We start from the raw sequence: 271165 nt of genomic DNA, 5'->3' as shown, positions 1-271165 counted from the left end.
TCTTCAGCGTGCTGGACCATGAGCCTTTTCAGTACCAAAAGTTTCACTCGTTATTGATCTCCCTTGTAATATAACAACACCGACCCGCTGTAAATCTGTGATTTACCAAGTATTCATTTTCGGCCTTTGATGGGCTGCGACATTCAATGTGAGCAGAACAGCCTGTACAACACTCACCGCAACGTGATGTAATATCATACATTCAATCCATTATTTTCTACCTTTCAAGCGGGACTTTCACACGTAATCTTGCTGTGCACTTTAACTCACGATAGAATGTAAAGAACAACTTTGCATAAAGAACATATCTTTTGGAACACATAATACTATACAGGGCTGACCTGTGGCACAGGTTATTATACGCAATTTGCTAAGGGGGTGGCACACCAAATGAGGAACAAAACAAATATAACATTCCACTATTTTTACAGCTAGTGAAAAGAACAAGTCCACGTGAATATACCTGCTTAGCAAAGCTTATTAGAAATAAAACGGCATAAAAAGCAGCTGACAAAAAATGGCTAGAAATGCTCCTGGATGAAGGTGGGTGGCACCTAAAATCTTGCCAAGGGCTACACATTTGTAAGGGTCAGGCCCGAGGAAAGTTAAGGGAACATTTCCATAATGTAAACTGTCACTTATGGCAATTCAGTAAGTGCTTTCCCATATACTTTCATGTATTATACCAGGATTTGATTATTAGACATTAGGCATTGCATGTTAGACATGAAACGATATTTAATTATAAATAAATAAATAAGAGTGTGAGATCATCATTCAGAAGAACATTGGCTGCCCGGGGTTTGCAGTGAGTCTCCTCTAACAGCTCATTCTTGCCCCTTGGCCCTAACTGCCCTTGACCTTTATCCAATCGTCACTCTGACGACAAGCTACAGAACAACACCCGCTGAGGTCACCTGTCCGACAGACAGCAAGCTGAGATATTACATTTTGCTTCTGAAATCATGGAGCAAGGTTTTTTTTATTATTATTATCCATATTATGAGCAAATCACGGAGATGCCATGATAATTATTAATTGCCATGCTGTATTCTGATTGACATGCTCACACTTTAGATCGCAATTAGGATATGACAGACACATACGGTTATTCATATCCTTCTCTAGATAATATTAGTAGTCTGATTACCGATTACTGTGTGCTTCCTGGAGACCTCCTGTAAACCATCAATTTTAATTTCACATTCCTGTCACCGTTAGCCAAACATTAGCCATGTATCTAGCTCTGGCACTCCTCCATCATATGATACGGATTACACTGAATTACCATTTTTGGACTGACCCGCTGTCCAAATCACTGATATCATTTTTCTCCCTGCCTCTCCTAATGTGTTCTTCCAGATTAATAACAAATGTTTACATTCTTACATTGCCAGCCATAGTTCCAAAGTGTATTTAATATGCAACATTTTTAGTCATCTAGCATTGAGAAACAAAATAGGTTTTTGGTAGAATTCCAGTGCTCTTGAAATGTCACCATTCTCTACCATGTCTCCCGTCTTTAACCTGACAGCACAACGCCCAAACCTGTTTAAAGGAGTTGCATGCAGATGAGCATTCATCAAGTGGCCGGGCCTGTCTGTCCCCGATAAAGGACCCGCTAACTGATTTTGCTGATGGCAAAGGTCACCCATTTGATGGTGAATATTCCCAGGCCTCCACTTGTAGGAGAGCATTACCTGTTCTTCTTGTGTACTGTGCCTTTCTCTGTGAACAAATGGCTTTTAGACGACTGCTCCTGAGCTTTTTAGTGTGGAATGCATAATTCAATACAATTACCTTCTCATTCTTGGTTAAAAATACCTGCATTTCTGCTTACAAAATTGCGTGCATCGATATAATGGTCCATCTAATGTAAAAGGGAGCTCCATATAGCCAACATATTTTTGAAGTGACAACCTCTCAGTCCCAGCCACCCTAATTTAATCTGTCTCTCTCAGATCCTGGCACTGAGCTGCCGCTGTGACGAGCCAGTGTGAGGTGTGCCAGTCGGTCTCTCCAGCCACCAACAACATAACCGACTGAGTTACTCAAATGTCAAAATGGACCGATAATGATAACAGTTCAGACATGGACAGATGCTGTCTTCAGTACACCATGATGGATTTTTCTTGGACCTTATTGACCCATTCAATACTCAGTCTACTGTCACACTGAGACACAATGTGTATGTTGCTGGGCTGTTGATTGGCCATCTGTCTGACTCCTCCCCCTCATCTTTTTGTGTCAGCCTGTGTCTCATGCAGGGTGAGCTGCTGCAGGGTTTCTGAACTACCAGCCACTTCCTGGATTTTTAGGGTGTTCTGGAATTCAGACACAATGATGAGTCGTGGTCCCAAGAATAGGATCCCATCTGGTGCAGGGATGACAATCTGAAGGAGAAGTCAGGCCTCGTCCCTCAGGTCATTAGACTCTACAAACACTCTGTTAAAAATATTGTTGCAAACAGTGTAAGATGTTCAAAGTCAGAGACTGTGCTGTAGTAAATGTCATTTGTACATTGTATTACAAAATGGGCTCGCTAACACCAAGACATGTTAACACAATTTTAAGAAGGTATTCCAGAGTGACAAGCTGCTAATTTGTCTGTTGACGCAAGGTTACTTAGTAAAAAAAAAAAAAAAGATGACAAGCTATATGCTTCCGCATTTTTAAAAAAAGATTCAGAAATAGCCCAACTGAACTGAAGCCCAGGTGCCTTTTTTTTGTCCAATTTAGATTCATACTGCACATCTCCACATGGAGCTGTGCTAATAATGGATTTCTGCTTTGATCTCAAATGCTAAATCATGCAAATGCATGTGTGTGTTATTTACCTTGCAGTTAGAATGCCGTGGCTTGAGGATTATTTGATATAAGAGTCCCTAAAGAAAACACTAGACCAATTTAATAGATGTTAATTGCATTCAAGGTTAATGTCGCCATGAACCAAACACTTGAGACAATGTGCTGAAGTGAAGCATCCCTGCTGACTGAGTGGGTTGTTGCCTGACCACATAAAAGTATTAAAAACACGAGAACTGCTCTGTGTGTGTGTTTCAGGTGTTTTATTCCTTTTCCAGTGTCATTTATCTTCACTGGTCCACAATGCCTGCAGGAGAATGGTTGAAACCTGCTCTGAAAGGAACGTTAACTGCATTTCCACTCAATACCGACTTCAAGACCAACTCTCCAAAAATACAACAATACAGCTCACATAATTAGTACATACATAAAACAATATTAGTAACTCTGTTGCACTAATGCAGCTAGAATATTATAAAACAATTGTGGTTAAACAATATTTTAAGGTAAAAACCTGAAAGGACTTTGGCAAAACAAGAGAAGGCATTCTTCAAATGTATAATATATATGTATAATCTTTTGCACTTGTATGTATTATTCTAGTTGATTTATTTTTCTAATTTATCTTTCTTAATAGCACTTTATATGTTAAGTAGAGGTAGTCCTGAGTCTAACAATTTAATTGCAGAAAATAATGTTACAATAACACTTGCCTATACCCGACTTATTACCAGGTGTACTGTCCCTGTATTTACTGATTAGAAGTCGCTCTGGAGATGTAAATGTTATTTAAAAACTGGCAGGGTGTGGCTTGTGGCTACCAGCCATTTCCCCTCTGTTGACACACTATGACTCCTCTGTTTGCATTTGCAGCATGGGGTTCATCGTTTCGATTGAATCGTGCTGGTTTTTAGAAGTGTTGTGGTGCAGAATGCCTGTTGTTTTGCCAAGATTGCATTTCCATATGCCACAACATGAGGATTGGCTCGCTGTCAACAGAACAATAGGACAAAGACCACAGGCTGATATTTCAAACTGGACACATTCAGATTCAAAGGACACAAAACCACACTCAAGGAAAGCTTTTATCGACCAGGAGATGTCAAATCTTTCATGAAATAAATAAATAAATCAATGCGGGACCAAAAATGACCTATTACCGATGTCACAAGTTATTTACTGATAAGAAACCCTCCCCCATTTCACAAAAGACTGCAGATTGCCCACCAAATGGAAAGCTACTCACCCGAAACATTCAGCTGCAATGATTCTATTTTTGTCTTTGTCAAATTACAGTGCAAAGCGAAGCCGACAAAGACATCAATCAAAAACACAACTTTTAATCCATGAAAGCTACAGATGCAAACATCCTGACTGTCTGTGTTTGTAGCTACAATGGATTAAAAGTTCTGTTTTTGATTGTTGTTGCTCTTTCAGCCACATTGTGCAATTGTTCTCCTGGCCTTGAAAGTAGTAGCAGCCTAGTGGGTTAGACACTCGCCTTTGAACCAGAATAACACAAAGTCAAAGGTTCAAACCCCACTCACTACCTTGTGTCCCTGTGTCCTCTACCAGTAAGCTGGAGAACCCGGATGAAACCTGCACCAAAATCAGTGAGGTTAACTGCCATGTGGCCCCCAAGAGGACTGTACTATTTGCCAACAAACCCACAGAAGGGTTGTGAGAGTTTTCATACAGTTTGTATTTTTATAATAAACCGACTGAAGTAAAAGGTACAAACAAAAGGATGATTTAAGAATCATGGGAATTTTTGACAATTTCAAATCCTGAGCTGCCAAGGTGCCACTGAGGTGCTCTGATCAAGGCACCGTCCCCACACACTGCTCCCTGGGCGCCTGTCATTGCTGCTTACTGCTCACCAAGGGTGATGGTAAAAGCAGAGGACATTCACTCTGTCACAGTGTGCTGTGCTGCAGTGTTTCACAATGACAAAAACAATTCTTGTTCACTTTACGTTTCCAATGACAAACCAGTTCACACTCATAGATACAGGCATAGGCGGATATAAATGAGGAGACACAAAGTATGTACATGTGTGTGTATACAGTACATTATGTATATATATATATACACACACACACACACACACACACACACACATACATATATACAGCTCACAATAAGTAGGGATATTTTGGGGATGGCCCCAAATAACAAAGATTTACAATGTCAGTAGAGGGTCAGACAATGACAACTTGATAGCTCCTCATGCTCCTCACCAGCCTCATGATGTTGTTCTGAGGCAATGAGTTCCACTCTTCCACAAATGCTACACGCAGCTCTGGAGTACGATCTGCTTCAGCTGGTCTCAGACGTGCTCTACGGGGTTCAGGTCAGGGGACATTGATTGCCAGACCATATGAGGATCTCCAACTAATGGTGCAGCATTATTATCCATGAACAGAAAGTTGGGGGTCTGCTGGCAGAATTGGGGGATGATGATGCGTTCTGTGATGTCTCTGAGGTAAGAACGTCCAGTGACTGAGCCACGTACAACGCCGACTGGTGATGCCTGCCCAGACTGTTGTAACTCCTCCACTAAAGCAGTGGGAACCATGATGACCTCAGCGTATCGCCCACCTCGCCTTCTACAGCAACGCTGATGACCATCATTTCTGTGCAAGGTGACCCTACTCTAATCAGTGAGCATTGTCCAGGTAACCAGCAACATCTGACTGCCTTCCACCGACCTGAAGGCACTCCATGACCAGGTGACACTGCTGTCGTGTGATATTGTGTGTTCATGGCTGTTTGAATGATGAACTTGGAATGATTTACTGACAATACCAGCTTTTTGTACCCACAGAATGTTGAAATAGATGCAACATTGAGAAAGTTTGTCTGTTGGTATTGGCACCAATAAAAGGCTTGTAGGTTGAGGTAAGAACTAGGCCGAAACAAAAAACTGAAAGACCTCAGAAAATGATGTGAAAACTGGAAAAGGCAGGAGGCATAAAGCAGTCAACAGAAAAATAAGAAATCTGTTAGTCCTTCATTCGTGCAAGATCAATACAAAAAGTACCAGCGGGACTGTAACGTTCTTAACCTGCATTAGGGGTCCAAGGAACGCCACAAGGGTGTGGAGAGGAGGACGTCCCCTTTTACACACACAACCAAACAAAGCATACAAACACCGCTTTTATTTCCAGTGAGCTGACAGGTACAATACAACAGCGGACTCAGCACAGCTAACCAACATCAGTACAGCCTAAAGGAAGGGGTGGTCCCATGTGGATAACTCAAACACGCACAAAAAGGCCACATAAAGCTAACAGGCTCACAACAAAGGGGTCTAGCACACAAAGCAACAAGACACACAAATGAGGTCCCCCCCCCAACAGAGCTCCTTGCAGATCTCTGTGGATCCTGGGGACCTCCTGAACACCAGCCGAAGTCTCTTTATATAGGTGGAGGTGACCAATGGCAGATGGTAGGTGGAGCTGGAAGGCTTCAACTCCTCCCACAAAGTCAACCTAAAAGAGACAGGACACAAAAACACAGCCAGCCACAAAGAACACGTGGGAGCGTACGCCGTAACAGGGACCCACATATTGGGTGCCAGCTAAGGACCCCCCAATGTCTTGAGGGGTCCTTAGAGGTCCTTTTAATACTATTTTATATGTAACTGCTAGTACTGATTACATCAGAATAAAACACATGGAAGACTTGGTTGGCAGATCTCAGCATGCTTGGCAGTATTTTTGGTGGTTTACCATTGTACTATTTAAGAATCTGAGTGAGACCTCCCACGGTTTCATTCCAACGTTTTTTAAAGAAGAAGAAGAAAAAAAAGCCACCAAAGGAGGAACAAAGTCTTTACTCAGTTTCACATATTCACTTTACCATCTGCAGCATCTGGAGGGTGTGAGTTTTGTGTAAAGAACTATGGGTAACTGACTGTACAGAAATGAGAAGTGGCGCTGAAGGGCTTCCTGCTCATGTAGTCAGCTGCAGAATATGCTCAGTGGTTATATTTGAAGCATGTGGCTCTTCGTGTCGATTCAGTTTCTGTATCGCCTTTGAGACAGGCTGACCAGAAATGAATCTTCTTGCAAAAAAAAATTGTGTCTGTGTATTTGTGTGTGTGAAGCAGATATGAGTATTCTATTATTTTTTTACATGTATTCTGTTACACGTTAACCCTGGATAATGTCAGTTCATTTCTTTATTAATTGATAGACATTTTTTTTTTTTAGATTTGAGTCAGGCATCACTGTTGATGACCATCGCTGATAATTTTTTGTCGTCACATCTGAGTCACCAACAGGGTGTGGTGTGGTGCAAGTGATTTTAGCCTCCACCAATTAAACCAATGTCACACCTTCTGAAGTGATGTGCAGATCCCACCTTCCTGGTAATTAAATGTCGTGCACTATTGTATTTAGTTCCATGCAATAAGCAAAAAGAAGTAATCACGCAACAATTCAAACAACCCAAATTCCTTGTTATTTTGCTCCTTTTTATTAATTCTGCATCGGTGTCAGGGGGCAGCCACTGGTGACGAAAGTAAATCCCACCTGCTAGGGGAGTATAAAAAGCCCTGCAGGGTACTGGGCTGCCAGATAGTGCCAGGGCAGAGTGGGGTGAAGGCTGGCATCAGGCACTCAGACACGCAGATGAACGGCCCATGGGGAGGCTGGCAGCTCTGATCGCCGGTTCCGCCCGCGAACACTCTGCGGCCAGAGAGCGCAATGGAGAGAGGAGGAGAGTCAGCAAGAGAAAGATGATGAAAAAAGATAGAGAAAGAGGGAGTGGCAGAGAGCGAGAGCGAGAGATTTTGCGATAATGAAACGGTGACTGTCAACAGGGAGGGTAAAAGCAACCAGTCCAACAGAAAATACATCAAAAAAACACCCTACGGAACATAAAAAATATATACATCTTGTGTCAGAGTTCTGATCTCATCCATCCATCCGTTTTAATGCAGGGTCACAGAAAAAGCCCAATTACACAGTACACACAGATCAGCCACAACATTAAAACCACTATGAGGCGAAGTGAATGACATTGGGGTCGCACGTGGCGCCCGTCAAGCGCTCAGATACATGACAGCAAATGAACAATCGGTACTTGAAGATGCTGGAAGGGTCTGGAAAGTGGGGATGATCCGAGTGTCCAATTGTCTGCAGTGGTTAATACCAAGGCCAAGCTCATCCGTCTGTTTACTTGGAATCAAAAGTGCAGGCAAACGGAGAATAATCTGGAAACATTTGTACAGGCTTTTGCAACAGCAACAACAATAACAAGATCAACAAAGAAATCCCAGACACCATATCTCCAGAGGATGCTTTTAAAGAGCATGCTTCGGCATTGTTGTTTAAACGTTATCAAAATGTTGTCCAAGGCGCTGGCTCTGTCACTCAAAGCTGGGTCTGAAGTGAGGGATCCTTTTCTTCTGCTGCATTTCAAGTGATCACACAAACAGAAAAAGCCAAGGACTCGGTATCGGTATCGGTGGTGAAGGCTGTGATTTACCGATGTGCCATAAGACTAAAGTTCTGATGGAAATGGCACAGCAAAAAAAAAAAAAAATGCCGTGATAAAGTAGGTTGCATTTCAACTTCAAATACTAGAAGGGGCAAAGAATTTCATCTTAGAGTGGAAGTAGCAGTGGGGCCATTTGAGACTTGAAGAGCCCTTTGAAGCCCAGACTCATCCGCCACAGACGGTGAAGAACCTGATGGGGCTCTGCTCAGAGTGAACTGTCGAGGTTGCAGTCGCCCGCATCTCCCTGATGATGGTTCTCCTTAGCCGGGGCTTCGGAGAGGAGACTCAGGCAGGTAGCTGGGTTCCTGGAGGCACAGCGCGAGAGCAGGGTGCCGCCCCTCCGTTGACAGGGGCACAGGTAGCCCCTCAGGTGGAGGCGCACCTTGCTGTGCAGCGACGCGTAGATGAAAGGGTTGTAGCAGGCCGAGCTCATGGCCACTAGGTGGCAGCAGACTTGCAGGACGTTGATGTAGTGCTTGTCTACGATGCGGAAGTCGGCGTCCAGGTCCAGCATGAGGTTGAGCACCTGCAGGGGCAGCCAGCACAGTGCGAAGGCCAGGACGGAGGCCACCAGCAAGGAGAAGGTCTTGCGCCTCCGCTGACTCCAGCGCTGCTGCTGCTGGCTGGCTTCTCCAGGCAGGGAATGCCTGCGGAGGTGCAGGCTGATGGCGCAGTAGGACATGCTGACGGAGAGCAGCGGGATCATGTAGGAGGCCAGCAGGAAGAAGCAGGAGTAGAGCAGCCGCAGGCGCTCGGCCCCCGGCCAGAACTCCTCGCACACCACCAGCTCCACCCCGCCGGGTCGCAGGTCCACGTACCGGGTGTGTAAGGACGGTGGAGCGGCCAGGGCCAGGGAAAGTCCCCAGACGGCCAGTGCCACCGCCCCGCAGCCCCACATGGAGATGCGCCTCCTCACGGGGTACGCCACCACCACATAGCGGTCCATGGCGATGGCGGTGAGCGAAAGAACGGAGGCGAAGACCGTGGCGCCCTGTAGCAGGGGCACCAAGTGGCAGAGCGGCCTGCCGAAGGCCCAGCCTCGCGTGTCGAAGGCGTAGGATGCCGTCAGGGGCACACAGCTCAGGCACATGAGGAGGTCACCGGCCGCCAGATTGCCGATGAAGAAGTTGGTGGCGTTGTGGAGCTTCTTGTCGGCCAGGATGCAGGCCAACAGGAAGGAGTTTCCGACTCCGGCCACCAAAACCACGGCCGAGTAGAGAGGCAGGAAGAGCGGCTTGAAGCGCAGGAGCAGCTGCATGCCGGAGAACTTGTCCAGCGGGTCCGTGTGATTGCCGGAGAGGACTCCGACGGTGCCGTTGGACACGCTCAACACATGCTCCAGAAGAGGGTCCATAGTCAGGCTTTGGTCATCCTGGAGAATGCAGAGAGGTACATTTACAAAACCCCTCAAATAACCGTCACCGAATAGAATATTCAAATTGCAAAACATATTCCGGACCTGACTTGAGTTCTGCAACAAATGAATACAAATGAATACACGGACAGCAAAGTAATTTACCGAGCCAAAAACAGAAAGATGTATGTCATGTATATTGAATATTATTTTTGTAAATAAAAGATTTGTATATTTTATTGTATATTGTATATTTTTAGTTGTTTTATACTGTTGTGCTTGAGGGACACCACTCTTCACTCTTATACTTGGTCAATAAATGCAATAAATGTGCAATTCTGATTAATTCTGATTTATATTCTGATACCCTTAATTTATATATTATTGAAAAAGTATTTGGAGCGAATATTTTTGGAAATGGAAAAACGTGAGAAAATAATAATTTTTTTTAGACAGTCCAGTCGCTTCATGCCTCGTGCATGATGAAAGGTATGTTGATGCATTATTTTCAGATAACAGTGATCCGATGAGGGCGAGTGATTGACCGGAACGCCCAGGTGTAGACTCTGCTTAGCATTTGACTCATGGGATTGTGTCTGGGACCGTAAACAGCATTTTGCTGTTCATCCGCAGCCCCCATCCATCTTCACATACAAATTCGATTTAGGGGGAAAAAAAAGATTCATTGCTTTTCATTATAACATTATGGAACCATTTGTGCTCATATTGACACACAAATTGATTTGTGTTTAATGCTGCGCCACAGTCAAATGTGAGGGTTGTGTGCCTTTTCACGACATTGTGTGTCACCGCACCATGTCAGACCGCCACCATCCTCTACCCTTAAAAATACGCAGCTCTTGCCGTCACTCCCATTTAGTTCCCTTCTCTTTCCACTTTCCTTTCGTTCAAAGTTAATTTGCTCAGAACACTCTAGACCACAAAGGGCACCAAGGTTTCACGTTAATTCCCTTATCAGCGTTGCACAGGCTCTGAGGGATTTACTGCAAATGCTGCTGTTGTTGTTGTGGCTTCAACCGGTATTGGCACCAAAATTGTAATGACGCTGAGGTCCAAGCTGCAGGTTCAGAAATTGTCCTTATAGGTTGGTGGATTCTGTCGGCTGGTGCCACGCTGGCGTCTGCTGTTTCCTGTTCTTCACCAAAGGTTGTCTACAACCCCCCCCGTTGCCACGCGTCCCGGCGAGACCCTTTTTAGCTACCATTTCATTTCTCGCATTGCTGAGTGTTGAGCGGTAAAAACTCAACTTCTCCCGGGCTTTTCCCAGGAAAAATCCGACTGGTGAAGCCTGGCTGAGGCGCGAGAGGCACTCAAACACATGAAGCACTCAATTCTGGAATGATCAGACAATAATGAAAGAGAGGGGACCATCAGAGACTCCGCGCTCTGCGCCAGACACCAGTTGCCCCCCAGTAGGATTGGGGTCCTGTGCTCCATTAGCCGTGCTCTTTGAGTCCGGTGATGAGAAACGCGGGAATGTGATATTTTTTCCCTGATTCGTCGCTGAAGTCTGCGGCTGGAAGTAATAATGATGCAGCGATAGCATCAGTCGCGGTGTTGCCAGCCGTGGCGCTCTGGGAGGTGTGTGACAGTCTTGTAAATTACAGCCGAAGACAAATTTATGGACTTCTGAGGACATTTTTTTTCCCTCCTCAAGCTTTCAGGACTGAAATAAAATGAACGGTACAGTGAAGTCACGGGGACGAAACGGAAATCCTTCAGTTTCAAATGTTGGAGCACAGAGACTCAGATTATTTAAGACCGAAATGAGAAATAAAAAAGTCACAGAGAACAAAAAATGTAGATAAATGACGATGCAAAGAGAGAAAAAGAATGCGAGAAGTGCAGTACCTTTGATCCGCTTTATCCCACCGTTCCCCAGCTGGGTTGGAATTGTAGGTTCTTGGAGGTGAAATCCGGCTGTCTCCTGATGTTCAGAAAGGATGCTGCCTCTTCCTCTTCCTCCTCCTCTGCCTCTGTTCCTCCGGGTTCGGGTGGTGACAGAGTGAACTCTGCTGAGGGAGAGTGAGCAAGTGAGTGAGAAAGAGAGAGAGAGAGAGAGAGAGAGAGAGAGAGAGAGCACTGATGGTGCATCTGCAGATGCCTCTTTGTCCCTGAAACACCCTCCCACTTTTCCTCTCCACACATTCACACACACACACACACACACACACACACTCATGGAGACTCGTTTGTGCTCACATACACATTGTTTGTTCCCACTTTTGACCACGCAGCCCCACACGCATGGCACAACACACTCTTAGACGTGCATGCGAAGACACGTTTCTTGGCAATCTTTCGTTGTGCGATTATCTGTGTGCATTACAGCACAGACGTGATCAATACTCCATCGACTATGTCTTCAATTGTCCACACTAGATGATTACGGCAATTTTGGCTACTTTTCTCTCTTCTCTTAGAAATTGAGAATGCGAAAGTGCATCTCTCTTGACTTTTCCCCTCTGCATAATCGCCAGGCGATGATCCCCAAGGTCGAAATATTTACTTCTAAACTGATTTTGCACCATTTTTGTCCACCAGCATGAAAAAAAAGTGTTGCTTAATATTCTTCATGCTCAGAGCATTGTGTTTCTCTGTAGGCTGCGCGATGTATACCAGATATCTAGATATCTGTAGTGTCATGTGTTGACTGTCATTAATCAACACATGACCGAAGAGATTATGTGTGTGTTTATTCCTGTCATATTTGGACAACCCATTGCTTAGTGAGCATGACAGAAACTATCATCTCTCTTCATAACTATTCATGTATGCTAAGTGGCTTGCTTTTGATGTTTGGTAAATTGTTGATTTTGGGGATGGCATCACATTGTGCTCACACAATTGCTTTTGAAAATGTGCCAGATGTGTGTGTGTGTGTGTGTGTGTGTGTTGGGGGGGTAAATCTGCAGTAATTGAGAGGCCAGACAGCGGAGTGGTGCCGTCTAAACATGCACAGGGACTGCGGGCTCCGTGATGCACTCAGAAGAGTAAAAACGGCCGAGTCTGTGCGTCTGAAAGGTTAACTGCACTTGCCGCTGTCGTAGTCAATGTCTCTGCAAGGTTTTTGTTACAAATTAGGCCCCGGGACATGCTCCTGTTCTAATGCGATCAAAGCTAATCTTTTAACCCAGGGTGTCATGGTGGGTGCAACCCTTATTTGACCCCCCCCCCATCCAACAGCATCCCATGAAACAAACTGCACGCCTCCCCACGGGGAAAATGCCACTACCTGACTACCTGCCATTAGATGGGGGTGCTGAGCCGAGCTGGAGGGTGTCTGGAGGGCCGCTGTTCCCAAATCAGAGGAGGAAGGAACGTTAAGAACTGCATTAGGGAAATCTGTGAGTTTAGCGTAAGTATTTTGTGGTTCATCACTTTAAAACAGTCGCGTGACACTTAAAATGTTAGTGTGTTAATTCAATCATGATGAACAACTAAAAACATTTTGCTAATGAGTTCAGGAGCACTCATGGATTATCAACCACTTGTGCCAATTTAGAATTTAGTAAGCAATTTAGTGCACACACAAAAGCACAATTAATGTGCATGGTCATGTAAATGTTAGAACCATTGCATGTTAAATTGCATGTTAAGTCTGACATTATCTCATAAGCTATGCTTTTTTAAAATATGAATGATGGTTTTATGCAGCTGAGCTCTATAATATAGCAAAACCAATGGCAAATATGTTCATTCGCTTAAATCCCACATAAGCCTTTGTAGTCAGCTCTCATTTTCGGAGAGCATGGCCATGAATTTAATTTAGGTAATCTATTCGATTAGGCTTAATATCTCAGATAAGATTTGTCAGGAGAAGTATGGTGCTGTATTGTGTTCCTAATTAATGTTAAAAATGGATTTATAAAATGCTGGACATGCAGTTTCTGGGAAGGAAGTTCATTGAATGTGTAAGCAAAATAAATGCAATTTTATTAAAGCATATTTATTTGTTTATTAACAATGTATTCATTTTTTTTTTATAATCCTGTATATAAAACTTTAAGATGGAAGTTAAAGCATATTGATGGCAGAATCCTTGAGGGGTGCAGACACCTGACGAACATTCCCAGGGCACTGAGTGCAGGCCACGCCCCTCTCATTCCCAGCATCTGAAGGGAGATGCTGTTTTTACGCTCAGCTGCTAGTCTTGGTCTTGGGTGGAGAGTTGGTGTGATTCCCCCTATTGTATGTGTGGGAAATTGCATGTAATGGTCTTGTGTTGCTTTTTCAGGCGGTGGAATGTGGAGTGTCCCTGAGTGAATTCGAACCTTTTCTTTCCTGTTTCCACCCCCCCCAGTCCCAAAGCTGATTCCTCTGTGTCTGTCCAGTTTAACTGAAATAAATGTATTTGTGGAACTTACCTGCACCTGATATCATTCCTCCCTATTTTCTTTGACACACACACACACAGGGTTTTTAACCTCTTTGCTGTGTGTTGTTATAGTATTACCTGATACCGAAGGCAGAAGAGGGTATTAGATCTGCCCAGGGGGTGACCTGACATCACGTTTTGCTCGATTAATTGAACAAGTTGACACACACACACACACACACACACACACACATTCACTTCTGAAACAACCCACACATACAGAGAGCAGAGAGTGTTACACAGCCAAAGGATGATGTCTCATTTCTGTCGGTGCACAATGGAATTACCGGAGCGATGCACAGCACGCCGATGATGGCGCGGTGGCCTCCGGTTGGCTGATTATTCTATTCTAGTCATTTGAGCTCCTGCTGTGTCAAGTGGCACAAGGTGAGAAATGAGGTAGGTTGTATAGATTAACTCGCATTAAGACAAAAGAGAGGAAACACAAATAATCCAAAAAGCAATTGAAAAGAATTTTTCATTTAAATTTTTTGTGCTTGCTGAGTTTTCTGATTTATTCATCTGATTCAATGGTGTATGAAGGAACAAGGACAATATATGACATAAAAAAGCACATGTTCAATGGAACAAAACTAGTCTCCACTGGTTCTACACCATTTTTACCCAGCTTCAATTATATTAATGTACTAAAGTTATTAATGTGATAATACACATTAATTGAATACATTACGAGTTCATTCATGTAATAACTTTTCTTTTGACCCAGTGTGATTTCACAGGAAATTATAATTTATAATTCAGTATTAAGTGTAAAGATATTTAAATATATTCAGAGGTAGTCAAAAGGCACAAAAAATGTGAAGAAAGTGAAGTGATTGTCATTGTGATACACAGCAAGCACAGCACTATGACATGCGCCCAGGGATCAGTGTGTGCTCAGTGGCAACTCAGTGCACCTTGGCGGATCGGCATTCGAACCAGCATCCACTTCCTTAACTGGTAGGCCACCACTAGCCCACAAATATTTTGAATGGTCTATGTACAGTCGTTTACAAAAGTTTTGAGAATGAGACAAATACTGGTTTTCACAAAGTTTGCTGCTTCCGTTTTTATTATTGCAATTTGCATCTACTCCAGAATGTTATGAAAAGTGATCAGATGAATTGCAAAGTTTGCCTCTTTCCCATGAAAATAAATGTAATACCCCCAAAAATATTTGCATTGCATTTCAGCCTTGCCACACAAGGACCTGCTGAGATCAGTCCAGTGATCCTCTCGATAACACAAGTGAGTTAAAATGTCAGACTGGATGCTTTAAAAGGAGGGTGATGATTGAAATCTTCGTTCTTCCTCTGTTAACCATGGTAACCTGCAGGGATACACATGCAGTCACCACTGCGGTGCATAAAATGAGCTTCACGGGCGAGGACATTGCTGCTACTAAGAATGCACCAAAATCCACCATTTTATCAGATCATCAAAAACGTCAAGGAGAGAAGTTCAAGTGTTGTGAAGAAGGTTTTAGGGTGCCCAAAAAAGTCCGGCAAGCTCCAGGATCCTAAAGATGACTGAGCTGCTGGATCGGGGAGCCACCAGTGCAGAGCTTGCTCAGGAATGTGAGAGCATCTGCACGTACCACTTCTCTCCTTTCCGATTGTCTGGTGCATCTGGAAAAACTATTGTCCGGAGAATAAAATGTGAGCGCTACCATTAGTCCAGTATGGTGCCAACAGTAAAGCATCCTGAGTTCATTCATGTGTGAGGCTGCTTCTCATCCAAGGGAGTGCACAGCCATGAATAAAGAATGGTACATCCTCCGACAAAACTTATAAAATGCTTGTAATTATTCTTCAGTACCCCACAGAAAACCAGTATTTGTGTCATTCTCAAAACTATGTTCAATTGCTTTGTTCAGTTTTATTAACAATATGACAGGAAATATACAGTTTAGTTCAAAAACGTGCCTGATTATGTCTGAGATTAGTCTAAAATCATTTGTAAAAACTTCATTGTGCATAGATAATAGTCTCATGGAACAAAATGCTGTACCTACAGAGCAGTTTAAAAGGATTCCCTTTGATAATGTAATTAGGAAGAATGACAGCAATGTGATATTATAGCCCTTTGAATTGATTTATGAGCAATGACTAAGTCAGTATGAAACAGTGATGCATAGATTTATTGCACATTTTTCATCTGTATCTTGATTAATTATAATCCAGTATTTTAAAATAATTAGCTCCAGATCATTAGATATTTACATTCAAACATAGTGTGAAATAATCGTTTTGTTACGTCTTCATGTATTTCAAGTAGTTACCAAGGGGGGGAAGAAACCGTAAGATCTGAGAGAATGAGAGGGATATGGAGGGTTGAGGGGGTTATTCGACTTGGAAGGCCTTTCTAAGGCTTTCAAGTGCCTCCTGCTGGTGGACGGTGATCCAGTCCTGTGGCAGGACTGCTGGCTCACATTGGAAGGCCTGTGCAAATCTGTCATTGTGCCTCATCATCACGTATCTCCAGTAGATGCTAGAGCCACCTCTTTCCCTGTGCTCCTGAGGAATGCTCCAGTCAGGGTAGATGGACTGATAGTCCTTGTAGGCAATGATCTGATCGTTGTCGTCATTAGGACTGAAGTAACTGTCATGACGCATCTCCTCTGAGCAGGTGTTGTAGGAGCCAGAGCAGGCATAAGGCAGGAGGTCTTTAGGTCTGTGCCAGAGAGAACTGTGAACGGTGTGGTTCCTGTCTTCAACGTCACATGGAGCCTTGCAGAACGGGCACCGCTTCCCACAGCCCTTAATCCGCTCATACAGCTTGTTTTGCAGTTGTGATGGGAGGTCCTGGGATATCTCAACAACACTGCTGCTCTTCATCAGCTCCTGATCCAAGAAGCTACTGAGCTCAGCAACGTTGTCTCTCAGGCTTGTCAGGAGGTAGCCATGATGTGAGCAGAAGTCAAACAATGGGTTCTTTAGCATGTCACGTTCCAGCACCAGGTCAGTATTGCGCTCAAGGGCATTGCACACCATTAACAGTAACAGATGCAAGCGGTCAGGTTCTCCACTCATGGCATCTGCAGATTGGTTGATGGCCTGCTCTATCTGAGAAATGACCTCGTCCTTGCATTGCTGCCTTGAGTCTTCAAGCATCACAGTTCCTGAGAAATAGTTCACCACGATTTGCAGGATCCTCTTGCGGATGAAATTCTCACTTGACTGAAGGTACTCATAGAAACTCTCAAAACTGTCCTCCTGCATTAGCTCTTTGAGGACATTGTAGTGAAATTGCTTGGGAGAACATAACTGACCGAGCTCATCTTTTCGCAGAATGTCGGTGAAAATCTGGATTCCCATGGAACCTTCAATGTAGCATTGAGCTGCAGGTTTCAGACACATGCTGGTAAAAGCCTGGGCAGCCTTAAGACACTGGTGCCTACTGCGGTACTGTTGCTTGAAGTCCTGCATGTATCTTTGCTTGTTGTCCATAAGGAACATCTTCTTGGAATTCATTTGCCTCACCAGCTTGTCTTGCATCTCTTTGAAGGACAGCGATGCTTTGTTGCAGACGTAGACTTTCAGGTCGATCTCAAAAAGAGAGTTTACATTGAACTCCTTCGAACTGAGACCTCTGTCGATGATCTCTAGCAGATCTTTTGTGTAGCTGTTGCTGTAGTTCTCTTTGCGTTTCACCTTTTCAAGCACAGATTCATCGCAGGCATCTATCATCTTTGCTGCAAACGCGGGTGCCTCCTCTTTGTCACTTTGCAACGTTCTTTTCAGCTTGCTGCGGAAACCGAAGTGCTCATTTAGTACCGTAAAATCGCCTACGCTTTGCTTGCCTACTAATTCAAGTTTATCTATGTACTTCTGCAGGACACGAACTCTGAGGTTTTCTCTCAGCTGCTGTTTTACTTTGTCTGCAATGTCCACTTGTTCTACCGGCTTTTGTTCCAAATTGGTAGGCACCTGATCCCAAACGCTTGCAAACTCCTCTTCCAGCCGAATGTCGTCAAGTAAGTCATCACTGGTCCTGCTGCTTATTAACAGCAAACGTAACTTGACCTCCAAAGCAGCCTCGAGTGCTGTCTGCAAAGCTTTTGTCTTTGCCGAAATCTCGTAAACATCTGTGGCAAACTCAAGTTTTTTGTTGAGTTCATTTGTTGATTGCATCTGCAGTACATCAACAGTGTTTAAGAAATTAGTATGGTATGCATCGACTAGGTGCCAGTTGATATCCTCTCTCTTAAAGTATTCTTTTAGACCGGCCCGGAGTCTGTCACATTCTGTGTTGAGTTCACTTGAGGCATCGTCCTCCAACTTTCTGAGGATATCTTCAGAGTTCCTGCGTGCACCGCGCCTTCCTTCTTTCAGATCTGTTATGTGGCCATCAACACCTCCAATCCAACCTTCCATGTGGTTCTGAATGTTCTGTTCATCATAGACCAACTTGGTGCAAACCCCTGAGAAGGTGACCGCTATTTCTGTGTTGTTGAAAGGAATGGGGAAATTCTCTCTTTTCACTGCCTCCCACAGCTGGGAAATGGACTCTGTGAACTGTGGAAGGCGTGTGTCTTGATTCGTCACTGCACACTCTTTTGTAGTATGGAACAGACTACTCTTCAAGTCAAGCATGGCTTTGGTGCCTTCAGGATTAACGGGCGAATACACAATGTTGTTGTTCCATGGGGCCATCAGGCAGTGGCTGTTGTTTTCAGTCCTGGGGACATTTTCTATCTCAAGCGCTTGCGGTGATTTGTCCATGTTCAGGACCTGAATCACACGACTCATTTGCAAAGACAGAACCCTTGTGTCCAGTTTGTCATTTTGCGTCATTATAAGGCATGCTGGCATCTTCTCTGTTTCCTTAGTGCGCAACAGTGCACTCACAGCAATCTGTAGTGTACTCTGCACTTCATTCTCACTGTCTGCTTTCAGATTTAGCAACATGACATCACTAAGGCCTGTTACAAAAGTGGCCAACTCGTGGTCATGTTCAAGGCTGTCCTCTTGCTCAGATGGAAAGTTCAGACCCTCTGTGTTGATCAGCAGCAGAAGATCACACTCCATTTCCCATCGCAGATTGTCAGGGAGGACAAGGAGGAGCATGTAGGCACCTTTTGCATGTCGGTAAGTGCCTTTCGGAAAGCTTGTGCCAAACAAGGTGGACAGCACCTCTGCGTTCTTTGAATCATGGAGGCCAAAGGCTGTGATGACCTTCATTCTCATGTTTAAAGGCAATTTCTTTTGGAGTTGAACTAGAACGCTGTACAGCCAATTCATAGGCACAGCAGATGCATCGCCATCGTATATCTCTAGGGGGACCCCATGCATGAGGAGCTCAGCAGCCAGATTGGGGAGGCGCAACACATACGAGTCACTGCATGCACTGTGGTGACACAACTCATACATCAACCCCATCTCACGGAAAAAATGCTCAACACCCAGGAAGATGTAGTTGCCTGCTGATGTAGTTTCCATTGGTTCTGTGCACTGGGATGCAGAAAACTGTTCCCACTGCATCACACCAAGTTGCACTTCCATCCACTTCAAAAAGAACGCTCTTTTGAACGTGTTAATGGTAGTGAGGGCATCAATGAAACCTTTCATGGCTGATGTCAACTTATACTTCCTCAGATCCTGTTGAATGGCTCTCTTTTCCTCTTCGACCTCAGGTGGATCGAAGTCATCATCCTCCACTGGTCGACACTCCTCCTTCTCCAGCTCAACCAGTCTCTTCCACTGTGCCCCTTGCAAGGGAAGCTGTTCCTCTTTGTATTTCACAGGGTCCTCTTCTATTCCTTTGAGAACCTCTTCAGCTTCTTTATATGCTTTCCTGCAGATGTCGTCCTCATCCACATTGAAGCTGAGGTCCATGCTAATGCCAGCCAGATCAACAAGGTTAACTGCATGTAGGTGAGGGATCAGATGACTCAATGCCTCCTTCAAACATAAAGCAAGTTCCTCCTCATTCCCAGTGTAATTAGACAGTAGCAGCCTTTGGTCCAACTCCAGCTCCTTTACCATCTTACTCAGCCGCTTCTTGTGTCCCTCGCTTGCACTTACGTCTTCAAATTGTTGAGGGCAGTCGACAAGGACCATGTGGCATGCAAGGCTCCTCCAGTAGGCAAGCAACTCACACTCTCTGTCTCCAAGGCTGCCACAAAGCACAATGAGAACTGCCGAGCCACGACAGAGGAGACTCAGCTGTCTGTCAAAGGAAGCCGCATCCCCACGCAGGTTGGACATTAGCATTGGTCGGGAAAACATGTCTCCACTGGGGTCATCCACGGGCAGGTTCCATCCAATTTCCACCACCCCTTCTGAGAGACTTCTTGGCAGCTGTCCTCCCTCCATATGCCTATGGATAAAGAACTCACACTGTTTGTGTGGGCCACTCATCAGCCGGTTCAAGACTTGGGATTTGGAAACATTGCAGTCGCCCAGTCTGACACAAGACAGTAAAGGCATTCGTGAGCTGGCCATGTTCTTCATCTGCATTTCCTGAGGTTGTCTGAAAGGGTTTGGTTTCCACTGTCCCAGCACACCACGAAAAGGCCACAGCAAGAGCGTACCATGCACATCCGGCCAAATTGGAGGAAGAAGCAAGGGCACTGCAAAATTGCACCGTACCATGTGGCGTGCAATCTCCTGGCGCAGAAAGCTATTGGAGCACATGAAGACCCCTGTGATGAGGTCCAGCGGATTGACTGCAGACAGATCCTCACCTATCCCTTCATCTAGGCTTGGTGGGCAAGTGCCTGGCCAGGAGGAGTCTGGCACCGCACTGCATGATGGATTTCTAGCCTGAGGACTGTAGAGCCAGAGACGCCGTAGGAAGGAGTACAGAAGATGGGAGGGCGCTGAGGGCATCTCATCTTCAAGAGTGAGGTTGCTAATATATAGCATTGATGTAATGTCCAAAGGGTCCCTGAGAAAGTCTCTCATACCAAGCATGTACATCACACTGCCCAATGCCTTGTTTTGGGCAGACACTGGAAGAGAAGTAGAGTTAGTTGGTTAATAAACAAATTTGCATAAATATTTTCAAATAAACTTTTAAATTTGATAATTTGCTATAGTATGGCTGCATGGAGTATTTCACCCACACTGAATTACTTAACTTTGTGTAAATGGCGATGGGTGGTAATTTGTTCAAGTTGTTCTTACTCACGTGTTGTCCGGTTGGTGTAACTTAGAGCAGAGTCACGGCGGTGAAGCGCCATGGTAAACGTGATAATCGTTTGCCTGCTACTTAAGCAAATTGAAGGCTGTTTTCCAAGATGTCAAAGGTCATACACCTCTTCATCCATTTAGGGCTTCCTGGCGTAAACCCTAAAAGTTTTGTATCATTATTTTATTTTATTATTTCTAAAGTATTGCAATAAAATAAATGAAAGATGCGGCAATCTAATGACGGTAATACAGCTATAAAATCCCAGAAGAACAAACATGCCAGTGACCTAGAAGTAGTAATGAAGACTCTCATACAATTCAAAATCAATACATCAACATCACATAATTAAGTAATGATTAATGATTTTGGTACATTTTAAACCTCAGATAATAATATGCTACAGTGCCTCAGGCAATGCTAACAATTACAGACAATTACAGTCTTTGTAGCTCACCTGTAGTGATTAAAGGATTAGCAGTCTGCTGGACAGATGTCAGAGCTCCGGTCACAGAGCAGATATGAAGCTGAAGTCCTTCTGGGATGATGGTTTTATAAGTAAACCTTGCGTGATAAGAAGTTGTTTGCTAAGAAATTCTCCTCCTCTTTACGTCATCCACACTCCCATGCTGGTATTAACCCTCATATGCAACACACACACACACACACACACATACATATACACACATAAACCATAAATTTGTAAATATTTCAGTATTTCAGACTGCTCCAGTCACAAATCATCAACTTGTTAATACCGCTGTGGATCTCTGAACAGGGTTATGGGGAGGTACACGTGTCTTCAGACAGTACATCACCATATCGCCCAAATACTGTCCGTCTGACGCCATGTCACCTGTCATTGATCAGTATCAGGTCGATAGATCTGCATTCTAACCATTCCACTATTTGTTCTTTTTTGTTTGGGCACCAAACAATGTGTGACCATGACGTGTCTTGAGTCTGTCTTATTACCCGGCGACATGAGGCGACACAAGACTGAACATCTCTGATAATGGCAGCCAGCAGGCATATTTAATTGTGATCTCTCAATTCGAAATACATTGCCACACATGTATGCAGTGCTGTATTCTGTCAAAGTGCCAAAAAATGTGTATTGAGAATATTATACAAAAATATATACAGTATACAGTATTCAAACTTTATTTACATTTCGTACATTAACCTCATATAAGTAAATATATTTTGAAAAGCATGTGTAATTGAAAAGCATGTGTTCTGTTGTCGTCATCGTCGTCTTCCCCCGCTTATCCGGGTCCGGGTCGCAGGGGCAGCATCCCAAGTACATTTACATTTAAATTTACAGCGTTTATCAGACACCCTTATCCAGAGCGACTTACAATCAGTAGTTACAGGGACAGTCCCCCGGGAGACACTCAGGGTTAAGATATCTTGCTCAGGGACACAATGGTAGTAAGTGGGATTTGAACCTGGTTCTTCTGGTTCATAGGCGAGTGTGTTAACCTCTAGGCTACTACCACCCCCAAGTAATGAATCCCAGACAGCCCTCTCCCCAGTCATCTCCACTAGCTCCTCCAGCAGGACCCCAAGGCGTTCCCAGACCAGACCGGAGACATAATTTCTCCAGCGTGTCCTGGGTTGACCTGGGGGTCTCCTGCCGGCAGGACATGCCCGAAACACCTCCGCAGGGAGGTGTCCAGGAGGCATCCTGACCAGATGACCGAACCACCTCAACTGGCTCCTGTCGATGTGGAGGAGCAGCGGTTCTACTCTGAGTCCCTCCCGAATGTCCGGGCCCCTCACCCTATCTCTAAGGCCAGCTGTTCTGTTGCATTTCATTGCATTTCATCATCAACTTAAATGAAATATCAACATGAATGATTTGCATAAATGAGTCTTACCAACACCCACATTTGATGATACAAAGCCTCCATGTAAGCACTTCACAGCATCCTTCATATCCATTATTTCTTTATTTTGCAGCAGATGTATTCTAAACGTGTTATTATACACGGCTCAAAAAAATAAAGGAACCACTTAAACAACACAAGTCAATCACACTCCTGAGAAACCAAGCTGTCTACTTTGGAAGCAACACTGATTATCAATCAATTTCACATGCTGTTGTACAAATGCAATGGAACATGTGGAAATGTTAGGCAATTAGCAAGACGTCCCCAATAAAAGCGTGGTTCTGCAGGTGGTGACCACAGACAACTTTTCAGTTCCTGTGATTTCTGGCTGATGTTTTGGTCACTTTTGAATGCTGGAGGTGCTTTTGTTCTAGTGGTAGCATGAGACGGAGTCTACAACCCACACAAGGGGATCAGGTAGTGCAGCTCATCCAGGATGGAACTTCAATGCGAGCTGTGGCAAGAAGGTTTGCTGTGTCTGTCAGCGTAGTGTCCAGAGCATGGAGGTGCTACCAGGAGACAGGCCAGTACATCAGGAGATGTGGAGGAGGCCGTAGGAGGGCAACAACCCAGCAGTTGGACTTCTACCTCCGCCTTTGTGCAAGGAGGAAGAGGAGGAGCACTGCCAGAGCTCCAGCAGGCCACAAATGTGCATGTGTCTACTCAAATGATCAGAAACCACTGTCAGTCCTCTGCCACTGCCACTGCCACACTGTGCTCTTCACAGATGAAAGCAGGTTCACACTGAGCACATGTGAAAGACGTGACAGAGTCTGAAGATGCTGTGGAGAAAGTTCTGTTGCCTGGGAGTGGGTCAGTAATGGTGTGGGGTGGCATTTCTTTGGGGGGCCACACAGCCCTCCATGTGCTCACCAGAGGTAATCTGACTGCCATTAGGTACCGAGATGAGATCCACAGATGCCTTGTGAGAATATGTGCTGCTGCGGTTGGCCCTGGGTTCCTCCTAATGCCAGACAATTCTAGACCTCATGTGGATGGAGCGTGTCAGCAATTCCTGCAAGATGAAGGCACTCGCTCTAGCCACCAACAGACTGTCCAGGAGCTGGTGGATGCTCTAGTCCATGTCTGGGAGGAGATCCCTCAGGAGACAATCCATCACCCCAAATCAAAGTTGGACCAGACTGTACTGTGCTTTCCACTTTAATTTTGAGTGTGACTTCATATCCAGACCTCTATGGGTGATACATTTGCTTTCCATTGATAATTTTATTATCAGCACATTCAAATATGAAAAGAACAAAGTATTTACTAAGAATATTTCATCCATTCAGATCTACAATGTCTTATTTTGGATGTTTTTGAGTGGCTGTATTTTAAATAGTGACTTGGACTGAATAGTGATATTAACAATATCCTTAATTTTTAGTATTCTGAATATGTTGCACCATTTTCCCATCGCATCCCAGTTCTGGTAATTATTGTACATAGACATCGAATCACAAAGCCATTAAATCTTGGCTTGAAGATAGCCTGAAGCCTATTCTGTTCTGTGTAAATAATTATTTTACAAAAAATTGAAATTTTCAAGTTGCACCACAAATTCACTGCAGCGCTCTGAGCCAAGCATGCTAAACAGTGTCTGGTCTGTTCGCAGCATTTATCCTTTTTTTCTCAGCAGCGTAGTGAAGACTTTTTCACCACATGCATTCGGGCCACCTACATGTGCCATTTCTTGTCTGTGCAAGTTCTGGACACAAATCCAGGGACTCTTTGAAGCGAGGTGCTTGTCCAGGAGCGGACCGTCTCTTCAATCTAAGCCTGAAGAACAAAACTGAATCGATTTCCCGAGTCAGAAATTCATAACGGCGTGGAATCCTGGCCTTTCACAGTTCGAGGATCATTTACTCTCCAGTGATCCAGAACGGACCGACTGATGATGGTCTGGCTGGCGCCGGACCCGATGCTCAGGGTTAAGCAAGTTGCAGGCGAGTGCGCAGAGGAGAAGATTACAAGGCCCCTATTTCTGTACCTCAAAGCTCTTTAATGGACTTAGGCCGTGCTAATAATGCTTGAGTGTGTGTGTGTGTGTGTGTGTGTGTGTATGAGTGATGAGAGAAAGTCTGTATCATCAGAGCTTTGACTGTCCCACCAAGCAGCACCACAGACGCCAGACAGTTTCTGGCTTCACACCAGTCTACGTAAGGACAGCAGGTACAAGCAGGAGAGAAAAAAAAAAAACGACAGGAATTCAAGATGCTTGTCACCATGCTAACAGCTATGTACATGATGGTGAGGGCGGCCGAGCAGGTAAGACGCCTCTCCGGTTTTTTATCTTAAAGTAAGGCCCGGAATGCGTGGCGACACCGCGCCCCGGCGTCTCCTGTTCATAATGGGGCATCGTTTATAATAAAATAACTTTTAGCCACTTTTTTATTTCAGAGGGAGTGCGGTCTGGGGTTGGACATATAAATTCCTCTCTGTTGTGAATCATTCACGGCTGTGACTGAGTTGCTGTTAGAAGGGTGTGCCGCTATTACTTATTAGCATTTAAGCTATTGATCTGTCCTTAACAAGGGATTTGGAAAGTACCAAACAAAACAAAACAACAAAAAAAAAAAGATTAAATGCTATATAATTCATTTAATTAACACCAGACCTTCCAAAGCCATCGAGCTGTGCTGAATTAAAATGCATGGTGTCCCTTGAGGTTAATGACGCGACGGAGGAAAGACAAGATGGACTCTGGCTAATGAGAGCTTTGCATGCAAGCACGTGAAAGAGGGCTGGCAAAAAACAGTTGGAGCTGCATCCTGCTGTTCGTTCAAAAGCACACACACACACACACACACACACACACACACTCACAGCCACATACACACACATTCATCTTGACCTCCACTCTGTTTCACTCTGTTTCGCTGCTTCATGCCCAAAGTACACATCAGGGCTCATTATGACACACGATTTCACAAACTGAATTGGCCTGTGTGAGACAATTCTTCTTTTACTTTTGGTTGCTCCCATTTGGGGTCACCACAGAATTTCCCACTGTCCTCTATATCTTCCTCTTCCTCACCATCCACCCTGTCCTCTATATCTTCCTCTCACCACATCCATAACCCTCTTACTAGACCAAACCAACACATCTCTGACACTGAAACCTCCAACCCTAACTGTTCCTCTAATGCACTCAGCACAACATTAATATTGGCATCTTTAACTCTGTGACCTCCATTTTCATCAATGCCACGTCTGAAAGGGGTCTGAACCAAAATTACGCCTGTCCCTTCTGTGCACCAGAGCTCATTTTAAATGTCCAGTCTGTGCTTCTTGGGTCTCTGGATCATTCCAGGGCACTGGCAGTCCTTCTCTTAAGCCTCTCCTTTGAGTGGCTGAATGGTGAAAGTAATCTGTAAGAAATCTTGATGTGTGTAGCTATTGAATGTCCCAGCTAATGAAAAGTGTTCCCATATGAAGATGCAACTCCAACACACTGAAAGCTATGCGATGCATTATTCGGTTTTGATTCATAAATTTGATTTAAATTGTCACCCTCTCCCACATCCAAAATATTATTATGAGTATCCTGTTGAAAAGATGGCATGTTGGAGGGGTGATGGCAGTGCTATGTTTCCTTCACCTCTTAATCCAGGCCATCAGAGTGTTTTAATGATCTGTCTAATGCCTTCTACAGACTGATTATTACAAATCACACTGTGTGACATGGATCTGATAAACGTGGGTACTGCTGGTATGTAGACTGTATGACAATGACATCTACTGAATTGTAGCCTACGACAGGAGTTGGTGTAGAGGAGCAAAATGTCATCATCAGCGTACACTAATGGTAAATGTCACTATCATGCATGAACAGGAGAGGACTCTATTTCATGTCCCATTTTCACAGCACCATCTATGACACTGTAATGACATAATCACAGGGTGTCACTGTGGGCAAGATTGTGAAAATTGATCAAAAACAATGGCAAATGTGAAAGCACTAATGCCATGTGGGCCATGTCATAGCAGGCATAATTCAAAGTTACAGTAATACTGAGATCTTTAATAATTTGAGACCCCAGTCGACCCCACTCGCATAATGGCCTTCAGGCAGGTGCCCTACAAAGACCTTCAGACAATGGGAGGTGCATTTGCAGACAAAGGAACTTCGCTTTAAGGAAAAAGTGAAAACGTTTCTCACCATCACAAACTTTTACCTGCTTTACCTACAGCATGTGTGTGTTTTTTAAGTGTCCCATTTTTGTGGGTTCCACGAAACACACTAGTCTAACTCTCTACTGCGTGCTTGCCTGCAGCTGGGTGTGCGGTGGGTGCGACAGCCAGAGCCGCTGCCGTACATGGTCTCTCAGCCGCTGCCGTGGCAGGTGCACTCCGTCTCACACAGCCGACGTGGCAGTCGGGCAGAGGAGGTGAGCTTCACACCCGCAAACACACACACACACACACACGCACACACGCACCTTTATACATGTACTATGTTTCCCTAATCTTTTGATTTATTACTTTGTCTTCCATTTTATATGAAACCTTCTCATTTATCTCATAAGTAAGCATGGTAGTGGATACTAGCTTAGTGGGTAACACACTCACCTATGAACCATGACCGAGACAACCCTGAGTGTCTCCAGAGGGACTGTCCATGTAGCTACTGACTGTAAGTCGCTCTGGATAAGGGCGTCTGATAAATGCTGTAAATATAAATATAAGATATAAATTCAAAACATTCACACACAGCATGGTTGAACATGGTTAAAGAGATGAACTTAAGGAAGTTGTTTCCAGCACGTGCGGTGAACACACACACACACACACACACACACACAGAGCAACAGCAGACAGACACAAACACCTCGCTGTGGTTGAGGATGTTTTTGACAGGAGTCTGTTCTGAACAGAAGCCTACACCTCTCAGCCTCAGAACCTGTCTTCTCATAAACAACAGGCTCATGGTCAAAACTCATCTTCAGTCCGTCTCACCCGTCTCTTTGGTGAAGATAAGCTCAGGACACTCTGGGAGTTACCCATAATCCCAGAGGGGTGGACTATGTTCAGCCTAATGCATGCATAATCACAAACGGCACAATGGGACAGTTCAGAATGAAACACAATATACTACACAAATCAGAACCTATACACATTTAATACAGAAAACTCAGGCTGTTTTGTATGGTCTGGGAAGGTAAGAGTTAAAACACGCTTTATTTATGCACACTTTAGAAAAGAGCTTGGATTTAATTAAAAGAAAATTATAAAGTGGCCTCCATTATGTTGTCCTAAAATGAATAACATTTAATTAAATATGGCTTTGCACTGGTCTGCATGTAGCTCCATTAGTGTTAAATGAAGTGAGGAGAGAAAAGGCCAGAGGGGAGGTTCGTCACTTCAGGCTCTCCCTGGAGCTAAAATATTGTTGATTTGTGTGATTTAAAGATAAAGCAAAGCCGAGTAACATCAGACCACTGATGAAAATGCCATGTAACCAATCGAAAACTTTCCCTTTCTCACACAGTGCTTTTACTGGGCACATCTAATTATTAAAAGTTCTCTGTTTTTGACAAGGTTGCATCGCGAGATGGCAATTTAGAGAAAACATGAGCAGGAGTGATTATTAGCACTAGGCAGGATGGAAGGACCTGTCACAGATGATGTGAAGAGCCATCTCTTTCTGCAACAGAATGCCGTTTACCACTCACCCCTCATCATAAACTCCTCAGTGCGGGGGTGGCTGTTTTATACACGTCCCTTCTCAGAGCCCATCGTCATCAGTGAGGAGGTACGAAGCGAGGCTTTGCACTCAGGCCTCTTCTGAATCCTTTTGCATATTTATTCACTTGATGTGCTGAATGGAAGATTATGCCAGTATTGAAGAATATTCTGCATTGCTCACTGCACCGTTGCCTGTCAATATGAAAAGTCTATAGCTTTCAGTATTCAGGGTCACCATTTTATATTTTTACATTTATTTTTATAGAGTAATTGAGACATTTGTCCAAAATCACAAGGCTGGTTTATGCTCAGAACTATGCTGGGCATCAAAAGGAGCAGTGGTGGCCTAGCAGTAGCCTAGGAGCAGTGGTTGCCAGTTCGAACCCCGAGCGACAAGGTGCCACTGAGGAGCCACTGAGCAAAGCACCGTCCCCACACACTGCTCCCTGGGCGCCCGTCATGGCTGCCAACTGCTCATTAAGGGTGATGGTTAAAAGCAGAGGACACATTTCGTTGTGTTACCGTGTGCTGTGCTTCACTTTAACTTACCGTGTGCTGTGCTTCACTTCACTTTAACTTTTTATTATTTGACTCCCATGACAAGATGTCACATCCTCACAATTTCCATTATGCCTGATTTTGAGTAGGTCACAATTTAGCTGCCAAAATATTGACTCCGTTAGACCACTGAAGGTGTTCTGTGGTGCCTTGCACCAAGCCGACATAGGTCGCCATGGCCACCCTGGCTGGTGTGCTGGTGTGCAGCCCCACGGACAACATACTGTAATGCACATTGTGTTCTGACACCTTTCTATCAGAACCAGCATGAACATGCTTTGGTGATTCTATCCAACCTAATTTGGCCCTTGTCAGAGTTGTTCAGATCCTTATACTGACATTTGTCAGCTTTTCTCTTCAGCTTTTTGTGCTTTCAGTGACAAAATGTTCAATTGCTGCCAAATATATCACAGCTGCTGCCAGGTGTCATTTCAACACAATCAATATTTTTCACTTCACCTGTCATAATGTTAATAAGATTCATATTGCAATGCCTCATTTGCCTTTTTAGTAGTAAACATATCATCAGCTAATGACAACGTCTCAATGACCCCTGACACAATTGCGTGGGTCACAGGTCAGCATGGCGGAGGTATGACTGGAATGTGGCTGAGCAGCGTGTAGTGCCACCATGCTACCTATCTGCAGCATTCCAGCTCTCACGAAGGAAGAACAAAATGTGTGCTACGTGCTGCTTGGGACATATGTGGGGGTGTTGAGGCTATATTACCACTATGTAGGATGATCTGTTGCTGTGTGCTGGATGTATGTTGAAATCCAGTCAAGTCTGACTGACTGCTACCAACACAGCATCTACAGAACGGAAGGTGAAAGGTGAAGGTCATGGCAACAGCTGAAATCTATGGCAACTAGTTAGAAATCCATTTTGCCGATTAGTGCAAATGTGGTTCATCTGTTTCAATCCCAACTGATGGCCTATGAATAGACGTTTCGTTACCAAGGTGTCACACAAGAGACGTCTCATCATTAAGACTCAAGGAGCTCTTGCAAGGCCTTCTAAACCTTACTGTTGCAAAAAATACTGATGGCTACTGAAGGTTCCAGTAGTTCTGTTGGTGCCATAATTTAAAAGTGGAAAGAACAAAATTTCACCATGAACTGGCCACAACCAGGTGCTCCCTGCAAGATTTCAGATGGAGGAGTGATAGAATTATCAGAAGTGTTGTCCAACAGCCAAGGACCAGTTGTGGAGAGCTCCAGAAAGATCTGGAAATAGCAGGAACAACTGTTTCAAAGAAAACAATTAGTAATGCACTCAACCGCCGTGACCTGTATGCATGCTCACCAAGCAAGAGGTGGGAAACATCTTGTTTTTGGGGTGCTTTTACAGCACTTCGTATAACTAAAGGAAGGATGAATAGAGAAATGTGCCGAGACATCCTTGCTGCCATCTACCAGGATGAAGATGAAAGGAGGGTTTCACACACAGCCTGAAAAACTGTCAATAGGTTTCAGGTCACTTAACCTGAATTCTATAAAAAAAAATCTATGGAAAGAACTAAAGCTCAGGCTTCATAGAAGGGTTCCCTCTGGATTTGAAGACTGTTTATTTGGAAGAATGGCCCAAAATCCCACTTGATTTCCACATGCATCTACTTTCTCCATGCAGCATACAAGACCATACTGGTCTTGAATCTGTCCTCACCAACAGAGGCTTATAAACCTACTTTACTGATAGAAAATGTACGTGCTCTGTTTATGTGTTCCTAATAAAGTGGCCAGGGCGAGAAATGCTGCTGTATTTGCCCTGTTGGCTGCCAGCTCATCTCGCCATGCTCCATCCCTTGAGAAAGCACTGACAGGCATGCTGAGAGAGAGGGAATAAAAAAAGAAAGAGTGGCTGGATTGATCTGAATCCAGCAGACCCCCCGTGGTCTGTTCAGACTCGCTCATTGATCGGCGTGTCATGTCTGCTCAGAAATATTGAGCGTTGATATGATTTGGAATTGTGTGTCTGCTCTCTTTTTAGTTCGAAGGCCAGAGAAGGAACAGCATTGGCGTATACAGAAAAAGTGAGTAGAGCATCCTTTCAGCCACCCAAAAAATGAATCAGGAGCCCACACTGAATCTATATCAATACCGGGCTGCTTTGTTAAATATGAATATTTCTTCCTTCGCCAGATTCCACGTCCAGTAATGGGCAGTGTCCTCCAGCCAGCCCCTCTGTAGAAAAAGCAGCTGCCACCATACAACACCAGTACAGAAAGTACCAACAGAAAAAGCACAAGGAAAACAAGTAGAATTGCTTCAGACACACACGCACACACACACGCACCACCACCCCATCACAAAAGCAAGACATACAATCACCACCATCTTGATATATTAAGCACAACCAAATGATTTAAAACCATACACAAAGAAATGGAATCTTTACAAGAAGATCTTGTTTGTATTTTGCCTAAATTTCACGCTGCAGCGTTTGTGAGATGTTGGAAGATGGGAGCAATAAAACATCACCTGACAAGCCCAAGCCTGAAGCTGCTGAGTTTATTCTGCCACCATGTGTTCAGTCAGGGAACAGCCTTAATTAAAAACCTGGTCAAAACATACCCCTCTTTATGGAACTTTGATGAACGACATTTTGGCAAATGTAACTCCTCAGAATTATAAAAGGATACATGTTTTTTTTTTAGCATTTTCGTTTAAATCTTTGTTTTCTAAGTGTCTTGCATGACAGCAACATTTTGTGTGTGTTTAGACCTGAGACCCACCTGTGTTTGTAGGTGAGGCCCGTGAGGCACAAGGAGCTGACCGCAACGCCTCAACATGCGCACAAGAAAAGGTAGAACAGAGGTCATAGAAAGATAGCTTTATTGCACAAGTTGTTGGATTACTCTTTTTCTGTTTTTGTTTTGTTTTCATAGAAAAAAAATGTATAGTTAAACACAAGCAATTGCAAATTGAAGCAACTTTTCCATAAAACTTTAGGAATTCCCTCTGCATTTTAAACTGTTTTTCCCTTTTTAATCATTTGTATCTCCTTTTTCATGTTTACTTTGAATAACCAGCAAAATATTCAGAGCATGCAATGCCATTTCTTCAAGATAAAAAGTAAAAAAACTATAACAAAATTAATAACAAAGAAAACAATCAATGACATAAATGAATAAAAATTCAACAAAATTAAATAAAAAGGGCGGGAAAAAGCCAGACATTTCTATTAAGGGTCTTTGTGCCCTGTTCAAAAACTGGTAATTATCTTATATTTAATGTATTTTCTTTTTATTATTATTTTTTTACCCCCCCTCACATTAAAGATATAACTTTAATGAAACTTTAAATTGTGCCCTGGTTACTTCTGGAGAGTTTGAAAATAGTAATTATTTATACAAAACACTTTCTTATATACAAGAGTCTTTATTTGTAGATTAGAAATTAAGCTGACAGGGAGGTGTGCGGGGAAAGAAGGTCATTTGATTGGTCGAGGATTAAAGGGAAAGGGAAACAAGGGGGTTGGGGATGGAGTTTGTTTCCCGACTCCATCCAATATCCTTGCGGCGTCTCCGGTGATTGGCTGGAGCTAGGGAGTCCCTGAATCTGATTGGCTAAACAGACCTGCCCCCCCCATCCCTTCGCATGACACCACATTTATTTAAAATAATCCACAATAAAACATCCAAAAAATAAATAAATAAAAGGAAATATATCAACATGGGGGATATCTACTCAATTACTGAGACAGCTTTAAAAAAAAAAAAAAGCATTTCCCAAACCACAGGCAGATCACTGAATTATACACATGATGGATGTGTGTCCGTGTGTGTGCGTGTCAGGGTGGGGACTGTGTCCCAGCTCGCGGCCGGACTCGCGGCCGACTGCGAGCCTGAGTTCGGTGCATAAATCCTGACTTCACAGGCTCTCCGCGGTCTCCCTGCAAGGATAGACATTAACTGTGCTTCACCCCGACAGACGTTAATCACGCCGCTTGGGCCAATTTCGACTTGACTTACGGCCAAGGGCCTGTGTGCGACCGTCTCGAGCCAAGATCGCACCTTTCTCCCCCTTTTCCTTTGATTCTGACGCAGTGCAATTAAATAATAAGCAGACATACGACTAATACAGGGCTAAGCGCAAGATCGTCTGAGAGATACTCCATGAAAAAAAGCTTTTATTACAGTGCAAACGCGTTATCATGTCACACCGACGCACAAACCGGGGCAGCAGCGCTCTGACCGAGCACAGAAGAGATGGCGGGAGGTGGAACACGGGCAGTTTTTTTTTTTTTTAAGAAACCATCTCAAGCAAATGCACGTTCGCCCAGAGCGCGGCCCTGCGGTGCCAGCGGGGTAATCGGCAATAATCGGCGGGGTAATTCGCTGCTCTCGAGGCCTCCATTCTACCTGTCAACTAGGGATGTGCGGTTCGATACGAAATATGGATACTATCGATACCAAGTTGTTATCAGTATTGGATCGATACTGGCACAATGGTATCAACATTTTTTTTGTATAAAGTATCAGTATCGGAAACCAACCTGAATTTTAGGACACCTGTGGTATCGCACATCCCTACTGTCCATTTTTGGACCCGGTGGGTTATTGACCAGCATGTATTCGGTGGGGGGGGGCACCACCGAACACCAGGCTGTGGTGCCCGGCTGCATATTACTTGTCTTGTCTCACGTGCACGCGCACACACACAGACACACAAGCGTCGTGTTGGGGGGACTTCAACGCTCGCGTTTATTTACGTCCTGAAATGGCCATCGTGGAGAGCAAGTGTACCACAGCAGACAACCCGCTGGCGTCCGGCTCTCTCGTCCACGATCTCGTGTTTTTTTTTTTTTTTTTTTCTTGCTACCCGTTTTTTTATTCCCCTCCCTTGCTCTCTCTCTATCTCTCTCTCTCTCTCTCTCTCTCTCTCATCGTTTCTTTGTGATCCATCCCTCTCAGTGTTTTGAATCCTGCTGCTCTTCCCACTGAGCGATTGTCTCAGATTCGTTTAAAATATACTTTCAATTAGATATGGCATAATATTTCTCTGCTTTCACAATTTATATATTTACTATATCTTTAGATAGAAATATATAAATATATGTATATATTTTGACAACAAACATTGCAATATATTCTCTTTTTTTCTCTCTTTTCTTCGTATTGCAGTACCCCTGATGTGACATTTTCTTTTGCTGAAATTATTTGGGAGTGTTATGCTGATTTCTGGGACGTCCTTCATCATGGGCCCTGACTTTGGGAGTGGGCTGGGTTGGGGGAAGGGGAGACTGAATACGGCATTTCACATCGACTGCGTTTTTGGGAAGAGTTTGCATGAAACACGTCCTTTCCGGTGACCTACTGGGTTTCCAGAGTCTGCCCTCTGGTTTCCTCTCTTTCATGGTGAAACCCCCTGTCAACCCCAAGCCCTCATCTTCTCACACTAAATTGGACAACTAAAGCGAGTGGATGAAAGAGGAAGGGAGGAAGGTACGAGTCCCACATACATAAAGAAAAAGACAGAAAGAGCTGTATATAGACATATGAACGGATGTCTCTATTCCCTGTTTTCGTCCCACAGTATCCCTGTCCTTTTTATGTGATATCGCTCACTTTACCCCTCCTCACCATGCTTCCCTGTATTTGGGAGCAGCAGCCAAGTAGCCATAATTACATCAGGTCAGGGCTTGTTTCAGGAAGGGGCTTGGGATTGGGATGGAATAAGACGAGTGGCATCAAGTGTACATGGACTGCAAAAGTTCCCTTTGTCCCTGCTTAGGAAGCAAGAGAGAAAGAGAAAGAATGAGGGTCCGAAGAAAACTTAGAAAAAGAAATTGGCCATTGTGGCAATCTCCATCATAGTCAGCCCTGCTCCTGGACTACCAACGGCCACATTGTCCATTCAACCTGCCACTGCATCTTTCATAAACCCAGCCGTTAGAAATGAAGCACAGAATGGGCAGAACTGTGGCTGGAACCAGGAAGTGAATCTATCTGAACATCTATAGTCACAATCAGTCATGGTTTTTGTTTAATAGTCATGAGAATGTGCATGAACCTACAATGCAAACAAGTGAAGATGTCGAGGCGCTGAGAAAGTATTTCTTTTTCCTTCGACACATGTTCATCGAAAGCGTCTATTTTTGTTTTGTTCTGTTCAAACTGAAAGCAGTTACCATAGTAACGGAAAACCAGCCATTTTGATCCAGATACTAAAACCGTATTCTGATCCATTCTGTACTTTACGTCTATGGCACAAACACTGCATGTGGCCGTGGGTATTCCCAAAACAAAGCTGAAGACCAACAGCCTTTAAAACGAACATATGCTGCTTCTTTTTTTTTTTCATTTTCCAAATCCATCATTCTTATTTCTCAACTCTCTATTTATCATCATTTCAATCCTACATGTCGCTACATATCACACAAGCAAAACAACAACCAGGAGGATGAGCAGTAACACGGCACAGCTACTGGACAGTCATCCCCGATCCCGCTCAACACAAACTAAAAGAAATGAGAAGAAATATCACAGAGGATTAGTACACACTCCACTGCAGATTAGGCTTCTAAAGTGATTGAGAGTTTCCTTTGTCCTCCGAGGGTGTGTGACTGTCACATGTATACATATATATTTACACATATACATACACATGCACACAGACACACGTGCACACATACACACTGGCGGGCGTGGGACAGCTCCATAGATACTCTCCATCCTTCTTCTTAGTGCACAAGTTCATCATAAAAATAAATAGATAAATAAAAAAAACTAAAACAAAGAAAAAAAAGAAGAAAAATACAGTTTCCTTCCATCTTCTGTGAAGATGACATTTTTTCTTATTTTTGGGGTTTGTATACAAAAGAAGTCAATAACACTCTATACAGTGTCATCAATTGCATGAAAAAACTTAAAAAAAAAAAAAAAATTCCAAAGACTCAAATATGGCGGCTGAGACCACAGTCTTTGTTTTATCATATAGTCCAGACCAGATCGGCTTGGGAGGGGGCAAAACAGACACCAAGGTTCTAGTTTATGCATAAGCACTTTCCGTGGCAATGTGTTGCAGCATGATATATGTTTTCTGCAACTGACATACAAAAAAAAAAAAAAACAATAAATAAAACCAAAGAAAAATAACTTTTTTTTTTCATAGCCTAAAGCACGCAGACGGATAAACATGAAAAGGATATCTCTTTAAAACCTTATTTCCTAACTTTATAATTCAAGAAAAGAAACAAAAAGTGCACATGGAAAGTATTTTGTGCATAAGGTCCAAGGTGTCTTCGACAGAGTGACAGGATGGTGGGGAAACGAGAGAGAGAGAGAATGAAAAGAGAGAAGGTGAAATGATAACAGGAGAGAGGATTTGGCGTATATCTCCAGAATTAAGATGGGGGCGCAGTGGAGGACACCGGGAAGGTACACAGAGAGAGAGGCGGAGTAAGTCACAGAAAGAAAGAAAGAAAGAAAGAAAGAGAGGGAGAAGGAAAGCAGACAGAGAGAAACCTCTGCGCTGAGTAGTCCCCGCTGATGCATGTCTCCTCAGACGGGCAGCTCACAGGCGTGCATGTGCCCCGTCCCTCCCCTGAAACCTGGGCCCACCGCACTACGGAGAGGGTGGGTGGGCGTGGCGGACCCCCGCTGTAAGGGTTTTAGTGAGCTCCGCTACACCAACGTGTACGACTTGGAGTAGGCCCCTGCGCTCTGCTTCTGCAGTCTGCCCAGGCCGGACGAGCTGCTCTCTAGAAGAGAGTCTCTGGAGCCGCCCACCTTGGTGGCAGAAGTGGGATTGCTGGACGAGCCGGAGCCGGAGGCCGATGCCCCCGCCGCGCTCTGGCCTGAGGTGGAGCCGGGCATGGTGAGAGTTCTTTGGGGCAGCGTGGCCGTTCCCGAGTTTGGACCGCTCCCTCCACCTGCTCCGCCTCCTCCGGAGCCGCCCGTTGCTCCCGTAGCTCCCCCTGCGGCCCCCCCTGCTGACCCGGAGCTGGTGAGGCTGCTAAGGCCGGCATGGGCCAGCGTGAGGGCCTGCTGCTTGGCCGGGTCCAGAGTCATGTGCCGCGCCTGCGTGTGGTAGGCCCTGGCAGCTAGGCTCCGGATGGAGGCCTCTCGTGGCGGCACCACGGGACACGGGTCATGCAGCTCGGCCTGCTTGCGGAAGAAAGGGTCTGTCTTCATGTAGAGGGGGAGGTTGCAGTAGTCACCTGGAGAGAGACGCCAGAGAGCACATCGATTGTGAAAACCGGATTTCACAGCCTACAAAACAAGGGCAACAGCCAAGCATCCCTAGATCAAATAAACTGGGCAATAAACTAAATATCAATTACAGAATCCTATTTTATTACTTATGCTTTTGTTGCAGCCATTATTATCATTAGTTATCATTATCAAGTAATCATTTTAAATAATTATGAAAGCTCCTTTACTCTACATCTGTCTACATTTCAATCAGTACAATACATTTGTTTTGTTAGGTTCTAGGTAATTTGGATAATAATGGAAATTCTAAAAACAAGATCAAACTGATTTCAATATTAACTAAAAAATGTTTGATCAACCAACAAATTTAAAAAGAGTTAGGGTGCGTATTGTTTAGAATAAAATGGTAAATGCAGTGAATCAATGTATCTATATGATACATGCAGTGGTGTGTGCGGGTGTGTGTGTATATATATATACACACACACACACACACACACACACATATATAGTGTCTAATACATATAAAATATATCGTTTAAAGACACAGTCTGAGTGAAATTTAGCCTAGACGTTGTAAAAGTTGCCTGTTTTTGGTGTTTTGTCAGAATATCATTTAAACATCTCTGAGCACTACCTCGCCAAACCTCGAGATGTTCAAACCTCGTTCCCCGCCCACTACAGTAAAATATATTTTCGATCGGAACAAACTGAAATGAAAAACCACCCCGTTTCTAACCCCTTCTAACATTTGTGAAGGACCCTGATTTTCAGGAGCTGCATGCTCACTCACTCTTGTTGGCGCGGTGTGGGATGGGCACAGCCACGTTCTTGCCGCGGTCGTAGTCCTGGGGTTTGGGTGGTGAGGCGGTGAAGCGGCAGATGCCAGGCTCGGATGGCGTGCTCATTGAGGTCATGCTGTCGGCGTTGTCGTTGGTGCCAGTGGTCATCTGGTCAGAGGAGCTGTCTGAGATGAAGCACTCTGTGATCTCAAATTTGGCGTGCTGCAGGTGTTCCTCCAGCTTGGCGTGCTCATAGGCGCGGGCCAGCTCCTCGTAGGTGGAGGAGGCACTTTCTGTCGATACCATGCTGTTACGACCCTTATCTGTGGAGGGGAAAGATCATTAGAAAGCCATTTTTTGCATTAAAAGACATAAAATGTCAGTGTAGACATGTTGTAAATGTCTCTGGTAGCTGCTAATGTCCGCTAATGACGGAATATCTTTATCTTTAATAACTTTATCCGCAACAATTTAGTCTTGGGTTCCAGTGGAATGCTGTGTTTGTCAATCCAAGGCCGTCACTTTAAAAGCCTCATTCATTATTAGACGATGCTCAATAATGAGGCAATAAAATCAGAAATCAGTCATTTAGTTAAGCATTTGGTTTGCCTACCTGTATCCTGTGACAGGCTGGCACTGTAGCTGTCACTCTCAGTGACGGTGATGCCGTGCTGGGAGCCCACGGTGCGCCAGTCGGAGGTGAGGGTGCGCGCGGGCGTGGACGCCTGGCATTTAGTCAGAGTCCACTGGCTTGAGTAACGGTTCCGCGTGCTGTGGGCGGACTTCACACTTTTTCTTGACACGGGGTCTGAGACAAAGGGAAGATGGTGAGGAGAAATGGGAACGGGAGACAAAAAGATTATTATTACTATTACTCGCTCTGTAATTACACTTAATTGCACACCAATAAGATCAAATCAAGAAGTAACATGGTGACTCACTCGTGCCTGGTCTGATGTCAGACATGTCGATCAAAGGACCAGTGTTCTGGATGAGGGCGGGATGATGCACAGACACGCCAGTGCAGAAGCTCTGAGGGTTCACCGATTGGCTAAACTCTGTGTCCGTCACCGGGATGGTTGCCTTGTCTTCACCTACGGAAGAGTGAAAAACGAACATCGGCTTCAGCACACGGAGAAATCCGGAGCCCGGCTCTCCTGACCCGGCCTCGTGGTGAACGTACCGATCTGCTTAATGCCTTCCTTGTCTTCAATGAGAAGCTGAACCCGGGGAATGTCGATGTGGAGTCGGGGCCCTTGTGGAGGGCCCTTCACTGGGGTGTCGAAGCTGCGATTGTTCTTACTACTCCAGGTACGCAATGCACGCAATCACAGGCAAACAAGCGGAAAGAGGAAAAACAAAGAAAAAGAGTATTTCCACTGCTTTGCGCCAAATAACGTTGCATTCCAGAACTTCCTCCAGGGCCGGGGATGCACTACACTACAAACAGTAGATTGCGCTTACCTGATGAGCATCTCAGCGAGACTCTTAGCATCTGCAGAGGAAAGTGAGACCGCCACGTTTTTAAAAAGTCGTCCACCTTGCCTACATCATGCCACCCCCACCGGTCCTCTCCTCCCATACCTCTTAGCCTCTTTAGTCTCTTTTCTTTGCGCTTCTTGCGGATGATGAAGAGCAGGGCCATGCCCAGCGTCACCAGGATGACGGGGCAGCCGATGGAAAACAGCTTCTTCACATCGTCCCCTTCCCCTCGCGCTGATTTGATGGGAGGGATAGTGCCTGGCATGGAGGGAAGCACAGAGAGAGACGTGAACACAGTTCTCTTCTTAGTTCAGTAAACTACAGGAAAATGAAGACATCAGACTCACTCCCATCGTAATCCAGCGTGGCGAACTGGGAGCTCTGGTTGCCACAGCCGGCACTGTTGCAGGCCTTCATCTTCAGCTCATACCAGGTGGCCTCACGCAGCTCGGCTAGGAAGACGTCAGTGGTGGCGTTGGTCCGTACGCTCTGCCACGCCCAGGTGCCCTTGGGTCGGAAGTCCAGAAGCACAGCATTGATGGGGCAGCCACCGCTCGTCCAGCCCTGCAGGTTGAGGCGGGCGTGCGTGGAGTTGATGTGCGTAAACAGCGGCTGGTCTTTGTTGAACTGCGGCTCTGCAGAGGACGAGACGAAGGAAATGAATAAATAAACGAAATAAAATTCCACCTTCAAGTCTATTTTAACCCGCGTTCCTCCCCTCTCCTCACCTCTCCCATGAGTCTTTGCCTCGATGATCTCACTGATGCGTCCAGCCCCGACGCTGTTCTTGGCTGCCAGTTTGACCTTGTACCAGGTGCCACAGCGCAGGTTGTCCAGCTTGAATGAGCGTTCACTGGAGCTGATGAACACATCCTTCCACTCCTCTGTGTTATCCACTGAGTACTGCAGAACAAAGCCTATAGGACACACACACACACACACACACACACACACACACACACACACACACACACAAAGGCTTAGTGTCACCAGTCACTTAGTCTGATAAATGTTCCCTTTCATAAAATAAAAACACAGAGGGCTGCATTTGAAATATTTCATACATAAATACTAAAACAATAAGAAACAACATTAACCTTTGTTTTTTTTTTTTGCAGGTCCAGGCAAGTTAGTGGTATACGACATTAAATGTATTTTAGTGAAAGATAGGTATGGATGCCACAGGCCCGGACACCACGCAAAGGGCAAAAGGAAATTTTCATCGCCTTTAAAAACCCTTTTCGTTTTGAGCACTAGATGGCGCCACGTTCGTGCGATTTCGTGTGGCAGCGCTGCAGACTGAGAAAAGATGTGGTTGTCCTGAACCACCATTCGCTGCTCGGAGATCAGATGGGTGCGAGAGTGGGAGGGTGGGAGAGATGTGGAAATAAAGATGGAGAACGAGCGCACGCTGCTGACTGGGCATTTATGCAAATGGCGGCGCAATATGGCGTCGGCAGTCATTACCGGCAGTAAGAATTGGGCCCTTGCTCACTGTGGCAGATGGCAAAATAAAGGAGGTGGCACATCAAAAGACGGGACCAACAGATCTTCTTTGTCTTTCTCTCTTTTTTTTTCACTTGCCTTTTTTTCCTCTTAAATTGCACGACTTTAACCCGAAGGAGAAATGTCCACTCACACTCACCATCCCCGTGCAGAGTTAAGCTGCTCTGACATCGAAACAAAGGTCAAGAGAACTAGAACACAGATTCTCCTGGCAGGAATTGAAGTATGGCCCATGAAAGCGTGGCTAATAGGATGGACTGATAGTTAATAAGTGTAAAAGAGCAAAGGTATAAACAGACCGATCAATAAACAGATAGCCATCTGGGTGTCAATGATCCGGGGCGGGCGAAACGGGCTGATGGCATATCGACGCAGGGGGTGCAACCGAGACAGAAACAATGTAGTGTCCTCAAAGACAGGAGTCAGCTGACACGGGAAAGAGGCGAGGCGGCGAGGCAGGCGCGTACCTCTGATAGAACTGCCTCCGTTGTCTCCTGGGATCCAGGCGAGGGTGATGGAGGAGGTTGAAGTGGTGGAGACGGTCAGACGTGGCTGGTCTGGGGGCACTGAGACAGACAGACAGACAGACAGACAGACAGATTGGACGTTTTGTTTGTTTGGATGATGGCTCGCAGGCAAGAAGAAGAAGAAGAGAAAATGGAGGCGCGCTCTCACCCTGCACCAGCAAGTTTACGATGATGGTGTCAAAGCCCAGTGTGTTGGTGGCGGTGCAGGTGTAATACCCAGAATCCTCTGCTTTCACTGAGCGCAGCACAAGCGTGCCGTTGGCCATAATGAGCCTGTGTCCGTCCAGCGTGACGGGGATCGCCGAGTCCTCACTGTGGTCAAACAAAAAGGGGGCGCGCTTAATGAAATGATCCAAAAATTCACTGATAGCTAATAATAATGAATGCGAGTTTTCACAGCGAATCCATACTGGAGACTATCTGACCTGTCTTTGGTCCATTTGATGGACGGCGCAGGCTCTCCAACAGAACTGCACGGCAGCCGCACCTCCTTCATCCACGGCGTGGTCACCGTCCCGCCGAATGACAGGATCTTGGCCGGCGCTTCAGGGGACAGACGGGGGAAAAGGCTGACATTTAAAACGACGCATGTAGCGGGCGCGTCCTCCTCCCTCCGAGGCCCGAGGAGGAGGGAAAAGACGAGTCGTGGTCCAAATCACGTGAAAAGCTTTGACACACTCAACCTCAGTCTCCTACGAACCAAACCACCAACACGCCCCCCCCCCCACGCCCCCCCTCTGTCTGCCCTTCCACACACTTGACGTCTTAATGCTTGTGCGCTTGTGTTGGCCGAATACAGTATTGAGTGGAGCAGCCTGGAGGACGCAGCCTTTTTACAGCTACTTATCAACCCATCAACCCAGAACCACAGAGAGCAAGAGGGCGAGAGAGAGAGAGAGAGAGAGAGAGAGGGAGAACGGCTCTCTTTTCCCCTTTAATCCTGGATATATTGATTAAACAGCTCCCTTCATTTCCATTCTCTCTCCCCCCCCCCTTCCTCGCTCTCTCTATTGTGAGGTCTATCGGTGGGGTCACGGGCTGCCATTTCTCTCCTCATCTCTCTCACTTCATTTACTGGACTGTCCTCCTCCTCAACACATTATTAACAAGCTCGCATCCTCCCATCCATCACAGGGGAGGAGGCCAATATATGGAGAGACGGTTGGTAGAGGAGGGGAGGAGGTGAAGACTTGCCTTTCCCAGCAGGCTCCACCGTCACTTTCTCGCTGAAGTTCCCGCGGCCGGCGGTGGTGACGGCAGCAGCCCAGATCAGGTACTGCTGACCCCGGTTCAGGTGGGTGATGCGGTAGAACAGCACCTCTGGGTTGGCCTCATACTCACTCGGAGCCTGAAAGAACAAAACAACTCAGACATGCTGGTATCCTTGTGGCTGCAAACAGAGGACCCGGGAAAAATAGAGAAAAATCCTGACAATCCAAACATATAAAAAAAAAACACAAACAAAACTGAAATGATGGTTAATTTACCCTGTTTAAAATTTTATAATAAGGTAGACATTGAAATGCAAAATTCCCATTTAAGTCCAATTTATTCGTATTCTAATACATTTTTGTTAAGGCTAAATCCTGCTGTGCATTTGGTATAGTTGCATCCTTAATAAATTGTGAATGAAATAAAATAATATAATATTATTGTGTGGACTTTCTTGCAATATGGGGACATTCATGACCAGATGCTTGTGCATTAGACGTCACAGCCTCACCAGTGATAGTTAGAAGAAGAATCTTTGTGGTGTTTCATGGCTTAAGGCCACGGAGAAGAACATGTAGGACAAATAACCCAATGTGACCCCTCACACCGTGCACATGGTCGCCTGACGTTTACATCCACACAACACTACACAAACGCAAGCCCATCCACACACAGCCCCCCTCCGAGGGCTCTGAAGGCGAGACCTGCGGGGCCACGCGCTCAGATACGAACAGGTGAAAGCATGCCTGCGGACAGAGTCGGTGCTCAGATAAACATATTCCTAACAACAGACCGCACACACACACACACACATACATATAAAACATAACTAATACAGAAACTAATCTGACAGTGGATGAATGCTTCTTGTTGTGTATGTATATACACACACACACACACACACACCAACCCTCAGTGCTGAACATGACGTTTAGAGCTGTGAGCCCTGTGTGTAAATGTACTGTGTTTAAGCGACGTGTGTGTGCCGTCTACATGCATTCCCATCTGCGGTGAGTGGCCCTCAACCCCGAGCTGTTCTCTACCCTCTCAACAACAAATCAGCGACCCCTTCCAGGGCTACACACACACACACACACACACACACACAAACCCTTCAGGCTTCAACTCACAGCTATCACACACACGCTCACACACACAAACCCTTCAGGCTTCAACTCACAGCCTATCACACACACGCGCATACATTTACATATGTCTTGTTTGACCCATTGTTTCGGATCCCAGAAAGATCTTGTAATCTTCCACAGACAATTCTATTTTTAATTTGTTATTTTATTCATAAGCCCCCAGAGTTGGCCAACTCCCCCTCCCTCTCTGACTCATTTTCCCCCAGTCCATCCCTCCCTCGAACCGTATGCTGTGCCTCCTTCCCTCATTCTCGCACAAGCTGCTTCCTCTCCTTCATTGTCTCTCGCACTTTTTCGCGCTCCTTGTCTCAGCACGCAGTCAAGCAGCGGAAGGAAGGGGCGGGGAAAAGAGAGAGAGTTGTGTGTGTGTGTGTGTGTGTAGTTGGTGCTGAGGAGAGGAGGAGTGGCTGTGTGTGTGTGGGGGTGTAACGGATATTAAAATATTCCTCCAGCGTGGAGATAGCAGTGATCCGGGGAGCGATAGAAGGAGATAATGAAAAGGGGAACAAGAGTACTCCCCTCACGATGTGTCTGACCCCCCCACATCTCTCTCTCTCTCTCTTGCTCACTCACTCTCTCTCCAGTCGCACTCATTTACATAGTAATCACCTCACACTCTGCATGCAGGCTGAGGGAAAGAGAGAGAGAGAGAGAGAGAGAGAGAGAGAGAGAGAGTGAATGATTTGTGAATGAGGGAAAAGAGGAGCAGTGTGAGAGCATGTGTATGTCTGGACAGCTACATTAATTCATCTTGAGAAAACACAAATTGTGTGTATGTATGCGCGTCTGCATGTGTGTATGCAAGCGGTATATTGTTTCATGTGTATATATATTTGACAAAGATTTGTTAGATATGAGGTGCAGCCAAGTGTGTGTGTGTGTGTGTGTGTGTGTTTGTGTGTTGTCATTTTGTTTCCTGCCCTTGCTGATGAACAGATGAGGTTGTCCTGGCAACGTGATGAGACGCAGATATGCAAATGAGACTGGGAGACTGAGCACACACTGCAGCATAAGAGCTCATTTCACATACACACGCCCCACTGATACTGCAGCAGCACCCAAAACGCACACACACACTCAAGACAAAAAGATACAAACACATGTGTAAATAGGTAATGACTAGATGCATGTACACGCTCACAAACACAAATGCAGCATTGAAAAAAAAGATCAATTTAATAACCAATTTATTCATTCTTCTCCAGTCTGCTGGCACTGAATTACACTAGACTAACACTCGTGTCGAATAAAATAAAAACGAAAGTGAACAAATTGTGTCATAACTACACATGGACTCTTAAACCATTTTCTGAACCCACCGGTTGGCCTGACCCCGGGCTGGAGCAGTAGATGGTGTATTTGCGGATGATACCATTGGGCTTGTGTGGGGGGAGCCAGGACACCACCACACTGCTGGCAGAAGAAGGCACTGCTTTGATGCCTGCTGGAGGTCCGGGATCTAAGAAACAAAGAGGAAGCTGAGTTGAATGACAGAAATATATTTTTTGACAGTGAGAGATTTTGACATGACAGAAAAAAAATGAGTGTATGGTGGGTGGGGGGTATAATCAAATTAAAAAATTTTAGTATTGACAGTGATACGGTCCAAAAATCCCATTAGACAGCAACAAATCTAACATGCAAAAAAGAAAATTAAGCTACAAAGGACAGCAAATTCCAGGCAAAATGGAACTCACCAATTCCCATTCTATGGCATTTTAATAGGCGGATCTAAAACCCTGTCTAATAGCTGTTTTGTTCTGGTCATGCCTGTCATTAAATGGCACAAAAATTAACCTCTGTGCCAAGAATATTTAAATAAGGAAGGCAGAGGAAGAATTTTCTGGGTCTGGTGCTGAATGAGACAGCACATGGGGCATATTTGCTAATTTTACATAAAGCATATCTTCTGGATTTAAAAAAAAATAAGATAAATAAATAAACAAATAGATAAAACCAAGACATTACTGTTTGCTAGTTATCTGTATCCTGGAGAGGAGGAATTAAAAGTCCTTTCTAAAAGTCCTTTGCAGGCTTAAAAGCAGAGGACAACACAGTGATTCAGTAAATTTCGAACTTTGACTGATTCATTGTATTGTCCCATCTTCTACCTTTCTCTTCTATTCCACTACGTTCATAACTCTCACGATCTATTGCACAAGCTGCCATTGGTGTCTCAGAAAGCTCCTCTGCTTCCATACCTAACATGCATATTACTGGTATCATGTATTCTGATGTTCCATTGCTTATCTGATGATGTTTCAGGTCATATTTAAATAAAAACCTGGAATGTTGTCCCTTCTTTGAACTAGTGACTTGTGAACCACTCAGAGTCCTGCTGCAACACTTCACATGATTAGTGTCATGTGAAGTGTCGTAATACAATAATCAGATAAAATAGCAAAAAAAAATATATACTACAAAATAAATGATTAGGGGTAGGGGTGGTAGTAGCCTAGTGGGTAACACACTCGCCTATGAACCAGAAGACCCAGGTTCGAATCCCACTGACTACCATTGTGTCCCTGAGCAAGACACTTAACCCTAAGTTGCTTCAGGGAGACTATCCCTGTAACTACTGATTGTAAGTCGCTCTGGATAAGGGCGTCTGATAAATGCTGTAAGTGTAAGTGTAAGTGTGATTATATTGTATTGTATATTATATTGTATACCGTAGGAGGGAATAAAATCTAAATGTTGTTTTGTGATGAACAGTTTTCATGCTTTAATTTTTTATTTAATTCATGTGTTTATATTGCATTACGCATAAAACTGATACCAGTTAATATATAGTAACATGCAAAAAGCTATAATAAAAAATCTACTTATTTCTTACTTTTACTTTATTACCATTTAAACAGGGGACAACAACCTGTGACCAATTCAAATAATTACTCAAAGCTGAGTGTCAGCTGATTGTGTGTATGTCAATTGTGTGTCAATTTTTAGAGACGAAATGTATTGTTTGTAACAAAAGACTACCAAGAATATAAAACGATTAAATCACATTAACTGGAAAATAAATAAGTACATATTAATTTAATCCACTAACAATCAGCACCATAGACAGCTCCATTCTATTAAGTTATAACAATATTTTTAATGCAGCTAATACACGGAATGAACATCCTACCAGTTCTGATAGTTTAAAGAGAAACTATGCATCAGAGCATGGCAGAATTGTGATGTTTAAATGTATTTGTGACCTTTCACTGGGTCAGTGTGAGACAGAGAGCCAACATGAAATCGGAGTTCATGTATGAGTGAGTGTGAGACAGAAGTCATTTGGCTTTTGTCGAGTGATAATATATAAGTGTGTAAGTGTGAATGTGTTTTGTGTGTGTGTGTAAGAGAGAGAAGGCTTTTGCAGAGTGTTAAAGTGAGCTGGGCTGTTTACAGCTTTACTGGTCTTAGCCTTTAATTTTAAGAGGCTCTGTGGACTAAAGCGTCCGCATAAGAGAGCAGCACCAAGTGAGGGAGGGAGGGAGGGAGGGAGGGAGACCAGGGGGTGGCAAGAGGGCAACATATGTTCAGTCTGACACACACCTCTCTCACATATAACACTGTCTCTTCCCCAGAACAGGTCTGGTTTCAGTGGCTTTCTCAACTAACAAGGTCACCAGCAGGTACACCAACACAGTACACCTTATATAAAATTGATTAAGCCACATTAAATAATAAGTAAAAAAAAAGGTTATAGTTGGAACTGGATAGCTGTTATATGTGTTTTTGTGTATGTAAGTATTTGTGTGTGTATTTTTAAAACCGTCCTGGGTTAAAAGGAGGTAAATAGCAGCATTGTCACTACAGGGTTTTAATCTCCCAGACATGCCCTCGGCCCCTCAGTGCACTTTAGAGACCCTTTAATTCTGTGTTGCAGTTCGGTCGTAAAGTCACTGCAACGATAAGCCATAAAATTACTGTAAAGTTCAGTCATAAAGTTACTGTGATCGCCGACTGGAGCTGAGCCTGACGGACGGCCTCTCTTCGGCGCTCCCATAATGCCTTCTGCCTGAATCGTGATGGTGCAGTGTCACCCCGTAAACCGACAGGCTTTTTTTTTGTCATATTAACAAAAGGCTTAGCGGGGCACATTGTTGGTGGCGTGTGGTAATTTAGGCTGATATAAAGCACAGCGCTGATATCTATGGCCTCTGTTGTTATCCCCGTGTCAGAGACGAGGCTGATGTGTTTCAGTGGGAGTGGGAGGATGCCGCTTATCAGCAGCTCACTTTCAAGAGGGCACAAGCACGCAGGCATACACAAGAGGGGACCGGGCTCGACTCTTCTCCTATCCATCTCCCTCCATCCATCACTCTCGTCTGCCCCGCTCCCCCGGGGGGAAAGAAGGGAGACAGATAGGGATGTAATCCCAGCCCAACTAGTGTAAGCAGAAAATTAATTCTCCCTAATCCACAAAGAATTAATCCCTCCTCTTGTGCTGGGTGCTAAGCTTGGGGTGGTTGGCAGGGGAGGGGGCTGAATGAATACACACATACACACACACACACACACACACACACAAACCCACACCTCTTTCAACCCCACCCTTTGGCTTCTTAATTCTCATTAGCAGTGGTAATGGTGCATCAGAGCACAAATGCGCTGTAATCAGCAGCCCCGGCAGCAAGCACCAAGCCTACGATTCTCACACAGACATACACACACACACACAAAGCACACGCATACACACACAATGTGCCTTAAGCCAAGGGGCCTTTTGTGGATACACTAACCTTCACCCCACCCCATATGAATATAAAGGAACATACTCATACACTCAAGCTTGAAAAGGCTAGAGGGCATGTGGGAAGTGGCTGTGTGTAAAGAATGTGTAGTGTGTGTGCTTGTATTCCTCTAATAGAAGAGAACAAATGCATGAATATTAGTAAATGGGGGCATTTCACAGATCTAAAAAGAGTGGGTGGAGACAGATTTAGACATACCAAAATCTAGACATTATACCTTTACCTGTCTTTATGCTCTTCTTGGTTTCTATCTAACCTGGCATATGTCTGGATATGTTAACGAAGGCGTGTGTCAGTTCATCTTGCATGTGACTTTATTTACACATTTTATGTTTATGGATTTTTCTTATTTGTGTATTTGTGTACACACTGAAAAAAGTGAACATTGGCTAAACTTACAAAACTTATGTGTGTGCTTGTACTTACGGTCCTCGCGGGTCTGGATGTAGAGCACGTTGCTGCGGACTCCATCTCCGGCCTGGGTGTAGGCCAGCACCTGGATGCTGTAGTTGGTGAACTTCTCCAAACCCTTGAGGTCCACCTGTTCTCGGGTGGTGGTGATGTTCTGCATCTCCCCCCATTCTGGTGATACAAGTGACACAACAAACAGTCAAGGAGTGGATTAGGGGAGTAGGACAAAAATAGAAAATGCAAAAGGTCATGTACACAAAAATACACTGGGGCTGCGTGATGTCTGATGCACATCCTGAGGTAGCATGAATAAAAAGATATGTTCATTAATTTCATATTTTATCCATGAGCTATGTTTCAACTAACCTTAACTACTCATTGATAGTGAACAGGAAACACTGGGTCCTTAGCAAGCTCTTTAATTTTTTCTTTACCATTGGACACATTGGACACAAATCAGGTACAAATTCACCTCTATTCTGTTACTACAATGATACTCATGCATTGTAGATTGTCATTTAAAGAAATTATGTGTAGAGCACAAACAAAAAAGTACACACACTGCCCTGCCAAAAAAATAAAGTCATTACCTTTAGCTTTGATTACAGCATTTGATATGTCTTTTTTCAATAAACATTTATTTCTGTCCAGAGTGGTATTAGTTTGTGCTGAGGATGTGAAAGCGTAAAAAGAGTAAATGACTGTGTAAAGGTCTTCTATAGCACATCCCAATGAGATTCTAAATGCTACCTGATCCACTCAGTAAGACCGTTCAGTATATTCATTTAGGCAACTGACTTCATTTTATTTCCACAATAACACTGAATACCGCTAAAGACCTGACTGACCATTCGGAGCAGCCCCAGATCATAACACTGCATCCACAAGCTTGTAAAACTGTAGTACGGTATTCGAAATCTCTATGCCTGATGGCCGCATCGCTTATCATGCTTCCCTTCCTACTCTGGAACAGAGTAACTCTGATCAGATCACATGACCTTTTCATAGCTCCAATCTCCGTGTTCCCTTGCATACTGAAATGTGCCTCATTAGACTCTCTAGCAAGTGGGTTTTGTTTTCCTTTTAGTTGTTCTGTCCACAGTACAGATCTCACTGCATAGTACATGTGAAAATACATGCGTTTTTTTAGCTTAGATGAGGATTTTAGACTATCATTCCAGTTCTTAATTCAATCCTTTCCGCAAAATCAGCAACTCAGCACTCCCCTTCGATGTTTTGTTTGCTGGATGTGGGCCCATGATTTGACCTTTCTGATACACAGTGGCATATTTTTCAAAACCATGGGATGTGTTGTTGAAGAAATCAGTCAATAGTATCAAAAGGTGTTGCCAACATATTAATGAATGTGGTAATTGGCCAAGCAGACTGCTCATTTTTTTTGGCAAGGCAGTTTACAAATATATCTTCATGTAAGTTCCCCCAAATATCATTCAACCATGACACACATTAAAACAAGAGGAGTTACTACAGCTGAAAAGATGAACTGAGATTCTACAACCAGGATAAAAGACGAATATAATGCAGAATTGGGGGGGTCGAGCAGAGGTTGGAGCGGGTGGGTGTAAGGGGGTTAAGCAGAAGTGGTTATAATTACTCTGTGTCACGCCCCGTGTCTGGCCCCCACAGCACCCACCTCCATCGGGCAAGAGGGACCAGAACACCACGCGGTAGCCCTTCAGCACCCCATTCAGTGTCATCCGTGGCGGCTCCGACCACGTGATCACCGCCTCGTCTGACGTCACCGTGATCGCCCGCACGTTCTGGGGCGGCTGACTGGGCACTGCATTTGCGAGGGAGAAATCAATTTATTAAAACAAACAACAAAAAAAAATCCAATTAACACTCTGTACCTGTACCTTTTAATCAGTTTCAGCAAGAAAAAGCTAATAAGCATTCGGGCCTCCAAATTACTTCAGGTCAAGTTCTTTACTGGGGTACACAGACATTTAAATGTGATACACCTATCTGTCTACATAACTACACTACTTGTTTCATCAAAATTAAACCGAGATGCGCTCATCCTGCTTTGGCCATCAGGGCTGATGAATATAAAAAGGCTCCATTGAGGTAAAAACAGAGAAGGTCTGTGTGAACCCCAGAGTGCGAGACATTAAAAAAAGAGCATGGCGGAAGCACGGGAGGCCAGAATGAACTGAGCGAGTGGAGAGAGGAGTGTGAGATTTGGCTTGGCGCTGAGCAGGACAGCTGCAGCCGGCGTGGGAAGAGGGAGAGAGGAAGAGAAATGGAAAGGAAAAACTGAGGGAGTGTGTGAGAGGGACCAGGGGAGGCAGAGGAGGGAGGGAGAGAGGCAGGCGAAGAGAAATGATAGTATTTGTTTGAGGAGGCCTTGGGGCCGGCCCTGCACGAAGCCCCAGTGGACTTCACTCCAACTGCCATTTAAACAGCATCAGCCACTAACCCAGGCCATTCACAACCACTAACACACACAGAGGGAGAGAGAGAGAGAGAGAGAGAGAGAGAATACTGGGAAAGAGATGCATTAGAATGGACGTCAATAATGAAACGGCTATGGAAAAAAGATAGATAGATAGATAGATAGATAGATAGATAGATAGATAGATAGATAGATAGATAGATAGATAGATAAAAAAGAAGCAGAAGACAGCTGAAAGCCAGAGGGGGAGATGAAAAGAAGTAGTGGGCAGACAATGCATTCAGCTGCAGCTAATTACACTGGGAGAGGGAGTGTGAGTAGAGGAGGGGGTCTCATAGACAAGCTAATTATAATTATTTTTAGTATGCTTGTTGTTATTACTATTATCATCAACGGCGTCAATATAACTGTCGCTACGGTGACGGTGACGGCGCCGTGTGAGGGCTGCGTCTGCTGAAGTCAAATGGGGCATCGGTGTCTACATAAATCATCAGGACATGTTTCAACACACAACGCGCACACACAAATCCCAACATCCAGAGAACTAAAGGAAAAGTGGACTCCAGAGATACTAGTAACAGGGTGGGGGACACTCATGATGGAGGAATCAGAGGCAGAGAGAGAGGAGGAGGAGGAGGAGGAGGAGGAGGATGGAGAAAGCAGAAATATGGAAATCAGGTCAAAAGAAGGTATAGAAGGTAAACATGAATCAAAAACAGAGCAAATAAAGTGCTGTACAGCACTGGCTGAAATTGACTGAAAAAGCTTTGCAAACATATAATATATTTAGTTATATTTACAGTACATTAATTATATTTAACATTTGTTACTGGTGAGTTTGTAAGTTAGAAATTCAGGATCACTGCGTGTGTGTGCATGCATGCATGTGTGTGTGTGTGTGTGTGTGAGAGAGGTGTCATACCATCCTCCAGCGTAGTCGCGTTGATCTCCGAGCTGGAGGGCCCAGTTCCAGCGCGGTTAAAGGCCTGAACCACCACTCCATACTGAGCAAACTTTTTCAGGTTGTCCAGTGTGTAGACCTCACTGTCGCCAGTGGCTTTCATCTCTACTATACTGTACTGGCCGTTGCTGCCTGGCCCGTTCTCTCTGTAGCCGATCTGATAGCCTCTTATCACTCCATTCTGTAGTTCTTTCTTAGGGGCCTGGGCGAGGCAGGAAAGACCGCGAAGCAAAGTTAAATCTGGGCGCACATAGAAGTGTATACACCACAGAGCCTCAGTCTACAGAGAATTAAACATCCGGTCAAACCCACACTGCCTATAACAGTCTCTTACAGTCTCCACCTTTATTGATAGGTCATCAAGAAATACCTGAGGCTATTTAAGGTTGGGCTGATAAAGGTAGAACTCCATTGTCCTCTCACATTTATATTTCATTAGACATTAGACTCCCGGTGCTCCTCTCCAACAATACTTCTTATACACAGATGCTGCCACGCATGCTACTATGGTTACACATTTAAATTTTTCATATTAGATATGCTATATTTATAATCTGTTCTTTCACATTCTAAAAGAATCATTTTTGCACCCAAGTAAAATTATGGTTATCTGAATGGAGGCATGGTCCATGGACAGGTTGGTACTAATCCTGATATGTGAGCGTACCTTCCAGGTGACACGGATGCTCTGCGATGTCATTGGCTGCAGCGTGACTTCCATGGGAGGCCCATCTGGTTCTACAGACAGAATTTCCGGAGCAAATTGAACAGAGCACCAGACATTGTGACTGATTTCACTAAGACACTGGCGAGGTAAATCCCCATTGAGGATGAGGGTTTGGTGACGAAGGGGACCTACGTGCTTCCTCTGTGCTGACAGTGAGCTCCTTGCTCGCTTGGCTGCGGCCGATCTTGTTGTAGGAGTACATGCGGATGCTGTACACGCTGGCTGGGTGCAGCTCCACGATGTTGGCCTGGTTGTTGGTTGGGGAGATTCTGCGTGTTGAATGTTTCAGCTCCCATGGGTCTAGAAGGAAACATAACTTTTCCTTAAACTCCTTTTAGCTGCATGTTCCTGATGCTACGAAAACAAATTTCAATTGTAACTTTACATATTCCCTGGAATCTAAAAGATTCCTTATAAATAAGGAAATATTAGTATTATGTCTTTTGAGGCAAATATTTCAAATGTCCTTAGACATGAAGACACTGAAAGAGAAACGTTCTGCACGGCTGAAGTGCACCTTTTTTTCAGTGGCTGCTCGAATGTGGCAAGAAAACATTGAATGAAATCGGATGTACCAGATTTGTTCTTGTACTCGATGTCATAACTGGTGATCATGCTGTTGCCGTCAAACCTCTGGGTCCAGCGGAGGTTCATGCTTCGGTCTTTCACCTCCCGAACCTCCAGTTCAGGAGGATCAGGGGGTTCTGCCGCGGAGGGAAAAAAGAGAAGGGAACAGATGGGCAAGGTGTGGGAAGAAAGAATAACAGACAACATTTATGGGAGAGGTTATCGGAGAGGGGAAGCAGGGGCTGAATTATTAACCACTCTGCTCCAGATGGAGAGTGTGATACGTAGCGAGGTGTCAGCGCTGGGAGATCCTTGCCTTGCACCGTGAGCTGGATCAGGCCCCGGCCCTCGCCGTATGAGTTGATGGCGTGGCAGGAGAAGAAAACAGAATCTCCACGTTCAGCCGGCTTCAGCTGTGCACGCGCACACACACACAGAGGCAAACATACAATTAGACTTTTTTAATATGCAACAGCTAGAATTGGAGCATTTATTGCATTATTGTATGCATAAAGTGTGTTGCATTGTTGTAAAAAGTCCTAAACTCAAAAAAAGTCTTCTGATTGTTACTTTGACTGACTTCTTCCTGCACTGAAAAAAGTGAACACTGGCTAAACTTTCAAAAAATGAAGTACTCTGTCACACCTATATTTTACCATTGACGTAATGTAAATAAACAGGTCACAGTAGGCAAGCTAAAATATTAAGTGTGACAGATTAATTACATTTTTTCAGTCTAAGATATCTTCCTATCTTCTTTATTATTCAATAAAATGGAATAAAATTGTATTATTCAATAAAATGATGATGCATGCTTGCTCCTTTTTTATATTTGAGATGAGATGTCACTATCCACTGAGTTTCTTAAGGATTAAAATGAAAAGAAACAACAAATAAACAAGATTTTTTATTGGATTTACAGATGAGGGTGGTGTCCTCTCACCTTGAGAGTGGAGACCACCTCATCACTCTTCTCGTTGGGGCTGGTGGTAATGGAGTAGCGAGGGTTGCGGTCTGGGTCGATGACCGTGTCTCCGCGCTCCCAGCGGATGATGATTGGCCACTCACCACGCGCTGTGCAGTTCAGTTCCTTGTTCTGCCCCTTAATTGCCATGGTGGTGTTAGGATGGGATGTGATCATGGCCGGGACTGGGAGAGACAGGGATAGTAAAAAGAGGTATGAGAGCAGAGGTCAAATGTCCAGAGGGGACAGGTGCAACAGGCAGAAGTGATACAGTAAAAAAAAAAAAAAAAAAAAAACCTGAGGATACAGGATGAGACTGAGAGGAAAGCCTGACTCAGACATGGGTGGTTTATTGATGCAGCATGCCTGAGAGAAGAGTCTGGCCCAAAGCTCAGTAAATTTATGTCCTTCAGCATGAGTATAGTACTACCAAACCCACACTGCCTACTAACTCACAAATCCTTTTATTTCTTCTTCTCTTATTAAAACCACACACACACACACACACACACACACACACACACACACACACAGAATATCGATCTGAAGAGGGCTCCGCTGTTTTGTTTTCATCACTTATTCATCCACGCCTCCCTCCCTCTGTCCATTGGGCAAAACAGACAGAAAGGAGGAGGGCAGGGGAGAGGAACGAGGAACTATTTAATCAATAACACCAACACCACCTCAGAACGAGAGAAAGAGACAGAAAGAGAACGTCTCTGTTCCGTTTAAAGGTGACTGCCGCCGTACCCGGGGCGGGTGACTGATGTGGAGGAGCATTGTGGCGTGCAGGGAGCAACAACTTCGAATTTATCAACTGGCTGTGTGCTGGCAGGAGCTGAAGAAAAGGCAATTTCTGATAATGATTGAGGACTTGGTATTCCGTAGGGTAAAGTCAATCCCCAGGGCACACACACACACTCAGCCTTTTACTGTGCATTATCCAGTTGTCCCTTTGTAGCAGCCCTCCGTGGTCTGCGCTGTTGTCGTATAATGAGGTAGGTCAGGGGGTGGGCTTGCACGTATAGGTGCTCATGAGCGCTGTAAAGCCAGTTGGCTCCAGCACGAGAGAGGCTTCCTCACCTCAGCGCTGCAGCTGAGCACATCACACATTTCAAGCAAGGTGACTTGCAACCAGCCAGGTAACCAAATATCATCTGGTCAGGAAAGTTTAGGATTAATAACAGGTCCCAGAACTTATCTTTGGGCCTAGGCCCTCTTATGAAAAAAGGCATTTTTACCTTTTAACACACAGCTATGATCAAACATGATTAGGCATATGTTAATAGATGTGGACACCATTGTGAATGATGTGTTAAGTAACTCACTCTTGACAGTCAGCAACATGCTCTTGCTGATGTCGGATCCCACTCCGTTGCTGGCCTGGCAAAGGTAGTATCCACGGTCCTCTTCCAGAACGTGCCGTATCAGCAGGGAGCCATTGGGCATGATCTGGATTCTTCCCGTCAGTGGTACAGGGTGGTACTGCTGAGGGTTTCCGATACCTACAAGGGATGCTTGTGTCAGCACTTGGGTGCTATTGATCAGCGTCACTCAGTGTACAAAATCTACTTGTGATCAATAGGCTGAGGGAGTTAATTGAAAAGTCCCACAATACCGTATCAAGATTTTTCCATAATGTATCGAATGAACTGACCCTTTCCACGATTCTCAATAACTCACAATCATTATGTACATGAGCGGATGCTAACCGCTTATTTACAACAAGTACAAACAAGCAGCATGATGTAATATGTGCAAACGGTGTTTCTGGGCATGTGCAGGGGATGTTCTAGTCTTACGCCTGCAGATTGCCTGGATGAGCTCCTCTAACCCTGAAGTGGAAAGGTTAAAAATTGGTACATGGGGAATACATGGATCAATTCATAAATCGTGTTGTGAATAAATGTTTACCTCATTACCGTTACAACTTCAAGTCACGGATTTCAATGAGCTAAAACTACGGTGGAAGTAGCTACTACTTAGATTAGACACTCACCTATGAATCAGAAAACCACAAAGTCACAGGTTCAAACCCCACTTACTACTTGTGTTCCTGAGCAAGTGGGGGACTGTCCCTATAACTACTGATTGTGAGTCACTCTGGATTAGGCCATCTGATAAATACCATGAATTTAAATGTAAATATGTAAAGATGATGTATCCATCCACGAGCAGAGCATCCCTCAAGATCAAGTGAACAGCTACACTATACCACACCATATACATTATTAGTAACCAGAATGCTGCACTGGCTCAACTTAAAAAGTTTGAAGTAATCTGTCACCCCTAATATTTTAGCATTGCTGTAATGGGAATAAACCAAACACACCTGCTGTCAGCAACATTATAGTAAAGTAAAGTAAAGTAAATAAATAAATACATTTACTCATAAGCATAAATTAGACAGCTTCATTTTAAAGAGCAAATTAATACAGCTATGGTTTACTTTTTTCAGTGTGTTGCATTCAGTTTCTGGTTCAGATTATGGTTAGACCACAAAATAACCTTTTTTTTTTTTTTGGTGGTTCAGCAACACTGCTCCACAACCACATACGCTAACTGTTTTGAGAGCATTGATGAATATGGCAGGAGGTGTGTACAGCAGAGTACACACACTGAAAAAAGAAAACAGTGGCTAAACTTTATCTGTCACTCCTAACATTTTAGCATTGGCGTAATGTGAATGAACCAAACAAACCTTCTGTCAGTAAATTACAGTAGAGTAAAATAAAACGATTTACTTAGAAGCATGAATTAGACGGCTTAGTTTAAAAGAGCAAAATAATGTATTTTAATAATATATTAACTACACATTAAACAAACGCCAGCTACAGTTTACTTTTTTCAGTGCATCTTTAATGTGGGTGGCAAAACATGAATAATCCATGCAACCTCTGCATTCAAGATGCTTAAGCATTGCTCAGTGGGTTTGTTCATGTCTAGTGTGTATTGTCACAGTAAACGCCCGTGACCAACCTGTCTTTTACTTGGTGTTTGTGGTTTTTATGGTTGAGGTACCTTTTGCATGCTTCCACATAACTTTGGGAGGGGGATAGCCATCAACCGAGCAGTTTAGAATCCCTGATTTGCCATAGATCCCATCCTGATTGTTGGGCTGGACCTCAAATCGGGGAGGGACTGAAAAGGGAGGACTCATTGAGACACAATATATATAAAAATACAAAGAAGATGAAAACAAAAAAACATCTGAATTGCCTTTGTCCTGTTCCTCAAACTTTTGCTGAACTATTTATGTATGTGGTCTGCAACATGCACGTGACCCAAGGAGTCTACAGTTGTTTCCAACCCCTTCAAGGGCACAATTATATAAAAAATAATCATTGCACTCTTTACCTGTCAGTGGTTTTGATTTTATTGCCTATTTTAAAGTCAATTTCATTCAGAATATTAACTGAAATATTTTGTTTACATCTCAGTCATCACAATCGCATGCAATCTTTTCTCTCCACTCACCAGTGACAATGAGCTGTCTCTCGGAGCTGACAGTTGCAGCGTCATTGCTGGCTATGCACGTGTAGTTGCCATTGTGCTTGAGCGACACTTTGGAGATCTGCAGAGAGCTCATGAACTCCTTGGTCTCGATTGTGACCCCCGAAGAGCCGGGCACAATGTCTTGGCCATCCTTCTTCCAGGAGAAGCGAATGGGCATGTCCCCCGATGACACCACACATGCAATGTACATCAGCTTACCGATGGAGGTGGGAGGGAAGTCAAAGGGTTGGATAAGAGGGGGAACTGGAGAGTGTGTACAGACAGACAGACAGATAGACAGATAGATAGATAGATAGATAGATAGATAGATAGATAGATAGATAGATAGATAGATAGATAGATAGATAGATAAGGATATAAATAGATAGTAAGAGCATTGGCAGGACAGGTGGTAAAAATTTGTGGGGGAGAGAGAGAAAAAAAAGAAAAACATATTGAGATTCAGAGGTGTGGGCTTCTGTATAAACCCCACTATGATCTGCAGTGCAATCCTGCCCCCCATCTCTCTCTCCAGCCCATAATAGCTGCTCTAATTAGAGCCCAATTGGCACAGGGAATAATGGCGTTGTCATAGAAACCGAGGTGGGGGGCTCCATCAGAGACATCTGGGGGATTTAATCTGGGGCTCATTAAAATTCATCTAATTAAATCAGAGACATGACAAGACAAGCAGCTCTGTATACTGCTCTCACACTGGAGCCAGTGTTCACTTACACTGGTACGTGTGTGTGTGTGTGTGTGTGTGTGTGTGAACACAGTCAGGATACGATAAGCCACATAGCTGGCTCTAACACTGCACCCTGTGTCCCCTCAGTCACAAACACATTTAGCATAAACACATAAAACATCACATTCTGTCTCCTCCTGTCCGTCCCTCCTATGCACATACACACCCGTGTGTACGCAAACACACACAATGACACTGCTCTCTGTAATTGATGGGAGGCTGAAATGCTGCACCAGGCCTCTAATCTGCCTAATCAGACAGGGCGTGTTCATGAGTTCTGTACAGTGAACCCCTCACCTAACACTCAACTCTGCAGCTCTGCAATTCTGCATGGCAAAACGTTCAGTTTGCTGAGCCCTTGTCTATTTTCTATGCAAAAAAGTAGTTAAAGGCAGAGCCCAAAATGGCAGCTTACTGTGCAAAAGGTTAGATTCCACCTAGAGCCATCAGAGACGGTTTGATCAATTCAGATACACCCGCCATTTTGGCTCTGCTCAGATGTTGCCTAGCAACAAGTGACATTAGTATTCAAACTAAAGTAAAATGCATTAGTCAAAATATTGTGTTCTGGAATAGAGAACATTATCATATCACATACAGAAAAGAGCTGTATTCTAAAAGCCTGTAGTAGTTATGAGGCCGTGTAAAGAGATATTTAATCTAGACATCATAGGCCATTTCACACACACTCTGCAACCTGCAGCGCCAGGAATCTGGATTATAAATCTAACATAAACTTGTTTAGGGTTAATGTGGTTCACTATGAAAGTCCAATCTATACAATATTCCGGAAGTTTGGATAAAAAAGAGCCATGTTTTACACACTGACCTTACATTATCATGAAAGAAATTTTTGCTTTTATGAAATATGTGATAATGTCTGAGATGATTTCAATATGATATATAATATTAAAACATAAATCTTGTATTTACTTTGGATAAAAACGGTGTCTTATTCAAACCTCTACAAATGACCCCACCGCCTTCCATTGTTTCCTAGACCTGAATGTTTTACACTTTTATCTGGCCAATATGAAATAGACTGTTCATGCGGATTATCTAGACGGCTGAACAAAGTAGCCTTAACCTGTGTCCTGAAGAATATTTAGAGTGGGTCCTCATTAATGATCCCAACACCTCCAATATCCAGTTTCAGGTATTTAGTCCATGTTGTTCAGACCTAAACATTTAGTTACTGAATCATAGGAGAGTCGCATACGCTGCTTATCCATTAGTGTTAAGCGGTTAAATACATCAGCAAAAAAATATACTGTAGAAATGTGGCATTAACTGAATCACTTAACACAACCTGAGCATTTCAGTCACTGGTGGTGAACAGAAACCAGTTGACAATGAGTTCACTTTATGACTAACAGTTAAATTAATTTGACCCACATCACAGAACTGTAAGATAAAAAAAGCTCAATTTATGTCATCAATGTTAGGAAGAACTAATTTGCTAACAACTACTACTCGGGCCTGCCACCTCGTGCTTTTTCTGTTCCTTTCCACACCTTTGACAGTGACGTAGACCGTCTGGCTGATGAAGACTTGTGGCTGGATGAGCACGCTGCACAGGTAGGCCCCCTCGTCCATGCCCTTCTGCACATCGCTCAGCTTCAGCGTGCCGTTCTCATACACCACCTGCCTGTGGTTGTCTGGCAGGGCCATCCCATCCTTATACCACTTGATGGAGTAATAAGGGTATCCGATCACACGGCAGTTTATGAAGGTGTTGCGGCCTGCCACAGCAGTGATGTTACGCATGGCTCTGATGCTGGGAGGACCTGAGAAAGAAAGAAAGAAAGAAAGAAAGAAAGAAAGAAAGAAAGAAAGAAAGAAAGAGAGAAAGAAAAAGACAGACAGAAATATAGACGGAAAGAAAATAAAAGGGAGAAAGTAGAGAGAGAAAAGAAGAGGACACGAAACAAGCACAAATCAGATGGGGTTTAGATTGGGAAGGGGGGAGAAAGGTGGGGTTGGGAGGGCAAAGGAAGGGAGAGAGTAAGGGCAAAGGACAGTGGGAGAAATGAATGGGTGGAAGACGACTAGACGACTAGTGTATGTCTTTATTGAAGTTCGTATGCATGTTACATGGCCGTCACTGAACTAATACAGTACAAAGTTTTGCACACCGGTGCAAAGCCGCGTTTAAACCAGCACCGCTCTTCACGCCGCTGTCATGGCCATGTTAAAATGCAAATACATTATTGTGTGTTACAGTCCAAGTTTATGGGTAATCTAAAACCACAGGGCCCTACTTCCTCGCTGTGAATATCGAGTTGCCGGAACAGCCAAGCGGTTACGTCGCAGGTCTTTGGCACATGGGACACAGGTTCCAATCTCACCTTTGTTTCTCACTATATTATGGGTTGGTGCACAATGTCCTTTGAGTTCGTATCACACATTTGAGCATGTGCCCCATCTTTTTCCTGATGATTTTTTTTTTAATGGTCCAACGCAAGCCGAAGGTGACAACATGGCTTATTTACACAACAGCCATTTTATAGCATATTTCACCCTGCAGTGACCCAGCGCTTTCCTAACTTGTCTTGTGCACAGCACGGTCGCATTCGAATGTCACTTCAGACATTTTTTTCTCAGTATATTAAATACATTTGTATGCACATGATGTCTTCAACTAAAATCAACAGTAATGGGCAAATGAACATTCATGAATTCATGAAAACATAAATAGTTCATGTATGTTGTCCTATTGATTTTTACAGTAAATGTAAGATCTTCTAATTGCATTAAGTGTTGCTAATCTTTTACCATTTCATCTCACTGTATGCTCGTATTGGATTGAAGCAATTCCTTCGGGATTAATAAAGTTGTTCTGATTCTAATTCTAATTAAGATTTTAATTAGAATTATTGTGAGTGCAGAAATATTCACCCACTTTATAATTTTTAAAGTTTATTTTGCTTTAACATACAGTGAGGCTGTGCAGTTCTAAACAATAAAGCATTTGAACTGATTGTTCTGTTGTATATCCACACCGCAGATAGCCACACCACATGCACACAATGAAAGGTGTGCTAAAGCCATTATTACACATATGAAACAAGGTTTATTTTAGGTTCAGCTAATTGTAGGTGTTTTAAAGTGTATTAATATAGCTTTTTTTGATACTTCCATAATCTCAATAATGTTATTGTATATAACTGTATGCACTGCTTTTTTCACAAAATCAATTAGCAAAAATGAATTATATTTAATAGTGTGGGTGCTTTTCAGTTATACTTCTTTATTGTAATTTGGTTGTTAGAGCTACAACATAGCATGTCATTCATTCTGCACTATTGGTGGCTGCTTATCCCAAGTTTGATGCAATGTCCCTGGATGTCGTTCATGCTTGTCATACATTAATAATAAAAAAAAGTCACAATTTGTATCTGTGTTCTCAAAGGCAATGCAATGTAAGTTCTGTACAATTATACTGTTGTACATTAAAGAGTGACAATTGGTCAAGTAGCATGAACATCCCGGTAAGGGTGCAAATGCAGGTCTTCGCAGACAGCTCAGTACCAGATCCCCCAGGACTGGTATGTGATGTGAAGCAAAAATGCAATGAATAAGGGCATTCTTTCTTGTTTTTAGTTTGATGATATCCTGTGTTGATGTACATGTTTATAAGAATGGAGTGAAGTTCAGTGTAATTTTGTGCTTTTCCTTTTTTACGGGGTATTATCAGTACATATGAACCTGTTTTGCTCAAATCTTGCCAATCGTTCTGATTAACCTCTTTAGCCACTAAGCCTGCTGGGGCACCTATCGGTAGTTTGTATGTGTTCTGCTTCTCCAGTGATTTCTTTGGGCAATGTTTAACCCCAAATTATTAAATGGCACAGTAGACAGGGTAGTGATAGCTATAGAAAGTTTGCATGATGCCATACTGCATATTTTCCTTTCGGCTGAGAACAAATGTTGGGCCCAAAAGGGTTTTTGTCTCTGTTGTGGCACTTTTTAATGACCTGTTGTATTCCTTCTTTTGAAATGCAGAAAATATTTGTCTTATTTCCTTATAAGAGCTGGTCCTCATTGAAGTCACCACATACTATATGGACTGATTGTTCTTTTGTATTGTATATTTGCACAAAAAAAAAAGCCTGTTTCAGCCGACTTGAATTTCACAATATATAAAATTCACTTTTATCTAGTTACTAATTATAAGTCTCTCTGGATAAGGGTGTCTGATAAATCGCTTGAAATGGGTTGGTTTCTAGATACACATGCATGACCTTTCAGTCACATTTCACAGGTTACTGATTCGAGGTAAGGCCATTTTAACCTGCTGTTAGTGATTTCAAAACAAGCTTTGATATCTATTAAGGAACCTTGCTGCTGTTGGAAAAACCATTAATAGTCACATAGTCTAATAGTTTCACCTGACCATTAAATTTCATCCATGTCACATTTTTAGCCAAGACTGAGACAACCCACAAATTTTTTGTTATAGAGTTACACTTACAATCATTCTGCCGCAGCAAAAATAATGAATGTGGAAACCATTGAAAAGCTAATGCTGCCTTGACTGAATTCTGCTCTGAATATATATCCAGCTGGAGGATGAGCAGATTTTTCCTATTGATGTTTCTCATTTTATTAGAAGGTGAATACTTAATAAATAAAAAAATGCACATTCTTACCTAGCATTCATTTACTTGATAGTTATAAGAGGGTGGCTATTGTTGGCAATTCATTATCAATGTTTCTGGATTTCAATTGTTCCATATTCTGATGGCACAAGGTCACGCCTGCCTGAACTGAGCCAAACTCATTGTCAGTGCAATGTTCTGCAAAGTAAACGAATAGTTTCTGTGTGTGTTTAGGCAGAGGCTGACGAGAACGCTGCAGTCACCCCATTCATATGGCACAGTCGCGGACGTACAGGGGTTCAGAGCATGCACGAGAACAGAAGCTGGGGTAGATTGCGCTTTATTGCTCCCTAAGGGGATGTAGGACGGTAAGTTCCTTTAGGCTGAGGCTGCTAGTGCTGCGCCTCTCATTTTTAATCATGTGTCTGTCGCTTGTGGGCCAGGCGGCAAATGCGATTGCAGAGGGGTCGATGTCACACTGAAGGTCACAGCTGTAACTGCATTAGCAGTGCATAATGGCCCTGTCCCACAGGCCTCGCCGCAGCAACATTGTGACTGATGGTTGTCAGGTTAGCATCAAGGGTTAATTAACCCTCCTTTTTGGTTTCCTTCTTTCTCTCGCACACACTCACTCATCCTTTAATCGATTTCTTTGGAATTATTGATGATGGATTTTAATGGAACGAATAGGACAAGGATGTGTTGAAGACGGAAGGTCCAACAAGACACCATGGGACAGTGGCTAAGATGGTGGAACATGATAGACACATGGATGCAGGAAGATAAAGAAATTAGGGATTAAAAAGGAGTGTGTCAATAAGGTGACGCCAGCCTTGTCTGTATTGTGAGGACACACGTGTGAGTTTGTATTTGTTCGTTTGTGAGGACTGTGTATATGGATATTTTAGTGTACAGAGAGTCTCTCATCCTCCCTTCCCACCCTGTCTCACACTTTCTGTCGGCTGTAGCTCAGTGTGTGTTGGGCTTTGAAGTCCCAGCTCTGACAAGCCAAACCCTGATGTATTATTCAGCAGCACTGTGGCATAGTATCCTTCTCTCATTCTATTTCACTCACTTACTAAAAAAAAAAAACAGGAATATGGTCAGCGCTGATTGATTCTGTTGTGGTGAGATTACTGGGTGTGTTAATGTCCGTACGTGGTAGGTGTGAGTTGAGGTGGGTGTGCGTGTGTTGAACGGAACGTATGTCCATGCTGACAGACTGTATGAGTACTTAACTGAATGAGTGCATCACTAATGCTGTGTACGTTCCAGCTGTCAGGTGTTATGAGTGTGTCTGAGGGTGAGTGTCAACTATTCATATGTCACGCTGTGTGTGTGTGTGTGTGTGTGTGTGTGTTTGCGCACTCTTACTCAACGTTCTGAGGGCTCATTCTCACGTTTATGATTGTTCTGGCATGTCTCCTTAGAGCACAGAGGCATGTCATAACCGAGCATCTCAAAGAACAGAGCGAGAGGAGGATGAGGAGTGGTGGAAGAAAGAGAGGAAAAGAGAAGTGGAGTCATACAGCTCCTGCCATCACTGTCAGGCTTCATTGTGCGGCGAATGATATCAGCAGGCCTGTCAGCAGGACTCACTATCACCACACACACACTCTCACTATTCCAAACACAAATATACTAGTGGTGTAATGATACTCCAAAATCAAGCCTCAGATCACAGTTCCATTTCTGAACCACTCATTTTCTTATTGGGATTTTTTTTTTTTTATTTCTCTCCAAATTGTTTTCCTTTAATATGTAAGGCATAGAAGACCAATTGCATAAACCGAACCTTTTTTTTCAGGTGCCTGTGACATTTTCTCATGTCACTCATATCTGAATGCACCACTAGTAATATCTCTTGTATATCAGCAGATGTGATCTATCTGCATGTTACCTGCACTTTTAAATTCTGATGGGTGCAGTGGTTCCCAACCTGGGATAATATTATATCTGCGCTGAGGTTACCAAAATTATATATGTAAACATTAAATGTATGAAATCAAAATACTCAAAATTCTGTATAATCGTGTATGCTATATAGACTAGAGATATACTGTACATCTTGTCCCCTAACCCTTCAGGAAAAAAAGGTTGGGAGCCACTGATCTAGTGGACGTTACATTTGGGAACATTCAGAAAATTACAAACTTCCTCAAATGTACGCAGAATAAATGAGATGAATTATTTGCCATAACTTACTGACTAAACAGTATAGTGGTTTCATGATTTCATGATGTATCGAGAGCAGGCTGCACCTGTGGATCGGGGAACTGTGACACCGCGCACATCTAAACCATAATTCCGATGTCGGTTTGAATCGTTTAAAGCTTAAAAAATACACACACATCTGCACACATAACAACACACGCACACAAAAACCGACACATCCATTCTCTACACTACCTTTCAGGCCCTCAAGCCCTCCGCACCTCATCCAGCTGTCGATGCTGGTTTCTCTATGTTCGGCTGCGTTGTATACATCTTTGTAGTATGTGTGTCTCTGTGCACTTATACATCTAATTCAAGCGGCATGACGTGGGGGGGGGTTTACTTGTGTGAGTGTTTGTGTATGAGAGGGTGAAGAACCGGTCCCTTTAGAGACGGAGAGATAGAGAGAGAGAGAGAGAGCGAGACAGACATATGGGGTGGGGAAAAAAAAAACACTGCGACACTCAACTGGCAGGGGATGGAGAGACAAATGGATAAATGGACTGAAATTGACGCTCATGGCGGAAACATGAACTGGCCAACTGATGGCGTGACGGGGAACTCTTTCACCCCCTCCCTTACACACTCACAAGGTAAGATAGGAGAACACAGGAGTTTGGGGAGAATCAGAGAGGATGAGGAGAGGGGAGGATGAAGGCATGGGGGAAGGCTGGGTGTGACAGGTTAAAGGGGTGGGATATTTAGGGTTGGGGGCGGGGTTAAAGAACCCTACGGCTGATATTGAAAAGTAGACAGGCACCTCTTACGTTTATGCGCGCTTGGTACTCGGCGCTACCGGCCGAGTTGCGTGCCACGCAGCGGTACACGCCCCCGTCGCGGATCTGAGGGTTGCTGACGTTGACGTGCGAGACGGTGCTGCCGTCTGAGAGCGTGTACTGGCTGGCCCGCAGCGCCGAGTCCCGCGGCACTGCCTCGTCGTCCAGCGTCCAGGTGATGGTGGGGGGAGGAGCTCCTTTGGCCGCACACATGAGAGAAAAGGGCTCGCCGGGAGCCACCACTCGCTCGCTGAAGGAGGAGACGATCCGCGGTGTCCCGTCTGCGCAGACGGAAAAAAGAGGTGTGCGGGTCACTCACATTATCTCACAACTGTACACTTGCACAACCGCAATTCATCAACGGCGAGTCTTTGATCAGTAAGAGGCTGGTAAACATTTAAAATGTTTACATTTATTCCTTACATTCCTTATCCAGAACAGTAGTGATAGGGACAGGGACAGTCCCCCTGGAAACACTCAGGGTTAAGTGTCTAGCTCAGGGACACAATGGTAATATGTGGGGTTTGAATTGGTGACTTCTGGTTAAAAGGCGGGTGTCTAACCCACTAGGCCACTACCACCCCTACCATTCAAAGATATATAAAGATAAAGTTAAAGATTTTAGTTAAACAACTATGCTGGGCCTAGACTGGTTCAGTAGTATATGTTCCACTCACCCTCCAAAAGGATGATGGAGAAGTCCTGCGCCGTCTGACCCTTGCGCGTGGCAAAACACTGGTACGCCCCCGAGTGGTGCTTCTGGGCTGCGGTGATGAAGAGGGTCTCGTTGTGGACACCCTGGATGGAGAAGTACTGGTCGGGCACGATGGGCTCCGTGTTGCGGAACCAGGAGACCGTGTAGTGAGGAGAGCCCTGCACCGCACAGGACAGAATCACTGTGCTGCTGATCCCCGTCTTCAGATTCTTAGGGGACAGAGTCACCCGCAACGGCTCTGCAGAGAGAGAGAGAGGGAGAAAGAGAGAAAGAGTTTACATTGACTCTAGTTTTCTGGAAAGGTCCACTCTGGGACAGTTGCACTTAAAGACATTAGACATTAGTCATGAAAATGGACTGAACAGGAGAGATATTTAAAAGCAGAGAACAGAAGGGGCGGTGGTGGCCTAGCGGTTAAGGAAGAAGACCCGTAACCGGTAGGTTGCAGGTTCAAATCCTGAAAATCCTGAGCAAAGCACCGTCACCCCACACACTGCTCCCCGGGCGCCTGTCCTGGCTGCCCACTGCTCACCAAGGGTGATGGTTAAAAGCAGTGTGCTGTGCTGCAGTGTTTCACAATGACAATCACTTCACTTTCACAGCACAATGTGAAGGGTAAGAAACCAAAACCAAATATAAAAAAAATCTATAAATACACTTTAAGATAAGAAAAGTCATCAAAGTGGTAAATTTGCTTTTTTTTTTTTTTTTTGCAATACAGTTTACAATTTACATATATGGCTGGAGCTACATAGATCGGCCCTCATATTAAGTGAGGATACTGTGGTTTGAGAAGGTGTTGTGATGACGCCTGCTAGCTGTGTTTATACTTTCCAAGAGTGAACGACAAGCAGAGTAAATATATCTAGTCTGATTTCATATAAAAAAGAAAATGTGAGGGAGGGGAGGGTTGAGAATACTGGGAAGTAATAGAGAGAGAGACGGGAAGAAAATGTCACTGAGCAATAAGGCATCTGGTGTTATATGCTGGGGGCTGCAAAGCGTGTGCCGCCCCCCCCATCCCCTCCTTTCTGTCAAAATGTATGTGCTGGTGCTGGCATGATGTGCCCAGCAGCCAAATGTCCAAATGTCCACCCAACCACCCTCCCCGCTCTCTCTTCCTCTATCCTTCCATCATTCCCTCCCTCTCTCGGGGTCAGAACTGGCTGGTCGTGCTGCTCTGACACAGAGAGGGGCCGGCGTGAGTTAAGAGACTGCTGTCCCATCCCATCGCCACGGCAACTGACTGTTGGGGGTTCTGATTGGAAGGGGCAGCAGGCACTTCCTGCCTCTGGAGATCAGGCTTTATTTGTCACTAAGGTGTGGTGACAGGTACACTTTCCTGCTCTCTCTCTCTCTCTCTCTCTCTCTCTCTCTCTCTCTCTCTCTCTCTCTCTCTCCTTCCTCTTTCATTTCTCACCTCTTTCACCTTCTCACTGAGACTTCGCTGAGGTGACAGAGACCTTGACTCTCGCCAAAACATCCTAAACGCCACTCCACACTCCTCCGTCTCCCACATCCCATCCTCTTCATTCACAGAGTGATGGGATGGGCTGGCCAGAGTCCCACCACAGTACTGTCACCCACAGCCCGAAGCCAATGCTGCGAAATATTCTGTTACAGCGCCTGTCACGATAACTCCTCGCGGCCTGTTTAAAACGGTGTCTATACAAGATGGACAGGCTGCTCCTGATACAACTTGTCTCCATTTCTTCTCTCGGACCCCTGCTCAGAACTCCCACATCAATGTAAAGCGTTAAGCCATGTGACACATTTTCACGTCCATCCTCATTTCTTACTGCAATAATTTATGCCACGAACTTAAATCTACACAACTGTCTGTCCTCTCTGTGTCCTTTTTTTTTATTCAAACCCAATGCTGTCCCCTCTAGTGAAACTTTTCCGGTTTTATTCAGTCTCCCTCCTTCCCTCTCGTGGTACATTTACATTTACAGCATTTATCAGGCGCCCTTATCCAGAGCGACTTACAATCAGTAGTTACAGGGACAGTCCCCCCCTGGAGCAATTTTAGGGTTAAGTGTCTTGCTCAGGGACACAATGGTGGTAAGTGGGATTTGAACCTGGGACTTTTGGTTCATAGGCGAGTGTGTTACCCACTAGGCTACTACCACCCACTCTTACCCATGACCCAAGAGCAAAGTGACGAATAAGTAAAAAGAGCTTCCTCAGATTTCTGTTCATTTACATTATTTAAAGGTTTGTAAGTCTGAGGGTTCTGGTTCTTAAAAGCATTTCTTTATCTGCACCCTCACACCCATTCCATTATATCTCATGTCTCCCACTACACTTCTCTCCATTCCTCTCACTCCTCACCAATGACGTTGAGGTGTCCGGAGACCTCTTTGGAGCCGAAGCTGTTGGTGACCTCGCAGATGTAGTTGCCGCTGTCGTCCAGCTGCAGGTCGCTGATGGTGAGGCCAGTGAGGCGGCGGGTCCAGCGGGAGTCTGTGGGCACCGCCCGGCCATCCTTCAGCCAGCGGATGGTTGGGTTGGGGTATCCGGACGCCGCACATGGCAGCTCCACGCTTCGGCCCACCTGCACCTCTCCCGACTGGAAACTGTCCAGAACTGTGGGAGTGGACTCTGTGGGGTCTGGAGACAGCGAAATAAAATCAGCTGTTACTTTCTCAGAAGGCTTCTTGGTATAAAATACCATCACACTGCAATAATAAAATAAGGACCAGAAATCGGATTTTCTGGAGGTCAGTGGCGGAGCCTTGACCTTGGTCCTATAGGAAAATCTGTAAACAGATCTAAAGTGGTCAAAGATCCTCTCTACAGCATGATTTTTCAGAATATCTCAGGTAGACACCAGGTTAATCCTTGAAAGCAATTGGCTTGGCTCTCCAGTGGTATGTGGGTTGACGTTATAAGCACAAAACCGATGTGTGTCTGCTGTGTCCGACGTCCACACACACTTACCCAGCACTGAAAGGCGAGCCCCATTGCTCTGGCGCGTCTCTCCACTGTACTTGTGTTTGGTGATGCAGCGGTAGGTGGAAAGAGCGTCCTCCTTCTGCACGTCGGATATGTAGAGTGCTCCGTACGAGGTCAGGAAGAACCTGTTCCCTGCAGGGCAAAAGAAGAGAGATGGTCAGGAAACAAACCGCCATTGACCACTGACAGAAAGAGATGAGAGGGAGTCAAGACCTGGGGGGTCTGGGGAAACGTATGGAGTTACAGAACAAGTGTAAATCTCTGATATAAATAAGTAACGATGTAAGAAAGATGAAAATGGGAAGAAGCACACCCACGTGTACACCACTTCCCACAGGCCCCCAGAGAACCTTTCAATAGACATGCAATTATTTGTTGTCCATCTAACAACTGGTGCCAGAGAGGAAGAAAGAAAGAAGAGGAAAAGGTGAAAGAGGGAGACTGAGAGGTTGAGGTGTAAATATTTTATGTGTGAGTTTTTGTAACAGTGTAGTACTGTCATGTTCATTTCACATCAGGGAGAGTTTGGATTGGCCCTGATTTATCTACATTTATCTGTAGATAGATAGATAGATAAGCAACTTTAGTTAAATAAAAAATAATAATAATAACAATAATAATAATTACAAATATTTAGTCTCTTTTGGTTCTAGAAATTATTTTCCTAACTACAAAAATGAAAAAGCCTACACAGATTAACATTGTTTTTCATATTGTTCATGTAATTTATATTTACATTGATAAAGTATCAGTGGTCTCTATTGAGGGGAAGATATTAGATGCGTTTGGTTTCCAACTGCTGTATACATTTACATTTACATACCAGGGACAGTCCCCCCCTGGAGACACTCAGGTTTAAGGGTCTTGCTCAGGGACACAATGGTAGTAAGTGGGGTTTGAACCTGGGTCTTCTGGTTCATAGGCGAGTGTGTCACCCGCTAGGCCACTACCACCCGTATATAGAGGCAGAGCATGAAGGAAACAGGTAAGTGAGAGGGTCTGCATGTCAGGAGGCCTGGCTCGTGTGTGCGTGCGTGAGTGAGAAGCAGATGTTTTTAAAACAATCGTGCTCAAGTGTGTCAGTGTGTGAGTGCTGTTGGGCCGATTATAACATGGTGGCCCACTTTTCATGGCCTGGAACATGAACACACACAAACACACAAATAAATGCACACACCTGCCACTTTACACGGAAATGGGCCGACACCCACAGCAAATCGAACAGTTTAATGTGCGTATGCGCATGGTTCTAAGTATTTGTGTGGTGTGAGTGTACAGGTAAGGCGGTCGGGCGTGTGCGTATATGGAAGCGCACTCTGTGTGTGTGTGTGTGTGTGTGTGTGTGTGTGAGTGTGTGTGTGTGTGGCTCCAGTGTGAAAGATGGCGATCAATGCTCTTTATGGCTGCCCTGCTCCATCCAAAAGAGATTTATTAAAGCAGAGAGGACAGCACTGACTCCTCAGCCCTCACACACACTCAATCATTCTAACAAGCCACACACACACATGCGCAAACCATCACTATCACACACAGAGAAATATATAGTTAGATGAGCTATTTCAGACTCAGTCCCACATTTTGATATACCTTGGGGAGCCTGTTTCTCCGCAGACGTGCATGTATAAATTTTTCCAAATGTGGAAACGTGTGTTTACATGTCGCTCCACTACACTACAGCCGTATGTGTGTACTCTGTGTAACATCGTTCATTCACGGACGAGCGGTGTCTATAGCCAGTGTGTGTCTGAGGCGGAGAGTGCATTTTGTGCATGTGTGCGTGTGTGGGTGGGCAGTGTTGTCACGCTGAGTGCTAGCCCTGGAAAACTGTAATTTCTCAGTCTGCCCTTTTGTTCCAACCTGGGTATTAAGCCTTACAGGATAATGTGCACTTGGCTCCTTTAACCCTCACAACATCGGCACCACTCTGTCACAACACTTCAGACAGGCTGAGAGACTGGAGCGAGACACAGAACATATAGGAGCCGAGAGCGAGGGAGCGGTAAGTGAAAATGGAAAGAGTACAATGTACTCTTAGCGAGTTAATCTGCGAGTAGCTCGGAGAAAAAGACCAAAGGATCAAAAAAAGTGGGCCTTGGAAACAAAGAGGCATAGACAGCTCTTTCTAATGATCAATTTTTCTTGTACTTCCCTTCATTTTATGATGTAGTTATAAAAAAGCATATGATTAATTCAACAGTGCTCACGGTTGGTGTAAATTTGGCGATTTTAGCTAAACAAAGCAAGTTTTACACTTTAAAATCAAGTGAATGGTGTTCATGCATGAGTAGCAGAAACCACACCAGTGTGTAGTAGCCCAGGCCACAGAGAGGCGTGTGTAGTAAGACACGATGCATTTCACCTCCATCTCTGGAAACTGCTCAATTAAACATCAGTCAACCACAAATCCATCCTCTCTCTTGGTCTGTGTGCACATGTGCTGTTGTTCATGGAGTGAAATATTCATTACTGTAACGACTCTCTCTCTCCCTGCTTTCCTCTCCACCTCTCTCAAAGTCGCTCCCCTCCATTCACTCGATGGAATTCCTCTTCCTTTGGGGCATCACCATAGTGCTTTGTAAGCAACATTTGTGCATGATTTCCCATGTGTAAATGAGGATGTGTTGGTGTGTGAAGCGTAGGGCTGAGACCAAAAGACAGAATGACTCAGTCTGACGGGGTGGGGACGGATGGACAGAGACTGGGAAAAGAGAGAGACGGAGTGAGAGGGATACTTTGCACAGCATCCCCGAATCTCCAGGCCATTCTTTCTGCTTGGGAGTGCAGATCAATTCTTGTCTAGTCTCCTCTTGCCTTGAGGTGTGTGTGTGTGTGTGTGTTAAGTGAAGGTCTGACCATAAAGGGAAAAATGTACAAGAGAGACCTTTTGACTGACCACATCTCTCTCTCTCACACACACAGACACACACACAGAAACATACAAAGTGATGGTGTCTGTTGGGCTGATGGGCCTGGGGCAGAATGTCAGAGAAGAGAAACAGAAAGAACAGAAAGAGTCTGAGTGTGCATGTGTGTGTTTGTGTGTGTGTGTGTGTTTGTGTGTGTATGATATTGCTCCCGTTCACAGACCTTGGCCAGAAATGCACTCACATATCAGCACATAAAGGCCTGCCCTGTTAGCGTGTGATGCTGCCATTCTAACGGGTGTGTGAGTGGAGGTCAGTGGAAGGCGCCCACTCGAGGCCGAGCAGCAGGTGAGAGGAACTAAAAATAAACTCTTTTCCACAAAGGAAACACGACAAAAGATCAATAATGAATGAAAAACAATTAACAAAATAAAATACGGTAAAATGCAACGAATGCAAAGACAAGAAAATCGTAATGCAAGAGTGGCGATGATGCCAGAGGGACTTTAAAGAGCGAAAACAATCAAGCTGGATAGAGAGGGAAAGATATTGTGCAAAAAGAAAAACAAGGTGAGTAAAAAGGTAGGAAAGGCAGAAGAGCAGGACCGAGGGATGAGAAACAGGAGGAGACATTGAGCAAAGGGAAGCGCGACGAGGGCGTAGGTGGGTATTTTTTGCATGCTGGCAGTTGGGGTTTGTTCTTGGAGCTCCCATGCAAATGACGGCGCCGCCGCAATGCTAACGAGACCCACGTTTCAAACTGTTCAGCCCATTACTTATTAATGCTCTGCGTCTCTCCCCCCCTCCCTGCCTCTTCGCTTTCTATCGCTCTAGTTTTTTCGCTCACTGTTGCTAGGGCCCAAGCGCTCACATGACGCGGGTGAGGGGGCACTGCGGTGGCATGCGCAGACACGGGCAGGGGAAGGGAGAGAGGGGTGGGGTGGGACCAACAGACCCGCTCTCTCGCTCATTCGTTAGCGGGCAAACGTGCTGAGGGGGCTAACGAGGCAAATTAGCATGGGGGGGCGGGGCGTTGAAATGACCGAGAGTGATGAGTTAGCCTTGTCTGAAAAAGGAAGGGAGGGAAACTTGGGCGGAACTGATCACGTTCTACAGAGGACGCGTTCCATTCATTGGTACTGATGGCTACTCTGGGGTCTTGTAGTTGACCGGCCATGAAGCGAGTCTGCAGACTGATCAGAGAAAAGGTTTTGTAAATTAAATTAAATTAAAAACATATCTTGACTGCATACACAGTGGCTGCATCTATGGAAATGACATCATGAAGGGCTGGATCTAGAAGATAGTCAGAGACGAGGCCTGGAATTTTGTATATGGGACAGGACAGGATCTGTATGTTGAAGAGGTTCCGAACGCTGTGTGTGGAATTGGTTCTGCATGCTGAGGTTCCACCGGCTGTTTAAAAGGAAATGTTCTGTTGTCTGTAAATGGAAGAGGTTCTGCAGCCTGCATTGGGAACAGGTTCTGTAGGATGTGTTTACTGCTAGGCTGTGACAGTGGAAGCAGAGCACGGGGAGAATGTGGAGAGGATGGAGGAGGGGATCAAAGACGAATACTGTCACCAGGAGAAGACTGAGACGGGACAGAGAGAGAGAGACAGAGAGAGAGAGAGAGAGAGAGAGAGAGAGAGAGAGATCTGAAGCGCAGTTTTACACACACACACTCACACACACACACACGCAACACAGCAATGCATACACGATCAGTTACACTCATGCATGCAGGCACACACAAACACCCCCCCCAACACACACACACACTTTGTTGGCATTCATTATATTTCCCAGTGCTCTGTGACATCTTCAGCTTCAGCAGTGCAGCAGGCGCCCTTTTCAGCTCACAACTCATCTTCTGGAAGAATCTACAAAAATATTCAATCCCTACAAAATACGGAGTGGAGCTTATTTTAACTCAGCGCGGAACGGGAATCTCAGAGTTGCGTTTTAGAGATGAGCTCCTGTCCTCTAGCACGCGCTTTTGCACAGTTCTCTTCTCTTTAAGCCCCCTCCTGGACCCTTCAGTCATCACTCTTTCATCAACTTTTGTCCACTGTGCTCCTGATTTTGCACCCATTTTTAATGTGTACTTTTAATGTCCCTGTCCGATTTTTTTATGCATCTTGATAAAAAATTATATAACGGTACAACATTTCAAACATAGCATGCCATTCTGTAGGTGATCTTCTCAGGATCGGTATTAATGCCTGGATTTTCATGGGACTGTGCATTTATACACTCCTGTACGCTACTGAATGTTCGTTTTTCATCCATCACAGCATGTTACTAACGCTCTCTCTATTTATGGCACAACACTGTCACTTCAAAATCCAAACTTGATCTAATTAATGTCACTTTACAATACCTTATTATTACTTTTTTTCTGCACTATTACTACTGTTCTGTTCTTATTTTATTTTGTTTCTCTGAGCATGCATATAAGACAAAAAAAATTCCATCTGGATAAATATATTTTTTTCTTATCTTATCTTATCTGCACGAAGGCTAAACATTTAGACATAATCTTGTCATCCTTGTTTATTTTTGTTAATATTTTCCCAATTATGTATGGTTATGTACTGCCCTCAAAAAACATTTAACAAACTTTGAAATCAAGACTGTTCATTTTAAGCTTTCAAATTGATGGCTCTGGCTGCAGGAGAACTTTTGGTTGCATATGGGATTGAACAGATTTACATAAAATGGCCAAGTCCTGACAATTTGAGAAGGTTGTGCCCAAGATTAACAAATACCTTTCTTCATAAAATGTTTTTAATCTCTAGTGAAATTGTGCGATGATTTCAGTTGTCTGATATATTTAAGGTGAAGATATTCACCTTACATTAGACACTCTTACATTAGAAAAAAAAAACACCCAGCTCTCTAGCAACTGAGCGGTTGTGAGGTTGTGATAAAACACAAACAAGAACAACGCTTTATTCATGTTAAATTAATTGTGATATTAATTTGAGGTCATGTGGTGTTAAATCTCAAATGAGGACAAGAAATCCTTGTAAGTGGCCTTTCTGTAAAAAAAAAAAAAAAGATCAATGCTTAAAGTATTGTGCTAAACTGGTATATAACATATAATGATCAAGACAACTCTCTCTCTCTCTCTCTCTCTCTCTCTCTCTCTCTTGCTCTCTCTCTCTCCAGTCATCCAGAATAACTTGTCCCATATTCTGGCCTGTTCTGTCTGATAATCTGTGTGTGTGTGTGTGTGTGCATGTACATGTGTATTAAGGACAATAACAACCCACGCCCCTGGCTAAGCCACTGAGCAGGAAAACACTCCTCCAGTGGTGGTGCAGCCATGTTTCGGCGTCTGAGAGACTTTCTCTCTGTCCTCAGTGTGAATGCTAATCTCAGGCCCTGGGTCACCTCAATGTAATGTATTCTATTAATACACACAGTCCTCGCTCATTAAAGCACTGCCTGCTGCTGAGGGAATGCAATTTTCTCTTTTTAACTCATTCATTTCAAGACGTCCAGAGTCCCCTCTGTTCTGCCTATACATAGCAACAGTTCCCATCCCATCTTTCACATCTAAAGCCACCAACCCCACATCCAGATAGAGAGACATAGACAGAGAGAAGGGGACAGTGAGAGAGAGAGAGAACATGAGCTCAAGGGTCAAAAGCCAGCTGTCCTTCATAAAACCAAACACACACACACACAAACATAAACACACATAAATTGTGCTCAACCTTCATGTTAATATTCTCATGGGCACACACCCACACCATGGGGGGCATAATGCTGAGGACAAAGGGCAGGACAGGAACATTGTGCTGAGTGAGGGGAGATGAGCCCCATACACGAACCCCCTTCTGCTGGGATCAGAGGCCACACGTGCCGAACAGAAGGGGACAGGAACAACGCCACAGTCGGAATTCACTGACTCTGCAGCAGTTAAGGAAGCAAATATGCGATTGTAAGATTGCGGGTTCGAATCTAGCAAACAGCGAGGTGCCACTAAAGCTGGTGCTGTTTATGGCAGCCCACAGCTCCTTCACAGATTTTTGTAGTGCGGTGTCTTTACAATGACAAATAATCACTTTTACTTACTGCTTTATACTAGAATACCATCCAGGACTTTAAGGCATATCAAGATTTTTTTAGAACAAAATGTAAAGTTTCAGCACCAAGAAAAAGACCTCTGAGACTTTCAGCACCATGGACAGCCAACATGCAATTCATCACATTAAATCTGGCAAATTACAAACCAATCCAAACCTGGCAACAGGGTGCCATGGTAACAAAACCACATAACAACCCCACTGCAGAAAATTGTAAAGATTGGCTTTAATGCAACACAAAGTTAAAACAAAGTTTTGTGCAAATATGTAATGAAAACACATCTAGAAAGAGAGAGAGAGGGAGAGAGAGAGGGAGACTGACTCTTAGCTGCTTGGAACAATTTTTTTAATGTTTAGCACTGGGCCACTGCAGCTAAAGGAGAATTTCTGAGAGCAATTTAATTTGCTATCAATCTACCTACACACACAAATCCTAAAATGCCTGCTTTTACACACACACACACACACACACACACACACACACACACACACACACACACACAAATTCACAACCCAGCTGTATCTCAGTGTGGCCCCAAAACGTAATTAACTGCCCACCGCCTAGGGGGCACTAATAACCTGGAAAGTGTGTGTGTGTGTGTGTGTGTGTGTGTGTGTACACACATGTGTGGCATAGGCAAAATAAAGTGTCAGTAAGGATCCCACAGTGATAAAACACTACCTTACATTAAATCTCAGCCCTGCCCCTCCTTCAGCCCACACTGCCCGGCCCTCCCCCAATCGGGCTGTATTAACACCACCATTACAATAGGCAATGAGCTGAAATGAATAGGACTCTGGTGTAATTCCCCCCCTGTCCGATCAATACGCCGCCTCGGCCTGCCACCATCATTTCCCATTCCATCCCCTTCTATTCGACTTGGAGAATTAGCACATGTCTGACGACAGGAGATCTACACCTCACTGACAATAGCCTTTCTCTCTCTCTCTTTTATTCTCTCTCAGCTCTTGTGAATGAACCCCCCTCCTCCGCTCTTCTATTAAGATTTCAAGCAGGCTTTATTAGCACCACTGGAGTGTTTTAAAAATGAAACCGGAAGGCATGTAAAGGTGACTCTCCCAACAAAAATGTTGTTAGTAGTCTGTTCAGTGTGCTATAACTGGGCCTTCTGGTGTTTTTGACGTGGAGGGAAAAGCATGGGTGTGAGAGATTTTCCCTTTTTCTTCCTGTCCTCATGCTCATTTTATTTCTCCCCACATTGACCCCGGTCTGCATGCCCCGCCTCTTTCCCTCCTTCTCCGCCTCCCGCCTTCTCTCCCTGCTCATCAGCTGTGCATTGCAGTGCGGTGGTTGGAGGAGAGCCTTTGTGGAGAACTAATGTGCTCATTAAAAAGGCATGCTTCACCGTCAAATGCCAGCTGCCGATCCCCTCTCTCCTCTCTCCGCATCTTCTCTCCCTCCCTCGCTCCCCTTGTCTTTCACACGGCAAAAATGTGACACCGCGCCCCATAATACAGCACGAGATGAAATGCCTGTACAGTACAATGCAATACACGCATCTATGACATTGTGACTGTAAGGAGAAAATTCAAAAAGCAAAGAAAAACAAGAAACATCCTTCATTCTTCATTTCACTCTCTCATGCTCTCTCTCCCTTGCCAGTAATGGTTACAGGCTTCTCCAACACTCAGCAACCCTAATTAGAACATCCATAAATATTCAAGTGCTGAGATGGGAGTGAGCGAGGGGCAGAGGGAGGAGAGAACAGAAGCAGAGGAAATAGAGGGTAAAACGGAGAGCAGAGGAAACTCTCTCTCTCTCTCCCTCTCTCTCTCTCTACCTGCTTCTCATGTTTCCTATATCAGATTAAAACCTGCATGGGTACAAGTGTTTGTGATGTTTGGTCCCCACGACGGGCCCCTGCGTTTGGTACTCTAATTCCATTCTGTCAGTGGCATGCACATGTACACACTCACACACACTCACACACACACACAGACACCAAAAGCTGCTTGTCAACAACACAGAGTGCATTAGAAAAGCTTTTGTGTGGTTAAATAATTGAACTTCATTGATAATTGATGGTAGCACAGTTTGGAGCTGTAAGAAAAATGAAAATACATATCTAATCCATTATACACATGGAATTAAAAGAGAAAAGAGGAAAACATGAGCTAATTGTGTTTGGCCTGATTGTGTGGGAGCACATGATCTGCCTCATTTTGGAAAGACCGTTCGATCAATAATTAAATACAGTGCGTGACATTGTAAGGTAATACCCAATAGTCTCTGCATGTTTTATTTGATGGACACTGATTGACGTTGGATAATGAGAGGGTCTGACTTACACTGACAGGTCATACACACACATCCACATTCCCACAGAAATCAATGGCGTGTCTAGCCAAGGTCTGGGCTTGACTGCTCCTGCCGTAACACGCAAATCAACACACACACAGGAGAAAGAGCCACATAGGTAGAAAAAATGGAAAGATGGAGGACGGGAGGAAACGGAAAGGAGGAGAAAAGGCGCTATGGAGACAGATGTTGTTGTGGAGCGTGTGGGGTCCCCTCGGCAAGGGCCCAGGGGCTGCGAGAGCGAGAGAAAGAGAGAGAGAGGGAGAGAGACATAGAGAAATTCAGCGTGCCAAAGCCTTGCCTGCCTCACCGTCTCTTCTGCTTCACTGCTTCAACACTTTGCCCCAGTTTATCCAAAGCCACCGCCATCACTAGACACAGGGGGAGGGGAACCAGAGCGAGGGACACAGACAGCAAGAGGCCGAGTTTGTTGACGACCTGAGCCATGAGAATGTGGGATGGCAATTCTGTGTCAATACTTTATTGCCAAAATACAGTGTGTGTATATTACCTTATCACTATAGGAAATGTTGTAAATGTTCAACTATCACAAGTAAAGTGTTTGCAGCATTATAAGAGTATTAGAGAGAAGAAGGGTTGCATCATTACGTACAGATTATTTCCTCATTCGCCTATTCTTTGCCGTTAAAGTCTTTGCAGCATCATTGCGGACCATGATGCAGTGCAGCATGCCAGTGGGCCAGTTCTCCCCAAACCCAACCGCTGTAGAAATAAATGTACCAATTCACCGTTATTCCGGGGTAACTTGTCTGACAAAATAAATTACAAGATACGATATGTAGAAATGGGATATGATGTACCTCAGAGGAAGTCTCAATGGTGTCACATTCTACTAAATCAAAAGCAAATTTTGGAACTATTAGTGCTATACATTTACTTTTTTCAGAGAAAAATGTTTCATACCCAGCAAAGTATCTGGTAGTTGGCCATCCCCCTGTATTTTTACATATATGGAATGGACACTGGCAGCTAGATCTTTTCAAACAGATGGTAATCTGACCTTGTGAAATTGAGTTGGGTCATTAAAATGGGTCAGAATGGCCAGACCTATGGTTATGACCAATATAGTTAGATTTTTAACACAAAGAACACGATTACTGATGGTTATTGCATAGACAGAAGTGCAAAAAGATCCAGCAATGAAAAGTCTTCTAGGGCAGAAAATTCTGCTCAAAGCAAAGGTCAACATCCAGAAATATCTCCACAAACCACAAAAACACCACTAATACACACACACTCACATACAGGTGTGACTCTATGTGACTGTGACTGATGCATTTATCTGATGGCATGTACACAAAGTGAGAAGTTTGGAATAGCAGAGTAGAAAGTACATTTACATTTACAACATTTATCAGACGCTCTTATCCAGAGCGACTTACAATCAGTAGTTACAGGGACAGTCCACCAGAGCAACTTAGGGTTAAGTGTCTTGCTCAGGGACACAATGGTAGTAAGTGGGATTTGAACCTGGGTCTTCTGGTTCATAGGTGAGTGTGTTACCCACTAGGCTACTACCACCCAGAGTAAGAATGAGGATGATAGAGAAAAGGGAACGGGAATGAGGGAGAGGCAGGGCGGAAGACAGAAGACTGAGGGAGCGCTCATGTAGAAGCAACGAGATCTGATCAGGACCAATGACATTCAGTTGAGCACAGCTCTGTTCTGCAGCATCTTTTCTGTGTCTCATACCTTAATGCACACACACACACACACACACACACACAGACACGAGCCTTAAAGGACAAAGATTTCGGGGAACTGTCCATCATTCTGGGCCGACAGAACATAGAGAAGGGTAGAGAAGAGAGCGAAATAAAAAAAACAGCATGTGATGGCCAGGGTGGTGGATGAGGGTGTGGCTCCATAATTGATGAGCTCAATACCCTGCGCCTGGTGACATCTGCTATGGCACCGCTAATGTCTGTCCTCCATGCCATCCCCCTGAGACGTGTGAAGCCCCAGCCTGAACACCCACACACCCCCACACCCCATAAAAGCTATCAACACAAGACAACCTGACACTCTGCATTTATGTAGATCTGAGAAAACATTCAGAACACACACACCTGAAATTTTCATCTGAGACATACTGACATGCCAAGACACACACATCTAATAGTGAGCAATGTGGTGTGTGTATGTGTGAGTGAATGGCATTAACGTAGCCATAAATCAAAATAGTCAGTGGCAGTGGCAGTGGCACTATCCTTCTGCCTGGCCTCATCCATCTCATCATATCCCCGCCTCTCTTCCCATCATAACCCTGCTTTCTATCCAAATGTGAGAGGAAACCCCACACCATGGGTAGATGAAGGTAGATGCACCAGGGTCAGTGTTTGTAGAAGAGTGTGTGTGTGTGTGTGTGTGTGTGTTTAGTGTGACAGTCAGAATCATAAATAAAACGGTTGTGCATTATTTGGTCTGCTGGAATATTTATATGTAAAAAAGAAGAAGAACATTTTTCACCAAAGCTGTGGAGTGGAATTATTAGGACGAGATGGAGATGGTAGTGGTGGAGGAAGAGAGAGAGCATCTGTGGCTCTGCTCCTCTGATTTACATGGCTGATGCTCAGCAGAAGAAAGAGGGAGGGAGAAAAGCGGCAAAGGTGGCTCACTTCTGCGCCCCCTCCATTCTGTTATAATATCTGCCCCAATGGTCATATTTTGGTGGGTCGGGGTTAATGAGGTGTAAGGAACAGCGTTTTTGGGCACTTCCTGTCACAGCAGCCAATCAGACCTCAGGAACAAGGGCTAAATAAACATCACAGTAAACACAGGACGAACTTAAAATGGCAGGAAAAAAAGGTTCAGACTTTGTGTGTGAGTGTGAGGTATGCATGCTTGTACAGCGGTGTGTGGCACAGCCGAGGGACTTGTGTGTGCCGTGTATGTGTGGGTATATGTGGAGTCTGTGTGTGTGTGTGTGAGCCCTGCTGATGGGCTGCAGTCGTGTCCCGCGGCTCTGACTCACATTAGCTGCATTAAGTGAGCTGACAGGTCCCTCCCCATTACCCGTGCTGGTGGCACACACAGCAGAGCAGCCGGCCGACAGGGGCCTGTCTGAGCCTGACAACTGCAGCACACACACACACACCCACACGCGCACACACACAGATTCACTTCTGCATAGAGACTTACACATACAAAGGCACACACATGCAAAACACACACGCATTCTGTTTACACACATTATGCAAACACATTTGCACCAAACACACACACACGCACAAAAAGAAATAGGCCACGTCTATATGTGCACAGGCTATATAGGCTGAGTGCATGGGAGGGGAATACGGAGAGACAAACATGAGACCAAGAGCTTCTCTGAAAACAATGACCGAGCTTTTACTCTCCATAGAAGACCAAGGGCACATAACAGGTGCTCCGACACCCAAAACCGCATTCTCCACACAGAAGAGCAGCCCAAATGACTCGTGCCATCTGCAGAACGCACACGAACAAGCACACACACGGTCCACACTCAGAATGTAGAACAATGTCATGCAGGCGGCCATTTACAATTTCTTTAGAGAGACAGAAAAAAGATGCATCCTACTTGTGTGTCTTGATGGTGGGGGGGGGGGGGGGGGGGGGTTGTGTGTGTGTGTGTGTGTGTGTGTATGTGCGTGTGCATGCATGTATCATGGGCTCCCTGCTGAATTATTGATTGGTGTCTTGTCTGTGGTTCAGGGTTAAAGACCATCAGTAGCCCCCAACCTTCAATTATTCACCCAGCCCACCACTCATCAGATGTTCCGTCTTTTCTTTCCCTCTCTCTCTCTCTCTCTCTCTCCCGGCCTGATATTATAGCTCAGGACTGCACAGAAGTCACCTGAAACCACAACCCAACCCCTGTTTATCCAGCACATCCCACATATCCTCCAATGGTTTGAGATCTGGAGAATCCGAAGGTCAAGTCAGTGCCTCAAACTATTCATTCTTGAACACTTTTTGCAGTGTTGCAGGACACATTATCTTGGGAAAAAGAGCACTGACATCAGGCTTGGTTGACAACAATGTTTAGGTAAGTGCTACGTGTCAAATAGCATCTCTATGAATGAAGGACGCCTCCACTGACCATACTCCCATAGTCCATCCTGGTGCCATGTTTTCTCCAGGTATGTGAAAAACCATCTACATGATATATGAAAATGCGATTCGTCACACCCAGCCACCTTCTTCCATTGGTATGTGGTCCACCACTGAAGCTCACGTACCAATTGTTTGGAATTTTGGCAGTGGACGGTCAGCATGGCATGAACATGACATTGGACAAACAGTCCAATTGGCTAAATTGGACAAACAGTTTTGCACCTTTCTATCAGAACCAACTTTAATGTTTTCAGCTAGTTCAGCTGCAGTCCGACTACGCTCTACACAGGCATCAAGGAGCTTTATCCACCAATGACTTGCCTGTCTCCGGTTCACCAGCTGTGCTTCCATGGACTGCTTTTGGTAGGGAACAACTTACAGTTTTGGAGATACAATGACTCGACCGTCCAACAATTAAGCCATTGTCAAAGTCACTCAAATCCTCAAAAGTTACGTGATTTCTTCTTCCAACACATCAACCTTAAGGACAAAATGTTCCCCTGCTGTCCAGTATGTCCCACCTACTGCCAGGTACTAACGTAATGAGATCATCAATGTTGTTCACCTTGCCTGCCAGTGGTCAAAACGTCATGACTACAGTCCTGCACAGTCCCGATCCTAAACCAGGCAATGTGTGTTGAAGCGGGTTCAAATTGTCCAGCGCTGAGCTGCCAGCACCTCTCCGGAGCACCAAACTGCTTCGTCGGGATTCCCTTAATGTATGTTCAACGGCCCATACAAAGCCTCCAAGAAAGGCCGTGCTAAACTTGGGCTAAATGAAGCCTCGGGACGCCAGCAGATGACTCCGGAGTTTGGAACCCGACTCACCGCTGGCCGCTTTCTCGCTGCTCTTAAGCCGCGACTTTTTAACACAAGCCGGACAGAGCCCCGAGTCACTTAGAGCAATAAGCCGATGCAGCGTCCCCGGCTCAGCACTTAGCCCGCCTGACACGGCGAGGCTCAGCACTGACACTAACCGGCCCTGATGCTAAAGCCACTGCATGAAGTAAGAGAGAGAGAGAGAGAGAGAGAGAGAGAGGGTGGGGAGAAATAGGGGATCATCTAGGGCCTTTTTCCACCGGAAACAAAAAATTACATTCAATTTCACTTTTCTTGTCTTGCCAGAAAACATTAAGAAAGGAAAAATAAAAAAGAAAGAGAGACTGGGTGGGTCCGATTGTTCGGGGGGCTAGTGAAGACGTTTTCCTCAAATGCGATTTTTTGACACTGTCGACTATAATCTCCTCGGGCAAATTCATCTTTAGCCAAACGAAGGAAAAGCGGAGAAGAATGGGGAAAGCCATCTTTATCCAAATCCAATTGTGGCTGAGAGGAGAGCGGGAGGGAAGCGAGAGAGCAAGGAGAAGGAGAAGATCTTGTAATTTGTCTAAGGGATTAGAAGGAGCGCTGGCAGGGTGTTGCAGCTGAATCTGCGTGTGTGTGGCGTACATCTGTATATGTTCCACATTCTCTTTTCAAGCAGCTCTAAGCTTTGAACACAAGGATTAAAAGACAGTTCATTGCCATGATTACAAATATTTGTCTGTGTGTGTGTGTGTGTGTGTGTGTGCATCTTAGACCGGGGCATCCACAGCACGCATGCAGTGAATGTCCTGTAGGTGAAACAGGCCATCACTTACATTTACATTACATTTTACATTTACAGCATTTATCAGACGCCCTTATCCAGAGCGACTTACAATCAGTAGTTACAGGGACAGTCTCCCTGGAGCAACTTAGGGTTAAGTGTCTTGCTCAGGGACACAATGGTAGTAAGCGGGATTCGAACCCGGGTCTTCTGGTTCATAGGCGAGTGTGTTACCCACTAGGCTACTACCACCCTGTCCATTTACTTTTACATTTACATTTAAGGCATTTGGCAGACGCCCTTATCCAGAGCGACTTACAACGTGCTTTCAAGTTACCATCGATGAAGAGCTGATGCATGCAGCTACTGGGAGCCAGCACTTGGTGACCTCTGACCTGTAACGTATGACCTGAAGCGCCCGTCTGCGCGCCCGTCTGGCAGGGAAAAGACGGACAGTGTCTTTGCCCTGTTTTCTCGGTGGCCTGAGTTTAACGGCTTCTGACAGCCTCAATTAGACAGTGTGGCAGCAGCCACTACCAGGCACACATCAACATAACCCTGGCCTAAAGAGAGAGAGAGAGAAAGAGAGACAGAAAGAGAGAGAGAGAGAGAGAGAGAGAGAGACAAGGAGTGGCATCAGGCTGCAGGCTAGAGTTTGTGTGTCATGCTCTGATATGATGTGAACTTACAGTAAGTGCATGTGTATGCACACACACACACACACACACACTCAGACTCACACGTCTGCAGAGAGCATGGTAAAGGAAGAGGACACTAGGCCAGATACGTGTCAGTGTGATGTCCCGTCACTGTCTGTGTGTGTGTGTGTGAGTGACAGTGATCCACTGAGCTTGTCCCGCAGCGGACGCATCAGCCTGTGCTGCGCTGCTGCTGCACCACTGCAGCAGATCCTGACATGCAGCATATGCTCACAAAACAAAAAAAATATATATTAAAAAGTATTCGCGCAGAAATTTTCACTGTAGTCACAATCACTTGTTCACCAATCAGAATGCTTGAAACTTCATTTCATTTGGAAATGGCCGACATGACCATAAAATTTGATGTCCCTGTGTATCAGGGGTTCATTTTGAAATTGAGTGAAATAAAGTGAAAAAAATGGATTTAATTGTCCAGAATAAATCATAAGCTATTGGATTCAAAGAAGCAGAATGTAACATCACATTCTAAACTTACAGTAACTATACAGCCCACTAAGCCATATAATATGAAAACACACACACACACGCAAAAAGATTTTCAGAATTTTTATAAAGAGAATGCACTCACTGTTTTGTTATCAGAGATCAAGGCCAGCTTAGAGACCTTTCACTTTGCCCTTCTCTTTTTGATGCAAACACACACACACACACACACACACACACACACACACACACACACACACACATGGGTGTGGGGGTGGTAACTGTCCCAGATTAAAGTGTACAGTGTTGCACTAAGCTGTTTACTGCCACTCACCCTACCCTGCCCTTCTACAATTAGGTCACCTCCCTTCCTCTATCTGTCTCTCTATCCATCTCCCCACCTCCCTCTTTCCCTCAAGTCTCATATCCCCCATCTTTCTCTCTCGCTCTCCCCGTTTCTGATGTACAGGCTGTCCTGTCAGTCTCCGTCCGTCAGCCTCTCTTTAATGTTGTCCAGTACTAAGACTCTGCAGGGAACTTTTTCTTTTTTCTTTTTTTAAATCTCCTTGAGACTGAAGCACATAGAGGTCATTATTAACCTCATCGCTTATCGCTTACCGTAAAACTTCTAATAAAGGCCCCATGGCATAGATTTGCATATTTATTGCATATTTCAGATTAAAGTTGACAACAAATTGTCTTTTGACATTGTGCTAAGTAAAGTGTCAGGGTTTCAACTTTCTCCATGGCATCCCCTTCTAAAGCCCAAAAGGAACAGTATCTAGACAATGGTTAAAGCGCCGTATAGAAATGAAACCAAACCAGCTGTAACACTGACTAACCAAGTGGAGGCTTCCTCAACTCACCATCATCAAGGGTCAAGTAGAGCATCCTGGTCCGAATCAGACAGGACCAAAAAGCTCCTCAGAGAGGAAACGCGGCATGAACCGAATTAACAAGTAGCATCTCCTTATATTACAATTAAGCCAAAGACCCATTAAATGCACCTGGCCATTTGGTCAAACCTGTTAATGGAGCAGTCAGGCTAAAGATAAGTTCATCGGGTTAGCCACACCGCGGCCACTCTCAGTCGCTCCTGTTGCACGCCCCTGGGAGCTGCAGCCGCGCTCCGGGTTCAATCTGAAGACACGGCGCCACAGGTGGGGTCCTCGCCGCTGCACTGAGCTTTAAGTGATTTCCTCTGTTTCTCTCTCCCTCCGATTACCCTTTATCTACCTCTTGCTGAGGGAGGGAAATGGAGAAAATAGAGAGCGAGAGAGTAAAAAAAAAAAAAAGAAGAGAAGAGAATAGAATAGCTGCCCCCACAGCAGCACTTACAGCGAGGCTGCATTATTTATAACCAGACAAAGCGAAACATTTATTTATCATCGCGGACATGAGGAGCTCAGGCTTCCATGCAATCCTGAGAGAGAGAGAGTGGGAGAAAATCCTTCCAGAGTATAAGTGTGGTGATACTGGGATATTTTCTGAAAACACGCTGTTTTTGCCCTCTGCTGATAAAAAAAAAAAAAAAAAAAAACTCAACTCACTCCACAGATATTTCCCCTACCATAGAAAAACACAGATATAGCATTGAAAGCGATTTTATTGTCATTGTGAAACACTGCAGCACAGCACATGGTGAAACTATGAAATGTGTCCTCTGTATTTAACCATCACCCTTGATGAGCAGTGGGCAGCCATGACAGGTACCCGGGGACAGTACCTTGCTCAGTGGCACCTCAGTGGCACCTTGGCGGCCTAAGATTCGAACTGCCAACCTTCTGATTACAGGTCTGCTTCCTGTAATCAGCAACCAATGGCTACCAATGCCCTCCAACGCTACACATACAGTACAGGCCAAAAGCTTGGACACACCTTCTCATTCAATGTGTCTTCTTTATTTTCATGACCATTTACATTTACAAACTATGAATAAACACATGTGGAGTTATGTACTTAACAAAAAAAGGTGAAATAACTGTCTTTGCTCTGATTACTGATTTGCACACTCTTGGCATTCTCTCGATGATCTTCAAGAGGTCGTCACCTGAAATGGTTTCCAACAGTCTTGAAGGAGTTCCCAGAGGTGTTTAGCACTTGTTGGCCCCTTTGCCTTCACTCTGCAGTCCAGCTCACCCCAAACCATCTCGACTGGGTTCAGGTCCGGTGACTGTGGAGGTCGGGTCTCCACTTTTTGTTAACTACATAACTCCGCATGTGTTCATTCATAGTTTTGATGCCTTCAGTGAGAATCTACCAACGTAAATGGTCATGAAAATAAAGAAAACACATTGAATGAGAAGGTGTGTCCAAACTTTTGGCCTGTGCTGTATATGAGTCAGTAAGTGTGTTTGGGTGTGAGAGAGTTGTATGAATGGGTGACTGTGTGTGTGTGTGTGTGTGTGTGTGTGCAAGAACCAGGCCGTCAGGGGATAAGTACTCACTAACAGCTGACACGGCTCTGGCCTGAGCTACCTCGCACACAAAGGCCTGTGATTATATTATTGTTTGACTGCGGACCCTCCCCCATCACCCCCAGTGCTCTCCACAGCCAAGATAATTACCAGCATTGTGCCCCAGACGCACACGCACTCTGACAGGGGCACAAAGACACACGTGCCCCAGAGCTGCCCGGCACACACACAGGCACACTTAGAGCTGTGACAAAGGCCCAGAACCTGAGAGGCAACGATCATATCCACACTGACCCTAACACACACACAATTATTCACGCTGACACCAACATATGTGCCAACACGTACATACTAATGATGTACATAGAGATAAAGCAGGAAGGGGCACGTAGTGGCGAACCCCCAGCAAACACTCGCATTCAGTACACACTCGCATACACACGAGTGCAGGAGAAGAGCGCAACGCTGCTGGCAGCTCCCCATCTGTCCCCTCTCCCTCCCAATCTCTTGGCCTGGGTTCAAATGTGACAGGGGAGGGTACTGGGGGAAAAAGAGGAGCGAACAAACAGAAAATGGAGAGAGCGACAGTAGAGCCCGATTCAAACACACACACACACACACACACATATGCAAGCTCACACACACTCACAGTTCTCGGCTTACTCGAACACCTGGAGCTGCTGCCGAGTGCACATCCCTATTAATCCAGCATACTGTTGTGTTGCTGTGGCAACAGCACACAGTTTAGCCTAATCAAAACATGAAGCCATCTTTAAATGTACAGACATCTGGACCACACTACAAAAAAATCGCTCGATGCAACATTTATTGTTTGAAGAGCAAATAAATCAATAAATAACTAAATAAATACTAAAAAGGTGAATGCAAGGCTAGTTGGTCTAGTTGACATCCTGCACACAAAAAAAAGTTTAAGTTGAACCTTCAAACATAGTAAAGCAAGCATTAGCTTCAACCTCTTCTTCTAGGCTGCTCAGTGTTTCTGACATATTTAGATTTAGTCATGTGTTGTTCACATAATTTATTAATGTAGCTGTTTTTATGCTTTAAGGCATTTTCCAATGAGACCAGCATTCATGGAGACAAATCAAAAAGGCAAAACCTGTTCTGCATGACATGAATGTTCTGCTTGTGGAGTGTATGTTGTCTAAGGTTCTTCACCTATTGTAATAAGGCTAGCCATCTTTATTGCCTGGTACCCTAAAGCAGTGACTCTGAAAATGGGGTCCAGTGAGCCCTATGTGTTATAATTTGCATCTGTGGTCTTCACTGCAAAACAAAAGTTGCCAGCAAACCCAGACTCATTCATTTTACTGATGTTAATATGTTTTTTTTTGCCACATAAATCCAATATTATAATAATATATCATATTTAAGGTGTTGGTGGTGACCTGAAGGTCAAAATTCAGCACTTTCCTTCGACTTTGAATATTTGTGTTGAATCACTAGAATTCCTTCTCTGTATGACCCCTTTAGTGCTTGTCGGTGCCACTGGGCGAGTGTTCGCAATGTCGCTCCCCTGTCCCTGCTCTGTAAAAATTTAATGTGTTTTCCCTGCTCAGGTACTCAGGCCAGAGTGGCATTAGCACCAGAGAAATGGCTTTGGTTGCAAAAATGAGTGAAGATGTAGGGGCGATGGGGGTGGACCGGTACATTTTTGGAGGAGGGGGTGGCTTAAGTGGCTGCTATAGGGGGGAAAAAAAGAGCAGCCTGACGGGTTGTGTTTACAAGATTGCACACAGACATGAACAAATGCAGCCATTAACGCTGTGTCCCCCTTTTCATTCGCTGTTATTATCTTCCCTTCCTTTTTTATGCTCCTGCCCCACCCCACTGCACTTGTCTGAAACAGATGGGCACAGCCAGAAACCAAGAAAGATATGGGCTGAATGGGCTACAGCAGTGCCGCCTGTCTTTCAACCTACTGGATAAAGATTCTCCAAAAAATCAGTGTACATTACTCGAGCAGACTTTACACTACTATTACCAGAGAGAGAGAGGTGTAAGAGTAATTCAGATAGATAATGGGTGTTTGTGATAGAAAAAGTGAAGAGGGTGTGGGTGTGTGTGTCTTTGGGTGGGAGGTGAGCGCCCTTTGTGTGTTTAATAGCCTGAGAACACAAAGTCGTGCCCCTGGGGCTGCAGTCAAGTCTGAGCAGAGGAGAAGATCGATCAACAACAAACCCTGAAACTGACACCCTCTACTGCACATACACACACACACACACACACACACACACACACACACACATACACACATACTAGCATCACGAGGACTTCAGATCATTACAGATGTGTCAGATCCATTATTAACTATATACAGACCAAGTAATGTGATTATTTTCTGCTTTGGGTTTCCTCTTTGAGTCCATATATAGATTCTTAGAAGGTAAAATTTATTTAACAAGGATTCTGATGAAAAAGTAAAAACACACAAAGCCAAAGACTCATCTTTAGGGAACAACCAGAGGTGGAAAGAGCCAAGTTGTTCTCTACTAGTTACTGGAATCTTCTGAATTCGAGGGATAATTCCAACATCTTTCTCTTTCCTCAAGTCCAGTCTCTTGTTCCTTCCACGGGCACATACTGAACCTGAACCTACAAACCACCTCTGGAATCAAAACGGAAAACAGAAAATGGCAACTCCAGTGGACAGGGGATGGGCTGGAAGGAAGGACCTCTGTCTGGAACAGCCATGTGGCTTTAGCCATCTGTTGGTGTGCTCTAAATTAATTAGCTGAACTCATTACTGGTTTTTGCAAAGCTTTCAGGCAACCTCCTGCAGGCCACGGTGGAAACCTCTTTCTGCCTCTCGCTCGTACTTCACCAGGCCATCTCCACGTCCTACTTGCTTTATTTCTCCACCTTCGTAACCTCAGCGCTTTCAACAAGGCTCAGGCTTCCGTGCTCTACGTCTGCCACCAAATTGTTTCTAGATCTTCTCCGAGAACAGAAAATAAACATTTAAAGAACCCCCGCAGAATGGTTCTGTTGCTATGAATCTGTTTTCCGTCCTGTCTATGCCTCTTTCTCTATTTCCCCGTGACCAAAGAAACAACAGATGGGGCTCAACATCATCCGTGAAGGAGGGATATAAAGAGAGAGAGAGAGAGAGAGAGGGAGGGAGCGAGACTGAGAGTAAAAAGGCAGGGATGGGGAAGGAGAGAAAGAGAGAAAGAGAGAGGAGGGGCAGAAGCAGAGGCATTCATTATTTACACCACTTCGTATTGGAATATTAATGCTAAAAGCAATCGGGCAACCCTTCATTAAATTAACTGGAGATGCAGTGCGAGGGAGAGAAAGAGAGGTAGGTGGAGAAAGTGAGAGAGTGATAGAGAGCGAGAGAGAGAAGGCTGGTTAGATGGAGAGAAAAGGATAGACAGTGGGAGAGATGAAAAAGGCACATGCTGTTAAAAGGGCCCTAAAATTAGTGAAGCAAAAATGCATCCATTAAGGCGCTGAATTCAGCTTTCCACTCTCGCTCTCCTCGTCTCCACTTGCCTCTTCCAAACATCTCACACGCATTACTGAAAGCTGCTGCTTCTGCTGCAGCTGAACCCCACATTACTCCCAAAAAGAGAGTAAAAAGGGAAAAAATAGCAAAAGATGCTGAAACTTCTGCCCTGCGTACGCCTTGGAATCGCAGCATAAAACACGTCAGTCCAAACGCTTCCATCTTAAATGGAACTGAATGTCATTAATGCCACAAAAATGGCAGACAGGAATACAGTCTAGAAAAATCTGTATATTAGGCTAAAGTTTTCATATAACTGAAGAATCAGTTGGAGATAAATAAATAAATAACTAAATACATGAAAAGGTCGCCCATTATTATTTTTCTTGCTTTTATATCGATTCTGTATCCGAAGTCTCTTTCCAAATTCAGCCTTGGTGCAGAATTACAGCTACGTTGATCCAGTCCCACAATGACATTTCCCCAGGACGTGCCGTTTCGGTGTCTGTAGCTTTAAATGCTAATGAGGAGGAGAGAGGCGGGACGAGGAGGAGAGTGGCCTAGAGGTTGGCATTTGCGGAAATGACGTCACCAACACCATTCACCAACAACAATGTTTGGTGCAGACAAGAAGTCGTGTCGGGGCTTTTTCCAGAATAAAAAATGAATCCCCTTGAGACGACATAAGAAAAGTGAAAAAAAGTGAACGTGAAGTGATTGTCACATGTGATACACAGCAGCACGGTGCACACAGTGAAATTTGTCCTCTGCATTTATCCCATCACCCTGAGTGAGCAGTGGGCAGCCATGACCGGCGCCCGGGGAGCAGTGTGTGGGGACGGTGCTTTGCTCAGTGGCACCTCAGTTGTACCTTGGCTGGTCCGGATTCGAACAAGCAACCTTCTGATTATGGGGCCACTTCCTTAACCGCTAGGCCACCACTGCCCCATAAGGGAACGTAAGCGCTCTTTTACACCTATCGCCATTTCTCCGCAGGACCATAGACAGGCTGGGGGAAATCGTATTAATGTTAAATAATTTTCATGTCAGGGGACCTTTAAGAAAACAACAGAAAATACTTTATGGATACAAGGTTCAAGGTCGTGTATGATTATTATCAATTATTTCCACAAGAGAGAAGATGCAAAGTTAAAGAGAAAAACTTGTGATAGGAACATACAGTGTAAATTCTCTAATTAATGCACAAGGAACAAAAAAAATCAAATTTGGTAGAAAGGAATGGCAAAGACAACAAGGAAGAAAGAAATCAAAATGGAGTTGTAATATTCTCCGGTCATGTGGCGTCGTCAGATTTAACCTTTACGTAACACAAAAACGAGGACGGGTGCTGAGTTGGCCTGACTGTCCCCATTGTGCATAAACGGCCATAAGGGACTGACGATACTGAGTGGACGCCAAACTCTGTCGATCACCTCCTGAATTCCCGTCCCCATTCGGGCGCTGTGTCCTGCAGCAGCCATTTGACGTGGCGGAGCACGTGGACGCCTGTGTGTTGTATATATTAGCACAGGGAATGCTGGGATAGCCTGCTGCCCAGAGCGGATTATTGATTTTAATAGCAGATGCGGCCGTATCAGAAAGATGTCGTATCGCATGCAGATTGCGGCTCTGATCCGCGGGCACCGCCCTCTGCTACGCCGCGCAGCAAACAACACGCCCGAATGCCTGCACACATTCTGCAGTAGCGTACCCCTGTACTTACTGCATTAATAACGTGTATTTATCGAACGATAAAGACACTAAGGTGCCGGTTCCTGATGTGTTAATAAGTGCACTATTGTTATTCTTAAAAGGAAAGTAGAAATGTAACACACCCCCAGGCCACCGGCACTAATAAACCATTAACTTGGATTTGCCGTTGACTGCCGGCTCTGTACAAGTAGCTACAGATTGTTGTACGTGTGTGTCAGTGTGTGTGTGTGTGTGTGTGTGTCAGTGTGTGTGTGTGCTCTCTGTCTCCTCGCTTGCCCCATCTCTAGGAACAAATAAGGGTGGGGTGGGTACAGGGGGGTGGGTGCTGTCCGCCATCTGCCAGAACCTGGGGCTGTTCTTGCCCCGCTGGCCGCATCACCCCCCGCCCCTCTCTCGCTCTCTCTCTCTCTCGCTCTCTCTCTGTTCTGACGGGACCGTGTCATGACACTACTCTCCTGGCCTGGCTTCGCTCTGGGAGACGCTGCTCTCACACAAAATAAACCGGTTGTCCCAACAATTAGACAAAGTGGTCGGCGGGGACAAACGGAAAGTGAAAACGAGTGAGAGGAGAAGGGACGGGGGACGGGCGAAACGCGGGGGCCTCCGACCGCGCAGGAGAACTCTTGTCATGTCAATAAAACTCGTTCCCAATCTGAAGCAGCGCGGCGCACATGAAGAGTAGGGTGGTGGCGGGGGGGGGGATCGATGCAGAAAGGGGACGGGGCGGGCGGGGGAGGCGCAGAGAGAGAGAGAGGGCGAGCGAGCCAGATAAACAGAGGCAGTGTTGCACACGAGTGAGCAGACATGAATCAGGTCAGGAAATAAAACAGGCCGAGAGTCAGGGAGCAGCGGACCCATTCCGCTGGATAAGTATACACGTGTACCTCTCCATTCAGCACACACACACACACACACACACACACCCTCCAAACACAACTAGACTACCATTTCTGTGAAAAGAGCATGCTGACTGGGTATGTTTTAATTCCTTTCAGTTTCAAATCCTTGAACAACGGCTGTGACGTAAGCGGCTTTTAGTGAAGTCTCCTTGCTTGCGATGCTTGTTGGAGAAAGTGTGAGAACGTGGAACTTTTCAAGCACGGAGCAAGAACCAGCCATTCAAAGCCATTTGATCCATTTTCCTGACGCATTTGGCCAATCAGTTTGTCCGGTTTATTGCAGGTTAATTGAGTTTCGTTCGCCGCTCCTGTGCTCCACCCTCAAACATGTGAGCAAGCAACATTAACATGTTTTCAGATCAATCGCAGCGTTAAACGCCTTAATTCTGACAGCCCTGAATTAACACACTGTACTCAGTCAAAGTTTGCAGCCCGCTTCCATCTCAGGTTTAAGCTAACAGGGCTGCAACTCAAAAAAGCAAGAAACTACTTATTCAAATCCTGCAGTCTTTCATGGCACTGTGTACTATCACATGATTGGTTAGAAAAAATGATTTGTTTCTAAAATGCAGCTGAAACGTGTCCACATCCTAACAAACACTGAACTCCCATGCCCTGCATTCACACACAGTAGCTTGATATTTACGCAGAGTATTCTGATATGCATTACTGTAATTTACATTTACAGCATTTATCAGACGCTCTTATCCAGAGCGACTTACAATCAGTAGTTACAGGGACAGTCTCCCTGGAGCAACTTAGGGTTAAGTGTCTTGCTCAGGGACACAATGGTAGTAAGTGGGATTCGAACCCGGGTCTTCTGGTTCATAGGCGAGTGTGTTACCCACTAGGCTACTACCAACCTGTAATAATAGATATGTACGTTTTAACAAATATTATTTCAATATTACATTACATTTTAATGCCTTTTCTTCAATTACACAACGTTTTATTTAAATGTATAGCTGGGGATGTCTTGTTAAGGGCTTTTGTGTATTTTTTTGTAGGCGTCACGTCTGTGCTATGAGGCAGGGAATCAGCAGAAAACGGCCTGGCAAACCGCCTGCTCTCTGCAAATGCAGCAGGCTGCACCAGATACATAGAACCTACAATAATAATAAAAAAGTTCATTTACCAAAAAGTCCAGACTGGCCGGTTCCACCAGCTGTGAGGACGACACATTAAAGGGGTGCGTGCCTGTACGTTCCTGCTGAATAACAGTATCGCCACAACGAAAACGGAGTTTACTGATGGCGAACGCGAAGCTGGCGTATTTCTAGTCTCTAGACGGACACTTTCGTCTTTTAAACTAGTCACACGGGTCAAAGAAATCCCTGAAAAGGCGTCTTTGCCAGACCCAGAGCGAAAGACGCATCCCCTGGGCCCGGCAGGCCTCAGAGAAAAGGCAAGGAAGAGGGAAAGGGGGAGAGAGAGGGGCAATAAATGCGAGTCTGTTTTCCCCTCCACATAAATAAACAAGGCAAGCTCTTGTCAGTCATGGAGAGAGAAAGCGCACTCTGTCTGAAGAGAGAGAGAGAGAGACAGAGAGAGAGAGAGAAAACATACACCCCACACAAACAACCCAGAGATAGATGCAGCTGAATGAGGGACACAGTGATGGAGGGAAGGGGGAAGGCAGAACGCACGAGGAAAAAAAGAGATCAAGGAAAGAAAGGACAGACTGAGCAGATAAAGTTCAGATGAAAAGAAACAATCCCAGAAGATGAAGCTCACAGAAGGGGTTTTGTGGTGATGGATTCATTTTGAATCATCGCATTGGGTGTCTTCTGCGTAACTTCTCACAGTGGCAGTAAGGTGTCACCCAGAAAGGGCCATAGCATCTTCTGACCTGCGTTCATTTCAGGTGTGTGTCACACAAAGCTGAAAAAAGGTAACGCTGGCTAAACTTAAAAAAAAAAAATTAAGTAAATTGTTCCACCTAATATTTTAGCATTGCCGCAATGTGAATAAACCAAGCAAACCTGATGTCAGTAGATTATATTAAAAAAAAAAAAAATTACTCTTGAGCGTAAAGCTTTACGCTACGTACTGTAATGGGAAAAAAAGTCACGTTTTTCAGTGTCTATGTATTTTGAGTTTGCACGTGTGGCATGCTGATATGGTGCAATGCCTCCCTTTTTTTTTTTTATTAAAGGTGCAGTGATTGCGCATCTACATGAGGAGGGGTGTGTCGGGGGACTCCGGAGAACCTGTACCGAGGCTGGGCACGGGATTTAACTGGAATGTATACGAGATTCAAATTTCCTTTACTCCATCCTTCTCTCATTCACTCCCCTCTCTCTTCCTTCCTGTGTCTTGCGGGAGGCAGCGAAGAAAAAAAAAATTCAGTTGTATTTTACACATTCTGCATTCAAAATGAAGGAAATACTGCATGCATAAGAAACGTCGCATTGCACATCGTTTACGTTCCAATGCTTTGATCTAATGATGATCGCAGTTTGCTCGCAACAAGCAGGCTCAGTTTACGCTCACAATGATTCGCATTAAAAAAAAAATGATCATCACTTAATGGTTAAAAGACGTAAATAAAAAGGAAAAGCTGTGTCCGTGAAAGCCTGGGGCACTCCAGGGGAACAGGTTACACTCTGGGGAGGTGGTGGGAGACTAAGAGAACTAGAGGCTGGGGGGCGCAACAGTGAGAAAACTCCCAAAGTGGCAAATTAGACATTTCTTTTTAAATATTTTGTGACGGGGAAAAAAAAAGCAAGGCCTTGCTGCCCAAGGCCTTGCTAAGCACACGTTGGCCAACAGAGCACAGATGAACTACGCAGCACAGGCTGGAAGACAGAAGGCGTAGAAGAGAGAGAAGAAGGGTGGTTTTGTGAAGTGATGGGTGGTGAAATTTCAGTGCTTTTAAGACCAGAATTGGAATTGACAGGTAATCTCCTTTTCCTTCAGATGCGGATCAAGAGCCAACACATAATCAATAGCGTGCCACCAGCCGGCTACCTGGACATAACCTTCGTACTGGTGATGTAGGTCTCGAGACCAATTTTTTGTGGCCTCGGCCTTGTCTTAGTCTCGGCTCTATTTGGTCTCGGTCTTGTCTTGGACCTAAATTCAAATACAACCAGTCAGATTCCTCTATTTTAAAAATGTTACATTGCATACATTTTTCTCATCGCATCATACCGAAGTATATAATGTCCCCAAAGTCGGTTTTTGACATGGGCCGTGGCACAGGGCACAACAATTTATATTGCCCATTTGTGGCTGGCTGTATGACTATTTTGTGGAACCATGCTATCCTGTGCGCACAAATTAGTGATTGTCACAGCACAACACACGGTGGCACAACGAAATGTGTCCTCTGCTTTTAACCATCACCCTTGGTGAGCAGTGGGCAGCCATGACAGGCGCCCGGGGAGCAGTGTGTGAATTAATTTAGAGTAAATTATTTTAAATAGCATGTGAACACAGGATAATTTTCCCAGCTCATGGAACTTTAGGGGCTCCGTACACTGCCCTTTGTTAAGATCAGTAATCCAGCACCATCTTACTGATGTTCATTTGATGAATTTAAAAGTGTTTGTGAAGATTTGAGAGCCAAACGTCCTATCTTTTCTATTCAAAGCAAGGGATCATTACATCGCCATATTCATAACCCTGGTCTGTTTTAGGTTTTGGTCTTGGTCTCGCCTTAGTATGTCTTGGTCTTGGTATCTTCATGTCTTGGCAATGTCTTGGTCTCGTTTTAGGCAGTCTTTACCACAGCACTACTCCTTACTCACTGGTTGCCATTGGCTAACTGCTGCTGTCCCCTTCTCTTCAGTAACACATGGAACTCCAAATTAAATAGTGAAATATAGGTTAGATATATATTTTTAGGCACCTCTCTCTCTATCTCTCTCACATGCACACACACATACACACACACCACCAACAAAAGCACACAGAGAAGCATGGATATACTCATTTTCACACTTCAGGCAACTCTGTCACACTCTGCCAATGTCATTTACAGCACAGCACACAGACACACATGCATCATGAATGCTGCCATCAAACAGCATTAGGGCTTTGCTAAGAAATCAGTGGAATAATTAGAATAACGGGTCTGTTCCTTGCCTCATTATTCGTGACAATGAGACCCGCTCACTTGCTCCATCAGGTTAAATGTCAATGCTCTTCATTTGTTAACACTAGAGAGGAGGTATGAGGAGACTTCACACCATGGCCATAATCCATCCTCTTCATCGCTCTACGTCTCTTTGCTTGGGTTTCTTGTTACGGCCAGTGACTCATGAAAAATACATTTCACACGTATGAGTACAGACAGAGGCGCAGAACGAAGGTTGATACACAACTAACTAGGAGGGAGAAACAGAGGCCATGTTCTCTGGGCAACGCCAAATGAATTGGCCAAGGCACTATGCAAATGTTCGCTCAGCTAACGAGCCCGGCTGGATGATTGGAGGGCCATTGAAATTCTTCTCGTGCACAACCACCCTCCCTCGCACTGCCTCTGTCTTCGTCCATTTCTCCCTTCCTATTTTTCTCTCGGCTGTGCATTCTATCTATCTATCTATCTATCTATCTATCTATCTATCTATCTATCTATCTATCTATCTATCTATCTATCTATCTATCTATCTATCTATCTATCTATCTATCTATCTATCTATGAATATATATCTAGGCTATTAATGACTCCATTTGTCCCTCTACACTCCTCAGTGGACACGGCGGCACTGCCCCTCCTCAAACAGCCCCGCCACTGGTCCACACCTGCTCTCCCTGTTCAACATCCAAAACACGGCCTCTGAATAAACAAGTACAATCCCGCACACCACCGCCGCGCATAAACACGCATCAATAAGTAAAGGCTTCCATTTCCCTCCTCCTCCTCCTCCTCATCGCACACACACACACACACACACACACGGAAGCATACGGCGGGAACGCAAGCAGTACACGTCTCTCCTTCTCTCACCCGTGTCTTTAACAGGGAAAAAAGAAGACAGACACTGAAATAAATAAGGGGGGGGGGCATGCATCTTTTATGGACACACATGCAGGCATCATCCCTTCGCTCGGAGGATTTAAGAGTGCTCCTCCTCTCTCTCTCTTTCTCTCTCTCTTTCCCTCACTCTGTCCATCTGTCCAACCTCACCTTCTACTTTCAGCCAATGCTTTTTTTTTTTTTTTGTCACACGGCCGTTGTGCATAATTCAGAACATCTTTCTTGGCCATTCTGTACTTCTGTTTTATTTCATTTTCTTTTTTTGAGAGCGTTGATGTCACTCGGTCCCTGACTCCCTGACCCTCTGCTGCTGGAGCTGCCCCCGCCGTCTAACTGGCAAATAGGTCTGCGATAGAGTGCGAGAGAAATGTGACAAAATGGTGACTGAAGCTGAAACAGCAGCTGGAGTGGCGGCACGCTTCACTAAAGAGGGCTCTGATTACTAACGCTCACAGAACACACACCCCGCTCCATTTCTCCATCTCTCCGTCTCTCTCTCTCTCTCCTCTGTTTCCCCGTTTGTTCTCGTTTGCTCTCTTCTCCTCCTCTCTTTTTCATACTCATCTTTTCCCGGTTGCTACTCAACAAAGGCAGAGTGTGAATGCTCTGTCTTAAACATGCAGATTGGAGGAAAATGGCCGCCAGTGAAAAAGAGAGAGAGAGAGAGCGAGAGAGGGAGAGATAGACGTAGAGACAGACAGAGATACAGAGACCTATGACTTCCATCCTGCTGGCATTAAATATTCCCTTTGAATGTTTAACCAGAGTATGAATATGTTTAATTTGGAAGTATGCTGAGGGTGTATGAAGAACATCCATGAGAAAGAGAGGAAGATGGCAGTCCTGTTGCTGTTGTTGTCATTTGTCATCTGCAGTCTAAAATCACACATAAAATCAATAATAATTATCAGTGATAATAATATGCATCACTAATGTGCAAGACCCTGCAGAAAAGACCCTACACATACTGCTCATGCTTTTTGCCGGGCTGTATAAAAGATATCGATAAATTGCGTATTTGAAGAGGCTAATGTGAATAAGCATGATTAAGTATTTGTCCGCCCTTCGTGACTCAGTTTGCGTACGTGCGCGCGAGTCTAAATGCACTGGCTGGAGTCACGGTGATGTGCTAATAAAAATCACGCAGCGATGCATCCTCACACCTTCCTCATTCCGACCGTTGTTTCACACCCGTTGCCATGGCGATGAGATAAAACTCCCACTGTTTTTGGCTAGGTGGGTAGGAGGAGAATGGATCTATGACAAACGGTCACATTAATACTCGCATGTTGACGCATGCAAAGCATTCTCTCACCCGCTGTATTAGACAAGCAATTAACAATTACTCACATTTACCACCAAAAATACACAACTGCAGCAAAAAAAATAAAAAATCTAAAAATACTGAAAACAAAACGAAAAAGCCTGTGAGACTGTTTTGGCTGTCAAATATTAACACGTCATGCATGCGAGGTCTGCTGCAGAACAGTCCACTCATTTCTGGCATCTATTGCTCTACACACATGCACCATGTCCTCCTGGTCATTCTGGAAACAAAAGGACGAAACCTGTCAAAGAGCGACTTGTGTTGCCATACTGACCGAGCTGAGTAGAATAGAGAGTGAAGGGGCACTCCTGGCCAAACTGACAGACACGGGTCATGTAAAATTGGTGTGTGTGTGTGTGTGTGTGTAAATGGCCATAAAGTCTAAAGTCTACATTTTTGTGTGATATATACAGGAGTTTATATCTTGACGACATGACATGGATGTTTTGAAGGTGTTCTGTGAGTTCCTGAATGTAATTTTCTGTAGTTTGCACAATCAGAATTCTTTAATTAAACCACTGATAATGTTTGGCAGCAGGCATGGATGTGCGTGTAATGGTGCCAGCCATTGCCATGGTAACAACTGCGAAGATGGGGCTTGTTTACAGATTTTTCCTGTTTCCAATTTCATGCATTAAAGCCGGAGTTTGGTTTAATGATTTGTTGAGCCATTAAGTTCTGCAGTGAGTTCAAACCCTGGCTCAAGACCTTTTGTGTGCGTAGGTTGCGTGCTCTCCCCGTGTTGCTCTGGGTTTCCTACGGGTTCTCCGTTTTTTGTCCTGAAGTGAGAGTGTGAGAGTGTGTATAAGCCCTGTGGTGAGCTGGCAACATGTCCTGGTTCCCAGGATGGACCTGAGTGACAGGACGAAGCATTTTAGGACAGTAAGTGAGTGAGTGTTGTTTCTAGTTCTCAGAAGTCACATGATGTGGCATGTGACATGTCAAGTCACTTTCAGAATTTTCAAGTTCACATTCAAGTCACTTTGACATCCACAACAGCTTGATCTAACATTTTAACAGATCAGTGAATGTCAGCACACATCTTTGCCGTCATGTTGGCAAACATATAATCAATAAGCCGAACCTCAAATATCTCATTAACATTTTAATGAAGCTTCAAAAACACCTATCACGTGTGAGGATGTGAAGTGAATGCAAAAGGAGACCTCTGTCCTGTGAGTAAAGCCTTTTTATTACTCCACTACAGAAAGAAGCACAGTGACAAGGTCAAGAGCAATTGACAGATGCAAAGTCAAATACTGAGCGTCCAAGAACCCAGTGTTCGGGCCGGATCCAGGGGGATGTGGGTTTTTTGGTTAGAATTTAGCCTGGTTATTTCATTTTTATCCCGGTGATCCTTCTCTGCTCTGCTGACCCGTGCTTATGAAAAGTGTCTGTTTGACTTCCATAATAGGACAGGACTCCTCCATTGATTTATTTATTGCGTGGCCAACTGCCATTGAGAAGTTTAGCAGAAACGTTCGGGCGATGAGGGCCTGATTTTGGGGATTGGGATGGGACCAGAATTATGTGTGTATATGATTATGTCTGCACGTCTGTGCATTTGGGGTGGAGTCTGTTAAAACAGGGGCAGACTAATGAGAACATGCATAATCTCACCTCCAAATCCAGCACCAAACCCTTTGCTATTACCCTTATCCTCTTAAACCCCCTCCACTTACACAGAAATACACACAGACACAAATCACACATACACACACGCACACACACACACACACACACACACATCCTTAAATATGAAACCAAAGCACAATAAATCAGCTTACTTGCAGAAAAAATAGCCTAAGTGGTCAAAATGCTGGCTGACCCACCTAAGTCCAGGCATTTACTTGTCTGCATGCTGTCTGATCTCAGCCCTAAGACCTGCAAAAATGATCCCAAGTGCTTGTCACTGACACAGTCCCACTATTACGTGACGATTCAAAAAGGTCAGGCCACAGGTCGGTGTAACAGCTCTGGCCTGCGTGGTGCTTGAGCGGCGCCAGTCACCGTGGTTCGACAGGCTTTGGCTAATCCAATGTACAACCAGTTAATCAATCGAGCACTGAGCTTTACACAAACACGCCGCAGAGCCAATACCAGTACACAGGTCTGGGGTGAGGCAGTCAGCGGCCATCCCGCACGCCCCCACTTCAGCAGAGCAATTCAATTTCACAGACTTACAAGGTCCGACCGCGCTCTCGCAGACGTATCCATGACTCCGTGACAACAGAGAGGGGAATCCGACGGCGCGATCGATCGATAGAGCCTGGAAATCCCCCCCCAGGCCCCTCCTCACACTAAACACACACACACACACACTCAGCGGCCGCTCTGGATCAATGAACGCTCCTGTGTGCGAAGGACAGTGAGGCGCGCACACACACCTCCATTGAGAAAGATGAGCGCAGACGGAGGGAGAATAAAGAAAGAGGGAGGAAGAGCCGAGCTGAGTTACTTGCACTATCTGACCTGCAGGCTGTCAGCAGCATTTATTGATTTTCCAATCAACTGCGAGGCCATTGTTTACACAGGCCTACACACACACACACACACACACACAGTAATTGTACACAGAGATTTGCAACAATGACAGAGATAAAAATAGAATAGTGTATAGTGGCCAGTCTGACCTGGCTGTCCACTCAATGACCACGACAAAAAAAAAAAAAAAAAAAAAAAAAAAAAACTGCACGTGACTCTAGGATGCCGTGAGTTAAAACAGGAGCATCGGTATGGGCACACTGAGCGTTGAATTGCCCACACACAGTCGCGCGCACCGGCGAGGCATTTTGTGCACTTTATGCGGCTCCATTTTAAATAATTGCACCGTTCACCTTCCTCTGCCACCCTGGGAAAGGGTGGCTAAAATGACAAAAAAAGGTTTTTAACGCCGAACAACTGCGTTGCACAACAACAAACCCCAATCCAAGCAACGGGGACGTTTTAAATATTCCAACTCCACACCCAGGAAACAACAAACAATCGCACAAAAAGACGGATTTCAGCTTAATGCAGATTTGCTGTACATGGTCTCCGGTGCCATTTTCACAAAGGTTTTCACGTACATGACACCGTTTTATGCAGATTTGATGGCACCGGAACCCATGATGACATTTCCCCAACGCCAAACCCTGGTTTTGTGTCTTACCTGGGACAATGGAGACGGTGTCCTTCTCCCAGGACACCACACTAACGTACTCCTGCACTGCGGACGGAATGAGGCACTTGAAGACGGCCACGTTGCCCCGCATGGAGCGCTGGTCCGCCACGCGTACCGTATATGGCTCCCTGAACACTGTGTTAGGACAAAAGAAAGACAGGTGAGACAGTGAGACAAACAAGTCATAGAAGTCAAATAAGTTACTGAATAGTGCATTTTTTGGTTTGCATCTACCAACCTTGAGTTTGAGCACATGACAGTGAGTAAAACCCCGACCACCTCTGCAATCTCATGTTACCATTGAGCCAAACTCTTTAAAGACTTGAGACATGTTCCTGAGACACGGCACGCTAAACGCGCACGGGTTATTGTAATATAATAAAAAAAAAACCTTAAGAACACATCACAGAAATAAATTCCGAGCACCTCGTTCCCCTTTTGTAGTTTTATTACAGCGTCTTACACTTGCTTCTGGGTTGCATTATCAGAACACCTCCACAACAAATCTACATTAAATACACATAGACATTTAACGTCCAAATGTAATTTATGTACGAATTATGAATGAATGGATTTGAAAGTAATAAATGAATATAATAAAAATGAACCGAAATATGGCCTCTTTATAAAAAGTGCATTGACTTTTGATGCTGATTGGCCCTCGGACTGCTTCTGACACTAAGACGCGGGAAGCTGCGACTGGCTGTGCCATAAAACGCAGTTTATTGGGAGAGAATATTAGCCCGCAGTTCAGAGAGACAAGGGAGCTTAAGCCAATTAAAAGATGCACTGAATTTCCTTCATTTCATTTGGGGAACTCAATTTGTTTACTTTTCATCATCGACACCCATTTACTTATGGATTTTAATTTCTCGTTCCAGCAAGGGGAGAGAACCCCGGCCACGGAGCGCCAGCATGACAACGCAGATTTGATTAGCCCGCACAAGTGCGCGGCCGCAGAACTCGGTGGCACCGCAATTTGATTCGCATCTAATTCGACCGCTGTGCCTTCCTATCTCAGACCAGGGAGTCGTCACTGGAATTGGCGCACCCCCCCTCCCCTCCCCACCGCCTCCCGCCCCGGCTATATAATTAACGCCTAGGCCGCGGGCGAGTTTCCTTGGTCATTAATAACGCGTTCTGCCAGCCGCCAGTGTCACCCACTGAACCCCAAACCGGTGTCCTTGTGTGATCGCGAAGCCGTTTAACCTCAAAGTCCTACAACGTCCCCGCTTTCCTCCTCCCAAACACACCCCATTACTGTTGCGATTGGCAATAACGCCGGGCCTGCCTGTCTGTCTGTCGGTGGCTTCGGGATTCTGAATTTCGCCTGATCGTCTGGGGACGGGAGGGACGTACACCCCTTTGTGTGCCGATCGAAAAGGCGTATTAATAATTCCACACGGTCCCGGTATATTTACTTATAGTTAACTAACCGCTTTTTTATGGAAGCTGAAGGGACTCGAATCAATAACGCCGATCGATTCCGCTCCCAGTTTCTCCCTTTCGGCTCAATATACTCAAGCATTTATTTACTCGCTGACTGTGCGGTGGCTAAAGGTTTTTTTTTTTTTCCACCCTTTATTCTCCACTCGCCCGGGATGTCCTAGCATGTCCTGGCACGTCCTAGTGTTCCACATCCTTAAATTCCTCGATGTTGTATGTAACCAAAGCAATTCAGGCAAATTCCCCCAGTAACATAATAAAAGGGTAATTAGAGTGCTAATTTATGCGTGGCCCCAAGTCCCGACCCGAACCCGACTCCAGCGTTTCATTGGTCCGCGGTTCATGACGTACCACGCTCAACCCGAACTCAACCGGACGGCAAAAAAAAAATGCACGTAGAGGCGCACGCCTCTTAAAAAAAATAAAAAAAAAACGTCTCTGAAAAGGGAACATAATAATCTGCCTGCGAATAGTGAGGGGAAAGGGAGGGGTTCCTGGGCGTACTGCAGCAGCAACCCCCGCTCCCACCCATCTGAACGAGCAGTATGCTAATAATATTGTTTATGCGTAAATGTGCGCCATCATTAGAATGTTACTGATGCCTGACTATATTCGCCGGTTGCCTAGAAACGGGCTAAAACATCGGCTGGCGCGCTCGGAGGAGAGAGCCCTGTATCACTGTCGCCTAAATTATTAACTAGAGAGAAACCAAATACCGTATTTACTTATTCATAAAGCGGAGAGAACAAAAAAGAAAAAAGGGGGGAAAATTATCAAACTGAATGAGAATGGGGCTCAGCGGACGTGCCCGTTAATGAGGGGACAGATGCAAACATTTCCTGTCGGAGTATCGGCTAGTCGGTGGGGAGAAAAAGCTGAAGAGACAGGGATGAGGGCACGGAGGGTGTGGGCGTCTGGAGCGGAGCACCTGCCTGTGCTGGCTCCGAGATTGTCTGTGGAGAAGGCCCCTGAAGTTCACTCCACCTGACAGCTAACCCCCGGCCCGGAATCCTTCTCCCCTGCTGCAGTCGAACAGCAACTCACGCGTCGGATGCTGCCATTTTCCTCTCGGCATCGAAATTAGGACTCTTATTTCTAATTAAATAAATAAATATGTACACACAGGCTATTCTGTTTCTGAAGATAATAATAATGCACATTGTGTGCCGTACGTGTGAAAAGCGTAGCAGGACAACAATGTTGAAAGGAGGAATTATTTTGGTATAGAAAGCACTCAGCCGATGGAATGAAAGAGGTGAAGTGGAGAAAGGGTCGGACAGGAAACGCTTATTACCGAAGCCTGAATAACAATGGGCCCAGATTTGTGCAGGGACGTCCAATTATGTCCCGGGGGGGGTTGGCTTTTCCTGCCGGGCACTCAGCGTCGAGTTCTCAACCCCCCAATTCCCCCGCTAAGTCAAATTAAACTGATCAGGTAGTGTGGCAACACATCACTCCAAAGAGACAATGTTGAGAAGGGATGAATGAAATGAATGAAAACCGGCGTGAGAGGGGGTGATTATGGTAGGATTGTACTGACGAACACCCCCCTTTTAACCCCCTTCTCACTTGTACGGTGTATTGATTACGTCGAGCCTACTTTTCGAAAATGATGGCATTGGAAGGAGTCGTCCACTGATGTTGGGGGTCACTAGCTATTTAATAGTTGCAGTAATTGTAAAATAACGGGGGGGCTTTTCTTTGGGATTGAAGTAGGCATAAAGTAAGGGGGGACAACGGCAACTCATAAATGCTGCTGCTACAGGCGACGTGCCGCGGCGCCGAATTAGCCGGACGCTCCAGGCGCATCAGAGCCGGGAAGTTTATCGGTGGAAACGGACGACAGATACAGACAGGGGTGAGAGCGAGAGGGATTTTCATACATGTACAGTTATCCACACAGGTGCCGGTGCTATTATTGGCACAGAATCAGCATGCAGGAAGGGAGAGGGTGTGAAAAACGAAGGAGGGAGGCAGAGAGGGAGGGAGGGAGGGAAAGATGAGAGGAGTAGAGGAGGAGGAGGAGGTGGTGGTGGTGTGTGGGGAGGTGTCACACAGAGAGCTGTCAGCTGCCATCATTCTCCGGGGCCACCTGAGACACCACACCCTACAGCTCCCCGCCCTGTCGCCCATGGCAACCAGTGAGCGGCTGAATTCGCCTGGTATTTACCCTAGTTCTGGGGTCCTGAGGGGTCCACGTGGGTGGCAAGGTCCTCTGGCACTTTCCGTCGGCCTCAGCACTTAATTGATTAATTGGTGTAATTATTGGAGGCGAAAGTCGCCTCATCCGGTTGATGGCTGCTGGGTAATTCATTCCATCCTTTGGGACCAAACACCAAATAAACTGGGTGGAGGTCCAGTTTTGATCTCTCACAACGCCACGTGGAAATCTCCACAGCATTCGGCATAGGTGTCTACCTTTGTGCTGAATGCCTGTCTGGGAGTGGGTGTGCGCCATGGCGGGTCTGATGGGGATTCTAGCTTAAAGGACAGATGGAGGCTGGGAGAAAGGACGCACATTGGCACAGGCGCTGCACAGGCTGGCATTTGTGTGTGTGTGTGTGTGTGTGTGTGCGTGTTTGTGCACGAGCACACACAGAGCCCTCCCTGTTGCTGGGCGGGCAGCCCCGCACTCGAGCGGTGACCTTGGCACTGTACAGCGGGGTCACCCTGCCAACTGTCTGCGAGCGGCGTGTGTCCGTCTGCGTGCGGCTTTTAAAAAAGTAAGATCAGCTCAGGGACGCCCATGTGCCACGCTGCCATTACTTAAGCTCCGACTGCAATTTCCATTCAGAATGAGGCGGCAACATATAGATTTAACAACAAAAAAAAAAGTCCACTGGCATATGGTGCGGATTAACAGGTTAGAACATATAAGCATAAAGCTCCACAATATTACATAGACGAAGAGATAAGGACGAATCCATACATAGATCGGATATGAATAGGCAGCTGGACATTAACATTGGAGCTATTATTGTCAATTTCGTCCAGGAAATTAGAGTTGGGGAAAATCCCTCCATACTTCATTTCTACAGCTTACCAACAAACCAGTTGCTTGTGCACAACTGGTCATATTTTTGGAATTGTCAATACTACACAATAACAAAATTCCATTCAACATGTAGGATAAATGGCCAAAACCGTGTAGATTTAGTTTAGTCATTTCTATTGCTGTAACCACAATAACGCTCATTATTTCTAACAAAAGGCATGTTGTGCAGGCTGGATCTAGTATTGCTAGAACTTCTTTATCTCTTATCAGACTTGAAAAGTCTGCCCTTGTCAAAACTCCTCAAATTCAAATAACATAATGGGATTTTTTCCAAATTTTACATATTTTTGACACAATTTAAATTTGCTTAATTTAAAGTTTAATGTAAACTAGACTCATTGTAGACATTAGAGGTCAGTAAACATTTCTACACAGAGTGCCAAATATGAAATCAGTTTTAGTTTCATATGAAAATCTCTGTCAAATGGGGAAAAAAAAAAAACATTGGAAACTGAACAAATAAGAAAGTAAAAGAGGAGACAAGATCCAGGCCGACGCATGGTTGGAATCATACACCCACGTCCACTTCTCCCTCACCTGCTTTGACTCGTATGCTGGGACTGCGGATCTTGCCGGCTAGGTTCTCTGCGGTGCAGAAGTAGGCGTTGTCGTGGATGAAGGAGTTGAAGGCTGAGGGGGAGAAGGGGTAGAGTTGTAGGGTGCCGTTGGCGTGGACGTGCCGGATGTGGGGCACATCGTAGATGTCGTCGCCGGTGGCCAGGTACCAGCGCCGAACAGCATTGGGGGCGCCGCCCGCGGGGCAGGGCAGGGACACCCCCACCGAGCTGGAGAAGGTCACCCGCTGCAGGGAGGCGTTCACAAAGTACAGCTGCGTCGAGACCACATCCTCGCTGTGCACTGAGGAAGGGGGAGACAGAGTAAAGTTCTGGGGTCAACCAGTTTTCCCAAATGCACACAGCAGCTTCTTCTCAATGCAAAACGAATCATTTTACAGTGCGGTGATTATAAACTTTTCAGAGGTTAGTAAAGGTTACATCACATGATCTTCACACTTAAGGCATTTAATTATACTGCAGAACAGAACCACACTTAGCTAATATGCAAGCCCATGCAAGCAAGGTTGCCATGTGTAGTAAACACATTTCAATAAGCATAGATCAGTGTACCATTTTAATTAATATTCACAAATAATCAAACTGCTCAACAAATCAGCATTTACATCATGTATAATTAAAAAAAAAAGAAGAAACAAATGCATATTCATAAATGCAATAAACCTGAACTCATGGCGTCATTGAGGCATGTGTTGAGACATGTATAACTGGTGGGTCTAACTGGTGGGTTGCTGAGACTGCACGCCACTGCCCTGTGGTTGGAACAATTGCCACAAGTAAAGGGTCTGTGGTTGTGTTCAACTGGCGAGAAATTATTAATGAACATAGAATATTTCAATTCCACATCATTCATCCACGGAGAAATGCGGACAATTACTTATCATGTGAAATGGAGGCTGGGCCCTAGCCTGCTGACTGGGTTACCTTTTTATTAGGCCAACGCTATGGAGCCCAAATATAGAATCAATTACTATTCCTCCACTGGGCATCTGAGGTAACAAGGGTATTTATATTATGAACTAAAGAGTTCTCCTGCACAAAAACGCATTCCCGGTTTTCACATTATATTAGAGCTGATTGAGTGCAGACGCAGCCAAAAAGCGTAAGGTCGGTACGCTACAGGATTTACGCGATTCAAAAACGAAACAGATCCAAGTTCCAAAGTCTCTATTTCTAGAACAAGAGGAGCCTTTCATTACACTGCATACCTGCCACTGGCAGTGTAACAAAAGGCAAAAAATGCACTAGGCTGCCAAATATTTTACTTTTTTCCCTGCCGAAACACGGACAGCATTATACCATTTCATTCTTCAAAAACCTCAAACAGAGGCTTTTATTCGGAGTTATTCGCATTGACTGGACCACGCCACTCAAGGGGGATCATTAAAGAACATCAGTGACAGGAAGACCTGAAATTTCTTAAACCATAACAGTTAGCGTTTTAGTTGACCCCCCCGCTTGGCCAATCACAGGTGTGATACTGTCATATTGTTCATTACTGCACCGCGATCTTCCCGGGAAAGCATGGCAATGGGTTATATGGCTCTCACGGCGCGAATTTTCTGGACCGTCGCAGCCATGATCTGTGAAATGTAATACGCATGCCTATTTCAGATAAAGAGCATACATCGATTGGGGAGCCCTGACAGTCAGGCTTGTTCACCGACACCGCTTCAAGTGAACACTGTGTGTGTTCCGTGTTGCATGATGAATACCGTCATTGATTTCTTTCCTTTTTTCCTCACTGACGGCAATCTGACCATTTTTACATCGGTAACACAGGATGTGTGACAGTTTTTCAATCTGTCATGTCTCGGTGTCTATTGTATTCACAGGAGTGCTTGGGTAAGCTTCTGTCCCTCCCAAGCCAAGGGAAACAGAAACCTTTCAACTGAGGCAATTGCACTTAATGAATACGTCCTAACAGGTTATGTCAACAAGGTTAAGTCCTGGATTACCCTTATTTCTCCGATTTTGACTGTGTTCAACAAGGGAAGATGTTAAAACATGCCAGAATGCAACAAGCAACCTAATTGCAAATACAAGGAAAACGATGATGATGAATTATTACTTATGTCAAAAAATGTTTAAAAAACATATATGTGGTATGTATATCAATTCTGACCTTGCTTGGATCTTCCCTCCCATTGACCCCAAACAAGTCAAGTGATAATCCAGTTGTCTGGCATACAGTGAGACTGTGGGCCCCGATGAGACAGCGTTCAAAGGGGCATAGTATGCTTTATTGACCTGTTTACTGACAATAACTTTTGCTCGGCTTTCTGAAAAATTTCAGTCTCCCACATACACACAGACCAGACATTTTCTTCCATTTCTTCCATTTCATTTTTCTTCCAGGGTGGTAGTAGCCTAGTGGGTAACACACTCGCCTGTGAACCAGAAGACCCAGGTTCAAACCCCACTTACTACCATTGTGTCCCTGAGCAAGACACTTAACCCTAAGTTGCTCCAGGGGGGGACTGTCCCTGTAACTTCCGATTGCACATAGCTGTGGATAAGGGCGTCTGGTAAATGCTGTAAATGTAAATGTAAATTTCAGATATCAAATTTTCCTGAAGCACCAGTTTTTAAGTACAGTAAATATGTGCCTTACTTTCCTTCCAACTCATAAAAGGTTCATTTCTGCTATATGTGACAAACTGGTGTGAATGAAAGATTCTTCTGTGGAAGGGGTTAAAAGGGCCTGGGAACAGGACTTGAATGAGCCATTATCTGATAACAACTTTATTAATTCAGCATCCTTCTGTGCCCGCCACTGTCTTCTACAGTCTACGGTTGTGCATAGGTGTCTGAACTTAAATTATCCCGTATTCGACCCCCACTGTGATAAATGTCTTATTCGTATGTACTGGTCATGTCCTAGCCTTTAAAAATCTTGGAGCTATATATTCCAAACATTGTCTATTATTCTGAAATATCATATAGAACCTAATCCATTAGTTGCACTTTTTGGCACCACTGGTGAGGCTGCTGCATGCCCATGATCTAAGGTTGATGGACCTTATGTGCTGCCTTAGTCTAGAAAAGGCTTGTTGCAAAGTTTTACAAGGCGTGAGGGCACTTCCTGAATTACTTTTCAAGCCTTCAGGTTAAAAACCCCAGTATGTTTTCAGCAATGTTATGGTCCTGCTTTTTTATTTCATTTCTTTACCTGGCTTGTAAACGGGTTTATTTTGTTGAGAGACGGAGAGGGGAAATAATTCACTTTATTACTCGCTGTGTAATACTTTTGCGTGTCATTTGCTTTTTCTGGTTCTAACCTAATAAAAATATACATCAGAATGCAACAGAGTTTGAGAAAAAATCCATGTGCAAAACACAGAATATAAAAAAAGCAATAGCAGGGAATTGAAAGGCTGAGATTAAGGCTAAAGCCTGAACTGGGTAAAGGAGGGCTCTCTCTCTCTCTCTCTCTCTCTCTCTCTCTCTCTCACACTCATTTTCTATCACATACACACACACACACACACACACACAATTTTTCTATGTTCCCACAGAACATGGATGTTATGAGATTGGAATTTGTATGCCAGACGCAGAGAGTGAAATCCACATAATCTCCTTTCGCATTGAACACACAGAGAGCCTCCCCAGCCCGGTAATCGCCACACGGTGGAGTGCCTCTCCCTCGCCCCACCCCAGGGAAGGGCAGATTAAGAAGGGGGCGGCGGACTGGGCCTCCCACCAAGGCCCTGGTTAAAGCATGCCTCGGGGCCGGCCAGAGAACTTAACGTTAGTCGACTGCTTGACCCCGGCGTCGCTGGGCTCAGGTTAGGGCCGGACGGAGTGCAGGAGTCCCGGATCCATGCTCGGGATTAAGGCCCCGGCTGGAGATTTTATGGATCTGATTTGAAGCCGAGACATGAGATTGAGTGGTAGACTGTGGCCTGCTGGGATCAGACATCAGTGGTCCAAGCCATGCACAAAATGGAACAGTCCCCGGTCGGCCCTATGACTTAAGTGCCTTTCCGGCCTGAGTGCAGCCTACCCTGGTTCCTGAGCCGTGACAAATATAATGTCCCCCACACTTCCAGTGGTGGAAAGCTTTCAGCACCATGGACATGGAATCCAAACTGGAAAAGTCCCTCAATTTCAGCACCAGGGACAGAAACAATTCCCGATTTAGAAATAGATGAACAGATTGAATAAAACATTTATTTATTAAATAAAGCAAACACTTATTTGTAAAAAATCTGATATGTATATGTTTCTCACACAGCCTTAATTATTTTAAATAAAAAAAGAGAAATAAATAAGAATGAGATGAAACATCACGGCCGGGAAGTAGGATTTGTAAGTGGGGGTGGGTTGTGGAAATATGGATATGGCCGCTGTCCTACTGGAGTTTGGCGAATCCAGGTCACTCGGTTCACCCCCCGGCCACCTCCCCCCCTACCCATCACACCAGATTATAGCCTAAAGCACAAACCCCCATAATAAAGATTGCAATATCTATAATCTCACAGTGGGGGGTTTGGGTGATGGGCAGCAGAAGGCTTGGGACAATATGGAGGAGGTAGGGGGTTGGGGACCCGGGGATGTCCCATCACTACACGAGAGAGGTTATTTACTTATTAATTTATTTGTTTATTTAACCGACGGAAGATGGCGTGGCGGCTCTGTTGCCACCGGTGTCACTCGAGGAAGGGCTGACGGGCCAACGTAGTGCAAGGCTGGTGTCCGGGTGAGACCCGGCTGGCAGGCTGCCCGTAATAGATGGTCTGCAGGCATCAGGAGAGGAGGGGACGCAACCTGAGGGACGGGGCAGGGGACATTTTGGCGGCCGGCTCGCTCGGGAGGACGGGGGGAAAAAAAAAAGGCCCGAGTTCTGGTCAGACATGTGGAAGGAGGGTGGGGGGCGGCGGCGGAAATTGATGAGGCGAAGTGAAGGGCCCAATAAAATAACCCAATTCCTTGTCCCTTTGTTCTGAGTCGACTCGGAGGAGGGCTAACGAAGCCCTTCAGAAGCCCCGCGGCTCCCCGCCATTTTCCCTGGCATATGCAGAAACCGGGGGAAGAGAGAAGAGGGAACGCTAAGCCTCTCCGTTAATGATGTCTGCCTCTTGCGTGCCTTCTTCTTCCTTTTTTTTTCTCTTCTTTTAGCTCCTGCTTTCGTTCGTTCTTTTCTCGCCTTCTTTACCTCGCCGTTAATGGGGAACGCCACCTAGAGCTGGGTTCCTCGCCGCTTTTTCAGAAAACAAAAAGAAATCAAGTCGCCCGCACCGTTCCCCTCTTCGCGTTTCGCAGTTTCCTTTTCCCCCCTCCATTTTTCCACTTTCCCTCGTACTGTGCTGCTGCCCCCCCCCCAATACGAGTCCTGCTCGTGAGCACACACACACACGCACACACACACACATATGAAAATGCTGTTTGAATATGTATGGTAGTGGGAAGGATATTGCCCATGGTGAGGCGCTATGCATAATGCAGCTCTCTGTCTCTCATCTGCATGCGCCTGCCTTCTCACTCTGCCAGCCACACACACACACACACACACACACACATCTCTGCATCTAGGCATACAAATACACTCATTTCCTGACACGGCATGGCGCGGGCCGGGCCGAATCTCAGGGCTGCCCCATCGCATTGCTGAATTAGTGAAGAGCATGAGCTCTTCAGCCCCGGGACGGAACCCTCTCGAAGGATACGGCGTCTAAACATTCCCTGTGGGCAGATCTAATCAAATGTAGATTTATGTATAAAAAGTCATAAAAACACTCTCCTTGCATCAGGTGGTCGTACTTTTCTCCTTTCTGACCCCCTGTATTTCCTGCTCAGTCTGCTCTGTGAATTGTGAACGACTAGTTCAGAATTCCACCGATTCTGTGGGAAGAAACTGACACCAACGAGTGAAAAGAGCCACTCGTGCCCGTGTGAAGTTAAAAAAAAAAAAAAAAGCCTCATCAGGACAGCAACTATACCCCCATCCCCTGATAGTGCAGCGTCAGTGAAAAAGGCAGCGATTTCAGCATCCGCCATGGACCCGCTTGTTCAGAGGGGCAGGTGTGGGTTTTTTTTTTTACCCCCCCCCCCCTCTCTCTCTCTCTCTCTCTCTCTCTCTCTCCGAGTGTCAGTTTTAAACACTCTTATGTTTATGCCTTTTATTTATTAAAAAAAAAAAAAGAAACCCTCAACCGGTTGATTCATATCTTTTTTATCTGAGGAGAGGGGGGATTGTGCAGGTTACAGGTCACATAGTTACCTATATATGTATATATAAATTAAAATCATTTTTTTTATTACATGAAAAATATGAACTATGTGTGTGTCGGTATGTGTGTGTGTGTGTGTGTGTGTGTGTGTGTGTGTACATGACCAGGTTGAAAGCAGCCAGGTGTCGCGCGCAGCCACGGGGACGAGCGCGGGATCGGGAACAGGAAGTGTTTGTTTGTTTGTTTGTTTGTTTGTTTGTTTGTTTGTTGTGACCGCGCGGGGTGGAGCGCGAGGCTGTTATTACTGAGGACGAGGAGGAGGAAGAGGAGGAAGAGGAGGAGGGCGTCCACAGGTCCGCTACACACCGACGACGAGGAACATTTAAAAAAAGAGGGAATAAGAGAAGGGGAGAAGGGCGCGAGGGACGCGGCGATTCGAGGAGCGCGCTGGTGACGTCAGCAGCGCCCTCCCGCCCGCGCACCTCCGGGGGAGAAAGTTTGGAGAGCTCCCGAGTCCGTGGAGGAAATGAGGTTGCCCTTATGGCTTTTTGACTTTGTTAGAAAGGTCCTCTAATGCCCCGCCACTTCGGCCGTACGTGTTCAATTCGACTTCGATTTAATTCCGCTTCGATTTCATTACAACGGTGCGTTTTATTACCTGGAACAGTCCAAAAAAAACCCACGTCCCCGTTAGGGAACCCACGAGGCCGGTTTAAAATAATCGGCATTAAAAGACCGCGTCTTTGTTTTCTAAACGTTATGATTAAATATAAAACGTAACGGCCTTTTGATTTATTCTCCATAAGGTGAGTTCCTATGAGAGAGAGAGAGAGAGAGAGAGAGAGAGAGAAATAAATGGAGCCCTTATGGCCGATGACCTGATTTAGTTTTGGAGTGGGGGATGCGCCGGGGCTGCGCACTAATTGCGCAGCTGGGAAGAGCAGGGGATTTGAAGAGAGAGAGAGAGAGAAAAGTGAAACTCATTTTGCATATTTCTGCGGAGGGGGGGGCAGAGAAGGTGGAGTAGTCTGGGGGGGGTGACATTGTAACCCGTTTAGAGGTGAACATTTGGCTAAAACGCGACGGTGCACATTTTTACTAACTTTATTTAGTCTTTCTTTTTCTTGCATACACACACACACACACACACATATATTGCTCTTACGCAACAAATTAATAACGCCCTCATTATTATTATGACTATTATTAATATTGTTATTATTATGTAAACAGGATTGAATGGTGCTGGACGTGGCAATCCTCTTTCAGTCACATTTTAATTTAGGCAAATGTTGAGGGAATCGGATCAGACCGGATAATATCGCAGCCGCCACACAAATTTGACGAACCTGACGATTGCTGATCCCTAAACTAAACACCGAAGTCGCAGCACACACACACACACACACACACACACACACCAGCGAGCTGCGGGATGGTGTGACATGTCTACTGAAACGGAGCACGAGTGAATAATAATAATTTTAAAAGCCTGTTCCCTGTTAATGAATGAAATGGAAATTCGGAAACGTTATATGGACGAATCTGAATTCATCAAATACATAAATAAAAATGCAACGCATTACAGCAGACCTGCGGCCCGACACTGAACGAAATTGTGTTCGAATTGTGTAACATATATTAAAATCTGGAATTATTTGTATAATTAGACTGCGCATGTTATTTTTATTATTATTATTAAGATTATTATTTGTCGGCGTATATGAAAGAAGAAACGGAAATTTCCACGGAATTTAATACTGCAGCACTCGTCGTTGCTTCGTGTTTCATTTCATTTCATTTCATTTCCATAAAGCGACTGATCGACCCTTCAGACGACGTTGAGGGATAGATGTACCCCCCCCCCCCACACCCCCCTCCCCCCACACACACCCCTCGTTCCCACCCCGGGGTTCAGGTGCGCGCGGGGCAATAGGCTTGAACTTGTCCGGGTCGAACCCACCAGCGGGGGATCATTCAACTGACGGATCATTTCAAATCCATTATGGCGAAAACACACACACCCACACACACACACACGAGGGCCGAGGTGGTCAGTGTGGCGAAATCCAGCTGTTCTGTCCGCATTCCTTGAAAGTGAGGAGCGGCCCTGTTGGGGAAAAAATGCGCAGTCCCTATGCATATGCATGTATGATAATCGAGGTGCGTTTTTACTTCTCGTATCGCCGCTAACCGTCAGGGTGAGAAGACCCCGCCATAAATAATAATATAAAAAAAAAAAACACACAAACACAAACAAGTGTAACACGCAATAAATAAGTAAACAATTAAATAAATAAATTTCGCCCTATATGGAGGTCCATTTTAGATCCTGTTCCAACGCTCGACAGAGCACACGCACAATCTCGTTCATCGACAAGGCCAAGAGATATCATGCAAATGTAATCCAATGAAATGCACAAAAAAAAAAAAAAAAAGAAGAAGCCCTGTTCAGTGTAGGGTGGTTATAACCAGAGCGTGCACCTTATAACGCAGATTCGACGCCTGCGTCGCGTCTTAACCCTCCACGTTTCCCGGATCGTTTGACTACGTGCATAAGTTTGAGTGTGCAGAATGCGAAAAAAAGACCAGTCGTCTTCATCACCATCATCGTCCTCGGGAATAAACAAGCCCGCATAATTGAATGCGTATGTCGGGAGGTAATAAAAAAAACAGAACAGAAAAGAAAAGTCCACAGACACCCAACAAGCAGAAGAGGCGTGAAGCAGAAGGACCTGGCTGCTCTTCATCTGCATGCAGAATCTCCCCGAGATGAGGATCGGGGTCTGGCAGCACAGAAAATGGAGGAGCACTAATTGCACCACTGATAATTAGAATGGGGTCTGATTACCACTGCGGGGGGCGAAAAGTGCCATTTTTTTGGCCTTTAATTTGACGAAATGAAAAAAAAAATGAAAAAAATTAAGACAAAACCAGTCAGAACGGTACTATTTATGCACAAATGGTTACAGCACATGCACATCTCGCTCGACAGGCTACGCCAGGGGAGGGGGGGGTCTGATCATTCCATCCCCCCAAAAAAATTCTATCTACATAAAAACCCAAACTATTTCCCACCACGCCGACCAGCTCCACGTTCGCAAAGTCAACGTAATTTCTTGCACTTCGAACTGGTGAATAAGACGAAGGGCCACCGCGGTTTACACCATCTGACGTGAAGATCTCCGCTTCTCTCCCCTCCGACATTTTACATATTCATAACTGGCCAGCGTAATCATCTTCTCCCCCCACAGACCCCACGGAGCCACACACACGCCGTCTGGTTCCTTCATTTTGCACCTTATAGACCCCTTTTTTTTTTGGATGGTGGGGGGGTGGGGGGGGGGGGGTGGTGGAAGAACAGCTGAACTTAACGCTGTCTGTTGACGACGGGGGGGCTTTCGCATCCGAAGCAGTCATAAACACCCGCATTTTACCAACTTTATAGCGAAAAGCGCAACTTTACGGGCAGTTCGCCGCTTTTTTACGCGCGGACACCGTAATAAAAAAGAAGGAGGAAAGAGGACGCGACGCACCTTGTCGTAGAGAACACAGCAGGAGTAATGTTACCAGCCACATGCCATAAAGAGCAGGTGTGTTTCTCAGGAGTGGGTCGCAGTCCCGGCGTGTGCGCGGCGCTCCGTGCTGGCTCCCCGGCGAACTCTCCAGCCCGACGCGGCGCCGAGAAGCGGGGAGAGGGGCTCCGGTCCCGCCCCCTGCCCTCCCCTCCGGTAGGCCGGTCCGATGACGCGGCGCTGGAGCCACGCGTGGAGCGCGCAGGGACGGATGGGGGGAGAGACGGCGCTCTCACCTGGCGACCGGACCCGGACTTTTTCACGGCGGTGTTTTATCGGGTCGCCGGTGTCCGGTCCCTTTGTCTTACTTTTGTACAAGACAACTTCGGATAAAATGAAGGGACCCCGAGAGAGGGACGGTAGAGCGCGACGTTTCTCCGAACTCGAAGGAGTGGTTCGGTCTCATTTTGGGGTGATCTTTTCGAGAACGCATGATATAAAGCGGCTCCGAACCGACTCAGAATCCGAGACGTCTCGGAGGTAGATTAACGGCCAATCAGCGGCGCGTTGTCATGACGATCGCCTGTCGGGGTCCAGAAAACGTGTTCCGTGCCGTGGTCCTGAACTGCTCCGACAGCGAGAAGGACCGAGGTACCGAGATCTGAGGGTCCTGGGGCGTGAAGATGCGTCAGTATTTAAGCACACCGTATGTTACGAACTGACCCTGCACCCTGACACTAATAACCTCAGCAGTGTGCACCCTCATTTTGGTCCAGGACCTAGAAAACTCCTCAAACTGCTCTAAGTGCTTCCGAGTGTCGTCTGAAGACCGTGGCTCCCCAAAGTGTCGCCGTCGTGACCTCCCCGAAATCCGAACTCGTACTGAAATAATACAACCAAATGGCGAAAAAACGTTCTGACCACAACTATTCAACGTTTAGTCGATAACTTTTTTTTTATTTGAAGCCGCAGATTTATTCACAACCGAACGTCCCGAGAAGTCCCCCCCCCCCCCGCCGACGTCACTTTACGCACGACAGCGCGCGCTTGACACGCCCTTCCCCCACCCCCTGGTGTAACGTGCTCTGGTGTTATTGATCCCTTGGTGCAAATTCTATGGACCTCAAAAGCAAAAATAAGAAGAAATAAGGAATAATTAGAAGGGTTGCGTGGTACAGGGTGGGACGGTGCAGGATGTTCTCCATCTTCAGTCTGGCACGCCCACAGCCTCCATCTCCTGACTTTACACTCGCTTGCGTAACAGGTGGAGAGATGCTTCTCTGGCTTCTGTCCTCACTTACACATTCATAAACGCTGTGGTAACGAAGATACACACACACACACACACACACACACATACACAAGCGTGCATTTAAAAAAAAAAAAACTGGTGTAAAATCACAGGGATGCTGGGCTGCGTGCCACATTTGGTGCATCATCAGAGGAATTTCCTAGCTCAGTCGGACCTGACCCTTGTTAGCGCCGCCGCACATCCGGAGCGGCATATGAAAAATGACAAACCCGATATGTGAGGACAGCGCTCAACTGCAGGCGCTTCACCGCAGCCCGACTGCGGACGTTCTGCACATGATTCATCCGCCTCGTCCCGCACTTGGTTCTTGCCTGGAGCCAGTTGGCCGTGTGGAGGGCGAGCGAGCGGGGGAGAGAGACGGGCAGAAGTGGAGAAGGAAGGGCTGGTCAGGTTAATGTGAATGTTAATGCTAATTCTCAGACAATCAGAGTCCCCCCCCCCAGGCCTTGGCTACGTGGTAAAATCATATTAGTGCTAATGTATCTGGCATTATGACGCGAGGCCGGCTCAGTACCCAGCCTATCTCCTGGCTAGGTCTGCGGGGGGGGTGGAGGGACACCGTATCTGCTCCGTCCATCTTTCCATTCTGACTCTCCGGCCTCCCCAGAAGGGCCCTGTTTGCAATGCGGCTATGCTAACTAGCCAGATGAGATCCAAAATGGCGTCCTAACGAAGGGAGCGCCACATGGGACCCGAAGACACAGGCCGCACAGTTCGCCGGGCTACACCCGCCCGCGTTCGTCGCGGGAGGCGCCCGGCGCCACGCACCCCGCCGGAGTTGTGCGCACGTGCGAGGGTGACGTGTGCAGGAGTGTGAGGGTTCCTGGTGAACATACGGCGTGTCTGTGCCCATCTGCATGCACATTTTGCACACTTCTGTGCACGAACATATTTCACTACATTTAAGATCCTTTCCACGAAGCCGTCTGTAGATCCGGAAAGATATTTCTGGTCCTCCCTCTCCGGCTTGAGCTGTAGGTGGGGGAGGAAACATAAGTAAGAGGAGAAGGTGGTGGAGCGAGACGATGGTGGTGGTGGTGGGGGGGGGGGGTGTTAATTTATTCAAATGAGCAGAGGAGGACAGCATGAGGAAAAGGAGAGGTTGGGAGGGAGGTGAGGGTGGGCTGCTATGCAGATATCACATCTCCAGATCTATGTCCCACGCTTTTTATTCCTTTATATGTTCTGGGGAAAACAAATGACATCACAAAACATCCAAACTTTGTTTCTATTTTGTCAGAACATGGATCAGAAAAATAAGGGAAAGTACTCTTTACACTGGAAAGATTCAGATGTGTGCACCTGCATTCATAATGAATGCATATTAGGTTCATTTAACTGTTAAAATCAATTCAATGGAATTTGCTGATACAGATGGTAACTAAACGAATGATGTAATTAATTTTACCAGCTGTGCTAGTGTAACGTTATTTGCATAAAAAAAATCACGCCATCATTTAAATAAAAGCGAGTTTTAAAGGTTGCACACAAGGACAAGCTGGCCACCCTGCAACGATCAGCTCTGCTCATTTGACTAATGAAGTATACTGACATCTAGTGGCTACAGGTCAAATTACCGATAAGATCGTCTCATAACGAAATTGCTCTGCTCAGTACTTCCATGCCTTGAGGCAATTTTCAGTTAACCGTTAGCTGGAGCAGCTGTGGGCGAAGGTGCTTACCTGCAGGAAATAAAAAAAAAAACTGCGCAAACAAGCAGGATTTAATCTGATGGTGGTATTTCCATGCTGGCTCTTGGAACCCGCTTTCATTATTTTCTCACGGCTCCTTGCTCTAATGGCACTGCTGGAACAAGCAGTTTCTCACTCACTCACTCACTGGCAGGAGCCCATCCCAGGCCCACCAAGAAGTAGATTCTGAAACCAAACCATGACATTTACAGCATTTCCCAGAGCGCCTTACAATCAGTAGTTACAGGGGCAGTCCCCCCCCAGGAGACATTAAGGGTTAAGTGTCTTGCTCGGGGACACAATGGTAGTAGGTGGGGTTTGAACCTGTGACTTTTGGGGCCTTGTGGTTTGTAAGCGAGTGTCTTTCTTGCCAGGCTACTACCACCCTACCATTCTGACAAGCAACATTTTAAACCTAATCCCAATTAAAGTAGTTAACCAAGCAGCCAGTGGAAAAGTTAGGTTGATTATAAACCTTAAAAAAACATCAAGCTGGTGCAGCTCGGACACATCCTCAGTGATAAACCCAGGGTCATCAGGTCTTTGTGGAGCGATCAGCTCCGACTTGTGTCTGAGCGGCGCTGCACCACGTTTTTTTTCTGTGGCCTTAGTGAAGCCCACCTCAAACGGCTCATTCACCCTGCCTGCAGGCTTCAACCAGTACCATGTGCTTGAGGCTTCTCTCCTGTCTTGACGAAGACGATGCTGTGCTTCACCAGGTATTGATGTTTGCTCTGCTTAATTCCTGTGCACGAAATATTTGAAAAATAAAAGACCTTAATTCAGACTTTCTACAACATATAAAGATACAGATACAGACCTGTTTAAAACCTGTAGGATGTTTTCGCCTCCTTCTGGTTTCTCCCTTTTGGGCATGCCACGGTGTATCATTTACATTTATGGCGTTTATCAGACGACCTTATCCAGAGGACTTACAACAGTCCTGTCTTCCTCTTCAAGCTATTCCACCTCTCCAGCTCATCCAGAACGCAGCACCCTCCTACCTCAGATCTTTCGACACTCCTCGCTCTGCACCTCGATCTCTCCGATCCTCCAGCACAGCTCAACTGGTATCACCATCTCTCAAGATGCTAGGAAGGCATTCATCTAGACTCGTCCCTGTCTTGGCTCCTGGGTGCTGGAATGAACTCCCACTAAATGTTAGAACAGCGGAGTATGCAAAGATCTTTGAATGCAAACAAAAACTTTCCTTTCTAGCAATTACTTGGATTAAAAAGGCCTCTGAACTATAGTTATTAAAAAAACACTGTTGGGCACGGATTTCTTCAGCTAGTGGATCAGATTGTTCCATATAAATGAGAGACTTTTACGATGGACATTTTAAAGCATTCATGTAAGTCGCTCTGGTTAAAACTGCCGTGTCGTGGAACAGAGGGTCAGTGCAGTCAGGAAGGACCCAAACGCACAACTCGACAAGGCAGATGATTTTAAAAAATACAGGACCATGGAAAACCTGGAAAAACACCTTCACCTTCAGTCACCTTGTTTCTAGTCCACGTCCGGGTGGTCACCCTGTGGGCGGTGGTGTGCCCCCTGTGGGCAGGGTGGCGGACCGGGGGCTGGTGGACAAAAGTCCTAACTACATTTGAATAAAAGTGCTATTTCTCTAATGCAATTAATTGGTAATTGAATCAGAACACATGAAATTATCTGGGAATATGTTGTGCACTTTCATGGTTTTGATACCTGCTTCATGATGTTTTTGACATGATGCATAAAAAAAAGGTAAAACTGCTAGAGAGTCTTTTTACAATCTCTTCCTTTAGCACAGGCTAAGGGCAAACAAATGCAAATAATGTGATTAGAGACATGGCCTCATACCTGCAGGGTTGTGCGTTTGAATCCTGACTTGAACCTTGTCTGGCATGCACACTAGGTCAATCAATTGTCATTACAATACATTTATGGCATTTACTAGAGACCCTTAGCCAGAGCGACATACAATCAGTCGTAACAGGGACAGTCCCCCTGGAGACACTCAGGGCAATTCTGAGTGTCTACCTCAGAAACGCAATGGTAGAAGGCAGGGTTTGAACCTGTGACTAGTGTGTTAGCCACTAGGCTACATTTGGTTTTTAATGTGAAAGTAGGAAGATGCACAAGCAGTGGCTTCAGTGCTCAAACTGGAGCACAATGGTGCACAACTTCTTATATGTAGTAAAATCTTTAACTGAGTCCTGAAACTTGCAGGAAACAATCGAGCGATCTGAAAGTGACCAATAGATGCATATTATGGGTTGGATCAGTCATTACAATGGTCTAGATGGGATGTAAATAAACACATGGATACCTTGCTCAAATTACTTTTGATAGAATCCTGAGATTTAAAAAGAAATGTTTTAACTATGGCACAGTTTATAAGAGCTGTGCATTTAAAAGGTATTTTACATTATCAAGCCCCTAGCTAGGCATGTGCTGAATGTTATAATAATAATAATAAAAAAATATATATGATAAAATAAATATACAATATAATATACAGTACAGGCCAAAAATGTGGACAAACCTTCTCATTCAATGTGTTTTCTTTATTTTCATGACCATTTACATGGTAGATTCTCACTGAAGGCATCAAAACTATGATTGAACACATGTGGAGTTATGTACTTAACAAAAAAAGGTGAAATAACTGATAATACGTTTTATATTCTAGTTTCTTTGCTCTGATTACTGCTTTGCACACTCTTGACATTCTCTCGATGAGCTTCAAGAGGTCGTCACCTGAAATGGTTCTCCAACAGTCTTGAAGGAGTTCCCAGATGTGTTTAGCACTTGTTGACCCCTTCGCCTTCACTCTGCGTCCAGCTCACCCCAAACCATCTCGATTGGGTCCGGTGACTGTGGAGGTCAGGTCTCCATGTTTTGTAGATTGGTATACCAATGTAAATGGTCATGAAAATGGTCAAGAAAACACATTGAATGAGAAGGCGTGTCCAAACATTTGGCCTGTACTGTATATTAATACAATGTTTTAAAGCTACGTCCACCCTACCTTCAGCCCAAACAGATTGCTAAAGGCCGCGCGAAAAAAGCAGACCTGGCAACCGCTGGGGAGCGCGCACGCGTGCACGCGCCGCCGTTCGCGACAGCTCCTGCCTGCGCTCGTAATGGCTTGTTTATCCGCGCATAATTAGTCGGTCTTAGGCTTGTCGCCGTGATTAATGCGATTTGTCGTCCTGCGGCGCTCCTGTTCCAGAAACTGAACCGTCCTGCGGTCCCCCACGGGGGGGAAAGCTTAAAAAAAAAGTGGCACCACAAAAATGTCAAGAATAACGCGTATATAATGAATACAGGCACATTTACACAACTTACACGTTTTCATTCCAATTTTGAGCAGGGGGCTGAATAAATAATATTGTATAAGATTTAATTCTTCCAACAGCTGCATTTGTGGGTTAAAGTTGAAATAGTCTGAAACGTACTCAACATAGAAAAGTAAAACGCAGAAAAAAATATCTATCAAACTAGATAAACTGGAAGCAATGTCATATCAATATGGTTTTAAAAGAATATTCATTTACTCATTGCACTGATTAAATAAGCAATAAACATGGCCTTCTTCTCACTACAGTCCCTGAGAAAAGTCTTGTCATTTATTAACCTGACTTTTAATTAATTAATTGGTGCTAGAAATAGCTAATATGAAAATGCGTCTGCCACATCAGCAGTGGATCTGGTCTTCAGCCTCTTGATAATCAACACTTTAGTATCATGGTAGTAATCTAGTTTACTGGGGTTCTATTTATACACACCTGACATCTAATTGATCCATTATTAGTCACATGAAGCTCATATGACAAGGCGTCAACACTTGGGCTTTACCAAGCTTTGAATATTAGAATACATTTTGACAGTTGATTATTTGATGTTTTGCACTGAAACATTGCACTGAAATATATTTCAGCGGCCTTGAGATTAATTTGCACACAAGTGACAATACTTTTGTCAGGAACTGTAGTGCAGTGTTATGGTGTATATATATAAAATATATATACTTTATTATTTCAACTTTGGCAAATAACCATTTATTTATCTTTTTGTACAATAAAAATTTCATGGTTTTCCATGGAAAAACAGACATTTCTAAATGCCTGTAAACTTTTAAACGCTAGAGTGTGTGTTTATGTGACGGAAAATAAATAAATAAATAAATAATAGAAGAAACGTCGCTGAAATGAACTGAAAGTTGATTAATTTAGCCTTAAGAGTCATGCAAGCATGGAATGCTATATATTTGTTTGCACATAATTTTTTCCACCTTTCCATTGGTGACTTTCAGGTGAAATCCTGTATAACAAAGGCCCCTGTATAATCAAGCTGCTCACAACCTCAAAAAAGGGGCATATAAATTAATATGTGCATTTAAAATGGTTTTGAAATATTGACCAATGAATTTTATGTACCAGTGCTGACCAGGTTATATTAGCTGCAGATATAACATTCAGTATGAAAGACATGTGAATAACGTCTTCTTTGGTGGTTTTATAAAAATTCTATTTCAGTCTCCGACAAAAATCATCTGGTGGCATTAACAGATACATACATATATAAAATACCCTGCTTACAGCGCCCTCTTGTGGATATATGTTTATAGTGAAATAATGTTGACAATTAGATGTGAGAAAGTAGCCCAAAAGCTTTAATAATTGTAGATTCTTATGAGCATAGAAAAAAAAAAAACCAAGATAATAATAATAACTGAATCCATCTGCATTGTTCATCCATTCAATTGTCCTCTTGCTTTTCTGACCTGAAAAACACAAGACACCATGCTCATCAAAATGCGAGGCCATGGCCATTGCTTAAGCATAACCAATGTAATAAAATAGTAATGTAACAAGAATCGCTTACAAATGTAGAGGAAAGAAACTGCGTAATTTTGTTTACATGATTTCAGACTCATACTTAAAAACTGAAACTGGAAGGACTTACATTTGCTTTGCCACACTTGCATATTTTGTTACCTAAGGAAAGAGTAAAGAATATGAGACCATATTATTGTTCTTTCATATATTTAATTGTAGTAGTTTTGCGACAAATGGCAGCAAACATGGAAATATTTCACATATTTGCTGAACAAACTGAACAAGAAAACACTACGCTCTCTGCTCTCTCACATTCAGCTGCCGTCAGAAGTATCAATCATAGACATGATAGCCATTTCCTAAAATCCACACAGGGCCAAAATTCCACATACAGAATACATACATACATACATACCGGCAAGTAGAATGATGGACAGAAACACAATGATGCCTGCAAATACCAGGCCTCCAACACGCAGTGTGTGGTAATCTGTAACAAAAGCACTCATATCATCATTTTTTTGTTATTTAAGGCAACGCGACAATGCACTCCAGTGACTAAGGCCTTTACTGTATTTTATATATGTGCAACTAGTCCATTCAGACACTTATTTTCTCATGTTACTTTCTCTGAATGGAAAAAAATGAAATAATAATAATAATAATAAAAAAAAAAAAAGTTTTAATGTCTTACCATACACAAAGTCTGCATCAAGGTCATATTCAGGGCCAACTGATATTAAAAGATAAAAAAAAAAGATAAAAGCAGCAATTCAGTAATGAATGAAGCACTCACAAACCAGAGCTGCAATTCGTTGTGTGTTTTAATGCGTGCATGTAATTAAAGAATAATTTAAAAAAACTGTACTCGCTAGGAAAGTATGAAAGGCTACAGATGTTTTTAAAATCTTTACTTTTATAGCCTAATGATAAAGTTGCTCTTACCTTCTTTAGACGACATGTTTTATTCGGTAAGGGTTGTTCCAAATCCTGGAAAAAAAATACATACATTTTTAACATAAAAAAAATATATAAGTGGGGAATGAGGCAATACAAAGGCAATGCAATGCATTCAACAGGCGGAGCGTGAAAAAGATTTAGAAAGAACACCCAGATTCTCACTTTACAGGCTTTGTGTCTCGCCTAGATTCGTGACACCAGTTAAAATCTGTATTCTCTCGTCCTGCGACCGAAGAGGACACGAATTTGCGTAAAACAACCAAACCCACTTGAAACTTTCTTCGACCGCAAGGCGCCGTCACCTCCGTCTCTATTTATTTTTATTTTTTTAATTTATCGAAACGCGACTGAGAACGTCGAGCACGTGTTGCCAGATCTTTCCTCCCGCGGCCAATAAAAACCTGCGATCCCCAACTTCAAACCAACCCGGAAATCGCGCCGTTGCGCAATTCCGCTGCATACTTGGCAACAGCGTAGCCCAATTACAAGTCTTTGCAGGTGTGTGGGATTCCGAGGAGATACCAAATGGTCGCGTTTAAAAGGGGAGCGTCAGACGCGTACTTCTAACTTACCCAGATTCTGCTCCTCCTGATTAATACGTATTTCCTGTTTTTTTTTAAAAAAACGAGACATTTACGGAATGTAGAAATTTCAGGTTTACGCGTGTTTCTCTGGGACACAATGGTAGTTCGTGGGGTTTGAACCTGTGACTTTGTGGTCTTCTGGTTCATGTGAAGTGTCTTACCCACCAAACTACTGCGGTCAGGATGGATGACCTGTTAAACTGATGAGATGGTATCCCATGTGCCTTACTCTCTTTCTCTACATACCCTCTTTGCCTACTCAAGATTTTAGTCTAGGATTAGGCTTAATCCATGAACAGGAAAATTACCCTCAATGTATATTAGTTTTTAAGACAAATGCCAGTTGTGGATTTTTAGCCTGAATTAGATTTTTTGGGCAGTGTGGTTTACTGTGGTTTAGTGATTTAATTGCTTAATCCCCATGAAGATCAGAGATTTTGCAGTGACTGCATAAAAGAGAATTTCAGGATTTTTACTTCTCATCGCACCCGATCCAGCTAATGGAGTGTGTGATTTTTATCTGCTGATATGGATCGGGTGCGTTGATGACAGTGAAGAACAATACAGTACAGTGGGGTCCACGAGTGCATTATTGAGAAACACTACATCCTGCATTGCCAAGTTTTCCATTAACTCAACAGTTAACACACACATACTTTTCCTTAGTCTATTGCAAGGCATGAAATCTGACTCAGGTAAGTTAAAAACTGTAACAACAACATACAGTTTGATCTCCACTAACAGTAATGGTAAAAGTTTTTTTCTTTTTAAAGTGTAGTGATTATCATTGTGAAACGCTGCAGCACAGCACAACTTTACATTTTACCCATCATCCTTAGTGGGCATAAAGTGAGCTTGGAAGGCGCCCTGAGGAGAAATGTGTGGGGACGGTACCTTGCTCAAGTGGCACCTTGGCCTTTTGGTTATGGGTCCACTTTCATACCCACTAGGCCACCATTACCCGACGTGTCCTTAAATATTAGTACTTCACAAGAAAAATTGATAAATTAATCAATGAATCAGTCCATTTATTTTACAAAATCACCAGAGACTCCCTCGTACCCAAAGGCGATAAAAAAATTCTTGTGCTATATTCATGATGGCCTTCCATAAAGCAAAGTAACATTTTCTTGATAAACAAGGATATTTAACCTGACAAGGTCAGGTGTGGAAGAGATCAAGGTCAGATCATTCAGATGGTTCTTTGGTTTGGACCTCGGCAGAGCTCACCTGTTACAGTGTCCGTCTCGGTGCCGGGCTTCTCCCTGGTGTGAACGTCGCTTCAGATTCACCTGTTCGGTGGCCACATAGAGGCCTAGCCTCCTAGTCCAGCCCTGTTTATTTTTTTCCATTTCCGCTTTATTGCCCTATAAAGAGTGGCCTTTGATGGCTGTAAAAGGCACAGAGCTGTAACCTTTGGAATCACTGCCCACAAAAAAAATGATCGTATCAAAGTCCCACTGGATGTTTATGATGCTCACCCTGCGTTGTGGCTTTGATGTCTGTGAAGATCGTAATACCTCCTTTAAACTCAGATGCCATTGGTGAAGTTTATATGTATATGTTACTATTGCTATTCGTTTTTGAATAATGGTTGCAGCTGTAGGGTGGCATGGAAGTGCAGTTATTACCTTTTTTCCTCTTGTACAAGAGACAACTGTTCTCTGGATTGGATTATCTTGCTGGAATGTCTCTGTACTATGGAACAAAGTCAGATCTGGTGTTGCGTTTGTCACCCTGAGAGGGCTTCATGAACATTTCGTTGATGCCCTCTGGCCTGCCCAGGCCCTCTTCCAGTAGCTTGTGAATTCTGTTCTGTTCTTATCATTTTGACCTTGAGGACAACCTGGTATTAAAGCACCACTGCACTCCATTATTTGTCTTATGGGGATTGATGAGTAAAGTGATCCCATGCACACACAAGTCACTGTCTGCGATCTTTTCTTTTCACCTAAATTAAACAATGGATTTCTGAGCTCCACTTTATTGTCATTGCACACTGTCCTGGTTCAAAACCTAATAGTCTCTCCCACAGAACCTGAGCCCACAATTCTTGAGACTCCTAGCTGCTGACCATTGCTCTGTGGGATACCAGGGCCTTGAACAGGGTCCCACATCCTACATAGCATATGATCATTTACATTGCATTTATGGCATTTATCAGGTGCCCTTCCAGTCCGACTTGCATCAGTAGTGACAGGGACAGTCAACCTGGAGACACTCAGGGTGAAGTGTCTTGCTCAGTGACACAATGGTAGTAAGTGGGGCTTGAACTTGTGACTTTGTCGTCTTCTGATTCAGAGGCGAGTGTGTTACCCACTAGGCTACTACCGCAGAAGCCCACTCCCCTCTAACCTGAACGGTGAGTTTATTGCCCTGTGAGTACCAACCGTACTGTGAATGTCTTCTTGTCTTGTAATAAAGCCCAACATTATGATTAATTTCTGTCTTTTTGCATTTGTTTTGATCACAGTCCTGAGACTATATTCAAATATATAAATCTTAATGCATTTGCACCAACCACTAGACATTAGAAAAGCGCTAAATTATGATGGCACATAAAATTGGTCTGTGCTTGCTGTGTGTTTCGGGACAGGGTAAATACACACTCACTTCACCACCATCTGTGTTAGACACATTATTTATTAGTTAAAAGCACAAAAATGCTGCTATACATTACATTTGCACAGAGAGAACAGACAAGAATCATTACCTCTTAAACTGATCTTTTTTGCAATATTAACACATACTTAACCATATTCAACGTAATATTAGACTGCATGACACAAGTAAAACCCCACAGATTAACACCGTTTTCTCTCTTTTTAAACTTTAGTAAATTCCTCATTTGCTAGCTCTGATGTGTCTAAGTGAGGCACGACAGTTGACGCACACACATACATAAATAAAGGCATAAAGCTGCTGTAGAATGGGTTTATTTACCTAGCGAGTCAGTCTTCGATGGATGAGATGGCTTCACTCTTTGGCACGCACTCAGTTATCAGGAGAAAAATTCTTACTCCATTCAACACCATGAGTCAGACTCTGAGACAGTGGTGGCTTTGGCTACATGTGAATGGCATTAGTGGCAGTAGTGCGGTGTGCCCCATTTGCTTGGGCCTTGGGCTCGAGCCCACCTGGACGCACAGCTCAGGGCAGTGGTGCAGCTGATACAAAGGGGGACCATGCCGATCCCCTACAATTACAGTGTTGATTAAGGAACATTTTTTTTGTGCTTAGTCTGGAAATGGTGGTAGTAAGATTGTCATATGTAAGGTGCACATACTACTAGTCTCTCACACCCACACACACGCACACACACACACACACACACACTCACACAAACACACACACACTCAGATGCATGGTCTCACACAGGCACAGAAGCATACAGGTGAATGCATAGACTCAGGCACACATACTGTCCAGCAAAGCACCCATTCTCACACAAATTAAATGATCTGTGTATATGTGTAATATATGCATGCTTATATGCATATACATGAATATATAAGCACACATATATTCTGTATACAGAATATATAAATATATGTGTATCTGCATATAGTTTAACATACACAACGAACAAGGGTGACCATATCAGTTCTAATGGCAGCTAATAACAATTACCACAGAATAACAAATCCCTAACTAAAATCTAAAACTAGGGACTTAGAGTACAAATACAGAACCCATCTAAAACATCAGGATTGTTCAGGAAAAAAACGGATACAAAGGCAACATTGCTAAAAGTGGCACTGACTAGGACGGCTGACTTAAGACAAATAGTTGCAATAGGGCACAGGGAAAGACGTGCACAGTCACTGGTCACATGACAGGATCCTACAGGTCTATGTACAAGACGTCCCTCCCACCCCTGACCCCATTGGAATGACACCCCCAGTCGGCTGCACCGCAGTGGAAAGGAATCAACAGTAGACATCTTCATGGTGTAGATGTGGTTATGTGGCCAGTGGGAGTCTGAATTGGGAGTCTGAAGGATCAGAAACATAAGAGATCATCACCTGTGTCTATACACAGTACCCACAACACACACACACACACACACATTTATTTATTTTTGCATTTTCAAAACCACTGATCTTGGAGTGTATCCCTGGAAGGCAGTGATAAGTACCAATTCATTGTAGACCAATGGACTCATAACAGGACAATTGTATTTAATCTAATAGAAGAGCTACTGAAGTTCAGAATGCCTGTCTATTAACTGAAAGTGCCTCCATACAGCATCAGAACTGGATTATGTAATAATCAAATCCAATTTAAGGAAATCCTGCTCTGTTTGATGTTTTATCCTGCTGTTTCTATGCTTTTTCATGAGTGGCTTCTTTAGTCAATGCTATCCTGGCACCTACCAAAAGATTACTAAATAAATAAAATTCATCCCTTCAGTTCTCCCTGAAGACATTGTGGCTGATCTGTGTACAGATGTTGAATGTAGATGTTTGTCCATTCCTCTAATTCTTTCTAACACTACAGACAGACAGGCTAAAAATGCTGGAAATATTATACACAATATTTCATGTGTGTATCAGAATGAAAAAACATGTTCATGAAATATTGATAACATTATAATACCTTAAATCCTATAAATTACCAGTGAAATGCAGATTTCTTATATACATATTCTTAGATATTCAAGTTTTATCTTATTATATTTATCTTATCCCCAGAGGTATTTAAACTCACCTTGAGAATATTAGTTTTCTGTCTTAGGCGTCTCCTTGGCTGCTTTTATGGAAGAAATACATACACAAATGTGTAACTGAATGTGTCTATGAGATCTTCATTAATATCTGACACCCAGATTTATCTAAGCATTTTTTCTCACCCTTAGAGACGATAAGATTTTCAGCTTGTGCCTCCTCATCCCCAGGAGCCCTGAAAAAAAGGAAACATTTTAATCGTTGATGATATTTCCTACATGGCCCACCATATGGCCCAGGGTTGTTTTAAGTGGTTAACACACTCGCCAATGAACCAGAAGACCCAGGTTCAAATCCCACGCACTACCATTGTGTCCCAGAGCAATACACTTGCTCCAGGGGGACTGTCCCTGTCACTACTGTATAAGGGTGTCTGATGTTGTAAATGTAAATGTAAATGTAGACACCTCTCACAAAAAGATAGTAGAGGCATATCTTACCGTGGCTTCTGATTGAAGCTACAGCGGCATCTCCGACCTGAGAAAGAAATACAAATACAAACCAGTCCAAATCAAAATGAACAAACATAATAAAAAAACATAGGCCATTTCAACATATTGTGGGCCAATTGTTTTATGCTTACTGAGGATGAGGAGGACGCCCAGAGCGAAGAGCACAACTGCAAACACCAGCCCTCCAATCCTCAGGCTCTCATAATCTAAAACCAGAAATAATTCAATGACTACTGAAAACTGATCAGATATTTGTAAAGTTGCAATTTGTATAAATTACTATGCTTCCTCAAAATAGTGCTTATAAAACTGACACTGCAAATGTAACAGTTTTTACCGTAGTCAAATGGATCAGCCTTCTTCTCCTTCCCATCTGCTTGGCACAAAAAAAAATGCTATGCACAACTGACACTGAGGTCATTAAAAAACTCAACATTTTTAAAAAGTGTTTTTCGTTTGTTTTTAGCTTCACATTAAACATATGCATATTTTAATGCATATTATTCAACAGGGGATCTACTTACCTTGAACACTGGCATCAGGAGTTGCTAGAAAAAGAGATTAAAATTAGTCTCGCCCGTACATTACATTTTTAATTCTAAATAACACTCTTATGAAACGTGAGTGTTAACTACAGACCATTAGACGCCCAATACTACAAGGTAGTACAATTGTTGGAGTTTCTCTTACCTTCATTCAATTTGTAACCATACATTAAATATACTGTAGCTATTGTCCAAGATAAAGTTCAAAGACATACATTATGTGTAGTGTTCTAATAATAAGCCATAAAAAAAAAATTATGAGTGTAGTGAAGTCCAAAACTTGAAAAACTATATTGTTGACCACCAGGTGAATGTGAGACTTCCCCAGGGAGAGAGGAACAGGTGGCCTGTGCTGATTTACCACAATGTGACTGATGCTGCTGCCATCTTACAGGCTGAATAATTTGGTTAGGAGAATGCTAGGACCAGAATGTTCTGGAAGGAATGAGAGATTTCTTGAGAGATTTGAGACACACTCGTACATAAGAGCTTGTGCCCTGCAGGCCACACTAAGATCATTTGTACTTGGTTGCTGCCGCCATTGCTTCATGTGTAAAATACAAATGAGAAACTTTGACCTTTAATCAGTAGTAAATCCTGCATTCATCTATTGACAATGAACTATATTCTTAAATATCCCAGGTATTTGATACTGTGAATGATTATATTTTAAATCTTCCACTGATTGCCAATTCCACTGATAGTGAGGTTATGGGTGAGCACAAGTGGGAACTAAATTGCATTGCCCACATTTCCTTTAATTTATGCTGTAATGCTGCTCTCACTGAGATGCTGAGAGCTTCTGCTGGCTGACTTCCCATTCCCAATCATTTCCCATTAAATTGTTGTTTCTGCTCGACTCATTGCTTTCAGCATTGTTTCTAACAAACCCTAAAGTTAGTCTTAAGTATCATCTCTGTTTGAAGTATTGCATAATGTCCATTCTTTAAGTCATAATTTATATTAAAACCATCTTGCTCACTAAAGATTTAATTCATATACATCATTCAGCCATTACATAGATTTTCTCATTATAGTGGCATTTGACTTATTGTCCATTTTGTCCTTGAAGTTGATGTGAAGTAATGTGATGTACTGCAAGGAAGGTAAACCGGTGACTCGGGTATAGGGTCATGGATTGCTAAAGATAATTTATGTGTTTTGCTACTGCAAGGTGGGCTGATCCAATATAAGAGCTACTGTACCAAAATATGTGTAAACAAGTTAATGTCACATGACTTTGGTACCGGGTGACATGTTTTTGATTTGATCAGTGTTCTGATTGCCGGCCGGGGCTCAGTCATTCTGTCACAGGGCTGTATGACGATCGCTAGATGACGATTTGGTTCCACTGCAAGCCACTCGTCCGCAGGGCACTGGCCAACCACTGTCATCTCCACCAATTGGCTCTACCGCCCCACCAACCTAGGGGAACCCATGCAGCTCGGACTGACCTCCCTGACTGCCACTGAAAGGGAATGACATCATTGAGAGGGGCTCTATGCCTACTGCACCACCCCCTCACACCAATGAGCCATCTGTCCCGTCCGTCCGGGAAAATGAACCCCTCAGCTGATCAGTGTGGCAAGGAAGGTGGGGTCCCGAGTCACAGTACCCATCACATCACCGTCCTGTCTCACTCTGCCTGCTGTTTTGGAGTGGACACCCAAACCCAAAGCCACCCAAGCCCACCCAGCCGCCTTCGTGGACTCCGGAGCAGTGGGTAGCTTCATGGACTCCTATGCACAACAACCCCCACATACCCCTTGAAGGTCTCCACAGCCCGGTAACCATCACCTCCGTGGATGGCCAGCTGGTGGCGTGTCCGGCCACATCACTCTCCACACCATCCCCCCGCGTCTCCGAATGGACGCCCACAGTGAAACCCTCATCTTCCTCATTGTCCCCATCGTCACCACTCCTGTTTTGCTGGGCTTTCCCTGGCTAGTGTTGGAGTGGGGCCCTTGCTGCCACCGTCGGTGTCTCGAACCTCAAGCACCACCTTCAGCATCCTTGCCCTCATCGGAACCACCTGCAGTCTCTCCCCTGGCCGCACTAGTGTTTGTCTAACTTTTCCACTCCCTGTTTCCAAGTCCCCCAATCGCTAAATATTAATCCTGCATGTTTTTTTACTAATCTGCACCTGGGTTTTCCTCCTTTTTGTGTCATGACAAAATGCTTCCTCCTATGTATGACTCACATGCAATTTTTTCTTATGTTTTTCTTATCCTTGGGGCCAAATTATACTATGAACACTATGAACATACTATGAAGTTCCTCTTCACTGAGTTGTAAAGGAAAGGGTTCTTCTTCAAAGAATTCTTTTCTTCTCTCTGTCTCCTTGAATTACATGCAATTAGTGGACAACTATTATTACATCTGCAAAATTCAAAACCATTGACTCACCCTACCTGTTCTGTGTAATGGCTATAAAAAAAGACAATGAAACAGTGAGGTAGGCAGAGGGAGGGAAATGAAAAAGGAATCAAAATACATGTAAGACTTACAATGTAACTAAATATGTGAATAAAAGTATATGAATAAAAGGCAACAAAATAAAAAGATTAGAACACACCTGGGAGGAAATGAAAAAGAGACTGAATGGGAAGGTGAGAACACATTCATCAAGGAGAAAAGAAGACATAATGTCTTGGATGACAGATTAGTATTGCAGCTGGATAATAAAAATAATGGAAGAGGGAAATACCTATTGATTACAAACAGCACAGATGGTAGAAAGCCATTAGACTGTCATCAAGACCAACGTGTAGAACTCTCAAGACTCTCATCTGCAGGGATAAGGCTCAGGTCATTTAATAAGCTCTGGATGTGTATGCATACGTGTGTTTGTGTGGTGGGCGGGTCCCTCTGGTGACGCAAGGCAGAGACAAAGACTCAAAAAGAGGTCAAAGGGCCCAAGCACGTTCTGTATACATATGATAAACATCAATCTCCCTTGAAAACAGGAACTCTCCCTCAGCTGATCTCAGATCAGGGGCAGCTGTAGCATTCAGAACAAGCCCAAAGTCACCTGAGAACAGCCTTGCCATGACCTTCCAGTGCATACTTTCTCCCAGTTCCAGCAGACAAGGACTGTAAGGGGATGGGAGGGGGATACGTACCAGCCACATAGGCCAGGAGCGAAAGGAACAGCAGAACAGTTTCCATGGCAACTGCAAAAAGATAGAAGGACACAGAGAAAGGGAGAGGCATCTCTGTTAGTGGGCTACATGTTTATCACTTCACAAAAATGCACGTCAAATGTAGACCAAGTATACATTAGCAACAGAGATATTAATATCCAACTATATATAAATAATCAGATTTTATGGAGGCATAATCTGGAGTAACTTTTGACATATGCAGTGGCCTACTTTCCCATATGCACATAAACACAAACACACATGCGCCTAATGCAGTTGCTCACAACTGTTTTAGAACCCTGTTGCTTATGGGTGTTTAAGGGAGTTGGAATCTGTGCAGAGGGACCAAAGTCTGAATAACACAAAACCCACAACTAACACATGTATCAGAAAAATTGAGGTCAAATAATAAATTAACAGTATAACAGGTCATATACTGATGATTATATGGCTCAGTGACAGAGTTTTACATGCTCATCATATTGCCCTAGAGAAGCAACCTGAATAGTGGTGGTTTAAACACGGCTCTGTGGCAAATCGCATTTGGATCTAACAAGCCACGAACAATATTACTTTCTTCATTGTCACACAAGTGTGTGAAATAAAAAAAGAAAGAGAAACAATGTCCAAGCTTTAATATGCTATAATAAGCAATAATCATAAAAAAAATAAAAAATTCTTTAGTATTTAAAAAATCATACAACTAGTGTTTTTGGCCCATTTGACTAAGCATTCTTACATGCAGGAAACACAGGTGGCTTTTTAATACAAAAATGATTATTATTATGATTTCCACAATGTTTGGTGAAGACACAGATGATCAGGCCAGTCACAAGGGCCAACACCTGCTGCAGGCTCCCTTGGAATAGAGTTATTCTTCAAGTAACGGGGTTGTATGCCTTACCTTTCATGACTTTTCAGTCAATTCACTTTGAAATATAGACCCACCACATATACACACAATAATATGGTTAGAAGAGTGCTTGAAGCAGAATATTCTCGAAGGGATCCAACCTTGTATTCTTGAGAGAGTTGAGACACACTCACACGTAAGGACTTATGCCCTGCAGGCCACAGCCATTTGTACTTGGCTGCTGCAGTCATTGCCTCACATGAAAAAATCAGTTGTAGAGAACTTCATCCATGTGAGGTGCAGTATACAATTTCAATCACATTCTATCACCATCCAAATACAAATAAGAAACTTTAATCTTTAATCAGTAGTTAATCCTGCATTCATCCACTCACAATGAACTATAGTAAATTATCCCAGGTATTTAATACTAGAAATGATTATATTGTTAATCTTCCACTGATTGCCAAAATCCACTGATAGTGAGGTTATGGGTGGGCACAAGTGGTGACAAAATGTCATTGCCCACATTTCTTTTCATTTATGCTGTAATGCTGCTCTCACTGAGATGCTGAGAGCTTCTGCTGGCTGACGTCCCATTCCCAATCATTTCCCATTAAATTGTTGTTTCTGCTCGACTCGTTGCTTTCAGCATTGTTTCTAACAACAGAGTTTTTCTAACAAAAATTGTTAGTCTTAAGCATCATCTCTGTTTGAAGTATTGCATAATGTTAACCCTAACCCTAATTAACATGAAAACCACATTTATCAGCAATGTTTGAATTAATATATACCATTCAGTCATTAAATTACGGCAGGTGAAGTCAATAACATTGGTTTTCTTGTTGTAGTGGCATCTGGCAGACCATGGGATTTATTATGCTGCAAGTGTCACTGTCCATTTTGTCCTTGAAGTTGATGTGGACCTATTAAAAGAGCTGCAAGGAAGGTAAACTGGTGACTCAGGTACAGGGTCATGGATTTGCTGAGGATTAGGGCTGAAAGATTTTAAGAAAATATCGAATCATGATTTTTTCACAAATATCATGATGGCAATTAAATTTTTGATTATTCACTATACTATGTGTATAAAAAAACTGTAATTGTACATTGAAATATGAACTGCACTATACCGTGCTGTATCTAGCATACCATGAGTAGAGAGCATGCATCTTTGCTTACGCTTTATTGGCCGTGGCTTTACATGGGACCTATACAGGGAGTGCAGAATTATTAGGCAAGTTGTATTTTTTAAGGAATAATTTTATTATTGAACAACAACCATGTTCTCAATGAACCCAAAAAACTCATTAATATCAAAGCTGAATGTTTTTGGAAGTAGTTTTTAGTTTGTTTTTATTTTTAGCTATTTTAGGGGGGTATCTGTGTGTGCAGGTGACTATTACTGTGCATAATTATTAGGCAACTTAACAAAAAACAAATATATACCCATTTCAATTATTTATTTTTACCAGTGAAACCAATATAACATCTCCACATTCACAAATATACATTTCTGACATTCAAAAACAAAACAAAAACAAATCAGCGACCAATATAGCCACCTTTCTTTGCAAGGACACTCAAAAGCCTGCCATCCATGGATTCTGTCAGTGTTTTGATCTGTTCACCATCAACATTGCGTGCAGCAGCAACCACAGCCTCCCAGACACTGTTCAGAGAGGTGTACTGTTTTTCCCTCCTTGTAAATCTCACATTTGATGATGGACCACAGGTTCTCAATTCAGATCAGGTGAACAAGGAGGCCATGTCATTAGTTTTTCTTCTTTTATACCCTTTCTTGCCAGCCACGCTGTGGAGTACTTGGACGCGTGTGATGGAGCATTGTCCTGCATGAAAATCATGTTTTTCTTGAAGGATGCAGACTTCTTCCTGTACCACTGCTTGAAGAAGGTGTTTTCCAGAAACTGGCAGTAGGACTGGGAGTTGAGCTTGACTCCATCCTCAACCCGAAAAGGCCCCACAAGCTCATCTTTGATGATACCAGCCCAAACCAGTACTCCACCTCCACCTTGCTGGCGTCTGAGTTGGACTGGAGCTCTCTGCAGTTTACTAATCCATCCATCTGGCCCATCAAGACTCACTCCATAAAACCTTAGAAAAATCTGTCTTGAGCTATTTCTTGGCCCAGTCTTGACGTTTCAGCTTGTGTGTCTTGTTCAGTGGTGGTCGTCTTTCAGCCTTTCTTACCTTGGCCATGTCTCTGAGTATTGCACACCTTGTGCTTTTGGGCACTCCAGTGATGTTGCAGCTCTGAAATATGGCCAAACTGGTGGCAAGTAGCATCTTGGCAGCTGCACGCTTGACTTTTCTCAGTTCATGGGCAGTTATTTTGTGCCTTGGTTTTTCCACACGCTTCTTGCGACCCTGTTGACTATTTTGAATGAAACGCTTGATTGTTCGATGATCACGCTTCAGAAGCTTTGCCATTTTAAGAGTGCTGAATCCCTCTGCAAGATATCTCACTATTTTTGACTTTTCTGAGCCTGTCAAGTCCTTCTTTTGACCCATTTTGCCAAAGGAAAGGAAGTTGCCTAATAATTATGCACACCTGATATAGGGTGTTGATGTCATTAGACCACACCCCTTCGCATTACAGAGATGCACATCACCTAATATGCTTAATTGGTAGTAGGCTTTCGAGCCTATACAGCTTGGAGTAAGACAACATGCATGAAGAGGATGATGTGGACAAAATACTCATTTGCCTAATAATTCTGTACTCCCTGTATGTGTCACACAGGCACATCAGTGCAACATGATTTGTGGAGGAAAGGGGGTGGCGTGTGTGCCCTGGCGTGTGTGCCCTGGCGTGTGTGCCCTGGCAGGACGAAGTTGAACTTTGACCGTTGAACGTCATGACGCATTTTCGAGCGACCAATAAAAACTTTACATCGGTCTGCAGCTTCGAAAAACACACACAAAGTGGGAATGCATGAAAAGCTGATCTTATCAGTCTCGGTGTGTCCGGAGATCTACACGAGAAAACTTTACCGGGACTTTAGAAAACTGTGCCTATTTTTGCGCTGATATCTACGACATTTTTTGGTGCATTAAGCACCACTCACTGCTTTGTGAGCTGAAATGCAAACAAAGAGGAGGGAACTTTGTTTTACTGCCTAAACTTAGTTTACTCTGCTGCACGCCCCTTCGGATGGACAGAGCATCATCTGCCAACCCGACCCCTTATGCACACACCCTATCCAGTGGAAACTAGGTAACCCAAGGACAGCTTGGGCCAGTAAGAAAATAAACCCCATCCAAACTTGGAATGGAATGGGGCTGACTGACAATGTGTCTTTTTGGACTCATAAAATTATAACTGCACAAGGTGTTTTTGCAAGAACAGGTTAAGGTGTGTGATACAGATTTCCTGGAATAGAATTGGCATACATATACATGCTTTAAATTGTTTATATTATATAGTGTTTATTTAACAGTTGCCTAAATTACATAATTACTAATTTTTCTGCAATTTATATGTTTTTTTTTAATAGATGTGATGATCAGTGACACAATAAACAGTTTTGATTTTATGACATTTAGGTCACTTGTAAGGAGGTCTATTAACACAAAAGAAAATAATTATTTGCTGATAAAATGGATAGGGCTTGGGGTCACATGGGGTCGTGCTTCACATCTAGTCAGTCAGAGAGTGCGAATTTAAAAAAAACAGATGGATGGTGGACACAGAGAACAAACTAAAACATTGTGGGTTATTTTGAGATACAACAGGATGCAATTTTTCAGCAAAATTGGAGGATTACCAGTAAAAAAATGGAGGAATGCACTCTGCACAGTGCAGTAATGGTGACTACTTACTGGTACTCAATGAGCAGACAGAACATGTAGAGAGGTTTGTGCAATCACACAGTTACTTTTGAGTATGCTCCTTGCATGTACTTTTTATTTGTTTGTAAGTTTTGAAATTTATTTGAATCTCATTTTCATAATATTAATAATGACCTATTTTTAGGATTCCCACTTGTTCACGTAGATGATTTCCCTTCCCATAATTCAATGCCAGACAGTACAACGTGCATAATTTTACATATTTATTACATCTTTATTGTTGAGCCAAAGGAAATGCCCAGTCACGTTTTCTTTAGGCTGGAACTTCAAAGATCTACTATGACTGCATAAGTGATGAGTTTGCATTGAGATGCTTGTTACTGTTGAAGACATTCCACATAACTGTCTTTCGCAAAAGCAAACAAGTTCAAGATTCTGAATATATGAACCAATTAAGTGGGTTTCTGCTTTCCACCATTCCCTCTACGTTCTATTGTCCGCAAAAAAAGGAATATAGAGCTCAGTACCTTCCCCTGTGGTTCTGATTCGTCCTGTCAACACCTATGAGGGTGTAAAACATGACCAGCATGATAAGCCTCTGAACACCCCTCCAGACAGCGGTGGTCCACACACCCACAAATAAATCAATAAGACTCACCACACTGACAAAATGAAAACCGTTCTGTCAATGAACTTACAATGCTACGAACATCTCTTCTCTGGAATTAACGCCTGGCCTGGCAGACGTCCTGTATCTGGCAGGCTACCGTGAAGGGCTGGTACTATAAATTGGCTCCACTTTGAGATGAGCGAAGGCAGGAGGGAAAAAAAAAACACGACCTTGACTGGCTACCGAACACAAGTGAGACATGAAATCTGCCAACTTAGCCACAGGCTTCCATCACCAAAACTATTTCAGTTTCACCCTGTACAGTCTTGCCTTCCACAGTAGCCCCCCTCCATTGTCTCTTTCACCCCGTCTCAGTCAGAATAAGTGGGTTGCGTTCTGTGGATCCCTCCCAGTGCCTGGAGACCCCGGTCACAGGACAGTCTGAAAGCTGGTGTGGATGGTACATTTAGTGAAAGACTTAACAAGAGCATAGTAAACAACAGTAAACGAAAGGGGAGCCTAAAACAGTAAAGAACAACCTCCAGGTGAGGTCTGGACTGCATGGCAAGAGACGTGGGTGGGAGGAAGCATGGGAGCTTAGGCAAGGAAGTAAATTCGAATGATAATTAGAGACACATGAGGATAATCAAGGTTAGAACAAAGACACAGAGATACGGCCACCGGGGGGCCAAAGGGTTCCAGGTGGCTACCGCTAAAGTGCTCCTCAGGTTGCTTAGGGGTACAATGAGTCACTGAATTTAAAGATATTAATTATCCGATTTGTTCACTAAAGTTTTGTAATTGATTGATTGTAATTGTTGTAATGCAAAAGTAAAAAAAATGGAACAGTGACAAAATACAGACTATTAAAACCCATTTCTGCTACTGTGAAGCAAATACAAGAGCCAGCGTGCTAATCTTATTCATTTCAACTTTAACCTAAGATTTAAATCCCTTCAGTTACCAATTATGACTGACATTTAGTTTCACTGGTCGTTATTATGGTTCAGTTCTTGTGAGATGAAGCCAGAGTTCTCATTTTTTAACTCACTAGGTTGAGGAACAGTTCTAGTCTATTCATAGATCCAGACTATTAACCATGCATTTATACCTTTCATTGGTGTTTATATCAATACAAACGTGGTACGTTTACTGAAAACCCCACGGTTCTCACTGCTTGATTTGCTGAACTCCTTCCAACCTCACACCTTTATTTATTCAGCCCAGATAAGAGAAGTGATCTTTTCCATTAATAGATGATTCACCACTGGAACATTAATGAATGACAGAATATCTACAAGGGGCAACCAGCATATAGGGTCTGCATTACATATTTTAAGACCATCGATGTAAAGTCAAATTTTGACCTTTCAATCACAGGTAACTAAATCCTGGCACTTCCTCAAGTCATCTAATGGAGAATGAACAAAAAAAAAGCTGTGAGCCACAGGAGAAAATCCAGTAGTTGAATCGTCCTTTCCTACAGTCACATGAATGGAATCAGATTCTGGAAGCACGTTTGACTGGGAAGCCTTGCGGCTCCAGCGTGCCAATGGCATTTTGTCGGACGCGTCTCTTGATGTTGTCTTGACGGGTCTTCAGCATGTTGATGAAGACGCTGCTACCCAAAGGTGTTAATGGATTACGCTGGCATTCACCAGTGACAGCAGGCGCCATTGCCGTGTTTCCTTTCCCACCTCTTAATTAAAACCTGTCTGCCACCCCTTTTGGGTTTACTAATGTTTGACATGTGACCTGTTTGAGCACCAGTAACTGCACGAGACACACTACTGACACAGATCTTTTCTACTTGTCCCATTTGCATACGTATACTGTTTTAATAGGGTAGCATATATAGCCATCGGCACGCTACACTGTGTCTATATAAGATGGGAGGCAGAAGACAAGGGTCTCTTGTTCGACCAGGCAGGGAGTCAGAATCGATAGAGATTATTAATAAGTGAGAGATTATTAATAAATATCTATTTTGACAAGATTGTAAACAGGAAAAAAGGAGGAAGTTTGTCTTTATTTGAATCACAGCTGAAAATATTGACCATTTTATTAACAAACCCTTTACTCCTTATTAGAGTGAATAATCCTTATTATTAGTAACACTATTTAAGGGGAAAAAATGAAAAGGGGACATGTATCTGTGAGTGGCAAATATAGAAACAGCTTCATTTATTTCTTGTCATAAGAGGAAGAAGGTCTAATATTGTTCAATAGTTTAGGGCAATAGTTTTTGCTGATAGCTTGAAATAATGTAGTCAATCCCACACCTGCTAATGCACTAAATACTGTACAAATGTACATTTGCCGTGTTTTATTGCTTCAGCTCTGATAAAAAAAATTTAAAGGGTTTTCTAATAATCAAAGAAGTGACAGAGTCAATTAATGAACGCATCATTCCACTGGATGTCAAGACTAATAGTTGCTGACAAAGTTCTTCTCTACATGTATGCAGACATTCAATCATTAGCAGCCAACACGACTGCACGGCCGCATGCCATCGTGACAGGAGCGTCACGGGCTTCAGGTGTCATATTGGAAGGCTGGAGCTTTGCTCCGGTCGTGCTAGAGCTCGCATTAGACATGAAGCAGCGGCGTCGGTCTGTCTGTCCTGTGCACTGATGAATGAGAATTGGATGGATGCGTATTTCAATGCACAATGTGTATATGTGTGTGTGTGTGTGTGTGTGTGTGTGGGTTGGACGGGTTTTTTAGAGACCCACACTAGGAATGACAAAAAGAAAAGCACACTCACTCAAAAAATATCACCCCTTACCTTAATTAACAACTAAAACATGGCGTAAACTTCGTGTCTGGACGTGGATTCTTTTTAAAGAGTCATTTGCAGATCTCAAACTTTCCACATACATTTCTTTTTTTTTTTTTGGACATGAAACCTAAAGTGATATCTTGCACGTTTTATTATGGAAATGTGGTTTTAGGACCCTACACATCCTCACAGCTATACCATAAGACGGTGTAACCATGACAACAAAGCATCCGGCGGCGCGCTGATAGACGTGACCCTCCCCGCGGTGCTGGAACGTCGCCATGGCAACCGCTTCCGTCAAGCCATCACTGCTGGAGGTACGAAGACGCAGCGAATAAGTGTACATTCGTCGAAGGTGTCCGTGTAATGCGGGGAGAGGCGAGAACGCGAAGAATCGCTTAACGTCCCCGTCCCAATTTTCTGCTCTTGTTCGAGAAACGATCGCGTCAGACTCGACTCCACGCGGGGCCGCCAGATCTCGCGATACCGTGTTGGGTGTGTCGTTCACGTGCGCGTCGTGGTTTAATCGACTCGTTAGAGATGCGAGACGAGCGCGCCGGAGAGCAATTGCCCCGCAGACGAACTACCGAGCATCTCCGCATCAGGAAATGACTTCCTTTTCACGGTAAAAAAAAAGAAAATAGAAAACACGACTCATCGGTACACTAAACATGAAAATAGATAGAATAGGATTAAAAAAAAACGCGGATTCGAGCCGCTTTCCCTCCATCCGACAGGTGCACGCCCCTCGACGTGGGATGAAGTCGCCTTATAGAAGGCTCCTCCACCCCACCATGTCCATGCGTCACATGTATGGCGTGCTCGTGTGTTATTTGGCACAACGTGCTTTGTGAATTGTAATAAATAGATATTTTTTTTTACACGGACTTGCGACTATGTGCCAGACCCTAAACCACGAGTAGGTTGGGGACACACCCTCGATCCTCGGAAATGACAGCGTTACACAAGAGCACACGGTGCCCATCTGACGCGCTCTGCGCGCAAACGCCAACAAGTGATATTCCAGAAATAACACAAAAACACAAACGGAAACTTTTGGGGGCAAATTTTATTCCGCAAACAAAAATACTATAAAACCAACCACGTTACGAAAAAAAAAAACAACAAAAACGTCAGAGCATCCCGTCTTCTCCAAAATGCTCCAAACGCGCACCAGCCTAACCGGGTTTATCTTGACGTGAAACCACGAGTGTGCAACAGCCCCAAAATGTCATTAAAACACACACATTTGAACACACACACACAAACACACACACGCACTGCACGGTCCTACCTTGGCTTCCTATTGACGGATTGATGGCGCGGAAAAAGGCGACACTTTCCTCTCCAGCCAACACAGACGCGCGACAGACGAGCCCCCTTCCCAGAAGACGCTGTTCCTATTAATAACCGCCCTCTCTCTGCTCATGAGCGATCCACGCCCGTGGTCCCTCGGCGGCGGTTTTAATGGGTTTTTTTTTCTTTATCTTATTTTCACCGATGACCCCCCCCCCTCCCTGTTTACACGCAGGTCAAAGTGGAGGCAGGAGCGCGCCGATCTCCATCAACTCTCCTCCTCCTCCTCCACCTCCTCCTCTTCCACTTTCTGAGCTCGGCACGCCGCTGACCGCCCTTAAAAAGTCGGACCGCCACGCCACGCCACGCCCACCTCCCGGTCTCGGGTGGAGTAAACAGCATCGGCCACACCCCAGTCCTACAGGTAGTCCGTACGATGAGGCTGTATGTGCATCATTTGACAGATAAAGGTATAAAACCAGGGAAGAGAGAGACATAGTCAAAATTGATGCATGAGCAAAAAAAAATGTAATAAAAAATAATAATAATACAGTTGGTAACATTTGGTGACAAGCCCTTCTTGTGATTGTCTTTCCTTTTTATTTTCATCTACATATTATGCAATATATTTTGCCCATATCAATTTTACTTGGCCTTTTAATAAAGCCTTCTTTAAATATGATTATATTATCAGCATAGGACAATATTACCATCACTGGTTGTGTGTTTGGCAGTGGATGGCAGTTAATAAAAAGAAACTCGTAATAAACCCGTGAAGTATGCCTACATTTACATTTACATCATTTATCAGACACCCTTATCCAGAGCGACTTACAATCAGTAGTTACAGGGACAGTCCCCCCCTGGAGCAACTCAGAGTTAAGTGTCTTGCTCAGGGACACAATGGTAGTAAGTGGGATTCGAACCCGGGTCTTCTGGTTCATAGGCGAGTGTGTTACCCACTAGGCTACTACTACAGTGCTCGAGGATAGTAAAATCCTTTCCGAGGTGGTATGTGCTGTAAAAAAGAGCCGCTGATGTTCTATCATACTTAATGCAGTGTAGTTCTATTGGTGACATATGTGACAATCACTTCACTTTATTATTATTACTTTTATTAGATCTTGACCACATTCAGGGCTCTGACTTTTATTCCATCCACACTCTGAACGTTCTTATAACCATGTTCCAGCCACTTGCCTCTGGATGGTCAAGAGCAGGGAAGCTCACACTCTACACTTATTCCGTGCTCAAGGAATCAATTGCATGTTTTTAGGCCGTGGGATTGTTAACTCAGTTAGCAGGTCCCAAATCCAGGTCAAATTTGTAATCTAGAGCAAAACCCAGTGAAGAACAGTAGCATGCTGTTTTTTTTGACTCAGCTTTCAGCATATTTAAAATACAAAGGTATTCATTTCACCATATTAGTTTAATACATTTGACATACAGTATAGCCATTGTATAATTTTTAGACAATTAACACTGCTAGTGCCTTGGAGTAAGCCTAGTCCCAGACTAAAAGCATTTCGCGGTGTTGAACCCCTAGAGGCCAAATCGGTGTTATATTTTACACTGATTGCACTTTTTACATTTATTTGTATGCTGCATATTTTAATCTTGTCTTTTGCTCCCTGCATGGTTGCTTTTGGGAATGAAACTTCTTATCTTATGCCACGGCAGATTTTCTTCCCCAGGACAATGCCAAAATTTCCCTCCCACTTTAACTATATGTGGATGCTGTTAGCCTCTTCTGAAAGCAATCTGACTCACATTGTACCTCATCAATAGCGCCCTCTAGGGTCAGAATTGAGGAAGAACAATGTGAGTCCTTACCCCTACCTGTACTTCTTTTTAAAGACAGAATCAAGCTAGTAAGACAGAAATACATTCAAATAACAAATATCTGTACATACTGTACATTTCCCTGCACAACCCATAATATATTGTCAACATCTCTTGACTGGAAAAAGTTGGGATGAAAATGAAGGCACTCTTTTTTTACAGCGTCGCCATCATTACAGACTTTCCTCGCTGGTCAGCATTCACCCACTCCTGCTCTGTCTGCCTTGTCAATTTGATTGATTGGTTGTGCTGGTTCTAAGGAGGATGATGCTGTAGCCCGTGAGTTCTGAAAAAGTAAGCTGCAACTTTACTGGAGATGGGTCACGGTCTCTCAAGCTGTAAACAAAAAGGATAAATGTATGTGTACAGTCACTCATGATATGTGTTAAATGGATGAGCACGACAGTCCATGAAATCTCATAGTGAATAAATTCCACAATGAAAAAAGTGACCACTGACTAAACTTAATGAATCTGTCTCACTTAATATTTTAGCATTGCTGTTATGTGAATAAACCAAACAATGCAGCATTATAGTAAAGTAAAAAGCATAAACTAAATAGCTTAGTTTAAAAGAGCAAACTATTTTTTAAAAACTAATGTGAAAAAAACAGTGAACAATTTTTTCAGTGCATCAATCCACTGTAGTAATTTGTCACACCTAATATTTCTGCATTGATTTAATGTGAATGAACCAATCAAGCCTGCTGTAACCTGTTTATTTACATTATGTCAATTCTAAAACATTAGGTGCGACAGATTACTTCTATTTTCTAAAGTTTAACCAGTGTTCACTTTTTACAGTGGATGGATGTACTGAAAAGGTGCATTTTTTCAGTGCATTTGGATTACATGCAATGCATCAAATGGCAGTCTGATAAGTGAAGGGGGCAGTGGTGGCCTAGCGGTTAAGGAAGCGGCCCCGTAATCAGAAGGTTGCAGGTTCGAATCCCGATCCGCCAAGGTGCCACTGAGGTGCCTCTGAGCAAAGCACTGTCCCCACACACTGCTCACCAAAAGGTGATGGTTAAAAGCAAAGGACACATTTCACCGTGTGCACCATGTACTGTGCTGCTGTGTATCACAATGACAATTCACTTTATTATTATCATTATATTTTATAAGTCTGTCTTACCTGCATTGTGCTGTAGATCCACGGCAATATGCTGGGGACACTACTGTAGACGCCCGGCCTGCCCCTCCTCCCACAGCCTGCCCCCCAGCTGGTCACCCCCACCAAGTACCACTGCCAATACCCTCTTGTGCACACTAGTGGACCACCACTGTCTCCCTGAATACCCAGGCAAAATCAAAAAGAAGGGAAAAGTAAAGTCATTTGAGTCATGACATTGTTTCACACACCCTGACCCTCTCCAGTCTCCCTCGAAACAGAGCAACTTTGTACAGCTGTATGGTTCTTCACAGTTTATGAAAGGCCCATTTGTCTGGTTTGAATTATCCCACGAGCCAAGGGATGTAACTTTAGTTCACAAAAACGAAGGTTATTTTAGAATATCCGTGTGCAGAGGGAGTTGTGCCAGGGGGCTTGAACTGTACAAACGGAAGCTACCTGACAAGTGTCTCTTCTTCCTTCGATATCTCCGGCACAGATCATGTTCTTTGTGACTCTTCCTTGGTACACTTGGCTACTATTGCACACACGAGTGTCTATAATGTCGACGCTTACCTCCATGAGCTCAATGGAGGCTTGGTCTAAAGAAGAAGAAGAAAAATAAATTCACCACCAGAAATGAATATATTTTACACTTTTTTTTTGTCTGCTTTTCTGACCTGCTCCCTCTTCTGTAGTTCCAAATCCAGTGGTCCAGCACTGGGTTCCAGAAGTGAAGCTCTGATCAAATGCAGGCAAGCAGACTGGTTGGACAGCATCTGACACAGTGGCAGAATCAGACAAGTTCTGTAAGATACTCTCACACACACACACACACACACACACACACACACACACACACAATAATTCATAAATGAAATGTAATATACATTAAAAGTAAAAACTGACATATGAAGAGGAATGTTTGTTTACTCAGTAGTCATCTGCTGCCAGTTTAATGAATTTTATTTTATTGAAACTTGCTTTCACTGAGACATGTTAGTCTTTAGAACTTTCACAATTACAATGAAGGTTTGGAGCTTCCCAAAATAAAATGATTATGACAATCATTTTATTAAGGTGGCAAATAAATATTTCCTGAGCGTTGTAGTAACATTGTCCTAAACATGAGTGTCACTGTATTAAAGTATTGAATCAATTATTAAGAGTTGCAACACACTCACAATTGAAGTCTACTGGACGGGTCAGTCTCAGCAGGGCAATGTCTTGGTCATTGGTGCCCTTATTGTAGTTTTCATTCACTATAATCTTCTTTACCAAGAAAGGCTCAGGAAGCTGCTTTTGGGAGAGTGTGCCTCCATAGACTCTCCAGTTTCGAGGTTCCATGGAAACTGAGCTGGTTCTTCATGGAAACAAAACACATCTTTATGATGTGGTATGTCATGTTTAACTGCAAGCTGGTGCAAAAGGAAAGTCAGGTCTCCAAGAGAACTGGCAGATCTGGTCCCACACTATGTCTTTGTCATAGTTTTGATACCTGCTAAATTCTATCCTTCAGATAATCTGTGATAAAACCTTGCTGGAGATCTTCCAGAACTGAGCATTAAAGTCAGTTGCACTTATTACGCACATCTGGTTTAGTGCTTTTAGGTAGCTGACTGCCATTAAATTTTATGTTCCCCATACAGTTGAGTGCAAAAAGTCCCCCTTAGACCTTGGTTAAATGAGAAAACTAACATTATATGCAAATTTAAAGGCATTTACTCTCTGAAAACCTTTAAAGGAATGGCCTGAAAAGTTAAAATAGCTTAGTATAACGAGGCAGTGGTGACCTAGCAGGTAAGGAAGCGGACTTGAAACCGGAGCTGCCAAGGTGCCACTGAGGTCCCCTTAATCAAGGTACCATCCCCACACAGTGCTCCCCAGGCACCTTTTATGGCCACCCACTGCTCACTAAGGTGATGGATTAAATGTAGCGGACACATTTTGTTGTGTGTATCGCAATAACAAACACAACTTTGACTTTGTTCGCATTCAAGTGAAATGTAGTACCAAAATCCAGGTAGCACCAGAAAATGGCACAATATCAGAAATTAAAATGACAAACAGTTATGCATATGATCCCATCAGGGTATCGAAACTGACCTTTGAAAGCAGTGGGCTGCTGTTATCACAAAGTCTGGAGAAAGCAGGGAACCACCACAGACATGGACACCCAGGAAGTGAAGGCTAACCTGCCATGGCCACTGTCCAAGTTTTGCAGCATTGCCCCCTATGATTCGGGTGACCGACTGCTGTCGACCGCATTCTGTGTAATAGAGACAGAAGTCTGAATGATTAGAACTGATTAGACTTTACACGTTATATTACCAAGAAAGTAATATTTTATTATTATATTTTTTATTATAAATATTACCTATGCACTCAAGAGAGACTGTCTGCTCGCTTGGACAAGAAGAGCTGCGGAGCAAAGAAATATAACTTAAATATGTGTAACTACAGCACTATACAGATGTATTTACGCATATTGGGAGTTAGGTACAATACTTTCAATGGGCAATTTAGGGCTGTGCTGCCTACCTGACAGTGACCAGGCCCTGAATCAGAGTCTGGCTGTGGGACTCTCTGGCGACAATGGACACGGCACCTTTGAACTGCTGTCGTTTCAGTGGCTTCAAGTCAAAAGAGCTGGAAAACATAAGAGTGGAAGTAGCTTAGTGGCAAACACATTTGCCTATGAACCAAATGACCACCTACTACCATTGTTTCCCTGAGCAAGACACTTAACCCTGAGTGTCTTCAGGGGGACTGTCCCTGTAACTGCTGATTGTAAGTCACACTGGAAAGTAAGGTAGGAAAGTAAGTAAAAGAAAAAACAATGAATTTATGATTTTTTACAACGGCTTGATCTGATATTTGATCTGATATTATTTATGAGCTGGTGGCTGAGCGGGTGTGGGGTTTTATTGTGCAGTTACATTTATGTTGTTAGTAGATGCTTTAATACAACCAATTGACATATGCTTTTGTATGTCAAGACAAAATTGCTTGACCAGGAGAATTAATAAAACCCAAGAATAACAGGACGAGCTAAAGAAGGTGAACAAACTAAATAAAGAGAAGACACAGGTCAGACAGGTTACACACATTTGACATAATGGCTGTTCAGTATCCTGTGTGTCTCCCATATGACACGAATATGCTTCTTAGGCATGCAGGGAGCATATACTTAACTTCTGTTATTTGAAGCAAATATATTCAGATATGATTAGATAAACAGCGAAAGAACATAATGCGAGAACATGGCTAACTGTCACATATTTCTGTTTTATCCTGTCCACTTCGTGGACGTGAGATGAGAAGACTTTTTTTATACCGTCTGAAGCCCAGTTGAGCACAGGTCTGGTCAGCCAAGCTCTTAGTCCATCCCTGGTAGCACACAGGCAGGAAACGGCCATCCTCTGCTGTTCTGATCTGCAGACCCCCGTCTGAGTCAAACCGCACTGGACATAGACATAGGAAGCTACTTGTTTATGTGGGAAAAAAATGCTATTTAAAGAATATTGCTTATTACATGAATTTCCATATCTCTCTGTTGAGTTGTCTTTCAAACATTTGAATTGTATCTTCAACAGTCATTTAATATGGACACACAGTATGCTTGCTGTGGTGAGATTTTGAATGTGTGCATGTGTGTGTGTGAGACAGGTCCACACCGCAGTTGGCCTCGTCGCTGCCCAGCAGGCAGTCCTCATGTGCGTCACACAGCACGGTGGCATTGGAGCAGGTGTCGGGTGTGGCCATGCTCTGCGGCTGCTCTGTGCTCCCCTTGCTGTCTGTGTAGCTCTGGAGGATCACCGTCGTGGCCAACCTGCTACTGTAATGCACTTGGAGAAGAGGGTGAGAGAGAAAGGTGTGCGTTTATCATTAAAACAAGAACAGAATTCTTATGCTCACAGACGCCTACTCTGCCTCTGGTTAATTCCGCGCCCACATTTATCATCAGTGAGAGCCTAGTTTGCTGAAATGTGCTGATCAATTTTTGCTGATGTCCCCTACCTCCCAGCCAGATGGCAATGGCCAGAAAGATGAGCAGAAAAACGGTGACTCCTGATCCGCCATAACACTGGGCATCCTTCCCACAGCATGCCTTCCTATGCTGGTAGGGAGGGGCCGCTGAAACAGCTTGACAAAACACACACTGCCATTTAATTAAGACAAGGACACACCGCGGCACTGAGTGCACAACACTGAGCAGCGTGCTTTCTGCACCATAGTTGATTAAAGACACGGGTGGAACGAGGGTGAATAGGAGGGTTTTGGGCTTACGGATGCTGTGCTGGGTCACAGGAGCGGCAACCACAGGTGCATGCTGGGGAATATAGTGTGGCTGGCTGTATGCGGGCAGTCCGAATGTGTTGGTATAAGCAACCTCCTTGTAGATGTGTAGGGGAGGCCGGATGTGTAGAGATACACAGTAGTAGGGAGGAGGGGCATCTTTCTGCAGAACAAAAAATATATATATATACACTCGACTTTATTCTATTGCCCTCTTGGAATGACATAAATAATATAAATAAATAAATAAGTGAAAAATTGTCTCAATGACATTCTTTATCAAGCCAACAGCTGGATTATTTGGGGGTGATAAAGAATGTCATTCAGACATACAACAGTATTCTATTATTTAAAGATGGAAGGTAAATCTAATTTCTACCGTTGCAGCACCCAAGTGTTGTATGTAAAATATTGGCAGAATTACTCCAGTGAATTATAGGGACACCAACACAAAGCCTTATCTTTGCGGTTTTAGTCAGCATTACTGTTCAGATTGCGAGAAAAACATTCATACTTCTGTTGCCTAAGGAGTACATGCTGTATGATAGGCCGCACGGCGACACGGCCTCACACCTCCAAGCTGGTAAGGTTGAATTACATTTTGTATGTGTAGAGTTTGCATGCTCTCCCCGCGTTTCCAACGGGTTCTCCTGTTTCTACCGCCCGAAGACACAGTGAATTAGCGGCTGTAGATTTTCTGTAGGTGTGCGTGATCGGCGTGTGTGCGCTCGGGTCCCCACCCTCCACCCAATATCCCGTGATAGGCTTGGGAAACCGAAACCCTCCTTAGGAATGGGTGGTAATGCAAAGTGAATGAGGCTGACACATTATTCGAATTAATGTCATTTAAGTCTTTGGCCATTATGTTCACTTGTTTTTTGGCTGTTATAAATCCCCTCTTCAAATTCTTTATTTGGATCTTTCAGAGGCAGAATAGTTCAAATCAGTCAAGCAACTTCTGGGGTTGACAGTTGAAAGGAAGGAGTTTACTGGCAAAGCATGAGGCAGAACTGTGTCAATGGGAACTACAGCTTTAGAAGTGGTCTTGGGCACTACAGACAAACTTGGCATGGCGTGTGAAACCTACATCAAGACAGAGCTGTGTTTCCTAGCAACATCATCTTCACATTAGACTGGCTTTCTTAATGTTTTAAATTTAACGTTTTCAATGTTCTTAATCAGTTCAAGCAGTGGCTCAACTTAAAGAACCATGTCAGCGCAAACATCATCTCATTACAAACTGGACAAAGGTGACATTGTTGTCACCTCAGTGAGACAAATGCAATGACACCCTGGCAGAAAAGAGAGAACAGCAAAAACGTCACCCCTCTATCCAGCTATTTTCACACACAAAAGTGGAAAGTCACGTTTGTCCCCTTTGTCTTTAGCCATCAGGAAACACTGCAGTGTGTAATGTATATGTCCTTGTCATTTGACACCATACAGAAATTGACCCAGATTCTTTTTTATGTACTTTTTTGTTTAATAGCCCAAAAATAGTTTTTTGTTTTTCTGGAAAGCTTGCCACATGCTAAAAAAAATCTCCCAGTCGTGAGATTTTGCGCAGTATACGCAACAAAACTATCCAGAGCTTGTAAAGCTTGTAATGGATATAGGTGTGTGTGTGTGTGTGTGTGTGTGTGTGTGTGTGTGTGTGTGTGTATATATATATATATATATATATATATATATATATATTTCTCTTCTTATTTTTCGACAGCGATGTCTGCGCTTTAGCCATTACATCATCAGATCATTAAAGAAAATTCCTTCTTACTATGTTCTTTGAGCAAGGTAACACAAGATAATCATCTTTATGTGAAGGGTGTGGTCTGTCCAGTTCATAAAAAAGCAGTGACAATGAATAATTAGACAAACATGCTGCATGCTGCTACGTTTCTAAGGTCAAGTTCTCGTCCTTTAATGTTGCTTTCACTAAATATGCATTTTATAAAAAAAAAAAAGGTCTTATTAACTTCAAAATTAATATAGAAGTGGGCCCTGTAACACACACCAAAATGTCCAATCATGTCTGCAGCATTTCTCGGGAAACTAAATGAAATTAATCTCAGACTCTCAGATTTCCTGGCACGGCTTTATATGCTTTACGTAAATTCCCAACCCTGAAACCTAATGGGGTTTGTCAACAGAATGAAAATTAATTCAAATCCAAACTTAAAGCAATATTGTTTTACACCCAAAACGAGCCCGTGGCTTGACATCACAGACCATACACTACACAACTAGCCATTAATAAAGCATCTAGTAGGTATGGTATATATTTCATCCAGGTTAAGTGTGATAAGATGCAATGTTGACGCATAACCAAATTGCAGTCAACATTAAGCCAACACATTGAAGCCAGTCACATAGTGCAGAACTATTCAAAATGGCAATTATCATAATATGCATCTCCACTGAAGACAACTGAATTCGACTCAATCTCAAACTAACCTATCTCAAACTAAGGCATAATAACCTGCTAATACATATATTAGACCTTAGCCATTCAAACTCCATGTTAAGGCCATCAGATAAATGTAAATTAAAAGTGGTGGGGGGGAAATGGCAATGGCAAATTGTTGCAGAGCTCTTACCGGGTCATGCTCTGCCATTGGAGTCCAGGGGAGAAGTGTGAGGATTAGAGGGTGTAGGTGGGTCTGCCTCACCTGCCCTGCAGCCTTAGGAACACTATACTCTCCATTCAACACCCTTTTATTGTGACCTCTGTCAGGCTGACACCTCCGACCATACATACACTGTCTGCCCACCCTCTGTTTCTTCCTCCATTTGTTTTTTTCTCTCATTTTGCACCTGGCATGGTCTTCCTGTGTTGGGTTCCAACCCGCAGGACAAGTTCCAAAGCAAACTTTGGAATCTTACGATGGAAAACACACCCTTGTTAAGATTAAACGGTTTGCTAATAAAAAAAAATATATATTGACACTAGAATAGTATTCAAATAGTAAATGAAATGTTTTCTCTTTTCTGCTTCTCCCTTTAGGGGTCACCAGAGTGGACAAAGCGTTCTGGATGTCCACAGAAAAAAATGTCTGTCGGCAAAAGATTTTTGATGCCCTTTCCCGCCGCAACCCTCCCTATTTATCCAAGCCTAAAACTGGCACCAAGTCACGCAGGTAAATGTGAACGTCACATTTATGTTCTATATGTTTAATAAACACATTAAAATAAAATAGTACATCACTGATTGAAATTGAATGGTTTGTTTGATGCCAAAATCAATCTATTTTGATAATGATCCGGTCCGAAAAGAGGTTACTCCGGTCCGTGATCCGGACAATGACCGTGATTCATTGTCCTGTGAAATGTTCCCTAATCGTTTTCACCTGTGTTAATTGTATAAAGCTGCCCTGTTCGTTTCTGTTCGCCGTCAGGTCTTTAACGTTATGTTCCAAGTTCACCAGTGTCAACGTCTCGGATGTCTCCCCTGTCCTGTGATTCACCATTAAACCCCTGTTTCGTGATGTCAGGTGATAGCGTCCTTTATTCCTCGTCTCCTCGTCACTCTTCGCCCTCCTCTCCGTGCACCCGCCGCGTCATGCCCGCATGGACATGACAGTCTGTAATACTAAATGAACTAAATTAATGTTATATACTGTGATGTACTTTCATTATGACACAAAGATTCTAATATTGCAATCCAAAAGCTGGTTATATATAACCAGCTATACTGCTGCTATTCAGGTTGTGAAAATATTGATTAATAGAAGAGGATGACAGGCTAACCACTTCACACAGCTGCTCTTTTATCAGTTCTGGACTGCTGGAATGAAACTATACAGATACATGAAAGATTATGATTAGATTACATACAAAGATGGAAATAATAATAATTCAGATCAATTAGTCAGCAAATTATATAAATGCCTGATTGTTTTAGTGAGGAAGCATACCATTTTTGCCACAAGAGGGGGGACTTGATCTGGTGTCATGTTTGAGCCACCTTGTAATTAGGGTACAAAAAGAAAAAAAAAGACAGGAAACTGAGCTGCTTTTGAGTGGAAGTCAAAAAGGAAATATTTTTTTTTTTCTGTTTTCCTTTCACATACGTATCAGCAGTGTACAGAAACATGGAGGAACTACTCGGAGAAAGAATAATCTGTGGGAAATTTCTGCGTGCACTCTTTGAGATCTTTGCTGTGTCTCCTAATAGAAGCAGAAAGAGAAAGATGACGTCATCTTAAACGTCCTAAAGACAGCAGAAAAGAGTAACCCCTTGCCCTTCAAAGAACATGTGAACTCTGATTCATCCACTTTTGATTCCTCCCTTCTGTTCTGTGAACCCTTTCAGCAAGTACATTCTGAGAAGAACCATAACAAAAAAAATCCCTTGTCACAGCTGTGCAACGAAACCAAAACAAGTTTTATTCAAGTGTCATGCCTTGTCCAAGTTGAATGGGGATTACCCACAAGTGTATTATTATGTAGTTTTTGTAGCTTTGAAGCTGGCCTGTGCTGGTAAGAGAACAAGAGGAGCTCACCCCTGTTCCTAGTGGCCTACCATAATTTGATAAGATTTACCATAATCTGAGACCAGGACTTTAGGACATATTTGGTATATTATTGTGTTGAGGTGATTAGAACTGAATGTAAAGTTTGTAGCATTATTTAGCAAAAGCTTTAGTGACAAACAAACAAACGAAAAAAAATTTTTTTTTTGTGAAGCGCACATTAAACTTGCCTTAAGATACATGTGTTGGCTATTATGGCCTGCAGCAACACGAGAGGGTGAAAGTGAACAGTGGGCAGCCATGACAGGCACCCGGGAAGCAGTGTGTGGGGACGGTGCTTTACTCAGTGTCACCTCAGTGGCACCTTGGCGGCTCGGGCAACCTTCTGAACCTTATGATCCTTTATTAGTCCTACAAGTGGGAAATTTACATTGTCAGGGCAGAAAGTGGACAGTACAAGATAAGAAAAAAAAAGTTTAATGTACAAAAAAGCAAAAAAATAGTCATAGAAAATAAAAACAGTGAATGCGAGTATATAAGAATATATGTATTGTAAAATTGTACTTATGTAGAGACTGGGTATATATACACATATTACAAATATTTGAGTAATATGTTCTATGTTTGTCTGGTCAGCTGTGCGCACAAGTTGTTTAAAATAATTTACCCTAAATTTATTTACATCTTTAAAAAATTGAAAAAAGATACACACCTCACGATGGAGAGGACTCATTTTGCAAAAATACAGCAAAATTATGGCTGCTCTTGCACATAGTCATGGGATTCTAATTAGCCGGACTCATTTTCTGCGCATACTGAAAGATAACCGGTTGAGCCAATGGAAGAGGTACACAGACTACACGTTATTAACTTCATTCAGGGACAATTACAAGGTCTAGATGCACGTTCACAAAGCACAAAATACACATTGCAGCCCATATCATGCGTTATTTGCGACGGTTTTTGTGCACGTATTGCACAAGATATCGCATGTCATTTTGCAAATATACTCTTTATGCTCTGTAAAGTTAATTACTGCTTTTTCTTTTTTACATTTTTACATTGCTATGGCGTGATTGTATGATGTGTGTGGACTGTGAAGCACTGGAAGTATCTGCTGAGAAAATGAATACAATGTGACATTATGACTGGTTGCATTTGAATTAAGGGGTGTAATAAATAATGATACTGTTATGTGAGGATGCGATTTTATCTCCATTTTCCCCCTCCCACCAAGACCGCTATGTCAGAGACCAAGACAAGACTGAGAATAAATAGAGCAAAGACCAAGAAAAAAACGAAACCACAAAAAATTACAACAGATCTACAACAGTAGTAGTCCTCATCTTGGATGAGGGTCATGAAGTCGGCCACCAAGCTGCAGATGGGGTATTGGTTTTCAAGCCCAGTCCATCACGAGGGGTGGTGTGGCAATTCCCGATGCAGGTCCTAGAGTGTTACCATTGGGACCCCGGGGGTGACGGATGTTCATCTGCAGCGTCTGCTCCTGGGATGTCAGCGTCATCATCACTTGGTTCATTTGATGCTGCTGCCGATGTTGCTGTACTGGCGTCAGCAGTTGGGCCACCGCACTGGACAGTGCAGCACTGTCGGGTGTGTGTGTGTGTGTGTGTGTGTGTGTGTGGGGGGGGGGGGGGGGGGGAGTTGTGTGGGGGGACTTCAATGTTAGACTAAGTGTTTCATGCCTTTCAGATGTGTGTGAACGACTGTGGATGCTGTATTAATAAGTAACAGGGAACATACAGAATGGATGGGGAAAAGGAACGTCTGTAGGTACTCATCTGGGAGAAGGTTCTGGGAGGTTTGGAGTAAAGGGTGTGCTCCCTTTTTTTTAAAATAGGTGTATCGATCATGAACCTGTCTATTTTAACTGAGGGGAAATAAGAGGTGATGAAGTTTGGGTTGACAAGTTATTTAAATAAATAACTAAAATAACTTAAATAAAGGGTATAATGGTGGGCTGATGGAGGTTCCCCTGGTCTTCACTGGACACTTTATAAAAGGACAGAATAACCAGCAAAGTGACATGACAGGTCCGGCATCTCTTTATCACCAAGCTCAGTCTTTTAACTCTTCCATTTCCCAGCCCAACATAGGCCGGATCTAAACGGCGAAGTGGGTCACGAAGTGGGTCATTGACATAATGGATGGGGATCCCCTAACTCTGTCAATGTTTGTGTACCACTGACATGTGGGAGAGGGGGAAAGAAAATTTGTAGGTGACTCAGCTCTTTTAAAGTGTAAATCACCTCCTACTTATCAAAAAACACTGGGTTGTAATAACTGAAAGGCTGTCACTTTCCTCACAGTCTTACTTTGCGTAAACAGGAAGAACAGGATGAAAAAATGCATTAAAAATGCATGAAAGTCAATCTGTTTGTTCCACCAGATCTTCCGGCAAAAATGGCCAAAACTTACCCAAGCCATAAACTACCGAGGCCGGTACTGTCTGGACTGTTTTCTTTTCCCCATCAGAATATTGAGCTCTGACCACCAACACCACCCCACACTCATAATGATCTTGTACATTTAAACACTTTTAATTCTTCTACTGTATGTCACTTACATGTCCTGTAACATTGTAGTCTTCATTCGCATTAAATGTCACCAACCCCTATATAAAAAGCAGCGTGTGGTCTTTTTTAAACTGTTGACATTTTGCATGTTCCTTCCTGATTGTTTTCTAATAAGAATCATGATGGGAAACCAGGACGTGTACTTCTGTTCTCTGCACACTAATCTATTTCATGCCACCTTACTTGCTTTGCTGGGGTAGACTCTTGTGAACAGCGAATACGTAAAAAAAACAAAAAAAAAACAGTTGAAATGTGTGGACAGTGTGTTTCTTTGTGTTTTGAACTAAAATTGTTACCTGTGGTCACCATACAGGTTTTTCCCATCACCCTCATCACATTCTCTATAAAGCTGCTTTTTGTATAAAGTTGCTTTTCCAATGCACCTTTCCATAAATGTGAGAGCTGAAGAACTGAGTGCATTTTATTGCTGTGTATAGCTTTTAATATTTATAGCATTATTATTGTCATGGAGATGATAATTAAAACGATCATTTTTCATGTGCTTTCTGCTCAGATTTCTGTACCTGTCTTTATCAACACTGTAGTGTTTCTCTGCTATTTCTTGTTTAAATGCTACAATATGGGTGATTGTGCAGCCATCACTGAAATAAAATGAACAAAGGCTGAGAGAGCGCGTGAGAGAGAGAGCAAGAGAGAGGTAGATAAAGTCAAAACAGGAAGAGGGAAAAACGTGAATGGAACGTGGGTGTGAAAGCGGTAGTGGGAGGGTGACGCTTACGTCACAGAAGACACACTGAGACACATCTAACTGTCACACCAACAGAAGCTGTAAAAGCCCTGCCGGCTCATACGTCAACAGCATTACTGCAGGGCGATGAGGCCAGGACAAGCCACACGCATCACTTCTGCTTTGCAACCCAGAGGGAACGCATGCGTGTGACTTCGTACCAGAGCGGGGTCAAGAGAGGAGGTCTCCTTGGATTGTACGATGCACCTGAGATAACCCCAAAATGGACTGGCGCTCCTGGATCCTCGTTCTTGTCCTTTTGCTTCATATCTTGGATTGCGCTTCAGGTCAGGGTGGTTTGATTCATTTGACCTATTGTATTAATGCACTTTCTAAACAAATTTTTGTGTGTGTACGTTTCATTATACATTCACATGTGTAAATATTATCTGTCTGGGCGAGTGAGCTGCATTTGGATTATGTCTTTTTTAAAAATATTTTTCCTTCGTATTGGCGGTGTTCAAGTAGAGTTGCTCCTCTTAACAAATCCAGTAAATTGTTCTGGACTGAACATTTTTAAGACAATTGAGTAAATGTTCACACTGGATGAGTCTCTGTGAGTTTCGGTGTTGAGTCTGTGTGTGTGGGCGGTATACGGAGAGTGGGAAATTCAGATGGTCTTCCTACATTTCTGATGACATCACCAGTTATTCTGTGCAACGTGTGTTTCCCAACATTTGAAACTCTTTTTATGCGGCATGCTTTTTGGTGCAGTGAGCTGGTCTAACCGCACAGGTGACAAAATAAGAAAAGATCTACAGTGTAGGCAAGATCACACACGTTTTTCATGTTCGTACATGTTGGGAACTAACAGAAAGAGAGGTAGATAATCTAATCGCCTTCATCACTATGTGTTGTAGGTGAGGATTTGATGAAGCTGAGGAATGTGACGGTGGAGATCTGGGAAGAAATTGTGATTGTGCGCTGGGAACCCCCCGAAGACTGTCCAGAGGACGCCAGCTACGCGGTCCGAATAGGAAGGTCAGTCTCACTTCTTCTTAGCTTTGGCCGCTCAGATTCTGTCATACAAAAATTCCACATTTTTATGTTCACTCATTTATATTCTTACACCCTTTTCCTGTCCCAGCACATTACATCTAAGTGTGTTACATTTCCCTGTTTCACTTTAGAAACTGTTGGAATTTTTGCCAATTCTCCAAATGTTCACCTTTTTAACCCCTGATATTATTTTACAGTTATGGAGAGAGTTTTGACAACCTGAGCACCGGGTGTGATGGAACCACCAAGACCGAGTGCGACGTCTCTACCTTCATCAAAAATTATACAATGAAGCACATCCTTTATGTTGGACTGATCACAAAGCAGGGCATAGTCTGGTCCAAGAAGCTGAATATAAACATGAGAACAGACTGTAAGTACCGTAACGATGTAATCCTGTCAAGCTCTACTGCACACTCCATTTGCTCAATTTTCTATTTCTTTTGCGAATTCTAATCCACCTGCTCCTCTGCTGCAAACAGCTAAAATCCTCCCGCCCTCCTTCAGCCTGGCAGGCAACGGAGACAGCATCAAGGTCAAGATTCACAGCAAACCGACCTTAATGGCGATATTTACGGCTGGACTGCAGTACTCTGCATATTTGCGGATCAAAGGCCATGTGAGTAAAGTTCTGTCTGTAGGTGCGAATTCTTTTCACATGGACAGTGACAACCAACTAAAAAAATTATTTATTTTTTTGTACCATTTGCATTTTCAGACGGAAAATTTGGAGAAATTAGAAGTTAAATACGAGAGCAGTGGAGCTGTAGAGGACATAGAGTTCAAAAACCTGTGGTGGGGTCAGGAATACTGCGTAAAAGTGACACTGGAAGCTCTCGCCACAGAAGCAATGAACGCCTCCAAGGAGGAGTGCCTTCTGCTGAAGCCAGGTGACCATGCCCATGAAAACAACAAAAGCACCACGACTGCCCCGCCACCCCCATCCTTAAACTAACATTTCCTTTCTGATCCGGGCAGATGGTGACACAGTGTTTGGTTTTGTGGGTCTTGCTCTTGGGATCTTGGTGATGGTGGTGCTGCTTGGCATGAGCTGCTTTCTGTGGCGTCCTGTTAAAATGCCTGCTGTACTGGTAGGTAAAAAAAAAAAAAAAGAAGCTGCTTGTTAACATATGATTTAAAAATAAAGAAAAAAGGAACTGAAGCTCAAGTCTGAGCATGTAAATTTACATGACTCATGTTTTTTTTTTTTTTTTTTTCTCATTTCGTTTCTCTAAAAAACTGACAGTAGGAAAGTTCCGGGGTTTCCTGATGTACTAACCATTCTTCCCTCTTCGCTCATTATACGTTTTATTTAATCACTGGACACGTTTGTCGGTTTTAGATGCCTCACAGTGCCACAGTTTGGAGGCAGCAGCTAACGGCTTCATTTCCTTCTTCACGCAGAAACCCCAAGAAATTGGGTGGCACCCGGTCAGCATTACAGATGGTCCCGTAGAGGTCATTGTAGACAAGGGATGGCTTCTAACCCGCACGCTTGTGGACGGGAAGAAAGGAAAGTACGACGACACCAAAAAGATCCTGGAGGAGGTGGAGAGGCGGGAGAGCCAGGACAGCGGCATTAACATGGAGCCGGCCTCCATCTCCAGCCGCCACTCAGACGAGGAGGAGGCGGCAGCAGCGCTGGAAGACAGTGGATGCGAAAGCCTGGACAATGCCGGCGGGAGCCTGAACGGAAGCGGGGGAAGCAGGGAGCTTTTACTGATGGACGGGAGGAGGGGAGATGACAGCGGACTCGGTTTGGGGTTAAACGGAGGTGGCCATGGGGTGCTGCCCGACTTGGAGGTTGTCGCGGGAGACGGGTACCGTAGCCAGAGTCCTGCCACGATAGAGAGTCACGCATATCGCGAAGAGAAGGTTGATGTATCCAGCCAGTGCGATACAGACACTAACTTGGCCGCTCCAATAAGTGGCTACAGGCCGAGCCAGGTCATCGGAAATGAACTGACAAATGCTTGTCATCACATGCCATCTGTCACAATAAAGCAGGACTTCCCTCTGTCCAGTTATCTGAAGAAGACTGTCCTCCAGACTGTGAGACCACTAGAGCAGGATGATCATATTCCCCTGTTCCAGGACAGCCTGATGAGCTGCAACGATTCTGCTCTGTTCCACAATGACAGGGGGCTTGACTGTCACATAAACTCAATTGCTGTATCACTTAGTGACATGGAGCTGACTTTTGGTTGAGCTTGAACACTTGAACCATTGAGTACATTGGCTGCCTTATCAGTGTATAGAAGAAGCAGTCAGGAGCTACTGTTTGCTAAAAAAAAAAAAAAAGGGTGAATGTGTTGTATTAAGCCCATCTATCTGGTTTCGACCGAAACCGGAAATTTCTCAGGAAGTGAAATGTTTGTCAGAGAAAGGAGGCAGAAGCAGATGTTACTTAAAGTGACACATGTTTAAATGTGTTTTTGGATGTCCAAATTACGTTTAGAAGAAAGACATATATCGTCAACTTTGTTGCGTTTTATCACTCAAACATTTTCACAGCCTGATATTAAGCTAACAGACTATTCACTTTATTCTAGCAATGAGATACTTGAAACCATAGGACATCTCCAGCTCTGCCAGCCCTGGTACTAACATTTGCGGGCATCACAAAGTCACTAGCCTACACATTTCAGCCCACTGTTTCATATAATGAATAGTCTGGCATACCCTGAAACCTCCCACACACAGTTTTTTTTATGTATGTCCTGGACTGTCCGTGGCCAGTCAGAATATTCAAATGTGTTCCCCACCTGCAGTTCACTGCTGAATGTTGCACTATTAACTGTGATTTATTTATCTATAAGCACACACATGCCTATAGTCTGTTCTAAATGCTCATATTGCAGTACTGTGTACAATGTTGAAATAAACCTATTTTGGTTCTAGAAGCAACATTTTTGTCCTGTTGTTTCTAATGTCTGTTATATAGTACCTCATAAGCAATGTCAATGCAATTAAGGCAAAAGATCTACATAAGCAGAAGTGAAAGACTGACAAGCTGTGAAAAGCAAGTTGTTCCTACATACAACACACTCTACTCTCCATCTCCATTACTTTCCAATTTTATGCTATATTCTGTAATTGGAGAGGTAAGATATTTTCAGTGTATGCATAATTTTTAAAAAGGAATTTTATTCCTCTACTTATTACTAGTATCATAAGTAATTAGTAATTACTTATTATTATATTACTATATTACATATTATTGATTTAAATAATCATATTAGTGATTAGACCTGACCTAAAGAAAATGGACCTAAATAAACTTAGTCCAACACTTTTTTTTTTCTTCTGTGTGTTTAGTGAAAGTAATTTAATTTAGTTGATGTACAGTCATTCAATGTGTTTTCTTTATTTTCATGACCATTTACATGGTAGATTCTCACCGAAGGCATCAAAACTATGAATGAACACATGTGGATTTATGTATTTAACCGGACCTGAACCCAATCGAGATGGTTTGGGGTGAGCTGGACCGCAGAGTGAAGGCAAAGGGCCCAACAAGTGCTAAACACCTCTGGGAACTCCTTCAAGACTGTTGGAAAAGCATTTCAGGTGACGACCTCTTGAAGCTCATCGAGAGAATGCCAAGAGTGTGCAAAGCAGTAATCAGAGCAAAGAAACTAGAATATAAAACCGTTATTTCACCTTTTTTTGTTAAGTACATAACTCCACATGTGTTCATTCATAGTTTTGATGCCTTCAGTGAGAATCTACCAACGTAAATGGTCATGAAAATAAAGAAAACACATTGAATGAGAAGGTGTGTCCAAACTTTTGGCCTGTACTGTACATTAAACTGGACATTTTTTTACTTGGTAAACGCATTCAGTTTCTTAGAAAAGTTTACAGCTAGAAGTACTTGGCTTGAACTTCTTCTAAATTCTGCCTCCACAATTCTCATTTCCTGATCTATGGGACTTCCCTTTGGTCTCCACAGTGCCTACTTTATTTGCTACCCTATGATTGGGTCTGCAAGAATTAAGGCGTATCAGAATTTGCCATGGACGTTGACATGTGAATGATACAGACATCTAGGTCAGTCTCTTTCTGTTGTTAAAGAACTTGCCGTGTGGTAAGAACCACAGTATCCTATACAGTTTTTTTCTTCTCACTGTCGAAGGTCACAATTTCTGAAAAGAGTTCTGCAGTCTAATTTTACCAATTTTGTAGCGTAAACATTGTCTAGAGACAGACATTATTGGGTAATTTTGGGTAGGTTCCCCTTTTGCCTCCAAATCATCCTGGACCCAGTAATGTGTGTAACAAATGCATGCTACGGTGTCTGCAACATGGCTGTAAGTAGCAGATCAGTAAATTGCAAGTTGGTGCCTCCATGGGTATGTTTTTTGTAACACATATCACAGAGGCTCCATTGCATTGAGGTCTGGAGAATTTGGAATTGAGATCTGGAGAATTTGGCCATTCTTTTTGCATGGTCCATTGGTCTATTTGAGATTATCTTCCTGAAAGAGGGCCCTGCCATCAGCACTGTTTGTTTCTGACAGTTTGAGCTACAGTAGCTCTTTCATTGGATCTGACAAAAAGGGTCAGCTTTCACTCCCCACATGCACAAAGACGACTGTTGCCAATTGTATGGAATCTTTTTTTTTTTCTAACTTTAGTAGCAAGCTCAAAGCCCATACACAAAATCATTCAATCACAAGACATGCAGTCAGAAACAGATATATTTTGGGAACACCTGTTGTGCCACTGCTCTGTGAACAAATATGTCAGACGTATTTTTGTGATTAGCCTCTCCAACCCAATTTACTGCCGGCTATGTGGACCAAGCTCACGCTGCTCTGGTACAGGAACTGAATGGCCCTTAACAAAAGGCCATCCACCCCATACTCCTGGCGCGCCCCCCATAGGGTGCCCCTGGGGACACGGTCATAAGCCTTCTCCAAATCCAAAAAACACATGTGGATTGGGTTGGCAAACTCCCATGCCCCCTCCATCACCCCAGCAAAGGTAAAGCACTGGTTCACAGTTCCACGGCCAGTACGAAAACTACATTGCTCCTCCTCAATCTGAGATTCAACTATCGTTCAATGTCAGCAGATTCCAATCCTCACTGTAAACGGTGTGAGCAATTTGCTTCCTCTCCTTAGGTGTCGGATGGTTTGCCAGAGCCTCTTTGGAGCCAATCGGTAGTCTTTCTCCATGGCCTCACCGAACTCATCCCACGCCCGAGATTTTGCCTAGGTGACTGCCACTGCTGCAACCCACTTGGCCATCCGGTACCTGTCTGCTGCTTATGGAGACCCACAGACCAGCCATGCCATGTAGGCCTCCTTCTTCAGCCTGAAGAAGGCCTCCTTTTTCAGCTCCCCTTACCTCTGGTGTTGAATTTGACTGAACAACAGTTCTATATATATGCTACATAATGTCTGGTCTTTTCTTTTTATTTGCACACAGTCCTCACTGTCAGCATGAGCAGTTCAATGCAGCTGGACAAATTACAGGAAGGTTATTTTTGTCTTTCGATTTCTCTAACCCTTTCCATAAGTAACCTTAAATACTTGGTTTGATGGCGTGGGCAATGTGAGTTTCTGACTGCCCTGGAACCGTGGGTATGACCACTCTTTCCACTCACTACACATGGTAAGGTGTAAAATCAGTAAAAGGGATTCCAAAGGTGCAGTTTACAAAGATAAAAGTGTATGCTGCACAGCCTTTTCGATGCTGCTCTTCTTGTTTATGTTTATGTAAGGCCACCTAGTGCTGCAAGAAGCTGCAAAATGTACCCATATGTGAAATTTCTCAATTAGTCATGAGTGTGGTATTGGTTTCTGGAGAGCCGCTTCAGCTTCAAGCGAGGCGGGTTTACACTTCCTTTCCTGCGAGCGCAAGGCTGTAGAGCTTCAACCATGCTTCATGAAGAGTCCTCACAAACCACCAACTGCCATTAACATCATCAACATTTATGCTGGAATATCCCCTTTGCAGCACAGACATTTTTACTGCAGTTTATGAGGCTGTGGTTTTTCTGTTTCTCAGTTCTCTCTCACTTTTTCACGTGACCTTTCGTATAAAAAATGGATCAAATGTCAGACATTTCTCAAAGTCTCCCTACACCTCTTTCATGCAGATGAAAACATGCCTGTACAATCTCCTGCTGGTTCACACCATCCATGATGGTATCATATCTCTAAATAACGTAATTAAGAAATCTAGAACCAGACCTCTTTTATGCATGTATGTTATAAGTTCGCAGTAATATTAATAATTAATAATAAGTTAAGGGCTTTAAACTACAGCATGTCCATTGCAAAGCTGACTGCAAAATAATGTGTACCCCTTGCAACAGTGGAAAGTGTGTGTTGTGCTGAAGCCAAGCAGTAAAAAGAAATCCCATTGGAATCTCCATGTAATCACACATGACCACCGGGGAACGTTTCAGAAAAAATCAAGTTTATTACCTTCCAGACAAGGGGTTAAGGCCTTGGATGCTTAAAACCTACTACCTACTTGAAAGTGAAGTGATTGTCATGCTTTTAACCACCACCCTTGGTGAGCAGTGGGCAGCCATGAAAGGCAGTGTGTGGGGACGGTGCTTTGCTCAGTGGCACTTTGGCGTACAGGATTCTAACCGGCAACCTTCTGATTATGGGTGGGTGTCCATCCAATGCCCCTTTCAGCGGTCATGCTTGTTAATTCAACACTGCACAGAGGATAGCACTCACAAAGGATCACTGTACACCCCAGTCCTAAACTCCAACCCAGAACACTAGCGTTCACATTAAGGGAAATAGTATTCCCTTTTTTTAGGAATACACGTTAAAATGGTTGAAAACACTGGGATTTCATTTTCAATTTTATCTGTGTGTTTTAACAATAGTCATGGATCTCCTGGGTTGTTTCTTAAATAAAAATAATGTACATTTATGTATATGATTTAACAAAAAAACAAAGGAAGGAGGTGAAAAGTATTTATATTGTGAAAATGTGATCTTTGTGTGGCAAAAAACCTATTACCCGCATTTATGAGGCGACATGACAGGAAACTCTGTCACCACATGTATGTGTATATACATCTCTCTCTCATATTTGTATAAAGCTGTTACTGTGATTTTGAAAAATAAACATTATGGATTTGTCATATTTAATTAGTTGCTCAGCCATTATTGGATTTAGACTCGGCCTTCTCATCGTCTGCTCCAAGTAAGACTGTTCTTGTTTCTCTCCTTTTTCCTGCCTGCCCGCTTTGCCTTCCTCTTGTCATGCCTGGATTTTGCTTATCAAATTGGTGGAAATTCACCTGCCTCCTTGCGCTACTCCGCATTGGGGTTTTTCGTTACCGCCTACACGCGCTCTCTCGCCTGTCCCGCCTGACCCGCCTGATTCATGTGACAAATGTTGCATGTAATGAAAGGTTAATGAAATCATTTGCTGCTTTGAAAACCTGATTTTTGGAAACCGGCTGCTATGGTTTTGAGGTGGGGCAGTCCAAGAAAATAAGAGGAATGTGAGCGGAAAAGTTCGGAGACAACAATTTTCTTTCCGAAGTGTGTTATGGCCTGCAATGCTGCAGTGTAAACTCACAATATTGGCTGAGGGGTATTTGTAACAGAAAATGACAAAAAAATCAACAGAAATCAATGATTTGTAGAGAACACTTAGCGACATCAGTGCATTAAAACATGCAGCAGACAAAAAACATGATGAGCAGTGTTCAGAATACAGAATAAATTAGAACTTTAAGTCAAACATTAGAGGCTATTTCTTGTCTACGATCCTGCTGATGGAGAAGGGTGACGAGGACTTCTTGATGCCAACTTTCCTACAGAGATGGCGCAAGACACGTATTAAACATGTAAAAAGTCATAACCCATGTTCATCCTATGGCACAGGTTCAAGGGGTTGATTTTCTAGTGAACACTCCCTGTGTGAACCTTTTCACCACAATCAGAATATCTGGTTGACACAAAAAACGATTCAGTGGCAATGACAAAACAATATCTTGTGGCTCAAACACTAGTAGATATCACTATTTTGCAGTTCTTGAACTGAAAGTGATAAACACAATACGCCGGTTCCATTTCTGTTGGATGCATACTTACGATAACACTCTGTCCTTAACTGAAGGCTCTGCATAGGAAGAAAGAGTAAAGCAGGGATGTAAGCGTTATTTTCCAGCTGACCAAAATTCAAGATTTTAAAGCTTGTTGGAGGAAAACACCTTGCCATTAAATGTGATGGTTATGAGAAAAAACACAAGGGCAAACAACTTTTTATCTTCATAAATCCCATCAGAGTAGTGATGCATTTTGTGATGCATATGAGCGTTGTCTGCAATCAGAGGCCTTCAAACGCACTTACTCTTGCATTTGCAGCAGGACATCTTCTTCCAGAAATGGTGGATCAGGCAGCCGAGGAGCAGGAAGGCGAGGACAGAGAATCCCACTGCTATCCCGATGGACACAGACCAGCTATCTGTGGAAAGAATGCAATGGTTCCATATTAAATGACACTTTTACTTGCTTCTTTGAAACACTGAGACTTTCAGCCGGAGTGTCCCTATTTAATGAGCCAGTTAAATAATAAACTTTTGTGGCATTCATTTTCCATTAGTTCTCAAGTATGAACCCTACCTATGTTGTTTCTAAGTATGAACCTGAACCCTGTGCTGTTCTAGCTGGTTTGCGTTTATGGTATATTTTGAATCAGATTGTATGTTTGTGGGCATTTGCAGCAGGCACAGAGCATGACCCTCCACCAGAGTTCAGTCTAAACTTTATATGCCCTTTCAATGAGATCATACACTCACATGCACAACTGCAGAAAACTCCCTAGAGGTCAAAGGCTCACCATGGCTTGGGAGGTATGGGAAGAAATGAAGGTTGCCGGTTTGAATCCTGATCAGACAAGGTGCCACTGAGGTGCCGCTAAGCAAAGCACCGTCCCCACATACTGCTCCCCGGGCGCCTGTCATGGCTGCCCACTGCTCACCAAGGGTGATGGTGTGCTGTGCTGCAGTGTTTCACAATGACAATCACTTTCACTTTCATTTTTTCATTTCACTTTCACACGCCACTCACTAGGGATGTGTGGATCAAGCCAAAATGTTGGTACTATCGATACCAAGTTAGTATCAGAAAGGGGTGGTCCCAGCCTGTTTGGTGCCCTAGGCAGCACAAACCAGGAAGCCAGGACGAACACCCACCATCATCACGCCCTCGCCCAAACACATATACTCTGCTCGGAATGACTTGTGTTAAGGAATGTGTGTGATGATGTGTGTAGTTGTATGTTATGTGTAATGGTTGTGTTATTACTGGGGAAATTATGTATATATAAATATTTTTACATTCACACTAAATGATACACAACTGTAACCCCCCCAACCAATTACTGGATGATTGTGGGATTTGTTTACATGGGGAGAATGGTGTCAGGATCCGGTCCGAAATGGGGGTTACTCCGGTCCAGGATCCGGACCGGAGTTTAATTGTTGTCCTGTGTAATGTTCCCTAATCGTTTTCACCTGTGTTAATTGTATAAATCTGCCCTGTTCGTTTCTGTTTGCTGTCAGGTCTTTGAAGTTATGTTCCATGTTCACCAGTGTCTACGTCTCGGATGTCTCCCCTGTCTTGTGATTCACCATTAAAACCCCTGTTCCGTGATGTCAGGTGAACGCGTCCTTCGTTCCTCGTCACTCCTCGTCCTCCTCTCCGTTCACCCGCCGCGTCATGCCCGCATGGACGTGACAAATGGTAAGCAGGGGGGCTTGTTGCTTTTGGCCCAGGTTGGTGTCAGGTTGGCCTGCTTATTTTCTGTGTGTATATGTATATTTATCGATTCTCATGGCAGTGGGGGTGCTAAGAGTAGTCAGCAACGTTCTGCTACACAGGCATTTTGCACAAGATTGTGTTTCAAAATTCAAGCAGACTAAGGCTAGATCAAAAGAAACTGAGATTGTTCTTTATATTTGGATAAAAAAAAAAATCAAAGACTCCTAACTTCTAATAACTTTTATTATAGAAAGCCTGCTAACAAAAATTCATTAAAAAAAAACATTCTAAGTCTTCATATATTAACATCTTTCTGTAGCTACCTGAACATCTCATGTACAATGAATAAAAAAAAAAAAAAAAAATCTTCATAGACCACTGTTGACTTTTTGCATACTGTTTCTCAATCATGACATTTTCGTTGTCTCATCACTTTTTGGAATCTGTTCCATAACTGTTACAGTAAAGACAAATGATTTGTGTCTCAAGACTTTCAGAACATCTTTGAATCCTGAATATCCCTCAGACTTTACCGCAGCTTGAGTCATATTATATAATTCCAGTGATAAGTAAGACAACCTATCTCACAATCACATCCCAAAATGAGCAAAATTGTATACATGTATAAGCAATAAACCCGAAAAAATACAAGCTCTCCATTCAATTTCAGCAAAACATTTTTTTACTTAGGGCAACCTCAACAGCTTATGTTCACATGCACATAAATTAATCTCTATCTCTAATATCTAGTTCTCATCATGCTTATCAGCCCCTTACCCATGACAGGAAGACCATCTGCTGTGGTTCCAGGAAATATCAGTGATGTTCCATGTTCCGTACACTCCTTTACAAATCGATGAAGCAATGTGGATCTCTCAAGGATCTTTGAGCTTCTGTCTGTTCGATTTCAGGCTGGCATTTCCTGAACACTATGAGTTTGCAGACTGGTCCGTCTGCATTCCCTTGATGTCTGTGTGGCCATCCCATGCATAGTTCTTGTCCTTTTCATTTGTTTTGTTTTGAAAACAGCACATATTCTTTTATTATGCCCTAAGTGTCTTGCATTTGATTTGCAAGAGCAAATCACAGAGTCATTATCGAAATATTGTTAATTTTGTGTCTTGATTAAACACATTTTTTCTTTCGCGTGAAAGCTCGGTCATACTGAATGTTAGACAGCTACTTTGAAAGGCCACCCCGCATTATTTACAGAATGACATGTACTTTGCTGAACCAGTCCAATTCAGACCACAAGTTTTGGTTTCTCCCTGTTTCTTTGTGGAAGATGTATTAGCTTTGGGACAAGGACGCATCAATTACACATGACGTGCAGATGGTTTTAAAATTGCTGCCATTATCACTTCCAATTCCAGGGTTTCACCTAGAGGACAAATGAACTGTTTCAAAATGTAAAGCGAGCCTTTGCTTTGTCTGTTCTGAGTTTTGGTAGAACATAGGAACCATTTACATTTTACATTTACGATTAAGACCCTCATTCAGAGCGACTTACAACGTGCTTCCATGTTACAATCAATAAAGTGATCAATTCTGATTCACTAGGACCCCCAACTATGAATACAATCTTTTTATTCACTCTGTTGTAGTTTCTATACATAATAAGACAATGAGAAGGTTACAAGTTAATCTAAATATTCTCTAAAGAGGAAGGTCTGCCATGTCTCATTGTAAACTTACTTGAGTGAAAACCACAGCCTAACTGTATAAATGGAGAAACACAAATATTATAGCTAATATCGTTGTTACAAAATATAGTTAGCTTTTTTTGTAAACACCCTTAAAACCCACTCATGTAGAGGACAGAGACACTTTTGCCACAGGCCTTTGACAAAACCACACAATTTTAGACTCAATTTGCTATCTTACAACTTTCTTTCCCGTATTAACTAATAGCACAATGACCCCTGACAATGTCTCTTGAATAATGTCCAGGTGAGGAGACCGGGCGTGGCGTGTAAATTGAGCTCGATGAAACAGTGGGCCTGACGTAACTCTTGACAACAAACTCCCACCTATGACCTCAAACCTCTCATTAGCGATTGGAAGAAAACTCTGAACGACAGAAAGAGGGGAAGTACATGATTTCACAGCACATGTTGTTTCACACTTCTGCATTCTGCATCGGAGACTTCCTCCTCTGCCTGACACCCTCTGCACTAAGTCAGAAATGGCAGGATGCCCCCTGGTGGTTAGTCTGAATATAGAGAAAACACATACACAAAAGACAGCGGAAGCAGAATTGAGATAAGATTGTGTTTTTCACATTAGTTCTAAAATAAGTTCTGTGTTCTTCATCCAGAAATGTATTTTCACACATCCAGCAACATCAATCTATCTGCTTAACATACACATATGCACTCATTTCATATTGTTCTGTTTCTACTGTCTACAGCAACTCATGTGCTACTGCTTCATACTTTTATTGCCGCACAAAAGTACAGGCATTAGTGGGAGGATTTAAATCCACGGCAAAAATGTTTTAGGGAAAATTTGTTCAAAGCTAATTCAGACTACTACCACCTTTAAGAAGAAGTTGAAAACCCACTTATTCAAAAAGAATTTCAGACAAATCTAACACTTACACATGCACATGTACACACACTGCACAAAAAAAAAAAGTAAAGTAAATCAACCCCTTGAACCTGTTTTCTCTCTGTAGGAAATTCTTCGTCTAGCACTTAACAATTTCCGAGCATGTTCTTTTTTTCTGACAAGTTAGGCCTTATCAGGGCTCTTAGTTTTGTAAACTCAAAATCTATAGAAATCGAACGAGAATTACTGGTGACTTCCTCTTGTAAGTCGCTTTGGACAAAAGCGTCTGCTAAGAAAAGTAAAGTAAAGTAAAGTAATTGTAAAGATTGTCCATGAATGTTTTTTTTTGTGTCGCACTGTGAGCTGCCAGCTTTGATATAAAAGGACTGTCAATGCAAATTGTATTACCAATTCTTCATCAATTGGATTTTATTTTAACAGTGATTTTTTTTTAAAATTCCAGTTAACTACTAATAAAGAATGTACTTATTTTTGAATCGTAATCCATTCTTGAAACCATGAATGAGATTGTGATTTACTGCCTCTGGTGCATCACTTTCATGCATGTATTAGTAGCCCTTGGGCATTTCAGGGCATTCATATTCATCTTGCATCATATACATAACCAGTTGTGTGTAACTGCTTAATGCACATCATTTGTTTGTTTGTTTGTTTGTTCATAATATTCTCTTTATTATTATACTGTTACGTATGTGACAAATAAGGCATAACGGAAACTATATCTGGATAAAACCTGGCAGTCTGAAGATCACAAAGACCAATTATTTCTTTGGTTTAGCTTCAATTAACTTTGAGACACACAGGAAGTAAAAACCACAGGATGGGAAGGAACTGCCCCCTTATTAATTTCTGTCATGGAAAAAATAAAGAACAAGAGAAGGACATATCACACAAGGATAGACGTAAAAAAAAAAAAAAAAAAGGGACAAAGGAATGTGATACCGAAATGAAACCAGGATGTGGTAAATCGGAAGACGTAGACTGCGCATTCAAAAACGAATGGCCCATACCTTTCATGCATTTTTTTCAGACCTAATAGCTGTGAGGGTAGATTTCCAAACAGATTCAGACAGACAACCAACTTATTACATTTTATTTCAGGTTTTGGGTTCATTTGGCACACTGTTTAGGTTCATACACTACCAAAAACCAAGACTTAATTTACTGAAGTCTACATATTATACAAGGCCCATGTCACACCTGGCAAGCCAGAATAAAGCTGTTTTTTTTTTTACACCACCTCATTCATCAATGATACGTTTTTTTACCCGAAGACCAATGCTGACCAGAAATGATTTAGGACGGTCTTGAAAAAACTTCTTTTGGGACGTCTGGCAATTCAAATTCAAAATTCAAATTTTATTTGTCACATACATAGTTATACACGGTATGATATGCAGTGAAATGCTTTTTTGCGACTGCTACAGACCACAGTGTTGCAAATGTTGCAAGTATACAATGAAGACCAATAACCAAATATTACACTTTTATGTCTTTAACATGAAATTTGTGTAACAGGCAGGGTGAAGGTGTGCAAATGAGTGAAAGACAATGTATAAGATAAAAAAAAAAGTAAAATGAGCAGAGATTGTGCAAAGAGAAAAAAAGCGCAAAGATTTTGTGCAAAGTGATTTTGTGCAAAGAGTCCAGAGAGATTGAGAGTGAAAGTGAAAAAGTGTATTGGAGTTCCATGTACTGTTGATGTTGAGAGCTCGGACAGCTTGCGGGAAGAAGCTCCTCCTCATTCTCGCTGTGTTGGACGTTCGGCTGATCGAACCACCCTCTGTTGGGCTGCATGGTGCTGTTATATATATTTCCCGTCAGGATGCTCTCTATGGTGCAGGAGTAGAAGTTGGTGAGCACCTTGGAGGGCAGTCTGAAGTCTCTCAGGCGTCTGAGGTGGTAGAGACGCTGCCGGGCCTTTTTCACCCCAGTGTTAATGTGACAGGACCATGACAGGTCCTGCGTGATGTAGACACTGAGGTAACGGAAGCTGTCCACTCTCTCCACTGGGCTCATGTTGGTGACAGGGGTCTGGTAGTTCCTCTCCTGCTTGGTACTGAAGTCCACTATTAACTCCTTTGTCTTGCTGACATTCAGGTGGAGATTGTTCCTCTGGCACCAGTTCACCAGATTTCCAACCTCCAGGTAGGCCGTCTCGCCGTTGTCAGAGATCAGGCCCACCACGACAATGTTGTCATTAAACTTGATGATGGTGGTGGAGTTAGTAGTGGCTGCACAGTCGTATGTTTACAGGGAGTACAGCAGGGGGCTGAGAGTGATGGAGGCTGAGACATGTCCGCCCATCCTTACTGCCTGTGGTCTCCCGGTAAGGAAGTTGGAGATCCACTGACAGAGAGATGAGCTGAGTCCCAGGTGCTCCAGCTTGGTGGTGAGTGTGGAAGGGATTATCGCGTTAAATGCTGAACTGTAGTCAATGAAAAGCATTTTAACATAATTTCCCTTCCGAGTGCTGTATGGAGGAGATATGAGATGGGGCAATTTAAGTGGCAGTTGTGGCCTAGTGGGTAAGGAAGCAGACCTGAAGCAGACCAGGTTGCTGGTTCAAATCCCGAACCGCCAAGGTGCCACTGAGGTGCCCTTGAGCACCTGAGTACCGTCACGGCAGCCCACTAAGGGTGATGGGTTTAAAAGCACTTTCACAATTAATCACTTTTACTAAAATTGCCAATTCTCTCTGTTTGTGGCATTTCCTATACATGATCCATGGTCTGTTACCATGCCAACCCCACCTACGTACAGTTGAACCTACAGTTTCGGAAACGTGGACCATGCTGCTGCAATGTTGACTCCGTCTTACTCATGACAGCAAGAATTTTCTGCTTTTATTTCTAGAATACAAAAGACTTTTACGGGGAAAAAAACATTATACAGCTTGGTAAAATAACCTTAGGTATACTTTTGTTAGGGTTTTGTAAAGAGTTCCCTCATATCCAGTCATTCCTTCCTTGAAAGGGATATCTGAGATAAATAAATGAACTGCAGCCAGTAGTTTACAGGAAACATGGGCAAAGCTTTTTTCTCCCTGTACTCTCTCTCTTCCCCACACCACCACACACACATATGCTAATTTGACTGAAAGACTGAAGTTTACAGCCTTTCTCCTACTGGCTGACAGGGTTGTCAGGAACTGCATTTATGACCAGAGCCTGAAAAAGGAAGGGAGGGATGTGGGATGAAGGAAAAACACCACGTGCATGGGTAGAGGCTGCTTTTAAGGAGAAGTAACACACCGGTGGAGTCTGTTTCTCTCAACCCTCCTGTCATGGGCTTCCAGAAAGGCGGCTGCATATCAACGTACAGTAAGACTCCTCATTCACTCCTCATTTAAAATGTAAAATGTTCTTCTTCTGTTATGAGTTCATTGCATTTTACTCATAGCAGAAAATATATAGGGAAACATTTTAATTTGATTATCAATCTTGTGTAATCATATCCAACAACTTACTTATATATTATAATTTATATTTTAGCGTGCGTTAAATATATTCAATATGCCACAATCATCACAGGAAACCATTGGACTCAAACGGCAGAAAGTTTTAATAGAATATAATGAATAAGAATATAACTTGTTATATTATTAGCTTGGTTAAGGATATTTGTACTGGTTTTTGCTTTTACTTGTAAAAGTGGGTCTGGTTTTCTCTTAGTTTTGAATTGGTTTTCAAAAATAAGTGATCAAATCTTTCTCTCCTTCCTGTAACCACAACAGATGCGTTTTATTAATGATGATGGAATCATTATTAGGCAGAACTGAATGAACAAAGCGAACTCAACTGATCAGCAATTCCATAACGTACATGAAACTGTTTCCCATGGCAACTTCTTTCTGTTTCTCAATTGAAGATTATAGTGTTGTACAACATGAGCCACAGAAACGTGCCTCATGTCTGTGGAAACTGCACCAGCAGAGTTACACAGTTGGGATGTTATTGGGAAGCAGGTCTTTGTTCCCTGCACATTTAATCTTTTAACAACGTGCAACGTGATGTTTGCTCACTGCATTGTGCAATAACCTTTCCGACAGGCGTTAAGGAAGTTCAGAGTCTTTTTATTTTTCCTCTCATATAGCGTTGATTTGGGACAGTTGAATGCTCACTGGGAGTTTAAACCGGCCAGGTTGTTTGTCACTGTGTAGTTTGGTGATTCCGCAACAGAAATGTTGTGTTCAAACATTCCCTCTTACACTGTCTGCACACATTTCTCTCTTTCTCTCTCTCTCTCGCTCTCTCTCTCTCTCTCTTTCTCTGTCATTAGCAAAAGGTCCAATTATCTAAGGCCAAAGGTCCACCAACCAAAAAAAGGTCCAACCAGGTGTCTCCTTTTCTTTTACCCCACTCAGATTTGGCAATCTAATAGGCAGTTTATTGTATGAATGCGCGGTGACCGCTGCCATCGAACTGAAGTTCCCATCTGACAAGCGGGGCGGCAGCATTGCTTCCCCCCAGGGACCCACTTCCCAATCATTTGAACCCATGAGAACTATAAGAACCACCAATTGTGGGGACGTCGGCTCTTGTTGCATCAGGAATTACGGAGAGCTGCTGAGGCATGGCATTTCAGCAGGGTACAATGTGCCATTCAATCTCTCGAAGTGAAAGATCATAAATTACTATGGTGATGATATAACAATAAAACGTCGCTCCAGAGTACGGACCTAATTAGTCCAATAAAAAAGAAAAAAAGAACTATAACATTTAACATAGCCTGAGGGAGATAAAAACACACAAATGACAAAGCATGCCTCTTCTGAGCCAGCACCACTATTTACAGCTGATATGACCACAGCCCGTGACTCTGTCTGCATGACCATGCAACAAAAGTGCTCGTTTCCAGGTAGGAAGCGATGGCTTGAGGTGTCCTCTTACACACGTCGTTTTTTCCCGAGAGTGGGGCGGGGTTGGGTGACTCAAGCCAAAACAGAAATCTGTTGAGCGCCGGTGGAAGTTGTTCAACAAAGCGGCCACCGCCCAGATCACGTGTCAACGGTTGGCGAAGACGAAGACAAAAAGCTGGCAAACTAAGCAGAGAAGTTTTTTTTTTGTGCCAGAGAAGTGGAGCCTGCATTTGACTGTGGGAAGAGAGAACTTCTTCTCTGTCCTGAAAGCCACGTCCGACTTGGATCTGACCTTGGTCGAGGACTACTCGGCTGGAACTGAGCTGGTGCACCATGATGGTGAGTGGGTTAAACTTTGCTTCCAACTCGTTGGCTGGCACTCGGACTCAGGAGAGGAGGTTTGGATAAGTGGAAGACTGGCAAGTGGAGTGCTGTGGTCTGTGGTGGGGGTTCCATTAGAAATGTGAGCTATTTTTTTTATCACTTATAGAATCTTGGGAAATTACCCTTGGCGCATGCAAAACATTCTGTTGCATTGCAAATTAATGACATGATGAAGTGTGTGTTTTTTTTCTATTAGTGAACAGATGTAAAGTTATAACATTCAAATGTAAAGTTATAACATTCTAACCTTAGTATATACATTTTCAATATTTCTTGATGTTGTTTGAACTTTTAGTGTCTCAATTCAAGCTGTGGCAAATGTTTGTACCATATTTGCGTACAGGCAATATGGAAATTATGAACAGTGGGGCATCCAAACAGTAACAAGAACCTCCACAGTTTTTAGCCTAGTTCCTTGTGTTCTGTTTTTTACGATTATCTTTGCCTCGAGGCAAATACTCGCTAACACTACACTCGCTAACACTAACACTAACGCTCCTGTTCTAAATGACACTTTGTTACCATTGTAGTTATGTAGTTTTCAGTGTAATATTTATGGATTGTGTTTGTGTTTGATGGCTGTGCACAACAAAGTTGTTTTGTTGTGCACATTTACCGTGCAGTCCTCCATGAGTGGCCCTTTCAGATTTACGGTGGCAAGCTGCAGCGATGTCTGGACTATCTCTGTACAACAGGTGACCCAATTCCATCCCGACAAAGCGGAATTGGGTTCATACCCAGTGGGAGCTCACCTGACCAATTAAAATGGGTCGCAAGTTGGGGCCGTCGTCCAGAATGCCAAGCAGGTTCATTCTGTCATTTCCAGGCCTCATTGTGACTTCTTTAATGGAGTAACGCTTCTAAAATTAGAACTTTTGCCACTGTTTAGTTGTATCCATTCAATCCATCCCATTAACAGCTCACCTAAAAGAGAAAAATACACACTTTTCATTGTAAACTGAGAATGCAAACACAGCTTCTGCAATTCAGCTTTCTTTATCTTGCTCTGGCCCGTTTTAACAGGCCGACTCTCACTGAAACTGGTTCCTCTGGTTTCAAGACACAGGGCCTTTCTCTCATTAAGCTATAGGCTCACTGAGGTCTCACTAAAGGCAACTACTCTGTTTGGGAATCATATTGTCCATTCAGTTTCAGTCGACTGATATGATCAGCCTGATCTGCATACTGCTCGTTCAACTTCGCACATCAGCACGGGGCCAGTATCTACCAGTGGGACATTTCAATTTCCCTGTATACAAATTCCGTGCAATATTCAAAACGGCCTCTGTGTGTGTCCTGCATGTTTCTTCCTTCTGTGTAACAAAGAATTTTCTTTTAGATTGTATATTGTGATGGCAATTTGTTCGCACACAAAAGCGCTGAAAAAGCATTGAACGTTGGTTATTAGATGCCATGGAGCATGACATGCGACAGGCCAGTCTTATTCCTCCCACAGACGTCATTGAACCGCCTCCGGAGCTGAAACTCAGTTACGTAACCACAGGAGCTGTGGAGATTTGTTCTGACACGCAGATGAGAGACATGACCCTGGGGTCCCTGATAACCTGGCAACTATCCTGACCAACTGGTTGGGTCACGTTTCCAACCTGCCCTCAGAGTGTCTTCAGTTCAACTCGAATTCCTTGGATGATTTGGATCTGAATAGATGCTACAATCATGCTTTGACCAAAAAGAACCTATGACAAAAAATCCTTTAGCAGAAAACATGAGGTCACCCTTCTTGAACATCTTTAATTCATGCAGATAACTAAATAAGAGCTACTAAGTAGGGTACCCTCTGTTCCCCATTTTACTTTTCTCTAAAAGCCTTCCCTGTGTCTAATGTCTTGAGCTGTCATGAAATTCATCCAGGTTATGTGGTACACATTTTCCCACAGAAACATTTGCATTTCACTCACCTCTTAATGCCGTTGCACAACTTGACTCTGGTAGCATTAATTGACATTGAATTTAATGAATATATATGTTTATATGACTCCACCAAAAACGTTTTAGTTTATACTGCTTAAAACTTTAATATATGCATACGTCATATGTTCCCTTGTGGTGTTTGGTACGCTCTGAACCACAAAAAAGCTGGTTTCAGTAATAATAGCAGCCCGTTGCTCTTTCCAACCAATTCCTATGTAGACAACGTGTATGTGCTTTTTCATTTCAGTTGACAGGATCTTTTTGTATAGCCTGAACGGCATGTTTTAAATACCCCCATGACTTACAGTGTGCTTTTTGATTTTCAACTCATTTTCAGTCAGGGTTACAGGTGCATTTATGTAGTAGGTGGACACTCGCCTATGAACCAGATGACCACAGTCACATTATGTCCCTGAGCAGGACACTTAACCCTGAGTGTCTCCAGGGGGACTGTCCCTGTAACTGCTGATTGGAAGTTTCTCTGGATAAGTTATATAACATGGAATGACTATTTTATTCATGCTGTTTTATGCAGACTAACACACAAGCTGCTGAAGAGACAAGAACACCCCTGAATCCTAGTCAGGCAGGTGAGTGCTGTTCACCCACAAATGTCTTAACTCTTCTGACCGTGTCAACCACAGAGATTTGTCTAGTCATTTCAAGCAAAAATTTGAAAAGCTCTGACAGTTGTATTGAAAAGGATTACTGTGGACAGCATGACAGCTAAAAAGGGGTAACTTTATGCTGAAATGTTAGATTAATTTTAACACACCCTGGTGCATTAGGATCATGTTTGTTTCTTTGATCTAGTCCTTGTGATGTGTGATGATACTCTTGGGCTTTGATACTGTCAAACAGATGTTCCGGGTTACATAAGCAGTACAGTAGAAACCCATTTTTTAAACAATTCCCACCGATTTTAGACTTTCAAGATCAAGTTAATTCTATTGTCTTTTGTAAAACAACTAAACACTTTGCCTAACTAAACAATTAAATTCCAGTTAACGACTCTAAATCTTCTAAACGAACCATTCAGTCATGTTAAAAAAAAGGTAGTACTAAGAAGGCCATGAAGTGACCTACATTTATTGGAGGAAAAGTCAACAGATACACCTAGATCTGATTGTCCAGGAAGTTTGCAGTTTGTGTTACACAATGTGAATTTAGAACTCAAAGATCAAATAGTGAGCAGTATTTTTTATTTGTCATTTAATAATAATTCATCTATTTGATCTATTGGGGCAGATGATATACTAGATTTTTAAAATGTGAACAGTGACTCTGAATCAAATTCATAATTTTCACTGTTTACTGTACAGTTACTTATTTACTCCTTCTCTGATGTGGTCTTTTGCCCTGTCCATTCAAAGTCAAGCCTGGAAAGCACAGAAAGTCCATGACGGCCCAGAGACCTCAGAGGAGAATATCGGCAAGGAAAGCCGTGATCATCGCGGTCCTGGTTCTGCTTATTCTGGCAATACTTGGTGTAGCTGCATACTTCCGTGAGTCTGCCAACCAATTACAGATCTAAAATGATCAAACAAATTTTATAATTAAGTGAGTAAAGTGATTAAAATAATTATCTACAAAATTCCGATCATGCACACTATGCTTGAATATTCACATTTTCTTTTCCAAAAATTCTAAGCACTGTAACGGAATAACCATAGATTTTGTTAGCTGCCTAGTGTAAGAACATATGCATATAATTTTTCTCCAGATAAAATATGGTGTTGGAATGATTTAGAAATTTCTCAATTTCTGCCTTTGCTTCTTTTTCAAAACCTCTGCCAGTCAAGATACTGATCGAAAGTAAGTATTTCTTCTGCTACAAGTCATTGAAGTTCATCCCCCTGGAGTTAGCATGTGACAACAAACCTGACTGCTCCGGTGGAGAGGACGAATCCAACTGTGTTACAAATTTTGGAGAAAATTCAACCTTCCCAGGTACATAAAGTGTGGAATTTTATATTTTCCAATGAATGTCTGTACAATATTCAATATATCATTATTAGTAACATTTTGCCTTTTGCCATGCTTTTTTCCACTAAAACGTCCACTGGCCCCAGTGTGACAGACTGTAAACTCTCTCCCCTGATGCACCACTGTTACATCCACAAAATAAGTCAGTGTGGAATATGCCAGGTCCCCTGGCACAGTAAAGCCACCAAATTTGGTGAAAGTAACTGGTCCCCCAGCATTTTCACCCTCTTGGACTGATCTTGTAGATTTTTTCATCATGGCAAAGTTCAAAAGATTGCGCAGTAATCTGTGATAAATGCCTTCACTGTGCACCCCTACATGGACCTAACTTACGTTTCCAAACATCCTGTTCATTGCCTCAGTGCGTCTGGTCTCCCAAGACAACGTTCTGCAGGTGTACAATGGAAAGTCTGGATGGAAGAGCGTGTGTGCGGACGGCTTTACTCAACAACATACTCAGATTGCATGCCAGCAGCTTGGCTACACAAGGTGAGACCCCACCCTGCCTCCTCTGGCATACACTGTACAAATTTACCTGATGTTAAAAATACCTCTTCACCAACAGCAATCCTAAATTCAGCTCAGTCCCAGTCCAGAACGTCTCCTCAGTGCTGAGCACTTCTTTCTGTGCTGTTGCGTCCAGCAGCGGTGTGGGAATCCAGACGATGGTCACTGATCGGTAAGGATTATATCATGAATCTTGAATGTGGAGGGTGTGTGAGGGTGTGCTGGTCTCTTGGGTGTGTCTATATGTCAATTCTGACAAATCAGAGTGACAGATTGTGGCACTGATCTTGTGACTACGTACTGCAGGTATGTTCTAGATGGTTTTGAGTATTTGTTTTGACACCATTTGTGGTTTTATAGCACATTGTGTTCAAAATCAATCACGTTTCTGAAGGGTTTCACAATAAGGACCTTGCACAAATCAACCACTTAGAACAGAGAACAGAGCCATGGAGGAGCATAAAAAAAAAATTATATATATATACACACACACACACACACACACACACACACACACACACATATATATATATATATATACACACACATACACACACACACACACACACACTGTTCTCTGTTCTAAGTGGTTGATTTGTGCAAGATCCTTATTACATATATAATGGTACCAATGTTACAGGAAAACCCAAAATAAAAGAAAGGAGAAAGGGATAGAGAAAGAGAGAGAAAAGCCAGGAACCAAGCTGCAGAACAACCGCTTGGCCCTTGAGAAAACAAGGAGACTCAGCAAGACTCAGAAATGGAAAAAGGAAAAGAAAGTCCAGAGTCTACAAGAATTCAAAAATTATTTTAAAAAATTTGGCTCACAAAAAGTTCCCACAGACAAATCAGGATCTTTCCTTTGATGTTTCCGTCTTGTTTCCTTCTCTTCGTTGGACCTCAAGCAAATGGCTGGATTTTCACTCCTCTTGCCTGGGGGAAGCTGTTTAACAAAGACGTAGGTGCAGAACCTCTTAAGCAAGACAAAAGCATAGAATGCCATGGACCTGGGACATGCCTTGTACACAGTGATACCATATGAAGAGGTCAGCCTTCTTCATGGTACATGATTTGTGCTGACCAAAAATCCCAGATCTGTTACTGTCACAGCGGCAAGGCAGGTAAAAAGAGGGATGCAACAAATCAAAACAGCAACATTTACTTTATATATATCCCAAAATCACAGACAGTGTGCCTCAAAAACGTTTTAATACTAAAACCACCAGGCACACACAGAGACAGGGTGAAATGACCAACGATTGGATGAGGACATGACACGGCAGCCATAGATTTATACATGAACACCGTTGCACACAATCAGGCTATCAGGGAGACAACATTGACAATGTGAATCTCCACCAGAGTCAGGCATTAACAGTTGAAAATTACTATGTGAATGTGGGCATACTGTGCACACAGCCAATCATTTTAATACAACTATGTCAATAGTTGTATTGCTTTCAGAAACTATTATTACTTAAACGTGTAGCTTATTTTTGATAGTCATCCATTTGTAAAAGTCCCGTTCTGGATTATTTTCCTCTGTCACGGAACGTTGTTTCCTCTGAAATGGAACGTTGTTCTGGAGACCCAGTTGGGGGTGAAAAGTCAGGTAGCGTTGTGTGATCTGCACAGCGATTCGACAACAGGTAGTCTGAACCTAGTCTTAGACGCCTGTGTCACATGATGGGGGGAAAGAGGACCTAGGTGCGAGTGTTTCAACAAAAGAGAAATTTAATAAAGAACAAACAATATGGGCTCAAGGTCACAAAACGTGCCACTGACCTCACTGGTTTCACAGGTTACGGCAGTATCACTGCTTGGCACATATAACAATGGGTTCCGACACAAACCAAATACCCAGTGGTGGTGCAGGGTGAGGCAGGGGATTATTGGGACAGACAGATGCATGACAGTGAAGTGAGCTGAGACAGGACACAGGTGAAGACAGACAGACAGAACAGATGAGCAGAGTGCTTGACAATAGATGAGGAAGCAGGGTCGCCTGATCACTAAAGCAATCGCTAAAAGAACTACAGGCATGATGGATCTCCACCTTATTTATATCTGGTCTAAAGGATGATCATCTTTCAACCCTCACTTACACCACTGCCTGCCAAAATGCCAAAGGCCACTTGGCTGCTGTACAATTTATAAATGGCTTGGCTTAGCTACTTTTGTTTCTTAAAATTTTAAACTTATATTTTTATAACATGATTCTTTTTGGGTCTTAAATATGAATGATTTGTCGAGCAAATGAAAGAAAAAAAAATCAATTAATCTCAACACCTCATTACCCGATGGCCAAGACATTGCTGTTATTAGTGGTTAGTTCCTGTTAATTCACAATCACTATCATCATGATATTGCCACAGTGAGAACTTTAGGACATGTTGCCTAATCTAACAATGTGATCAAGTGTAGGGTGACAGAGGCATATGACAGACAGTTCTGGGAGTGGAATCCAAACAGCCTGTGGCTTCTTCACATATATTCCCTTTTTGCCTACGTGGGTGTGTTTGCCATTCGAATGGTAATGACGATTAGTCCTGTGCTGCTGCTTGGCTACAGTGTTGTCTCAGGCATTGTGAGCGGGGGAACGACTGACTATGTCTTTGTTGTCTTTGGAAGCATGTAATGAAGTCAAATGTTTGTCTTCTTTCAACCGACAGAAAAGAATGTGGCTCAGGATCTGTTGTCACGCTATCATGCTCAGGTAATCATTGCCCCTACACACCCACTTATTCTTTGTGGGATCCTTCTTGGTCAAAATCAAACAAATAAATCAATAATTTAAACACACTGATGAAAGAAACCCCAAGACCAGGGGAAAATGATAAGGATTCATATTTCGCAATAGTGTATTGAAACCAGGTTGTAAATAGAGGTTGAAAAGGCAAAAAAGAAGAAACAGGAGATAACAGGAGACAAAAATAGCACTTATTCTCAAACATGCAGTTCAAAAATGAGAATACATTTCAGTGTTTGCACCATTTGCTGTGCTTCACAATGACAATCTTTTCACTTTCAAATTGCAATGGATTCACAATTTGATGTTTATAATATGGATTTCTCATATTTGGGCTACAGACAAATTATGTCAAAACTTCAGCTAAAGTGTAATTTATAACAAGATAGGACTGGTGTGTTTTGCTTAGACTGTGGAGCTCCAACGGCCCAGGACAGGATTGTGGGTGGGACAGATACCATCATTCAGCACTGGCCATGGCAAGTGAGCCTGCAGCAGCTCGGTCAGCATGTTTGCGGAGGCTCCATTGTGTCACCATTCTGGATTGTCACAGCAGCCCACTGTTTCTCTGGGTGAGTCTGAATATAATAATCATAATCATCGGCTTGGAATAAGGTCCATCCCTGCTCTTAATGTTTAAAGTTAAATAAAACAAACAAAAAAACACACCATAACAACATCAAAAATACATATTTAGTAAAATGTGATATGTTTAAAATCATTGTGTTTGAAATTATTGAAATTTTCTTGTCTGTGTAGTTCTAGAAAAGAGGTGAGCCGATGGCGGGTGATCTCAGGAACAACGTATATGACAACACTGGGAGGCTCAAGTGTGGAGACGATCCTAATCAATAAGAAATATGATGCTTCTCAAAATGACTATGACATTGCAATGATGAAGCTGACGAGTCCAATCTATGTTGGAGGTACGTCTTAATGATGGCACTAAATTAATTCAATATTGATTGATGCCTAAATTAGTAGTATGGCCTTTTGGCAATACATTTTTAAATGTTGTGTTATATGTCATCTACGTGTTAATTTTTGAATGCAAAGTAGGACCTTGATTGATTTGCTCAGTGGCATCGCTTGATCGGGATTCGAACCGGCGACCTTCTGATTACATGGCCTAGTGGTTAAAAAAGTGGCCTGTAATCAGAAGGTTGCTGGTTTGAATCTCGATCTGCCAAGGTGCCACTGAGGTGCCACTGAGCAAAGCACCGCCCCCACACACTGCTCCCCGGGCGCATGTCATGGCTGCCCACTGCTCACCAAGGGTGATGTTTAAAAGCAGTGGAAACATTTCGTTGAGTCAACGTGTGCTGTGCTGCAGTGTATCACAATGACAATCACTTCACTTTATTAAAAAAAATTGAGGGAAATTCCTGGTGTGGCCTGACCTCTAGAGGCCATAGAAGGGAACAGCAGGTAGTTATATAATCAACTCCCTGCTGTATTATGGCATAATAACCCCTATTACATAATTCTGCATGATTCCTGGCTAGTTGTGAAATATGGTCAGTTGAAGTGTTTCTTGTTATTTCGATTCACAGATTCCAGCAGACCAGTGTGCCTGCCCCCCTACAACCTTGGCCTCAAAGCCGGAGACCCTCTGGTGGTGACTGGTTGGGGATACCTGGCAGAAAATGGTATTATGCAAGCTCCTCATTTATTGTTATTCACTGCTCTTCTAATCGTTTCTTTTGACACTATGTAAATGATATCTCCTCTTCTCTCCTCATCCAGGCGACCAGGTGTCTCCATCCCTCCAGATGGCTGATGTTCCTTTGATAGACCCAACAGTGTGCAACAGCCCTTCAGTGTATAGTGGAATGACATCTCCCAGAATGCTTTGTGCTGGATACTTAGCAGGAAAAGTGGATGCATGTCAGGTATTGTGTTCAGCATTATTAGGCCCAATTGTTGATGTGACCGACACATTATATAAAGGCTGTAAAGGAAGTACGTTCACAGTACGTTCACAGAGGCAAGCCGGCTAATTAACGACTCTTTGTAGGGAGACAGCGGTGGTCCGCTGGTTTATGAATCCACCCGCTGGAACCTGGTGGGTGTGGTGAGCTGGGGGGTGGGCTGTGCTCGACCGAACCAACCCGGAGTGTACTCCAACGTGGGTGAGATGCTGAACTGGGTCTACTCAGTTATGCAGGTCAGTAGCTTTCTGTCTGCTGGATGACGCTGCTTCTTTGCGTTGCATTTATTTAATTCTCTGTCTTTTACACTGTCATTTTTTAGGCACTGAAGTAACACAGACACTAATGTTAATGAAGAGGAAAAAGCATCTACCGTATATAAAATCTGTGCAATGTGCATGCACTACTGAATGCACACACAAACATACAAGTGTATACATGTATGCGCGTGCAAACTCACGCCCCCACATGCAAACTGACTCAGGGTTTTCTTACAAGCACAGTTAACGTGTACGGTTTATCACAATGCCACATTAAGGTAAATGTGAAGTAAGTGTTTATCATGTTTATCAAGTGTTTATCACTTTTTTAAATTTTGTTTTTTCCGGCAGAACTGTGAATCTCTCAATGCATTTTGGATGTGGGGACTTAACTTGTATTTAGAGTGTAAATATACATTTTTTTTGGTTTTGTATTGATATAATTAGCTGAAACAAAAGGTACCTAGCTTATATGACCCATAAATGTTCAAGGTGCTCCATTATTCCGGGTTGTAACAGCAAACAACCAACCAAAACAAAAAAATTGTGCTGCTAAATGGCCTGTTTTCTCATGTCTCATACAGAAAGAGTGTAGATTTATTTTAATAGCACTGCTAGTTTAATCTAAGTGGTTTGAGTTGTAGAACTGTAAAGTATTTAGAATTAAACCACTGCACATGCACTCAATAAACACACACACACACACACACACACACACAGAGAGAGAGAGAGAGAGAGAGAGAGAGAGAGAGAGAGAGAATTGTGTGTGTGTCAGGTGGTAGTAACCTAGTGGGTAACACACTTGCCAATGAACCAGAAGACCCAGGTTCAATCCCACACACTACCATTGTGTCCCTGAGCAAGACACTTAACCTTAAGTTTCTCCAGGGGGGGACTGTCCCTGTAACTACTGATTGTAAGTCACTCCGGATAAGGGAGTCTGATAAAAACTAATATATATATATATAGCATTTATCAGACGCCCTTATCCAGAGAGATGTATAATATATATTATACATATGTGTGTGTGTGCCGTTTAAAACTCAATAAATTTGCTTGTCTTTTCTTTCTAATGTAAAATAATGTAAAAAGGGATTCTTTTTATGTGTATAATAGGTTTGTGATATTCTACTTTGGTCTTTGTTGTATTTTTGTCTAATATTAAGTTCAATAAATGAAAGTTTTCCTTCCTCAGTTGCATTGTGGGTTCATGAGTTTTTAACTGGACAAGAAGGCAAAGAAAATAATGAATCACATGTTTAATCCCATGTTGATTTCCTTACCACCCACACGCCAAAATATGCGTGATATGATTCATTTAAGCTTACCATCTCATTAAGCCCTGTTACCAGGGTCAGAATTGTGCTTCTTTAAAAATATGTGTAGGCAGCAGATATACATGTCATGTTGGGTGTCCTCTGTGCTGTATGCTATCGTAAGATCACACAACAAAATCTTAGTTTTATTAATGGATACATTTAAGATTTGCTTTTGTCATTCTTGACCTTTTGTGATGTTGAGAGAGGTGCAAAAAAAACATACAAGTACAACAATATCTAGGCAAACAATTTATTGTTATCATTTATCATGTCATATAGTCTTTTTACAATCCAGAAAAAAATCTATTGAGGTGCATAGTCATGATCAGGGAGTATGACAGACATTGGTTACAGAGAAAGAGAAACAGTACAGCAGTAGTCCCACATTCACTTTAAAGTTTAAAGTCAGAAGAAAGCGTAGTGTTCGGTCAGAGGATTTGACCCAAGCAGAGTGAAGGCAGCTGAGATTGCAACATATCCCACCATGCATCTTGCCCACACCTCAATACCTCTGCTTTGGCCCTGATGCTAAAATCTTTCAGGGGGAGGGTGTGTGGCTGCATGTTGTGAATTTTACACAGGCAAAGACAAGACAATGTTGATACATCTTCATGTGTAAGAGTCCACCTTGCCATTTTAGGTGGGAATCTGAAGATTTTCTAATTTTGAAGATGGACTGAAATCAAAACCTATATTGTCAATATTGTATTATTATTATTATTATTATTATTATATGCATTTATTTTTATTGTTCTAAAGTAACTAATTATTGCTTATTTATTATGTCTACACAGTATTGTTACAGTAATTATATTTACTAATTATCTTATTATGTTTACTATAAATTTGTACTGTTTTACTATGATATGAGTGATTTGCAGATTCTGATGAATATTTGGTTCAACATGTAGGCTAATATAGTTCCAATTAAACTGCTAATTCTGAGCATTTAACATTTAGGTTGAATAATTTTTTAGCAATTTCAAAGACTAATGGTAATGACTCCTAATCTTACTATGCAAACCGTTAATATTAGCATTGCACCTATTCTCCCTGCCTTTGATTGGTTGTATGCAAGTACGGCTAATTATACCACCAAAACTAGAAAAGGGTGTCTCATAAAAACGTATGACAATAACACTTTAAAAATAGATTGTAAATGTATAAGGATTTGTACATATAATAGTCTAACCAAATTGTCTAATGTAATCATTTTGACTTCAGAGCAACTTTAAAAAGTTCACAGCTGATTCGTGTCTCTGGTAGGTGGTGGTACCTGGGGGGGAGGGCTTTAAACATCAGATTCTGTAGAGACTCTGTAGAGTTACCGCGTGAACTGCATAAATGACGGCGTTAAAATGGCGCTTGTGCCAGTACAAAGTGGAACAAGCACACCTTGCTTGCCGGAATGTGAAGAGCAGAGAGCCGACTGCACTGACTCTTGGCTTGGCAGTGTGAGTAGGAGCCGCTCGGGCAGTGAAGGGTCACTACCAAATCTTATTTTTGTACTTGTAATCTAGTCTGAGAAAAATGGCAGTAAAACATGTCACTTTAGATTGGAGAAAATGGCTCTTTTGCTCTTTCTGCTCCAATGGCTCTTTTGTTTTCGATTGCAACATATTAAAATTGACTAATTTTCTGCACTGCAGTGGTAAAAACAAAAACATAAAACACAGGCCAATTGCATTTTGCAGATATTATATTCAGTTAAGCTTAATTTAAATATGTGAATTTTCTTGCCAAAGCCATTCTGCTTTGCTATTGATTAGTCAGCTGTAAGTTTGTGGCGTCTGTTGCGTGACCTTGTCCAGTGTGTGTGGCTGGCTTGGATATGTAAATGCGCAGCGCCTCTGAGATCCCTGGGCATTAACTGCTTCAGACAGTGCAATGGAGCTGCAAAGTGCAGGGGAGGAGAGAGGGTGAGAAAGTGAAAGAAAGAAAGAGAGAGAGAGAGAGAGAGGGGAAATACCGAAAGGAAAGAGAGATGCAGCTAAGACTGCACTGCTGCAGCCCGGCAGGGCTGGGCCGCCTCTGGCGCAGTGCTCAGCTGGGCACGCTCAGAAAATGCTCCCGTCAGCACAGACCCAACCAGCCGAGCTCAGAATCTATCAACCCTCAGCAGATGGCGATGCACTGGAACAGACAGCAGGTGTCTAAGGCAAGCTACAGCAATGGCTGCTGCATGGAGCATGTGAGGGAGAGACCAAGAGAGAGACATCGTAAGCTTGACATTTAAAATGACTTCACCGGCAGCGTGTCGCCAGGAGTTACTCACACGCTCCAACGCTGCTGGATGTGTTCGATGAATTTTACATACAGGACCCAAGGACAATATAATCATTCAAATTCTCTCAGCCACAAAGTCCACAAGAACCCCTTTCCTGTCCAAAGGTGGCATGAATAAATACATTCCACTAAATAGTATTGCTTATTTTTTCATAGCCCGGACCTACAAAGCTTTCAGAACATCTTCCTCTTGACAAGTCTACGCGAAATGCTCATAAAGCCTCACATGCATTAGAAGCGGATATTTAAGACTTTTAAACTAAATATCGCCATGCAACGGTCTATAATTATTATCTAAGTACCTCTGTGGGCAGACTCCTACGTGAAAAGAGAGGGTCAGGAGGTGCATCGGGAAGACCAAATACAATTCACGTGAACTTGATTACGCGACACAATGATTACGCATAGTTTTTATGGACGTACGCGTGTTAAGATGCGATGAGATTTTTTCCCCTATATTTGACAGAGATATGCTCATAAACAATGACAAACATAAATTATAATTACATCAGTGCAATATACAGGCAGAGCAGTGCCAAAACCAAAGTCAAACCACCAATGGAGCTATGGGCAAGTGTGTATTGCATTGTCCACTATTAAGAAGCACTGAAGGCTACATTTTGTTATTGCTGCAGGTCATTTCAGGATGAAGATGGGATTTCATACCCGATTCTCTTTGGGGTATACGTTCTTGCAACGAACACCAACAACAAGCATCACAAACGTCAAAGAAGTCACCGTTTCCCCGAAAATCAATTCAAGTCGCGGCAAATACCTGGGATTGCCACTGCTCTGTCAGAAAGCAATTCAAGCATGGGATTGCCAGAGGCCCTGATTCTTCAAGAAAATCAAGTGTTAAGGAAGACTATTTTAAATGTGCTCTCTAGCATGCAGTCATGCTTCCAGCCCTGAAGGGGTGTGGCCCTCCAGTTCATTAGCAGCCACATCCAGAATAACTCCCGTCCTGCGTTATAGCACCCCTGATCTCGCCCCTTTATGTCACATGACATATCACACTTAGTATGATTAAAGTGCCCATAACGACCTCTGCCAAGGTCATTTTGCATTTTTCATGTTCATCTGAATTCACCACAGCGAAGCAACATTTACTGAACTGTTATAACCTGTAACACACAACAGAAATGGACAGAGGTATTTTGTCATTTCAGGTGATTGCAGAATCACATAATTGACATTTGACATATTTGGCACTAAAAAGCTGAAAAAGGTAAAGACATTAACACAAATATCTCTACATGTCTATAACTACTTTATATCTTTGCACTCAGATCAATAAGTGCATTCTAATTATGTGCATGACCTGTAGTGATGGTAGCACAAGCTTGCGTTATTGTGTTTAAACCATCAGTAGACCAGGCTGCATAACCTGTCCCCATGAATGGACAGAGCAACATGCCCCGGCTATTTTATTAGTTTAATTTAACATCTAATGAGTGCTTACATTCACTTATGGGCTGAAATGGAAGCCAGTGGCAGAGTGGCACATTGTATGGCATAATGACACCGAGCTACCCCTGCCTCGAAAAACTGATCAGCTTTACACAGTTACAGAAACTGATGACGGAATTAAAAATGTTCCTAAGGTGACTGTGGGATAGTATGTGTGTGTGTGTTTATAACCACACACACACAAACACACACACAGACACAGACATATATATATATATATATATATATTTCTCTACATGCTAAAAAATGCATTGGTAATTTGAGAAGCAGCATTGTCATAAAAGCTCATTGAGGGGAGATAGTTTTCCATCAGATTGTCTTTTAGATTTTTTTTCATGACAATTTCCCCTACATTTCAATGTTTTTTTTTAGCAGTTTCATTGCTCCGTAAAAGCATAAGAAGCTAAAAGCGTTTACAGGCACCAGTGTTGCATCTAAAGCGTAAAAATAACAATTGTTATTAAAATAATAAAAAATTAAAGTGAAAACTTGTGTAGGTCTGGATCCTTAAACAAACCCATGACTCACTCTTGGATTTGACGATGTCTTGATCTAAACACTAGAAGCATGTAGAACCTTAACATGGCTCACGTTTTCATCGCATGAACTGCTACCTCAGCATGATTTTTAGTTCTATTTTGGAATACTTTCAGGCCTTCAGGCTTTCAGGAGTTCGCACAAAGTGCTTAGTCTCTGCAGTACTCAACGTATGCGTCTTGAGACCTTTAAAATTGGGAAGTGACGTTATTGTGCTGTTGTTCAGTGATCTGTACAGTACATTGTCTGGCAGACCATGGCAGAGCATGAGAGCTATTAAAAAAATAACTACCGAAAATTATTACCACAGATCTTGACAAATACCAAATTTTGGGGTATTTTCAAAACAGGACTCGTAACCTCCCACTCCCACTGTCCCACATGTGTATGTCCCAGTCTCAAGCATGTAATTTCACAAATATATTACATTGTTTTCACATATTTATGTCAACTTCCCTTGAGAGTAAAGAATGTCCATTATTTTAAATTCTATACACAACACACAGTTATGTATATGTATATATATTTGCATGTATTCATATATACATGCAGCCATATATACATAAACACACACTTTCATGCCTTTGGTGTTGCTTTGTTGTCCGTTTTGGAGCCTGAGAGGCCATTTTCTGTGTTGTCGTTCCCTGAAGAGCTCACAAGGCACTCTTTACTGAAAGAAAGAGAGAGACATATGACATATTCATCTGTAAAAAGACATTTTGGTTTTAATCTAAATACACTGCTCAAAAAATAAAAGGAACATTTAAACAACACAACTTAGGAAGCAACACTGATAGACAACAGGTGGAAATTATGCAGGTGGTGACCACAGACCACTTCTAGGTTTCTATGCTTTCTGGTTGATGTTCTGGTCACTTTTGAATGCTGGAGGTGCTTTCACTCTAGTGGTAGCATGAGACGGAGTCTACAACCCACACAAGTGGCTCAGGTAGTGCAGCTCATCCAGGATGGCACATCAATGTGAGCTGTGGCAAGAAGGTTTGCTGTGTCTGTCAGCGCAGTGTCCAGGCGACTACATTAGGAGATGTGGAGGAGGCCGCAGGAGGGCAACAACCCAGCAGCAGGACTACAACCTCTGATTTTGTGCAAGGAGGAACAGGAGGATCACTGCCAGACCCCTGAAAATGACATCCAGCAGGTCACAAATGTGCATGTGTCTGCTCAAACGGTCAGAAACAGACTCCATGAGGGTGGTATAAGGGCCCGACATCCACAGGTGGGAGTTGTGTTTTGGGTGGCCGCACAGCCATCTATCTGCCCGAAAGAGGTAGGATTGTGTCCAATTGAGCACATCTGCGACATGTCTCGCTCTATTGACCAATGCCAAGTTGCACCACAGATGGTACAGAAGTTGGCAGATTCTTTAGTCCAGGTCTGGGAGGAGATCCCTCAGGAGACGACCTCATCAGCAGCATCAGGAGCTCCTTGGATCTCAGCAGGGTGGTGTCAGCTGTGTCCAAATCTGGTCGGGTCATTTTGTCACGGCCGTTTGGCATGGTGAGGCAGATGATCTGGAACGATGACTGGACATGACGAGGAAGACGAACGCATTCACGAAACCGGGGTGATGAACAGGACAGGGGAGACATCCAATAACAATGAACAAGTAACATTTAACAATGACGGTGAACAGACACAAACAGGGCAGCTTTATACAATCAGAGGCAGGTGAACACGATCATGAAACTCCGGTCCAGATCCTGGACCTGGAGTAACCCCTTCTGGACCGGATCATGACATATCCTGCCTTCCTGTCTCTGGTTTTGTTTGTTAGCATCCGTGGGTGTTAGTGGGTAAACGGTGGAGACACAACTGCTTATTTTGAACCGCCCTGCAATTGGGTTTTCCCATCTTCAGCATTCTGTCTTCTCTCCACTGCATGATAGTCGAGGCCTCACACACTACTGAGCCTCTGTTTGACTTGTTTTAAGGACATTACATCAAAGTTGGATCGGCCTGTTGTGTTTTTTCAGTTGTCAGTACATTCAACTATGTAAAGTATTTAATATGAATATTTAATTCATTCTGATCTAGGATATCTTTTGTGTTCCCTTTATTTGAGCAGTGTATAAATATAATATTTAGGCACTAATGACCCTTTACATACAACAAAAAACTGCAATATATAAAGAATTGGTCTATACATGGTAGTTAAATAAAGTAATGCAAACATGAATCATACAGAATCGTAACGACAATTAGTTACACTGTAGAATAAATATAAAATTAATGTTTCCCTTTTTGTGTACACATTTGCATTACGCTGGCAGTCATGCACAAACATATGCTGAGACCTGATCGGTCAGTAAACCTGGTAATTCTTTACACGAATCTGCATTAATTTATTTGATGAAGTGTTTGAATGACGTTAAACCCAAAAGCACACTTACTTTTTCTCTGGGCCTCTTCTGAGGAGGAACAGGATTAATGATTTCAGAATCATGATTAATATAATCAGGCCAACTACCCCGCCAATCACTGACATGATGATGACTGTGAGAGTATCGTCCACTTCCTTCACTGTATTAGAGAGAAATACAGAGAATGTTTTTAGAGGAATATTTCAATTTGCCATGATAATTGAAAACACATTTTCTAATAACGCATGTCATAAAATAATGACCATACACTTTAGTACCACTGACATAGGTAAAGAATGCTATGACATCAATCACTTTTACTCAAAATCAAGATCTAACCAGGATTAAAGTTAACTTAACTTACAGTAAATTATTTAAATATAAGTGGTAATGAACAAAGGAAACTATTTGCCACAATTCACTAAATGTTCTCTATTAATGTGGAGGTGAAGCACAAACTGAAGAGTGAAAATGGATGACCACTGTATGTCTGATGGCTTACATTCCTCCACCACAAACAGAGTGAAAATGGCGCTGTGGTTGCGGTTCTTCTCTTTTGGGTTTCTGGCAAAGCAGATGTACTGTCCTTCGTCCTCAAAGGTGATGTTCTTCAGCAGAATGGAGATGTTGCTTCTCTTGCTGGAGCCCACAAACTCCACCCGGTCATGCAGGATCAACACGTTGGGCTCAATTCCTTCTGCAGGGATCACTGCCTCACAAAGCTGAGGGCAAGACATCGATAATTGTTGAAGAAGGACACAGATTTAACACCAAGGTCTCCAAGGTATTTGAGTGTTGGGAAAGATTAACATGTGTTATACATACAACAAAAAATCTGCAATATATAAAGAATTGGTCTATACATGGTAGTTAAATAAAGCAATGCAAAAATTAATCATACAGTGTATCAAAATATGCGGTATACCATTTTACCTGTGAGAAAAAAAGCATAGCATAGACTATACTAGAAGTGGTGAGAAAAGAAAGTTAGAACATATTTTTGGAAGATATTATTCCAGTCAGGGACAAAGAAAAATGTTGAAGCAGAAGAAATGACTCTAGCAATTCTATTTTTTTCCTAGTATGTGTCACTATACTTTTTATGCTTCTAACTCCTGTGCTTCTCTCCATCCTATGGGAACTGCGATTATACGTTGAAGAAACCCAGTTTTATAAGGCTCTGCTGTGCTATTGACGCTATCTAGCTGTGGTGCTGGACACACTGCCGTACCAGGACCACCGTTTGCCGCAGTGCTGTTGAGGAGTCTGAATTATATTTGGGTTTTATGATCAGCAGAAGAGTCCGTGGGATTCTAAGCGCTACTTGAGGACATCAGAAGTCACTAAAGTCACTTTGTTTGATAGCAGTTTGACAATGGTTGACAGTCAATGCTAAATGAATTTCATATCAGGAATAAAAATGCTTCCTGTGTAAACTATGCCAACCATAGTGGCAGATTTTCTACATTCTGCATAAAGGTCTGAAATCATGTTTTGCTTATTTCTTCTGTCTTTTCATACATTACTGGTTGTCCGAGAGCCTGGTGGACTAAGTCATGTAACGTGGACATGTCATGGGCAGACTGGAGACTTTACGTGCCTTCTGCATAGTGCCGTTGTCGTTGTACTGCCAATTGAAGTAGAGGTTCTTGATGCCGATACAGCTGGAGTAGGTACATGGCAGGAGAACAGTACTGCCGTTCATCGCTTCGACAAATGGAACTTTCCCCACTGACACTTCCAAAGCCTGGGCACTCCAAACCCCTAGGAATGAAATAAAATAAAGAAAGTCAGGTTAAAGTGCACAAGCATAGGCTACTGTGCTTTCATGTATGTTGTTCCTCCACCAGGAAGGATGGTAAAGAGATGCTTAAAGACCTGCTGGATGCATAGGAAAGGTAAATGAGAGCAAGAAATAATAGTGGGAGAAGATATAGGGAGATAAAGTGGTATGGACAGTAACATTCGATCTACCAGTATTTTATTATCCAAAAAAAAAAAAAATAAATTCCAAATTCCAAAGAGATCATGTCTGGGAGAAAAAGGACGCCTGAAATGGCTGAAGAAACGTCAATGAAATCCTTGCTCTTGGTTAAAAGCAGTGCTGATTGTTTAAGGAAGTGATGATGGTGCTCTCTTAGCACCAATAAAGTCAGAGAGTCGGGGGAGGGGAGCACTTTCAGTCTAGTCTGAAGCACTCAGGCATCTCCGGCATGTATTTTGGCTTCGGCGGTGAGAGGAGTGCACATGACTATTTTTATACCCCAACTTAACTTTTCGTTCCAGAGAGGGCCTGTGTGTGTGTGTGTCTGTGGAGCTGTGTACACTACCACTCAAAAGCCTAGAGACATTTAGAGATGTCCTTCATGATGTACCAGATAATTGCCAGACTGCCATTAGTGAAGACAGGATTCCACTGGAACTCAAGACTAATTATTGCTGATAACGGATTTATATCCAGATATTCCATGTCCAGCGCCCATAGGCATTTACGGCATTAATAATATCTGCACAGTTTTTGTCACGAATTGTTACTTTGGGTAAAAACAATTGTAAATGACCCTAAATTGAACAATTTTGCAAGCCCAGACCCAACTTTGATATATCAATTATTCTATATGAAAATGTAAAACAAATCACTTTTACTGCACATCAGCACAAAGAAGACAGCAAATTTTAAACCAGGTTTCTGTATTAGACTAGAGCATATATAGACATCATCGAGGAGATGGTTTCTGTTCTATCTGCCTTTCGTGTTTGCCGCACCCTAAATATGACATCCTCACGACTGAAGGTTGAATGGGGACGTGCAGGAGTAGGTTGTGTCAAAACAAGGATTTTTAATAAAAGGAAACATAAAAAGGTTTGTGGGCCAGAACAAAAGATAACAATACAGGAGCTGCAAGCAACATTAAGATGTGCAACCAGTTTGTCAGTAGAACACAACACCTAGCAGAAGGTAAGGACAGTCTCTCCACATTAATGCAGCCGCCATGACTGACGGCAGCCTACTGCTTTTAACAGGTCCTGATGGCTCCTGCGCCATAGTAATCATCCGAGAGCCATCATGACCTGCTATTAAGGCACATCATAGACCTCTGGGAATCACGCATAAAAATAGATTTTAGAAAATGAAAAATAAAACTACATTCAGCCTAAAAGTTTTGATCTGGGGATTCCTTATAGGAATGTAAGGAAACAAATACCCGCTGACAAAAATGAAAATGACCCAATGTGCTAGAGATATGGAGCATACTTTTTGGCACAATTTTCTTTTTTTACGTAAGATACAAAAGGCTTATTAGGGCTTTATGTAAAATAATATGATTTCAGACAGGATAACACCTAAACCAAGACTCCAAAATACATAAGTGAGAATGCTTATAATGAATATACAGGGTGGGCCATTTATAATAAAATGGGAATGGTTGGTGACATTGAACACATTTTATACGTTTTCAGAAACTTGTAAATAACTCATGAAAGAATAAAGTTACGTTAAAACCAAGCACACCATTGTTTATCTTGTGAAATTACCAACAAATGTGATGTGTCACATGACCCTCTTCCTATTGAAAAAACAAAAGTTGGATCCAAGATGGCCGACTTCAAAATGGCCACTATGGTAACCACCCATCTTGAAAAGTTTTTCCCCTCATATATACTAATGTGCCACAAACAGGACGTTAATATCACCAACCATTCCCATTTTATTAAGGTGTATCCATATAAATGGCTCACCCTGTATATTAAAATATAAATAAATATGAATCATTTATAATCAGTTATCTCTTTCATTCCTTTTGATTCTAATTTTGTAATTGTCATTTATCATGCTCATAGTCTCATTGTCTGTTTTTTTTTTTTTTTGTATTTTATTGGATAGTATTGTCCTTGCATTAAAAACTTTCTATTAAGTTCTTTCCAATATCAGTTTGATATCAATTGACACAACCATCTGATTTCTTGAAAAATGACAAATTGGGCTGAATCGTTAATCATAAACTTCAGCAAATAATACCTACAACTTGTGATACCTAATTTTAAACTCTCCTATATCCAATTTATTCAGTCATGCAACAAATCCCTCAGAATTTGAAGTTCAGACTAAATCCCTGAACTCTGCTTCAGTGCTGAGCCCATATGGCTTCTCTGCAGATATTGATTTCTACTGACTTACTGCTTAAGATGGATGAGATGTCATTATAAAGGACATGCTCCTAACATGCATGCCTGTTTTGGGAGGGGTCACTATCACCATGTAGAGAGAAGGGACAGATTTAGTAGCAACACACTTCACCTTATTTTTTGTCTCACCCTCATCAGTTTGTGCCTGTTTTGCATCTCTGGAGAAATGGAGGAGGAAGGATGTGTGACGTGTTGGTGGTAGTGCATTTATATCGGCCAGAATAGAGAAATTGAGCTGTAATTCATTGCTATTTATAATTTGGTTTCTAAATTCATCTGCAGGGTGGGGGTGTCAGGAATGCAACTGTATGTGGTAACCTTTCTGGTAATTTTAAGAAATCAAAACATTGTACATATTGCTACAGGACCCACCCACTGGTGCAAAAGTGTATATATGTGGATTATTTTTATTTCATACAATGCAGGATGTGCCATAAGTATTTATATTATCCATAAACCATAATATGCAGCTAGGCTAATATTATTTTGCCAAGCACTCAGTCTCTAAGGTTCTAGATACATGATGTATGTAAATTATTCAGAGCCACTTGTTATTTTGGTTTCTTTATCTGACATGGACATTAATGCTAAGTGCCTCATTATTTCTTCTATCAATCAGCATCCAACCCTTTTTTGTTCATGCATGGTAAAGCTAAAAGCAGAAACAGTAAAATAAATAAAACTATAAAATAAGACTTTTAAAGATATTAAATTATTTATGCTTTGTTTTTACAAATCAGAAAGTGTTACAAAAAAGCAAACTTCCCAGAACAGGTCAGACATCTTCGTACAGAAATAACACTGACCTTCATCAGAGAATCAATCATCATGAATAATACATTTCTACTTACTATTTACTATTCAACTTTACCAGAATGTCAGCATGCTGTGACTTACTCTTAACTTCGTCTCAAACATATGTACTCTTATGTCATGCACTGGTGCCATTTGCTAAAATTATTTAAGTAATTTTTTTGCTCAATAATGTATACACAACACCCCGTATTGACAAGAAAACAAAAAAATGTTGTCATTTTTGCACATTTATTGAAATATCACATGGTCCTAAGTATTCAGAGCCTTTGCTCAGTATTTAGTAGAAGCAGCCTTTTGATCTAATACAGCCATGAGTTTTTCACACATAGATTTGGAGATCCTCTGACATTCCTCATTGCAGATATTCTCCATTTCTGGCAGGTTGGATGGTTCACATTGGTGTATTGCCATTTTTAGGTCTCTCCAGAGAGTTAGGGCTTTGGCTGGGCCATTAAATTTTTTGTAAGGTCATTTCTTCGTTATTTTAGCTGTGTGCTTAGAGTCATTGTCTTGTTGGAGGGTAAACCTTGGGCCCAGTCTGAGGTCCTGAGCACTCTGAAGAAGGCTTTCATCCAGGATATCCCTGTACTTGGTTGCATTCATCTTTCCCTTCACTGCAACAAGTTGTCCTGTCCCTGCAGCTGCAAAACACCCCCACAGCATGATGCTGTCACCACCATGCTTCACTGTTGGGACTGTATTGGACAGGTGATGAGCAGTGCCTGTTTTTCTCCACACATACTGCATAAAATTAAGGCCAAAAAGTTTTATCTTGGTCTCATCAGCCCATAGAATCTTATTTCTCACCGGCTTTGAGTCCTTCAGGTGTTTTTTTTTTAGCAAACTCCATGCAGGCTTTTATATGTCTTCTACTGAGGAGAGGCTTCCTGCGGGCCACAGTGACGGCTGACTTTCTACAGCTTTCTCCCGTCTCCTGACAGCATCTATGGAGCTCAGCCACAGTGATCTTTGGATTCTCCTCTCTAACCAAGGCTCTTCTCCCCAGAAGTTTGGACGAATGGCCAGCATTAGGAAGGGTTCTGGTCATCCCAAACGTCTTCCATTTAAGGATTATGGGTGCCACTGTGTTCTTAGGAACAGCAATATTTTTGTAACCATGACCATTCCTTAATGTATAGAGTCTGTGTGACAGCAAATATCTCTTCCAGAACCCTATCCCTCAGTATTGTCCACTGCAACACTTTACTCTTAGTTCCTTACACTGTGACCAGTGGCGTGGATGTGAAATTGACTAAGTTAAGGATAATTAGTGTACACAGGTATAGGGTAAACCTTGTTGTGACTTCAGATTCACCCTCACTGCCAGCACAGGTGGCATGTGACCCGACTACCAATGCTGATATGCTTCAGCAAATGATTGAAAGGTTGGCACACATACTTACGATGGGTCACATTCACGTAACCAAAAATATGAGTAGTGATCTAGGATTGGCCTTTCCCTATTCATATCATGGCCTTATATATATAAAAAAAAGAAATAAAGTGCATTGCGCCATTCTCAGAATAACCTGTAATATATAATTCCCATAATCCCTTCAAATAATCTGAGATTAAAAAACAACAACAAAACAAGCAACAGCCTCAGTGCTGGCCAGATGTTGGCCCCATGCAAGTCCAGGTCAACACCTGGATCCAAACATGGTCATAATTCATCCAGACGTAGAGAACAGGCAGGGGTGAGATTAGCCCATATTCACATAATCCTATATCGTCCTGACAGCGTCTGTGTGGCTTCAGACGTGTCAGTGATAAAACTGGGACAGGAGAAAAAGGCTCTGCTGTGTGAAAATGGACAGGTCTATGCTGAAGTAATGCAGAAGAGAAGCCCTTAAACATTATTCTCTTCCTCCATCTTCTCTTTGCAAAAGCTCCTCCCTCAGGATGTAGCAACCATCCATCCAGCCGTCCAAGCAGCTATTAAATCTGATTGAATCTTATGTCAAGGCTGGAGTCTTTCCAGCGAATTGCAGAATTTACAGCAGAATGGCATCTGGCTGAACAAACAGTCACCTACACACTCATGCAACATACAGAATCTGCTTGCATGATTTAATATGCTTTATTATCCGCATTTATTTTTTCAATCTCAGCAGGATGTTACTCATTCTGCCTGCTTTAGGCTCTTTGGCTCCACTCACCTCCTCTCTTTCCCACTACGTCCAGCTCCGCCCTCTGCTAAAAAGGATGTTAATTATTCAGAATCCTGCTTCCCGCCTTCTTCGTAACAGAGGTGCTGAGTCAGCCTTTCCCAGTGGATTTCACCATCTCCACACTGTTTCGAGCTACAAGAACACTGCCAAATACGTCATATGTCATATGCAAAATTTTCTGTCCTCAATAATGATTGTCATTCTGCAGAATATATTGACCTCCGTGCAGAAAGTAAAATTGTTGGTACATTTACTTTTCATCCTAAAAGGTTTCTTTCACTTAAATTGTATTTGTTGTATGGCCATGTTTTATGGTTAATTTTTCTTGAAGACTTATAGAAGAGCAGTGCAATAATGCCAACAAGCTCCACACTCTGCCAGCCTGGAATCAGGCCAGTTCTCTCACAGCTTCCCAGTCTGAGCCTGTCTGCTCCGAAACCTGTCCCTCGTTGGATGCTATCATTTGACAAGCATCTACTCGCTTGCTCTGTGTGACCTTTGACCCGGTGCCATCTAAGGGCACTCCTGCCAATCCAAAGAATGTGATACAGAGAGGGTGTCAGGGTTGGTGATGAATTCCAAAGAAGGGGAATTCCTCACATTATCACTTTAATTTCCACCCAGTTACATTCACACCTTAATGAAGTATTGGAAAGATTACTTCCTAAAATGACCAAATCACTCACCATTAGCAGGTCTTGAGTGCCGTAACCCAGGTTAGGACTTTGGGCACAGGGCACCTCAGTTAATTTATTTAATAAAAACGAAACCTCATCAACAGACTCACACTCTTGCCCACACGCAAGAAAACAATAACCCCTGCGCTAATTGTCATTCCTGACCCAGTGATCCACGCTCCCTGATATTCAGTAGCCTGATTTCCATAATTAATAAACTTGCCAGTCCCTTACCATTAGCAATCAAAATAGAATTGCCATAACATAAAATGTTTTAGTAAAACCAAAGCATCTCATGATCACTATGCACTATGCACATGATCATGAGCACTATGATCTTTGTATGAGGAAAGATTGGCATATGTGTTAAATTATGGTGGATTTTAGCATCACTAACTACAGAGACTCAGTGTTAATAGGTGAAAGTGAAAGTGACATATAGCAACATGGTGCACACACCAAAATGTGTCTTCTGCATTTAACCCATCGCACTTGAGCAGTGGGCAGCCATGAGTAGGGACAGTACTTTGCTCAAGAGGACCTCAGTGACACCTTGACAGTTTGGGATTTGAACCCGCAACCTTTCAGATACAAATCTGCTTCCTTACCCACTAGGCCACCACTGGCCCTGATGATCTACTTGGGGACACAATGGGGCTAAGTGGGGTTCAAACCCCTAACCACGGTTCACTAGGCTATCGCCAGACATATATTTTCAAGATACATTTCTAAATTCAGCATTGTCTCTGCGATCCCTATTCTCCCCAACTTCCATCATAATTGATAAAGGCTGTGCAGAAGTTGCTGTGCATGAGTGCACTGTGAGTACTGCGCACAAAGTGTTTTATTACAGTGAGAATAGAACTTAATGCTGGCTTCAACGACAGAATCAATAGTCATGAATAACACATTTGAGCAAGTGCAAGGGTGCAAGGTTACAACACACACAGACACAGCAACACAGTCACCAATGGGGTTTCAGGTGTCAGTGCGTGTCAGGGCTACAAGCAGAGGGTGGAGGTGTTGGCAGGATAAGACTCCGGTTGGTGATCTTGCTGGAGAGTGGGTGAGGGGGGTTAGAAAGACGAGGAGACGGACTGTTAAAGAGTGCTCCACAAGTTAAATAAAGGAATACATAAAATAATGAATTAATATAAAAACAGAAGATGGCACGCAACAAGCATGCAGGTGGATTGGCTTGGCACACGTTCGGCCCTCTTCGCGCCCCCCTTGTGGACGCGTACAAGTGTTGGCACCGGAAGAGCCGTTAACTTCTGTCCTTCACCCACATCTACATGGGCGCGGTATTTATAGCATCGCCACACCTGACACAGATCAGAACGCAGCCTGTTGCCCTTATGAATGCACTTTCCTTATCTCACAAAGGCCTTCCCTGGATTCCTTAACAGACATATTTTGTGTCACAAATGACATTTATAAGTCATTAAAAATATCGGACGAAGGCGGGTATTCTAATATCTTATTACACAGGAGCTTTATGTGGATGCTAACTTTAGGCCTGCAGACCTTTAAAAATAACACTGGACACCGATGAAAAATTCATTACGAACAACAAGCAAAGTTACTGGAGAGTAACGGCAAAACGTTGCTGTCAGCGTGTTTTTTTTTTTTTAGGAGCCGCCACCCCTGTGTGCATGCTTGCATTTGGGTGAAGAGGACTGCAACATGTAGAGAGCGCGGGGATGCCGTAAAGTCACGTTTGCATATTCCCACTTTTGTGCAGCGTGTCCCCTAATTGAAACCAAATGCAAATGTTAACCATTTTTCTTGTGCGCGTAGCCTACGTTCCGGGCACACGCGCAGGCAGCCTGGTGCTTGATAGATTGGGGTTCCATTTATTTTCATTGGTGTAAGATCAACCTGCGCTGACGTCCAGCCAATTCATTTGGCACTGCAGTGAACGCTGAAAGAAATAAATAAATGCATACATGCGTTAAAATAAAACCCGGCCCCCCCTTTACACGCCAGCCGCTCCTATATCATCCGATTACAGAGTCACTGCAATCATACAAAGTGCCTTTCTTCCTGCTGAATAAATTCCCCTTGAGTCCGTAATAACACACACACACCCACACACTCACAGACATTCTGGGGTTTTACATCAGGCCCCCCTCCTATCCACTGAGGTTTCTATGGGAACATTTACATTAGCCCTTTGGCTTGGATCCATTAAAAGAAAAACCGTCCCAGTTTTTCGGCCTTCACTTCACCTTGACAATCATACGGGAAAAGTCCCCTCGCCGCACCGAGCGTCGTGCCATCCCAGTACGCCCAGCGGGCGTTCATTTGTTATCTTAGCGTCTGTGACTCGATGGCCGGCATACCAGGCTGGGTGTCACGAGGCAGGGGACTTGCCACAGCAGCTTCTTCACCAGCACAAAGTTGGGAATGCGTACCGTGCGTTTCATGTTGCTATAGGACCTGCCGTTTACCCAGTAAAACGGTGCGCCGCGGTGCGAGACCTGCGAGAGGGACAGGGAAGGCTGTAAATGTTCAATAACCGGCAGGGGAGGGTGGCTGAGTCTTATACTCACCGCCCGACAACTTTTCCAATGACATTATTGATTTTTTTTTTTCTGTCTATGTCGCCGTGCCAGTAGTTCTTTAAGGGCAATAATCACGCTACGCTCTGTGGCACCTTATTCGCGTTCTCAAGTTTTTGCCGACTGCAGGACAACGTTGCCTATGGACGGTAATTACAGTTTTTTCTTTTTATTATTTTTATTTAAATAAGTGTTGTTGATACCCGACTGTAAAAAAAAAAAAAATAGTTTGTTATATGAATGGACACCGTGTTCAAACCACGGCCCTGAATTTCACACGCTGACCCCTAGTACTCTAAGAGGAGAGGGGACAACTGTGGTGAGACGTGATCCATGTAACCAAATCTGTTCCGCTACTTCAAAGCAACAAGTAAACAAGCATGCAGCCCTGACCGCCCGGGTCCTCACGCCGGTGCAAGCTGTGCAGAACGCTGCAGAAAGCTGGCTGCCACCCCGGCGCTGAGGGACGAGGAATGTCAACAGAAAGTCAGCTTTTCCGACTCACCGAGGAGAAGCGTGATGAGCAGGCTGGCGTGAAAGGCATCGCCTGAGCTGCGGAACCGGTGGAGAATCGACCCACTCCTTCCGCGGGTCTCCATGGCGGTCTGCTGGTGGGGCAGCCTGTTCATCTCCGTGTCTGCCTGTCTGTCTGTCTGTCTGTCTGCCACCACCTGGTTACCCCTGTGGGCGTCCTTCAGAGTTGGGGCAGGCTGGGCTTGGGCGGAGGGGAGGGGTGTAGATGAGACGGAAAAAAAAAAAAAAAGGCAGGGACTGCCTGTCCTCTTCTCTCCTCCTTTGCCGTGAGTCCCAGAGAGAAGGAGACTGAAGGAGAGAAGACACAGTAAAGAAAAGAAAAAAAGCATGAGAGGCAGGCACTGTGTTCATGGAGCGTCCGAGAGAGAGAAGGAGGGAGGGAGGGAGAAGACGTGAACGCACAGACAGGAAAAGAGGAGGCTGCACCTTATTGGGATCTTCTCTGCTTTAGTCACAGGCTGTCGCTGGAGGGACGGCGTGGACGGAGCGGCTGTGTGGTTGCTGTGCACTGCTCACGGTCGGGCAAGGGAGAGAGAGAGAGAGAGAGAGAGAGAGAGAGAGAGAGCATTGTCCCCATAGGCGGGTTGAAGTGGGGGAGTGGGGAGACGAATGGAGCTTACCGGCAGCCTCCTGGCTGGTGCAGGGACTGCGAACAGTAAAAGCCACTGCAGAGGTATGGAAGAGAGAGAGAGAGAGAGAGAGAGAGAGAGGAGTCGGGGGGACTTTAGCATGATTTGTATCGGGGGAGATTACGTCCACTCACAGCAATGCGCTGGGCACGCGTCTGCAGAAAATACCGAGGACATCAAGTCCCCTTCCCAGTTCATTGCTCGTCTTCTTTATGAATAGAGCCTTTTTGCACCATAACCCCCGTCTTTTCTCTCTCGCTCTTTTTCTTTCTCCCCCACCTCAATCCGCCTCTTCTGCCTCAAGGTGATTGCGAACAGAAGCCTTTCTGACCCTGAGCTCCGGATTAGTCTGTTTTCTGCATTGCAGACTGAAGACAGAACTGAAGCCCACAAGATTTATGACACTATATACGGTCCATGAGATCCATAAGATGCTGACACAGAGAAGGAAATTACATGCACAGCAAAATGAAAAGTTAATAACACATTTGTTTAGTTACAAGTGAATATTTTTATTTCAGCATTTCAGCACAGTAAAAACTATAACTTACATTATTCTTGCAAATCTCAAAAAGCAAGGCTGTGTATTAATGGAAACATTGTACTGATGTACAATTATTATCTTTTAAAATGCAATATAAATTCACACATTTTATTTTCACTGATTTCAACAGTTAATGTCCTTTTTTTTGCATTAGCCAATCATTATGCATATTCATACTGTTCAATACTGCATTATCAACAAGAAGACAATGTTGATAATAATGTCTAGCCTGAAGCATAAACCCATAACTGTGTTGTTATAGATACCTAAACATTTCAACACACAGAATGGCCATGGGCTCCTTCAGGTTACATTTTGTACTGTGGGAAGGTGCTCAAATGCCTCATCTGCTGCTAACGTCCTGGTGCCAGATGCCAGCAGACCCACACGAGATCTTTTGGAGTCTAAGGGCATATTAGTTTATTGCATAATGGTAGTTTTAGTTTTGTGGCTGGCTGGTGAGTATACAAATATAGCAGAAACAAGCTGTTCCTTCTCATTGCATCTTTCAACTTTTAAGTGGAGTGGAAATTGCTGTTTCGAATTAATCACAGAGTGAAAATACTAGGCGGGTTACGTACAACATCACTTATCACCTGGCCTTTTTCTTGGGATTAGAATGACTCCATTAGACACTGCTTTAGTTTCATATTTATTCTCACATAGTCAATGGAATCAGGCATTATTAGCATTGAGATGAAATGGCGTTTCCATAGAAGCACAGATCTGTACGTATATTACATTGACCTTTCTTTATTTTGTTGTCACTCTTATCCAGAGAGATTTGCATTCACTTATTGCAGGGACAGTGCTAGGGCAACTCGGGACTGCAGAGGTAGGAAGTTGAAAGTAAATGCATGGCATTGTGGCTCTCATTAAACATCCATGTGTATCAATCAATCGATCAATCAATCAATTAGTCAATCATGGTTCATTTATGTAGTACCTTTCATGTAAATATCAGTACAAGGTGTTTAACTAAGAAAAAATCTCTTCTAAAATCAGGAAATCATTTAATTAAATACGACAAAAAATTACTAAAGAAAATTCTAAAGGAATGACCTCATATTTCATTTAAAGGTGATTAAATCAACTGTAATCAGTTACATGCAGATTTAGGCATTTATCACCAAAACCAAAGAACTAAAGAAGAATCACCTCACTTTAACATGCTAACATCAAATCCTGAAAATAATATGGGGTGTAAAACTGGGCCAGACTGAAAATTAATCAATATGACCTTTATTGTCTTACGCAGGGCTGTAATTGTGTGTGAGGGAGTATCGTTTGAAGAGCAGCATCCTGTTTCCTCGGGTGACTATGGCAAACCTGCGAATATCCCTTTCAGATCACATCATCACTCGTCTTATTTTATTAGTCATATTGTCCTCCGGCTTTTTTTCCCCCCATTTACATTCATGTATCTGCTGTGCAAAAAAAAAAAAAACATTAGCTGCCCTACCTTTCCCATGATTAATAAATTAACAAATAAATGCTGGTAAAAAGTCAGTAAAACCCTTTTCATCGTTTGATCTGTACATTTTTGCTTGTGGTCCTGCTTGCAGTGGTCTTGTGTACTTTCTACCTCAAACAGATTTAGCTCGGCCACCTTGACTTGCTGCCGTTTTCGGAGGGGTGGGATATTTAGAACTGTGGGTGGGGCCAACACTAGCAGGTGATGTATGAGTGACCTGGAAATGTCACAATGCACATAAAAAAAGCACAGAACAAGCGGTTTGTATAGAACTTCTTTGCTCCAAGACTCATTTGCTCATGTAGAGTAAAGGCTTCTGCAAGGGGTTGGTTTTGTCCTTCCGCCACTATTTTGCCACAGTGCCTCGTCCTGCTTCGGCTGTTTCTCATCCTTACTGACGTCAGAAGACGCTTTGAAAGACGAGTCCTTCATTTTTTTACAGCTTGGCCTTCCACACATTTGGAACATGGATGATTAATAAGGATGAGATCAATGAAAGATGAGCTGTTTGGTCAACAGTGCAACGCAATGCAAGGTCAAACGATGTCCATGTTACTGAAAAAAAAAAAAAGAGTTCAGCGATCATTGATTACTGTTTCAGATCAAGATGAGGAGACATTTGCCGTCACAGAATCATCAACAGTATTTTCCCCATAATTTGTGTGCTCCTCCCTGAATTGATGAATGGGTGCGTCATCTGTCCAACCACCCTGTGCGGAGAACAGCTGTCTTTCTGGTTGAAGGTCATCTGATGCAGGGGGGATTACGTGACTTCACGACTGCAGCTGTGGCCCTGAAACACACCGTCTGCAGAACAGAGCGGCTCGACGCCGGTCCATTTTGTTCTAAAATCCCATACATTCTCCCTCAGAATATCACAGACTGGGGGGAATTTTTGAAAAAAGATGACCTTTTACCACTCTGTGATTGGTTATATACAGAAACCAATCACAATGCTCCCCCACGCACACTAGTGTAATATGACCTTGGAATCCATACTGCAGCATCCCGTATAGGTGTGCAGGGATGGGCATATTCACATAATGGACTCTTCAGTATGAAATGGAATGTCATAAAGGAGAACTGTGTGTGTGTGTGTGTGTGTGTGTGTGTGTTAGAGAGTGGGTGGGAGGGAACTAGATAAATTGGATAGGTGAGAAAAGAAGTGAGGAGGGATGGGAAGGATTTAAGGAGGTACGTCCTGACTGGAGCAAGAAGAGAGGAATGGAGACTCACCGAGAATCTTGAAAATGTTCTGGGAAAAGCCACATTCTCAACAAACGCGGAGTTTTGATGCCTTAGCAATGAGGACGTCTCATGTTTTTGCTGAGATGTGCTCTTGCTAAAAAATGTACGTTACAGATATTTGGATATTCACTTTCATCTGAAAGGACCAGGAAGGAAGACTTGGTTGGCAATTAGACGGTCAGGTTTTGCACCAGAAAGCGTGATGAAGCAAAACTCTTTGCCGGGATGGAGAAAAAAACGGAAACAGTGTAGGGAAAGGGTGAGCAGGAGAGGAGAGAAGAGACTGAAGGTTCTTTTTTTAAAAAATCTCTTCGCCCGCTGCTTTGTCCACAGCCACCAACGCAATGTGGTGCATCCTTTTAACCAGGCGCCTCATAGAATTACCAATACGACCTCAGAAAAGCCTGTCGAGGAGGGAGAAAGGGACGGGGCTGCTCTCTCCTTCTGTCCCCTGCTGCATCCCCACCCTCCCTTTCTGCTCACTCAGCCTCTCTCTCTCTCTCTCTCTCTCTCTCTCTATTTTTTCTTTTGGGCTACAGCGTGGACGAGCAGAGCGATCTGTGAGGCCTGAGAATCAAGGTGAGCACATTGGGAGGCGAGGCGGTCAGGGTGCTCTGCAGCAGGCAAAATTCTTTCATTTGGTTTGGCTCAAACTCACAGACCGTCTAACTGCCTTCAGCTCTTCACAGACAATGCAGGTGAGTTTGTCTAAAGTTTGTCTCTTGGCATGCAATGACTTCCATGTCGCATCAAGTAGCTGTGGAAAAAGGGTCACTTCTAGTGGAATTTGAATGTGCACTGCGATTGCATTTTCGCAGCACAGACTACAGTGTGTGCATATAAAAGTATGAATTGGATTTTCGTCTGGGGCTCTATGGTATATAGACACAGAGCGGCAGAATAGGATGTAGTTTACCTGTGTGTTCTCAGGGTATACGTGTGTGTGTGTGTGTGCTTTCCGTCCAGACCTTGTTCCTACATTGAGACGGATGCCGAGTTTAGCATCTGGCCCGCTCTGGCTGTAATGTTGAAAAATGAATGTATATACTCAATTTGAAAGGACAGTGAAAGGACCTTGCTCTGTGATCCATTAAGAAAATATATATATATTCCTAAAAATTATTTAAATTTTTACAAAGAACTGATGTACTCCTTTGTAATTTTTGTAGCTGTTTTTCCATTTCTAAACTTTTAAAAGCTTTGGTTACCAAATTTTTTTGGTTATTGAAATATATAAAATATTGAAGAGATTTTTACTGTGAAGCAATTTTTCTTTTAACCATCCATTTGGCCGACTCTATATAGAAATGTATTTTCTATTTAGAGCTGCAAAAGAGCTGTTTTTAATAAGTGAAAAAAATGATTGCTACCTTTATCTCATTTCACTGGTCCGAAAAACGTAAAAATAATCCATTGTAAGAAAGACAGATACTTTCTTAATTCTGTTTGAATAGATTTTAATATATTAACACAGTTTGTTGTACAGTCCAGCTGTTAAAATTTACGCATCCAGAAAAAATCTTTATGCACATGCTCGTCCAGACTGAAACAGCATTCCTGGGATGCTAGATGATGCCATGATACACCCATGATACACCAGTGCGGTGTAGCACCCCTAAAAAAGTGCAGGATGGGTTGCAGAGATGTTGTACTATCCTGAAGGTGCACATCCTGAAGATGACACAGGAGTTTTTGATGGAGCTCTGCAACAGTATGCAAATGGGATCTAATCCAGAGACCTGACTGAAATTTAAACTGATTTGGCACAGATTCTACAATGAGGCAACATGGAGTTTGGATTCATTAAAACTGTAGTTGCACACACACACACACACACACACACACACAAAAAATCTATAATAGGTCAATTTCATGGTCAATAGTTAATTCAATACTGGCAGAGAGGGAGACACTGGGTTTTAAATGCACATTTGAATGGAGGTTAAAGAAAATGCTGACTCTTCAATAACAAAGAGCAGTTCCATGTAGGGGAGGTTAATGAAGTGTTTCATTCCAGTTCTTCCAATTCAGAATATATTCGGCCAGACTAACCACTTAGTATAGCATTTTTAAGAGGATGAATGTGAAAGTCATTGTCATTGTGAAACACTGCAGCACAGCACATGGTGACACAAAGAAATGTGTCCTCTGTATTTAACCATCACTCTGAGTGAGCAGTGGGCAGCCATGACAGGTGCCCGGGGAGCAGTGTGTGGGGATGGTGCTTTGCTCAGCGGCACCTCAGAGTCACCTTGGATTCAACCTTCCGATGACGGGGCCCCATTACCCCTTAATATTACCAAAATGTTCTCATCGTGCAAATGCTCTAAAACAGTGCGGCGCGTCTTTGTAGAAATTAGCGATTTTGTCGATGTGTAACCGCACCTTCGACCTGTGCTCTTCATCCTTGCAAAGCTTGTAAAGAAGAATACATGAGTCAGCAGAAGGTTGCAGATCATTAGCACGCTGCAGCACCAATGGCAACGTGAGCAGAAATTTGCATTAATTTCTACTTGTCACTCGTCAGTCATGAAATGTTACATTTTACAAGGTAAGAATTGCCAATTCTGAAAATTGCAACAAACAGGCTGACAGTGGTGCTTGTGGGATCGAGAGAGAAACTGGAGCCGTGAGAAGCACAATGGACAAATAGAGATGTAGACACTAAGACATTGAACTTCGAAAAGTTTGATTTAAGGGAGCAAGACATTCGTTCAGGGGGGCATTTCCCCCCCTTGCCCCAGTGTGGCACAATTTTGAGTCAAAGTGCCAGGTGGCGTTCTGGGTGCAGCTCCTAGCTGTAGCCTGACAGTGATTGAAAGGGGGAATCTGTGCCTCCACACCGATGCACTGCTTCTCACTCCAGCTCGTCCTGACCTTGTGCCAGATGCTGCACTTTAAACATGCTGCATGTTGCATGCACTCATTTGCATGTTTCGTGTCACCTTTCTGCGCCGCCGAGCCACTCTGGAAGCCAATCACACGGCAGTCTGCTGTGGCCTTTTGGCCTGATCTGCCAGCTCTTCTCTGAATGCCCCATTTACGAGTCCCAGATACCTGTGGTCTACTTTAATAACAACAATCCCACAATGCCCTTCCCTCCTCGTCCCTAGCGAGCCCACAGCAGTCCTCCTCACAAACTACCAGCTCTTCAGGTTTTCTGGCTGTGCTGTGAGAAAAATTAATGTGATGAATGTTGGCTGAAACACACACACACACAAACAGACACACACACTCATATATAGTTATGCAAATTAAACAGCAGCACCAACACCTCTCACTGTTTGATGGTATAATCAGAAAGTAGAATTTATTGAGATGGATATTGAGAGTCAGTGGTGGCCAAGTGCTTAAGGAAGTGACCCCGTAATCAGGAGGTTCCAATCCCGATCCGCCAAGGTGCCATTGAGCAAAGCACCGTCCCCACACACTGCTTCCCGGGCGCCTGTCATGGCTGCCCACTGCTCACCAAGGGTGTTGGTTAAAAGCAGAGGACACATTTCGTTGTGTCACTGTGTGCCGTAGTGTTTCACAAGAACAGTGAAAAGCTGCTTCATGAGATGCTCACTTGAGTGAATGATAAGAAAGTTTTGCTCTATGTACGGCGTGTTTGTGGTTACTGGTCAGGTCGGAGGTTGGGCTAATAAGTCAGAGACGAACAGCGGATGCTGAATGTTCGGCCAGTGCTGGTTTTATGTTGTGGGATTTACCTGCTTCCACCTTCCTAGGTGGTTCCCCGATGAGTTATGTGACACATGAGAACATTTTTCTCAAAACCAATCAAATTTCTATCCAATCTGGCCTTGCATCCACACAGAGATGCCATTTCAGGGACCTCAGAGTGATCATTTTTTTAAACCAGTCCAGGGTGAAATTTTCTTTTTCACGTCTCCGTGTGAAGTGGATTTTTTGGAGAAAATGCTGACGTATTTGTGTCACATAACTCATCAGGGGACACACTGGGAGGAAGAAGGTGATTCCCAAAACATAAAACCAGCACAGACCAAAGATTCAACGTGTTCCGGCAGTTTAACTCATCACGGTAGAGAACTAGATGGCAAAAACGAGGAGAGCACTTGGAGGGGAGCCCTTACAGGTGTGGAGGGAAGTTAAAACAGCATTTTTGACGACAACATTTCAGATAAGCGCATTTTCGTGCGGACGGGGCCTTATAGAATAAATGTGGCACCTAGTCACATGAGTGCATGTGTCCTAATCACAGTGATGGGGGATTAGGAGAGACATTGTACAGTGTAGGCTTCTCGTGCATTGTGGATGTTTAAAGGTTGATCCCTTTATGCTGTATGACTTTTTTTGTTTTTCCGACCACCCTGCCAATGCCTTACCCGCATGGCATTTCCAAAATATGTGGTGATTAAAAAAAAAAAAAAATCTCTTTACATAAAATTGCTGGCAGTCAATAATAAATTACATACATACTGTTATTCTAGTATATATATTACATGCAATCTATGTACTGTAATAGAATACATCACATTTATGTCTGTATATTCAGTATCACAATGTGTTCAGACTATGTTGCTCCACTATTAAGAGTAGTTATTAATAGCTAATTCATAATTAACCCATTGCTGCTTTTATAATACAATTTAATACAATTGTTTTATTGTAGATCATCCTAATAAATTAAATTATGAATGTACATTGTCTAAAAATTAAACGAAAAAAATAACCTGATTATGTAGTGGAAGAACAAACACATCCAGAACAAAAGCACTTTATCATGTTGTACATTTTTATTTGAAAGCATGTAGGTGATTACAGATCATTTTAGGTGACAGAGCAGCTCAAGCATTTTTTTGGTGTTCAGTGTGAGTTGGCCAAGTGTGCGGCCCTCACCGAGACACAGTGCAGTTAAAACATGCATGACCACACACAGGCAACCAAGGGCTGAGGGTGAGGCCGGGCTCAGCGCCCCCTACCTCCAGAAATGAGGGCACAGGTGGCCTGAAACCTGATCTGAGTCTTTCTGAATAGGACTTTTATACAGAAGGAAAGGTGATTGACCTCAGTACACTGTATCAAGCCCTACATCATCACGTAGAAAAGTTTATGTATCCAAGAAAATCAAAGCTTGACTAATTGTAACCGGGGCCGGATCTAGACAAGCCTATTTGTCTAGAAATGTGCAGACAGAAATGTGAAGGGGGCACATGGTGGCAATGGAGGTTGGAAAGGGGTGGGGGGGGGGGGGGGGTGCTCTAGATAACTGTTTTTGTCATGTAACTGGATTGTACTTTGTCAGACCTCTATCCTGAGAACTGTCCAAGGGTACTGAGCTTAGGTTCACCCGAGGGACACAAAACCCTGATTACGGATTTGGATGGCCTATATCAAATATATTCAAACCCAACAATAACACTTCTCACTATTGCCGATATTAACGGCGCATCATCACTAACTTCCCCGGATGGTAAACAAAAAAAATACCAAAAAGCCAACCAGACTTTAGCAACTTTCAGGCCAACCTTAAATTCCCAATTCCATGAAGGGGCTACAAACCCAAAATGTATTATTTTAATTACCCTAATATTTTCATTGAATTGAGCCTTGGTAAGAGGGCACAGAGCAGGCACCCAGACCCTTTCAGCCATTTTAACAACACATTACAATTTGGTATAGCAATATAATCATCATCACAACTGAAAAATAAAAAAAAATGATAACAATCATTAAAAAATGCCATAGATTGTCAATGATGCAGACATTTCAAGCACTGCACAGCGAATGTGGTCAATAAAAGCCAAGCTAAAATATACTCTCATGGCACATCACTTTCACCAATTAATCTAATTAGGAATTCAAAGTAGATGTTGGCATCTATTGCAGTAGCCCGTGGTAAATGCCATGATTAAAGTTTTGCCTATTATCAATCATACATTCTTATTTGATTAAAGTACATGCATACTCCATACCTTCATTAGTTTGGACACAAGCAAATGCAACATATTTTTGACATTGGCTTCGGCTTAATGTGATGTTCAAGAATTGTTTTTAAATATACTGAAGTATGTACTTTGCAAATTAGATAGATATTCCTATATATATATTTCCCTGATTGTATTAGTAGGTCTGTGAGAATTAGTAGAAATTGGCAGCTCTTCACTTAGACTGTCTATTCAGCCTATTCATAATCAAAGATGTTGTAACATGTGTGCTAATGGAATCATGCTAACACAAAGTACACAACTATGTGCGATAGTGCTCATAAAATCTAATGTGTTGTGTCAAGGACAAATGCAAGCAAAGAAGATGAAAAGATCAGTTCAGTGCCTTCTTTAAAAACACACACATTCACACTGATAAAAGCTCTATAGTACAACCATTCACACAACCAACTGATTGGCCTAACATCACATTTGAAGATAATAGCACTAACATCCATGCACACACCACACAAACACACATTCCTGGTCGCAGAAAGGGTGGCATCTTCGTACCCAGTACGCACTGATCTTTAGGACAGAAGATAAAACGGTTCAAGGCAGGAAGCTTTATGGATATTCACTCTAGTTAAGCTCCTACGGTAAATACACTTTTCCTAACCTGCAGTACTCAGTTTGTGCTGATCGGTAAAGTCTGGTTGGCAGTGACTGAATGACATGAGTGGAATTGTTCCTGATTTTCAAGGCCTTGTCTTACCGTCCGTGTGCGTTCCCTAGAATTTCATTTCTTATCATGGGTTTCCTGTAGACTCTGAGAGCCAAGAGGGCAGCTAACACACAGACGCAGAGGCCAAAGATGATGGGACATTCCAAATCTTAAATCTTGTTTGGCTGGACAGCAAGAAGACATGGCGTGAAGGGTGAGTTGCTCATGAGAACTCAGGCAAGGTTCAATATACATCTTCAGGCAAGGAGTTATAATTTCTGCAAAAGATAGATAAAGAGAAAGAGAGCAGAGGGAAGAGTTTCATGATTGTGACTGTTATAGGTGTTTCTAAATATTAGATGATGGGCACCAAAGTTCCTCATGTTCTGCCTGCTTTCAGGTACTGAAACCTCTCTAGTACTCATGTGAGCATCATCATGTGCTACAAACCTGTAAGATGGCTCTTTTTGAGAAACAGGACTGAGAACCCCCTGAGACAGAGGTCAAATTCAGATTTAATTATTAAAATGTTCTTAGCCGAGCCTCGCAAAAATTCATATTTTGAAAAGCTCTTTACTAAACAGATTGAAATTGCAAGTCCCTGTTCTCAGTCATTACTTCATTCCTACAGATTCTTGTTTTATGTAGAGCTGTGATTGACTGTACAGATTATTTTTGGGACAACTGCCTTAGCTGCAGACAGGAAGTCTTTTGCCTGTTTAATTAACACAATTTTTGAGTTAATTAGGCCGAATCAAAATGGAGTCGACATACATTAACATGGACATGGAGGCAAATCATTAAAAAATGGTTATATAGTATCTGTCATTTTGACTGCTGCTTGATGTTTTTTTTTTTAATAGCAAAACTGACAGAGGCGAGAGTGTACACTAACAGCGCAGCCAAATGTACCTCTGCAGTTCTGTGTTTCCTGGTACATTAGGGTATAAAGGGAAATTATTAATTACGGATTTTGAAATCTGTTGTCACATCAGATAGTCCGCTTGGACTATAGTGGACTTGGACTACAGATAAATCAGATATATAAATGTGTTTCAACTTTATGCCCTTAAAACCAGCGCAAACAGAACATAGCATACAGGGCTGTGCCTGCTAACAACATAACAAGAACATTCTCTTCGTAGACGAGAATGCTGGTTTACAGCATAGTTTACAGTAGCTTGAGAGATGCTGCTGAACCTGTCTCTTCTTTTAAGTCTTGTTTGCGCTTGTCCTAGTGAAAACCACTGAGTTTTAAACGTGCATGCACACAAACACAGATACAGTCCACCATTATGATATCACAGAACCACAAGACAAAATAAGAGTTTTTAGTAGTTCGGGGAGTTGTCATAGTAGGAACTTATTTTACTAGAATATTCCATGCATATGTATGTTTGTACATTAAAAAACATATACTAGAAATGTTATTGTACTTGCTGAGGGACTAAAACACAGTAGAACCTGAAAAAAATATTAACCATGGACCATTTAGTAGGAAATCATTGGGGGAAAAAACAAAACACTGGGAAAGAAAGGGAGCTAATGATGGGCACAGCCACAGGCCACAACAATGGCACTGAAACCAATCAGCATCACATGACCATCAAGACACCAAGTACCAATCATAGTTTACCAGCTTGTTTCGGCAGGGAGGGCTCCACCAACCCAGGGCCTTCTGGACCATGCGCGTTAAAGTTGTCTGTTTAATATATAATCCACACACAAACACGCAATTGCGAGAAAGAAAAGAAGGGAGAGGGGAAAGAGCAGATAATCATTGAAATATTGGGCTGAAAAAAAAAAATTGCAAAAAAAATTCAGAAGATTGGCAGGAAATGGAAAAGGCTGAGACCATGGAACCATATGGGTTGTTACATTTGTGAATCCTAACCCTTGTGGAGAAATGTAAGAGAACAAAAAGAAAAAGGAAGCTCACCGTAGCAGCAAGATAATTAGAGAATGCACACAATAGATGGCAAGCGATAGAAAAAAAAATTTGATCCACGAGGTTTGAATTTCAGAAAAGGTGGGTGCATCTTATAGAGTGATGCATTATGCTGGATTCCCGACCACAGACTCCAGCGACTAGATAAGTGCCTTGAAGTTACTGGAAATCCTCAATATATGTGTCAAACTGCCTCTTTTGTAGTATATAGGCAGATGCACTTATGATGCTGTGCATAGTGGTCAAAGTGTTAAGGATGTTCTGATCAGAGTCTTTAAGGGAGGAGACAAGCCACTGAAGGAATCTTTTACGGGAATCTACGATGCATACATCCTGCTCCCTCTGTCAAAAGGTAAATACTTTGAATGGCTGATCCAGGGCATCTCAAACTAATCTGACAATATTAACAAATAGAAACGGAGTTTTTGTTGCAAACATTTTAGACAAGAAAGGAACGTCTTTCTTAAAAGGAGATATTGAGTTTTCCAACACGTTAACAACACATGCAGGCAGAGAGTATACTGACAGTATGAGAGGTGATTTATTAAAGGTTCTCACTTGGTGCCCTCCTCAATGCCTCCCTCTCCATCTGTTTTCCCTTCCTCCTCGATCTTCTGTTCATCTGAGATGAGCTCTGGCTTCCGGCTGCGACGCACGCACTTCACCACCACCATGGAGAGAATCAGCAGGGCCAAAATGCCCCCCACTGATGCCCCAATAGCCACTGCGATGGTTGAGTCTCGAGGAGGTGGCACTGCAGTCAGAAACGCACATTAGTTATTAAGAAAAGGACAGCGCTACTAAAATGAGAAAAATTGAATGCATATACAAGCATCAAAAGCTGTATTTTGTGCTCATTTTCTGGCAATGCACCGTGTGTTTTCTAAATGAGGCGTGGCCTGATTCCGCACAAAGTCAATGTAAGGATTTCTATTGCTTCTATATTTTCTGGTATACATTGTTCATATGTTTTATTATGTTACTACTGTCAAATGTGCTGCATCTCCTGTTTATTCCTGTTATGATTTACATTTGTGGGATATTGCGTAGATTGGCACAAAATTATGATAAAGGGATACATGTGAAGACAGGGTGCGAGACAAAGAAGGAGGGGGAATAATTTAAAGTGCTTGGTAGCGTGACAGTGGGAGGCCAAGGGGAACGCTGCTGAGTTGAGGCGCGCTGGCACGCCCATCAATAAGTAAAAAGCGGAGTGGTGCTGAGTCATCATCCCGGCCCTGCCGCAGACAAGCAGAGCTGCACTGCCTGCCCTCAAGGACAGTCAAGCAAAGGATGAATGAGGAGAGAGGAGAAGGCTGAACACTAACATAGCACAGGAAGCAATATGCTAAGACATATTTTAAGAAAACTCTCTTAGAAATAGAAAATTTTCTATTTTACCATCATCGTATTGCTATTCTCGTTATATTACTATTTTAGTTACATGTATGTTTACAGCATTTGGCAAATGCTCTTATCCAGAGCAACTTACATGATTGTCTGAAAATGTCCAAAAATCCCTTAATTGGTTCACTGAGGACCAAGTTGTAAATTCGTAAAAATGTATAAATATACATAACAGCCCTTTTTCATTTCAATATTTAAAACCTTAAAACCTTTTTCTTTAAACCATCACCTTATCGTGGTGGAGGAGTTTGAGAGCCCTAATGATCCTAGGAGCTATGTTGTCTGGGGCACTTGGTAGGGTCTTCCATGACATATTGGCCTTAGGTGAAGGGTGAAACAAAGAACAGTTCAGAAGATCTTTAATGGAAGCAAAAACAAAGTCCGAGTTCCCGGCCCGGAGGGTTACCGGCGTCCCACCCTGGAGCCTGGCCTGGGGTTGGGGCCCATGAGCGAGCGCCTGGTGGCCAGGCTTTCACCCATGGGGCCTGGCCGGGCCCAGTCCAAACCGGATACATGGGCTCATCCAACTGTGGACCCACCACCCGCAATATGGACATGAAGGATCGTCACCTCTCTGGCAAGGAAGATGCTGGAGCTTGTGGAAGAGGTTGAGCAGTTCTGGCTAAATATAGTCCTTGAGAGTGGTTGGACACTCTCCTGTACTTGAGTTGCTCCGGGTGAGAGGCGGAGGGCTGGGGTTGGCTTTTTGTTAGCCCCAAGGCTCTCGGCCTATTTGTTGGGGTTTGCCCCAAGTGACGAGAGGGTAGCTTCCCTGCACCTTCGGGTCAGGGAATGGATCCTGACTGTTTTTATGCACCAAATAGCAGCTCAGAGTACCCACCCTTCTTGGCACTCCATTGTCCTGCAGGGGGACTTCAACACTCATGTGGGCAATAACAGCATGACCTGGAGGGGTGTTATTGGGAGGAACGGCCCGCCCGATTTGAACTAGAGCGGTGTTTCATTGTTGGACTTCTGTGTAAGCCACATTTTGGTCATAACAAATACCATGTTTGAACATAAGGATGCCTATCGGTATGCTTGTTACCAAGGCAGCCTAGGTCACAAGTCGATGATTGACTTTTTAGTCATATCATCTGACCTGCAGCTGTATGTTTTGGACACATGGGTGAAGTGAGGACTGATCACCACCTGGTGGTGAATTGGATCAGATGGAAGGGGAAGATGCCACGTAAACCTGGCAGACCCAAATGTATAGTGAGGGTCTGCTGGGAAGGCCTGGAAGAAGAACCTGTCAAGATGGTCTTCAATTCCCACCTCCGGCAAAGCTTTGACATTGCGACTTAAACACTGCGATTGTTGAAGTGGCTGTTGCTAGCTGTGGTCACAAGGTAGCCGGTGCCAGTCATGGCGGTAACCCCCACTGGTGGACACTAGAGGTTAGGGGAGCAGTCAGGCTGAAGAAGGAGGCCTACAGGGCATGGCTGATCTGTGGGTCTCCAGAAGCAGCAGACAGGTACCGGATGGGGAAGTGGGAAGCAACAGTGGCAGTTGCCGTGGGAGCAGTTTGATGAGTCCATGGAGAAAGACTATTGATTGGCTCCAAAGAGGTTCTGGCAAAATATCCGATGCCTCAGAAGAGGAAGGCAGAAACTCGCTTACACTGTTTACAGTGAGGATGGGGAACTGCTGACACTGACTGGGGCTATAGTTGGGTGGTGGAAGGAATACTTTGAGGTGCTCTTCAATCCCACCAATGTGCATTCCGAGGAGGAACCAGAGTTGGAATACCTGTTTATGGACTATCCAATCTCTGGGACAGAAGTTGCTGAGGTAGTCAAGCCACTACACAGCAGCGGGTATCTCATTGTGAGGCAATTCCTGTGGAGTGGCAGGCTAGGGTGGTGGTCCCCGTTTTTAAGAACGGGGACCAGAAGATTTGTTCCAACTATAGGATCACACTCCTCAGCCTCCCTGGAAAGGTCTACTCTAAGGTACTGAAGAAGAGGTTCCGGTCAATAGTTGAATCTCAGATTGAGGAAAAGCAATGTTTTTTTTGTCCTGGCCGTGGAACTGTGGACCAACTCTTTACCCTTGCTAGAGTGATGGAGGGGGTTTGAGAGTTTGCCCAACCAATCCATGATGTGGTCTTCCTAGCTTTATCAGGTTCTAACCTTCAGCTCTTGTTGTTACGTCCCTGGACGTATTCTCCCACGTGCTCTGTGTGTCTGGCTGTGTTTTTGTGTCCTGTCTCTTTTAGGTTGACTTCGTGGGAGGAGTTGAGGTCTACCAGCTCCATCTGCCATTGGTCACCTCCACCTATTTAAAGAGACTTCAGATGATGTTCCCAGGGTCTGCTAGGCCCTTATGCTTTCGGGAGGTCCCCAGGGTCCACGGAGATCTGCATGGAGCTCTGTTGGGGATCTCATTCATGTATCTTGTTGCTTTGTGTGATAGATCCCTTTGTTGTTAGCCTGTTAGCTGTTAGCCTGTTATGTGCCCTTTTTGTTAACTTGTGCGTGTTTTGAGTTATCTCCGCTGGACCATCCCTTCCTTTAGGCTGTTTTGATGTTGGTTAGCTGTCCTGAGTCCGCTGTCTTATTGAACCTGTTAGCACACTGTAAATAAAAGCACTGTTTGTATCATTTGTTTGGTTGCATGTGTAACAGTGGACCTCCTCCTCTCCACACCCTTGTTGCGTTTCTAAGACCCCTAGACCTAGGAACGTGACATTGTTAAGTAGGTTCGCAGAAATGGTTCTCGAACAGAAAAGAGTGGCTTGCCAACTCCGGGTCAGGAGAGAGGTCCTGCCTCAAGTGGAGGAGTCTAAGTATCTCGGGGTCTTGTTCACGAGTGAGGATAGAATGAGCAGGAGATCGACAGGTGGATTTGGTAATGACTAAAAGATCAAGATCGTGGATATCGACAGAGTGAATAAAATAGATGTATTCATAGTTGGGGTCCTAGTAAACCGGAATTGATCTCTTCATCGATGGTAACTTGAAAGCACGTTGTAAGTCGCTCTGGATAAGGGCGTCTGCCTAATGCCATAAATGTAAATGTAAATGGATACAAGCAGCCAAAATGAGTTTCCTCCATAGGGTGGCCGGGGTCAGCCTTAGAGATAGCATGAGGAGCTCGGACATTCGGGAGGGACTTGCAGTAGAACCGCTGCTCCTCCACATAGAAAGGAGGTTCGGGCATCTGGTCAGAGTCTAGATGAATGCTGTGGTGGTACCAGTCGAGCAGTGCTGGTGGACTGGAGAGACCGAGGTGCAGAGCGAGGAGTGATGAGCGATCTGAGCCTTCTGTGTCTTTGTAGGCCAGAATCACTATTTTAAATCTAATGTGGGCAGCTAGAGAAAGTCAGTAGTGGGAACACAGCAGTGGAGCTGTGTGGCAGAATTTGGGAAGGCTGACAACAAGTCATGCTGCATCGTTCTGGATCATCTGAAGAGGTCGAGTAGCACTAGAAGAGCAGCCAGGAGGAGTATAGATGAGTAGTTACAGTTGTATAGATGATCAGAGGTTGGAGAAGTATTTGAATAGTCTGTGTTGCTGAAATTGTTGTAAAGAAATGTCTGGAAATTATTCCAAAAAAAGAATGAACGTCATGTTGATTTTTAGAACTATACATATATGGCCTTACATTCTGTGAGCACTTTCAGCTGGATGACTCCATGCCCCTGTATGCGGTCAGGTGGGTTGCGCACATAGCAGTTGTAGATCCCTTCATCTGAGATCTGCACATCCGATATGGTGACTGACAAATCATTTTTGTCCAGGATCCCTGCAAACACTACCCGGTCCCCAAACTTCTCTGTCTTCAAAGGCAGTATCTTGTTTTTGTATGTCATAAACTAGGAAAGGAAACAAAAAAGAGGGCAAAGCTTAAGAGTAAAGCAAAAAGAACAAGGGTTGCATCTCACTGAACACTTTCCAGAACATTAATCAAGAAATGGCACAAGCACTATCCATGATGATTATTCTGGATCTAGTGTGATGTTCAAGCAGTGATGATTGACAAATCAGCAGTACTGAATAGTGTGTTTTCAAACAGTACATTTTTAACTTAACTATACATTTTGAACTAAAAGGAGAGTTCTCCTACCATCTCCTCAGTAGAGTTGGTAGTCTCCTGGTAGGTCCAGTTCATAGCAAACTTGCTGCTGTCCATCTTGTAGCAAGACGTGAAAGTGCAGGGGATTTTGATTATAGATCCGTTGAGGGCATTTATCAGTTGGGGCACCAGCACATCCATGGAGGAGACTGGGCAAACTAAGACACAGAGAGAACAGGAGCTGTCAACCCAACGAATAAAACATTAATTAAATCTCATCTTTAGCATTACTTCTATGGCTTGTTCGTGTATACTCTATGATTTTAAATGAACATTATTTGGCTATCCTTAAGAAAACACCCTTTTGAAAGTGATTGTCATTGTGAAACACTGCAGCACAGCACACGGTGACACAACAAAATGTGTCCTCTGACAGGCGCCCGGGGGACAGTAGGGACGGTGCTCTGCTCAGTGGCACCTCAGTGGCACCTTGGTGGCTCGGAGATCCGAGCCTTCTACAGGTTCGCTTCCTTAACTGCTAGGCCACCACTGCTCCATGAATTTTTTTTTTGTGGGGGAGGGGAACTCAATCAAATTCAAATCAAATTCAAATTTTATTTGTCACATACACAGTCATACACGGTATGATGTGCAGTGAAATGCTTTCTGCAACTGCTACAGACCACAGTATTGCAAATGTTGCAAGTAAACAGTGAACCAATATGCAAATATTGCAAACATAACCAAGTATTACACTTTTTACGTCTTTAACATAAAATATGTGTAACTGGTAGGGTGAAGCTGTGCAAATGAGTTACAGTTTTTTTTTACAATGTTTAAGAAAGAAGAAAGAGCCATAAAAGAAAGAGCAGTCAGGGCAAAGTGATTATGTGCAAAGTGGTTTTGTGCAAAGTGGTTTTGTGCAAAAGAGTCCGGAGTGATTGGAGGTGAAAGTGCTGGAGTTCTATGTACTCTTGATGTTGAGAGCTTGGACAGCCTGCGGGAAGAAGCTCCTCCTCATTCTCTCTGTGTTGGACTTCAGGGAGCGAAAGCGCTTCCCTGATCGCAGCAGAGAGAAGAGTCCATTGTTGGCGTGGGTGAGGTCCTTCACTATCTTCCTGATTCGTTCGGCTGATCAAACCACCCTCTGTAGGGCTCGCCTGTCCTTCATGGTGCTGTTCCCGAACCAGGTTGAGATATTTCCCGTCAGGATGCTCTCTATGGTGCAGGAGTAGAAGTTCCTGAGCACCTTGGAGGGCAGTCTGAAGTCTCTCAGGCGTCTGAGGTGGTAGAGACGCTGCCGGGCCTTTTTCACCACGGTGTTGATGTGACAGGACCATGACAGGTCTTGCGTGATGTTAACACCGAGGTAACGGAAGCTGTCCACTCTCTCCACTGGGCTCCTGTTGATGACAGGGGTCTGGTAGGTCCTCTCCTGCTTTGTACTGAAGTCCACTATTAACTCCTTTGTCAGTACCGACTATAGGACTCAAACCGCACCCTTGCGGTTACGAGTCCATACCGTTAACACTCCCCGCTCACCACTACTGCATGTACCTCTTGTAAAGTGTAAAAACCCAAAGAAAATGTGTTAAAAAGTCGTAGTAGCACTAAACCTATGGTGATTTGGTAAACGCTCTTTAAATTTAAGATCAATTGCTCAAGGAATTTTAGAACCTTTGTACCTCCCTGCTCTCGAACCTTTGATTGAGAAAAAGTCCCAGGTTCAAACCCCGCTTATTATTAACACTAAACCCTGAGTGTTTCCAGGGGAACTGTCCCTGTCAATACTGATTGTAAGTCGATTGTAATGGCGGCTGCAAAATGCCATAAACGTAATTGTAGAAATAAGGAGGTTCATTAAAATGTTGTTGCAACATGGCAACTACATGCTGACTTACATGTGGAAAGGTACAATGTGCATATGGCAAAATGTATGCATATCTGAAAGCTAATGTTTTTATGAAGGTACTTTGAGGGAGAATGACAAGTGTGTTAACATTAATCTGCAATATGTTTTTAAAAATTACATTCAAATGTACGGTAGCTTAAAAGCAAGAGCTCTACTGCTTATTGACCATAATTAGCATTCTTTACACAGAGCAAATAATGCAGTGATTCTGTCAATTGGTAATTCCAAAATGAGTGGATACATTCAGTTCAGCATACATAATTGCTTACATTTTAATCTGACCTAATTTTCTGCGCCGTGCTATTGTTGCTAAATTATTTCTGCTAATTCCATATCTTATATTTGGCTTGGCAAAATAACATTCTCACAAGAATTTTTATTATATGTATCACGCATCTATATCTATAAATAGTATAAGTAGTACTGTCAATTATTGGGGACAGTGGTGGACTAGAGAAAGTACCACCCGAAATGCCAAGGCGCCACTGAGGTCCCCTTGACCAAGGTATCGTCCCCACAAACTGCTCCCCGGATTCCTTTCACGGCTGCCCACTGCTCACCAAGGGTGATGGGTTAAATGCACTCATGGTGTCACCATGTGCTGTGCTGCAGTGTTCACAATGACAAAAACAATCTCCTTGACTTTCACTATTGGAAAATAATAGTATCATCTTGAATGAAATGGGACAAGGAATGTGGGACACTTTATAGTGTATTTAATATTCATAAAATGCTCGAAACATAGCAAACTGAGGATTGCTGTACACAGACAACTATGCTTAACAGGAGATGTAAATGCAATTGAAAAACGCAATGAGAGGGGATAATGAAAACGTGAAAATACTCAATACCGAGTCAGTGTTCTTTCTCTGTAAATCTAATTACAACCCAAGAGTGAAAGAATCTTGAGGCAGTCAGACACTTAACAAGTTACTGAGTGGCACTGAAGCCCCAGGAATGTTCCAATGTTCCAATAAATCTACTGTAACAGTGTAGCCGCAAACAACTAAACACCATCATACAATACATTTACTCAAGACATACAGTCCCTGACAAAAGTCTTTTCGCTTATCTATTTTGAAGAAACACCTGCTATTAACCTGATTTTTAATTAATTAATCAATTGGTGTTAGGAATAGCTCATATGAAAAGCTAAAGCCCTACCAAATGATGTTTAATACACTGAAATAAATTTGTATCACTGAAAAAAATAAAAATAAATTAATCAAGACAGAAAGGTCAAATTTTGGCAAGACAAAAGTTTTGTCGTCTATACAGTAATGTGAGATCCAAATTAAATATCTTGTATGACTTCCATGAGCTTGAAGGACTGCATCCATCCGGTTTGGCAAGGATTCATACAATTTATTGATGAAGTCATCAGCAAAGAAAGCAGTCTTGCATGCCTCCCAGAGTTCATCAATATTCTTTGGTTTCATCTTCCATGCTTCCTCTTTCATCCTACCCCACACATGCTCAATGATGTTCATGTCTGGTGACTGGGCTGGCCATCTGGGCTGGAGAATCTTGATCTTCTGCGCATTGAGGAACTTTGATGTGGAGATGGAAGTATGTGATGGAGCACCATCCTGCTGCAGAATTTGGCCTCTTTTATGGTTGGGAATATAAAAGGTAGCTAAGATTTTCTTGGTATTTCAGACTATTGATGATGCCTTCCACCCTGCAGATCTCTCGCACACCCCCATTCTGGATGTAGCCCCAGTCCATGATTTTTCCGCCACAATGATTTTTTCTGGGTGAATCTCGGATCCATGCGGGCTCTAGTAGGTCTCCTGCAATATTTGCAGCGACTGTGGTGTAATTCAACAGAAGATTAATCTGAAAAATCCACCTTCTGCCACTTTTCTAGCGTTCGTATTTTTAGCAGGCTGTGGGCCTTGGCCAATGCAACACGGTTTTCCAATTGTCTTTTGTTTAGTTCTGGCTTCTGGGAACTGATTCGACCACGGAGGCCATTTCGAGACAGAATCCGACAAACTGTTCTGGTTGACACAGGGACTTCAGGTGACCAGGTCTCATGGAGCTCTGCTGCAGTGGAAAATGGGCTGGCCTTGGATTTTCGAGGCAACAAATGGTCCTCTCGAGCAGTTGTCTTCCGGGGTCTGCCTTAGGCCTGTTTGCAGAGGTCTAGTTGCAGTTGATGTGAAGGTCTAGTGTACTGGGGGTCTTTTTATACACCTGAGACCTAATTGATCCATTATTAGTCACCGGTGAAGTTCATATGACAAGGAGACAACAATTATGTCTTTGCAAAAATTGACTCAATGGTCTTTACAAAGCTTTGAATATCAGAATACTTTTTGACAGTTTTGTTTTGCACTGAAACATTATTACAAAAGCTGTTGGGAATAAAATGAGCCGTTTCTTGTAAAAAAATCCTGATTAGAAATATATTTCAGCAGCAATTCAGGTCAACTTCTACACAAGCGACAAGACTTTTGTCAGGGACTGTAAACATAGCTATTTTTAATACATGTAATTCCAATATATACATTTACATGCAAGAAAGTATATTGAAATGTGCATATAGAGGTGTGTGTATATACAGTACCATACAAAATTGTTGATATGTTTATATAAATGTAAAATAATGTAAAATATGTATTTAATAACGTCAGGAATGTGAGGCAGTGAAAGGGACACAAACGCACGACTCATTAACACAGAGATTTAATAATTAATACAGAGGGTAGACACAAACATAAATACAAAAAGCAGGATTAAAGACCAATGACGATGAGGCTGTGAAAGGAAGATTCATGGCACATTTACTTTTACAGCATTTACCAGACACCCTTTTCCAGAGCGACTTACAATCAATAGTTACAGGGACAGTCCCCCCCGGAGACACTCAGGGAGACAAATGGTAGTAAATGAGGTTTGAACCAGTGACTTTGTTGTCTTATGGTTCATAGGCCACTAGCCTACTACCACCCACAAAAGGTGGTTATTCTGCATCAGCAAGGCCTTTCCCGGACAAAGACTCAAATCGGTGTCCACAGGGAACAGTGCAGGTTTGGCGCTGCATGGGTTCTGCAAATGGAGTTACATAGCTGGTGTCCCCAATGCGACACCATCAGGTAGGCATACAACTGGGCAGCAGGAAAATGACCCTGGTGTCAACATCATCAAGTCTATAGGAAGCATGACAGCAGCTGTTCTGCAATCTGTCACTGTGACACTGCTCATCGCACAACCTATGCACAATATATATATATATATATATATATATATATTTGTAATTTCAATATATACATATACATGCAAGAAAGTATATTGAAATGTGCATATAGAGGACCTATTATATATAGAGAGAGGATCTCCTTGGATCTATTATATATATAGTTTTATATATTTAAAACTTTAACTAAAGGATTCATTTCACTGCAGGTTGTACTGCTATAATTTTTCATGGAGCAAATAAAACAAATCTTGAAAAACTCTGAAAGTCAGAATTTTCAGAATTGCACAGTGCTATATGTCATACAGATCTGGGGTGTGTGTGCATGAATCTGGATGGTATCTGGATGTGCATTCCTCTGCTGCTATGCACCACTCCATCCCTCTGCAGTCAGGAGTTTTCCCGTTTTTGGACAAGTTCCCGCTGCTGCTGCTGCAATTACTCTTCATCGGGCCGATGCTCTGCGGCACCAGCAGCAAGCGCCTCACCGGCCCACCCCTCCTTCCCTTCGGCCCCCTCACCACCCTCTCTCTGTCTCTTTTTATTCCTCTCACCCTCCCCGCTCTCGCTCTTTTACAGTCGGCATCTTAAGCCCTGCCGGTCTGGCGGACCCTTCCCCCCGCGTTACAGCAGGTGTCCCAGGCTCAGGCCGGGCAGGGCGGCGGCCCAACATGCAGGTATCCGAGCACGCGCGACACCATTACGTCATGAGATGCGGCAGACACACCCTACATGGTCCAGCAAAAACACACACACACACGCAGAGTCTAAAACACACACACATATGCTGAGTCAGCGGTCTGCCGCGCCCGATACTCTACACTGGCACTTCATCAATGTCACCCAAACCCACCGCTATCACCTTCATGTATATTTAGAGCGCATCTCTCCGCATAGGAAACTCCCACGGTGGCGTAGAGCGCGGAGATACACAAAGAGCACGGGCGCCACAATCTGCGGACATCTTGCTGGCGAGTGGGCCTGACTTCAACGTACATTCAGAACCGCTTATGCTTATTTCTATTTAAATATGATGATGGTAAATGTCTTAAAAAAAAAATTTAAGTATGTGTTTCTGCCTGTTTTTAAGTCCAAACATGGATGGTTAAGGATCAAGGCTTAAAATGGTGCATTGTGACTCCTCCCTCCCTCAGCTGCATCCCTCCCTCCCTCCCTCTTCTCTTCCATCTCTAGACACACCCCGTTGCTCACCCTCCCCATCCTCTTTTTCCCCCCCAAGGTCAGAGCGAGGACAGGTAGATGCAGAGGCAGCGCCGCGCTCTGCTAAATGGCCGCTGCTCGCTGCTGTTATGCGGCTGAATCCTCACGGAGGACGGTGACGGTGACTTCATTCATCTCAGTAGTTCCATGTCACTGCTTACTCGCGTTGCTTTATTAAAGCATATTTAATGAGCGTCATTAAAACTGTCGTTTATTAATCACGTTGTGTCTTCAAATTTGCAAGAATGTGACTGAATGATTTACTGATGTAAATTATTGACATGTTAAGGTTAAACGATTAATTGCTGCATGCACAGGAAATGGTTGCAATGCTGCAAGTAGCATTAAGTTGATTAGTTAATTCATTAAAATGAGCTTTCCAGAGAAAATGTATTGACTTTTAAAAGACCACACTGGCCTGAAACTTCCTCAGTCAAGAGTACACCAACATGTCCGAAATCATTTTTTTATTGCACCGTAAGGCAAAAACAGCTTTAACAGTGTCCTCTAGTGGAGGGATCATAAAAAGGCTGGATTACGTCTATATTAGTATAGAAGTTACTGCAATTACGAAACATCAATGTACAATCGCCTAGAGCACTCATGTCTGTGACAATGTCAATTAACCAATGTTTTTTTTTTCGCATTTCGGCACTGTAGTAATTTAAATAATATAGGGATATGTCAAAACTCACTTGAATTTAATGTCAAACTATATAAGTAATAGCAGAAAGTTTGTTTTAATTTAAAAGGTTATGAATATTTCAATTTCAAGCTCATGCTTATGTACACTACCATTCAAAAGTTTAGGGTCATTTAGAAATGTACATGTTTTTGATAGGAAACAGTTGTTTAAAAGCCATAAAATAGGTGAAAAACTGCAGTCCAGACATTTTTATGTTGTAAATGACTCTGGTAGGTCTAAATGTAACTTCAATTTGGAAGACCAGGAAAAATGTAGAGAGGAACTTTATCAGCAACAATTAATCTTGAGTTACAGTGGAATTCTGTGTCAATTTAAAAGCTTCGGTCACTAGAAAACCATTTTCAATGATATTAGTGAGACTGAAAACAGTTGCACTGAAATAAAGAATCAATAAACTGGCCAAATTCACACTAGTACAGTATCTAGTGCATCAGCTGCCAGTGACTATTTATTATTCAATTAATTTATTCTATTCAAACGCTTTACATATTTCAAATTGAGAAGCAAAAGTGTCCAAAACTTTAGGATCTTCCATATTGTTTTTCCGACCTTCTGATGCCGTGAAATGCTGCTCCCTCCAGTGGACCCATCATGAAGCACAAGAACTGTAAAAAGTTCTTGTTGTTTGCATAATCTGTCACAGCACAGTGTACTCCATGAATAATCTTATAATAACTGGTTTTAGAAATCATGGTGTATTCATGCTCCCCATTGGGCATCCTTCAATTTTTTTGTTCATGTAATATTTTCCAGCCATGACAGGAACCCGGGGAGCAGTGTGTGGGGACGGTGTTTTGCTCAGTGGCACCTCAGTGGCACTGAGTCACTTCCTTAACCGCTAGGCAACCTCTGCCCCAACTGCTAGGCCACCACATCCAACATAGAATAGAATAGAAACTAAATATAAATAAACAAAAGTAATCTTTATATATCTATATTTATATTTATTTATTTATTTATTTTCACGTTCATGTGTTAACATACGGTGTAATGTTTAGCGCATAGTATTCCTGACTGTGAAGATTCTCAGTCATCCAGGTGAATTTGTCTGAAAGTTGAGTTCTGGCAACTGAACTTTCTTTCTTTAAGGTAGAGACGTTTCACATTCAAGAACGACTTCTACAGACAGAGACATGGCTGTGCCATGGGCTTGCCTGTGTCCCCTATTGTTGCCAACCTGTACAGGGAAGACGTGGAGGAGAAAGCACTCAACTCCTTCCCAGGGACGACACCAACCCACTGGTTCAGGTATGTGGATGACACCTGGGGGAAGATCAAGAGCCAGGAGGTACAGGCCTTCACAGATCACATTAACTCCGTGGACACAAACATACAATTCACCAGGGAGGACTCCAACAATAACCGTCTGGCCTTACTGGGCTGTGCGGTTATTGCTGGGGCTGATAGAAAGCTGGACATAGAAGTTTACAGAAAACCCACACACACTGACCAATATCTATTGTTTGACTCACATCACCCACTACAACACAAACTAGGAGTAATCAGGATTCTGTACCATAGAGCAGAGAACATTCCCACCACAACAGAAGCCAGAACTAGGGAAGACAGGCATCTTAAGATGGCCCTTAAAACCTGTGGCTATCCCAAGTGGGCCTTTAACAAGGCAGGATCCTCCTTCAAGAAAAGGACCACAGAACAACCTGAATCCCAAGGTCAACGGAAGAACCTGGTCCTTCCATTCATGGCTGGTGTGTCCGAAAGACTGAAAAGGATTTTTGGGAAACACCACATACCGGTCCATTTCAAACCTGCAAACACACTGAGACAGAGACTCGTCCATCCCAAAGACCGGACACCAAAACAGAAGAAGAGCAATGTAGTGTATGCTGTCCAGTGCAGTGAAGAGTGCACATTGGGGAAACCAAACAGCTGCTACACAGGAGGATGGACCAGCACAGAAGGAGCAACACCTCAGGGCCAGAATCAGCTGTGTACCTTCACCTTCAGGACAAAGGACACTCATTTTTGGACGAGAATGTTCAAATACTGGACAGAGAAGATAGGTGGTTTCAGAGAGAGGAGTGAGGGAAGCTTTGCATGTGCAAATCAACAAACCCTCACTCAACAGACACAAACCCTCCAGCCTCAGACACAACTTATCTCCAACCTATTTTGCTGACCTTTCATCCATCCCCAGGAAAATCAGGCCCAGTTCACACGTCCACCACGTCCACCAGGTCGGCCACATTTAACGACCCGCTTAAAGGGGGGGTAGGAGGAGCTGCCAGGGCGGGGCTGTCACATTACATTTACAGCATTTATCAGACGCCCTTATCCAGAGCGACTTACAATCAGTAGTTACAGGGACAGTCACCCTGGAGCAATTTAGGGTTAAGTGTCATGCTCAGGGACACGATGGTAGTAAGTGGGATTCGAACCCGGGTCTTCTGGTTCATAGGCGAGTGTGTTACCCACTAGGCTACTACCACCATTCTACATCTACTCCACCCCTCCCTGCCTTTGTTCCACTTAACAAGCCTATTCAATGTGGGGTTGAGGTGAAGCCAACCTGGAGGATAAATTTGTGGGCACAAGCCAACGTCCCTCAGATTGACAAAGTTCTGTGGATGCAGAATGAAACGTCTCTACCTTAAAGAAAGAAAGTCCAGTTGCCACGACTCAACTTTCAGACATAGTATTCCCGAGTGACACATCTGTTAGTTGGTAGCCTTTTTGGTAGAAAAGCAAGCAGAGCCCCTTTTCAAGAAATGAAAATAAGATGAAGAGCCCAGCGTCGCCGCTTTGTAGGGCCAGTGTTGCCAGACGTACGATAATTATCGTATTTGTACATTAGTTTTACCCTCTGTGCGATGTACGATCAGTAATTGGGCAGCGGTTAAGGAAGCGGCCCGTAATCAGAAGGTTGCCGGTTCGAATCCTGAGCCTCCAAGGTGGCACTGAACAAAGCAGCGTCCCCACACGCTGCTCCCCGGGTGCCTGTCATGGCTGCCCACTGCTCACTAAGGTTTAAATGCAGAGGACACATTTTGTTGTGTCGCCGTGTGCTGGGCTGCAGTGTTTCACAATCACTTCACTTTCATCTAATTCCATAATGTACGATTATTTTCACCCCTTCAGTTATTTCATTGGCACATCTGTTTTCATCTGGCTGCGCAGACGTACTTGGTTTGGTTAAGCGCAGTCGTTACGCCCACCTGCGCATCCTTCAGCCAATCAGTGCAGGCAGGGGCGGTCCAGCCTGTTTGGTTGCCCCGCCCCATCTGATTATCACATGCCCCGCCCCCCAGCCACTCAATTACGGGATCGCCGAACGCGATCCCATAATTCAGTACAAACGAATTTCAAGCTTTTCCACGAATGCGTAGCGGAGCGGAATGAGTGCATGCGCAGATCCGACCCCCCCCCCCCCCTCCGTGGGTACGATCGGTTTTCTTCTCGTTTGAAGCTGCTGCTGCGATACTCCGACGTTCAGGATCTGGCAACACCGCGGGAGCGCGCACAGCGGGCACCGGGCCTCCCCACAACCCGAAAAACGATCATACGAATCTGAGACGATTCATTAGAGAACAGAGAAACGAATGCATTTTAAATGGAGAAGAAAAAGACAAAAAAAAAAAATAAAAAAAGGAGCCCGGGATCCAGATGTGGTGCCTGAGGCGGGTCGCGGGTGGCGGGGTGGGTGGCGCCCCGCACCCTTCGCCCAAGGCCGAGCTGTCTACTCACCGGCGGCGAACAGCAGCAGCGCCAGTCCCGCGCAGCGCAGCCGGACGGCGGCCATCCGCTCACAACGCATCTCGTGTTCCGACAAACGGGATGGAAGAAAAAAAAAAAACAGAATAAAACAAAAAAAATAAAACGTCTCGGCGCGGCTGGAATGTATAAGATGGCGTTCCGCTGTAAAAAAACGGCGATTAGTAAAAAAGAATGGAAATGAAATGTGTGTTATGTTTCTGTGCTGTGATGTGGCTGGCAGTGTCTTTAGCCGTAAAAAGGGTTGGTTTTCCGGTTGATGAAAATTCCCGATTCGGGAGGGTGGATTTTCCACCAGAGACAGATTCTTCCATTCAGCCCACTGCTAACCTCTCTCTCTCTCTCTCTCTCTCTCTCTCTCTTTCTCTCTCTCTCTTTCTCTCTCTCTCTTTTGAACGATTAAGGGATTACTTTTGTTTTATTTCCTCAGAGCTCATGAGGGCTATAAACCTAATGGGCATGTAGTGGTGCCGCTAATCTGAATATTAGATCGATTCCCCCCCCCCATAAACATCACTATTAAATCGCCGTGTCCACAAAAGAAAAAGTCAAGAGGCGCAGGGCATGTGTTATATAATTTTTTTTAATAAAGAAGAATCTATAATTTATCATCACAATTCTTTTAAATATCTGACCACATAAACTTTGGCACATTGACCTATTTTTAAGTTCATACACATTGTACCTTCACGCGTCTGTGCACATTTGTATTAATCATATTATATTCTATAGAGATTCAATAGTTTCCAGTTAAATCGCAGTCACGGGAGAGCTGCTTTTGGGAAAAACGCCGTGATCGCTGCCGCTAAACAGACAATTTGTAGGAGTTCGCAGCAAGACCCTCCTCTCCTCCTAATGTGTTTATCAGGAGCCATGTGATGGCTGAAAAGGAGAGGTGGCCCTGGTCCACAGAGAAGCTGGAGACCCTGACCGCTGCCGAAGCGGCTCTGGGGGACGGGCGGGGTGGGTCGGGGTGAGGCTGGGGGGGAATGAGATTGGATGAACAGATTAGGATGAAAGGATTTAGGATTAAGCTTCCTGCAACAGGGAAAATTCACATGGATAGGGATTTCAATTAAACTCGCTGTGTTGCATATAAATAAATTCTTTGATTGTCAAAGAATTTATAAAAACACACATCTATCTTTACACAATACACAGTGAGAATTATTGATTTATAATTTGATATAATAACATTAACCCCTTTCATAATGTATAATAAACACAATACATAAACTGATACAATACAATACATACATTGTATACATATACAATACGTACAATACGATACATAAACTGACTATGTTCTATAGTGACTGATGCACAAAATAAAATAAAAAAAATATTAACTTGTTAAAGTGAGAGTTGGGGTTCTATATTTTCCGCAAGCCACCATTCCGTGGGGAGGACACTTTGTTCGCTGTGAGTTTGATCCTGGTGGCTGTGGGTAAAGGGCTGTCCCCTGGGAATGCCAGACTGTAAACACCTCTGCGCAACTAAAGACTGATTTGATGTGAATGATTGAATGAGATGATGAGGTCTTCCATCTACAGGTACAGCCAGCCTGAGCAACAAAGGACGTGTGTTTGTCAGGTGGGGTGAGGTTACAGGTTCCTCACCATGGTGACATCGATGCGATGTCCCTTCGGCACAGACCAAGAAGCCACCATGATGCCGGTGAGGGTCATATGATAGCTATCATGGGAAAAGAGACCGAGTGCAAATTAAATGTTGATTACATCATCATATTCAGATGAAATATTCTATTTTAGACATTCCACTAGTTAAAAAAAAGAATAATGAGCAAATACTACTTTGAATTCCATTTTGTATTATCTCAGATTTAATAAAATAGATGACCAACTCTCTTTTCCCACCCAGTAAATTATAAAAATTAATACATTATTGCATTATGAGGCCTAGACTCTTTGACCTTTTTGTGTCTTGGTATTAAATTAATAAAAAATGGGAAATGGCAGCATCTGAGTCTCTCCTTTTTTCTTGTCTTCATTGACCTATGCTCTCAGCTCTGCACAGAGAGCTTCCTTGACATCTTTCAATGCTAGGTCCAGAAGGAACAGTCAAACTCCACAGAGCCTGCAGCTATTCTGGGTCAGCCTTTTTGAAAATTGGGGACCAATGCAGAACATAGATGTCCTAAATGTATTCTTTTTTATATGCATTATATTCATAATATTTAATAGAGGTTGAAACATTCCAGTTATCTGAGGCATACATTTAATTTATGTTAAATTTAAGAAATACATAATAAATGATACATTGTTTAAAATTTTTGGATGATCTGAATGAAAGCTACTGTCCAAAGATAGAATCATGTTTAGCATCAAATAACACCACGCGTACACTTGGTGCTATTGAGTGGTGGCTCCCAACCTCGGGTCCATGACCCCCCTGCGGGGTTTTAGAGATTGCAGGGGGTCCACAAAACACAAAATAAAATACCAACAGGATAATGACAACTCCATATAATCCTGTAATCTATATAGCCTTTCAAAATAAGAAAAAAACAATACAACTGCTATTTATTATTTGCAAATAAAAGTTTTTCATTAATCAGTTTATTATTTGAATGCGTGTATGTGGGAAGGAATAGGGGTTGGGGGTCCTGACTTGTCTTGTACACAGGCGGGGGGTATGGGGGTGTGTGGAGGGGCTTTAGGGAAAATAAAAGTTGTGAACCACGGCTATAGAAGACAGCAGGGTAGAGAAACCTCCGTGTTGGCCAGTATGTTTGATGCATTGGTGGATCTGTGAGATGTTCCTTCATGCATACAGCAAAGCTGAAGGTGGCCAGCCAACAGGCACAGTACATTGTGTTAAATTAATTTTATTTTGTGTTTTTTGTCATATGAAATATGTGGTATTGAGTAAATTCTGTGAACGATAAAACAAATTAATCTGTTGTTGACATTAATCTGCCTACTTTGAAGGACGTAGCATACCAGATTATGGCTGTACTGACAATCAAACTCACTTCAACCTTGAATGTTTTTTTCATATTTAACACATTTATGTCAAAATATAATTCCAAAACTTTCACAGACTTGCAAGCATCACATTTTATGACTTAAAACTGCTGTTGTTCTTGTGTAATATTCACTTCCCATATTTTTAGAGAAAAAAAAATGCAGTGCATTTTAACTGAATTTACTATTATTTTAATAGAATTTTTTGTCATACGTTTCATATTTCTCTAAAGCAGCATTCCTAATCACTCTTTGCAGGATGTTGCCATCAACTGGTTTCAGTGTCAAGAGACACTGTTTTTTTGTCAAGAGAAGACTGTTGACATCTTTACAGGGAGATCTGTACAAGGGACATATTGAATTATTTTACTTTGTTTCCACAGTGATGCTTCTTGACTTCACTTTGCACAACCACCAAAGTGAGTACAGGGAATGCCCATTCAGTGAGGATGAAAGGTGCAAATCTATTTACATAATTATTCTACAGTGCTATTTGTATCTTCACTGTGCTAATGAATTAGTAATATTGATATTGAATTAATTAAATAGAACACTGAAAACGCTATGTTGTGGGTGTTTATGCACGCTATGATAAACACCGACACGGTAGATGCCCCTTAACAATGTGCACAGGAGGGATATATGAAAATGCCTGCTACTGTCCCACTTCATCTGTCTCAGAACAAACTCCTAGATCTCAACCAGTCTGGCTTCAGACCAGGTCATTGTACAGAGACAGTCCTTCTGGCTGTTTCTGAGAAGCTACATGCGGACAGATCAGAAATAATTCTCAGTTCTCATTCTCCTTGACACCTCTGCAGCATTTGATACAGTAAACCACAAAATTCTCTTGTCCAAAATCACTTTTAATTCGAGGCTCAGCATTGAAATGGTTTGCTTCCTACCTTGATGAGCGGTCTTACCAAGTGTCTTGGAAAGGATCCATATCTGCTTCACGACTGTTGTCCCTCAGGGCTCAGCACTTGGTCATCTCCTTTTCTCCTTTGACACATCAATTGGTGAGGTCATTTCTTCACATGTGTTATCCTACCAGTGCTATCCCGACAACACACATTTCATCTCCTCATTTCCTCCCTCAGATGTACATGCCGCTTTGAGAATCTCTGCACATCAAACTGATATTTCATCTTGGATGGCAGCCCATCATTTAAAACTCAACCCCACCAAAACTGAAAAAATATTCATTCCAGCAGATTCTTCACCTCATCAGGCTCTTGTAATCTACCTAAACAACTCTCAGATTTCTCCTTCTAAAACTGCACACAACCTCAGAGTCACTAAAGACAACCAACTCTCCTTATCGACCCACATCACCAATGTTATCAGGGAAAGTCCTTCCACTGGCTGCTGGAGAAGGACATGGGCTATGCCTTCAACCTGTTTACTTCCCACCAGAAGGAGCAGGTCCTTCTGAGTTTAAGATCTCAGTCCCCACTGATGGCCAACAAGGTACAGTTCTGGGATGGCTTCACCTGTTACTCCTCAGCGTACCCTGACTTTGTGGAAGCAGTCAGGTTCCAACATGCATTTGAGGAGGTCTGGTGAAGTCCCTCCAGCCAGGACAGGAGGGACAGGCCTGTGTTGGCTATGGGGACTTCATATTTCCTACAGAGCCTGTACAAGTGTGATGAGCCAAAAAAAAAAAATCAGGAATGTGTAAGATGGGAAATCCCTGGTCCATGGCATTTTGTGCTTTTGTCTTTCATGAAGGACCCCTGCTTGTATCTTTGTCAAGCTGTGACTTCCCCCAAACAAGAAGTGTCAAAAGCCAGCAAATGGCTTGAGGTTTCATGACGAGAAAGAAAAGGCAGAGACATCTTGATTGGTCTGTGGCAACATTTTTGGGAATCAAATGTATAAAAGAATTTACTCTTGTGGGCTGCAGTCTGGTATTTTTTTAGATACTTATGTGTCTATCTTTTCAGCCTTCTTCAGACCAACTCTTCCATCTCAAGAACAGTTGACTCTGAGGGGTGTACAGTGTTAATCCAAGCTAAATTAATAATAAAAAAAAGAATTTGTTCTGTGGTGGTTTGTGGTTTGGGGGTTTGGGGGTGCTTCTCTTTCAGGCGGTTTGCTGGGTGGAGTTTGGGAATTGATGATTCCGCCTACCTATTCCCTCATCATTAGTCTACCAATCAGCTCATCAGACAGGAGCATTTAGGGACAACACCAGCCACCAGACAGGGCCCTTGTTCAGGAGAGGGAGGAGAATAAAGAGGGGAGTTTGGGAGTGTTGAAGAAATGTTTGAGAAAAGCCTGTGTTGCATGTTAGTGTGGTCGTGTAAATTGTATATAGTCTCTTCTTTTATGGTGTGTTGTTCCTCCTGTCATTGTTGTTGTTATGTACAGCACTCTAGGCCACCATGTGCCCTTATTTGTATATTGTGTTAAAATTTTATTTATACCTTTGTATTTAATGTTACTGTTTGTATTTAATGTTACTTGTAAGAACCATGGGTCTGAGAGTAACGCAATTTCAATTCTCTGTATGTCCTGAACATGTGGCAGAATTGACAATAAAGCTGACTTTGACTTTGTTCACTTTTCACAGTAAATAAATGCACGATTTTTCACTTTGGCCTGCTACATGTGTCCTGCCTCATACATCCCTCTCCTTCGTTGACATGTCTCCTAACCCCTGGACAGGCATGTGACAAGTGGGGGCTCGTCCGGGATTGTCGCCTATTCTTAATTTTGGTGTGGGCTGGTGGTCCGTTTATGTGCCCGTGGTGTTAGTGGACATCCAGTCGGTTAGATTGCTGCTGCTGGTTTGCTCACAGACCTTCCTTCGTGGAACTTAACATGTTCGATCGCTGGTGTTCTTTCCAGCAGTGTCACGTTGGCTGGACATGGCGAGGAAGGAGGACGCATACGCACTATGTCACGAGACAGGGGTTTAATACATAACTCACAAGACAAGGGACACATCACCAAACAATGACCCGACGACGAACAGACACGAACTGGATAGCTTTATACAATTATATAATTACACACAGGTGAACATAATCAGGGACCATTGCACAAGACTAACATGAAACTCCGGTCTGAATTCTGGACCCGGAGTAACCCCTGCCGGACTGGATCATGACAAGCAGGTTTTCAGCAAAATTCTGCTGAAAGAATTTATAAATAGCCTTCCCACCTCTGTGGCCACCTACCTGAGTGTGAAGATAAGATGTTTTTCTTTTTTTGTCCCAGCCCAGAGGGTCAATGGGGCTGACAATCCCATGGCAGGGCTGGCAAAGCCTGAGGTCAGAACAAGCATTTGCGCACTCTGAGTGTTTCTACTGCCATCAGATTGGACATCTTATAGCTGATTGCCTGGTTTTAAAGCAGAAGGAGCAGTCCATGAAAAACTTGATAAAGAATGAGGTTGGCTTTGTAGGTACTGTTAATGTAGCCCAGGTGAACACTTCAGTGGATAAGGAATTCAGTCCATTCATTTTTCACTCGTTTGTCTCTGTTGGCAGGTCTGAAAAAGATTGTGTGCCAATTAAATTGCTGCGTGACACAGGCGCCGTACAATTTTTCATTTTGGATTCTTGCTTACATTTTTCTGCAGACACTTATTGTAGTTATGATGTTCTGGTGCAGGTAATTGATATGGCATTTATGAATGTCCTGTTTCATTCAGCTACAAAGTCGCTACCAGCCCTCACTTACCCATGAAAGGAGTACTGTTTATTCTCGGTAATGATTTGGCCAGGGGACAGATATTTCCTTCTCTTGAAGTGATAAGGAATCATCTGTTTGGCTCAGCACTCAGTGAGACCTCTAAGAATACTACTGTTTTTCCTGCGTGTGCAGTTACTAGAGCTCAGTCACGGAAAATCGATTATATGGTGGATCTGTCTGACACTTTCTTGTCTCCAGATCACAGGTCAGAAACTTGCACATCCCTGATGGCTGTGTTAAATCTACCTGAAGGTCGGTCTGTTGAGGATGGGGAACTTACTGATTATAAATTAACACTCTCGGTGAAAAAGCAAAGGTCGTACATGAACAGAACCAAGATCCATCGATAGCGAAGTGCTGTTCCACTGCCATGACTAAAGACGACATTTCTAGTCAATCTGTATATTACTGAGATGACTCTGTACTGATGTGTAAATGGACTCCATCACACAGTGCAGATTTGGGCTGAATACAGTTCACCAGATGGTGGTTCCGGCTAAACTTTCAGCTGCATACTCGGAATTTGGTACATGAGGGTCATTTGTATTACGTTATGTTATTTCTTCTGGCCTGGCCTAAAGTCTGATGTTGTCAAACATTGTCGTGCATGCCATGACTGTCAGGTGGCAGGGAAGCCAAATCAGGTCATTCCATCAACTCCACTTCAGCCTATCCCAGTGATTGAACAATTTGAGCGTGTCATATTAGACTTTGAATCATTTGCCGAAGACCAAGGCTGCAGTAGGTTTTTACAGACAATCATGTGTGCTGCTTCACGGCACCCTGATGCTATTCCTTTTCGTTTGCTGAAAACTAAACCAATGATTAAAGTATGAATTCAGTTCTTTTCTGTTTTTGGTTTACATAAGGTGGTACAATCAGACCAAGGATCTAATTTTTTGCAAGAGTAGCTTGGGTTTAGTCCTGTTGATCTCATTTTTGGACACTCAATTCGGGGCCCTCTGAAGGAGTCAGAAAAATCTCAATCAAACAATGTATTGGATTATATAACTTCATTTCAAGAGGGCCTGCACAGTGCGTGTGATGCTGCCCGTAGCACACAATCTTCAGCTAGGAGTAAACTGAAAAAAACCTTATGATCGCAAATCCGTGCTGCGGTAAGCAGGGAGATCATGTTTTAAATTATTACCTACCAATGGCTCTGCCCTTCAAGCCAAATACACTGGTCCATATGTCATTGACTCAAAACTCAATGACACTGATTATGTAATTAGTCAACTTTATTGTCATCTCACTATATAGTACACAGAGAGACGAGATGGAAATGGAAAAACACACAACACAAAAACATGACAAAGGACATTGTGGACATTGTCCACTGACCCGTAAAAATAGTGCAGGTCGAGACAAACTAGACAAACCAGACAGACAAGTGGCAGCAATATGACAATATATCAGTGTGTGGATGTATTTAGTATATAGTATATGTGGTATATGATATGCTATGATTATGATGGCATTATCATAATATGACATTATGTGATGACGATAACACTGCAGCACAGTGTGAGGAAGTGAGAGATTAAAGTGAAGGGTGTAATATTTCAGTTAAAAGTGCAGAGTGCAGTACTGATGTTCAGTTTGTAAAGTGCAGTTTAAGAGGGAGAAAAATCATCTGCACTCCTGATAGGACAAGGAAAACGTGTGTGTGTAATGAATATGTTTAAATCATAATATAATGCCAAATAATGCCAAAAATGGTGCTGTACCTATGGCCTGTGTGTCAGGCACAACACCCTGCAGGAGCAGCACACAGATGCATGGATGCAATTCAATACATCTGTGTATGCGAGCATTTCCTGGTCTTTAGCAGTTACCACCACCACCCCAAATGCACCCTTTGCCATCACCTGTTTGGCTGCTGACAGTCTATGGGAATGACGTCCTTTTCATCACAGAAGAGCCCATTGGGGTGGAGTACCTGTACAAGCAGACAAGCCATGTGCTTGAGGATGTCAGCTTGGATCCTGACACTAGAGACAAGGCTGCCACTGAGTCGGTCAAGGAGGTGGATGAGGCCATTGAGGAAGACGTGGAGGACCCCACAGTCTTCAAGCCAGACACACCCTCCAGTGGAACAGCAGCTCAGTCAGGTCCTCCTGAACCCCCTGATGTTCAGGCCCCTGCATCACATGAACCCTCTTCAAACTCAAGTGCACGATGACATAAAAATCAAATTTGTATTGCTTTATTTGTCATCTTTTTTCTCACTATTTAGCAGGGGAAATGCTGGGTCTGGATGGCCAGACAGGATAGCAGCATGTCCCGAGGCTGGTCAACACCCTGTTGGAGGTTAGGAGCCTGCAGGGTTATCTGAGAAAAGGGGAGACTGATTCATTCTGCTCTGGCATCATCTGGCAGGATGACAGGCAGGTTGTCTATCCTCCCAGATTCCAGGGAATGGTTCAAGGCAGCAAAGGGGAAGGACACTGCCTGTCCTGAGAAGGAAAGTCTCCAACAGTACACTCTAAAAAACGCTGGGTTGCTGTTGGGTTGATTTAACCCAATTTGGGTTGAAAACCGGTCTCGATCTGTAACCCAGCGGTGCTGGGTTGGGAACGCGGACCTGAAAGAGAGCACGCACGTCACGTCAACTACCTGGGACATCAGCGAGAGGAGTCGCCATTGTCTTTGCACCGTCTTTAGTTTCTGAGGGGCGAAAAAAAAAATTTCTGAAGGGCGAAAAAATTATTTTATGAGCGAAAGCCGCGGGGTTAGGAGACGGGGGGAAAAAAAATTCTGAGGCAAAAGCTGCGGGTAGAAGGACAGAGGAGACATTTTTTCTGCAAACTTCACTGCTTAATATCTTGCTAACTAACACTTGCTATGCTAACAATGCTTAATATCTTGCGACTGCATTGGAGCCACCAATTTGTGTGTACTCACTCACACGGAGATCGGTAAGCTTTGTTTTGCATATACAATGTGAAAGGGGGTTTTGGGGTTTAATGTTGTATTTTAGAAGTATACCTTTCTGTCTACATTTGTCTGTTTCTCTCAAGTTTGGACTTTTTTTTTTTTTTTTTTAAAAGAGTTTTGCTTGCTGCAACGAGAACCATTTTGTGGATGAACAAGGTGAGTTGTTTTCTCTATTCAAATTAGAAACTGCTGGAACATTTGTAGTTTGAAACATGCATTTAATTATGAGGTCATCTTAAGGGAACAGTGAGCATTTGATACTTGCAGCAATGTGTTTTTAGAGTAGCTCGCTACTTCTCTACATACAGTTTTGTAGAATTCAAATTATTTCAATGTAGGTTTGAAAAAGTAAACACCCACTTTCAACATATGCCAGTTTTTTTTTTTTGCACTACTAGTTTTGTTTAAAGCCACTTTAAAATGCTTTGGAAATGCAAGTACTATCTGCGAGAAGAGCACAGTTTTTTAAATGTTACAGGCTAAAACATGGAACTTATGCAAGAAGGAACTAAGCCCTTTCCTTGCTTGCATCAGGAATCATGTTTGTTCTTAGACGAGAGGAGGTTGTAAAGGATGAGCCTGACATCAACCAGATGATCCAACGCTGGCCAGTGCTTTTCACTGAAAACCAGGTTTGTGAATGTGTCCTTTAATGCTTTTTTTTCTTATTTGTTTTACATACATCATGTTCAGAGAGGTTTATTTGTGTTATAAATAACTCTGCCTGAATATCAAAACTTAGCATATTTAATATTTTTCAGGTTTACCTGGAGTTTAACAGGATTGTTGGAAGAAATTTTAAAGAAGAGTTCTTTGGTGTTCTTGATGGGTTGTGTCCAATTTTGATGAAAATTTCAAGAGGAAGTCAGGTCGGATAGGAAAGCAATTAGCTCACCTGCTACAACACAACGGTGGGTTGATATTTCTCTTTTCTTCTCATAATGGTATTGATGGTTAGTTCAATACATAAACTGTTCTCTTGTGGTATTTCTCTATATGGACAAATAAACTGATATAAGATTTATTTCCTTTGTTTTACATTCAAGTGTGTTTTATACCACTTTGCAGAGCACAGAGCCAACAGCCATTAGATGCCTTGTCCTGAGAGGATTTCCAATAATTCTTGGAGATGATGCATCTATGTTCTTCAAGAGCAGTTCAGTGAGTCAACCCTTTCTCCATTTGTACCATTCAAATATCAAATTGTGTAATATACCACCTACTGTCACAACATGAAAGCCGCCTATATATAAACACACAAAATAGCTTGTTTACAGTGCCTAAAATAAAATCACATTGAATTACAAAAATTATAATATTAGATAATTCTATACAGTTGATTGTAGACAAATTGCTGTTCACCTGAATATTCTTTTTTTGTCTTGTTTCTTGCACTATGTAGAGTCTATGGAGACTCCATGGACATCCCAGTGGGAATCCTCTATTATGAGGACAACAGTTCAGCAAGCCCAGCATTGCCATAACTCAACCCCTCAAGACTGGGCATCAACCGAGAGGGCAAGGGAAGCACTCACCAACCTACCTCAAGCAATGTGCCTCTTGTTTGGCTTAACCTACGCACTTCACCTGCAGCACCCAAAGTGCTTGAAAACACGTTTACCTTCATTCCGCAGGCAATGTGAAATTAAGGTAGAAGTGAGCTACCTCCAAAGGTTCAGAAGCTGAAGAATGAGCTAGCAGGGTAAGACCCAATTATGCTTATAGCACAGCTCTTCATGCCTGATTGTTGTACAATTTCTTTGCAGTGATTAGAGCAAACAGGCTTGCAGATGTTCATTTTGTATCTGATTCTTCTTGTGCTTGATGTGTCTAGTATTGTATTATTATTTTTTTTACAGAGGGCACATTTTAGGAAAGTTGCAAGTTTATTTTGACCAAATCTGATCCTTACTGCATAGATGTTCTTAATGCCTGCTTTGTTGTGTGTTTCTTACAGATGACTCTTATATCGTTTATGCATGATAAGAAAACTTTTTTTCATTACATTTACATGTCAAATTGTGTTTTTCTAAAGTTAATTTGGCTTCAATCTGATTCATTGTTACTGACTTTATTCCAGAAACACTGTGACTACAGTTTGATACATTTTCATAAAAATTGTCTTAATGTTGAGGTGGAGATGGAAAAAAAGTCTTAAATTCATATGGACACATTTACATGTTTTGTCATGAATAAAATTCCATTATTGAAATATGTATTGCTGTATAATTGTTTTTATTTTAGTAATTTTAATCACAAGTTTCTATATTAAATTTCTGACCCATTTTGGGTTCCATTCAACCCAGCAGCGTAGTCATTTTTAACTAACAGTTGGGTTAATAATCACAACCCAGCATGCTGGGTTAAACATGTAACCCAACTTGTTGGGTCATAATAACCCAGCGTTGGGTTGGTCCCTTTTTGACCCAGCGCTGGGTTACCAAAATAACCCAAATTGGGTTGTTTTTAACCCAGCAGTTTTTAGAGTGTAAGACTCACTTTAAATTTCAGTTTTCTTTAACAACCCCCAGCAAAGGGGTTGTCCTTGTTGCAGGTGGGACAAGGACAGCCATTGAATTATGTTGTCCTGGAACAGCCTATGCCAGGGGTATTCCTCCTCACCACCCAGGTGAAGAGGTTCCTACTCTAACCAGGTGCCATCTCTTCCTGAACTACAGTGCATTCTCAGGACCACAGCATACAGGAAGAGAAAGGCGGCCAAAGCTGCAGCTGCTGCTGCAAGACATACCTGCGGCAAGTGTCAACCAAAGAGCGTGGACACTGGCCACACTTGCATTGTTTGTATGTCGTACTGAGCAGCTGTTGGCAGAAAGACTGTGGAGGAGTGGAAAAAGGTACAGCAACTGCTCAAAAAGACAAAGGACTGAGGATTATATGTATATTTGTGAGACTGTCAAGATCCAAAGGCCAGGTTTTCCTGGTGCCTAATGTCGTCATGTCATGTTTGCCTAATCCCTTTGATTGCCAAACTCTGTAGTGTGTCATAGTAGGGTGGTAGTAGCCTAGTGGGTAACACACTCGCCTATGAACCAAAAGAGCCAGGTTCAAATCCCACTTACTACCATTGTGTTCCAGAGCAAGACACTTAACACTGAGTGTCTCCAGGGGGGGACTGTCCTTGTAACTACTGATTGTAAGTCACTCTGGATAAGGGCGTCTGATAAATGATGTAAATGTAAATGCCATAAAGGTTTCTGTGTGTTTCTGTTCCGTGTTCGTGCATGATCTCTGTTACCTGCGTGATTAAACCCTTGTGTGTTTACCTTGAGTCGAGCGTTTGCGTCCTTCCTGCAGACGATTGTCGGATGCAACCTATGTGCCGCTGACTGCTCCAGTGCTTTGCTCCAGGATATCCCCCCCTTTCATCAGGTTCACCGAGCCCTAGAGTGGCACTGTAGGAAAGGAGGTACTGTCATGATCCGAACTGTACCTGACACTGCGGACCAGTTTTTCCTCGTGTTGGTTGTCTGCCTAATCCCTTTGATTGTCATCACCTTTATTGAAAGTGAAAGTGAAGTGATTGTCACACGTCATACACAGCAGCACAGCACACAGTGCACACAGTGAAATTTGTCCTGTGCATTTAACCCATTTTACCCGAGAACAAGGCTGGCGGGTGCCTCACCGTGCAGCGTGAAACTCGTACCCGGAGCCGCGCTGTACTCAGGCCGCCACAGTCTATACCGGCACTACTTTTTAACAAGAAAATCACCTAGCAACCCCATTATAATATAATCGATTACGTTCTGCACTGCATTGATGCAATATTGTCCACGTCTGTGATGCACCGTGATGCATCGATTATACGATCAAATTCAACACCCCTACTGTCCAGACTGTTGTACCTCCTCCAGTAAAGCAAACCCTGGGGACCATGTTGACCTCAGTATATTATATATATATATCACCTCACCTTCTCCAGCAACGCTGATGACCATCATTTCTTTGCAAGGTGACCTGACAGTCTTCATTACTACAGCTGCATTGTCCAGGTCACATGGTCTTGTGCCCACTGAGTCGGTCAAGGAGGTGGATGAGGCCATTGAGGAAGACGTGGAGGACCCCACAGTCTTCAAGCCAGATACACCCTCCAGTGGAACAGCAGCTCAGTCAGGTCCTCCTGAACCCCCTGATGTTCAGGCCCCTGCATCACATGAGCCCTCTTTAAACTCTGAAGCAAGTGCAGGATGACATAAAAATCAATTTTGTATTGCTTTATTTGTCATCTTTTTTCTCACTATTTAGCAGGGGAAATGCAGGGTCTGGATGGCCAGCCAGGATAGCAGCATGTCTCCAGCAACACTGATGATCATCATTTCTTTGCAAGGTGACCTGACAGTCTTAATTACTACAGCTGCATTGTCCAGGTCACATGGTCTTGTGCCCACTCCAAACATTCACGACAGTGTGGCAGTTGCATAATGATGTCTGAGTACATTGCGGTCTGTCACTCGTGGGGCTCCACTCCTGGGTCTGTCATGAACTCTACCAGTAGTTCTGTCTCTTCACTCAAGTCTGCTGATGACACTTTGAGACACGCCAAGTTCACAAGCAACTGCCTGCCACTAACCCAAAGGCACGCCATGTCCAGGTGACACTGCTCGTCCGTTAAGTGACGTCATGTTTTCATGGCTCTTTGAATTATGAACATGGAATGCCTCACTGACAATACCAGCTACCCACAGAATGTTGAAATTGATGCCACATTGAGAAAGGTTGTCTCTTGGTATTGGCCCCAATATAAGTCACACTTGTACCATTATATGGAAAACACAAAATAAGGTGTATCTACCACACCAATACAGTTCCTCATTATATGATCATTATATATTGTCATTATATACATATTTTAAATATATTCTTCACTATCTAGCTTGCATCATGTACAAACCACATGTACTTGTGTGTATATGTACACATGAGGCATTGGTGGCCTAGCAGTTAAAGAAGCGCCCACATAATAAGAAGGTTGCTGGTTCAATTCCCAGTCCGCCAAATCCCCACACACTGCTTCCCGGGCACCTGTCCATTGCTCACTAAGGGTGATGGGTTTAAAAGCAGAGGACACATTTTGTTGTGTGCACTGTGTGCTTTGCTGCAGTGTATCTCAATGACAATCACGCCACATTCATGTAAACAAAGCACAGCGCACAGTTAACCTTTAGTGGTGCTGTCCATGGTCCTGTCTACGGTTGATGAGGTGTTGTTATTTTACCCCAATTTCATGGAAAAAATGCATCATGTTTGCTTTTCAAGAACTATGTTAGTTTTATGTTCCGACACCTCTTCCTAGCTGGCTCCATCCTCTGACCTCTACTTCTCTCCTCACTCTCAAACTATCTCTCTCTAAACTCCTCAAAGAATCTCCAAACTACACTGCTCAAAAAATACAAAAATAAGACCTCCTAGAGTCACATTTAAAATTAACGTGGAAAAACACACTGCTGGGTGATCCAGCTTTGATGTGATGTGTGGCCTCCACATGCTTGTATGACCTCCCTACAACACCTGGACATGCTCCTGATGAGGTTTCCTGAAGCATCACCTTCCAGACCTGGATTAAAGCATCTGCCAACTCCTGGACAGTGTGTTGTGCAGCATGGCATTGGTGGACTGAGCGAGACATGATGTCCCAATGTGATCAACTGGATATAGGTTTGGGGAGTGGTGGGGCCAGTCTATAACATCAATGCCTTAGTCTTGCAGGAACTGCTGACACACTCTAGCCGCATGAGGTCTGGCATTGTCTTGCAATAGGAGGAGCCCAGGTCCAACTATGCCAGCATATGGTCTCACAAGGGGTCTGACGAGCTAATTTTGATACCTAATGGCAGTCAGGGTACCTCTGGCGAGCACATAAAGGGCTTTGCAGCCCCCCAAAGAAATGCCACCCCACACCATTACTGACCCACTCACAAAGTAGTAATTCTGTAGGATGTTGCAGGCAGCAGAACATTCTCCACGGCATCTCCAGGCTCTGTCACGTCTATGACATGTGAGCAATGTGAACCTGCTTTCATCTGTGAAAAGCACAGTCACGTAGCGAATTTGCCAATCTTGGCGTCTCTCTGGCAAATGCCAAACGTGTTGCATGGTGTTGGGCCGTAAGCACAATCCCCACCTGTGGGTGTCGGGCCCTCATACCACCCTTATGGAGTCCTGCTGGAGGTCATTTTGCAGGGTTCTGGCCGTGCTCCTCCTTTTCTTCCTGCTGGGTTGTTGCCCTCCTATGACATCCTCTGAGTCTCTTGATGTACTGGCCTGTCTCCTGCTATTTTATCAATTTCAGCTCCTCCCCTAAATAAAGCAAACCTTGAAATGGCCCCTCCATTACTCAAGCCTTGGCACGTCTAGTAAATCATATGAATTCGACTTCTCACTTCAAGGAAAAAAACCAAGAATAACGTGTATAAATTATGTAGGTTCAACTTAATGAATACATTCAGTAGATGCAAGCCTACCTAACTTAATATTGTGGCGAGTCTTGTCACAAAGATAAGTAAGGTGACACTTCAAATATCTTGTCAGGAACAGAAATCACTTTTTATTTGCACCAGGGCCAGCAGGTGGTGCCAACAGACTCTTCTGTTATTTAAGGCCAAGCAGGAATGCAGTGCTTCTTGCACATCTACCCCACAGTGTACCAGTTCCCCACACACACTTACTACATGTAAATTCACCTTACTTACAGACCCACAAGGCGTGCTGGTCTCATACACTTGGCTGGCTTCTGCCACATCAATATTTTTGGTCTGAAATACACTAAACTGAAAAAAGTGAATGTGCTATCATTAATTAGCTTAAATGAATCGCATGGATTTGACTTAATATTTTATTGTTTCCAGTGAAATTAATCACAGATAAAATGATTTGATAATGTAAGAATAATTAATAATTCTATGCCACATTACCTTTGCTCAACTTAATAAAATCATTTGTTGCATAAAAAAAGTCAAGCTGGACTAACTTAATATGTATGGTTTGAAATAATGCAAAGTAATTAGGACAGCCTAAATAGACATTTTGAAAACTATGTCCAATTTTCAATTAAGTAAATCCAATAAACTGACCCCTGAAGCAATATGAAGCAGAACAATAAAGGAGTCACTTTGTGGATGACACAGTTGAAGAGGCACACCATGTAACTACTGGCAAAAATAATACTGGTGTAAGATGCTAAATTCCAGGTTCATGGCATTTTATGCTTTAGCGATAATGAAGACCCTCGCTTGTATCTTTATAAAGCTTTGGCCTCTCCCAAGCAAGCAAGAGGTGTCCCCAGGGTGCCAAAAGGCTAGCAAATGGCCTGAAGTGCCATGACAGGAAAGTCTTTTTTGGGGGTGGATGACCACTATCTTCCTGTATATGTCTGGACAAGGAAGAAATATCAGTCTGATTGGTCCGTGGCAACCTTTTTGGGAATCAAATGTTGAGTATAAAAAAAGTTCTTTTTTTCCTCCTCCAGTAGGGGCTTGGGGGTTCTCCCTCAGGGTCTTTCTCTCTGATCCCCTGTTTCTCTAAGTCTCTCTCTCTTTTGCTTTTATCATTTTTACATACAATATTTACATGTAACTGCAATAACCTACCTGTGTTAATAAATTTGAAACTGTTCATTCTTGTAACCACTATGGTGCCATGCCACTTTATGTCCAGGTAACATCAATTGGGTTTAAATACAGTGCTTTTTACACTGGCAACTGCAGGTTTGTAGTTCCCCAAAGGAATGACAAACTTAGAAGAGTTGAAGGAAAAATGGGAGAGCTCAGATAACCACATGGTGGCGTTAGAAACAAACGTAACACTGCTGAAAGAACTTGGATTAGGGTGGAGGCAGGAGACTGACAATTCCACCTTTCACCTTAAGCCACTAGTGTGCTTTCTAACAGAGACAAGGAGCACTAAAAAAACACATGCTACAGTCTTCAAGCACACATAAACGACCCATTGGGCCTTTTGAATCCTTTTACCATCAGAGTTAAGTGACCGTGGAAGTGCGTCACAAAGTGTTAAACCTCCTGGGATTTTCAGCCAACTCCGATATCAATGCCTGAAATCAGAGGTAAATGGCCAGAAGGTGACAGGAAGGCCAAGACTGACTGTAATAACTAAAGGCACACAGAAGGGCCATTTTAAGTCCATGAAAACCTTCACATTCTGGACCATTTAAAGCGGCTCTTAAGACTTATATTTGTCTCTATGCCCGTATGGATTTTACAGCGTGCACTTTGCCCGTGTCTTGTTACTGCTTTAACCTGTGGACATTGTGTTTCCGTGCATCTCTTGTGAAATGCACCTACCTGCCTGCCTCATGTCTCTGTTTGTGAGGGATTAACTTCCTTGAATCTGTATGGTTAGAATGGGTGCTGCCTCCACCCTTGACATACTGTTACCTTAAACATGTATTTACTGGTTCCTGGTGTTCAGTGCAGTACACTATAGTAAACAAAAACTACACCAGATGGTTACTTGTCCTTCTGTTTATGCATACAGGGATAATTCGTGAACTGATGTAGAGGTTCATTAATGCTCGGCTAATGTAACAATGAATCTCTAATACCTTTGAATCGCTCAAGATTTGTGGTTCTTCTGAGGGGGGTTTTAGACATATTTATTTATATTGTCATGACTCAACCAAAAAGCCCAAGAAATTCATGAAATCAACTGTTGCATTCAGTCAAATTGGGAGTTCATTGATCATTGTAAAAATGTGCATCAGTCTGGAACTAGCACATCCCAAGCATGTCAGGTCAGGCAGGTTCTGGAAAGGAGTGCTGCAAGTTCAGGGTTACTATGGCGTCAAACGAAACTATAAAGACTCCCCACAGGGAGAACTTGGCGTCTTCCAGAGCGGTGTCTTCTCTCCAGAGGATAGAGTGAATTATTTCAAGCCAGAGGTGGCTGAGGGTGGTATGAATTGAATTGATACCAGAAACACCCTGATTTATTGCATTGCAGTCAGGTCAGAGTAAAGAAATGAAAACCGCAACAGTGTTGTACATTTTATAAGTCGAGGAGAGCATGGCAGAAGGGCTTCATTTTTTTTTTGTCTTATCTGTTGTGCAGAGACCGGTGGGAGTAACACATTCATCCACCAGGAGGAGACCTCACACCACAGTAGCTGAGCGTCATCTGGGTAAAACAAACAGACCAGAGTCTCCATGTGTGTCACCAATTTGTTAATTATTTATATGGAATTAATTAGAAGCCCTCTAATTACTTCATGAATATTCCATCATCCTGCTCACTCAGAGTGAAAGGGTAGGGAAGGAGACTTCAGAAATCTTTACAGACTCGGCCTGTAGCTGACACAGCTCTCGGGATCGGTCCACCATTTAACAAACACGGCTTGCCCCAGCCTGTGGAGTCATGAAGTCTGATCCCAGATCAGCTGAGCGAAGCCATCATGTAAACAGCCTCCTCGAAGTCAATGAGGAGCATGAAAGTGCTGACAGGTGATTTTTAGCTGAGGCTGACAGAAGCAGTGCGGATGAAAATGAAGATCCATCACCTGATCTCTAGCATATATATAATCCCAAGACCACAAAACTGCATTCTGGTCTGGAAATACATGTGTCTGTGTTACAATGCAATAAGATGGATATGCATAAAATAATGTCATTGCTCAGCTGTCCTCTGGGGTGAACAGCACAGAATTTTTAATTAATTAATAGATGGGTTTCAGCGAAACATGTATAGTGGGCATTTAACATAAACACACACTTGAACACACAAATATAATGTAAATACGTTATTGTATATTTAGTACACAAAGTGCATACATTTGTCTTTAACTTGCATGTATAAAGAGCTATACACATAATAGCAATTAAATACAATTTACATATTCTAATCCATATTGCAGAATTATTTATAATATTCACTCACACTCACCATAATTGTTTAGACCTACTAAGGGTCGTGGCTGCCAGAGCCCGTCCCAGGATAGTGGGCTCAGGGCGGGGTGTCACCCAGGGCAGGGCGCCAGTCCAAAGCAGATCACACACACATACACTGACTCGCACATGGTCAATGCAGAGTCGCCAGTTCCCCTAGTGTACATGCCTTTGAACATGGGAGGAAACCAAACAACCCAAGTGGGCTTTACTGGGCTCGGGATTTTATTTTATTTGATTTTTTTAATTGGAGAGCAGGATCAAGATCTCTGCTTCACAGGACGGCGACTCAGTTAATCGTCACTTTCACCTCAAGTCCTCCTGGAGTTTACCTTAAAGAAGAGGAATCCATTTGATGTCTTAGGAAGACAGTTCCCAGCACTCAAGTCAAAAGAACTGAGGATGAGAAAAGAATCTATAAATGAATAAAATAGAGCATAAGAAGTGGTCTAGAAGGTAGGGGATGAAAATATGAATTTAAACTTGTATACCTCCCACAATGAAAACATAAAAGAAGACCTTTCTCTGTCTCCAACCTTAACCCAAACTTTGAAACACAGTACTTCCATTTACTTTCAATAACTTCCATTCATTCATTCATACATTAATTCCATGCAATTAGCAATTACACGGTAATGAAGATAAGTTTGTGTTCCTTGATTCTTGGAGCGTTAAGATTAAGCTTTTTTGATGGATATAATTTCAAAATTAAAACATGATTATACCTTTATTAAGACAGAAAGAGTAAGATACAGAGCGAAGTGGACCAAAAATATGAACGTAACACATTTGTTGTTGCTCCCATTTTTCATGAGATGAACTCAAAGATCTGAAACATTTTCTACCTACACAAAAGAATCTCCATTACTCTCAAATATTGTTTCCAAATTCCTTAGACTAGACTAAAGTATCTCTGTGAATTCAAACTGCCACAACGTTGACGGGACTCATCCATGAACAGAACTCTCCAACATTCCAAGACGCCATCGGATGTGAGCATTTGCCCACTCAAGACGGTTAAGACCAAGAACTGCTGTCAGGTCCAGTTTGTGCAAAAATTCTTTGGTTATGCAAACTGAATGTTGCTGCAGCTGTCTGGGTGGCTGGTCTCAGACGAACATGGAGGTGAACATGCTGGATGTGTAGGTTCAGGGCAGGTGTGGTTACACATGTTCAGCGGTTATGAGGCCGGTTGGATGTACTGCCAAATTCTCTGAAACTCTTTTGGAGATAGCTTATGGTAGCAAAATGAACATTATTTCATGGGGAACAGTTCTGGTAGACACTTCTGCGGTCAGCATGCCAATTGCACACTCCCTCAAAAGCTGTGACTTCCGTGGCATTGTCCTGTGTGATCAAACTGCATATTTCAGAGTTTCCTTTTTATTGTGGGCACACCAGCACAATATTCCTGCTTTCTAATCAGCACCTTGAAATGCCAGACCTGTGAGGAGGGCTCACCAATACGGATTTAGACAGATTTGTGAACAATATTTGAGAGTAATGAATATTTTGTGCAAAATAAGAGCAACAACAAAAGTGTTGCATTAAAATTTTCGTCTAGTGTAGAACATAAAGGCATTCATCTTGTGCATGCTTTTAATAATCCTGATTACTACAGTTAACATTCTAACTTCCGCATTCAGACGGTCCATCAGACTGGCCCCATGCTAAAAACATCAACTTTTCCTTTCCCCCAATGGCGTCAGGTTTTTCTTCATACAGTATGTCTAAGTCAACTTAAAAAAATAAGCTTAAAATAAAATGAAACCATGCTTCTCTGGAGTCAAGCCAGTCCCACAGTGAGCCTCAGCGTGCCGGCATTTGAGTAGGTAAATTGGACTGCAATCGTTTCAGTGGCTTGGCCAACTTGATATATGCCATACATACATAGCTTAATTTATTTCATGTTTTTTTTTTTATTTGTTTGCTTGCTTCCCTTTCTTCTTCTGACCACTTCATGAAAAATGCATTCGTTTTGTTGAGTGCCTCCAGCTAACCAAATGCACAATGCGATACGTCTGAATGCGCAGCTGAGGACAACGCAGAGCCACGGGAACAGCCTCGCCGACTTCAAAGGCTTTCACGCTGGTTCGGGCCCATGCCCATGCTCCTCTATGAATAGGCCGAGGGTCTTGACCAAGAGCATGAATAAACAATGCCCAAAGTGACGAAAGGACCACCAATAAAAGCAATTTTGTGTAACAGCTTTGCAAATGCAATTTCTTTATTTCTCAGGGCAGATGGGGGTTACTGTACTTCTCTGTGGTCCATCATGGTCAATAGTATTTCTGCCAAAATGCCAAAACATGTAAACCAGTTTGGATGATAAAATCTTCCTTTGAGACGCGTTCTCTTCCTCCAAAATGATTAACTGCATTGCCTTGGCTGCTGCTTAAACTCACTTGATCTTCCCAGCAGAGGGGCAGCAATCAGTTTCACATTAAGAGTCAAATTTTAATTCCAGGAAGAGAAACTCTTATCCACATATTCAATCACAATTTTTATGTCTTCTTCCTGGGGCAAAAACGATGTTCTACTTTCCTACAGTACAAGAGCAACTTCAGATTTCAGACCATGTTTGAACTTACTGTGAGCTGTGAAGACTTCTTGATGAAAGAGGGGAGCTATAGTTTGGACAACATGCAGCTCTATCCACATATTTCATTTTATACAATAAAACGAATAGAATACAATTTTATACAATAATAACACTGAGAGATTCTGAGGTCAACACACCAGCTTAACGCTTAACACACCAGGAATCAGCACAAACATAGGTATTCCCAGGTCCTGGAAATGACAAATGAATGAAGGGGGGCTGGACTCATGCTGGGCCCACTCCACAATGGTTTTCTTTACCGTAATGAAAGAGACAAGTCTGTGTGTTTCTTGCGCAACTGTCAGTAATGTTTGTCCAAGTGGCCAGTTTATCCTGAAACATATTTTACGATGCAATAAAAAATTATAATAGCATTTGTTAAAACAATAATTACGATTTTATATCTCAAACAAAGATAAAAAAATAATGGAAAATGGGTACATGCTAGGCGAATCCTATTGCTTATGAATCTATAATTGATAATATTCCTGAAGTTTTCAGGTATGATTTATTAATAAACATTGTGGGCAGTTGTGGCCTAGCATTTAAGGAAGCAGCCCCGTAATCAGAAGGCTGTTGAATCTCGATCCGCTAAGGTACCACTGAGGTGTCACTGAGCAAAGCACCGTCCCCACATACTGCTCCTCGGGCGCCTGTCATGGCTGCCCACTGTTCAGTAAGGGTGATGTGCACCGTGTGCTGTGCTGTGTATCACAATCATTTCACTTTCATGTGAGAATGTAAATGGTTAAAGCATTTGTATCGATATTTTTGGACTATTTTTTGTTGTGGTTTGGAATGGGTTGATTTCATGTCATTTAAATCATCTAGCATTAAAATGGTTTGTATTGCAGACATACAGTGAGCTGCTGATGTTTTTCTTATTCTACCAGCTTTCCAGGCAGAACAGTTTAAATGTGTTCATGCAGTGAATTTACAAAAAGTGGATGAAAATGCTCTTTAGGGATTTTGAACCTTGGGTTCAACCTCATCCCAATGGTGCTCTATTGGCTTGAGATCTGGCAATAGTACAGGTCATGTTCACTCTCTATCAGCTGAACAGCTCTGTCATACATATCTGTGAAACTAACTTTTTTTAAATTCTCTTCAGTCAGGTAAAATTATGTACTTCTTATGCTTTATTTCCCAGATGCACAAATATTTATGTATTTCCAGTCCATGTTACATTACATACATAGAGAACAGAATAAATCAGGTTAAATTTCAACTTTGTGTGATCAAATGTGCATTTAGATGTGGATGGAAGTCAATAATTTGCAGTTTGAGACACTTCTGAGGCCTTTCACATTCTCAGAAAATCTTGAAATTTCTCACAGATATTTCAGAAAAGCAGACATCCAGGCTCTTAAAAAATATTGGACCTTAGTTTGGCCAGTGGACTCTATGGCCACCCTTAACCCCCAAATATTCTCCAAGGTGGTCTCCAAGTTTCATCTATTGGCACCATACATAATAAGCATCCTTCACACTCACACCATTAGCTTCTCCTGAAGGAATTAAATTGTTTGGTTTTTGAAATTCATGCTGTGGTAGCCAAACATGCTCATTACAATTCACTTGCAAAATTCCTCTTATGTAAAGATGGGCTCTTTGAGCATTTGTTGCCTTCCTATCAGCCAAGCATTGTCTACCTTTCATATTAACAATGAGTTTTGTTTCTCTCAGCATTTCACACTGTGCACTCCAGATGCACATGCAACATGAGTTGTTTCCTCGTCAACCAAGTGCACCCAATTAAGTTGCACAATTTGCATGCCAGTGAACATAAACCAAAGCAAGAAAACACAATTAAGGTCAAAATCAGATGGCCTCTTGAACAGTAGCTTACATACAGGGATATGTAGCACCAACAAGTGACAAGGGAGCGTGGGAGCTTACATTTCTATAATTAAACACAGGAGAATGATAATTATGCCCAGGACAAAAGACAAAGAAACATTTGGCGCCACCTGGAGAGCTAGGGGTCACAGGACATAACACTGCTGCTAAGTATATACTACATGTAAACTAAATTTAACAGTGTTACAAACTGTGTGCTGAAAAGAATATGGGGAAGAGAGGCCAATGAAAATTCTGTGCTTTGGAGTGCACTCTATTTAGCAGGAAATGTTTCAAAAGCATGAAAGATTCACAGCCAAATGTTTATGCGGTTGTGCACATGGGCGAGTAAAAGAAAGAAAATACACAGAAAAAAAAAACATAAAAATGCACTCTAGACTTGAGGAATTATGTTCATTATTGATCAGCAGAGATTTATTTCAAAGACCCTGGGCAACGATATAAAAGCACACATCAAAGTACAGCCCTCTGTGCGCCTCACCTCTGGGCTCGCAGGAGAGGGGAAACGTGGTCCATGACGGATTGTGCCTCTGCACACCTGAAAGAGCCGCACTGAAGTAAAGTTAATTGCTAAAGTAAGTGTTGCCGGTGGGAGTCATTGTTTTACTCAGATCTTTATCCCTGTCAGACTGTTAAGGCCACCAGCCAAGCGTGAAAACTACATATTTCATCATGATTAAAAAGCAAAAAACACATTTTACTGCTGATATTTACCGGCTGCTAAAAGAAATGAATGGAAACCAGAAGAGACAAAAGTGTCCTTGAATAAGAAATTGAGTACAACAGGGGACATGCTATAGGTTGTAAATTGGGCCCAGTTTTACATGAGGGGGGGTGGAAGAGAAAAGAACAGCAGACAGTGAATCTGCTAAGGGCCATTCGGGATCATTCAGCCACTATAGCCATGCCTCAGTGAAACGTTCGACCCCAATTAATTTGCTTCTCAGAGAGCGACACGGTTGTCCTTTTTTTTGGCTAGCACCAGTGCTGTTTAAATAGTAAACACAATAGTGCCTGTTCGGACGCCCATGGGCGTTTCTTTGCCTTAAAAGGCTGTTTTCATTCACATTTATAATGCATTGCTTGAGGCAACAGAAAGCTGGTCTGATGTCAGTGGTGCACACTAAATGTAAGGTTGCGTTATCAAGACATGCAGATTACACACACACTCACTTGTACACATTAAGAATGAAGATGACTACAATGTCTACATTTTAGTTATTTTCATGACTATGCTGTGTGTTTGGGAGTAATGAGTTACATGTATTATATATATAAAAGGGACAGGTCAAATTGTTTCTATTTTTTGGTAGTTGCATCCACCAAAATAAAATGTTCGAAAAAAGAAAGAAGGACAATCCATATGCATATACGTTTTAAATGATTGACATTTAGAGCTTTTGCACACATTGCAATTGTAAAAAAGACCATGTGGTGTGAGAGAGAACAGAGTGTGTAGAAAAACTCTTTCTCCCTCCACACAAAAGCACTGTATTCAACCACTCCAATTTGATGTTACCTGGCAGAAAGAGGCATGGCATAATAGAGGTTGAATGTAAAAAGGTACCAAGGTTACAGAGAAAATAAAAATGAGAAGAAAGAGTAAAGAGGGAGAAGAGAAAGATAGGGGGAGAGAAAGGCTCAGAAGCCTACCGGCTTCCGATGGAAAACCCCTGAGCAAGAAAGCTCAGTCCCTTTTCCACATGTGAGCAGACCTTTATACCCCTGGCCTACAGGAAGTTGTCACTGGCCTATAGGAAGTTGTCACTAGCCTACAGGAAGTTGTCACTGACCAATCAGAACCTGTTGTTTCTGATGCCATGCCCCCAGTGCCTCCCATTTGGGGAAGACAAAGAGAGTGGGCGGTCCTGACGGCTGACACTTCACACATTGCAGTCACACAAAAGGCATGTAAAACAGGGGTGTTGAATCTTCACGCACAACTATTGATACAGGAATGTCTCAGACAAAAGGCATGTAAAACAGAGGTGCCGAATCTTCACGCACAACCACCGCCACAGGAACCTCACACATCTTCTTGTATACAGCTGCTATGCAAGACCAAAGCATGGTCCTGCGACACCCAATCTTACACAATCAAAAAAGAATTTTGTTAAAGCGTTGAAGCGGGCTTATTTAATTGGATTATGTAAAAGTAATAAACGCTGCACAAGCACTGTATTAAACATGTTAACATGTTACATGTAAATATTGTTTGTAAAAATGGTACCAATGTAACACAAAAACCCAAGATTAGAGAAAGGAGAAAGGGATAGAGGAATAGAGAGAAAAGCCAGGAACCAAGCTGCAGAGAGGCCACCTGGTTTAGGAGAAACAGAGGGAGACAGCAAGACTCAGAAACTGGGGGGAAAACCCCCAATTTCCCGATGGAGAGGAAAAAAGAGCCCAGAGTCCACAAGAGAAAATTCTTTTATACATTTGACTCCCAGGAAGTTGCCACAGACCAATCAGGATTTGTCTCTGTCCCGTTTCCTTCCCCTTGTGGAACACAAAGCAAATGGCCCTTAACACCTCTTGCCCGGGGGAGGGCAAAAAAAAGACACGGGGAAAAAGACACGGGGAACACAAAGGTGGGGGAACCTCTACGCAAGACAAAAGCACAGAATGCCATGGATCTGGGACATCTCATCTTACAATTATAGTCATTTAACGCAAACATGTAATCTTACCACAACAACGAGGAACATTATTCAGTACTCTTAAATGTTAAATATTTGATATAGCACTGCTTATCTTACAGTAAAATGAGTCTGACTTTGTGGTGGTTGTTGTTATCTTATTATATTTATTAAAATGCTCATGTTTTTAATGGAAGCATCTTACATAGTCAGTCTCAGGAAAGTTTCCCCAGGGCCCAGCCTTTGAATAGATATGTTCAGCCCAAACATTAACATCATATTGAAATAACAAGTGATGCGCTTCTTGGTAATCAGTATCTTTGGTATACAGATAATCTGGAGTTACTAAGTGACAGTGTCAATTGCGTCATGGCGAGTGTGTCATGCTTACAAGATCCATGTGCTGCTCAGGTGCGCAGATGCCCTTTCAGTTTGCAACATGTTTTAAAATAGCCTAGCCTTCATTGTTCAACAGCAGGAAGAGTTTACAGGTGGTGGGTTGTGAATCGATTGGAGTCCTTTTGTTTATGAGCTCTTTGCCTGTACGGTTTTGTTTAAAAAGTTACAAGGTAGCAGCAAATTACTTAAACTCTTAATCACGTTTAACTGACACAACAAAAAAAATCAGCTCACCCATTCATATTCAGATCAAGATTAGATTGGATCACACTCATCCCAAAGTCACTTAATTAGTCGGACACACAGCGGGTGGCCTGCAAGGACCCCTCTGGGAATCAAAGAAAATGGATTCTCAGAAGTGTCAGCCTGACAGCTGTCACGTTGAGCATAATCAAACACTTTCAGAAAAAAAAAAAAAAGCAAATAACAAAAAGAAAATTCAGGTGTCCTCAAGTATTAGGTTGCCAATCAGGGCAAATTCCCATTGCCAGGGCCCATCTGTCACCTGGCTAAACCAATCTCTGGAATTTTCGGCAAATAGGAATAGAAGCCCAGGCTTGGTCAGCTACACTTTTGTAAAGCCACCCTGTGATTCTTGCACAGGGCAGGGCGGAGCAACATGATCAACATGCTCGCCATGGTTTTGCATGCCTTCTGAATTTTGGCCATCTCTTATAGCGTCACGGTCGAGAACACTAATGAGGTGCCACGGCAGCAACAGAGGGGGCACGGTTCAAAGGATAAGCTGTGGCAAGATTGATTTGACTTGCCAAAAAGAAACCTGACTGTGTTTTCTGTATTAATGAGTGGCTGCTAAAGTTAAGATGCACAAATAAGTAGAAATGTGGTGCTTCATGTTTTTTTTGTGAGCGACCTTAACCTTTATTAATGAGAAAGGGCCTTCTTGGTTTCTTTCAGTTTGAGAGTCATGGTAAAATATAAAAAAAAACCAATTTGGGGAGACTACTGTCCCATTAGCATGGAAAATATTCACATATTCAACTATAATGCTGTCTTTCCTCTGCAGCTTGAGAATAGTCGTAGCACAAATGCAGAATTTCAAACAGTTTTCAGCAGGGTAGCAGCTGTCGGCTGCAAGCTCAACACTATGTGATTAATAGAAACAATTGTAATAGTCTTCTCTTGATGGGATATTGATGTGAACTAAAATATTAGTTTTCTTTTAAAGTTCATTATCATTTCCAAAGCCAGATAGAAAATTGGAGCGAAGCGGTATCTCTGGGGCCTGCCTCAGCTGGTATCCACTTCCTTTTGAAACACTCAGCACACTCTTCTGTGCACTGACATATCATTCACTTAATAACACCACCTTCTGCATGGAGACTCTCTCCATTTGGTTTAATTAGCATCTGTTTTATAGACCAGGGATCTGAAACATCTGAGTGGCGTGGAAGACACATGCTGATAAAAATAGTTCATTTAGTATAATGGACCATGGGATTTAATTGGCTTTGTGGGACCAAAGACAGATGTAAAATTAAAAAAAAATTATAAATAACAAAAAGTACCAAAAAAAATTTTATTAGGCAGATGACGTGCACAACAGCCAAAATGGTTTTAGGTTCTGCAGGATTAGATCTGGACACCTTTGCTTATCATGGAGAATTTGAATATCTGCGATATAGAACAGAAGGCCTCATGATAGATACAGGCCAAGATCCATTATCTTTGACCCTGAGATATCAGATAACTGTGCCAGACAGTGAGGAACATGGACTTACGTAATGAATAGAGGCTCGGATGCTGAGCACTTGGAAGGAAGCCGTTGATGGTGTCCTCCGAAAAGGTGTCCATCCATCATCTGCTGATGTCCTCAGTTCATTGGGAGGTGATGGATGGAGCAATGGGTACCGGGGAGTGCCGGGTCTCTTTGTCAGTGTCAACAGTGGCTGGAGACAGCCATCTATAAAAAAATAGCTCTAGGGAATGAATTGAATGATGAACAGAAGAGGCTGTTGGGGGAATTAACATTGCGGTTTCACTCGTGTCTCGAGTGGTCATGTAAACAATAATCAAGCTTACATGTTTGAGGTAAACTGTTTCCCATCATCATAATTATATCATAATATCAGGCTTTCTTTTTCCGTAATTACCTACATTTGTCAAATTTGTACAGAACACAGACTCAGTTCTTAAAACTATAAATCAACAAAAGCTCTGCTGTCAAGAAGCAAATGTATGTGAATCTGAGCGTAATGTGAATCTTGCACGGCAAGCCAAAATATAAAGGTTTTGTTCATTTAAACGCTTGTTAAATCTCTCAGCAGAGACAGATTTGCCAACTTAGTTACTTTGTTGCTACTACTAGCTACTTCTAAACCTCTTACCAACATTTTTCTTTTCCAACAAGCACTTGACAACAAATCTAGTGACATTTTTTCACAAGCCTTAGCAACTTTATGTACAACTTTGTGGTCAAGCAGGAGAGAAAAGCAAAGACCACTACTTGCTTTTTGGACAGAGCATCAACGCAATGTAATGATGTCATTTATATAGTTCGCAACACTGATCAGAGAAGAGAACCACTATACTGTCATGCCAACGCGGGGTTCAGGAGATGCAGATGCACACACTCGACATTTGTGAAACAAACTGGGGGTTTTAATAAACAGAAATGGCCAAAATACAACCTGAGTAGAAACACACAGCATGAACACATCCACTTCCAAAATGCACGACAAAGGAGTGACCCACACGGCACAAGCGGCAGCTGGGGGTGAGTAGAACCCACGCACGAGTGTGATTAGGTGCTGGGAGCATCATCTAGGCATCACATAGACAAACTCTGCTTGCATTCACTTGATATGTCACATATGTTACACTGAGAGGCAGAGTAATGTCAAAATATCGTGCAACACCTGAGTACAGGTCTAGCTTGGGTATTGCCCCTTGGTAATAAATAAAACATGAAATGTCCCCAGGATGTTCAACCTGTCACACAGATGCTTCACAAGACTAAACTGGATCAGTGGGTTCTTCAAAATAGGATAAAATTGTTGCGCATTTTAGCACACCAGAAATCTTCTTGCAGTACCATGTCAGTGGACTTTCAAAGCACACAGCAACACTTGAATCTAGTCAGTGCATAATGCGAGCAGTAAAACCCAGTGTTTTTCTCCATTGCCACACCCCTCTTCTTATAGGATCAGGGCATCCACTTGTTTTTCTTATGCTAAGTGAGGGCATTCAGACACTCGGGCAGGACTGCAGAGGCAGATCTGTGGGCAGAGGAGCAGAGATTGGAATAGAAGATTGCATGAATCACGCCAAGCATTGTAGTGTCAGATAAACCGTGTTCCTCTGGCTAAACAGTATGCTCTGTTTGTTCTGCTTTTCATCACCAATGAGCGAAAAGCATCATCCATGTGCATCACTTCATGGTCATTAAAGGTGTGATGCGCATCGAAAGAGAGTTGACCTAAATGGAAGATACAATAGTTGCACATTACATTAGGAATTTTTTTTTCCAGCAAGTGAGTGTATATGGTTCAAATGGCTCTGCGAGGCAATTCAAGTGTGTGTGCTGCATATGCATGTGCTGATTTGATTGCGGAAGCTCCACTTGAAAATCTGGACAGAGACCAGGAAAGTTGGATTTATGATTCGACAAACCATAGGAGCCCTTTAGGTATTTAATACTTAAGTTAGTTTGTTATGTATCATTTATGGTGCAAGTAAAAAAAAAAAGATGTGAAAGACAAAATATGGAAAAGATTTTGAACTAGAAATGATAAATAAACCTTCAGCTCTCCAGATGAAAGAGTACTATTTATTGTCAAATAGCCCCATACATAAAGTTACAGCATAATGCAGAAGAATTATCTCATTATTATTAATATTTTTATTAAATTAATGAGAAGACTCCTTGTCTGCTAGTTGAAGAGCCAGAATGCAAAAGCTAGAGTTTCACAAAGAAAGTGATGTGTGTAATACCTGCCCAGACACGTCAGCTTTGTGGACTTTAACAGTGATATTTTAGGCTAATGAATTGTTTAAAGAAGTGCTTTCAAACCCTGAAATTAAATAAATTCAATAAATTCACTCTTTCTATGAAGGAAACCCTCACAAAAAAAGTCTATCCTTTCATTTGACCACATTCTCTCCTTGGTTTGAAGGCCATCTTGACCAGCTTTTATTCCAGGCCTTTCTCTCTTTCTGCTCACACCTGAGAAACATCCATTTCTTATCTGAATAGGTAAGAGAACAAAAAAGAGAGGCAATTTGACTTCACTGCTATGCCCTTTCTTCCTATCCTGCGGTTTGAGAAAAAAATAAAAAAGTTCTCTGTAGCCGGCGGATTCACTTCCTCCCCCACGGACAGGAAGCAGCCCAAGAAAAAATGCTGAGAGCCAGCGTGCACCTCCTCCCATCTGAGATCCTCTCTGACACCCACTCAGCAAATACAGCATGTGACTCGGTCGGTAGAAACACCCCAGAGGGGAAAAAAAACAGAAACCGAGCTACCAGGAGACATTCCATCCTTTTACTTAATGCCACCGTCTGCAAGTAGCATGACCCATTTTATACGTTTTTTCATTACCTATTTTGGCTGATTCCAGAGTTCCCCTCTAATTTTATGTCTCACCAATAGCTCTTGGGAAGACAAATACGGGAAGCAAAAAAGCTCCCAGCTTCATTATAGCTACCGTGTTCAATATTTTTCTTTTCAGGTGCAGTAAGGTCTCCTCGGCTCTGCTATCACCTCTGCCATGTGATGAAAGGGGAGGATGCCAGGGCCATATTCTACAAATGAAACTAATAATCACATTCTCCCTCGGGTACGGGTCGCCCGCTGTCCCTCGCAATTCCGCGCTTTCATCCCGTCACCTACATTCATCCTCTGACTCCTCGCCTGACAGTCCTGTCCGACTAATGTTGCAGAGGAATAATGGGAAGCGAGAGACAGATTCTCCACACCACCGAAGTCAGTCCAGCGACGCGTTCATTTCTATTGAAAACACCTGAATTTCTAGAACGTCCCTTCAGACAAACAGCTGACTCCACCGGGTTGTACTGAAAGGGGAATGTATGGGTTGGGCAATCTGGGATCTATATTGTTGGGATCAAGGTCAGGGTGAACTAGGGCTTGTGTAACGGCAAAGGAGAAATTTGCATTCTTATCCGTTGGTGTTATGCAGCTAACATAACACACAAGCAGATGTGTGTTATTTTGACATTAATGGTAGTCCCGACTCCTGACAATATCCATGTTCCCTCTAGTGTCAAGACTGAATCTGGATTTTGGAGACAATCATTTAACTGCAGCCTTACCTTCTAATGGCAATGAGGAATAAGGCTTTAAAAATGAGACCCTTTAGAAATAAAGACAGTTTAGTGATTGGAAAATGTATTTCGTACCACATGCACATGGACGGCACGTTATACTGCAATCAGTCAGTAGGGGGTGCAAAACAAAAGGTGATTTTTGTATTTTGAGAGACAACGTGTTGCCTGTGTTTCTTTTGCGATTAGCGGGATAGGCCAATGCTGCAAGACACACTTTCGTGGAAAATACACTATGCAGTATTCACATGGAGTCCCACAGGACCCTCTTTTATTGCTGAAGTTTCAGCAAAAAATTACTATCACTGCTGTTTTATGTGGGACTCTGAGAGGCCAGAGAAAAACAGTTAAGACTTCAATAACACACCCACTCCATCATCATCGAGCCCGACTCAACAACTGGATACTCCATGACAATGCACCCCCATGCAATCTTACCCACCAGCACAGCCCATTAATCTCAATACCTGCCAATTAAGGTCTATGATTCTGGTGTACGTATGTTTTCGAATGGAGCAAAGCATTGTGGCCTGTCAGATCTTTATTAGAACATATTCACCATGAAACTGAAACTGACTTATAATGAGCCTTGATGCATTTTAATTGATGAGGGCCACTTAACACATCCAGTAACAATCTTTGCGCTTAAAAGGGCCCAAGAAAAGCTGAGCTGAATGTAGTTTTTCAGAGATCCACAGCATGTGAGCATCTGAACGGTAACAAAACAGCTGTTTGGTAATGCAGATAATGACCAAACATGACCCTAGAGTCTTCCTTTTAATGAAAGGTTAAAACAGCGGGGATCTTGGTCATAACAGCAGGTGCTCCGGGGTAGGCAGATTGTTGGATGGACAAAACGATACACCATTTTGCCCATTTTGGCTGTTTTAGTACCATAAACCAGGTTACCAAAAGAAAAAAAAAAAAGAAAAACTATCATGAGGCTTTCAAGAAAAGATGAATGATTCTCGCAAACATTTGGTCCACATGTAAGACAAAATTAGGCTCATGTTTTCCCTCTCCTCCTGTGGCCTCATTTTTCGTCATCTATTCTTGTTTATTCAGCTGTTTCCTTTGGAAGCAGATGGTGGGCAGCTTCGCATTACCTGATCCCCGTAAGATGGTGCGTTATGCACCGGTCAGTGATGCTTTCTGGCAGGGCCTGCAACAACGAGCTGATGGGATTTGATGTGTCCCTCCTTGGCTATCCCGAGATAAGGGGACAAATTGGAGCGCCGACGCCCCAGACAACCTTCCTTTGAAAGAATCCCATTATAGCAACACTGCTCTTACACA

At 43.1% G+C, this 271165-nt stretch overlaps 9 protein-coding genes and 1 long non-coding RNA gene across 21 annotated transcripts; 2 read left to right on the top strand and 8 right to left on the bottom strand.

The window, feature by feature from the left end:
- Positions 1-7264: 7264 nt before the first annotated feature.
- On the bottom strand, positions 7265-11785 carry LOC114769471 (prolactin-releasing peptide receptor). The gene is made up of 2 exons (XM_028962504.1): positions 11540-11785; positions 7265-9685 (listed from the first exon to the last, which is right to left on the bottom strand). Exon 2 carries the CDS (start codon positions 9665-9667, stop codon positions 8519-8521), a length of 1149 nt encoding a protein of 382 aa, XP_028818337.1. The 5' UTR covers positions 9668-9685; positions 11540-11785; the 3' UTR covers positions 7265-8518.
- Positions 11786-16408: 4623 nt separating this feature from the next.
- gvin1l2 (GTPase, very large interferon inducible 1-like 2) lies at positions 16409-20899 on the bottom strand. The gene has a single exon (XM_028962796.1). The coding sequence runs from the start codon at positions 20897-20899 to the stop codon at positions 16409-16411; it is 4491 nt and encodes a 1496-aa protein (XP_028818629.1).
- A 15528-nt stretch (positions 20900-36427) lies between these two features.
- On the bottom strand, positions 36428-119477 carry dscaml1 (Down syndrome cell adhesion molecule like 1). 5 transcript variants are annotated; one of them, XM_028961183.1, is made up of 33 exons: positions 119351-119477; positions 109601-109921; positions 104551-104697; positions 70444-70590; positions 69835-70113; positions 67463-67738; positions 66770-67066; positions 60709-60981; positions 58429-58710; positions 57973-58092; positions 56280-56456; positions 54931-55136; positions 54304-54400; positions 53996-54124; positions 53553-53720; positions 53361-53431; positions 52655-52895; positions 50932-51117; positions 49332-49487; positions 45477-45616; positions 42992-43145; positions 42223-42340; positions 41946-42109; positions 41738-41836; positions 40493-40681; positions 40112-40399; positions 39867-40022; positions 39747-39777; positions 39466-39587; positions 39224-39376; positions 38896-39090; positions 38294-38605; positions 36428-37505 (listed from the first exon to the last, which is right to left on the bottom strand). In XM_028961183.1, exons 1-33 carry the CDS (start codon positions 119391-119393, stop codon positions 36970-36972), a joined length of 6273 nt encoding a protein of 2090 aa, XP_028817016.1. In that variant the 5' UTR covers positions 119394-119477; the 3' UTR covers positions 36428-36969. The 5 variants fall into 5 exon arrangements, with proteins under 5 accessions (XP_028817016.1, XP_028817017.1, XP_028817018.1 ...); XM_028961184.1 differs by having other exon boundaries at positions 39466-39584; XM_028961185.1 differs by having other exon boundaries at positions 50971-51117.
- Positions 119478-131327: 11850 nt separating this feature from the next.
- On the bottom strand, positions 131328-147242 carry fxyd6 (FXYD domain containing ion transport regulator 6). Of its 2 annotated transcripts, none has more exons than XM_028962346.1 (9): positions 146922-147242; positions 137549-137599; positions 134406-134429; positions 134219-134254; positions 134013-134087; positions 133870-133906; positions 133555-133604; positions 133413-133454; positions 131328-132696 (listed from the first exon to the last, which is right to left on the bottom strand). In XM_028962346.1, the coding sequence occupies exons 2-8, from the start codon at positions 137592-137594 to the stop codon at positions 133423-133425; spliced, it is 300 nt and encodes a 99-aa protein (XP_028818179.1). In that variant the 5' UTR covers positions 137595-137599; positions 146922-147242; the 3' UTR covers positions 131328-132696; positions 133413-133422. The 2 variants fall into 2 exon arrangements, with proteins under 2 accessions (XP_028818179.1, XP_028818180.1); XM_028962347.1 differs by having other exon boundaries at positions 133413-133451; positions 146922-147241.
- Positions 147243-148021: 779 nt separating this feature from the next.
- Positions 148022-156923, bottom strand: tmprss13a (transmembrane serine protease 13a). Of its 2 annotated transcripts, none has more exons than XM_028962344.1 (13): positions 156772-156923; positions 154166-154337; positions 153896-154021; positions 153553-153723; positions 153213-153339; positions 152417-152524; positions 152253-152296; positions 151982-152144; positions 151060-151238; positions 150556-150654; positions 150335-150477; positions 149900-150055; positions 148022-149051 (listed from the first exon to the last, which is right to left on the bottom strand). In XM_028962344.1, exons 1-13 carry the CDS (start codon positions 156787-156789, stop codon positions 148959-148961), a joined length of 1599 nt encoding a protein of 532 aa, XP_028818177.1. In that variant the 5' UTR covers positions 156790-156923; the 3' UTR covers positions 148022-148958. The 2 variants fall into 2 exon arrangements, with proteins under 2 accessions (XP_028818177.1, XP_028818178.1); XM_028962345.1 differs by having other exon boundaries at positions 148022-149101; positions 156772-156922.
- A 5109-nt stretch (positions 156924-162032) lies between these two features.
- On the top strand, positions 162033-165808 carry il10ra (interleukin 10 receptor, alpha). The gene is made up of 7 exons (XM_028962494.1): positions 162033-162278; positions 162852-162972; positions 163188-163363; positions 163473-163609; positions 163709-163880; positions 163969-164081; positions 164395-165808. The coding sequence occupies exons 1-7, from the start codon at positions 162215-162217 to the stop codon at positions 165196-165198; spliced, it is 1587 nt and encodes a 528-aa protein (XP_028818327.1). The 5' UTR covers positions 162033-162214; the 3' UTR covers positions 165199-165808.
- A 3592-nt stretch (positions 165809-169400) lies between these two features.
- Positions 169401-173673, bottom strand: LOC114769511 (uncharacterized). The gene is made up of 4 exons (XR_003743226.1): positions 173520-173673; positions 171331-171444; positions 171072-171099; positions 169401-170791 (listed from the first exon to the last, which is right to left on the bottom strand). It is a non-coding gene; the product is annotated as an uncharacterized LOC114769511 (long non-coding RNA).
- Positions 173674-178522: 4849 nt separating this feature from the next.
- tmprss4a (transmembrane serine protease 4a) lies at positions 178523-190731 on the top strand. Of its 3 annotated transcripts, none has more exons than XM_028963088.1 (13): positions 178523-178636; positions 183026-183080; positions 183864-183995; positions 184288-184440; positions 184839-184965; positions 185042-185155; positions 187656-187699; positions 188142-188304; positions 188492-188658; positions 189286-189381; positions 189479-189624; positions 189750-189899; positions 189986-190731. In XM_028963088.1, the coding sequence occupies exons 3-13, from the start codon at positions 183890-183892 to the stop codon at positions 189995-189997; spliced, it is 1278 nt and encodes a 425-aa protein (XP_028818921.1). In that variant the 5' UTR covers positions 178523-178636; positions 183026-183080; positions 183864-183889; the 3' UTR covers positions 189998-190731. The 3 variants fall into 3 exon arrangements, with proteins under 3 accessions (XP_028818921.1, XP_028818920.1, XP_028818922.1); XM_028963087.1 differs by lacking the exon at positions 178523-178636 and adding an exon at positions 180272-180513; XM_028963089.1 differs by lacking the exon at positions 178523-178636 and adding an exon at positions 180570-180637.
- Positions 190732-192828: 2097 nt separating this feature from the next.
- scn4ba (sodium channel, voltage-gated, type IV, beta a) lies at positions 192829-209533 on the bottom strand. Of its 3 annotated transcripts, XM_028962593.1 has the most exons (8): positions 209487-209533; positions 209293-209374; positions 208838-209154; positions 199517-199680; positions 198419-198638; positions 197947-198076; positions 196118-196205; positions 192829-193420 (listed from the first exon to the last, which is right to left on the bottom strand). In XM_028962593.1, the coding sequence occupies exons 3-8, from the start codon at positions 208959-208961 to the stop codon at positions 193406-193408; spliced, it is 741 nt and encodes a 246-aa protein (XP_028818426.1). In that variant the 5' UTR covers positions 208962-209154; positions 209293-209374; positions 209487-209533; the 3' UTR covers positions 192829-193405. The 3 variants fall into 3 exon arrangements, with proteins under 3 accessions (XP_028818426.1, XP_028818427.1, XP_028818425.1); XM_028962594.1 differs by lacking the exon at positions 209487-209533 and having other exon boundaries at positions 209269-209339; XM_028962592.1 differs by lacking the exons at positions 209293-209374; positions 209487-209533 and having other exon boundaries at positions 197947-197964; positions 198040-198076; positions 208838-209248.
- Positions 209534-217498: 7965 nt separating this feature from the next.
- Positions 217499-237589, bottom strand: scn2b (sodium channel, voltage-gated, type II, beta). Of its 2 annotated transcripts, XR_003743194.1 has the most exons (6): positions 237496-237589; positions 226801-226967; positions 226339-226549; positions 221880-222075; positions 221010-221075; positions 217499-219651 (listed from the first exon to the last, which is right to left on the bottom strand). XR_003743194.1 is itself a non-coding variant. In XM_028961957.1 (5 exons), the coding sequence occupies exons 1-5, from the start codon at positions 237563-237565 to the stop codon at positions 219618-219620; spliced, it is 678 nt and encodes a 225-aa protein (XP_028817790.1). In that variant the 5' UTR covers positions 237566-237589; the 3' UTR covers positions 217499-219617. The 2 variants fall into 2 exon arrangements, 1 of the variants encoding a protein (XP_028817790.1); XM_028961957.1 differs by lacking the exon at positions 221010-221075.
- Positions 237590-271165: the final 33576 nt, after the last annotated feature.

The sequence above is a fragment of the Denticeps clupeoides genome, chromosome 19 (assembly GCF_900700375.1).
Source record: "Denticeps clupeoides chromosome 19, fDenClu1.1, whole genome shotgun sequence".
NCBI lineage: Eukaryota > Metazoa > Chordata > Actinopteri > Clupeiformes > Denticipitidae > Denticeps > Denticeps clupeoides.
This window is presented reverse-complemented; position numbering and strand designations above follow the sequence as displayed.

What these genes read in the sequence shown, in the direction of transcription:
- LOC114769471 (XM_028962504.1), bottom strand. Translation starts at nt 9,667, where the DNA reads ATGGACCCTCTTCTGGAGCATGTGTTGAGCGTGTCCAACGGCACCGTC.
- gvin1l2 (XM_028962796.1), bottom strand. Translation starts at nt 20,899, where the DNA reads ATGCCCTCAGCGCCCTCCCATCTTCTGTACTCCTTCCTACGGCGTCTC.
- dscaml1 (XM_028961183.1), bottom strand. Translation starts at nt 119,393, where the DNA reads ATGTGGCTGGTAACATTACTCCTGCTGTGTTCTCTACGACAAG. An exon ending in CGCGACTACGCTGGAGGATG is followed by an intron (nt 51,118 to 52,654) that starts GTATGACACCTC and finishes TCGCAAATGCAG; the next exon opens with TGCCCAGTCAGCCGCCCCAG. An exon ending in CGGAGGCAGTTCTATCAGAG is followed by an intron (nt 40,682 to 41,737) that starts GTACGCGCCTGC and finishes TGTGTCCTATAG; the next exon opens with GCTTTGTTCTGCAGTACTCA.
- fxyd6 (XM_028962346.1), bottom strand. Translation starts at nt 137,594, where the DNA reads ATGGAAACTGTTCTGCTGTTCCTTTCGCTCCTGGCCTATGTGGCTG. An exon ending in GGGCGTCCTCCTCATCCTCA is followed by an intron (nt 133,907 to 134,012) that starts GTAAGCATAAAA and finishes TTTCTTTCTCAG; the next exon opens with GTCGGAGATGCCGCTGTAGC. An exon ending in AGCTTCAATCAGAAGCCACG is followed by an intron (nt 133,605 to 133,869) that starts GTAAGATATGCC and finishes CCTTTTTTTCAG; the next exon opens with GGCTCCTGGGGATGAGGAGG.
- tmprss13a (XM_028962344.1), bottom strand. An exon ending in CATTGCCATCTGGCTGGGAG is followed by an intron (nt 153,724 to 153,895) that starts GTAGGGGACATC and finishes CTCTTCTCCAAG; the next exon opens with TGCATTACAGTAGCAGGTTG. An exon ending in GAAGAAGAGACACTTGTCAG is followed by an intron (nt 150,056 to 150,334) that starts GTAGCTTCCGTT and finishes CTGGGTATTCAG; the next exon opens with GGAGACAGTGGTGGTCCACT.
- il10ra (XM_028962494.1), top strand. Translation starts at nt 162,215, where the DNA reads ATGGACTGGCGCTCCTGGATCCTCGTTCTTGTCCTTTTGCTTCATATC. An exon ending in ATTTGCGGATCAAAGGCCAT is followed by an intron (nt 163,610 to 163,708) that starts GTGAGTAAAGTT and finishes TTGCATTTTCAG; the next exon opens with ACGGAAAATTTGGAGAAATT. An exon ending in TTAAAATGCCTGCTGTACTG is followed by an intron (nt 164,082 to 164,394) that starts GTAGGTAAAAAA and finishes TTCTTCACGCAG; the next exon opens with AAACCCCAAGAAATTGGGTG.
- tmprss4a (XM_028963087.1), top strand. An exon ending in CAGCAGCTTGGCTACACAAG is followed by an intron (nt 184,966 to 185,041) that starts GTGAGACCCCAC and finishes CTTCACCAACAG; the next exon opens with CAATCCTAAATTCAGCTCAG. An exon ending in GCAGCCCACTGTTTCTCTGG is followed by an intron (nt 188,305 to 188,491) that starts GTGAGTCTGAAT and finishes TTGTCTGTGTAG; the next exon opens with TTCTAGAAAAGAGGTGAGCC.
- scn4ba (XM_028962592.1), bottom strand. Translation starts at nt 209,195, where the DNA reads ATGCTTTTTTTCTTTTCTTTACTGTGTCTTCTCTCCTTCAGTCTCCTT. An exon ending in ACAACGGCACTATGCAGAAG is followed by an intron (nt 198,639 to 199,516) that starts GCACGTAAAGTC and finishes TCTTGCCCTCAG; the next exon opens with CTTTGTGAGGCAGTGATCCC. An exon ending in TCTGTTTGTGGTGGAGGAAT is followed by an intron (nt 198,077 to 198,418) that starts GTAAGCCATCAG and finishes TCTCTAATACAG; the next exon opens with TGAAGGAAGTGGACGATACT.
- scn2b (XM_028961957.1), bottom strand. Translation starts at nt 237,565, where the DNA reads ATGCGTTGTGAGCGGATGGCCGCCGTCCGGCTGCGCTGCGCGGGACTG. An exon ending in GCTGAAAGTGCTCACAGAAT is followed by an intron (nt 222,076 to 226,338) that starts GTAAGGCCATAT and finishes TTCTGACTGCAG; the next exon opens with TGCCACCTCCTCGAGACTCA. An exon ending in GGCATTGAGGAGGGCACCAA is followed by an intron (nt 219,652 to 221,879) that starts GTGAGAACCTTT and finishes TATCTTTTGCAG; the next exon opens with AAATTATAACTCCTTGCCTG.